This window comes from Phoxinus phoxinus, assembly GCF_949152265.1.
Source record: "Phoxinus phoxinus genome assembly, chromosome: 1".
NCBI classification, from domain to species: domain Eukaryota; kingdom Metazoa; phylum Chordata; class Actinopteri; order Cypriniformes; family Leuciscidae; genus Phoxinus; species Phoxinus phoxinus.
The window spans coordinates 28299376-28585431 of NC_136876.1; the positions used below are offsets into that span (position 1 = coordinate 28299376).

General features: G+C 38.1%; 21 protein-coding genes and 1 long non-coding RNA gene across 54 annotated transcripts in view; 13 read left to right on the forward strand and 9 right to left on the reverse strand.

The window, feature by feature from the left end:
- kcnc3a (potassium voltage-gated channel, Shaw-related subfamily, member 3a) overlaps nt 1-11044 on the forward strand; it is a gene marked incomplete at both ends in the record, with an annotated part of 61025 nt that extends 49981 nt beyond the window's left edge. For 2 of the 4 annotated variants that reach the window (XM_079605040.1, XM_079605039.1), the window contains one exon: nt 566-729. In XM_079605040.1, coding sequence (XP_079461166.1) covers nt 566-729 — 164 coding nt within the window. Of the gene's footprint in view, nt 1-565; nt 730-4256; nt 4582-6579 lie in introns of those variants that run through there. The other 2 variants (XM_079605038.1, XM_079605041.1) reach the window with 2 other exon arrangements.
- A 136-nt stretch (nt 11045-11180) lies between these two features.
- Nucleotides 11181-13908, reverse strand: LOC307008604 (apoptosis regulator BAX). 4 transcript variants are annotated; one of them, XR_013799862.1, is made up of 7 exons: nt 13548-13753; nt 13421-13451; nt 12711-12866; nt 12283-12415; nt 12062-12151; nt 11753-11966; nt 11222-11654 (listed from the first exon to the last, which is right to left on the reverse strand). XR_013799862.1 is itself a non-coding variant. In XM_079631561.1 (6 exons), exons 1-6 carry the CDS (start codon nt 13555-13557, stop codon nt 11817-11819), a joined length of 570 nt encoding a protein of 189 aa, XP_079487687.1. In that variant the 5' UTR covers nt 13558-13908; the 3' UTR covers nt 11181-11816. The 4 variants fall into 4 exon arrangements, 2 of the variants coding, with proteins under 2 accessions (XP_079487687.1, XP_079487688.1); XM_079631561.1 differs by having other exon boundaries at nt 11181-11966; nt 13548-13908; XR_013799863.1 differs by lacking the exon at nt 13421-13451 and having other exon boundaries at nt 13548-13743.
- A 795-nt stretch (nt 13909-14703) lies between these two features.
- Nucleotides 14704-18077, reverse strand: baxb (BCL2 associated X, apoptosis regulator b). 2 transcript variants are annotated; one of them, XM_079631536.1, is made up of 7 exons: nt 17643-18077; nt 17539-17569; nt 15813-15983; nt 15574-15709; nt 15371-15475; nt 15055-15219; nt 14704-14999 (listed from the first exon to the last, which is right to left on the reverse strand). In XM_079631536.1, the coding sequence occupies exons 1-6, from the start codon at nt 17662-17664 to the stop codon at nt 15067-15069; spliced, it is 618 nt and encodes a 205-aa protein (XP_079487662.1). In that variant the 5' UTR covers nt 17665-18077; the 3' UTR covers nt 14704-14999; nt 15055-15066. The 2 variants fall into 2 exon arrangements, with proteins under 2 accessions (XP_079487662.1, XP_079487661.1); XM_079631535.1 differs by having other exon boundaries at nt 14704-15219; nt 17643-18041.
- Nucleotides 18078-18305: 228 nt separating this feature from the next.
- aldh16a1 (aldehyde dehydrogenase 16 family, member A1) lies at nt 18306-27743 on the forward strand. 2 transcript variants are annotated; one of them, XM_079631515.1, is made up of 17 exons: nt 18306-18601; nt 18697-18795; nt 19654-19753; nt 19862-19988; nt 20071-20228; nt 21887-21958; nt 22363-22709; nt 23115-23273; nt 23396-23552; nt 23649-23724; nt 23803-23908; nt 24080-24210; nt 24964-25131; nt 25255-25459; nt 25547-25732; nt 26754-26879; nt 27128-27743. In XM_079631515.1, exons 2-17 carry the CDS (start codon nt 18709-18711, stop codon nt 27296-27298), a joined length of 2376 nt encoding a protein of 791 aa, XP_079487641.1. In that variant the 5' UTR covers nt 18306-18601; nt 18697-18708; the 3' UTR covers nt 27299-27743. The 2 variants fall into 2 exon arrangements, with proteins under 2 accessions (XP_079487641.1, XP_079487642.1); XM_079631516.1 differs by having other exon boundaries at nt 18415-18795; nt 27128-27604.
- Nucleotides 27744-27861: 118 nt separating this feature from the next.
- LOC307009462 (ferritin, middle subunit-like) lies at nt 27862-30046 on the forward strand. The gene is made up of 4 exons (XM_079633244.1): nt 27862-28941; nt 29159-29305; nt 29450-29575; nt 29666-30046. The coding sequence occupies exons 1-4, from the start codon at nt 28840-28842 to the stop codon at nt 29813-29815; spliced, it is 525 nt and encodes a 174-aa protein (XP_079489370.1). The 5' UTR covers nt 27862-28839; the 3' UTR covers nt 29816-30046.
- A 14248-nt stretch (nt 30047-44294) lies between these two features.
- LOC306996716 (ferritin, middle subunit-like) lies at nt 44295-46607 on the forward strand. Its single transcript, XM_079609523.1, has 4 exons — nt 44295-44785; nt 45054-45200; nt 45374-45499; nt 45803-46607. The coding sequence occupies exons 1-4, from the start codon at nt 44681-44683 to the stop codon at nt 45950-45952; spliced, it is 528 nt and encodes a 175-aa protein (XP_079465649.1). The 5' UTR covers nt 44295-44680; the 3' UTR covers nt 45953-46607.
- Nucleotides 46608-53554: 6947 nt separating this feature from the next.
- On the forward strand, nt 53555-56044 carry LOC306996711 (ferritin, middle subunit-like). Its single transcript, XM_079609512.1, has 4 exons — nt 53555-53868; nt 55124-55270; nt 55463-55588; nt 55683-56044. The coding sequence occupies exons 1-4, from the start codon at nt 53764-53766 to the stop codon at nt 55830-55832; spliced, it is 528 nt and encodes a 175-aa protein (XP_079465638.1). The 5' UTR covers nt 53555-53763; the 3' UTR covers nt 55833-56044.
- A 15699-nt stretch (nt 56045-71743) lies between these two features.
- LOC306999060 (ferritin, middle subunit-like) lies at nt 71744-81568 on the forward strand. The gene is made up of 5 exons (XM_079613483.1): nt 71744-71822; nt 80133-80239; nt 80628-80774; nt 80907-81032; nt 81163-81568. The coding sequence occupies exons 1-5, from the start codon at nt 71759-71761 to the stop codon at nt 81310-81312; spliced, it is 594 nt and encodes a 197-aa protein (XP_079469609.1). The 5' UTR covers nt 71744-71758; the 3' UTR covers nt 81313-81568.
- A 10244-nt stretch (nt 81569-91812) lies between these two features.
- Nucleotides 91813-96970, forward strand: LOC306985056 (ferritin, middle subunit-like). The gene is made up of 4 exons (XM_079586930.1): nt 91813-92117; nt 92516-92662; nt 92779-92904; nt 96395-96970. The coding sequence occupies exons 1-4, from the start codon at nt 92013-92015 to the stop codon at nt 96542-96544; spliced, it is 528 nt and encodes a 175-aa protein (XP_079443056.1). The 5' UTR covers nt 91813-92012; the 3' UTR covers nt 96545-96970.
- A 491-nt stretch (nt 96971-97461) lies between these two features.
- Nucleotides 97462-104412, forward strand: syt5a (synaptotagmin Va). 3 transcript variants are annotated; one of them, XM_079587055.1, is made up of 10 exons: nt 97686-97805; nt 100024-100190; nt 101144-101158; nt 101322-101494; nt 101658-101747; nt 101898-102065; nt 102251-102418; nt 102500-102617; nt 103195-103328; nt 103853-104405. In XM_079587055.1, exons 2-10 carry the CDS (start codon nt 100034-100036, stop codon nt 104060-104062), a joined length of 1233 nt encoding a protein of 410 aa, XP_079443181.1. In that variant the 5' UTR covers nt 97686-97805; nt 100024-100033; the 3' UTR covers nt 104063-104405. The 3 variants fall into 3 exon arrangements, with proteins under 3 accessions (XP_079443183.1, XP_079443182.1, XP_079443181.1); XM_079587057.1 differs by lacking the exon at nt 101144-101158 and having other exon boundaries at nt 97462-97805; nt 100024-100194; nt 103853-104412; XM_079587056.1 differs by lacking the exon at nt 101144-101158 and having other exon boundaries at nt 97507-97805; nt 103853-104412.
- Nucleotides 104413-106989: 2577 nt separating this feature from the next.
- tnnt1 (troponin T type 1 (skeletal, slow)) lies at nt 106990-121237 on the reverse strand. Of its 3 annotated transcripts, XM_079628943.1 has the most exons (14): nt 121102-121237; nt 119052-119084; nt 118510-118545; nt 116478-116504; nt 115309-115326; nt 113760-113781; nt 113608-113668; nt 113230-113346; nt 113019-113096; nt 112778-112891; nt 112592-112701; nt 108370-108460; nt 108134-108174; nt 106990-107412 (listed from the first exon to the last, which is right to left on the reverse strand). In XM_079628943.1, the coding sequence occupies exons 2-14, from the start codon at nt 119053-119055 to the stop codon at nt 107367-107369; spliced, it is 765 nt and encodes a 254-aa protein (XP_079485069.1). In that variant the 5' UTR covers nt 119056-119084; nt 121102-121237; the 3' UTR covers nt 106990-107366. The 3 variants fall into 3 exon arrangements, with proteins under 3 accessions (XP_079485069.1, XP_079485067.1, XP_079485068.1); XM_079628942.1 differs by lacking the exons at nt 115309-115326; nt 118510-118545; nt 119052-119084; nt 121102-121237 and adding an exon at nt 107823-107893 and having other exon boundaries at nt 107296-107412; nt 116478-116755; XM_079628941.1 differs by lacking the exons at nt 115309-115326; nt 118510-118545; nt 119052-119084; nt 121102-121237 and having other exon boundaries at nt 107152-107412; nt 116478-116750.
- A 91-nt stretch (nt 121238-121328) lies between these two features.
- On the reverse strand, nt 121329-139603 carry pih1d1 (PIH1 domain containing 1). 6 transcript variants are annotated; one of them, XM_079628885.1, is made up of 12 exons: nt 139237-139348; nt 138928-139010; nt 129985-130042; nt 129711-129899; nt 129404-129465; nt 126322-126403; nt 126125-126221; nt 122196-122228; nt 121909-121987; nt 121675-121818; nt 121509-121558; nt 121338-121355 (listed from the first exon to the last, which is right to left on the reverse strand). In XM_079628885.1, exons 1-11 carry the CDS (start codon nt 139250-139252, stop codon nt 121523-121525), a joined length of 879 nt encoding a protein of 292 aa, XP_079485011.1. In that variant the 5' UTR covers nt 139253-139348; the 3' UTR covers nt 121338-121355; nt 121509-121522. The 6 variants fall into 6 exon arrangements, with proteins under 6 accessions (XP_079485014.1, XP_079485010.1, XP_079485012.1 ...); XM_079628888.1 differs by lacking the exon at nt 139237-139348 and adding an exon at nt 139430-139603 and having other exon boundaries at nt 121329-121558; XM_079628884.1 differs by having other exon boundaries at nt 121329-121558.
- Nucleotides 139604-140043: 440 nt separating this feature from the next.
- Nucleotides 140044-151004, reverse strand: LOC307007208 (uncharacterized protein). 5 transcript variants are annotated; one of them, XM_079628966.1, is made up of 17 exons: nt 150742-151004; nt 148105-148191; nt 147837-147908; nt 147160-147219; nt 146763-146873; nt 146550-146679; nt 146277-146297; nt 145563-145601; nt 144979-145023; nt 144835-144882; nt 144302-144334; nt 143372-143398; nt 143174-143259; nt 143021-143044; nt 142159-142197; nt 140939-140961; nt 140044-140851 (listed from the first exon to the last, which is right to left on the reverse strand). In XM_079628966.1, the coding sequence occupies exons 2-15, from the start codon at nt 148132-148134 to the stop codon at nt 142159-142161; spliced, it is 765 nt and encodes a 254-aa protein (XP_079485092.1). In that variant the 5' UTR covers nt 148135-148191; nt 150742-151004; the 3' UTR covers nt 140044-140851; nt 140939-140961. The 5 variants fall into 5 exon arrangements, with proteins under 5 accessions (XP_079485092.1, XP_079485095.1, XP_079485094.1 ...); XM_079628969.1 differs by lacking the exon at nt 143372-143398 and having other exon boundaries at nt 144287-144334; nt 150742-150987; XM_079628968.1 differs by lacking the exon at nt 143372-143398 and having other exon boundaries at nt 144287-144334; nt 144970-145023; nt 150742-150940.
- Nucleotides 151005-151829: 825 nt separating this feature from the next.
- cpt1a2b (carnitine palmitoyltransferase 1A2b) lies at nt 151830-189566 on the reverse strand. The gene is made up of 20 exons (XM_079630674.1): nt 189496-189566; nt 189269-189365; nt 183766-183908; nt 182898-183037; nt 174926-175097; nt 171605-171706; nt 171313-171450; nt 170881-170958; nt 166088-166195; nt 165251-165338; nt 164972-165167; nt 160007-160195; nt 159817-159922; nt 159349-159465; nt 157423-157587; nt 157061-157189; nt 156176-156331; nt 155679-155792; nt 155500-155592; nt 151830-153060 (listed from the first exon to the last, which is right to left on the reverse strand). The coding sequence occupies exons 3-20, from the start codon at nt 183904-183906 to the stop codon at nt 152950-152952; spliced, it is 2343 nt and encodes a 780-aa protein (XP_079486800.1). The 5' UTR covers nt 183907-183908; nt 189269-189365; nt 189496-189566; the 3' UTR covers nt 151830-152949.
- A 748-nt stretch (nt 189567-190314) lies between these two features.
- On the reverse strand, nt 190315-208744 carry brsk1b (BR serine/threonine kinase 1b). 5 transcript variants are annotated; one of them, XM_079601394.1, is made up of 19 exons: nt 207369-208744; nt 206486-206580; nt 205805-205890; nt 205512-205652; nt 204490-204606; nt 204374-204407; nt 204187-204255; nt 203844-203990; nt 202585-202616; nt 201807-201971; nt 200982-201079; nt 199345-199495; nt 198322-198382; nt 197269-197554; nt 197115-197163; nt 195028-195151; nt 194709-194922; nt 194538-194627; nt 190315-193573 (listed from the first exon to the last, which is right to left on the reverse strand). In XM_079601394.1, exons 1-19 carry the CDS (start codon nt 207454-207456, stop codon nt 193356-193358), a joined length of 2265 nt encoding a protein of 754 aa, XP_079457520.1. In that variant the 5' UTR covers nt 207457-208744; the 3' UTR covers nt 190315-193355. The 5 variants fall into 5 exon arrangements, 4 of the variants coding, with proteins under 4 accessions (XP_079457520.1, XP_079457519.1, XP_079457517.1 ...); XM_079601393.1 differs by having other exon boundaries at nt 197269-197869; XM_079601391.1 differs by having other exon boundaries at nt 197115-197869; nt 207369-207663; nt 208615-208727.
- A 4725-nt stretch (nt 208745-213469) lies between these two features.
- LOC306996908 lies at nt 213470-224197 on the reverse strand. 2 transcript variants are annotated; one of them, XR_013797202.1, is made up of 5 exons: nt 223777-224197; nt 219937-219977; nt 218078-218203; nt 214075-214180; nt 213470-213750 (listed from the first exon to the last, which is right to left on the reverse strand). It is a non-coding gene; the product is annotated as an uncharacterized lncRNA (long non-coding RNA). The 2 variants fall into 2 exon arrangements; XR_013797203.1 differs by lacking the exon at nt 223777-224197 and having other exon boundaries at nt 219937-220025.
- Nucleotides 221165-228642, forward strand: prl (prolactin). Its single transcript, XM_079609838.1, has 5 exons — nt 221165-221349; nt 221538-221659; nt 224771-224878; nt 227621-227803; nt 227972-228642. The coding sequence occupies exons 1-5, from the start codon at nt 221316-221318 to the stop codon at nt 228155-228157; spliced, it is 633 nt and encodes a 210-aa protein (XP_079465964.1). The 5' UTR covers nt 221165-221315; the 3' UTR covers nt 228158-228642.
- A 3025-nt stretch (nt 228643-231667) lies between these two features.
- prmt1 (protein arginine methyltransferase 1) lies at nt 231668-238253 on the reverse strand. 2 transcript variants are annotated; one of them, XM_079600417.1, is made up of 10 exons: nt 238064-238253; nt 236775-236861; nt 236533-236688; nt 234857-234920; nt 234568-234710; nt 234363-234450; nt 234161-234276; nt 233910-234060; nt 233678-233799; nt 231668-232964 (listed from the first exon to the last, which is right to left on the reverse strand). In XM_079600417.1, the coding sequence occupies exons 1-10, from the start codon at nt 238088-238090 to the stop codon at nt 232881-232883; spliced, it is 1038 nt and encodes a 345-aa protein (XP_079456543.1). In that variant the 5' UTR covers nt 238091-238253; the 3' UTR covers nt 231668-232880. The 2 variants fall into 2 exon arrangements, with proteins under 2 accessions (XP_079456543.1, XP_079456542.1); XM_079600416.1 differs by having other exon boundaries at nt 236775-236870.
- Nucleotides 238254-243879: 5626 nt separating this feature from the next.
- ap2a1 (adaptor related protein complex 2 subunit alpha 1) lies at nt 243880-275421 on the forward strand. Of its 3 annotated transcripts, XM_079623266.1 has the most exons (22): nt 243880-244651; nt 253046-253257; nt 259732-259925; nt 261848-261977; nt 262128-262229; nt 263153-263412; nt 264198-264366; nt 264477-264614; nt 264691-264873; nt 264995-265092; nt 265266-265497; nt 265582-265764; nt 268062-268195; nt 268571-268633; nt 269037-269108; nt 270884-270966; nt 271198-271286; nt 271434-271558; nt 271641-271757; nt 271851-271920; nt 272786-272920; nt 273462-275421. In XM_079623266.1, the coding sequence occupies exons 1-22, from the start codon at nt 244585-244587 to the stop codon at nt 273537-273539; spliced, it is 2934 nt and encodes a 977-aa protein (XP_079479392.1). In that variant the 5' UTR covers nt 243880-244584; the 3' UTR covers nt 273540-275421. The 3 variants fall into 3 exon arrangements, with proteins under 3 accessions (XP_079479392.1, XP_079479393.1, XP_079479394.1); XM_079623267.1 differs by lacking the exon at nt 268571-268633; XM_079623268.1 differs by lacking the exons at nt 268571-268633; nt 269037-269108.
- Nucleotides 275422-275545: 124 nt separating this feature from the next.
- Nucleotides 275546-279630, forward strand: LOC307004199 (uncharacterized protein). 3 transcript variants are annotated; one of them, XM_079623297.1, is made up of 6 exons: nt 275546-275821; nt 276714-276952; nt 277156-277286; nt 277454-277705; nt 277851-277974; nt 278151-279630. In XM_079623297.1, the coding sequence occupies exons 4-6, from the start codon at nt 277696-277698 to the stop codon at nt 279193-279195; spliced, it is 1179 nt and encodes a 392-aa protein (XP_079479423.1). In that variant the 5' UTR covers nt 275546-275821; nt 276714-276952; nt 277156-277286; nt 277454-277695; the 3' UTR covers nt 279196-279630. The 3 variants fall into 3 exon arrangements, with proteins under 3 accessions (XP_079479423.1, XP_079479422.1, XP_079479424.1); XM_079623296.1 differs by lacking the exon at nt 275546-275821 and having other exon boundaries at nt 276605-276952; nt 277454-277613; XM_079623298.1 differs by lacking the exon at nt 275546-275821 and having other exon boundaries at nt 276675-276952.
- A 923-nt stretch (nt 279631-280553) lies between these two features.
- rras (RAS related) lies at nt 280554-283420 on the forward strand. The gene is made up of 7 exons (XM_079607086.1): nt 280554-280901; nt 281207-281300; nt 281505-281592; nt 281868-281970; nt 282892-283000; nt 283082-283200; nt 283281-283420. The coding sequence occupies exons 2-7, from the start codon at nt 281217-281219 to the stop codon at nt 283366-283368; spliced, it is 591 nt and encodes a 196-aa protein (XP_079463212.1). The 5' UTR covers nt 280554-280901; nt 281207-281216; the 3' UTR covers nt 283369-283420.
- A 2479-nt stretch (nt 283421-285899) lies between these two features.
- The window catches only part of prrg2 (proline rich Gla (G-carboxyglutamic acid) 2), a gene marked incomplete at its 3' end in the record, with an annotated part of 5403 nt that continues 5246 nt past the window's right edge, over nt 285900-286056 (forward strand). For both annotated transcript variants that reach the window (XM_079607067.1, XM_079607068.1), the window contains exon 1: nt 285900-286036. The remainder of the gene's footprint in view (nt 286037-286056) is intronic.

Below are 286056 nucleotides of genomic sequence, written 5' to 3' on the forward strand. Positions count from 1 at the left end.
GAGCTCCTCTGCTATACTCTGTTGGACTCCAGTGCTAGTGTCAGAACGCAGAGTGTTCCGTCTGAGACTGGGTCAAACACCTGGATGCTACACTCATTACCTCACTATTGGTCTGAGTCAGCCATCAGGTGCTTCATCCACCTGCTCTTTTACACATCTGCTCTTGTCTCTCCCTGAAAATTGTATGTGGCTGCGACTAAAGGGAGTTTTTTTATTACTGCTGTGCCATAACAACAACAACAAAAAAGAATTTGACTTGATGACATTTCATAACTCTCATTTTCCTGTTTTGTCCTTGTCTCTGTCTCTGTCTGTCCCTGTCTGTCTTTCTGTCTGTCTGCTTCTGTCATTTACATCCATCTCATTTTGTCATTCTTTGCCTTCCATTTTTTTTTCTCCTTCTCTTCCTTTCCCCTGATTTTTGAACTTAAAAAAATAAAATTTTGTCATTCACCACGAATCCAACTATTTTTTGCTTCCATAATAATTCCATTCATTCATCTTTCTCTGATGTATGTAATCTATCCATTAACCATTCATCCCCTCTGGATTTTCGCTTTTGTAGCTGCTGGCTACGAGAAGTCCCGCAGCCTGAATAATATTTCGGGGATGACAGGGGCCCCCCTGCGCCTGACTCCCATCACCCCCATCAACAACTCACCCTACGAACCCTACGAGACCCCTGGCCCTCTGCGGCGCTGCCGATCCCCCATACCCTCCATTCTGTAGCACATCTTAGAGAAAGGCAACGAAATAAACAGAAAAAAGACCCTCACGCACCGTCATACCGCAATAGTATTAATAATCATGATAACAACGCTAAGTACTCACACCTCCGCTCCTCCATTGACTGGACAGGGTGGGGGTACACACCACTCTTTTTAATATGTCGTGCCTCAAAGGGAATGGGATACATTTATTTAGGGATTTAGAGCTTTAAGTACTAAAACGACTTCATCACATATACTTCAGGCAATATTTCAGACAGGCAACTAAAAACAATTATATGCTGTAACGTTCAGCGAATTATGCCTTATTATTGAAGATATTAAAAAAGAAGCACTGAATATTATTAGGATAAAACTCCTCACTGGTCCATAGGCACCGACGAGTACCCCGTAGGAAATCTTTCCCTGTAGTTGAATGACAGTAGTTGGCTTTCCCACACGTTCCTGCCTGATTGCTGGTTGTATAAAAAAAAACGAGACTGTGATCCAGCAGGCTTATTCATCGAGTGCTAGTCGCTGAGATCAGCTTTGATACACCATTATAGGCCTTGAAAAATTCACTTCATATCAAAGCTTGGAATGATAAAGGTCATAGGTCACAGACAACATGCAAGTAGTTCAAGTGCATGCAAGAAAAGATGTCCATTAGGCAAGTAGAATATATCTAAACTCCCGATTCCCTTTAACTGCTATGAAGATTTGAAAATGAAGGCACATATGCTGGACTGATTTGATCTTACAAGTAAGCCCTGCAGTAGAGAATTAATGGATTGGATCATTTTGGCTGATTTGATTGTGATGAAGGAGTTTTTGGTGATTCAGGCCATGCGTATTATAATTATAACACAAGAACACTTAGGCCTCAATTATTCACATACAGAGTATTTCCTACAGCAACATTTGTTGTCACTCAATATTCGAAACTATAATTCACACCGTTATTATTATGATGCTCTTTATTTAGGACAAAGAAAAATGCTTCTACCATTCTTGTGCAATATCAACTATTATGATGACCTCTGACCCTGAGGAGCTGACGATGAACCCTTCAAACTTTACTATGTACAACCATTAACTTTAACAGAGAGACCGAGAACTGATCATTACAACAACAACAAAAAGAGCCTATTTTTGTACTAATCATTTGGACATTGCGATTCGGATCGGGGTTTGGAGTTGCGCGGGCGGCTTTGAGTTGACATTTTGGGAGGACAGGATATCGTGCTGTTGCATGGAGATCTACAATTATTGTGTTCGTTTTTGTATTTTGACTCTCTACATATTCAACGCCAAGTACCACGAAACGAAAAGAGCAGTGGTCTGGACACATGGCAAAAAATAAAAAATAAGTAGCCGTCATCCTATTAAGGGCCTGCAACCTTCTGCACTTCTTCGGGACCCTGTCCAATTTGTATACTAGTGCATGAAGGAACTTCCTTTAAAATATATCCTTTCCTATGGTACTTCCTCATAAATATGAAGACATATCAAGCTGAACTGCACTCCTCGCTGCATATTCACAAATCCTGGGACTGTGGGGAACCTCAAAGTTTCCCTACTAAGAGCAAGAATTAGCTGGAACTTTTCATCCTCATCATCACCATCATGAGCATTACCCTCCCTCATTATAAATCATTTATTTTCTGATTACTGTTATTCCTATTATTTGAATGCAGTATTTTAATCAGTTCAGTTTGTTTTCTCTATGGTCCTCTTCTTTTCTTTCTGTTTATATATATTTTTTGCCTGCTCTGTCTCTTGGATGCTGACCTTCGTTCCAATATAAAGGAGGGAACATTGAATGGATGCTGGATTGACAGCGGTCAGTAAGAGAAGAAAAAGAAAAGATGACAAAATGAACTCTGTAATGCAGATATATGAGCCATATGTTTCACTGTGTGGGGGATTTGTGTCGATCTGCTGCATCTTTGAGTGCACAGATGCAAAACACACCTCTGGTGAAGATATCTCTGCAATGGCAGCTCACAAAGCTTCTTCTTGTCTTTCTCTCCATGTGAAACAACAGAAAAACTGGGGTATAGGTGACACATTTTTATCAGAAAGCAAAGTAGCATTATTTATTGATTTTAGATTATTTTATTGTCTTGCAACATATAGGCTACCCATATCTAATTTTTTATTTGGTATTTTTTTTATAGTTCATATGTAATCCTTCTTTTGAATTAATCAATATAGTTTTCTTTTGTTTTCATGTGTTTTTGCTACTGCCACATTACCTGTTACACTCCTCTTTCCCTCCTCTCTTCTTTCTTGGTTAAAGACATTCACTGCTATAGTGAAGAAAATCATGGAGGTTGTTGATTACATGGAGCATCTGCATGGCAGCAGCAAACTAATGTGTGGCTCTGTGCTTGAATGAGTAAAACACCAATCATTAGTCTTCTGCATGTGTGCTGCCCTGCTTTATGTACATGCTTCATATACATTGAAGGTCTCAGGACAGTGAGCGAGGGCCATCTGCTGGATGGATGTGACACCACATGTGTGCTTGTGTAACTGGAGTGTTCAGTTAGACGTTTAGGTCTAGACATTAAGTGTTATTGAACCAACAGGTCATCCAGCCGTACAAAGGCAAAATGCAGTAACTACCACATCATTTTCATTGTGGAGGCAAACCCATCCATCACAAGATTATAATCCAAGAGATCTGATTTTGCTTATAATTTGTGCTTATATTTGCTTATATTTTGAAAATATGCATTAACTGCGTTTGTCTTTGCACAGCAGGATTGTTTGAGGCAGGTTATCTAACATAGATTTTTAATTATTTTAAAAGGTGTCTATTAAAAATGTATGTTACAAGGTGCCTTGTAAAACAAGCAAGTGCAAGTGTGCATTATGTATTACCTTAAATTCAGACAAATGACCTGGTATATTTAGAAGGAGAGAAAGAGGGAGACTAAAATCCCTGTATGATTCAGGTCCAGCCAAAACACTGTTTTATTTCTCATCTCTTATGTCTCTTCCATGTCCCTCTCCTCTTCATCTCTCTCTTTTTTTATGCTCTTTATGAGGTTGTATAGTTCAGGTCTTAATGAAATGTACAGTTTTGAAGTTTGACTTTGTAATTTCCACATGCATGTATTTCTATTGCGAGCAATAAGGAAATTATAAGTCTATATATCTGTTTTGATAAGAAAATGTATTTTAACAACGAGGTTTATGTATATGTTTGTGTGTACATATGGATGTGTATATTCATATTCATATGCACATGCATATTATTGATTTGCATGAAACAAATGTACAAACTATTTTTCTTTTTTCATTGCTGTTTTGTTACCAATCTGTCATTTTTGACTTGATTGCTGTGGGTGGGGGGCGGGGCTTAATTTTGCATGCCAAGATGCTATTGGGTGGCAGAGACCATTACAACTGTTGTATTGAATATGGGGTTTTGAATGTGCTTTAACTATGTACGTTTGATTTAATTTAATTTTCTCTGTTAGACATCAAAAGCATTGCAAATGGTCATTTTATGATTTATTCTTTTTCATCTTTTCACAGAGAACTATTCTGAAAGCCCAGTGCTTATCAGATATATGCAAAAAGAAGCAGTAACTGTGAACTAAGACTAGAACAGAAAATCCACTTCTTCCTTTATAAAAAAACATTCCCATATGAACACCTGACCCCCTGAACCAGTATCAGCTCCTGTGCAACTCTTTTTTAGTTTGTATTCTCATCTCATGGCATCATCAATCTTGTTTAATCATCTTAGTTTTTCATTATTAATGAGGAAATTGGTTGTTCTGTTTCCCCTTGCTGTTGTGTTGACCTCAGCTCTAGCGCCCTCTGCTGGTTTTTCGAGGGATGAACGGACGTACGTAGCATTCGGTGTTGTAGCACTCTTTGGTCACTTTAGAGGCTAAGAATACAGATATTTAGCCCTTAATGTTTACCTGTTATATATAAGATTAAAGAAAATATACATTAGACATTTTGAACCGACTCTGACCTGAAGGATGTCCTGTTCTCTCTTGTTTGTTGACAACTAAAATCACTAGACAATAACACTGATCAGAGCAGAGAAGATGCTAATAAGTCTGCTCACAACAGCAATGCATGTTTCCACATATACAAGATAGCTAGCACTTAGCATCCTAGTGCATTTTGTGGTTTTGCTGTGTGTTGTCTATCTGTAAAGGCACAGGTGGACAGAGTGGATGGAACAGCTCCACTTATATCCCTTTATCTCAATCCTGAAGTTATGATGTGGAAGAGACAGGCCTGCCACAAGTTAGCTTAGTTAGCAAATACCCTGGTAAGCAGAGGCTGCATGCAATCACGGAGTCGGAGGGGAATGTAAATAATGATCTTGTACAGAGACTGCATGTGGAGTTAACAGCACAGAAACTATTGTTTGATTCAAATGTGGCATTTGAAACGGGGAGAGCAGGTCAAGTTCAAATGATTTAGCGACATTACCCAGTATCCTCTCTGTCTCTGTCAGACTTACGCTCCCCTGTCACTACTCAGGTAAATCTCTTTTTGTTTGTCTATACCAGTGCTTCCAAAATGATGTCATTCAAAACAAAGAGAGAGATGGATAAGTTACGAACACTACGTGTACATATGCATCTGTGTAAATATGAAATCCTTTTTGACCCCCAACACTCATTGCAAGTCTTCCTTTTCCACAGTGTCCTTCTCTTCCTTTATTTTGTCACTTCATCGCTCACTTTTATTTATTCCCAACTACAAACTCTTACTGCTTCCAAATAACAACCAAAAAAGCCCAGATGACATTATGAGAAACTGAGGAAAAATAATCAGTGATTTGTTTTTAAAAAAAATTGTAAAAGAACTTTTCAAACACGGTCTGCCATAAGTGGATTACAAAAGAAAAACTATGTGGAATCAGGACGCAACCAAAATCAGGAAATAATGAAAGCATGAGGGTCAGATGGACAGATTGTGTGTTTGGGGAACAGAGTATTGGGAGGATTGTCAACAAATGAAGAAAGGCATCGTGAAATGGAGGACAGTTTGAGGAAGAAAGAAAAAAGGCAAAGAGAGGAGGAAGGGAGCTGAACGCTTCTCAGTGTAAGAATGTGCATATGGTGTTCTGTGTCACACTGTGTTCTCATGTGCCTGACTGTGTGCTTAGTGTTTTGTTTTTATTGTGTGACACTTTGTTTACCCGCTCTTCTAATGTTTGGCACTGTGCTCAAATGGTGCACTCGCTCTCTATTCCCTATGCCAGCTTAATTTTTTGGTAATATCAAAATAAAGGGCACTTCATGGGGAATAGGGAGTCGTTTTGGGACGCACCCTTTGTGTGAAGGAGTTCACTGATCTACAATGAGCTTTTGCTTTGTTCTGGTCCATCCTAGAGGGCTGACAAAATCGATGATTATTAATTGATTCTGTTGATTTGATTCACCTAGATTAAAACCACGCTTTTGTGGCCCTCAACGACTGGAAATTTTATTCAGCTTTGTGTGTGTTTGTTTTTGTGAGTGTGATTCCAAGAGTCTTGCATTTGTGTATTTTGTTTTTGAGCGCATGTTACATGGGCTTTGCTATGAGTACACTTGGGTTTTTTTACATTTATTTAAATTATTTTAAATTGGTATTTAGGAGACTTTATGAAAATATGTTCTATGGACATCACTCCAAAACAAAGAAAAATAAAATTATGTGTTTGGCTTCTTTAGCTTTGGCTCTCACAGTTGCACAGTCTGAAACGACTATCATCTGCGATAGCCTCTAGCGGTGTGTAGCTTTTAGTGCGTTTGTATTGAGCTGATGCAACGTGTGATGTGATACTGATTTTCCTGTCCTCCGTTTTCCTATTCCCCTCTTTTTCTGTCTTTCTTCCCTGCAGTGCTGAGCTTCTGAACTGCCCCTTTTCCGAGCTCCCCAACTGCAAAACCTGTCCAGAGGAAACCCCCAGGGTCACTGCAGGAAATAGAGACGGCGAAAGAGAGAAAACGAGAGATGAAAGGAGTGCTGCGCTAATCCCACTTGAAGAAAACATTGTAACACTCATCTCTCCATTACTAATTTTAACCCCCAACGTAGGTGCAATAAACATAAGATATCACGTCCTGGGAGGATGTTGAACACATTTTCTTCCTAAGGATCTCCAGCCTTGGGAACAGGGTGGGATTCAGCATACAAACTGTAGTATGTCCTGGCAAGACCCTTCCAGGTGAAAATGGATGCAATTTTAAAGTAACGAGAACTATTTTTGTGGGGCGTTCCACCTAGATAAATGCACCTGAAAGTGGACAACAAAACCCTCAATCCAGTCTCAGATACAAATAATGTGTGGAAAAATACCCATCATGCTCTTCAACGCTATGCAATTCAACCACACATTCACAGGCGAGTTCATCGAGCACTTCGATCGAACAGTTTATCAGCCAAACTTTTTCCACTCCTTTAACTTTTGGAGATCTTGCACGTGCTTTAAATGAAAATAGACAGCGGTGTCATCGGCCTGCCATATTCCTATATCGTACGAACAGTTTCCCCATTCATCTAATTGGAACATTTTGTTCAGAGTGTCCTTCTCAGGGCCCACGGAAAGGTGACTTTGTCCACTATGAAGAAAAGAGCGTCAGCCTCTCTCTTTTCTCTCTCTCTTAGTTCAGCTCTCTGCATCTCAGCATTTCTGTTCCACTGTAGATGAACTGCATGGCATGAATGAGAAAAAAAACAAAACAAATCAAAAAACAAAACAGAGAGAAAGATGGTAGAGATCGTGCTGAGAGAAGCAAGAGGAAACCGAAGACAGGGCCGCTCTGTTTGCACAGTACGATATGGGTGACTCTGGACAAGTGGATGGGGTCACGGATGAAAAATGCAGGTCCTTAACCTTCAAGTGGGGAACACAAAATACAACATAAGTGCATGACACCTGACGAAGGACAGAGGGGGTTTAAGTGGACTGGATGAACTATGACAAAAGCTGAAAAAAAGAGAAAATTAAAAATGCATTTTTCTCACTTTGTTTACCAGCATGACTAAACTGCATGACTTCTGCAAGCCCTGAACCCCAAATTAGAGGGCTTGGAATCACTAAACACCGAAATCAAATGGAAACAATAAAGGTTTATGCTAAATGCTACTAAATTTAGAGGAAAAAAAAGAATATATTTAAAAAAAGAGAGGCTCTATATTTTGTTTTTGAATAAAAAAGAATAATGTAAAAATATATAGGATTGCAAGATTCACACAGTTTTGTTGGATAAAAGAAAAACAAACCCCACTGAGTCTAACTGAATGATGAGACAAACTCCTTCAACTACTATTGCTCCCTCCATGGCTTCAAGTGACATTTCTTTCCTTCTCTTTCTCCACCGTTTCACCCTTTACTTGAACTCTCCTGGCTCTCTGCTCTGCCCTTCACGATCTCCCTCAGTCATGGCAGCCTCCAGCAGTGGCACGAAAGCTCCTCTGGAGACCTCCGACACCTACAGGGCTCTTTTCTTTTGACAGTTATGGGTCTAAAGAGCAAGGTGGAAGGGGATTTTAAGGCTGTGGGTGAAGTTTTCCTTTTATTTTGAGTCCTGATGGAAAGTATTGAGTTGTTTTGCCATGTTTGTTCTTTTTATTTCATCCACATGCTGTGGGTAAAATCAAAGCTTTATCCATCAAAAGTGAGCCACTTAATATCAATCTAGTGAACATTAGCATTATGTGCTGTCTTGAGACCCTGAGCACTTACATCGCAAAGAACTATTGTCCAATCATGAAGCCATAATGTGAGAGTAGCGCCACTGTCTGAGCTCAAAGGTGTGAACATGCTGAACATGGTTTTGTTGACATTAGCATTCATTTCATTATATAATTTATTCTCTGAATTATTTTGGGTGGTACAGACCTTTGCAAGGTTTTGACAAGATTTGTTTCCCTCATTTAATAGTTTTTATTACAAAAGTTTCAAAAAATGATTACATATGGTGAGCACCCACTAAAACCAGCCATGCCACACCAAAATGGACTTCCTTGTTAACTTAGCGGCAGATTTCTGATATTAGCATTTTCCGGAGGCCATGATTCCACCAATATCTCTATCATAGGTTACACATGTGAGCAACTGTTTGACTGTTTGTTCAGACCGTTTCACCAACAAGATCTGAACCACCTTTTTTCAAAAGTGGAAGTTCTTGTTGTAGTCTGGTTAGGTGTTAGAGTATGTTTACATTGTTTTATGTCACTTAAAGCGTCCTTTGTTGTCTTAAAACCCCATGACTGTGTTCTTTCAGCATTCATCGTTCAGAATCTGATGTAAGCTTAGTTTAGTAACTACCTATGCAACACCTAAGCAAGACCTTAGCAGCTCACACATACAAACACACACACACATACACACACACACATATGCCATGTGCTCAGGCCAGCTGGCTGGTGTCTGTTTACCGGTGCTGTGTGTCCAGGGAGGGAAAACGACACAGATGCAGCTCCATCACCACAAGAGCCAGCGTTATCTGCTGACCGTGTAGTGTTACTTCAAACGTTAGCAGCTGGCCCAAGTAGCTTGAAGGTGCGACAGACGTGTGCAGCTGTAGTAGCCATGTCGCTTTCTTTAGTGGTGCACTGAATTCCCTTTCCTTCTCGGTTAATATGTAAGGTCTGTTTAACGTCTTCTGCAATGTCTCTCCTGCATGCTTCAGGGTACAGGAAGACACTCGTGCACTTTTCGAGTTTGCATATACATTTATATGTAATCATATACTCATCTCAGAGGGTATGTAGGATATGTATGTAACCAGAACTTATTTTATATATCCTACTCAGTTCTAAATTGCATCTCACAAGCATTTGGTGACTGGTTAAGATAATGTGTACCTCTCTGGTCGTTCATAAAGTCAAATTGGGTGGTGTTTTGGAGCAATAATGATGGAGGTCCACCTTTTTCTCATTGTCGTCATTAGGAATTGGGGGGACATTTTCATCTCATCCCTTATAGGAAACCCAGTGTGCCTGAAACTGTTCCCTGAATGTGTATGTAAACAGCCACATCCATTGAAGACGCTCTCTCTGCAAAATCTTCCCATGAGGGTTTGTCTTAGCGTGAATGAGATCACAACCCCTCCAGATGGCTGACAGCTCACATACCTTTACTTGAAACCCAAATACAAAACATATCAGAGAGGAGCAGAACAAAGCCAGAATCAGTCTCCACGCTTTCTCAACTTCCTGTTTGCATCCCCAACCACTCTCTCATCTGTTCCCTTTCCTTCTCAATTTGTGAGGAAGAAGCTTTTTTGCATCCCTTGTTCTTGTGTTTTTCTATCATATCGTTTGAAGTTGAATTATAATGCATGCATGGAATACAATGAGGACATAACTTGTGAATAATTTGTGAATGGCCAGAATGAGGTAACCATCTCTTTCACCTGGGCTCTCTACTCTCCGACTGCTCTCTCAGAGACACTTAGAGAGGAAGAAAGAACATATTGTTTCTAGTTTTCCTCACCCTTCCCTTTTTCTTAAAAATGTAGCCGTAGCAAATGCTAGCCATTTCGAAAGACTATATTAATATGTTTATATATCGTTTTCAAGGTGATATTTGTAAATGCGATGTCTGTGTATCTGTAGTAAATATTCATCAGAGCTTCCACAGACTCAGAGCGGAACAGATGCAGCAGTTGTGAGGGCAGATATCAACAAAACACCCTGCAGGAACTCAGTTTTCACTGCATGTGTCTGTATATTTGTTATAGTTTGGCCCAATATGCACTACCTGTTTTTGTATTTTGTCATTTTATACTTTAATTACTTTATGTAGCTTGTTTAAAGGGGGGGAATTCATTGCACTATAACAGCTAATGGTGTTGCTGTGTCTACTGCTGAGCGCAACCCTAACCATACCCCCCCCCCCCCCCCCATACCCCCCGGTTAAGAAACAGGGATAGAGAGAGACAGAGAGTTAGAAAGAGAGGCCAGTGAGAAAGAGAAGGTCCCTAAAAGAAATGGATGAGTTCTATGCTATTAAGATTGATGCTGGATACAATTTTATTGTCATACAAAAAAGGGAAAAAAATATCAAGAACTGTATAAAATATATTTCATTGGAATGTTTATTATTTACCTTTTATATTTTTGAAATGTATAAAGAAAAAAAATAATAAACTGTAATAATTTAACAGAGTTTGTGAAAACTGAGACTTAAAAATCGTTATATTACTAAAAGTATGAAAGTTTGAACGTGAATGCTAACCTACCTGATCAAATCTTCTCCATTAGATAGGGAAAAAAAACAGTTAGAAAAAAGAAATCCAATTTAAAAAGAAAAAGTTATCAAAAAGTCAATAAAAATGTTAAAAGCTCATGCCAAAATTTTCAACATGTGTCCTGTGTGATTCTTCAAATGTTGTGATTTCTTCATGTTACACTGGGACCCAAGAACACATTTACAGAATAATTAGTGTGTTTACCTATTTTCATTTCAGTTTTTGTTTATTTTATTTATTTGAATTATTTTTAGAATAAATAAATTTCCTTCACATGCACATAAGCAAATCGATTTTTTAATAACAATTCTCTTACATTACATTTCAAACATAATATAATTTCTGTACACCATATTTATAGTACATAGTTATTTTGTGTATTTACAGGGTGATTCATTTATAAAGCATTGTCTTTACACACTGATCCACAACCAATCCATTTTAATTAGCCCCAGATGAAATCATAATTTGATGTTTTATTAAAAGAGTTTGTTTTAACAAAACTGCATGGAGTTAAAACGGTTGCACTAGTGAAAATGAGGTAGAGGTTCATAACAGCTAAATCAAAATTACAGTGAACAATTCTCTTGGCACAACACACATGATATTTCAAGTATTGCTGGTGATTGCTGTTTGTCCCATTTTGGATGTGCTTAAATGTAAGAAAAAGGCCATCATCCTTCATCTTTCTTTTATCCCTCCTCACAGACACAGACTGAGAGATGCACAAAAAATATCACATCTGTAATTCCTGTCTTTTCATACACTATATTTTATAATATTTTACACACTTTTGTGCATTACAGTACAAACCATGTTTGTGTAATTCAGTTGCATTTGTAAGTCCTTTACTTCATCACTCCTCCACTGACCCTCCTCAGGCACCTCTGTTTAGTCTCCAGACGATGAGGCCACCCAGCAGTACTCCGCTGATGAAGAGGACTCCAGAGGAGAGGGAGGTCAGGCTGGATGAGGAACCAAAATCTCGCTCAAAGGAGTAACAAGCCAAGGAAGAGATACTATTGATCTGAAGGTATTTAAAAGAGTTCATCAATGACCATAACAGATGTGTCTCATCAATGCTGTGTTAATACAAGTGTTGTCATGTTAATCAAATCGTACCCATCCTCCTTTATTGCCGATCCAGTACAGCAAGTTATCCCTGAAGTAATCCAGTGTCCAAGACACAATTCCTGAGACATAAGCAAGAATCTATATGCAAAACAAAAAACAAGCACAAATGAATCAAAGTGCAACCACGCATCTGGTCACAAAGCTTTAACACTTAGGGGACAGAAACACACAAATGATGATATGGTAAAGACAGCACTGCATATGCCTACCTTTGCGATAGTTTTTCCAACAACACAGATCAGAGTAACAATTTTCCCCCAGGTGATGCCATCAACAAACACTTTGTCTAAAAGCCTCTGAAAACTCTGTCTGTCCATCACTCGTGCAAACTCATCAAGCATTCTAAAATTAAACACAGGCTATACTTGAATAACAATTCATTATTCTTAAAACCCATATCCCGCTTCCATAATAAGAACTTTATTGTGTCACATTTTTTTTCTAGTAATTGCTACTTTCTTTTGAACTTTTCGACTCATATTTCAAAATTGACAGTTCTTATAATGACTCATTTCTCACAACTTTATTTCTTAAACTATCTCACATTAATTATAAGCTACTTTTGTTTAAACAGACTTCCATAATAGGCTACATACAGTAATCCACTCGCATATCAAAAAGACCTTTCGATACTAACTTCTTATATTTTGGATCCCGATCGACAGAATCACCGATGGCTCTGATGACTTCAGATATCTGATCCAGGAACGCCTCCTTCTCATCACTCATTGGCTGCGGTTCAGGAAGAGACGGTGCACATATTCCCGCCCTCTGTACCTGGTCCCTTACTGATCTGAAAACATATTATGAAAGCATCGTTGTTTTGATATCCACCTTATTTTTCTACGCGGAAGCTATTTTCAGCCGCTAGGGAAATAACAAGAAGAATAAAGTGTTGTAAACGATTTGCGCTACAAACCAGGGTGTTTCATTACGGCAATCCCAAATTAAAATAATAGTTTAGGCTACACCAGTTTGCCTTTTTTTTTCACAGCTAAAAATAACTGGAGGCGGATGACACCGGAAGCCAGAAACATTTAATTTTCACTCTTAGGCCTACGTGAGAATTAAGGTGGATAAAGAAATGAAACCAATAGCAACCTACTTTATTCAGTGGGCTAATAAATAACAACAAATAACATTGAAAATATGAATCTAGATTACATTATTATGTGTAGGTTTTGAAGTGATTGTGAAAAAAATTATACTTTTTTAAATAGGCTTAATGCATATTAAGTATTAATCAGGTAGGCTATAGGCTAGGCCTATATATTTACAAAGTTATCTGCTCAACATCAGACAAATATTTCGATATAGACTACAAACAAATATGTATGTGGAACTTACCGAAGTAAAAGATTGTTTGTAAACTGGTCATCTAAGAGATACAAAAGTATTGTCACTTTACTGGATTTCATGATAGCGCACAGAAAATGGCAAAGGCCGGTTTAAACTTGGCTGAATAGGCGCCTACCTGATGCCATGAGCGCTTTCTTTTTCCTGTCTTCCTCTTTGGTCCTACGATAGGTTTTGATGGTCACTTCACAAAACAAAATGAAAGTGTATCTACCGGTGTATCTTTTACGTCAACAATTATTGTAGGCTACTAAACATGAGAAGAACTTCTAGTAGCGGCTTGATGTCGTCCGCATCTTCACCAGGCTACAAGTGAAAATAAAAGCGAAACAAGTTCTGTTTGCGGCATTTCCTTCCATCTGTCGAACAAATCGAATCCATACTTAGCAGCAGCCATCCTTCAAAGTAATTCATTCACAAGACACATAGCTCAGAAGAAATGTGTGTGTTATGACCTGGGCACTTTTTATTTGAGCATCAGAGATGACTCGAGTCACATTTGACTCTAGACAGATTCTAAATTAAGAAAATGACTTGACTTTGAGTCTTTGACTTGAGACCCAATGACTCGAGACTTGACTTGAACTGTATGACTCGAGAATAAATTCATATAAAATTGTATATAAATCATCGCAACATCAATTGATGAACATAATGAAAGGAACGGAACCATTGACGCCAGTCATCAGATTCTGCGCGATTGCGTGACGCTGCACGAGCCCAGAAAAACATACATCGCGGCGAGCGCGCTAAATACAAAAACATCTCCCAGCATCGTTTATTTTTGGATATAAACACTAATCTGGCGGTGTATTGCATAAAAATATATAAGCAAAGTTAAACATGACATTTAGCCTACTATAAAACCAATATAATTAATGTATCACACTTGTGAATTTACCTTCAAATGTTTTATCTTCAACATTTTTCGTATAATTGTTATAATAATTCCACATTTTGATAATCATAAATGCATGCTATAATAAATTATATGAATAATATTACGATACATTTATATAAAAAAAAAGGTAATAATTTCTGAGGAAAAAAAATAAGGTTGAGGCCAATATAAACTTTTTTTCTGTTTGGTATTGTAACTTGACTTCAACTTGACCCTTAACAGGACTCGACTTGGTTGTGTGTACTGTGTGTGTGTGTGTGTGTGTGTGTGTGTGTGTGTGTGTGTGTGTGTGTGTGTGTGTGTGTGTGTGTGTGTGTGTGTGTGTGTGTGTGTGTGTGTGTGTGCAGAATCAAAAGTCAATGGGGCATAAAAGCTGCATTTACCTTAATATATTTATCTTAAAAAAAAAAAGAAAATACATATTCCAAAATTGGGAACTTTAGTCACATTCAATGCACAATACTTACATTTTACAAGGGAGTGGACAAAACACATAATAGAAGACCACTACTCTATGTCATATAAAAATTATTAATAAAAAGCTTAGGCTTAGTTCTTATCGCTGTACAATCTCTTCTGATCTTACAAAATAGTATAAATACATAAAATAAAGACATATAAAAAGAGGCAGATTACAAAATCATGCTGCAGATCAGTTTATGTGATTTCCTCATGGTTTCTCTCAGGTTTACATAATACTTCTGTTGCTGTATTATATCTCCACTCTCTCTCTCTCTTAGCTTTTTTGAAGTCTCGAGAAGATGAAGCCACCTAACAGTAGGCCACAGGTGAAGGAAAACGCAGCTCCAAAATGGGGAAAATATTTTCTCAGTGAAGAACCAGAAAATTGTTCAAAGGAGAAACAGGCCAGTGCAGGGATACTGTACATCTGTATTATGGCGTACAAACAAATAAGTTATAGATGTGATATTGTGACCTAAACTGTTCAACACATCTTCGAAAGAAGAAAATTAAAACAAAAGTCAAATGCTTCTTTATATTCCAGTATTTGAAAAAAATAATGTAAAAATATTTCTTACCCATCCTCCCATTTTGCGAATCCATTCCAACAGATTCCTCCTAAAGTAATCCAGACTTAAGGTCAGGATACCTGAAACAACTCTGGGCAAGCGTGCGAGGACCATCTATTGAGAGCAGAGAAGTTACAAATTAACTGTACAAATATAAACATAAAGATGCACATCTGTCTACAAACAACAGATATATTAAACTAATCCAATACCTTTGCAGAGAGCTTTCCAACTGAATAGAACAGCACTATAATTCTCCCCCAGTTGATCTGGCCATCTGTGAAAACCTTTTCCACAAGGTTCCAGAAACTTCTTTTATCAGCTACTTTTACTAAGCCATCGATCATGCTGTGAGTTTAGAAGAACAGAAAGAGAAACCAAGGGTTTTAACAACCTGTGTAGATAACACCAATGATGTTCAGTAAAGACAGAAAAAGTTTCTCAGACTGACTCATTAAATGCTTGATCTTGATTGAGTCTATCCCCGATCACTTTAATGGTCTCCGCCAACTGTTGAACAAGCTTCTGGTCCTGGCTGTTGCTTATTGGTCGAGCTTCGGGAAGGTCTGGTGGGGCCGCATTTCCTTCGGCTGCCACATTCATCACCTCATGTCTTACCACCCTGAAAGACATTTTATACATGAATAGGAAATAAAACCCACATACAATCAGGATGTTAAAATTAATTTGGTATTTGGTTGCTTTGTATTGAGTATTTGCAGCACATGTCCAGTCAAACTGAAAACGATGTTTTCTTAAAGGAGAACTCCGGCGCAAAATAAACCTTTGGTCTAATTACACATTGACTGGTCAACTGGTCAGATAGACTGGTAGAGACTGTTTTTCAAAGATGGCTTCTGCCTGTATACGCGAAGTTGACTGTATGGATAAAATATTTTCTTATTAAACTGTCTGGACACTGACAAAGTTCTCAATGCTTCGGTTTGAAGGTAGGGACCCTCATTATGCTGCCGTGTTAGTGTGGGGCTATTTTGAGCCTTGTTAGTGGTATTAACAAGCGATTTTTATTTGTCATTACTCTATGCCCCATATACTAGCGTTATACTAGTGTTATAGGCTGAACTGTTTTTAGAGATAAAACTATTTACATTCGATAATCATGAAAACAAATCTCAGATAACGGTTGACTAGGTAACAATTTGTAATTAGACCAAAGGTTCATTTTGCGCCGGAGTTCTCCTTTAATTTGCAGTGCATTTAGCTCTCTCAGCTACCGTATAAATTACAGTTTTTATAGTGTCCATTTTTTTTTTAATGATTAGGTCTCATGTTCAAAATAATGAATTCAAAATGTTCCAGTCAAAATTATCTATATTCTATGATCTATAAAATCTAAATACTTTTTACTTTTTTTACTCAAGAAAATATGTAATTTTGTCCACAAGAGTTCTCAACTATGTTATTAACTGAACAACCGCACCATACGATCAGCACCAAGATGTTATTTTCTTCTGTGTTGGACATTTTGAGCACATTATTGTGAGTTCTCTCATTTTGTTTAATGTTTTATCTACAATAACCTGTTGTCAAAAATTAACTTGTTGTCAACTTGATCATCAACTATCAATTACAGTTTGCAATATTTTTATGATTTCAATTCAAATATATTTCCAGATTTGTCATTTACCTGATGAAGAAAAAAACACAAGGTTGGCCGGACAAGGTCAACCATTGAAATTGCGTCAAAATGGTGAAATTGTCATTTATGTGGATATGATGTATACTTATATAAGTTATGTGATTAGTTGTCATGATATAACTGTGACTGTGTCCACTGGTGATAATAAATTATTTTGTCATAGATTGTTTTTTTTTATCATAATTTATATGTAACACAGGACACACTGTGTGTGTGTGTGTGTGTGTGTGTGTGTGTGTGTGTGTGTGTGTGTGTGTGTGTGTGTGTGTGTGTGTGTGTGTGTGTGTGTGTGTGTGTAAGTTTAACAATTTGTGCATCAACTGTTACTTGAGTGTTTTTATGTTTTTTTTACATTTTAAATAATTAAAATGCTGCTTCTATCCTTTCAAATTAATTTATATCCACACAGAGATTTGGCATTTTTAAAATAGGCCTAGGTATAGGAAAGTAATCATTAATGGAAACGTTAAGTTTATGCGACAAACAACAAATCACAAGTTTACGAAGTAACACATACCCGATTAAGAGTGCTTCTCCAATCTGATCATCTGTAGATCGAAGAGAAACATTAGTAACAGATATCTAACATCGCTTGAAGAGCACAAACACACGGTCACTTACCCTGCGAGACTTCGCAAGCCATAGTAATATATTATTGTTGTTGTTTAGTTTCTCAGGTAATGTTTTCAACTGGATAGCCTATCTCTGTGGGAATCCCACTGTATTTCAGGACAGTGGGCTACTCGCAACTTTTTCACGAGGCTGAATCCTGCTTCTTGTTCGCAGCTTAGTTCTGACGAACACTACACGCCCTCTGGAGGTCACATTCGTCGGGACGCTGATACATTGATGGCAACTATGGACGCCTTCCAAGTAAAAAAAAAAAATCTATCTATCTTTCTTGAGTTTTATATGTTGTCTACAATAAGCCATGTAGAGTTCGTATTTTTTTGTGAACGAGTTCCTCTGCTGCAGTCCAATAGTAAGATTAGGAGGGGTGAGTTTGACGTAGACTACACTAGTGTTGCCATGTCCACGGCAAGTCCTATCAGCGTCTCTACCTGGGATTGTTCGTTCATAAAGTTAGGCCTATACTCATAAGGGATGCGTTTTTTCCCCATGAATTAAAATATTCTTTGTATTTTTTAAAATGTGTTGTATTGTTTCAAAATAGGCTATTGTAATAAAACTGTTATTGAACACAATATTTTACAACAACTTTCAATGTAGCTAGTCTTACTAATCTATGAGTTTTATATTTTCTATGTTGCCCATCTGACATTCCCCAAATCGGAAAAAAAAAATTGTTTCACTCATTTTCACTTTTTGTGGCGCTGTTATTGCAGACCATTTCGCAATTCTGTTGTGCGATATCTGGCAACACAATAGCTACAACCCAGGAAGAAATACCAAGCGTGCACGTGACGTGAGATATCACGTTGAACGTTCTTTTGAAATCTGTTTGAAATAGTGAGACTTCTTTACGTGTTTTTTGCGATCGAGATCTCGTCTGTTCCGTCTTTTTTACAGTCTGGTTCCATCGTGTTGTCATTAGTACAACTTTCTACATCTGATTGCGGGTATTAAGTGATATAATCACTGCACACTCAGTATTGTTATTTTATTTTAAAGTGGTATATTTTTCATTAGTCCGTAACAATTGTTATTTTTTTAGTTTTAATTTGTTATGGCAGGCATTTCTACAAAGACTGTGCACGAAATCTTTCGGACTATGGAGTATGGATCATCCAGCACGAACACTGCAACAGCACAGGTAAGCGCGAGCTCCTCGGGGGAAATCTATCTTAAATGTATCTTGGACAAATTGTATTATTTTAAGCATCACAGCATGCTGCCACTTTATCACCCAATGTGAAAATGATTTACATGTGACAGTACAGGATGACCGCTCACGAGAAAAGCATGTGGCAAGATGCAGATTGTCCTCTTGCTGTAAAATTGCATTAAATAAGCCCAACATTGTGCGGATTGTACTTCTTGATGCATGTCTCAAGGAATAGTTCACCTAAAAATAAATTCAGTCATTTATTAATCCGCAACATACAAATGCACATGAGTCTTATGTAAATCACAAAGGGGTGTTATTTAGAAGTTCGCTACAAACAAACAGCTTCAGTCACCATTCACTTCCATTGCATCTATTTGCCATTCAAGGCTGTCGGTGTTTATATGTCTCATCTTATAAAAATCCAAATGAAAGTAATACAGGTTGGATCAACATTAGTATAAGTAAGTAAAAAAAAATTGTGGTGAAACTACCCCTTGAAGTATTGTGAGCAAAGTTCAAAACGGTTGACTTCATGTATTTTGTGAGAGCCATTATAGTTCTGTGAATGATCTACTGAAACCTTCACCCTTTTTCACAAAGCCAATCTATTGGTTCTCTCAAAGGGCTAGAACACACCAACCTACAGTATGTTTACTTCAATCAAACATGGTTGTATTTTGAAGCATACATTACCAAAGAAATTTGAATTTTCAACATAAGTTGAACCTAATTCTCAAGTATAGTGTCATAATTTCTTCTCATCTGTGAGAGATGTGCATTCCACTGAAATGTGCATTCTCTCAGGAAAGTGTCCATTTTCCTGCATGTCTTTCTCTCCCTCAGTCCTGGCTGGAGAAGCACTCTCGCACTCTTGGTTTCTTCGTTGATGGGACATTTTCCAGCCCTGCAGACAGGCAGACCCTGGATGTGACTGATTCCAAATGTGAACAATATTGGATCTTTTATTATTTTCCTGAAGTTCTTATCTGTTATCTAATCTTCCATGCTATGATAAGATAACTTCTCCTGCCCTCTTCCTCTCTCTTTACAGCGGCGGTGGTCTGCAGCACCGTTTGTGCTAAAGATGAGGATGTTGTGTCTGCTGTCTCCTCTGCAGCTCGAGGCTTCACAACCTGGAGGGAACTGAGCTGTTACCAAAGAGCCAAAGTCTTACTCAAGTACTAGATCTTTACTCAAAATGATGTCATAAATAATTAACCTATCACAGTAATTGTCTATTAATATATGTTTGTTCCCCAGGTTGGCGAGTGTTCTGCAAAGACACAGTCAGTGTGTATCTGAGCTGTGTGAGCTCTCTCAGTCTTCTACCTCTCCTACGGTGCTCATTAGACTGGCCCAATACTACGCCAGCTGGGCTCAACTACGAGACACACTCATGCCTGAGTGGACCCCGCATGGTATGTGCATGTCTATTCGTTTATATGAGTCTGAGAGGCAGAACTCATATAAAAAAGGGAGAAAATGTGGCTAAGTCTACATTTTAATTTCAAAAGGCTCCCTGTCCACACTGGTGTTTTCAAGCGTTTTCCTAAGGTTGCTCATCCACATCTGAAAAATGCTTAAACCGCCTTACTGCGCATGCGTAAAACATACTAAAAGTTCACAAGATGATAACGAGAGAGCAAACATAATAAAGTTCTCACTCTACCCTTCTGGCACGATAATTTTATCAGCAAAATATCCCACCACCAGGTTGCACTCAAAATATGTCTAAAACGCAACTGTCATCATGTTTTTCTGCAGGAAAGCAATTGTGAGTATATTTTCAGTCATCTTTGCAGGAATGCAATATGAAGACTGTACAAAGGAACATTTCTCTTTAGCAACACACTTAAAGTTTATAGCAGGCACAACAATGCCGATATAGGCATAGTCATCTATCGGTACAACATGCGTGCGTCAGTGATGCGCGGGTTGATCCAAAATGAGCGACGAGTGCCTGCAATCACCCGCGGTTACGAGTCATCCAAAAATATTTTTAATGATATTCGGGTCGCGGTCGGTCGGGTTGTTTGAAATAAAGATGCCAATTAAACCTTTGTAATTTATATAGTACTAGACACAATTTTCTATGAAATAAATAGGCCTACGCTTTATTGGCTGAATAACTGGCACGAAGATGACGCACGAGCTCAGTCTGCAGGTAGAGATGCAAGTGGGAAATCCTTATTTACCTTTTGAATGTTGAGCGCGTTATTAACTTTTGAATAAAAGCTGACGCGGGATAAAATGCCCAATTTCCCAACACGTTGAACTGAGCAATGCCATTGTGTCATTTTAATAGGCTACTTTTAAACGCATATAGCTCAGTAATGTCAGTTTTATGTATTTTCTGAGAGGGGGCAGGATTTTTGTTGGGAATGTCGGGGGAGAGACGCACACTTCGATTAGACTGGATAAACACATGCAGCATCTTAGTTAAGAAAATTAAACGAAATAAATGAATAAATCAAGCCTTTATTACATAACACTAGGCGATATCATACAGCATTCAGAAAAATGCTGTACCCGCACCTCTAGTTCCTACGTCTATGGCCCAATGACGCTACGATGAGCATTTACTAGCTACTTTTAAAAAACGCGGGCCAGGAAGCGGGTGGGTTAGTTGAAAACGTCGGTCGGGTGCGGGTTGTTTATTGACCCGCGCATCACTGGCGTGCGTCATTGTCTTCGAAAGCATCAGTTTTCACAGTCCACACTACAATGTAAAAACGGCGTTTTCAAATTTACCCATTTGGGCGAGCGTTTTCAAAAAGCTCAGTTTTTGTTGATAAAAATTACGTGTTCAGTCTATAGGCGCGTAGTGTTTCTTTAAGTGACATTGCCAACTACTGGCCTGGCAGCATAGTAAAGTGTTTTTAGTTGTTTTCACAGATCTGTGTGAATGGGACAACATATTGTCGAAAACTGCAAGGGAAAAACTTCTCCATTCTTAGAACATCATTACCATGTAAACATACCCTTAGTGTGGACAAGGCCTGTGTAATTGACTTGTGAGAAAATAAGCAGGAAGCATGATTGTGAGTCTGATGTCATGTTTTACTTACTCCACTAGGTGTCGTGGTAGTTTCAGATGACTGCTCTGTATATTTTCTTATGCTGAAAGTTTTACCAGCCTTATCTATGGGTGAGTCTTTCTTTAAACAGACACTTTCTTGTCTTGAAGTTTCACTCTTCCAGAATGAATAAAGGGACATAAAACAGATAGCCAGTTGGCTCACTCAGCCAGTTGTAAACTACAATTTGGACTTTTTAGTTGCACTAATAGCAGAAATGACATGTCTCACATTTAAAGGTAATAATACTAATTGTAAATATAAATGTTTTTATCCTTAGTTTTGACAGTGTTTTGAACATTGTTACTGTTTTTTTTAGTGTTCTTAGACCTTTGTTATTGGTTTACCTTTTACTGATTAAATAAAATCATAATTCATTAGGATGAGTTTGTTGTTACTAAATGTAAAGAGCTAAACGAGAGGTGAGGGTGCAAACAAAACTGTTATTTATTTGCCTTCTATATTTATTTTCTAGGCAATTCTGTTATTGTAGTTCCTGGCAAGACTTCCGCTCTTCCTGCCCTTCTGTTGGCTCAGCTGTTTATGGAGGCTGGAATCCCTGCTGGAGTGTTAAATGTGGTGACAGGCAGTGAAGTATCACTGGCTGCCAAACTGGCTCAAAATCCACAAGTGAACTACCTGACCTATTGTGGATGCAAACAGACTGGAGAAGCTGTGGCTAAAGCAGTGGCTGGCTGGGGAGTCCCCATGTCTTTCTCTCTCTCACAAAGCTCTGTGTGCCCTTTCATCATCTTTGATTCGGCAGACCTCGACAGCGCTGTGGATGGAGTGATAGAGCTGGCCTTTAAGAAGAAGAGAGATGTAAGAAAAAACAAATAGTTATTTTCATTTGTAATTATATTTCTCAATATTACTGTTTTTACTGTATTTTTGATCAAATAAGCTGCGGAAGGCATAAGAGATTTCTTTCAAAAACATTTAAAAATCATAACTGTTCCAATATAGAAATATATAACCGGTTTCCAAAGAAAATATTATATGGTATTTATATATGTATTTAATATCTACATATTTAATATATACTACTTGTTATTAATTCATATTAGTGTGGTTATTTAAAAAACAAAACAAAAAAACAGTTGACAGTGCTCCAGCTGTAAACCCATTGTCCACTGGGGGTGCTCACAGATCGAAAACCAGTGCAGCAGAGTCATGAAAAGATATAATATTGATCTTTTTGCCTGCTTCTCTCTTTCTCTTCTCCAGTTCCAGTGGGTGCTCTGTGTGCAGGAATCAGTGTTGGACAGTGTTGTGGCCAGGCTGAAGTTGAGAATGGCTGGGATGAAATGTGTTTCTCTTGTCACGGAGACTGACAGGAACCTTATAGATGTTGTTGTTCAGGAGGCACAGCAGCAGGGGGCAACAGTGTGTGGATTTTTTATTAAATATGTCACCAATACAAACATTTGAGCACATATTGTTTCAGCATTTACTGGACAAATGCTTTTATCTTTTTTTTTCTTTTCTTTTTTTTTTACATATTGTAGCTGATCCAGTCATGTCCTCCTCCTTCTACTGGAGGTCTCTACCCCCCTACTGTACTTTGTGGACTGGCTCCCTCCTGTGAATCTGTGATTTCACCTCCTCCAGGCCCTGTGCTGCCTCTCATGTCCTTCAGGAGCTCTGCTGAGGGAGTTACACTTGGTGAGGCTGAAATGAAAAAGAACTGATTTATATGAAGAATATTGTCTATACACGTAGTGAAAAGTTGTACGTTTTGTTATCTGTCGTTGTGTGTAGGAAATCACAGTCCTCATGGTCAGGCTGCCTCCATCTGGACTGAAGATTTGACTCTGGCTTTGGAGTCTGCAAAGAGGTGCATGTCTGGTCACGTATTTGTGCATCTGTCTGTTGTCTTGATCTTATTTCACCCTCTTTTTTTCTTTGTCCATAGTCTGTGCTTGGGATCGGTGTGGGTGAACTGTCATTCTGTAATGGATCCCGCACTGCCTATATGCGGACGGAGGGAGAGCGGGAACTGCACCGATGGAGGCAGAGAGGTATAAGAATTGCAAGAAGTGACATTTCATGTGCTAAGAATGGGCTTATGTGGTGTGTAGGCCTTTGTTTATGTTCTTTTGGTTTTTCATACTATTTTTCTGATTGGTTGTATGGTTTTGTTTGGTGTCTAGTTCAGAATGTCTGACTCTGTGATTTCCGTTCCTCTATAGGGGCTGTATCAGTTCCTTCGGCCATCGCTTTCACCCTCCCTCCCCCGCTCCAGTCCCAGCTCTATCAACTATGCTGCATTTGGCTCTGTGGCATCCAAGTTCATGATACCTGAAGGATTTGATCCTTCCAGGTGGGTGTATTGTGGCTCATAGTTTAACAGTGAACTGACTGAGAAATCAATATAAGTTTTGTAGATAATGTCATAAATCTTTCAACACAAACAGACCTGTTCCAGTTGGTATAAACATCTAAATATGATCAGTATTTCAATTTAATTGAGTTTAGATTTTAGCACTAACACCTCATCTCTATAGGGTAATTCTGTGTCAACTCAACAGCTTAGTACAGCTTCCTGTTCTATAGTTCACTATACTTTCTCACTTACTACCTGTCTGCACCATAGAAATAGGATAAATGGTCTGCTATATATATATTTATATATATATATATATATAAAAAGCTCTTCACCTTCTAGAAGCCAAACATTTTGGCAGAATGAATGATGATAACAGTATACAGGTCAAGGAAATCAATCACAAAATAAAATGCACCCAGCCTCCAAATTTGTATCCACTGATTTTACTTTAAAAATAAAACATACCTATGGGAATTGAATGTGCAGCCTTTATCAATAGCAAAAACCGCGTGATGTGATTATGGGGTGGCATGCTAAATGACCATTACTGATGTATTCTAAACTCAGACATTCTATTGCTTTCTTCTATGACCAATTTCTCTCTCTCTCTCTCTCTCTCTCTCTCTCTCTCTCTCTCTCTCTCTCTCTCTCTCTCTCTCTCTCTCTCTCTCTCTCTCTCTCTCTCTCTCTCTCTCTCTCTCTCTCTCTCTCTCTCTCTCTCTCTCTCTCTCTCTCTCTCGCGTGCAGTGTCCCTCGCTTTTACCCACAGTTAGTGAGTGGTCAGTTGCGTAAAGCTGACTCGGGCTGCAGCAGGTCAGTGTTGGCCCCTGGGGGTGCTGTTCTGGCTCACTGCCCAGATGGAGGCAGGAAGGATGTCCGGAATGCAGTAGAGGCCGCCACTAAAGTCCAGCCTGGGTAAGAGCATATGGAAAAGTTCCTGTTTGTTTTAAAATAAATCATATGGGCCAGTTATGGTAGCCAACCTTTTTTGATTGAAAATAGTGACCTAACTACTGTGATGAACTGCTGCCATTGCAGGTGGATGAAGAAGAGCCCTGCTACACGCTCTCAGTCCATTTATTCACTTGCTGATAGTCTGGATAAGAGGAGGCGGGACTTGGCTGTATCAATACAAACTCAAACCAGCATCTCATTTGAAGAGGCAGAGAAAGAGGTGGAGCTAAGCATCTCCAGGCTCTCTGATTGGGCTGCACGCTGTGATAAAGAACAGGGTGGAACTCCAGTAAGAACACATGGTGTTGGAATGATTATTCGATTAACCCCAGATTTAATGTGCCTGCTTTCTAACTACTTGTCCATCTTATTCAAGTTCCTGCCCCAGTCTGGCTCTGCCCTGTCAACTCCTGAGGCTTTAGGAGTGCTGGGAGTGATTCTCCCCAGCTCTAAACCTCTGCTCTCTTTGGTGTCTCTGCTGGGGGCAGCTGTTGCCATGGGAAATGCTGTTGTCATGGTGCCAAGTGAAAAATACCCTCTTCCAGCTCTTGAATTTATACAGGTTTGCTACAATTGTTTAAATAAAACAAAACAACTCAATTCATTTGTTTAGTACTTTTCACAATGCTTATTGTTTTAAAGCAGCTTTACAGAAAATGCTTATCTACCATTTAAAATGTAGGAAGTATTTTGTTATCAGCCAGATAAGTAATGTCCAATTGGCAGTAATATACAGCTGAAATATAGTACATGTTTTGTTGTTCGTTAACTTAATCTGTTTAGTTAACACAACAAATGTGTTAGGCAGCAATTGCATCTTGTGCTCGTAATAATTACAATATAAGGATTATATTTAAATGATAGGATAATATTTTAAAGTTTTGCATGTCATCTGTTGCTGTCATCTAAAATCTTTGCAGTTGTCAGTGTTGTCTGAAAACATTGCAAACTATGGATCCTATCTGTAGTTTCTCCAGGATAACTACAGGCATCCTGAGGCAAAAACAGGGAAGCAAAGGGAGAAGAATAACTGTAGCCGCTGTTCATAGCATTTTAGGCAAAGGATGTACAGTAGTCAACATTTAAAGTGAATCAAAGTTGTCCTAAGACAAGAACGGGTATTGTTCAAAATTCATGTATAACTTTGATGCAAGGTTATTTGTATTTGGCAGATACACATACAGGACTACTGTATTTGGTGCTGTTTCATCAGATATAATTGTAGAACATGCTTATGAAAAGCATAATGTAAATGCTCAGCTAAAGATATATTTGAATATAGATGAGACTGAGAATGCGTCTGAGCCCTGAACATTATCAGGAAGGATTTCCAGAGTTTAGGAGCCAAATTCAAATAAGCTCCACCTTCTTTAATAGACTTTGATATCCTTGGTACTATCAAAGATCCAGCATTTTGTGACCTTAAAGAATGTGATGGATTTAGTTTGGAATTAGACCGTTCAGGGCTTTCTAGGTAAAAATTAGGGAACCGTATTCACATTTTTGTATGTGTATTTTTTAAGTGGTAGCATTTCAATTCTTTATGTTTGTAAAGTCTTCAACTTCTTTTTGTTTGCTCAAAGGTCCTGCAGGCCTCTGATATCCCTGCCGGTCTGGTCAGTATAATAACAGGGAGCAGGGATCAACTAACCCAGGCACTTGCCAACCACAGTGTGATTCAAAGCATTTGGTATTGGGGAAGTAAAGAGGTACGGGTAAAGATATTTCTTTTTTCTTTTTTTTCCGTCTTAAAATGGGAGTAGGAGGCATTGAGATATAGAGAATGGAAAAACTGTGTATTTGACATTAGCATAGACATGATATTGAATTCCATTATTAGTATTCTGTTATATAGAACTTTATAAGCATACATGCTATTTTGACTGCTGAAAATTTGAACAAGGAAAATGTTCTGTCAGCACTGGTCTTATTGGATATATGGAACTTCTCTTTTTAGGGCTGTCAGTTTCTTCAGTACTCCTGTATCAATCCCCTTAAACGTTTGTGGTTACATTGTGAAGAGGAGGAGGCGGCAGGCCGAAACTGGAGCAGCTCAAATCCCTCTCTTCAAGAAGAGCTTTGGAGGAAGGCTGTGGTCTGGAAGAGTATATGGATCCCTACTGCATAAAAGCACTTATCATTCAGTTATAACTTGTCTAACTTGTTTATTTCAGTGCAGTAATCAGGTTTGATTACAGTGTAAAAATAATAATAAAAATGTGCCATTATTGTACAGAACTAACAATTATTTGTAAAACACATTGTGCTCTTCATATTGCAGTGAATTTCAATTCCCTGTTGTCATATAAGAGGGGATACTGTCTATGGAGGGGACTCGATATGGTTGCTACTATATGGATATAGTTGCTTAAATGAAAACTTATTAAAAAGATTAAATGATCAGAAAACTTGACTAAAATTTGTGTTTTTTGCTGCTACTAAACTGAAAGAAATAGCAATACAAGGCTTAACATGTAGCATAGATAGAGTATTAGGCTGGTTGGCAATTTATTTAGGGCAGCTCATTCACGAAATGACATTGACAGACTTCTCAAACTGCTCAAAAGCCGTTTAAAAAAAAAATGATTAAAACACGAATAGTTTGGCATTCTATACCGACACTGAAAGCTGTTTACGACAAAGCTGAAATGAAGACTCGGCCACACTGACGAGTTCATTAAAGTTTCAGGCGTAGTCACGTGTAATGCATAATAGGAATGTAATGGAGAAAAGGTGCTGAGTCACAATGAGAAAGCAAAATGCCACGTCTTGTTGTGAGTGTATTTTTTTTGTATTGCTGACACAAACTACATCCTCTCCCGTTTATAGTACAAAATGCTTAGTCACTGTGACCTGATGGATTACCTTTGTACCCGAAGTAAACAAACGGCTCCATATGTGGCTGTTATTGGAAGACTCCCATGACATTTCACGCCAGGGCTTCCGTTCCTATGGAGTGCCATACGCAGTAACATGATTAGCATTATTATGATGAAAATTACTTATTTTAAGCCTTATTTAAACTATAATATTTCACTATGTGCTTTCTGTAAAAAAAATAAGATTCAAACTTAAATGTTTGTTGTAGGCTACAATGTGACACAGGTGTCTGCTTGATCAACAACATGCATAAGTATACTAAACATTTCAATTTGTTTCCATAATTTCTATCATTGCTTACTTTAAACGCAAATCTTAGAATCAGGTTTACAGTTCAATATTTTATTCTTTACACCCCTGATGTAAATATGGTAAATGCTTGGTTAAATACAAAATTACATCGAATTTAAAGGTTTGATATTCTCTACGTTTACATAGAATGAAGAATAGTTTTCTGGTAGAATCAGGTTTGCCATTAATTATAAAAAAGAGTGGAAAAACGTTAAATTGTCGTATCTCCAATGTCTGCTGACTCTCAGCTGACTGTTTTACCACTTCCTCATTCAGCTCGTTCTTTGATTGGCTGGTTCCAGTGACGCATCATGTTGTGATCGTATATAAGACAAATGCGCGCACCTTCATTTCACTCACAGCTTCAGAAAGATACTAAGAGGTTCTTGCTTCAACAGTGATTGGACGGAACTTCGATCTCGATTCGAAAAACTCTCCGTTCATATTTATTATTTTTTACCAACGTTTTGATAAAAAAACGACGAAAAATCCGCCGAAATGGATTCCCAGATTCGCCAGAACTACGAGCGCGACTGCGAGGCTTTGATCAACAAGATGATCAATTTGGAGCTTTACGCTTCCTACACGTACACCTCAATGGTAAGTATCAGGCTTTAAAAAAAAATCAATTTTCTAAATCATGTCTTTTGTCGTTATTTCCTCTTGGTTGTGACATGTATGCAAACAGCCTTGCAGCTTGGAATTGTTTACTTTTTGTCATTTAACGTTACGTCACTTTTTACGATGCCACGAAACCGCAATGAGCGACCGCGTCGCTCGTTTATAATCTTTACCCATGGGTTTTTGTTTTCAATAGGCTCACTACTTCAAACGGGATGATGTGGCTCTTGCTGGTTTTGCCAAGTTCTTCAAGGAGAACAGTGAGGAGGAGCGCGAGCATGCCGAGAAATTCATGGAGTTCCAGAACAATAGGGGCGGACGCATTGTCCTTCAGGACGTAAAGGTAACATTTAAAATGTGAAATATCGACGTTGAACAATTTGGTAGACAAAACTGACTTTAGGTTTATGCATATTTGTAGGGCCTGTTGAATTGAAGGGGTAGTGGGCATCACGTGCTCACTGATGTATTTTGTCTTTCTCTTCAGAAACCTGAGCGCGATGAGTGGGACAATGGGCTGACCGCAATGCAGTGCGCTCTTCAGCTGGAGAAGAACGTCAACCAGGCTCTGCTGGATCTTCATAAGGTCGCGTCTGAGAAGACCGACCCTCATGTAAGTCCATGTTCTTTGCTCCTTAATGCTTTTATTCCATCCTAATTGATTTAAATGTCTTAAAATATTTTCTGATGTCTTGTCCAACAGCTGTGTGACTTCCTGGAGACTCACTACCTGAATGAGCAGGTGGAGTCCATCAAGAAGATTGGTGACCACATCACCAACCTTTCCAAGATGGATGCTGGCAACAACAGGATGGCGGAGTACCTGTTTGACAAGCACACCATGAGCAGCTAAATGCAGCCCTCAGATCATCTGCAGAACCTCCAGCTATACTCTAGGCTTAAATCATCAAGCTAATGTTGTCATGCAGCTCTTGGGCAATTTTTTTAACTTTGAAAGATTGACACATTTAGAGGCTACATTTCACTGTATAACATGCATGGCTCTTAAATTAGCCATCAAGCCGATGCTTTTTGAATGTACACTGGTTTAAGTGAATTTGGTGAATAAACATTTTTGGCTGGATTGACTTGTCTTTTACTTTTTTTGGAGTTGTGAAATTCATGGTTTCAACAATTCTTTTGAGGTTGGTGACTACAGAAGTGTTTGACTAATGTAGCTTTTATCAGGTAATTTGTCTGGCCTACAAAAGAATAATTAAACAATAGTAAGATTGTGACAGTTTGCAATAGGAAAATATCTTTGAAGTTTAGATCACATGTGGCTGAGTTTGCATAGACCCACACTATTAGGATTAAGTGACAATTACAAACTGCTTTGCATCCTGGTAAGTCGGTGATCACCCTTCACATATCTGATTTTTAACATACAATACATCCAAATAGTTTACAGTTAAATATGTTTGATTTACTTGGGTTCATGAATAAATTATGTAAACCTAGGGTTGGTATCTAGAGGAATATTCTGTTGACTAAGCATTGCACCTACATTCTAACCCTCGGAGTACTGGTAGGGTTAGAATAAATTAACAAGTAGTTGCAAAATTACTTAGTAGAATATCAGTTGGAAGATCATCACAAAGAGTTAACATAATAAAGGGGTGGTTAGTTGATTTAACTTTTCAAATTTTAGTTAGTGTATTGGTATTGTTGCTGTTTGAGCATAAAGACCATTTGCAAAGTTCAAAGTCAAGTCACCTTTATTTAGCGCTTTTTACAATACAGATTGTATCAAAGCAGCTTCACAGTGAAAACATGAAAATAATACAACAAAGTTGTTTCTTGAAGAAAATTGTGTCATTGTCCACCTTAAGGGAGATCAATAATATTGTTGAATATTAACCCTTAATCACTGTTTGGGGTCAGGCTGACCCCACTGGACTTTTTCTTCATTTTTTAAAAGTGTTACCTTCATCTCAGGGGCATGAAACTCTGTGACTTTTCCTAAATAATCTATCAAAACATGCACAAAAAACTGGGCTTGATTTGGTTGTTCTAAAGGTGTGTAACATTTTTTTAAATCTTTTAAGGTGTTTGGGGTCAAAATTACCCCACATTGAAAATGAATGGGAAAATGAAAAAAATTACTTTTTTATTTTGATTGTCAAAAAAATAACAGTAAATCCATTATAAATCTGAAAATTTCTACAAATAAACCAAGGTCTGGTCCTAGAGCATAAATAAAAAGTAGAACGAACTTTCTATCTTATACACACACACAGACACACACACACACACATGTATGTGACTGCAACAGAGAGCATTTTTACAGAAATTTGCCAATAAAATAAACAAAACTGGCATAAATCTAAGTGGTCCTAGAGCATAACCCCAAAGTGGAACGAACTTTCTATCTCATACACACACACTGCATAATAATAATAACACACTGATAATTCTGCAAAAGCAGATAATTCAAAATATATCAGAAAACAACAACAAATTCGAAGTCTGACAAAACAACAGATTTTTTATTTATTTAAAAATGTTTAAATAAACATTCACAAAATATATATCATAAAGTTATGAGAAGTTGAAGCATCAAGAAAAATGAAGTGAAAATGAATGAGTCTCTATGGCCCTCTCTGGATACATGTGGTCATTGCACTTTAATTCCGTAAATAGGTAAAAAACTTTAAAAAATTCCACAAAAACACAGCATAAATGTATAATTGAGAAGTAAATAAAAAAAATTATATATAGTTTTCCATATAAAAAAATTATATTTCCTTATGCAATCACTCTTTAAAAGTTTGGGGTCAGTCTGATCTTAAAGGATTAGTTCACTTTAAAAAAAACTTTTGCTGATAATTTACTCACCCCCATGTCAGAGCCATAGAGAGAAATATGGCTCTGCCCCATGTCATCCAAGATGTCCATGTCTTTCTTTCTTCAGTCGAAAAGAAATGAAGGTTTTTGATGAAAACATTTCTCCATATAATGGACGTCAATGGGCCCCAAACGGTTCAAGGTCCAAATGACAGTTTCAGTGCAGCTTCAAAGGGCTTCAAACGATACCAGACGATGTTGAAGATTTTATTATTTAGGAAATAAGTAATTCAGCTATATATTTGTACACCATTATTTCCCTGTGTGTGTCTTTGGTTTGACTTTTGGGAAAGAAAGTCTAACATTTCTGGCATCAAAGATCTCTGAGAAGTGATTTCATAAAAAGATTGAAACCACAACAAATGGCACCCCAGATGGGACTTGTTAGGAGCTGAAGGAACCACACAGGGCATCTCTGGTGACCGGCACAGACAACAGTGGCCACTGTACTTTGAGGTGAGCATTTTTGCTTTTCTGTAAGGTATGTGTTGGTCACCAGCTGCCCGGAAGTGGTAAGAAAAGCTTCTTCAAATTTAAAAGAACTAAAACAAAATTGAAAAAGGGGTCTTTGATTCCAGAAATGATTGCATGCAGTTTGATTTCTAATAAGAAGGCCTTGTAGATATCAAGTAGTTTGTAATAGCGCGGGGGAGCTCCCAGTAGTGTTTACCAGTGCTTATATGATCCTGTGTGGATTTTGTGAACACTGGTGTTGCTGATTTGGCGCTAAGGTTTTGTTGTACGAATATGCAAGAATCTGTGTTTTGCTTTATTAAGTGGGCCTCGATGGATAATAGGCAAGAGCATGCATACAGATGATTTGTATTTACTGATAAGGATATCAGTTGATTTATCTGTGTTTTTGCGTATATCAAGAGGGCCTTGATGGATGATTACGCAAAAAGCATGCACACAGGGTGTTTTTCTTGTAAGTGGGCATTGAATGATACAAGAATAGCATGTACACAGAAGAAGATTTTATGTTGTCAAGTGGGCCTGGATGGATGACAACCGTACTGATAAGGATATCAGTTATTATTGATTTGTGTTTTACTTGTAAGTGGGCCTTGAAGGATACAAGTAAAAAGCATGTGCACAGATGAAGTTTTAGTATAGTTAAAGAGGTATTGTTTTTTCACTGTGTTGAGGAAGTGAATCAGTGAATCTTAGAGGTATTGTTTTTTCACTGTGTTGAGGAGGTGAAACAGTGAATATTTAATGTAGTGTTTTGAAAATAAAAAAATTTGAGAAGTAGCGAATAATTCAGATCTGACAGGGAATAGAGTACAGAATAGGGTGTGTGTTTCTGTGGGATCCTGTGTCTTGCTTGACTGTGCCTGTGGGTAAAAATAGTGACCCCCCTGACCCTGGTCACTTGAAAAGGGACAAAGAATGTGTGAATGAGATTTAGAGACATGAAATAAATGGTACAAAAGTAAAGGGAAACAAGTGTTTGAAGATATTAACTCTGCAGATTATTGCAGTATGAAATAAAAAAAAAAAAGAAGTATTTAATCAATAAATGTAGCCTAATAAATATATATATATATATATATATGAATAGATCAATATAAATAAGATTGCACATGCTTAATATGTTATATCTGAAGACGTCTAAATTTGTATCTCATTATCCCTGAAGACAGAGTGGAAAAATTATTCCATTGCAGATTATTAAGTTTGTGTTAAGAAAAAATAAGTTGTGCAGTGTTAGGTGATCAAGATTGGGTGACTAAGTTTCATAAACATTAGGAATCTTAGAATTGTAGTAAATATTGTTGATTCAATAATTAAAAAGAAAAGATAAGAGGAATTCCTTGATGTTGGTTGAGAAAAATGTTATTCACCATGCTAGATTATTTGAACACCGCATGCAAATATAGAAGAAAGATTGAAAGCTGATCTTATGATAGGGACAATTATTTAATTGACACTTAGATAATCAAAGTTAGATTATTGCTGATATTGAAAAACAGAAATAGCTTGCTTTTTCCTGCAATGAAGAACTTGCTTTACTAAAAATAGAATGGAAGAACTGCTGTTGTCAACCAGTGAGATTTTTTATGTAAAAGAACTAGTAAAAAAAAAAAAGATGGTTAAAAAGTGGACTTTAGATAAAGAGCTGATAGCTCAGACACAATTGAAACTAGTTAAAAGTTAAATTTGATTCATGCAGATCTCTGAGTGTTCAAATTTCAGATGGCTTCAATGACAGTTTCGAAGAGGCCAAAGGTCAAAGAGACTGCAGAAAGAAGACAGAAGTGGGTGAGGGGCTTTCAGCTCCCCTCCTGAAATTGACTTTCTGGAAAGCTCAACAAGGAGAAAGACTGATTTAATGCTGGAAAAGGTGAAACGTTCACTTGAGACTTTTCCTAAGGACAAAGAGAAAATCCTGAGATGCAAAACTCAGGCAGGATCAACTTCAAAGCCCAAACTGAGAAGAGGCAGAGAAACATCAGAGCCTAACACCAGGCCTTTGAGTGACAGCATCGGCTGACGACATATGCAGAGTGACAGCCAAGAAGCTTCAACAGACTGATGATCTAAAAACAGAAGAACTGACCCTTACGGACACTACAGGTGTGGCCTCCTCAATGATCACCAGAGACTGCTTCAAAGTTGGTTAATTATTATATTAACTTTATTCATTTTGATTATTCACTGGTCTAAGAGCAATTCTTTATATTCTCTGCTAAACTAACCCTCTCTGCTTTTTCAGTAGGTACAAGTCCAGCCCTATAAGAAAAAGAAAATATGTTGACAGACAGAAGTGGGTGCTCAAACTCACCAAATAATTAGAACGGAGGCTGGATTTGGTATAGTGAGGGCTATTAGATTAAACAACTATAGGGCTAAAAGCATGATAGAAATATTCTCTGGCAAAGAAAAAGATAGACAAAATGTCAAAGCATGATTATTATTGTAAAAGCATGATTATTATTGATTATTAATGATTATTATTGTTGAGAAAGCAATGATACTGGTCACTCCATCTTGTTTTGGTAAATTCTAGAGATAGATTGGAGGGAAAAGTTACCCCAAAAGTCCAAAATTGTGAAATGACAAACGTCAAAACTGGGATAATGAGTTGGAAATGTTACTGGCCAAGAATCCAAGATTATACAGAGATCTCCAAATTTCTTCTTAAAAGCAGCTCATGAGCAAAGACAAAAATAATATGAAAAAATTAGACCAAATAGGCCTATTAATCTAAAATACAGAGAATATTAGAGTTTATTTAAAGGAAAAAAAAGGGTTTGAACCGGTGTTAAACGGAAAACCTTATGATCATGGAAACTTCTCAATAGTGATTGGACATAGTTGTGTTGACCTGATGCATTCCACAGCTAAAATTATAAGTTCTGCATTTAGAGCAGAACCTGCTGCAGCAGCCACTGGAGTGTGTGTTGGCCAATGTGTGTGACTGAGTATGAATGGAGTGAGAGGTTGTGTTTGAAGAGACAGAGAGGCAAATCAATTATTTTGCCAATACAGCTGTATTGAAAATTGAATATGTGGGCCCACAGGGCAAATTCTGCCCAATAAAATAAAGACCATGGATGAATTTGGTTAAATTTCTTGGTTGCAACTGTAGTGGCAATAGAAAAAAAATGGGGAAAAAACAGTGCCACATTTTGCGCAGCGCATAACACATCTTACTTTCCTTTCAGAATATCATGATGAAGCATAACACATCTGATTTTCTTTTCAGCATATCGTGATGGAGCTGATTATTTGTCAAAAGTATGAAATAATGTCTTGTAACTTTTGTCTTGTAAAGTGGGTTGAGTGTTGTCCAAGATGAATAGTGTGCTGATAGTGGGACTCAAAACAATGAGATACGTTTTGAATTGACGAATTGTAAAAAGTACATTTGAAATGTAATGTGAGAATAATGTAAAGAAGGTGCAAATATGAAGATAAAAAGCCAAATTTATAAAAAAAAAAAAGGGAATATATGGGTTCAAGCCCTGCTGCTAATGAAAGGAAACCACTCAGCCCACATGACCATTCTACAGGTAACACCGAGGAGGACAATGGGCCAGATGAGCAGATTATTTAATATATGTTGTTGTCACTAACATAAATAATTAAGATTTCATTCACAGATGACAGTATCTCACTTCCAGGAAGGTTTCTGGGTCTGGGATGATTCTAACAAAGAACCAGTGACTGTGCATTGTAATCTCAGAAGAGGCTTGTGCATTGATCAGAAAAGGACATTTGAGTCCATGCCTCAACTTAAAATACACCAACAAGCCTCAACCCCCTCCACAACAGAAAGTGAGGGATCAATGATCTTCCCTTGCAAATGAGAGGAAACAACCCATTGCAACAACTCACAAAGATCAACATGAATGGAAAAAGGAGACAAACTTAACCAAATTCACAAGAATGAAAAGTTGCAGAAAGTGGGAGATTCACAAGGAGTTGAGCAAAGAAGAGAATCAGAGTGAAAGAGATGAGTACAAGTTCAAACAATACTCAACATCAACCAAACTTTTCTAAAAATGTAATGTTAAAGCCCCTGAATATTTAGTAGCAACCTAATAATAACCCCACCAGAGAAGAAAATGTATGGTATGATGATAAAATGAATGTTAACGACTAATTCAAGAAATTTACATAGAATAATGGGAATTAAGACAATTCATAAAGGAAGAAGGAAAAAAAAAAAAAAAAGAACTAAAAGACATTTTAAAAAGATCCAAAAGGGTACTCAGATGCAACTTGTCAATACAGGGGTATACCTAATTAGTTTAAGGCTACAGTTGAAATTAAAACAAGTATTAAGACTGGCTATTAACAAATATTCGATTTCAACTTTAATTCATAAGATTATGTTATGATTCAATATGCTATTGACTAAATAAAATATTAAGTAGTGCTAATAGAACGACAAATTTAATTGGAAGTTAATCGAATTCCATAACAAGCAGGCCTTATGAACAATCTATGGTACCAGAGGAGGGTCAAAAAGATATTTGACATTCACATGAAGGACAGATTGTTACACCAACATCACTTTTGAATATTTTCAATCCAGATGCGCCTGGTTTTGACCAGTACGCAAGGGGGGAATTATGAGAGATTAAGGAAAAGGAGAGATTAAGAATGTGAAATTTGTAAAAGTTGTGCCAAAAAACAGTTAAGAAAGGAACAGCGACACAAATAGGCAAGAAGGACTATTAAAACGCTTGATAATGGATTATGTGGACATGATATAGACGGGTAAAGGCAATGATATTAGCAGAGGAGGGGCAGATGCAGAAATGGCATTTCTAACAGAGAAGTATTCCTTAGATTTGAAATGCTATCAGAAATAAATTCAGATAATGGGTTAGCAAGTTATTCCAAGAATATTGAAGATTAAAATGAATTGTATACGAACACTTAAATTGCACACAGGGAAGCTTTAATAATAATTAAGTTATAATGCTTTATGTTTTAAATGGTTGATATAAAAATTATGGATTAGATTTACAGAAAAAAAAGAAATGTAGGCCTACATATAATCAATATGTAAGGTAGTGAAAAAGTTATTTTCTAGAGTTATTTGTTCTAATTGTCTAATGAGTTTATTGAATGACTTTTATGAGGTAAATGTAACATTGCTCTAAAGCTTTCGTAGTTTGAGTGATTACATGGGACATAACTAGATTATTCATGAGTTTATTTAGAAATTAGTAGAAAGGAAGAAAAGGTATTCAGTTAAGAACCGCTTGAACTGAGGAGCTCCAATGAGGAGCTATAACGCAAGATTAAAAATGTCTAAATGGTATTTATTGTTACATTTTGGTAATAAAACTGAATTTAAAATATGAAACTTTATAACAAAGCACAAAGTGATTTAAAGGATAAAAGGTGCACTACAATGTTCTGTTCGTTCATCAACTAAAAATGATTGACTAAAAGATTGATTCTTCGAATTTAATAATTGATATTCCTTCATAAAAAGAAGCAATTGAAAATGAGAAAAATAGGTATTTAACCCAGCCCTATTTTAAATCAAAATTCATATGGATCACGAAAAATAAAAACGCAGAATGAATAAATTATTTATTATAAATCAGCAGAGATTTACTGTAATGCTTTGTCTGCATTAGGAGGAAAACAATTACATGAGAAAAGTAGAAGGACTTATGTTTGAAGATCAGTGTTGCACGTTTACCAAATAATACTGTGCAGGGAGGAACATTTAGCGAATACAGGATTAAGTCAAAAAAGTTTAAAAGCAAAAAGTTAAGAAAAACTTGATTTGAAGTTTGGAGAAGTATGAACATGGTTTGCTAAATTAGGAATGTTTTCTGAAGTTGCAATATTGAAAGGTGGTTATTATTCTGTTGTGTACTTCCCATAGTAAGATCATTAGTTGTTAAAATCACTGTTAAACAAATGGAAATGCTGAAATATCAAGATAATGAAAATTAAATTTAAAGGGCAACCAATATTATTAAGATTGGGCTTATAAACCAAATTTAAATGTACAAGCATTGGACAATGATTCAAGTGAGGAAGGAGAAGATGATTGACGAGCCAGACCCTGGGTGTATGTGCTAGCCTAACCTCTCCCCGAAGGGTGACCCTCTACGATGCGTAAAGTGTCTGGGTCGAAGAGAAATTCTGCACTACAAGAAAAACTTTTAATAGTATAATGCATGGTTTAATGTTTTGATGTATTCTACATAACTGTGACAACCACAGGCAAGGCAGAACAAACTACACGCTCACGCTTATAACAATGTGTTACTCTTTTTTGTTTTGATAGGGAGAATTCGAAGTCTTTTACTTTCTCCATTGAAAGAAAGAAAATACAACTGAAAGAAAAGAAAATATGTGGAGAAAGATGTTTGGCACGAATACTCCGTCAGAGTGTGGTAGCACAACCTAGTCATTGGAAAGGTGACTGAGTGACTTAATTGAGTCACTAGGTAGCATAACTGAGAGGGCTGGATTGTGAAACTACACTCTGGGAAAGGGATAGTAAAGTGGGGCTTAGATAAGCCCCAGAGGAGGGAATGTTGAAGATTTTATTATTTAGGAAATAAGTAATTCAGCTATATATTTGTACACCATTATTTCCCTGTGTGTGTCTTTGGTTTGACTTTTGGGAAAGGTCAGGCAGGTCAAAATGCTGATGCAGCAGATGATTCTATTTGTGTGTGTCACATGTGTGAGACTTCAGCCCCAAAAATATCTATAGGAGGTATTACCATTTTTGGAAGTGATGTGGGTATATATGTGAAGCCGACCACATGTCTGGAGCGTCTTTTTCTGCAGAAGGGCGCTCGGCTTTGTTTGTGAATAAAGTCTAACATTTCTGGCATCAAAGATCTCTGAGAAGTGATTTCATAAAAAGATTGAAACCACAACAACGATGAATAAGGGTCTTATATATCGAAACATTCGGTCATTTGAAAAATAAATAAAAAAGTTTAAGTTTTATAAGCACAAATGCTCGCCTTGCTCTGTTCTGTGATGCGCGTATACCACCCTTTTAAGCAGACAGTCTATACTAATACTCAAATGAGAGTTGACATGTAGGTGCAAAGTTACAGAATGTTCAAAAGGGACCATCAAAATAAAGTGTGGCTAGTCAATATGGATCTATTGAACAAAATTGTTTTTTATTTTGTATGAAGTGATGCAATTGTAACAGTATTACAGATCAGTTGTACACATACCTCGAGAGAGACCCTGAAGTTTACCTCTGCTAATATCACAAGGAAGGCCATTTGCTTTTTACACTAGTGTTATCACTCTAGTCAAGCACTGACAACATGATGAGCTCCCCCTGCTGGCTTTACTAACACCTCTTTCAACAGCAACTCCAGTTTCCCTCAGGATTTCATTTATATATACTGACCAGGCTCAACCCTGCTTACCTTCAGACGTGTGCAGTTGATAGTTGCATGTTTGATAGCTGTATTAAAGTATCCTGCACTCCATGGTACATTTTTACATGTTTTACATTCTTAAACGTTTAAAATATTTTTTTAAACTAAAATCAATAAGATGACATAGATTCTGGGCACTCCCATCTGCTATTCACGAGTAAATTCTAATTGTCTATGGGAAGTCAAACACATGAAATGTCAGGGTGCTAAAATAAAATAATTTTAAAGAGCCTTAGTATTCTAAAAAGCACCAAGGTCTTAAATATTTCATTACATTGAGAAAAACTTTTCTGCAATTAAAGGTCATACAAAAATACTATAGGAAATAAATAACATTTCACTGATTTCAACATTTACCCTCCTGATCCAGTTCCGCACAAAGCATGTTGGGAATTTGAAATCCACTGTCCAGTTTCAGTTGTCAACAAAAATTAATCATGTATAGTCCCTCCCAACAGACTTTTTTAGAATAAAATGTAACAAAATGTATAGTGGATATCCTGTTTAAATGAGAATAATACAATGGAATTAGATGGAAATTTGGGGGGAAATGTTATGGCAGGTGTGAAACTGAAGGTTACACCCCTGGACCCCAGAGACCTGATCAAGTAACAAACATACATTTTCCATGAGTCACAGCTATACAGTTATACTGTTTCCATTTCCATTTGCTGCTGACGGACTGAGAATTCATTCATACTAGTACAAACATGCTTTGTCATCCCCACTCCTATGACCAGGTGGAACATGATGAATCTCATCACTGTTGCATGTTATTGCAGAACTGTCCCGTGATACAGCAATTGCTGTAGTATTCAGGGTCATATGCATCCTTGAAAATCTGAAATTTAGTAATTCAATCTTCTCAATGTGGAAAAATGAGAAAATGAACACTGGAAAATAATTTGCTTAATTGTTCTAAAATGCTTGAACGTAACATTGCAATAAAAGTCAAACTATGCTTTACTTCTTTTTTTTTACTTTGAGTTTTTTTTGTTTTTTACAATCGGACCAGGCCCTCTTCGGATCTACCATACCATGAAAGCATATTATGTGACACGGAAAGTGTTTATCATCATGAAAAGATTAAATGCACAGTCGGGTTTTATTGATTTGTTTCCACTAAACTGTTTTGTTAGCTAACATCATAGACATTCTAATGGATGGTAGAAGAAACAAACGAGAAACAAATTATTAGCTATAGAAGATTTAGGGCCCTATCTTGCACCCAGCGCAACTGACTTTGAACACCGACGCATGTATCATTCCTATTTTGCACCCGCGCACAGCGGACTTTTCCCTCCACAGACGCACGTCGGTAAATTAGGGAATGAACTTGCGCTCGCGGGGGCGGTTCAGCCCAAAGAGGAGGCGTGTTCCGGCGCAAAACTTCCATGGTGCTATTTTCCAGTTTTAGAAAGCAATTGCGCCATTGACCATGCAGGAAAAAAACAGTCTAAAGACAGTGGCGCGTTGCGCGTTAGTGATATGGTATTTTAAGGGCGCGTGCTTGGCCATAATGTTAACGCGCATCCACTTTGATTCTCTAATATAAACAGATGCAGCAGTTTTCATTTTTGCAAATCATACATTATTACAAGGAAAAATATTAACACACGAGGGAAATCATTGTTGTGTCCGTGAAGATGTGAAAAAGATCTATCTAGATAAAAAAAAAAAAAAAAATCTAGATTAGGCTACACATTTATACCCAAATTATATGCCTGTTTAACCGAAGCTAATTTGGGTGGGTTTCTCCCATTATCCCCAATGTCCCCAACGCTCTGATTGGTTTATTTCACGTTACGCCCAAACCACACCTATGAATAATGAAGCTACTTCAGACCAACCCCTTTTAGATTTGCGTCGGGCGCAAGAGTCATTTATCCCGCTGGGAAAATAGCAACAGCGCCGGGATCCGCCCACAAAGTTACTTGCGCTTTGCACTTTGACACTTGCGTTTCAGATCGTTAAAATAGGGCCCTTATTGTGTAATATTTTTTTTTATGCCAATATTTTTTTATTTCTCCATAGATGGATGGAGGCCGGGTACAAATATTTTTTTATTACACTCCCATTAATGAAACGATGTAAATACACATTTTATTAGATAATACATTTCTTAATTATTTTTATTTAAATAAAAAAAATTGGGCCATTTACCATAGTATTATTTTAAGTACCCTGGCGTAATAAAAAACAACCAACAAAATATTAATGATTGCATTGCAGTCAATGTCTCCTTTTTGTTCTGAGCTTTTTGTACTTCTATACCTTTTTTGCACAATAAAATAAAACCCATATTTAATTATATGCATCTTTGCCTTTCTTGCCAAATTATTTTGTCATTTTAATACCTTAACCAAGTTTATACTGTATTCTTCTTCCCAATATAACATATTCCTCATTTTGGTTGTTTTATAGAACCCGAAATGTCATTAAAAGCAAATAATGTGCTAATATATCTCCACCAGACATCACTTTTGCCCACTACTGTGTATGGTGCATCACTATTGAATATAAATACACTAGTCACATGGACTATTTTAACAATGTCTTTAGCTTTCTGGTCCTTGAAAGTTGCAATGACGTTGCTGCCTGGGGGTCAGAAAGCTCTCGGATTTCATCAAAAATATCCTAATTTGTGTTCCGAAGATGAACAAAGGTCTTGGAATGGAATTGGTTTTGGAATGACATGAGGGAGAGCAATTAATGACAGAAATGTCATTTTTGGGTGAACTAACCCTTTAAGCATCAACCTTGACCCCTTGAGAAACTGACGGCTGATTCCATCTGCAGCAGATCAGTGTTGACCCCTGGGGGAAAGAAGCACAATTTGCTTTGTTTACTCACATAGTGCTGAGAGCACAGCTATAGTGTCAGGTGTGGTTTACACTTGTTGCTGACACACACTGAGGGTGCATGTGCTGAATAAAGAATGCTTGTCACTGTCACCTGACCAAAGAATCTTTTAGTGAACAATTCTTAAAATAAAAAATAAAAAATTCTCGGTGTGAAGAATATTTAAATAATCTAAAGATCATTTTTCAATCCTGTCAGATATAGCTTGGGAGGAGGTGACAGAAAATGAAAGTACTTAAAGGGGCAGTACAAAAAATATCTGTATTGCTACACACTATAAAGAATATTTTGTGCATTGGAAAGGATTAATGGATGTTAAAGGTTCATCATGGAAAGAAAATATAACTGCACACTCTTTAAGTGTGTGACATTTTAATATTACCAACGCTTTGGTAAAGTTTATTTTGAAATAAAACTGTAACCTTTTTATTTATTAGAAATAAAATCTAATTAAACTTAAATTCTAAATCTAAATTACTTCAAATTTAAGATAATTAAATAATGTAAACAGCCCACCTTGGTAGTCCTGTATGAACCAGGCCTAACCTACCAGTGTGAACCACCATGAGACATGGGTCAATGGCTAAACATTTCACTTTGTTTTTTTTTTGACCCGTCGAGCTCATAGAAAGAGTATAAACAGCCAAACAGTTGGAATGAAGGCAGAAAATAGGCATGTCTGTATACAGATTTGACCTATATTTGTTGTGAAAATACACAGTGGCACAGTTGTGTCATCAGAAGTGAGCAACATATTACATCACATTTTAAATTATTTTATATTTGAATATTACATATTAGGCTAGGCTACTCTAAAAAATCTCAATTTAATTGACACAAAGTTTAGAATCATTTTGAATGTTCTTTAGTGAATTTTTTTCTATAAAACAATAACTGTTTTTCTGTTTCTTGTTTTGTTAACCATGAATTAAAAATGCTATCATATGTATTTTTTGACACTAACGGAAACAAGGCAGTGTAGGAATAGAAGTAAAGTGTGTTCAATGAATTGTACAATGGTTCAGCTGACAAAACATCTTTACCAAAAACTTTCAGTATACAAAAACTCAATTAAACAGTTATGAAAGTTGTAAGTTTTGAAAGTTATTTTGAGCTATGACCTTACATGCCAGTAAGGACTCTGGGTCTTTCCCGCACAGCCTTGTTTTTTAATCCAAGTAACATTCAAAATATCTACCCAGACCAAGCACTGTAAAAAAATATTTTCATGATTTGTTATCACAACTTTTTATCTTTTGTCAAATCAACTTCGATAACTAATGTGTGAAGATAACATACTTAGAGTTTCTGTTTATTAAACCATTCTTCTTCATTGTATTAACTCAAAATTTTAATTACATATTTTTATATAAATATGTAATTTATATATTTATATATTAATGTAATTTATATATTAATTACATATATTTTTTTTACAGTGTATAGCAATTAGCAAACCACCTAGGTTTTAATATTAAGAATGTATTCTTGTCTCTTCAGATGATCCCCAATACGCTGTTCCCATTCACCAAAACCTGGTTACCGGATTAATTTATCTATAATCAATAATCCAGTTTGTTTCACTCAGAAACAATAGAAGTAAAGCCGGCTTCCGTTACAAGTTTTCTTAGGATAGCCTACTGTTAATTGGGAGGATGATGTGAAATCATCATCAACAACAACAACAACAAAACATTGTTAAAACAATCCTAAGATATTTACTATGACATAGGCTAAAGTAGTATTTAGTTGGATTTGGATTAGACTCGGCCCATTTGGTCTCGGACTTGGATGAAAAAGGGGGGGGGGGGGGGTGGGGGGGGGTGGGACACAACTATGAAAGTTGATATGGTCTTTATCTTAGAAACTGAATCAGCGGACAGTCTTGTCGCTTCCTCATTCAGATTCAGCTGGTTTCATTTCCAGGGCAGTGACGCATCATGTTGTGATCGTATATAAGACAAATGCTCACCTTCATTTCACTCACAGCTTCAGGAAGATACGAAGAGGTTCTTGCTTCAACAGTGATTGAACGGAACTTCGATCTCGCCGGAATTTATTAAAATTTCTTATTTCATTTTGCACCAACGTTGTGATAATAAACCGCAGAAATGGAGACTTCTCAGATTCGCCAGAACTACGATCGCGACTGCGAGGCTTTGATCAACAAGATGATCAATCTGGAGCTTTACGCTTCCTACATTTACACTTCAATGGTAGGCTATGTCACTTTTTTGTTATTCTGTTCTCAGAACTTTTGCAAGTCCTTTTTTTTGTGACAAATTGTTTCCTCTAATTATTAAATCCTTTTTGACTTCATAATGCATAAAAGACAATTTCTCCCCGTTCACTAGTTTGCATGCAGCAGCGATTGTAGCATTCAAACCATCAGTGTTTTTCCTGCACTCCTTAGGATTTTTTTCATTATTGTGCACCTGTATAAATTTTACTCTAAATCCTTTCTTTTGATTTCGCTCCAATCAGGCTCACTACTTCAAACGGGATGATGTGGCTCTTGCTGGTTTTGCAAAGTTCTTCAAGGAGAACAGTGAGGAGGAGCGCGAGCATGCCGAGAAATTCATGGAGTTCCAAAACAAGAGGGGAGGAAACATTGTCCTTCAGGACATCAAGGTGCTTGATAGTATTCTAAACTGAACAGTGTAACCCCGTTTTTTTTAACAGCAAAGCTGACTCTAAGCATCGTTATTGAATGACATTATGTCTATTTGTAAGCCTGCTTAATTAAAGTTTTAATTAAAGGGTAGGCCTACCTTGCTCATTCATGTGTTTGTTTTTCTCTTCAGAAACCTGATCGTGATATGTGGGGCAATGGACTGATCGCTATGCAGTGCGCTCTTCAGCTGGAGAAGAACGTCAATCAGGCTCTGCTGGATCTACATAAGGCCGCCTCTGAGAAGAGAGACCCTCATGTGAGTGATCCTCATTTTATGAAGTTGAGACTGAGCCGGGGACACACTGGCTGTAAGGCCGATTATGAATGTAATTTGATACTTAGGACTGATCATGCGTTCAGTCTGTGTTCACAGTCGGTGTTTAAAATCTACTCCAGTCGTTGGAAACATTCTAAGACTGAACTGAACACACTTACAGGCGTTAAATGTGTCCCCGGCATAAATTTGCCTCCATATAGCCTACATGCCTTTTTAAAGCTATTTCACTTCTTTTCGCTGAAGTTTGCATCCTAAATTATTTTCTGATGTCTTGTCCAACAGCTGTGTGACTTCCTGGAGACTCACTACCTGAATGAGCAGGTGGAGTCCATCAAGAAGATTGGTGACCACATCACCAACCTTTCCAAGATGGATGCTGGCAACAAAAGGATGGCGGAGTACCTGTTTGACAAGCAAACCCTGAGCAGCTAAATGCAGCCCTCAGATCATCTGCATGCTGCAAAGTTTCCCTCTATAATATGCTTTTAAATCATTAGGTTTTAAGAGCATATTACATGTTCTTATCACGCAGCTCTTATGCAGAACTCTTTAAACGGTTGAAAGGTTAAAATCAATAAAAAAATTATATTATAGAATAATGCAGATTTGCTCTTTCATTTGTCATGTTGTTAGCAGAGCCAGTGGTTTCCTGTTGAATGTACATTAATTGGTGTTAATCTAGAGAATTTGATGAATAAACATTTGAGACTGGATTGAGTTGTCTTTGTATTCAAAATTGTGGGTCTGTTGTTTTTAACCAGTTATTCAAGGTTGATGTATACTAACATTCATGAATTATAGATTGATGGTCTCTGAGGAAAAATGCTGTGGGTTTCAGAGCACAATTATTTTGAGAAAGACTTTAAGAATGAGAATTTTATTTTAAGGTGATTAATTGGTGGCCCATTTCATCTCACATCCACAAGATAAATTGGGAAGCTAACGTACACATTTCTATGAGGTATTTTGATGATTCTTTCATTAAAACTGCTGAAATAATCAAGGTTCAAGTTTGATCATGTCATTTTTATTGTATGAATGTATAAAAATTCACATGCACACATCCATGTGCACTTTATTACACTTTATTATTGCCCACTTTATTACACCTGTTACAAGGTTAAATACAGTTACACATCAAATTTAAATTAAATTTTAAAGTTACAGCTACTTTAACCTTCAGCACTGCTGATGAGAAATGCTATTATCCATAAACTTACTCACACACACAAATAAATACAAAAGTTTCACGAAACAAGTTATTGAAGTAATTGCCCTAACTTAAAGTCACCATTTTTTAACCTTTATTTAACCTGGAGAGAACCTCACTGAGATAAAAATCTCTTTTGCAGGAGTGTCCTGGCCAAGATAGGCACTGAAATTCAAAACAAAAACCATGAAATCAAAATTGACCATTCACATTTTTTATGGAATATAGATTGCTGCAGTGATTATGTATTTTGGTAGGCCAACCCGGAAGGTAGCATCACTCTAGTCTCGCGTAGCCAGACCTTCAGACGGACGGCAGAAGGTCTGGACTCTATCGCAGCTTTTCTTGGCCAAGGACCGCCCAAGAGGATGTTTGACATGTAACGCAACCAATCAGAGTTTGTTTTGCACTGCGTCATGTTTTGGGGCGTGACAATATGTCGATGTCCATACAATAACAGTCCGGCGTGCATCTAATAAATTATTAATTCAAGGATGTCGTGCTACAACAATGGAGCTGCGAACTTCACATACTTTTGAAAATCCAGCGTTTAGTTGATCCTGGTAAACGCTCATTGTCACAGTAGTGTGCGTCACGTCATTTGTTTCCAGGCGGACCAATGAAGAATGCGACACACACGTCTCCCGGACATCCTGTAGAATTCAACCAATCAGATCTCGACTTCGAAACTCCTGAAGTGTTTCCAGAAAAGTGTTAGCCTAAAAATCTAGACGCACCCTAGCGGCAGCAAATGTAATTTGCAGCCAAGATCGTCTAGCAACTCTCCGTTGGCTTGCGAGCTGGAAAAGAACTCTAGTCAGGCCAATCACATCGTGTATAGAGTCGGTGGGCGGGCGGGTGAATTCCCTGCTACTTGAAAACAAAGAATGGCTGCTGCTGTCTTTAGAATGGGCTAAGGCCTGGAAGACTTGGAGTTAAGCTTTTCTTTGAGAAAAGAACAAAGAATGACACTGAAGTCATTCTTAAAAAAAGGAAAATGTGTTCCGTCGCTCTGACTACGTCACCTTCTTCGTTGCTCTGGTTGGTTGTAGCGCTATCCTATTGCGTGCAGAGGGATTTTGAAAGACAACCATTTATCCCGCCCCTCAGATTGAGCCCTGCCAATAGTGTGTTCCCAGACCCAACATCTTGATGTGGGTCTAGCTTGTCAGGCTAGAAAAGTGTGCCATATGCATTAGACGTTCAGCCAACGGTTCCTGGGCGTGATGTCTGAAGCTAAGACTAGCACCCTGGTTCTCTCGACAAAATCCCAATGGGATTTTTTAATTTGCTTTTGGATTATCGCAGAATATCATATCTGTGACCAACAAAACTTTATGATTCTTAGATGTTTTGTTCATCATGATAATCTTTACAAATGAACACAACTTTTATTAATTTTAAAGCCTAAATTCAATCGCCAGAAATAATAAGCGTTGGCTATAAACAAACTGCACTTCGGTTGCATGATTTCAACATCACCATCACTAAGCTCAACTCTTTCCGTCTTTATTTAAAACACATTTTCCATGAAAAATTGAGATAGAAGAGTTTGCAAGAACATGATTATGAACACAAGGACGCTGTGAAAGTAGACTGGTGAGTAGATGAGTTTTTCATCTCAATAATAATAATAATAAACTCAGCGTGATAAAGCTTTAAGATCCCCTGTGGTGAAAATCAAGTTTTAAATGTTGTTTATGTCTATGTGGTGTTTTTAATATGCTTTGAGACAAACCATGTCCAAATTCGTAAGTCTCAAAAACGGGATTTGAAATCTCCGGTGTTTCTTACGTCACAAACTACCTTAATAGGGCTTTAGCATTTCATCATTACTGTGCTGCAAAGCAGTGGAGTCTCAAGGGAAGCCAGGTTATCCTGGTATATTTTTCTGTTGATATGAAAAATCGTGTACATTTAGCAATATAGTGGGTGAATTATGTATATATGATGTATATTACGATGTTATGATGAACTCCTTTCTTCACTGACGTTCTGAGTTGTTTAAAGCGTTTGTGAGGATGCTGATTTTTGAAGGCAGCTGTCTGACTCTGAGATGGTGAACGGGAACATGGTTTGTGTAACATTAGCAACACATTATTAGCTTTGTTATTTGATCACATAGTCAAGCAAAAGGCTAATCATATTAATTACCATTCCCATTCCCATAAAACGCATTGCCATTCTGATACATCAACTTGTAGACGAGCCTGTAATTCACTCTTCCACTTCTTCTGAACCAGTTTCTGGTTCAAACATATATGGCTAAATGAAACCAGCATTTCCTACAGTAACATTGACCGAGTGGATCAGGTATCCTGAGCTTGTGTGAGTGGGTGGAGGCGGGCTAATTTGCATATTCATGGAGTAAAACCATTAAAAAAACATAAGGGTGTATAGCTAATGTAATTTATGTCATAGAATATGACTCCTGATGAAAGTCGTGTGACCGAAACGTTGTGTGTTAATAAACATTAATTTTAAATTGCAAGTAACGATAGTGTGCGGGAGTTCCTTATCTGCTAAAACGACTAACTTGTTTGGTCCTATTATCCGACGCACCTATCACCTGCAGGTGTGCGATGGAGTTTGTTCACTAAATGTCAGAATAAAACAAGAAAGTATCTTGAGCTTGTGTTATCCACAGAGTATCTTGTTTTGGGGGTTTGGCCTACAAAAATGCCTCACTCCTTCTTCACTCTATTGCAGGCAGTATTCATTATAAATGATTTACATTTTTGCCCCTCTGTGTGACTATGACTAGTTTAGTTTAAGAAGTTTTTAATTAACACCTTGGTAATAATCCTCCTTAAAATATTTTTTGACCAATTGTAAAATAATCATAACTTATGATTATACAAATATACATGTTTGATTTGTGATATTAAGTTTTCTACCAAGTTCAAAGTGTTCCGACCTATAGTAAGTTTGTCACGTGACAAATGTTTGCATCTAATAGTAAAAAAAAAAAGTCATAAGAGATGCATCTCCATATCAGCTCTTGTACTACCTGACTGAGAATGACCAGAATGAGATCTCATGGGCAATTTCTGCTTATAGTCACCTGATTGATTACTCTTTTACTGGCAGTTACCAAATGAAAAATAGAATTGAGAGTTGCTCTTTTAATTAAACGTTTTCTCTCATCAAGCCAATGCTTTCCTGTTGAATGTGCACTAATTTATTTTAAGCCATAGTGAATTTGATTAATAAACATTTTAGGCTGCATTGAGTATAAGGTCCGGACCAAAATATAAATTTTTTATATAAAACCATATTTAACATACCCTCTTAAAGGCAGAAGCTACGCTCAAGCCAAATCAGAAACCTTTTCAAAGCTGTCATCAGCAGAAGAAGCAATGGATCTCAATGAATTACGGACCAATCTGTTGGATTTTTTGTGTTTTTGTCCCGGCACGCACACAAAAGGGTGATAGGCCAAGTGCAGTTTTATTGGGTAATCCATAATCATAAATCCAGGAACAGGCAAAATATCAATAACCATGTAAGCAGTCCAAAAACAAGAAATAAACACTTAACCAAACCAAGACAGACTCTGGGAAGCAGGTAACACAATACAAGGATTCCAGAACAAGTGATAAAACAGACAGGGTATAAATAGACAGACACTAACAAGGTGAGTGGGAACAGCTGAGTGTGATCATGAATAATGAGTACAACAAGGGTGATGGGGATTGTAGTCCAACATTGACTGACACCTGTGGGGGAAGAGGACCTCTATTGGCTACCCGGAGTACATCACCCAGACATTGTGACAGTTTTAGTGTAAATGACTACTATTCTAATTCTCCCTTGTAGAGGAAAAACTGGCCTTGAGAATTTACCTTCAGTATATGCATGTCTTAATGTTCTTTAACTTTGACACCAACTACTACATCTACAACACCTTGTGAGCATTTAGTTCTGGACATGACTCTTCTGAGCCAATCAACTGAACTATATAAATGCCATGTGACTTGGGAGCCACAGAAAAATTGTGTCATCATGACATTGCTGATTGGCTGAAGACATCACACGTATGTGCTCATAGAGAGCCTAAGTCCCGCCCCTCCGCTTCCGGCTCATGGGACCTTATTTCGGAAAAAATATGTATGGTGGTCAATGGTGAGAGACAACTTATCTTTTTATTCCGTCCGAACTGTGCCCTGAATTACACATATGATGTTTGTCAATTTAAAATATAATTATGAAAGTCAAGAAAGTCGCAGTTTGTCATAAAAAAAGAAGAGTAACGTTTAGTTTTATGTGAAAATCGCTCAATGAACTACATCTCGCACTATACGTCACCGTTGCTCGTGTGTGTGCAGTCTGGTACAAAACACTCCGGCATTACGGCGTAACGTTACGATTATAACGTAAGACTATAGAAAACATGACAGACGTTAGCTTCAGTAAAGTTAGCTTCATTCATTGAGAGAAAAGGTATTACGTCACATGTGCGCCTTTTCGGTTTGTAGTCTTTGTAATTACGTATTTTCTAAGTCTTATACCTCAACAGTTTTACATCAAACTGCGACTTTCTTGACTTTAAAATGTATCTTTTAAATTGACAAACATCATATGTGTAATTCAGTTCACAATTCAAACAAGATCAAAATATTTGTTGTCTCTCGCCATTGACTACCATACAATATTTTTCCGAAATAAGGTCCCATGGTGGTCCACCGGAAGGGGAGGGACTTAGGCTCTCTATTGTGCTGCATCACTGTTGATTATCCTGCTGGAGAATGAGTAAATGAGCTGCAGAGAGGGGGAAAAATATAAATCCATTTCATGCTTATAAGAGTTAATCATCAACCTTGATCCCTTGCTATAGGAGAGACTAACGGCTGATTCCACCTTCAGCAGATCAGTGTTGAAGCACAATTTGCTTTTTTTACTCACATAGTGCTGAGGGCACAGCTATAGTGTCAGGTGTAGTTTACACTTGTTGCTGACACACAGTGAGGGTGCATGTGCTGATGCAAGAAGAGTAAAACAGGAAAGACATATTTAGCCAAACCGTTAGAATGAAGGGAGAGAATAGGCATGTCTGAATACAGGTGACCTATATTTGTTCTGAAAATGGCATAGTGAGTCATCAGAAATTAGCAACATATTACATCAAAATGTAAATTATATTATATTTGAATATATTATACTAAAAAATGTCATAATCTACTTGACATGACCCTTTGGATCATTTTTGTTAAAGGAACACTTCACCTCTGGAAAGATGAATGTGTATTTAAAATGGGTCATTTATGTAGAAGAAATGTGAAATTATTTTTGAATTTGGAGCCTTCTAGACTGAGAAAAGCCAGAAAATGTATTTTTGGCTTATGGGGATGAAAGACAACAACTCCCAGAATGCACTTGCTTCGCTGCCCTAGGAGGCCACGCCTACCGGTAAGAGATCGCAGTAAACAACAAGGCTATGCTACTAGTGAGTCTCCGTGAGTCTGCCCAAAATGTCCAGGATTCGGCTTTTGCGTTCTTCAGTCGCCATTCCTCATGTTTACTGTGACGAGCAGGAACGAGACTGACGGCCGCGGAGAACGATGCGAGCCCGGTGGCGTGATTACTGATGAGTGGCGCCGGCGCCTGTGAGACGCACCGGTCTCGTATCTCATGGAGGAGCGGGAATTTTCCTAGCAATGTTAAAACGCACATCAAACGATCACTTGTTTAGCGTTCATGTAAACACTACATTCAGATTCACCGATCGGAATGAGTTCAGTTAGATTGAAACAAAAGGTGTGCATGTAAACTATGAATGCGACTGCAGAAAGCAAAAGCCGAATCCTGGACATTTTGGACGATCTCGACGGCCGGACATGTCCGGGAAAAAGAGGATGGTCACCGCTACTACTCAGCTTTCTCCACAGAACAAGAACATGTTAGCTTAGCTTCCAAATAAAGAATGGCTGACACTATATGTACATTCTGTGAGTGAGATCCCTCTATGGGCGTGTTGAAAACATGCGGAACAGCGCCTTCTACTGGATAAATGATGTGCTAGTGTTTGTAGTCTTACCCTTATTCAAAGAAATTTGACTTCCTGCTTTTTATGACGCAAATTGACGATTTTTGCGTCATAAAAAGCAGGAAGTGGAACACTTAAATCCTTATTTCTCCCATCTCAGGGGAAAATAAGGGAATAAACCATGACCATTCGAAAATGTGACTGGGTTTCTAAAGATACAAAGTCTAATGCAAATGGGTGAAGTGTTCCTTTAAGTGGTCAATTTGACTGAATCTGAATTTAGTTTTTAGCTACATGCTTAAAGGGATAGTTCACTTTAAAATTTAAATTCTGTCATCATTTACTCACCCTCAAGTTGTTTCAAACCTGTATTAATTTATTTCTTCTGCTGAACACAAAGAAATATATTTTGAAGAATGTCAGTAGCCAAACAGTAGTCTCTGTACCCATTGACTTCCATAGTAGGAAAAAAAAATACTATGGAAGTCAATGGGTACAGACTACTGTTTGGTTACCGACATTCTTCAAAATATCTTTCTTTGTGTTCAGCAGAAGAAATAAATTAATAAAGGTTTGAAACAACTTGAGGGTGAGTAAATGATGACAGAATTTTAATTTTAAAGTGAACTATCCCTTTAAGGTTTGATGATAGGCCTACAGTTAGGTAGCCTACTAAATGTGTCAAGTCTTTGTTATTTTCTGTTGGATTCCGTTTTTAATGATATATGAAGATGGAAATAAAATACACAACAATGAAAACTGATATGGTCTTCGTTGTCTTAGAAACTGACACAGCTGAACGGACAGTCTTGTCGCTTCCTCATTCAGACGATTCAGCTCGTTCTTTTTGATTGGCTGGTTTCATTTCCAGTGACGCATCATGTTGTGATCGTATATAAGACAAATGCTCAACTTCATTTCACTCACAGCTTCAGGAAGATACGAAGAGGTTCTTGCTTCAACAGTGATTGAACGGAACTAAGATCTCCTCGGAATTAATTTAAATTTCTTATTTATTTTGCACCAACGTTGTCATAAACCGCAGAAATGGAGACTTCTCAGATTCGCCAGAACTACGATCGCGACTGCGAGGCTTTGATCAACAAGATGATCAATCTGGAGCTTTACGCTTCCTACATTTACACTTCAATGGTAATTATTTCTCTTATTTTATTCTGTTCTCGGAATTTTGCTAGTCCTATCTTGGTTTTGTGACAAGCTGTCTCTCTAATTATGAAATTATTTTTTTACTTAAAGACACTTTCTCCCCTTTCTCAAGTTTGCATGAAGCAATTGTGGCATTTAAACTACAATCGGTTTAAATGCCGATTTAAACCGAAATCGTGCAGGAACGTGTTTTTCCTGCTCCCTTTAAAAATAACAGAAATTAACTTTTAGTGAAAAACAACAAGAGTAGCTACATGATCAATTTTTTTTTTGTTATGTCCTTTTATTTTATATCCTTTTAAATTTTTGTTATGTCCTTTTTAGTTTGTTTTATGTTATGATGTCCACGACTTCACTATCCAGCTAGATTCAACCTTAATCACCCAATCAAGGTCGGTCAGAAACCTTGGAGTAACATTTGATGAGCATCTGACCTTCACAGACCACATCACAAAGACAGCTCGATCATGCAGGTTTGCACTGCACAAGATGAGGAAGATCAGGCTCTTCCTAACGAAGCATGCAACACAACTTCTCGCCCCAGGCCTTGGTTATCTCTAGGCTTGATTACTGCAATGCTCTTCTGGCTGGTCTTCCATCATGTGCAACTAAACCTCTACAAATGATCCAGAATGCTGCAGCCCGTCTTGTCTTCAACGAGCCCAAAAGGGCCCACGTCACTCCTCTGTTCATCTCTCTGCACTGGCTCGCTGCTCGCATCAAGTTCAAGGCATTGACGCTTGCTTACAGATCGACCACAGGCTCAGCTCCCTCCTACTTTCACTCGCTCCTACGAGTCTACATCCCTACCAGAAGCCTGCGATCGGTCAATGAGCGACGGCTCGTGGTACCATCACAGAGACCATCACAAAATCACTCTCCAGAACATTCTCATTCACGATTCCATGCTGGTGGAATGATCTCCCTACCCTCATCCGGAATGCAGAATCCCTAACTACATTCAAAAGACAACTGAAAACTCATCTTTTCCATGAGCACTTGACATAAAATAAAATAAAAAGGATTTTTTTTTTCCTTTAATCCTCCCTTGTTTGGCTTATGCTACTCTGAGCAATGCCTGAACTTTGTATTTTGAGCACTTCTTGCGTTATTTTTGCCTCTTCATGATGACTCGCTTGCTGTAGTCGTCAGTTGTAAGTCGCTTTGGATAAAAGCGTCTGCTAAATGACTAAATGTATTTTGATTTTGAAGATCTTTCTTTTGATTTCGCTCCAATCAGGCTCACTACTTCAAACGGGATGATGTGGCTCTTGCTGGGTTTTCCCAGTTCTTCAAGGAGAACAGTGAGGAGGAGCGCGAGCATGCCGAGAAATTCATGGAGTTCCAGAACAAGAGGGGTGGAAAAATTGTCCTTCAGGACATCAAGGTGCTTGATAGTATTCTGAACTAAACCATGTAACCCTGTTTTATATGAAATGACATTATTATCAGCTTACACAGAACAGATGTTTAGCAAACATTCACCAAATTGTTTGGGTGTTGGTTTAAAATTTTCACTAGTATTTTTCAGCATCTCTCAATTACGGGGGACCTTGCTCACTTTTGTTTTTCTCTTCAGAAACCTGATCGTGATATGTGGGGCAATGGACTGATCGCTATGCAGTCCGCTCTTCAGCTGGAGAAGAACGTCAACCAGGCTCTGCTGGATTTTCATAAGGTCGCGTCTGAGAAGACCGACCCTCATGTAGGTCCATGTTATTTGCTCCTTAATGCTTTTATTCCATCCTAATTTATTGAATTAAATGTCCTAAAAAAAAATCTGATGTCTTGTCCAACAGCTGTGTGACTTCCTGGAGACTCACTACCTGAATGAGCAGGTGGAGTCCATCAAGAAGATTGGTGACCACATCACCAACCTTTCCAAGATGGATGCTGGCAACAACAGGATGGCGGAGTACCTGTTTGACAAGCAAACCCTGAGCAGCTAAATGCAGCCCTCAGATCATCTTGCATGCAGAAGTCATCAAACTTAGTTTTTTTGCACTTATGCAAAATTAAGTCTGTGATTTATGGTTACATTACATCTAGTGAATGTCATTAAATTAAATGTAGTCTTGCTTTATGTAGCCATCATACCTTTACTGTTGAATGTACATTCATTGGTTTTAACCTGCATTTGATGAATAAACATTCATTTGAATTCATTTGACTTTTTATTTAAAACTGAGCACCAAGTGTATATCCAGTGATCACATTCAGGATGTGCAAGACTGGAATAGGATTAGAATTGATAACTTTCTTAATTCATTGAAAAATTGCCATCTGCCCCTCATGTCATTTTAAATTATATTATCAAAGTATTTTTTTATCTAGTGCATTAATGGAGATTAAATTATCTGAGAGGTGACTGAGGGTCAGGAATGTAGTTCGCTCATTTATCCTGGCTCCCAAAGAATTAATATGCTCTTGTAATTGATAATTTCACTAGTTCGCCTGCCCATTCAGCCTTAAAGGTTAATAAGTAAACTAACTTTGCTGTCCTTGAGGAGGCTCGAGCTCCGAGTTACTTAAGTTCTCCAGTCTCAAACCTTAAAAATATAATAATAATAGGTTTTTATATACAATAGGTTCTAACATCCTTTAATTGTCGCTCACCGATGGTGTGCACAAAGGGACATTCTGCATTGGGTTTATCAATTTGTGCAACACTCACCATGTTATTGCTAAAAAAAACATTTCTTAAAACCATCGCTCACTTTCTCAACCTTAAACACAAAACCACATTCAGAGAACCTCTGACTCTTCTGATAAAATCAAACAATTGCCTCAAAACCATTTTTATTTCTGCTCAAAATCAAACAATGCTTTCAGATGAGTCAATATTATAAACACTACAGATAATTTGTTAGACACTACATCAAAAAATGGAGAACACTGATTCCAAAGCAAGAAAAAAATTATGTTGTACCAAAGTAAACCAATTTTGCAATTATGTAAAAAAGTATAGTAATGACAACTTTACGTAAGGTGAATAAATTGTGTACTGTACTGTAAGTTTAGTATTGTAATGGATATTGTATAGTAGGCCCATTAAATGTCTGTATATTCAGCACTTGCACACTGTGAAAATACAGTGACCCAACTGCAAAGCCGAAAAGGTTACAGTAAATAAAAACTCTAAATGAAAAGCATTTTACTGTAAAGTACACTCAGAAGATGTGTGTCAAGGTCAGTGAGAGAGATTTTATTCTGCTTCAGCATCTGCTTAAATCATGAGCTTAAATGTTCAACTCTCTCTATACCTTTATCAACTGTATAAACTAACTTCACAACTTTTACTTGCACTGATATAGCGAGACTTTTTTAGGACATAATTGTTTTTCAAATCTGTAACTGTCAAAGCCACCTCATGACTGGTTTTCTGAAGCTCAGCTGTACAACCACAGTTACACAGACTGTCAACACTCTCAACAGGTAAATAATTTCTTTCTTAAAATGTTTTTAAAATTATAACTTTAAAAATTGTAACAATCATTTCCTAACAATCATGTCTTTTCTCTTTTTAGTTGAACAGAACATGTAGGCTAAGTGTGAGCAACTCTGTTCAGTTAAAGATACTCTTTTTCTTTTCTCCACAAAGTTACCGAGATATGGAATTTATGAATGATCCATGTTGTTGTTTCTTAAAGAAATTTATTTTTTTGACTGTGCCAAAACATACAGTCACAAAAGAACCAAATACAGAAACGCACTGCAAATACAGACCACAAAGAAAACGTTTCCAGGTGACCCCAATAAGTGACGCACTCGGCTGGGACATGCTTATTGCTTGTGAGCATCCCTATGTCCTACTCCCTTTGACGGCAGACGACAGAGCCCTTAAAATGGGGACTTTGGAGTGAGCAGGGCACTTGTGTGCCGTTATGTAGACGTTTGGCACATGATGAAGGGAGCAAAGATAGACAACGTAATTTCCTCATTATTTTCATTTGGGATGTTCCCATGTCATGACAACGCAGCACTGTGTCTATCAGCTGAATAGCTGTTATTACCAGAAATATCTAATTATTGCTGTTAACATAACTGTTGCAAATAAATATACATTTTATACAAAAAAGTTTTGAAAATATGCTATATATATCTGTCTCAACTTTAAAACTTCTCATCTCATCTTTGGGCTATGCATTAACATTTATTATGAAACTTATTTAAACATAACATGACAACATTTGTAGCTACATTAATGTACTGATGTATAGATTAACATCTTTCCCTCATGTTCTTTTTCTCTATCTTTTTTATTTATTTTATTTTATTTTCCAGCTCATTGTTCTTTTCTCATTAGTATTCTGATGACATTGAACATGACATTGTTAATGCATGTTGTATATTGCATACAGTTGTATGTCATAAACATGTCATATCTGTATGTTTTGCAAAAATAAATAAATTATAATAATAAAGTAGACTTTGAGCTGTATATGTCAGGGTTCTGTCACTTCTGGTCTATTTCTTGGTTTTGTGACAGAGCCCTGATTCATTTGCCCCACCTGTCCTCCCTCGTTACTCCTTTGTTTGCTCTCCCTATTTTCTCTCTCCTTTTTCTCCTGTGCTGTTTCGTCGTCGTATGTACACCGTGTGTTTCCCTGCTGTCAAAGTCAAGGCAAGTCTATTGCCTGTCTTGTTTTCCCCCTCGGGGTAGTTTTTGTTTGTGTTTTGTTTATTTTTATTATTAATAAAACCCATTCTCCTGCAATTGAGTCCTCACTTCATCTCCTCAACCCCAAACCCTGACAGTATAAGCACGTCCCAGCCGGTTCGTCATTTCTTGGGGTCACCTGGAAACATTTCCATTGTGGTCTGTGTTTCCAGTGCGTTTCTGTACTTGGTTGTTGTAGACCGTGTTGACAGTTGCCATGGTTATGGCTATGACGTGATCACGTCAGGGGCGCAGGGATGGTACGATTACGTTAGGAGAGTCTGTATTGTGTTCGAGGCTGTCTGTGCCATAGACATGTATAGAAAGGCTAGATGGCTTACCGGCGCTGAGAGCCAATGGGACCCGACGACGTCACACGGCGGCCATCTTAGGACAGGATCGCTCGTCCAGTTATAACATTAAAGTCTATTGTGCATGTAGTGCTGAAATAACTATATTTTGCTACAATTTTCAACCGATTTTCAAACGGCTTGGTGTGTCATAAACGTCAGGGATGCGGCTATTTAACTGCATACTTGTGAAAAATTATAGCCACGGAGTTTATTAAACATCGGCATCAGCACAAATCATAGCCACGTTAATAAGGTTTGTAATAAACCAAACCGTTTGTAAATCCGTCAAGAATTCAGCAAGTTACGAGCATTTTAGTTGGCGTATGTCACTCACCTTCCGTCCACAGCAGCAGGGAGCAGCAGCGCAGTCTCCTGACCTAAGATGGCCGCCAAGTGACGACACAGCTGACTCCGCCTTGAGCCATCTAGCCTTTCTATACATGTCTATGGTCTGTGCTAAGACAATAAAGGCTAGTGTTTCCAACATGGAGATTGTTATTTCACACGCGCACATCTACATGGTGTCAGAATGGCTCAAGGACTCCGCCGTATCGACCCGTTTGTCTTCAATGAGGATATCGCTCACAACTGGGAGAAGTTCAAACGGGAATGGTGCGTTTACAGTAACGCCGGACTATCAACAGCTAGCGAAAAGGTGAAAGCCTATACATTTCTTAACCTTGCCGGCCCGGAGGCGCTGGATAAATTCGACACGTTTGACTTCGAGAGTGACGAAGATCGAGAGGACCCCGACGTCCTCGTGCAGAAGTTTGAACAGCTATGCATGCCAGTAAAAAACTTAATTCACCTTTGGCTAAGCCCCGCCCCCCTTAGTTACTGTTGCTACCTCCGACAACTTCATCTGGGCTCTGGTTTGGTATCAACATGGCTTATGCTGTGACGGCTCTTCCTGCTGAAATTTTAGCAAACTTTTATAAAGCAGCAAATAAAGTGTCCGATAGAAGTAGGCAGAAGGGGCTCAGTGTGCGTTCGAAGGCTATATTCAAGACATACGGTGAAACGCAAGCAACAACAAGGCATCCAAATAGAGACAAAAGCATAATGGTCACAGTCAAAAAATGAGCCACAGCATATCCTAATCGAGACAGAGGCTGGGACTAACAATATCAGGAGAAACACTGTCATGCAGAGCTGGGTAGGTCTCTATTGACTTTTATAATCGTTATTATTTACAAAGCAAACGGACTACGCGAGTATAAAGTTGTATTTATTAGCAGCGTGTGCTAGCGTATCAACCATTAGCTGATAGGGCAGAGAACCGAAATCATTATAACCTAAACCAGCATAAAACTGTCTAACTAGTATAACTTCACAGTAAGGTTAAAAGCTAAATGTATCTTAGAGCATAAGTGAGCTTGTTCTTGAGGGGTTTCGCTGACTAAGGACGTCCACACAGTTAAATCCAAAGACGACACTTGTCAGTATTTAACTTCGGTTTTGGGAAGGGGAAAAAACGGACACCCCCTCCAACCTCTCTGGGAAACGCGTATCTGTGTTACAAATGCCCCAGGCACAACGTTTAACCATATTTTTGATAAAACGACGACGTAATAGCCTGCCGAGACCAAAAATATGAGCCGCCTGCGTTGAAGTCAATGGAGCGCCGTGAAAAAGTGTCGGAGCCTCTGTGGGAGCTCGTTCTTGGCTGCGCTGTGATTGGTCAATCTACATTCTAGGGCGTGGCTTAGCCAAAGGCGAATTATGGACAGACATGCATTTAACACAACCAATCAGAAACAACACGAGTCAGTCCAGTCTTATGTTTCCACACTGAAAATAATGGCCAAGAAATGTGAGTTTGGTGCACTAAATGATGAACTGATCAGAGACCGTCTGGTCTGTGGGATTAACAGTGACCCCGTCCGTGCACAGCTTTTAAAGGAGAAGAAGCTGACATTAAATTCTGCCATTGAAATCTGTATGTTACATGAACAGTCTGAGAAGGGCAACAGAGAGTTAAAGAAGGAAGCAGAGGTGTGCACAGTGCAATTCAACCCATGCTCAAACTGATGTGGGCAACATGCACCTGACCGCAGCAGATGTCCAGCTTTCAACAAGCACTGCAACACCTGTGGGAAGCACAACTGTTAATAAGATTCTGACTTTATCTTGTGTTTGTGTTATTATAAGTTATTATTTAGTTTACTGTGGTGTCACTTTCCACTTTATAAGTGCTCAGCAACAGTTAGACCAATCAGCATTCCCTTTTTTCTCCACCAATCAGACAGTCTCCATTATCGCGCAACCCCGAACTATACTTAGTATGCATGTAACTGTCATCGGAGACACTCGCTCTATTCCCGATCTGGTATATTTGAGGGAAAATATCTTTATCTCTTCATTTCTGCTTCATGCGTCCATGAGAATGTGAGTCTATGTAGATATTGTTGTCTATTTTCTTGCTTAGATTAATACAGTATATGCTCGAATCCTTACACTTTATTTTGCCTATCGATGTGTGCATTTCTGGAACTAAATAATAGACCATATTTAGGTTAAATGATAGTTTTACACCTTCATATATCTTTGAAAGTGTTTAGAGCAATTTCATCGTGTTTTGTAGTGTTCAGAGCGATTTCACTGTGTTTGGCTGTGCGCCTCGTAGGTTTTAACTCTGATCGCGCGACACCAGCACGCGCGCTTTGCATGTCAGACGTGGCGCACGACTTAACCCTTTCTTAGCCAAATGTTATAGAACTAAATATTGGTTTATTTTTTAGCAAAATAGGCAGTTTAATCATTATGTTTGTACAATTCAACGCAGTATTATATGTACCAGTTAGTTAATATTTTGCACTTTTGATATTTTGTTTATTGTTACAATTGTGTATGAATGTTATTCATGAACCCATTTTTGTCTGTTCTGTTTTAGAAACCATGAACAAACTCACATCATTGTCAAACTGTTTCAATAAAAGAGTGGCATAATAGTGTAGATATCCGTCATCATTATTGTTCTAACCGGACAACCTGGGGAGATTGAGGATTTAGTATCAACCCTAATTATAGTCCTTCACAAAGGTCACAAGTTTGGGTCTCCTTCCTGACACCTTTTTTATATGGTCCTTCGAGCCGGATCTTCAGTTTCCTCAGCTCAAAATGGATCACACTCGTCCACGCCGTGATGTCCGTCGGCCTCGCTACCTCGATGACTTCTTGGTGAATCTCCCGCCACATCGCACGTCTCCTTTCACACTCCATGACCACTCCAACGAGGGAGCAGCTTTCCAACATCCTGCCCCAGTCATCACTCCAAATACAGTTAGATCTGCGCAGCAGAATCTCAGCTCTGAAGCAGTCATGTCAGCTTTGCAGGAGATGAAAGAGGAAAACAACCAGCTCAGGCGAGATATGCAAAGCCTCTTCAATTCTCTCTCCTTGAGATCAGTGCCTCAGCCTCAACACCTCGATCCAAGGCATTCTGCTCAGTTTGAGGATAGCGCCACCTCATATATGCCTTATAAACGTCCTGAGAGAACATCCACTCCTAATTGCAATCTTCAAGCAATAGTTGATGATCTTCCGCCCTGGCCTGACGCTGTACCTATTCCTCCCTGGAACGAGCCTCTACCTCCTCCACCTCCCGCTGACGTGCCGCTACTCCCTCCGCCGCCTCCGGTGTCATACTTTCCTTCATATGAGGCAGGGAATCAGTCCACTCCAGCGTATGTAGAGCCATATACTCTCCCTCACAATACATACTCTGTGGAGGCAACATACAGAGGGCCAAAGCCGGACATTCCATGTTTCACATATGATGATCCACGTCAATTTGCCCGTCTCAAAATAGCACTTGACAACCTATTGCCCAGAGATGCAACCGAGCGGTTTCGATACCAAATACTAGTTGATCACCTCAAGTTTGAAGACGCGCTCCTCATTGCAGACTCCTATAGTAATAGTCAAACTCCCTACTCGAAGACAATGGCCTCACTGACCGAAATGTATGGGCAACCTCACAAACTAGCCCTGCAGCGTATCAATGAAGTCCTGGCCGAGCCTCCGATAAGAAGTGGAGACAGTCGAAGTTTTCGCCTCTTCGGTCTCAAAGTCAGAGCTCTGGTCGGTATGTTAGATCAATTGGGCAAGGAAGGCAAGGCTGAGCTGGATTGCGGGTCACACACATCACGACTTTTATCTAAGTTGCCTCATGAACTCAGAGCACAATTCAAACGTTACATAGACCCCATTCGCAATCCGATACCTACCTTGGTGCACTTCTCTAATTGGCTTGAATACGAGGTCCGTGTTCAGGATGAGGACTATCAACCTTATCATTCACGATCTCCACGAGACGAACCACATAAGGGCTTCAAGTCCAAATTGCAGAAGTCCAGTGCACGCCCTACCACAGTTTTGCTCGGCTCTGATCCTTCTTCTAAGTCACCTGAGTTTTCATCACAGGTTCGACCACACGTCAGCTCTAAACTTGAGAAACCTAAGAAGTATTGCCCCTTTTGTGATGACATTCAACATTACTTCAATCAGTGTCCAGAGTTTAAGAAGTTTTCCACTGATCAGAGAGCGTCATGGATCAAAACTGGCAAGCGCTGCTGGAGATGTGGCAGAAATCACCTTGCTGCTCAATGTTATCTCAAAGCTAAGTGTCAGCAGTGTAATCAGACACACCTTGATATATTGCATGAGGTCAACACTCCCGCAACCAAATCATCCCATACAACCACAGAGACTGGACAACCAGCTACCTACTACCTAGATCCAGATCTCAGGAGTAGTTGTGTATTGCTGAAGATGGTCAAAGTTATTCTGCACAATGGCAAACACAGACTAGAGACTTATGCCATTCTCGATGATGGCTCTGAACGCACCATCTTGCTTCACAGTGCCGCTCAAGAGCTACATCTCAAGGGACAGAGTGAGGACTTGGCGCTCAGAACACAGAAAGTCAGTGTCATTCTCCATATCCTCATCTGCCCATCATCAGAAACAATTTCGCATCCATGGAGCCTTCACTGCGGCAGAGCTTGGCCTTTCCAAGCATTCTCATCCAGTCGAGGCCCTACAGAAAACGTATCGTCATCTCAGAGGCCTTCCACTACCTTCATTCAGCCAAGCGCAGCCACTTCTCCTCATTGGCTCAGACTATCCTCATCTTCTCTCTCCAGTTGAGCCTGTGCACTTAGGTCCACCAGGGGGTCCTGCGGCATTGAAAACTCGTCTCGGCTGGACTCTGCAAGGTCCTGCCAAAGTCCTGCTCCACCAGACCTCCACCCCCCAGTGTCTGCTTATTAACACTCCCACTTCATCTACTGACCTTCTCAATCACGTGTCCAGATTATGGGAGATGGACATTCTTCCTTATCGTAACGAAAAGCTCATCATCAGGTCAAAACAGGATAAGGCGGCCATCACACTGCTGGAGAAGAAGACAGTCAGAGTTAACATTGACAACGTGCAGAGATACGCCACCCCACTGCTCTGGAAGGAAGGTCTTCCTCCTCTCAATGCCCCAAAGGAAGCTGTCCTGAGTCACCTACGAGGCACAGAGAGCCGTCTCGCCAAAGATCCAGTCAAGGCTGCATCATACTGCCAAGAAATCAATAAACTGGTGGATTCGGGTTATATCAAGAAGCTCACATCAGCTGAAGACCATAACAGGCAATCATGGTATATCCCACATCACATGGTCCATCATAATGGCAAAGACCGCATCGTCTTCAATTGCTCATTCACCTTCCAAAACACCAGCCTGAACGAACATCTACTTCCAGGGCCAACCCTAGGTTCCAGTATCCTTGGTGTCCTGCTTCGTTTCAGACAATTTCCTACTGCTGTGAGCAGCGACATTAAGGGCATGTTTCATCAGGTCCGCCTCCTGGCTGATGATCAGCCCTTCCTCCGCTTCCTCTGGAGGGACATGAACTGCAGCAACAAGCCTGACATCTACCAGTGGCAGGTGCTCCCTTTCGGCACCACTTGCAGTCCCTGCTGCATGACCTTTGCCCTCCAAAAGCATCTTCCCGAGGATCTGCTCCAACTGTGGCAGGCGTGGGTGAGTGAACTTCCAGTACTTCCTAACATTACTGTTAATCGATGTTATGTTCACTCAGATACTGACCTCCCAGCTGCCTCCCAGAGCATTCACATTTTCTCAGATGCTTCTGAGAGGGCCTATGGATCGGTTGCCTACCTGCGGACTGTGAGCGCTAACGACGATGTCCAGGTAGTTCCTAGCGGCCCGTTCCCGTGTTGCTCCAGTACCAACCACTTCTCAAGATGCTGCAGATCAGGAAGACCATCCACCGCCACCAGGCCAGCACAGCTCCCGCCCCCCACTGCACATAGGGGCAGATACGCACACGTGAGTGAACTGGACATGCAACCAACACAAGAACCAACTGATGTGTTTCACTGCGAGAGCATAGAAATTTTTTACTGTGAAAGCATAGACCAACCACAGGATGTGCGTGAGCGAGATGAAAGGTTTGCTCAACTATCTGCATGCAACACTGGCAGACAACTGATTGTGAAAATTGATACTGGGGCCAAATGCAACGTAATATCCAGGGCGTTGCTACAGCACACTGATCCTACTGCTCACATTAATCTCAGCAAGAAAGCAAACCTCGTTGCTAATGGGGGTCACATCATCCAGACTCTTGGAGCAGCAGACGTGAACTTTACTCGTGGTTTGCTGCAATTCCAGGTCGTGGACAGGAACGTTAAACCGCTGCTGGGTCTCAGAGACATTGTCAGACTTGGTTATGTAACTTTCGCTCCAGAAGTGCATGCTGTCATCCAGCATGAAATGCCAGAGCTGTTAGAATATAAGGACCTGTTCGACAACAGCACCATTGGCAAGCTGCCTGTGGTCTACCACATGCGCCTGGATGATACTGTGCCCCCCACCATTTGCGCTCCAAGACGAGTGCCGCTGGCCATGAGGGATAAGATTGTGGCAGAGCTCCACAGAATGACCAAGTTGGGAGTTATCACACCGATTCAGGAGCCTACTGAGTGGGTACCAGCCATGGTGGCCGCGAAAAAAAGAGACGGCAGCATCAGACTATGCATCAACCCTGTCAACCTCAACAAAGCACTCCTCAGGCCCCGTCACCCCCTGAAGACCGTGGAGGAGGTGATCGCCGACATGCCAGATGCCAAAATGTTCAGCTTTCTGGATGCTAAGTGTGGCTTCTGGCAAGTGCCGCTCAGCAAAGACTCCTCCAAACTCACCACCTTCATGACTCCCGTGGGCCGCTATGCCTTCCTCCGAATGCCATATGGCATCACCACAGGGAGTGAGGTTTTTCAGAGGTGCATGGAGCAGCTTTTCGAGGGGCAGCCATGTGCAATTGTAATCGACGACATTTTGGTGTGGGGCCGCTCAAGAGAGGAGCATGATCTGCGCCTTCGCCAAGTCATGGACAGAATACGGGCTGTCAGCCTCAAATTGAACCCTGACAAGTGCCGGTTCAGGGTCACCGAAGTCCCCTATTTTGGTCACCTACTCACCGACCAGGGTGTTAAACCGGATCCTGCCAAGACAGCTGCTGTCCGCCGGATCCCCCCCCCCCCAAAAGGAAAAGCACAGCCTCCAGAGGTTCCTAGGTATGACCAACTGCTGGTATGATCCACAGCAAAAGGAAAAGCACAGCCTCCAGACGTTCCTAGGTATGACCAACTACCTGGCCAAGTTCATACCGGGTTACAGTGAGCTCACTGCACCCCTGCGTGAGCTCTTGTGTCAGGATGCGGACTGGTGCTGGCTGGAGCCCCACACGGCGGCATTCACCAAACTAAAAGAGGTCATCGCCAGCCCCCCGGTGCTGAAATACTTTGATGTTCACCAACCTGTGGTACTGTCAGCTGACGCCTCGCAGCATGGACTGGGTGCGGTCTGCCTCCAAAACAACAGGCCAGTGGCTTTTGCCTCAAGGGCCCTCACAGAGACTGAATCGCACTACGCCCAAATTGAAAAGGAGCTCCTGGCCCTTGTCTATGCCTGCACCAAGTTCCATCATTACATATACGGACAGCTGTGACCGTTGAAACTGACCATCAGCCCCTCATCACCACACTGAAAAAGCCACTACACACCGCCTCCGCACTCTTCCAAAGGATGATGCTGCGCCTACAGCGCTATAACCTCAACGTCACCTACAAGAGGGGCAGGGAGCTCTACGTCGCTGACGCTCTTTCCCGTGCATATCTGCCCTCCACTGACCAGGCTGAGGAAATGGAGGACTACGAGGTCATGGTGGTGGACGTCCTCTCCTCGCTCAGGGTCGAGGAACTGAAGCGCGAGACGCTGGCTGATCCTATTTGCCGGCGTCTCTCAGAAGTAGTCACCACTGGTTGGCCCACTACATTTAAGGAGGTGACACGTGACCTGATGCCATTCTACGCTATGAGAGAGGAGCTCACAATTGTCGATGGCTTGCTCCTCCGTAGGGCTGGGCACCGAGTCTCGATACTTTTTAGGTACCGACCGAATTGCCTCGATACTATCGAGTATCGAAAAATGACATGTTGTTCGGTTCCAGATTTCGATACCTAAGGAGTTAACTCGTCAACGTCAGTGCTCAAACAAATACATATGAAATGCACAACGACACACATAAAGTCGCTCACGCACACATACACACAAACTCTATTCACACGAAACACGCGGAACTCTCCGCGCACACTCATATGAGACGCGCGCGCACGCACAAACTCTCGACACGCATACTTATGAGCCGCGAGCACACACACACACACACACACAAACTCTCCGCGCACATATTCATATGAGACGCGAGCACACACACATAATACCTTAAAGATGTGGAAAAATCGATCAAAAGTGTGGGTACATTTCTCCAGGCTCGATGCCAACCGCGCGCGATGCTGTATTTGCGGTAAAATAATTGCTGCAAAGACCGGTACCACGACAAACACGATGAAGACCTTGACAGTGCACAGAGTAAACATAAGAGCAGAAAGTTGCTCCGTCTTCGACTGGTAAATGAAGATATATCTTGTTGATCACTCGGACAGTGTTTATATTGCAATAAATAATAACCTACTGAATGCAGTGCACATGCCGTTCAAAAACGTGTTGGTTAGTCAGAATTTTTTTTCAGTAAGGATGCATTAAAGTTATCAAAGGTGACATTAAAACATGTGTAATGTTACAAAATATTTCGTTTTTAAATAAATGCTTTTCTTTTGATTTTTTTATTCATAAAAGAATCATGAAAAAAATTATCATAGTTTCCAAAATATTGAGCAGCAAACTGTTTTCATATTCTGAAGGGTCATGTGACACTGAAGTAATGATTTTGAACGTTCAGCTTTGACATCACAGGAATAAATTACATTTTGAAATATATTAGATGGGTCATTCTACAGAAACGTCCACTTTTGGTATGGCAAGATGTCTTAAAATTGATTTCTTTTTCTAACATTTAAACTTACACCACATTATTAGATTACCCTTTGACTTTATGAATATGCATAAATTACAGCTTAATGATTTTTTATATTTTTTGTACATTTATTTAAAGACCGCATGTACCATTTTTTTTGTCACTGGTGTTACCTTACTTTTTTGGCAATATTAAAGGTTTTTATGACATATTATTTCAATTTTTTTTCAGCACATGTAGACAGAGCTAGCGAAAAATAATAATAATGCAACAAATAAGGAGATTATGTTTTATTTATTTTAATCAGGTTTGTTAAAAGTGTGCTTGAATGAGGTTAGTTCATCTGCGCTACCATCTATTTGCTATAACAAAAAAAAATATTAGAAAACCAGTTAAAATCAAGTTAAAATCAAGTAATGATGCAATCCTTTAAATCTTAACTTTTGAGTGTAGCAGAATAAAATGGATGTAACATTATTACTATGTCACATGTGACATTGCATTTAATGTGACAGAAAAAAAGACAGTAACACCAGTGACACAATAAAGTTTATCTATAAATGGAAGTCACTGGTGTTACCGGTGTTACCCATAAGAAAGGTGACACCAGTGACAGTAACACCAGTGACAATTTTCATGAAAAATTAATTTTACAAAATGGCTGCTGCAAGGAAACAAACCACATGTTGTCAATCATGGTATACTAACTAAATTAAGTAGTTTAATCAATTTGTATTCTAGTTTTTTTACAATTACCTAACAGTAAAGAAGGTCATACCAGTGACTTCAACTAAAAGCTTCATATGAAATCATGAGATAAATGAGAAGATTTCTGATAACTGAAAAGAGACAGTGGATCTACCATAGGCTTTTCTTCATAGATATTCAGGAAATTGGAAGAAGGAAGTCAAGTGATGTCATCAGTGTGATTTTTATTTCAAAATAAGAGATTTTTGTTTAACGGTAACACCAGTGACACAGCTCCAGGGGACCATACTTTCATTATAAATTTTATAATATTTATTCAGCATTTTTTTATATATATATATCATTCACATAATATATTTGATAGTTATGTATACATTATTGTATTTTAAATGGTGTAAAAATCTGTTATTGACCTCAAAATACAGCATTTTCCCTCTGTACATGACTGTGGGGACGGGCACTTCTGTGGTGCTTGAAATTCTATATAATTAATAAAAATCAAATATTGCCACATTGATGGCTCAAGACGGTGTAATTGTTCAAATAACATATTGTTTTATTTTAAAATGTAAAAAAAAATTGAACCCTAAAGTGTTTTTTAAGTGTAATTTTTCTGTAAAGGCTAGGGACAGAAAAATGGACATTTTCATAGAATGACCCAGATGCGATTTTAAATTGTAATACTATTTCACAATATTACTAAAGTTTTACTGTATTTTTTTATTCAAAAATTCAGCTTTGGTGAGCATGAGCGCTTTATAAAACATTTTTTATTCCTTTGTGCACTGGCTAAGGAGCATGAGTCAAACTGAAAAAATAAAACTAAATAAATAAAAAATAAAAGTTTTTCTGAGGTAATATCTTATGTAATCTTGTTAAAATAGATTTCATAAAATTGGTATCGAAAAAAGTATCGTTAGGAACCGGTATCGAAACTGAGGTATCGAAATTGGCACCGGATCGAAAGATTTTGAACGATGCCCAGCCCTACTCCTCCGTGGTCAGCGATTCATCATTCCACACTCGCTGCAGCGCTACTATGTGCAGCAGCTGCACCAAGGCCACCCTGGTCTCGAGGCCACCAGGCGCAGGGCCAGGGAGACCATGTTTTGGCCCACCATCTACAATGACATTGAAAATGAGGTTTCCAAGTGTGGCCCCTGCAATGCTCTCAAACCACACCAACCCAAAGAGCCCCTCCAATCCAACGTCGTCCCTGACCTACCGTGGTCCCTCACAGCAGCGGACGTTTTTGAGTGGGAGGGAAAAGAGCATCTGGTGCTTGTTGACTCCTACTCGGGGTGGTTCGAGATAGACCGGCTCCCTGGAACTACAAGTGCCACACTGATAACCAAGTTTAAACGCCACTTTGCCACTCACGGAGTGCCACAGCAGCTCATGACAGACAATGCCGCCTACTTCACAAGTAGAGAGTTCCAGGAGTTTGTTTGCAAGTGGGATTTCTGCCATGTCACCAGCAGTCCCCAGTACCCTCAGTCAAATGGACTTGCTGAGAGGGCTGTGCGCTCTGCAAAGCACCTGCTGGAGAAAAACGGAACAGACATAGATGCAGCCCTCCTCAGCCTGCGTAACACACCCAGAGATGGACTGCCGTCACCAGCTCAGCGCCTGCTTTCCCGGCGCACCAGGGCCTTCATTCCCATGACCAAGGCCATGTATTCACCTAAAGTGGAGGTACATGTTCAGACGGCCCTGACACAGGCGAGACAGAAAAGAAAAGCCTACTATGACAAATCTGCCAGGCCGCTGGCTCCACTGCGACCTGGGTAGACAGTGAGAATGCAGACACAGAGAGGCTATGACAGACTGGCGACAGTGATAGGAACGGCACCGCAACCCAACAGTTACCAGGTCAAGGCTGGAGATGCCACATATGTTAGGAACAGACGCCACCTACTTCAAACGCCTGGAACCTACGCCTCTGCCCCCTCAGCAGAGGACCCGCCTGCTGCCACTGAATTCGCACCTCCGCCAAGTCCACGACATGTTGCTGTGAAACCAGACACGGCACAGGGTAAACGACCTCTGACTGTTACTCGCTCAGGGAGGGTATCAAAACCCAGCTCTCTCTACGATGACTTTATCACAGACCAGCTCTGTGACATGCAGGCGCATTAACGTTTCACCCGTATTACAGCCTCTTCAGGTGGCTATGTGGACTGTGGACACTGTTTGTCTTGTTGGTTCTGTGAAAAAAAAAAAAAAAAAAAAAAAATGTATATAGGAAAGGAAATGTGAAGTGAATAGTGTGCTGCATGTTCTGCGCATACGTTTCATATGCGTTACCCATATGTTCTTCCACAGTTCATTGAAGTTTCTCTCTTTGCAAGTTTGTGCCTTTGTTCACTATGTGTCATCACGTACATTCCTTGAGGGAGACATTTAACTTACGAAGGGGGATGTAGACCGTGTTGACAGTTGCCATGGTTATGGCTATGACGTGATCACGTCAGGGGCGCAGGGATGGTACGATTACGTTAGGAGAGTCTGTATTGTGTTCGAGGCTGTCTGTGCTAAGACAATAAAGGCTAGTGTTTCCAACACAGAGATTGTTATTTCACACGCGTACATCTACAGTTGTGTTGTTAGTATTTGAAGCACATACGTGTTGTGAAACTGATGATGTTTTTCTATTTGCATTTGTTTTCTTCAGTTGCAGCGCATTGAGCTCTCTCGGCCATGTAATATGCACAAACGGGTTACAATGAGAAAATGCTGAGTCACACAGATGCAGCTCCATGTCATCTCTTGGGTGTTTGCACTTGTCACTGACACAGAATGAGCTTTCATGGACAATTTCTGGTACAAAATTGCTTCGTAATTGTCACCTGTCTTCATTGTACTGTTTTAATCAGTCAGTGTCAGGTATCTAAAGGCAGTTAGGTGAAAAATTGCATTAACTCCCAAGTGGAGTAATAGGCTATTTCAGGATTGTCCCATGATATTTGTCATATTACACACATGCTGCTATAATATAGTGTCATCAGGCTTCACACAAAGCATATATATAACATGGAACTTTGTAATGCAGTTTTCTATTTCTATTGAAAAATTACCTCTAGAAAACAAATTGGTCTAGTTGTTCTAGAAAAATGGTTTAATGTAACATTGAAATAAAACAATTATATATTATAACAAAACAATGTTTATCACTACAATATTGTAATATTGCATACATACAATTTTGTATGTATGCAAATTGTATAATATCCAAGGTACACATTTCTGGTAATTGTGCAGTTAATGATCATATTGTATTTTCAGAAAGTTTTGGAGTATTTTTACTCTCCCCAAATTTGTCACTACCGAAACACAATAATAAATAATTTACTAAAAAGGCTTATATTGACCTGTTAATATTTTGTTTACATCTACCTTGTAAATATATTTTTTGCTATTTAGAAGAAAAAAAAATCACAGGTAAATCAATAACAATTACAATTTGAACAATATTTCAAGTGTAATTTATAAGATTTGTTTTGAACCCAATCTTTCTTTGTTATTAAGTTAATCATACTGATTTCACAGTTAAGGATTCATTAGTTTGAATATACTTTGAACCAAACTTTAATAACATCTTAGTAGATAATTCAGTATACTTTATTTTAGACCAAACATCCATGTGACGGTATTGACGGCAGATTTTTGCTTCCGGTAGTGAGTGTTTCGGTAGTGACAATTTAAGATACTTTTGAGCCTAGTTATGATGATAGCCAGCACATGGTTACCTAGCACAGCTCTGACCAGTTGTACACACTACAATTTATGGAATAACACCCCAAAATTTTGCTAAATTGCAGAAAAAAGGTGTTTGGTAGTGACGTCCCTTAAAGGGATACTCCACTTTTTTTGGAAATAGGCTCATTTTACAACTCCCCCAGAGTTAAACAGTTGAGTTTTACCGTTTTCGAATCCATTCAGCCGAACTCCGGTTCTGACGGTACCACTTTTAGCATAGCTTAGCATAGATCATTGATTCTGATGGGACCATTAGCATTTCTTTCCAAATGACCAACGAGTTTCAATATTTTTCCTATTTAAAACTTGACTCTTCTGTAGTTAAACCGTGTACTAAGATCGACGGAAAATTAAAAGTTGCGATTTTCCAAGCCTATATGGCTAGGAACTACTCTCATTCCGGCGTAAGAATCAAGGAACTGTGCGGCCGTACCATGGGTGCAGCGGCGTAATGATATGACGAAGCACTTGCCGTCAACAAACCAACGTGACAAGCGGCTTGCACAGGGAGCGTGCCTTGTAGCATGGAGACATTTGTGAGAGATGATTTAGATAACATCTAAACAGACCCGAACACCATACAAGGGTTATACGCTACCTCACCAGAACTCTACAACAAAACTACTAACGTTATACTGTACAAGACGAATGATCGAGGATACCTATAGCACTCACTGATTGCATTTCACAGGAAGATAACAACGGCAGTGCTTTTACAAAAAGTAAAATTGTTATACAGTACTTCCAGTGATACGCGGGTTGATCCAAAATTAGCGGGTGCCTGCGGTTACCCGCGGTTACGAGTCATCCAAAAATATTTTTAATGATATTCGGGTCGCGGTCGGTCGGGTCGTTTGAAATAAAGATGCCAATTAAACCTTTGTAATTTATATAGTACTAGACTCAATGTTCTATGAAATAGGCAGTGGGCCAAGTCTGTTTTTCTCCTTTAGTTTTCGATTTGATAGATCTCCTCCAGGGAACTGGTTAATTTTTTATAACTGGCTTTATAAATTGTTGTTGAGCACATTACTGCTTGTTTCCAACGTCAATTGTTGCACATTAAAAATATAACGTAGATATAATCTCGCTAGCTAACCACAAAATGTTAGCCGGAGTAAGAACCAATCAAAGCTCGTGTTGTTACCTTGTCAACTTGAGTTGACCAATCACGTCATTATTTGAACCGGTGCCCGAAGACCCGGATGTGAACTGAACTCGCGGGCGCGGCGGCCGGTCAGTGGCGAGTCCTCCGTTTTTTGGCTACAGTGTATGGCTGCACCACACATCGTGGAAACGGTAGGTAACTGATTAGACCTAGCATTATCCGAAACATTGTAAAAAGTCTGAATGCATTGGTATTGGCATATGTTCGCCGAATGCTACACACGTGGGTAATGCTAAGCTATTTGTCGTTTTAAATGTAGTATACGGCAAGTTGGCTAGTGTTGGCACCTGAAGTAACTTTGTATGGTAGGATCAGCTTTTTTTTCTGTGGATACCACAAGCTAATTATTTATTTAACTGTGTGTTGTAAAGAGTTTATCAAGGGCTTATTGGCATTTGTCTTAAAATGTTGACTATGACGCTGAAGTTTTTTTTTTTTTCGTCCAGAAGAAGAAAGTTTTAAAGTTTTTTTTCCATCGTTCAGCCCCTTCCGTGTAACTAGCTAACAGTTATATGAATTAATTTATCTTATTTGAAGTGAAGCTTATGTACTGCGAGAGTATTTCCCAAACATCTAAGTTACACGATACACGTTGTCCTGCCTGTTTTAGACATCTCCCTGCTCCAACACAGATGATTTAAACAGCTTCCATAGTTCATAATGAGTTGACAGTTTGAATCAGCTATGTTGGGGCAGGGAGATGTCTAAAACACACACGGTTATATAGTTAGCTTACGTTATCTCCTGATTCCTGTCTAATCGCACATTGTATTTTGTATATTTTGCATGGGTTTCCTCTCCTGATGGTGAAGCCGACATCTGTAGGGCAGAAGGCAGACGCTCTTGGAACACCTCACTTGGGTGAAGTAGGCAACATATTAACGGTATCTCCATGAGGCAACGTCCACGTTGGATTTATTTTGTATAGTTGGCTAATGTTATAGTAAGGCAAACATTAGATAAGGGGTTTTCAAAGTCTGAGACTGCGTGCCTTCAAACAAAGCATGGGAAACGATGTGCCCCCCACCACATTTTTAGTTTACTTGGTAAGTTTCGCTCAATTCCTGGATGCCTTTGGGATCATAATTATATATTTTTTATCCCATAGGCACTTAACATTTGAGCCAAAATAGCCTAATATTGCTGAACATAACTTCTTACTGCACCAAACAGTTATAAACAAAGGTCTGTCCTAAGGCATTTATTAGTTTCAGCCTGATGAGGGGAAAACAGTTCCCAAAAACTACTGTATCTGAACTCTCACACATGTGGGCTATTCTGTGTGATCTCCTTTTGATAACTAATGCAAGTAATGTAATAGTTTCACTTCCATTGATCCTCCCCTGAAACTGTTTGGAGCCCCCCTAGGGAGGCCCGCCACACACTTTGAAAACCCCTGAGTTAGATTATCAACGGCTAACTAGGGCTATTTAGTGAATTTACAACACCAGACAAAAACGAACTTGAACCAGATTAACTTTTATTAGTGTCATGTTATTTAAAGATGTACTCAGGCCATGGCTGCACGCTCACAATGTTGTGTGTTTCATCCTTAGACAGCGTTGGTGCAGTTCCTACATATGGCGCTTTTCCACTGCATGGTACGGCACGGCACGCTTTGGTGCTTTTCCACTGCATGGTACGGCTCGGTACGGCACAGCACGCTTTGGCGCTTTTCCACTGCATGGTACGGTACGGCTCGGTACGGCACAGCACGCTTTGGCGCTTTTCCACTGCATGGTACGGCTCGGTTCGGTACGGCTCACTTATGGCGCATTTCCACTGCATGGTACGATACGGCTCGCTTCGGGTCGCTTTAAATGGTACCACCTCTGTTGAGGTTCCAAGCGTACCGTACCGATACTAAATGTGACGTGAAAACACTGCAGATCACTGATTGGTCAGACAGAATCGTCACTTCAGCGTCATTGTATTTGCGACACGAGACACTAAACCCGCTAGATGTAAATAGCCAGACAACAGCCAACACGGTAGCACCTGTTTTTAGAGTATTTACTTGACAAAAGAGGTAAAAAAAAAATCAAACAAGAAATGGCTGAATCGTGGTCAGTGGACGAGGTGCAGACGTTCCTCTCGTTGGTTGCCGAGGAGTGGATCCAGCGAGAGCTGGAGGGGGCAACACGGAATGAAAAAGTGTTCCAAGAAGTAGCACAGCTCTTAGCCGCACACGGCTACCACCGGACCTACAAACTTAAAAAAAAAAAAAAAAAAAAAAGTTACTACCGAGCCAGTAGAGGCGGCAACTATTAACGATCAGTCCCACCCACTTTGAAGCGGTACTAACTGCAGTGGAAAAGCAACCGAGCTAAAGCGAACCGAACCGTACCGAGTTGAGTCGTACCACGCAGTGGAAAAGTGAAGCGAGCCGAACCGTTCCGAGCTGAACCGAGCCGTACCATGCAGTGGAAAAGCACCAATAGACACATGTCTGTGCATGGTAGCTGGTGCTTTCTACATGTGCAGTTCCCCCCCCACACATTGTAATGCTTTGCACTGGCAATGCACAAGCTCCAAGACACTTTTTGGTGCTGGTGGAAATGTCATCCAATGAACTGCATAGAATTCCCCCTCGATCCTCCATCCATGCTGCATTGGGGGAGGTATGTCTGGCAGGCTTTGCAAACTTCTCCTGTAGAACAGAGGAATAGAAAATATTTTGGTATATATTCCAGTATGAATAGGATGAATTGTCAGGTAGACAAATATGACAAAGAATGTGTTTATCAAAGGTGGTTACTTTTAATCTAGTAATCTCACTGTTTAGATTTGTAAGAATACCATGTAATGTCTTTGTTTCAAATAAAACATTCCTTTAAAAAAATGACTTTAGTGTTCAATTCATTGTCAACCTTACACTATTCACTGTAATCTTATATTGAATATGCTTTTTGCCCTTGTTAAATCTCCAGCTTTTCAATAAAATGTTTAAGATAAAGTGTTCAAAAATATACATGAATAAAAAATCACTTTGTGTAGTTAATATTCACTGGTAGTGTGAGGTTTATTTAACATACTTTCTTAAACTAACTACAATACACACATACATAGCCAAAGTTACATGATCAATACACAATTATTTTAATAGACAATTTGCAGAATTTATGGATTTGATACATACCTTCAGTATCTTTGGCTGCCATTTCTCTCCTCCTACTTGCAATGTGATCTTTATTGGTGAAGAGCATGTAGCATTCCCTATGGAAGCCCACATTAACTGGCACATCTTGGGCTCTCCAGGTTTCTGTTAAATTGAATGTTGCTATGGCTTTTTCAGCTATTAAACTCTCAGCAGTGTTGAGGTTAACCCATTTCTGGGCACACTGAACAAATGATGCCCAACTTGTTTGAGAAAATAAGGTTATTGGGCTTTTTGCCCTAGAAGCAACATGTATACAGCACTTCATATTGTCGCACACCGGCTGTCAATCGCGTCCCGCTTTGTTGTTGTGCGGTCTATGTAAATTTCTATGTATGTCACGGGTGATCAATAACCTTAGAGGTCTTCTGACGGTAAGTGCACAATGTATAGTATAGCTCGTGTAGACAAAAAGTATATAAAGACTATTTAAATTGCAGGATTTCGTTATAAAGAGAGCAAAGTTACTGTATCAAATATGTTGGTTGTCAGGGAGACGTGACAGGTTGTCAAGGAGACGGGTGATTTGTTTACGTTTTCTGGCGCTACGATTTAGTAGTTCTACAAATTTGCCCGTTTAAAAATGTAAGAGTTTAAATCGATATCTTCATAAAATGTGCACACATCAACGTTGGAAACAATGATTACACTACTTATAAGAATTTTTACATGCCATCTGTAAACAAATCACTTAGTTCCTTGGCAGGGATCTGTGAAATTCACAATTTCGGGGTCCGGCCCACGGCCTAAAATACACAGGTGTACACTTTATTGGCTGAATAACTGCGCGAGGATGACGCACGAGCTCAGTCAGAGATGACAGTGGGAAATCGATTTATTTACCTTTTTAATGTTGAGCGCGTTATTAACTTTTGAATAAAAGCTGACGCTGGACAAAATGCCCGATTTCCCAACGCGTTGAACTGAGCAATGCCATTGTGCCATTTTAATAGGCTACTTTTAAACGCATAGCTCAGTAATGTCAGTTTTATGTATTTGCTGAGAGGGGGCGGGGGGGTTTTTGTTGGGAAAGTCGGGGGAGAGACGCACACTTCGCTTAGACTGGATAAACACATGCAGCATCTTAATTGTTAAGAAAATGAAACGAAATAAATGAATAAATCAAGCCTTTATTAAAAAAACACTAGGCGATATCATACAGCATTCAGAAAAATGCGCACCCCTCCGTCTATGGCCCATGACGCTACGATGAGCATTTACTAGCTAAGTTACTTTTAAAAAACGCGGGTCGGGTACAATATTTTCTTTCTTTTTTTTGCGGTCCCGGTCCGAGTTGCGGGCGGGTTAGTTGAAAACGTCGGTCGGGTGCGGGTTGTTTATACATTGACCCGCGCATCACTGGTTAGGCTACTTACATGGGTGATGATGATGATGCACTTGGACCTGTCTGTACATTGAAGATTGTTGGGATGGCTGTATCCTTTAGACGCTGTACCGTACTGTCCGTGTTTTCTTTATAGTCATCTGGTCCAAAATGCTTTCAGCAAACACGCCATTTTTTGATAGATTCTATCGGCGTTTTTAGATCAATGTTCAGAGCTGTCAACCATTAATTTTTTAGTTTCTTTTTGTTCGTTGGTATTCAGTGTAACATTACGGTAGAATATACCTTCGCCTTACTGTCACAGGCCTTTACTACGCACGGAACCATGGCTAATCGCACAGGAAACCTAATTTGCCACCTAAAAACTACACAAACTTAGTCCCGGTCATGTTGGAAGTTACCGAGCTGGGGACTATTTTCAGGTGCTTCGTCATATCATTACGCCGCTGCACCCATGCTACGGCCGCACAGTTCCTTGATTCTTACGCCGGAATGAGAGTAGTTCCTAGCCATATAGGCTTGGAAAATCGCAACTTTTCATTTTCCGTCGATCTTAGTACACGGTTTAACTACAGAAGAGTCAAGTTTTAAATAGGAAAAATATTGAAACTCGTTGGTCATTTGGAAAGAAATGCTAATGGTCCCATCAGAATCAATGATCTATGCTAAGCTATGCTAAAAGTGGTACCGTCAGAACCGGAGTTCGGCTGAATGGATTCGAAAACGGTAAAACTCAACTGTTTAACTCTGGGGGAGTTGTAAAATGAGCCTATTTCCAAAAAAAAGTGGAGTATCCCTTTAATGTTACACACAGATTTTCAGACTTTTGAACATTTCCCTCAAAATGATGGTATCTATCTATGATGAAAGAGAGGCTATGAGAGAGAGGGACATAGGAATATTTCCTGATTAAAAATGTAGGGGTGTGGTTAAAATCAGTCTCAGCTAATGGACTAAAATACACACTATGTTGGTAGAGACATGAAAATGCGGGACATATTTTTACATCAAATTTCATGATTTAAAAATAAAATCATTTTTTTATTTATTTTTTACTTTACTCTTTAAAAGAAATCAAAAATATGTTTCTAAAAACAACAATGAAAAAAAAAAAGAAAGAAAAACATTTCAATATCATTTTCACAAGTTGAAGTTTAGGGGTTAGGGTTCGGGACAGCCACCTCCAAATGGAAAGTAGGCCTACCCAATAAATTATGATTTTATATATATTAAACTTATATTTTAAATATTATTGTGGGATTCAAAATATAATATAGGTATCTTAGCAAACTTCTAAAATTTTAATACTTGAATGCTTTTTAAATGTGTTTTTTGTTTGTCGAACAGCAGTTTGCACCAATTCTGTAGAATGCCCCTTATGCTATTATTAGTTATGAAAAAATAGAGACAAAAAAAACCTCTTTCCATTAAATTTGATCTTGTCTTTGTTATCCTATACCTACAAGTAAGACAGCGGATTGCCAAGTCACTATGTTACTCAGTTCCAGTTACTGGTTTCATTTCCAGTGACGCGTCATGTTGTGATCGTATATAAGACAAATGCTGACCTTCATTTCACTCACAGCTTCAGGAAGATACGAAGAGGTTCTTGCTTCAACAGTGATTGAAATAAGAAATAAGATCTCGCCGGAATTTATAAAAATTTCTTATTTAATTTTGCACCAACGTTGTCATAAACCGCAGAAATGGAGACTTCTCAGATTCGCCAGAACTACGATCGCGACTGCGAGGCTTTGATCAACAAGATGATCAATTTGGAGCTTTACGCTTCCTACACCTACACCTCAATGGCAAGTAGCCTATCTCTAGTTGGTTTAGTCACTTTACTAAAAAGTCTCACGTTAAAAAAAACAACAACAAAAAAAACAACAGCGTTCTAGAAATCTAAAATTACAATAACACTGTATACTTAGGCTATATTTATAAATATAATAACCATGGCATAAGCAGACATTGGGATGGGAACATGACTGTTTACATTTTTTAATAAGACTGCTGATCATCAGTATCACTCTTATTCTGTGATCAGTTAGTTTGACTTTGATTGGATGCCGTTCGTTGGAGAGATTAAAAAAATTAATTGTTCATGACTTTAGTTCTTGATAAAAATGTGTTCTTTGTTCCCTTGTTCCTTAACATATAGCCTAGTTTGTTACTTTTATTCCTATTATTGTTCAGGCTTTCTACTTCAAACGGGATGATGTGGCTCTTGCTGGGTTTTCCAAGTTCTTCAAGGAGAACAGTGAGGAGGAGCGCGAGCATGCCAAGAAATTCATGGAGTTCCAGAACAAGAGGGGAGGAAACATTGTCCTTCAGGACATAAAGGTGCTTTGACAGTATTTTGAATGAAGCCTTTTGACTTTGAACTTTGTAACATAAGCAAAGCTGACTCTAGATGTCTTGTATGGAATGACCTTATGCCATGTAACTTGCTCACTGATCTGTGTACCTTTCCAGAAACCAGAGCGTGATATGTGGGGCAATGGACTGATCGCTATGCAGTGCGCTCTTCAGCTGGAGAAGAACGTCAATCAGGCTCTGCTGGATCTACATAAGGCCGCTTCTGAGAAGAGAGACCCTCATGTGAGTGACCCTCATTTGTTGAACTTGAGACTCTAAATTTGCCTCCATATACATGTCTTTTTAAAAACAATTTCACTTATTCTCTGGGAAGTTTGCATCCTAAATTATTTTCTGATGTCTTGTCCAACAGCTGTGTGACTTCCTGGAGACTCACTACCTGAATGAGCAGGTGGAGTCCATCAAGAAGATTGGTGACCACATCACCAACCTTTCCAAGATGGATGCTGGCAACAACAGGATGGCGGAGTACCTGTTTGACAAGCACACCCTGAGCAGCTAAATGCAGCCCTCAGATCATCTGCAGAACCTCCAGCTATACTCTAGGCTTAAATCATCAACCAATATGTTCTCATCACACAGATCTAGTTGAAAATGTTCGATTAAGTTTTAAAGTTTTATGATATCACTGTCAAATTATGCCGTTTTGCTATTTTTATCAGTCATTTATCTAGCCAATGCTATGCTTTTCTGTTGAATGTGAACTATCTGGTTTTAACATGGTCAATTTGATAAATAAACTTTTTTTGGCTGGATTCAATTGTCTTTATTTTTTTAAATGGTGGGGTTGCTTAATTATCAAATAATTAGCTGATTTTCTATCAGAATTAGTACTGGCTGCAGTCCAAGTCTTAATTGTTGGTGGTTTAATATATATGTAGATAATGAAAAAGATGCATTGGGTTTGGCATTTACAGACATTCTAAACTCTACTTGTTTCATTTTCAAGAAACTGCTAAAGACGCATCTTTTTCATCAACACTTTGCCCATTACAGTTTTTCTGAATTGCTAAAACACGTTTCTTGAAACCATCACTCACTTTCTCAAAACCTTAAACACAAAACCAAATTTTCAAACCACATTCAGAGAACCTCTGACTCTTCTGGCAAAATCAAACAATTGCCTCAAAACCATTTTATCTGCTCAAAATCAAACAATGCTTTCAGACCATACACACAGTGAGCCAAAATTATAAACACTACAAATCATCACACTACATCAAAAAATGGAGACCACTGAATCCTAGGCATGCAGTTACAGGGAAAAAAGTATATATTGTTACAAAGTAAACAAATTTTTCAATTGCGTAAAAAAGTATAGTAATGACAACTTACAGTAGTAGCCTAAGGTGAATAAATTGTGTACTGCAAGTGTAGTGGATTGTATTGTAATGGATATTGTATAGTAGGACCATCAAATGTCTGTATATTCAGCACTTGCATACTGTGAAAATACAGTGTTGTGGCAAAAACAATTACTTAAACAAAAATTGCATCACGGTAAAAGAGACGTCAAGATCCAAATTGTATTTAAAAAGAAAAGTAATTTATTCATGCAAGAAAATGGTTGCCTGACCCCAGCCTTGCAGCCAGGCTGCAGGCCAGAGTCAGAGACAGACAGATACTGCACTTCTCCTCAAGAGAGCTTGGCCTGCTACTTTATAATGCAAGGGGAAACCATCACCCCCACCGTTTATACAAGCAGGAACAGCTTCCCCCAGCATGGGAACTTAAGATACAGATCATTCTCGGCCTCACACCTCCATCTCCAGCTGAACCAACGTTACATCAGCAAAAACTCAGAATACAGACAGAGAACATACAGCATTAATCTTTTAAATCATTAGGAAAGATTAAAAATGCCACTACAACAGTGATCCAACTGCAAAAGCCAAAAAGGTTACAGTAAAAAAACTCTAAATGAAAAGTCACTCAGAAGATGTGTGCAACTGCAGAATCAAGGTCAATGAGAGATTGATTCTGCTTCAGTATCATGTCTTCATGTTGTGTCGGCCTGAGGATTTTGTCCACATCACATCACACCACAATGTCATCTTTGCAAGCAAAGGGGAAAATCCTAAAGCAGATCCAGCCTTGACCACATTCTCCACACCTGCTCTTCCTCATCTTCATCTTCTTCCTCCTTGTTCACCACCTCTTACACACACACTCTTCCTTCTCTCCCTCTTATATTGTTTACATCCATTATTTGTATCAACGTACATTGCAACATTTTGAGTCAATTTTGGCACTCTGAACTAGGGATGTCCAGATCCGATCACGTGATCGGAAATCGGGCCCGATCACATGGTTTCAGACTTGATCGGAATCGGACGTTACCTCCTGATCAGGACTCAGATATATATGTATATATATTCTCATTATTTTTTAACACATCTATAGTTATGCGGTGGCACAGAGTTAGACCCTTTTGACTCCACACAGAAACAGCAACGCGTGCGGCATGACATCACTTTGTTGACATCACCAAAAGTGAAGAATTTATGTTATTTATTACTTGATTGTTCAAGCTACCTCACAGAAGTGCTCAACAGAGTTGTTGAATGTTAAAATAAGGTGAATTACAGTTTTTTTCCAACTGCTTACACACGTTTTCAAAACAATGTCACTTTTTTTCAAAACTCTACACACAATTCCCAAAACTGCACATACAAAATGCAAAATGCCTCACATCTCCTTCAAAATGTAACACTGCATTCAAAATGCCATAAACACATGTCAGAATGAAGCATTCGCATCAAATGTCAAACACTTCTTTCATAATAGTACATTTTTGAATATACCATGTAAACATTGTTGTTCTAAATCTAAAGCTCTCTGGTCTTTCATAGGCTTATATCTACATTTCATTACAATGTTTTACAGTGAAAGTAATGTGCTGAGAGCGGTAACAAGTACACTGTGAACAGCAATGCAATGTAGAAACAGAAAATATGTATCAGGCCAAACATTACTGTATACAGTAGCATACAACAAAACCATAAACATATGTGAACCAAAAGTATATTTTTTAGAATACAGTAAAGAACACAATTGTGTGTGTGGGGTCTCTGTGCATTGTTGGCATCCATTGTTCAAAACAGGCAATCGACCTTTGACCTATTTATAGGCCTATACTACAGTAAAGCAGTGATTGGTTAGTGATCAGCAATTACTGTAGTGTTTGCACATGTGAGGAGTGTGTGTGTGACCTGGTGAATAAGTGTAGCATTTTGATTGGTTGTGTTTAGAAAAGGAAAGCAAGTCACTTCCTGTTAGATGTTTGTGTTTTAGGTCGAGAATTGTGTGTAGTGTTTTGAAAAAAGTGTTTTATGCGATTGAAAACTGAGTCAAAGGCTGAGAAATGGCTTATGGTTTTGGAGATTTGCTGTGTAGTTTTGCATTTTGAGTGAGAGGTTTCAAAAATCGTGTGACATGAAAAGATTTTGTGTGTAAGCAGTTGGTAAAAACTGTAAATATAAAATAAGGAACATCCTGGATCTGTTTTTTCGCTCTTCTTTTTTTAAAATGTATTATAGAAGTATCGGATCGGGACTCGGTATCGGTAGATACTCAAAATCAAATGACTCGGACTCGGATTCGAGGGCAAAAAAACCTGATCGGGACATCCCTACTCTGAACTGACTTGTTGTATTACAGTTAGTTTACTCGCATCATTAGAGATAAGTGTGAACTATTTTGAGTCGTTGTGTGTAAACGATGACAACTGTGTTGTAGCGTTTAACTTTTGCCTGCCTGTGTTTAGCGTTTTGAAACATAAGTGCATCACAGTGTGAAATGTGTTTTAGTGCGTGAGAATGTGTTTAGAGTTTTGAAAAAAGAGTGCATGAGCTTTGCAAACGGTGTTTTAACAACCTAAACTTGTTTAATGTTTTACAGAAAGAGTGATTTATTCGACAAATTGGTTTAGGCTATTGAGAATTTGGTTCAGAGAGTGGGGTTTCACAAGTTCACACTACATACAATTAGAGGGGGTAGAGTTTAATGCGTATTTGGCGTGCTGTCCGAGGGGAGGGCTCTGAGCTCGGAGTTCAGCCCGAACCCAGAGTACTCCCCCCATATGTAAGTGGTTAGGACTAGAAGTCTTAAAAGTTCTAAAAATCTTATCATTATATATACCTCTTATCATTGATTGCTGAGTGCTCTCCACTTGTGTTACAGTTTTTCTCGATTGCTTAAACACTATAACCAGGCTTTTGAACTAAAATTTCAAAACCATAATGCCATTTATCAAAAAGCACACCCATTTCACTAAACTATCAACACAAATCCCTTCATTTCTCATTGCCTACACCATGTGGTCATTTAGAAAGCACTAGTATTCAGTATTGTTCACTCAAATCTGCACAGCTTTAGCTCAGTTAGCACACAATTGCCCAGGTGAAAACACTAAGAGTCAAAATTTAACACACATCAATCAGATCCTTCAATAGATAGATAAAAGGGCCCGAATCAGTTTATTGAATTTTGGAACAATGGATCCAGAAAGACATGAAGAAAGAAGTCGAGGAGGGATAGGAAGAGGAGGAAAGGTAAGGGGAAGGGCAAGAAGACAAGTTGTCTCAGATGAAATTCAAGCCACTTTAGTTAACCATGTCCTTGTCCGTGGTATGACTATGAGGGAGGCTGGGCTACGAGTAAGGCCGAATTTGAGACACTTCACCGTCGCCTCCATCATCAGAAGCTTCAGGGAGGTGTGCTGGCAAACAAAATTCTGTCACTGAATAAGACACAAACATTTCCCACTGTCTTTGATGAGGTTTATTTTCTTGCAAGAAAATGCCAGCAGTCGTACAGTCACACAGAGTGGCTGCAGAGTGTGACAGTGAAGGGAGAACATCCTTCCTCCTTTATAGTCTTGACTCCCAGAATGTTATCTTTCTAGGCCAATGATGGTTTTTCAATCATACATGGAACATTCTTAGACTTGTTCATCATATTATCATTTAGTGGAGGCCCTCCTGTCACGACCAACACTCTTTACCAGTCCAATACAATTCCATATTTGAATAAGGTTTGTGTGTGCTCTATTGCTGTCATATGATGGTCACACACATATCTTACGTAAGTAAATATTAAAAAAAAAAAATTAGAGGAGTAAAAAAAAAGTACTTTTACAAGAGTACATGAATGAATAAAAATATGCCAATGTATCCATTGGTTGTGTCTTTTGTGTTCATCATGTGAAAAGTTTGTGAGGGGGGAAACCACAAGCAACATAACTTACCAGTTTTGGAAATGTTGTTTTGAATTTATTACACCAGTGTGTAAGACTATGTTGTAGTGTGTTTGATTTTGATGGCTTGTGTGTCCAGTCTGAGGACAAAGTTTGTTTTTTCAGCAAGAGTGAATGGTTTTGAGTGTAGAGCTTCATTTTGACCTGAAAATAGGATGTTTGGGGAATTGGGTGAGACGTTATGGATTTGTGTTTACTGTTTTGAGAATATGAGGCATAGTTTCAAGAAATGTGTTTAAGCAATCGAGAAAAACTGTAATTATCTGAACGTGCTCCTCCCGAACTTTGTTAATAAAACATAATTTAGTGTTTTAGCAATTCAGAAAAACTGTACTCTTAATACTTACTATTCTATATATTACTCTAGTTTGATTGCTTCTATTGCTTTCCTCATTTGTAATCGGATCGGATAAAAGCGTCTTCTAAATTATTAAATGTAAATGTTAGACAACACATCTCAGGACGCACTTATTCTTACGCACTTAAATTCTGATGTAGGCTACTTGGATGGCGTCTACTCTACGCTAATATTAATCTCTCTGTTTATCCCGAGGTTTACCACAGTCCGCCGGATCTAGGCCGTATCCAGATCTGATGAAGGACCAGCACCTGGACACGACGACAACGTAGTCCTGAAGTGTCAACTAGTCTCACCCCTATGGTGGACCTGCGTCTGGACCCATCCACAACGCATCCCTGAAGTGCCAGCCTCATCGACACGACAGCCATCGGCACTGATCCTCGACAACTTGTCTCCATACCGGCGTGATGACTCCGACTTCCAACCAGATGGAAATGGATAAATACTAAATATGAATGTTTTGATCAAATCTGACTTCTGACCTGTAATTCTGTCCGAATCATAATCATACACGGTTCGTTTGTTTGCCAGAGGAGAACTGGCCCTCCGACTGAGTCTGGTCCGGTTGGTTCCTTGACACTGTTGCCTTGGCTTTTGGCTTGCTTAGTTGGAGACATTTAATATTTAACAATATTAAAGCTACAGTCGGCAACAATTTTTTTTCCACAACATAAATCAACCAGTTTTAGAAAAAAAAACACACGCCTCTACCTCCGCCTGGAGCCTGTTATTTGTTTTGCGAAAATCCACCACTTCCGGTTCTTCTGGTCCAGTCAGCGCAGGGCTGTGTGAGATCTGACTGTCAATCACAGTTTGTGCACACGCCACAGATCCCCTTCCCCCCTCACGCACGTTACAATATCACATGCTTTCAAAACTCTAACAAATCAAATTAGTATAAACAATGTTAGCAATTGCTATCAATGGGTAGATTAGCCAGGGCAGCATACCTCCGAGTACTCCATGGTGTTGATCAATGCTGATGAGACGGGCGCATAGGGCTGCACGATTCTTGCTAAAAATGTGAATCACGATTTTTCTCCATGGGAATTGAGATCACGATTCTCTTACACGATTCTCATTTTTTTCAACCAAAATTTATTGCACTCAAGTACAAAAAAACACAGGACATTCAGTATAATAAAGTGCAGGTCTGCAGGAGTAACAAAAAATCGTCTCTACTATCTTTTATTTATTTTAGACCCCTTAAAGAAAATTATTCGTTCATATTATGGGCTCATCTGATTTTTTGTACATAGCCTATTTGTTAGGATTTTGGTATCATAATGATTAGGCTAATAAATGCATGCACAATTATCCGTGAACTTTTTTTTTGAACAAATGCCTTCCAACTTGTGTGTGCAAAATTCAGAATTAAATTAAAGTGCAGAAATTTGTACAAATAGAGAGTAGGATATGTAGGCCTACTATACTGTTGTAGCCATTAAAAAAAGCGCGTTTCATATTTGTTAAAATATTATAAAGTTTTTTTTTTCCATTTAAATGTTGATTTATGAAAAGTGAACAGCACGAGTAAGATAGGATGCGCAATATGAGACATTGAGCGGGTCAGACATGATTTTGACCGTTGAAGTTGTTATAGAAAGCCTTTCTTTAAAGTGAATTTCGTTTTGTATAAATTGTATCTTAAAGGGTAACTAAACACTAAACCAACTTTTTTTAGTTATTGATCTGTAAGAATGGAGCTTCATAAATGCTGTTCATTGATTCGAGTACTTTTTTAACATTTGAGTATAAAGTGTTTTAATTTTCAAATATATGGTGTAAAAACATCTGAGTGCTGCCCTCTTCAGGTTAAACGGAATCTCCTGAAGTAGGGGTACTCTCTGACGCTACTCTGTCACGACCCTGGCAGCCCCTGGTATAAAAGCATCTGGTTCCGTCAAAACCACTGTACCGAGTCAGGAGTTGGAAATTGGAATTACGAGTATTGAAAACGATCAGGATAGCGTATTTTAGCATCTATTTAACATAGCATTTATATAGTTATTTAGATTTCGTGTAGCCTAGGTAGTTATTTAGCATAGTTGTTAGTGTTGTTAGAAGCATAGTTAGTTAGTAGCATAGTATTGCATCAGTCAGAATAGTGTAGTTTTTTAGCATTAGCTTTATCTGTGTTTAATACAGTGGTCAGGATGGTACGTAGGTGTAGTGTTGCCGGTTGCAACAGCACTGCTGGACTGCACAACTTTCCACCAGACTTGGAAATTAGGCGCCAGTGTTTACATGCACTTGTGTGCCAAACGCTGCTCTTCCTGCATGGACTCCACAACTGCCGGCACGTTTTGCTGGATATTTTTTTTCACATAGCGGCAAAATATGCTTAACGTAGGTCAATAGTAATAATAATCCACTCAGATACTGGACGCATTCACAAAAAATCTGGTGCACACGCACTGACGAGCACGAACTCGATGGGAGGGTGCTCGGTGATAGTGGGGGAGGGGCATGAGAGTTGTAAACATTCGAAATTTGGCCTAGTCCACTCAATGTGCCAGACCTGCCGACTGCAGCTTTAATGATCTGCCTTACTTAAGGTGGACGATGGCTTAATTTTCTTCTAGAAACAACTTTGTTGTATTATTTTCATGTTTTCACTGTGAAGCTGCTTTGATACAATCTGTATTGTAAAAAGCGCTATGTAAATAAAGGTGACTTGACTTGACTTATTGTCGTAATCATAGCTCTAATATTGTCACATGGAACCGATGTTGATGGTGTTGAAATTCTGCAGCAGAGCGATGACATCTCAGATCATACTCCATTTAGCCATTGATGTACAACAAACTCCCTGTTACAAATATGGTAGATCTATCACTTCAACCACTAAAGATTGCTTTATAAATAAACTTCCTGATCAGTTTCTACTCCTCAGTATAACAGATAGCTTAGAAGAACTCGATGTTAAAACAGAAAGTATTGACTCTCTCTTTTCCAGCACTTTAGACACGGTTGCACCTTTGCGCTTAAAGAAGATTAAGGAAAATAGCCCGAAGCTGTGGTATAATAACGAGCACACTCGGGGCCTCAAGAGAGGTATTTCTCATTTTGTGGAAGGACAGTGTTAGTGCATATTGAAAGGCCTTAAAAACAGCTAGATCTCTTTACTTTTCGACTCCCTTAGAAGAAAACAAACACAACCCTAGATATTTATTTGATACAGTGGAGAGGCAGTATTAACATTAAAGGAACACTCCACTTTTTTTTGGAAATAGGCTCATTTTCCAACTCCCCTAGAGTTGAACAGTTGAGTTTTACCGTTTTCGAATCCATTAAGCCGATCTCCGCGTCTGGTGGCAGCACTTTTAGCATAGCTTAGCATAGATCATTAAATCTGATTAGACCGTTAGCATCTCTCTCAAAAAAAGGACCAAAGAGTTTTGATATTTTTCCTATTTAAAACTTGACTCTTCTGTAGTTACATCGTGTACTAAGACCGACAGAAAATGAAAAGATTTTCTAGGCCAATATGACTAGGAACTATACACTCATTCCTGTGTAATAATCAAGGAACTGTGCTGCCGCACCAGCAGGCGCAATATTACAAACTTAGTGCCGGTCACGTTGGAAGTTAACCTAGGGACTATTTTCAGGTGCTGCGTAATATCATTGCGACTGCTGCACCCATGGTAGGCACAATTCCCTTTGAAAATGAGCCTATTTCCAAAAAAAGTAGAGTGTTCCTTTAAGTGACATGGCATCTAACGCACAGAAGCCAATGGCACATGACACTATGCTTAGTGACACATCCGGTGACACATTCGGTCTTCATTGGCATGTCTAAGTGGATAGTGGCATGTGCCACTGACATAGTCGCGAAACACTGACACTTACAGTACACCGCGTCGCGAAACATGTTGTTGTATGTTGTGACACCTCCAGTAGTGACTGACAGATGAGATGAGCAGCTATACTGACATAATTGTGACACAGAATAATAGCCTAAATAAATAGCCTAATTTAGTGATCTTTTAAATGTCAATTAAATGCATTACAGTCTGTAATATTTTTTACAAACATGTTGCCAATTGTGAAAAAGTATTTGAGTGGCATACTGATATTTGTGACAATAGACAAACAGTATAGGCTATATATTTATACAGAGTATAAATAATTGACAGCATTGATACTGTCACGCTGTTGGGATCACACCCTCACTTTTCAAACGAATCAAAATCGAAGGAAGTTTTTACATTTACAAACAGAAGACTAGAAAATTGCAGGAGAAATAACACAACTCAACAACAGCTTAAACTAGACCAATACCAGAACAAAGGGAGAACCAAGACGGTGAGTATAAATATGGTGAGCAAACAGGGATAACTTAACGAGGAGCGTACCTGAAATAAATGAATGAGACCAGTTCATGATGGAACGGAAGATGGATAGAACTTTCATGAGAGAGAAAATGCTGAGTCACACAGACGCAGCTCCATGTCATCTCTTGGGTGTTCGCACTTGTCGCTGACACAGAATGAGCTTTCATGGACAATTTCTGGTACAAAATTGCTTCGTAATTGTCACCTGTCTTCATTGTACTCTTTTAATCAGTCAGTGTCAGGTAGCCTATGCAGTTAGGTGAAAAATGGCATTAACTCCAAAGTGGAGTAATAGGCTATTTCAGGATTGTCCCATGATATTTGCCATATTACACACAGGCTCCTATAATATAGTGTTATCAGGCTTCACACAAAGCATATATATAACCTGGAACTTTGTAATGCAGTTTTCGATTGATGGAAAATTAGACAAATTAACAAATTGGTCTAGTTGTTCTAAAAAAAAAATGGTTTAATGTAACATTGAAATAAAACAATTATATATTATAATAAAACAATGTTTATCACTACAATATTGTAATCAAACAACTAGCATGGTGAATGAGAATAGTGATAAAAAATCACCACTATAGCTTACCAATGCTGTGAATGTTGTGTAGCTACCTCACATTTTCAACAAATTATTTTAGTAGCTAAAACTAGTGATAGAAGAGTGTTAATCAGTTTAATCAGAACATTACTGCATAAACAATAATTTAATAATAAGTACGTTTATAGTCTATATAAGCAAAATGCAATAGCCTATGTGACTACAGAAATGGATGATAAATGTACCAACGTAAGTGGGAGGCATTTAATATGAAATAAAGAAGTTGGGGAACTAAAAGTTGTATTTTATGTAGATAAATAATTTATATATAGATGCATTTCAGAATGTAGGCCTAAATCGTAATTGTAAAAATAATCTGTTGGATTTATATGCTATTATTTATGAAAAGGGAAAGACTAAAAGAAAGCCTATCCATTAAATTTGATCTTGTCTTTGTTATCTAACCTACAAGTCAGACAGCGGATTGCAAAGTCATGTTACTCAGTTGCAGTGACGCATCATGTTGTGATCGTATATAAGACAAATGCTCACCTTCATTTCACTCACAGCTTCAGGAAGATACGAAGAGGTTCTTGCTTCAACAGTGATTGAACGGAACTTCGATCTCGCCGGAATTAATTTAAATTTCTTATTTATTTTTACACCAACGTTATTGTGATAAGAAACCGCAGAAATGGAGACTTCTCAGATTCGCCAGAACTACGAGCGCGACTGCGAGGCTTTGATCAACAAGATGATCAATCTGGAGCTTTACGCTTCCTACACCTACACTTCAATGGCAAGTAGCCTATCTCATATTGGTTTAGTCACTTTACTAAATCGTTATAAGGAACGTTGTCTCTTTATTTTTGTTTTCCATTATTGACTAAACGTGTAGCCTATAGCCTATCTCACGTAAAAAAAAAAAGGAGGTTCTAGAAATCTAAAATTACAATAACACTGTATACTTAGGCTATATTTATAAATATAATAACCATGGCATAAGCAGACATTGGGATGGGAACATGACTGTTTACATTAGTAACAAGACTGCTGATCGTCAGTATTAGGCTACTCTTATTCTGTGATCAGTTAGTTTGACTTTGATTGGATGCCGTTTGTTGGAGAAATGTGTTCTTTGTTCCCTTGTTCCTTAACATATAGCAGTTTGTTACATCTATTCATATTATTGTTCAGGCTTTCTACTTCAAACGGGATGATGTGGCTCTTGCTGGGTTTTCCAAGTTCTTCAAGGAGAACAGTGAGGAGGAGCGCGAGCATGCCGAGAAATTCATGGAGTTCCAGAACAAGAGGGGTGGGGAAATTCTCCTTCAGGACATAAAGGTGCTTTGAATGAAGCCTTTTAACTTTGAACATTGTATCAAAGCTGACTCTAGAGGTCTTGTTATGGAATGACCTTATGCCATGTAACTTGCTCACTGATCTGTGTACCTTTCCAGAAACCAGAGCGTGATATGTGGGGCAATGGACTGATCGCTATGCAGTGCGCTCTTCAGCTGGAGAAGAACGTCAATCAGGCTCTGCTGGATCTACATAAGGCCGCTTCTGAGAAGAGAGACCCTCATGTGAGTGACCCTCATTTGTTGAAGTTTAGCCTTGGGACTCTAAATTTGCCTCCATATCAGCCACGGCAGTGCCCCACCAAAATATTCACCCAAAACATAGACCTCTATATAAAATGAATCAATAATATACTGTAAATTTGTTCAGCATTCTGCAACAAATCTTTTTTTAATTTTCTAGACTATTTTAAGTCGTAAAGTGAGCAGGATATATCAAATTTGAGCGCATATAGTTTTGGCAGGCATATAATGGAACTACAGCGCACTTTAATTGAGAGCCATTTCAGACTGCCCCGCTTATTTTCACTTTAGCTTGCGTAAATCCAGACCTAGATGATATCAATCCGCTTCAGCTATGTGTTAGTCTGCGGCTAGCTGACATGTTTGTTCTTCATTTGCGGAGTAGCTTATCAAATTAATAAAAGTATTAACAGTGTTGGGGAAAGTTACTTTTAACAGTAATGCGTTACTCCCCCAAAAAGTGACTAATTGCACTACTTTGTTATTTTATATGAAAAGTATAATGTGCTACGTTACTTTTGCGCTACTTTTTCTCGCTTGGGCTGGGCTTACTTGTTTGTTTGGTTCTTTCTTTATTAATAAAAAAACACACTGAAGGCTGAAGGAAATATAAGTTCACGCCTGTACATTAGAGGGCGCAGCTCAAACAAACTTTCAGCTGTGCTACCATTCTGGATAACAGAAAATTCAGATGTGGGAGAAGAAAGTTTAATGCTTAGTTTAGCGATACAAAAATGAAACACAAATATGATGTTTATCTAAAGTCATTTTTGCTCATTGGTATGGTTGAATTAAATTATTTAAGGTCAGCAATAAAGACATTGGTTAATAAAGTGAGATTACAGTTTTTTACGATTGCTATGACAGTTTTTTCAATACATTTAACATTTTTGCTAAACTCTTAACGCACCAACACACCTAAAACACACAATTGGCAAAACGGTTTATTTCATGCTCAAAATCACACATTGTAAACTAAACTCCAAAACTAATTTTCTAAATACAATAATACACTAACACAATACACTACATCTAACAAAACACTGCAAACATGTTTCAAAATCAAATAATTATTCAAAACACTAACACATGTTCTCTTCCAACAGGAACATTTAGTCAATCATAACACAATGACGGAAAAAACTCTAACATCAGCTGAATTTACAGAAACTGCATTATGTTATGTGTCAGGTCTGCCCTTATACAATAGACAGTATATTGTATTGATCATAGATTGTGTTTTGCACTGTAGTTTCTTTTGAAGCCTCTCTACATTTTAGTTTTGTTGGGTTTAGTAAATGCATGCATTTTGTTTCTTTTGCTGCAGAAATTCAATACAATAAATGAATGACCATCTCAGAGTAGCTTTATGTACAGTTTATGAAAAAAAAGAAAAAAATAATACCTCTGTAATACCTCTCCCTTGTCCTGGTACTTGTCTTCGTCTCCCTCGTGCAGGCATTTTTCTTTCTTTCTTTCTTTCTTTCTTTCTTTCTTTCTTTCTTTCTTTCTTTCTTTCTTTCTTTCTTTCTTTCTTTCTTTCTTTCTTTCTTTCTTTCTTTCTCTTTGTGTTGCTCTATATTGTTCCTTTTCCACACAAGATCAGCCCAAAGAGTCCTCTTTTACAGTACATATGGTCATGCGATTGAAAGAACCTCAACACCTGAGTGTGCTTTGGAATCAGCTGTAATTTATATATTTGCATAACTTCAATAAGCTGTTTCTCAGTAGCAATGGAATAAAATACAGGGAATATATTTGTTTCAATTCACAATATGAACAGCTTTTCACTTTGACTTTATCCTATATAAGTTATGTTTAGAACATGATGTTATCTGTTCTGACATACAGTGTGAAAGCATTTGTAAATTTGGCAGTAAAATTACATTGTTTTGGTATTGGTTGAGCTTGTGTGTAAAAGAAGTTCAAGCATTTTAAATTTGTGTTAACTGTATGCATTTTGTATCAAAGCAACAAGAAATGTGTTAATTGTATATCCTACAAAGACGGATGTTGTGCTAACTGTGTTAAGAGTTTAGGAAACTTGTTAAATGTATTGAAAAAAACTGTCATAGCGATTGTAAAAAACTGTAAATACATAACATATTTTGGTGTTATTTAACATATTTAATAATTGCAGGGTTGCATAATTTACTGAGACTGAACTGAGCACACGTTTCAGCTAGTCGTTAAGTGTGTCCCCGGTATAAATTTGCATCCATATACATGCCTTTTTAAAGCAATTTCACTTATTTTCGCTTAAAGCTAGAGTAGGTAATGTTGGAGAGCTAGCCAGATTTGAAAGTGGCACATCTTCTAAGCTCCGCCCCCTCCTGTCAGTGCTCCGTCCAAAGCTACGCCCCCCCACAAACATGAACGCGCATCCACATTTGGAGTCAGCTGCATGTACACATAGACATCATAATATCTATGCATGTACATACCAGTGATGCGCGGGTTGATCCAAAATGAGCGGGTGCCTGCGGTTACGAGTCATCCAAAAATATTTTTAATGATATTCGGGTCGCGGTCGGTCGGGTCGTTTACCTTTGTAATTTATATAGTAGCCTACTAGACACAATGTTCTATGAAATACATAGGTCTACACGTTATTGTCTGAATGCGCGAGGATGACGCACGAGCAGTCTGCAGATGAAAGTGGGAAATCCTTATTTACCTTTTGAATGTTGAGCGCGTTATTAACTTTTGAATAAAAGCTGACGCGGGACAAAATGCCCGATTTCCCAACGCGTTGAACTGAGCAATGCCATTGTGCCATTTTAATAGGCTACTTTTAAACGCATATAGCTCAGTAATGTCAGTTTTATGTAGCTATTTGCTGAGAGGGGGCGGGATTTTTGTTGGGAAAGTCAGGTAAGAGACGCACACTTCGATTAGACTGGATAAACACATGCAGCATCTTAATTGTTAAGAAAATGAAACGAAATAAATGAATAAATCAAGCCTTTATTACAAAACACTAGGCGATATCATACAGCATTCTGAAAAATGCGCACCCCTAGTTCCTCCGTCTATGGCCCATGACGCGATGAGCATTTACTATTGCTACTTTAAAAAACGCGGGTCGGGCACAATATTTTCTTTCTTTTTTTTTGCGGTCCGAGTTGCGGGCGGGTTAGTTGAAAACGTCGGTCGGGTGCGGGTTGTTTATACATTGACCCGCGCATCACTGCTGTGCACGCAGTGGTGCTCGGGCACGAGACATGAAGGCATCTGATTGGTTCTTTACATTCGCACCGAATGGCAGTGATTGGTCGGAGTTTTTATTGTCCTACAGCTGCTACAGAGGTCAGATTTGTTTCATTCCTTTTTCTGAACACATAATGTATTGACTACTATCAGAATGGAAGGACCATTTCACCCAGTATATAAAAAAATGTTTCTGAACAGGATTACCAACCCTACCTTTAAGTTTGCATCCTAAATTATTTTCTGATGTCTTGTCCAACAGCTGTGTGACTTCCTGGAGACTCACTACCTGAATGAGCAGGTGGAGTCCATCAAGAAGATTGGTGACCACATCACCAACCTTTCCAAGATGGATGCTGGCAACAACAGGATGGCGGAGTACCTGTTTGACAAGCAAACCCTGAGCAGCTAAATGCAGCCCTCAGATCATCTGCAGAAATTAATAAAATTGCTATTCTCTTAAATAATGTTCTTATCAGCTCGTGTGAGAGGTTGAAAGGTTAACATCAAGTAAAGGTTCCAGTTGCTATTATAAAATGATGCAGTGTAAAATGATTACATAGTCATTTTGTGATTAACATCAAGCAAGGCTTATGTTGAATATGCACTGACTGACGGAGTGAATTTAAATAAACATTTTGAGCTGAATAATCTTGTCTTTTTTATTTAAAATTGTGGGATGCATTTAGTAGGGTGTAGGCCTATATTGGACAGTCCGTAGGCCTATTATTCAGCCTGCAAAAAGAGCTGTGAATAAAGATCTATAAAATTGGTAACTATTTGATAGTGTATTTGATTAATGTACAAAAATTGTTGTAACAGGGACACCAAACCTCACAAAACAAGAAAAAAGTGGAAAAAAGCAGACACCACTAGAGCATGAGTTTTCATGCCATTATGCCATACTGTATTTAATCAAATTAAATGTACACTAAAATCATAGCCTACACAATATAAATGCTAAATATTAACATGAATTAAATTTCCACCGTAAAGATTTGTCGCATTTCATTTTACCACATGAGGGTGGTGTTTCCTCCATAAAGGCCATAATCGCACATTGACAATAAAACCCGAAGGACCGAGGCCCTTGTGGTAGCCTACAACATTTTTTATTTATTTAATATATCTCAATAATCACCATCTGTTCTAATTTCAAAAGCAATTCAGTTCACAGCTTCCTTTCCCATATCAATCTATCTAGTCTATTAGCAGTGGTATGCCAACGAGCATAATCCGATTCAGAGGGGTCACTGAACGAAAATTGTATTGGAAATTAGAATACAGGAGATTATATGGGATAGCCTACTAGCAAATTTATAAATGGCATACGAGATGGGTGAAATAAGAGTGTCACATGAGAAAGCCCAGGGCACATAAATGCGAACAGAAGGGAGAGCACGATTAATCCAAGTGAAAGAGGGTTTGGCGCTTCAAATGCGCTTTGAGGAGAGAGAGAGAGAGAGAGAGAGAGAGAGAGAGAGAGAGAGAGAGAGAGAGAGGAGAGGAGAGAGAGAGAGAGAGAGAGAGAGAGAGAGAGAGAGAGAGAGAGAGAGAGAGAGAGAGAGGGATGATAAGTGTAAGTTAGAGCAGTGTGTGAGTGGGCTAGTGCGTCTCTCTAACAACGCGCAAGTTCTATATAGGCTAGAGTTGTATCAGTAGCAGATCATCAGGTAAGTTTGATTATTATATTCCAACTCTTCACGCGCTTGATATTCGGGTAAATATTAGGCTACTATCCAATTGACATGTCAAGCAGTGACATTCAAAATGTTTTTAAGTATTTTGTACCCTAGTTATCTTATGGTTAGGCCTATAGCATATTATAGCCTAGTCTACGAAGTTTTATAACATTAATTAAAATAGTAGCCTACGTAGTTGTAAATATGCCACCAGTTGAAATTAACAGCACAAGTGCTGAGAAAATATTGTCACCAGTTAAATTCGTGAAGACTATTATGGGCTGCATTGTCCACTCAAATTTAATAAAACAGCAGTTACGTTAACAAACAACACGCTTTTTGCTTTTCGTTTTGTCTTTTTTCTTCATATTTTGTATTACAGTATTGGCATAGCTATTGTTCCCTCTAAGATCTGGTAAGAGTGTCTCAAGATGATTTTGTTTCTCGACTAAATAAATTCTTAGCCTATCTGTGTGCGTATTCTTTTCAGTTTTATAACTCTGTGTAGTCCGCATAATTTTTTTCCCAGCGAAAAAGGGTGTCTCTGGATGAGATTTAGGTAATCCTAAAATACAGTAGTTCTGCCCGCTGCTGGACAAAGTACAGATGAAGAAGAAGAAAAAAGGGGTGGGGGGCAAGGCCATATGACGCCGTCTGATGGCCTGTGACGCACAGAGCGACAGGCCTTCTTTAGCCAGATTAGGACAGTGCTGTCTGTAAATGACACAAATTATGGCTTCTGAGCTCTCAGATTAAGCCCTTTCAATGTAGGCCTATCTTCTCTCTTCAGAAAAGAGAAGAAATCACTGCGTTGTTTAAACGCTTTATGTTATGCTATAAATATTAAATGAATTCAAAAACAAATGTTGAAAAACAATGTTGTAGAAGTTTCTTTTAAAAATACTTTCTTACTTTTTGCAGATGTCACTACTAAATATGAAAACACTGCGACTGCTTTATGAATTAAACAGACGTGTGTCCTGCCTAACATTTCACTACTAAGTAGGCTAAATAAAAAAGAATGTTAATACCAATTTTAATAAAAGTTAGATAAAAAAATAAGGCTGAGGCACTGACATATATATATATATAGCCTATATATATATATGTATATAGATAGATAGATAGATAGATAGATAGATAGATAGATTATCTAATATTAATATTCTCTTTATAAAAATATTCTATTGAGTGGCAAAGGCACTGGTAAATATATAGATATATAATATTTTTTTAATGGACTAGCACGTATAAAAACTATTGAAATATATTTTTTCAAAGTCATTTGTTCTTCTTTTTTTCTTCTTTTTTTTTACATTTTATTGGTTTGTTATACACCGTATGTATGCAAAAAAGGGTCCCCGTTAATCATCATGCACCGGCGAGGCTGTAGGCTAAGGCATGTATCTCTAAAGTGAAGCAGGCTTTGGGGCTCTCTAGAGAAATGAAAAAAATTCTTCCTTTTAACTATGACAAGGCTTTATGTCCATCGTCTTTCATCACTGTGGTCAGTCCGTGTGCCTGACGGGTAAACAAGCTTCAGGAAGAGAATCGTCACAAAGTCCTGCCCTCATTAGGAATCCAAACGTGACCTTACTGCTCGACACATTCTTATGCGTCTTTTATATGGCGGTCTGGTGACAAGATGTTGTTGGTTGTGTAGGTTAAGTGTGAAAGTGAGGAGGCCCTGTTCCTAATTTACTTAAACCCAAGGATTTTTGGATTAGCTTTGGCAATTAATCTCGTTATGCATCTGCTGAGAGTGACTAGGTCAGATCAGCTGAGCAGGGCAGGTGGAGACATATCCATAGTGTGTTAATGTGTGTGAACAATGTTTTTGAGCACATTATAGTGTTTGAACACATATGGCCATTATGCGTGCATGGTTGTGATTTGGCATGTCACAGTTCCAGAAGGATTAATAACGGACCTGCGGATCCCTATAGCATTAGAATTTACTCCATCAAAAGTCACGCCAGGCACAAAGAGGACAGAGGAGGGGAGGGAAAGAGAGAGATAGTGTGGGCTTGACAGAAGGAGGGGTGGTGGAGGGGATGAAAAGGACCACATAATAAAAAAGAGGGACATTAAATGAATACTTTAGACTAGAGGACACAAGACAGATCTAGGGGATATATCATATATGTGATTTGGGGCATTTAGTTCATAGGTTATTTCAGGATAGTAACAATCTGTTTTATGCCTCTAGCTGATCAGCCATGCGATTGGTCAGTATGCAGCATCGTGGGCGGAGGGCAGCAGAATCAGAGGAGGAGCCTAATCCTGCTCCACCCCCTCCACCCCCTCCGTCGCACCACTCCCACAACTTCATAAATATGAAGAACAAGTTCTTCAATGAGCTTGGCCATCTACCTAGTAAGTAATCATTTTATATCAAGATATATGCCACACTTAATTTAATCTCAGCTGCACCAACGTCATAAGACGTAGATATTTGGTTGAATATCTACATTGTGTGACCAAAAATCAATGTCAGAACAACGTCTAATGCCAACTTCAATGTGACGTAGAATACTGACGATTGCTGACGTTTGTATTTTGTTGCTTTTAAGTAGTGGAATCGCCTCATGCCAACATGGTATTGACGTCAAACACAAACATTTAATAGTGAGCTATGGTAACCCAAACCCAACGTCTGCTAAACACCAAAATGTTAACTTTAACACAATGTTGAATTATAACATTATCAGATGGTGATATTTCATTGTATTGAAGGGGTCATCGGATGCAAAATTCACTTTTATATGGGGATGCATATAAATGTGTCTTTGCAGTGTGTGGACACAACCACCTTACAATGAAAAATATATATTTACTCCTTTTTTTTTAATCCTCAAAAAGTCGAAACACTCAATAATCAAGCTGTTTGGATTTTCTGAGCAATATGATGTCATATTGCTCATTCTCCGCCCACGACCACTGACGGACTGTCCCATATTAGCATATTTTCGCCCTCAGCCATTTGTAAACTGTCCACTAAGGCAGGATGCCAAGGCAGCACTTTACCTGTCTTGTGTCGACAACACCCCCCATGGAGAGGAGTGGGGTGAGCAGTTGTGGGGTGAGCAGTGAATCAATGACCCCTTTAATTAAGCAAAATATAACATCTGTCCAATGTTGGCTTTTGACATCAACCTGATTATCATATTCAACCAAAATCTCTCCAATGCCTTTCTGATGTTCTATTGATGTCTGGTCCTGTTTCATCATAACATACATTCCCATTAAACTGTGTGTGATAAATTAATTCCTACATTTTGTTTTTCATTTCCATGTAAATTACATGTTTTCATCTATTCCATAAACAGACCACAAGATCAGAAGTAAGTTCCATTTATTCTGTCAGCCCTCCATCCATCCATCCATTCATTTTGCAGAAATGTTTTTGTTGCATTGATCCGTTTATTGATGTAACAGAAAATAAATTATGATCTTTTCATCATTCTGTTTAACATAACTTTCTTTGTTTATTTCTCTACTGCACAGTGCCCATGTGGGCTATTGGTGCCATAGTTGTGGTCGTGCTAGCCTTGGTTGGCTGCTTTGCTTTCTGTATCTATAAGAAGTGCTTGGGAGGGAAGAAGAAAACAAAGAAAGTCAGAGAGAGGAAGGGAGGACGAAGAAGGGTGAAAAAGGAGGGAGATGAAGACGCAGGCGAGGTGAGATAGCTTGGAAGCTCAAAGCAGAAAATTGAACTCTGTCAGATCTTGTTTCTGTTAAATTATTCATTTTAATTTAATGTTAAAAAGAAAAGTTTGGCTTAAAGGTTTGCTTAAGTATTTTACATTTATACTACCCATACCTAATACTCAACCCCCTTAGGAACAACCTAAAGAAGGAGAGGGCGAGGGAGAGAAAGAAAATTATGGCAAGTTGGAATACACTCTGGATTATAGCTTCACTGAAAACCAGGTTGGTTGAGAGTGGATGTTCATAATATGCATGCTAGTTATGAGATGATATTTTTTATACAAATCAGCAAAAATGTTGTTTGAAAGAATGTGCGACTAGCTTCTTGATTTTGAACACCTGACCCACAACCTTTTCTTCAACAATCTTCAGCTCATTGTCGGTATCTTGCAAGCACAAGACCTTGCTGCCATGGATCTGGGTGGAACGTCTGACCCCTATGTCAAAGTTTATATGCTACCAGACAAGAAGAAAAAGTTTGAAACAAAGGTCCAGCGCAAGAACCTGTGTCCTGTTTTCAATGAGACATTCATATTTAAGGTATTGCAGTTATGTCCTTACAATCATGCATTTTTGGGGGCTTTGCCAAAAGGCAATTTGTCATACACTTTATCTGTTATATGCTTGATTTTGTTGTAGAATAAGCAACTGACTTTTTTTCTCTCTAAACAAAGCAAATGCAATTTCTTATCATTAATGGTAGTGTTCAATATTTCTGTTTCCAGATCCCCTTCAATGATCTAGCGGGACAGACCCTGGTCTTGCAGGTGTTTGACTTTGACCGCTTTGGTAAACATGACGTAATTGGAGAGATCAAAATCCCCATGAACAGTATTGACCTGGGCCAGCCCATACACGAATGGAAAGACCTCGTTGGAGGAGAGAAAGAGGAAGTAAGGCTTTCCTTCAGACTTTTTACACAGTCTGTTCTTTGATGATTTTTAGCTAAACACACTCCTCTTCGTTCTCAACAGCAAGAAAAGCTTGGAGACATCTGTATCTCCCTGCGCTATGTGCCCACCTCCGGTAAACTGACCGTCTGTATCATGGAAGCCAAGAACCTGAAGAAGATGGATGTGGGTGGTTTATCAGGTGACTGTGGTGGTAGCATTATTATGTTCAAATTAGGTTACATTCTGTGTTGTTCTTGATATTAAAATGAAATGATTCTCTGCACATCAAATGTGACTTCATTTTAATAAAATTCGATTTCTATACCTTTAAAGGTGCTCTAAGCGATGTCACGCATTTTTTAGGCCAACATTTTTTTTGTCACATACAGCAAATATCTCCTCACTATCCGCTAGCTGTCTGTCTCCTGAACACACTCTAAAAAAACGCGGTCTCTGTAGACACCCCAGGCTCCACAAACAGCAACAAAAACAAACTGGGCTAACCCGCACCACAACATAACAAACAGTGTTCCAGCCAATAACCGACAAGAAGGATTTGGGGGTGGGGTTTGGGGGGTTAGTGCGCGGATGAGGAGGAGGGAGGGTCTAGCTAGCCTCCATTTTGTTTGACAATAGTTCGAACGTCAACAAGAAGTGACGTCACCCAGGATCGCTTAGAGAACCTTTAAATATTTCTGTGGAAATGCATTTCTGTCTTTATCCATGTACAGTGGCATTATCTCTTTCTCACTTTTTTCTTTCCCTTTCTCTCTTAGATCCTTTTGTGAAAGTGGTTTTGCAACACAACGGAAAGCGCCTCAAGAAGAAGAAGACGACAGTTAAGCAGAACACACTGAACCCTTACTTCAATGAAAGTTTCAGCTTTGAAATCCCCTTCGCTCAGATTCAGGTAAATATATCTGTTTGAAACACGACAATACTTGCGTCTAAAACATTTACAGATTTACAATACAATGCGACCTTTTACACTACGATTATAGCGCTAATGTTACTATTAAATTCATCTGTGTCTACAATATAATGGGTCACACTTTATATTAGTTGTCTTTAACTACTATGTACTAACATCAAAACATAATACTTGTTAGGTACAATGTACTTATTGTGTTCATGTTGTATTGTGAAACACTTTTGCTGCTATTGAGGTGGGAAATGGGTAAGGTTAGAGAAAGGTTTGGTGGTATGGGTAGATTTAAGGGTGGGTTAAGGTGTAAGGGAAGGGTCAACAGTGTAATTATAGATGTCATTACAGAAATTAATGACAGCTGTAATTACATGCATGTATTTGTTTAAAATTTTATTTAAATGTTAGTAAAAAGTAGTTAAAGATACTTCATATAAAGTGGGGCCAAAGAACAAAGTGGATTAAATGCGTATTGACCTACATTTCTCTGCTCCTCTGTGTCCCTGCAGAAGATCCAGGTGCTGATCACTGTCTATGACTATGATAAACTGGGAAGCAATGATGCGATTGGGAAGTGCTGGATTGGGTTTGGCGCTAGTGGGGTGGGTCTGCGACACTGGTCAGACATGTTGGCCAACCCCAGACGACCTGTGGCCCAGTGGCACACCCTTCAGCCTGAAGAAGAAGTAGACGCTGCCCTTAAAGCACCTATACGCTAAATATCTTGCTTATCCACCCCTCAAATAAAAGTTTTGGCAAAACATTATTTAATTCTCATACGTCCTGTCACTGAGAAGCTTCTGTCTGTTGCGTCATTCATTTCATTATTTCCTGTACCCTTCTTTACTGTGAAACAAAAGAGAATTAACTTTTATAAATGTCATTATGTATTTTCTGTTCATCTGGATTGTTTCTTGTGTAAATGTGTGTGTATGTGGATGATAACTGTGTGTTTTGTTTGAAAGTGTTGTATGTGTCTATAACTGTATGAGAACTGGCCTGATTTGCCTCGTCTTTTCTGTGAACCAAGTTGACTATAAAAACAGCAACTGGATAAATAACAGATTTCAAGATGCGTTTTCATTTTATAAACGAACAGACACAAAAGTTGTGCAATTCTCAGGAGTAAAACCTAGTAATTAATCAATGATAAATATTTCACCATAATCTATTAGAAAAAAAAATGTAATAACATGGAAGCCATTATTGTCTGTTAACTGTCTACCAATAGCAATTGTCTGGTTGTTCAGCAGTATTTATAGTGTTGTCCGGTTGTAGGTGGAAGCCTGGATTAATCTTGTGCGGTTTTCGGCTGTGTTCCAAGTGCAGTGCTGGACTAAGCCATACATGTGAGCAGGGAATTAGAGCCAGAGAAGGGCGGGTGAGTGGAGAGGATGAAGGAGACCAGAAAGGACGCACAGGCAAAGTCATAGAGAGATAAAGAGAGAGATTGGAGAAGGTTGAACAGATAAAGAGGCTGCATTTCAAATACAAAGTTAGTTAACTGGTTAAATATGAATTGGTAAAAGACTGCAAAACAGACAGATTAACATGAACACACAAGATGTACTATAAGGAAAAGGCAGTACATTGCAAACTTAGCCAAAATGATAAGTGGACTTGACTGAGAGAGCTTATCTAACCAAATCAGAATATATTCACGAAATAGTCTATATCTTTACAATATTGTCATGTTCTGGCTATAGATCAGTAATTTGCCAGATACCTGAAAAATCTCCTAATCAACAGTGCTAATCTACATTAGCATGATATCTGTGTGAGGAAGTGAATCTGCGATTGTCACGCTACAACACTGCTGTTTTTAGACTAGCTTAGACTGAATGATTTTTAAATCGGCTCCCAAAAAGGCTCTTGTACGCTATGTTCACACAGCAACAATGTTTACAGCCATAATGGCCAAAAGTTTTGGCAGTTGTTGTTGTCCCTTAGCAAAAAATAATTATACTTAAAGTTAGTATAAGTAAAGTTCAAGTATATTTTTAAGTATACCTTATGCATTAAGTCACTTGTAAGTGTACTGTTTCAATACTTGGGACTAAATTGGCCCACCTTTTTGTGTATAAAATATTCTATTAATTATACTTGTAGCAGTATAAACTTTGAGTACGCAACTAGTTTACAACTAAGTTTTTCGTTTGTACTGCAACTACTACAAGTGAACTTATAGGGCTATACTGATAGTTTACTAGTCAAATATGTAGCACATTTTTTAGTGTATGAAAGCACACTTTCAGTAAACTACTAGTTAAATAGTTTTATACTGCAAGTACTTGTAAGTGAACAACATATAGTTTACTATTTATATATTATTTTTGCACTTTAAGTAGCTAATACTATTTTCCTACTATATTATTTTTATACTTGAAATATACCTTTAACTGTACTTTAACTCTTTACATTTTCAAACCATTTTATTCTAGCTTCATGCATCCTTTTTATCAAGAATTTAAATGTGTTCAAAAGTTTCATTAAAAAAGCTGAGAAAAACACATTTGTCAAAAACTTGAACGATGATCAAAATATAGATGGAAATTCAATTAATGGCGGGAAAAGAGTGAAGTAGATTAGAAGTAAATTCCTGTGTACGCTATCAGTGGACTATAGCCTACACAAAAATTCAGATACTCAGAGAACATCTGTTTTCTTAATAAATCAATATTTTCCAAAAATGTACTGTAAGGTTATAAGACTATGTGAAAAAATGTAATAGGCTACTCAATCAAGAGTAAACACAACTACAAGCCAAGTATACTTAGAATATTTAATTATACTTTTAAGTAACTCAGTCAAAAGATTGAAGTATAAGCCAAATATACTTAGACCTTTCTGTCACTGTCAGTATAAATTAAGTAAGTGCAATTATACTTTCTTATTTTTAGTTTAAAAGAAGTATACTAAGAACACACTTGAATAAACTTTTTTTTTTTTTTTTTTCAGGGTTTCTAGATTATTTGTCACATGAGGCGTAGGACATAAAATGTACTAATTTATTGTGAACGAACATTCGCCGGCCACCAGATGGCGACAGCAGATAAACACGTTCAAGTAAAAATGTCAGTAATTTCCTTTATTTTTGTATATGCATTTTTTAATTATATATCTATAAGTGCTGCCCACTGGAATGAGTTGATCTACAAAATGTATGTTAAATCATTGCTTAGGCTTCCATTATGTCGTTAAGTGTTGATGTGGGCCTGCCGGTTGCCTTCATGTAGCCTTAGCTATACACCGTTTCTTTTCTTTTACAATTACACTTGTAATTTAAACAAATATTTGCTGGGAGCTATATGGCATAATGATGGTTTATGAAAGAGGTGAACACTCCCTCACACATTTTTTTCCTACCACTGTCAATCCAGCACAAGAAGAGACTTCCTGGTCATAACAGTGTCAACTTTAGGGCTACTAGGCAAATGTTAACAACCCATTTTATTTCTGCAATCCAAATGAAAACTGACCTAATGACATTTAAGAAAGTACACGGAAATTACTTTTGCTATTAATAGCCAAACATGTGAGCTGGAAACCACAATTTTTGTGCATCCTCATGAAAACAGGATTCTCTGGTCGTTTTAAACAGTATGGATGAAGGCAAACGTTCTTTAATCACACCAAAGACGCTTCTCTCTGACAGTTTATTTTAATTTCCAGTATATTTTCATTCCTTTTCCCTTTCAGAGTTAAATGGTTTCAGTTGTACAACCAGTCTAGTTGTAGACTTACAGTCTAGACTTACAGTCTAAAAGACTGTAAGTGAGTGACACTGTGAATGAGTGATGAATCAGATACATTTTACATTGACATTTATTCATTTAGAAGACACATTTATCCAAAGTACCTTACAAATGAGAATAAAACAAGCAGAAGTGATTAATCTAATCCAAGCACATCAGATCTGAGAGAGGTTTTAATCATATTCAGAAATGTTATTCTATTGGAGATGCTGCGAAATTGTCAGAAGTGAAAGCTTCCGTGTTGGCTTTTCAGAATTTTTCCAATGTCTTATTTCCAGCGACCTCCGACCTTTCCTTTACCATGAACTTTTTTGCTGTGATAAAGAAAGAGGTAAAGCATCAGCACAATTGAGAGACAGTTTTTGACAGACTATTATGGTCTCTTTCACGAAAAAATTGCTTAAGAAATAAGTAAAGCCTAATTTTCTCTTAAAGGGATAGTCTACAAAAAAAGTGTCATCGTTTACTCATCTTTACTCACCTTCGTCTGTGGAACATAAAATAAGATATTTTAAAGAATGTTGGAAACTAAGCAAGTCTCGGTTCCCATTGACTTTCATTGTATTGACAAAAAAAATGGGAAGCAAAACTGCTTGGCTATCAATATATCTTCTTTTTTGCAGTAGAAGAAATACATGTGTGGAACGACATGAGAGTGAGTAAATGATGACAGAATTTTCATCTTTGGATGAATACACTATATGACTTTTGTTCAGATTTTTACCCAGATTTGCAGCCTGGACAAGTCGATGCTAGTTGCCGAAAGTCAAAGTCAGTCTGCAGATTTTGGGCAGTCTGAGTTGACAGATTTCACAGAAAATTGCATAGTGATGGGCAAAGATATATTTTTAGCTTCAGACAATGAATCCATTGAGGTGGATGATATCAAACATGTTTGATATTTTGAGCTGATTTTTAAACACATATTGTTTTAATTTGTCATGCGTCTATTAGCAAAGAGACTCATGTTTTTGCATGAATTTATTATGTTCAGAATGACTGAAACAATCAACTTATTAACTTAATGTGACTTACAATTTTTGAGCGTGAGAAATCCTGTTCAGTAGAACAACAATCTGTTGAGAAGGAAGCATATTTCAGATAAATACAGTGTTTTCTTTGCGCTTTCATTTTCTACACTCTCTACCTGACTTTCTCTAGCTAAACTAAGCGCGGATTAATATTTGCAATAAAAAACACAGTCAGGTTTGATACAGTGAATTCTTTCCCCAGTTTCTCAAACCTCAGTTCAGCAAACAAAGTCACCACACCTCATACTTCTGTCTCTTCATTTGATCCAAGAGGTCAAACTTCTCTGACTCCAGCTGGTGAATCCAGTTCCACATCTCCTGAGCTCGCTTCCTGTTTTTTGGGAGTAAGGAACAGATGATGATGCAAAAAAACATGGAGCATGGAAAAAAAACATTCCAGTCAAAAAAAACGTCTCAGGTTACGTATGTAACCCTGGCTCCCTGAAGAGGGAACGAGACGCTGCATCGAGACGCAGTGGGAACGCCTCTGCGTGATTGCAACATGAAGCACGTATGAAATCAGTCCAATGGCGTGACGGAAGGTCATGTGACCTAATCGATCAGGAAACTATAAAGCATACCTAGAACAAACAGTCACTAGCTTCTGATAGGCTGAAGCAAGTCGCTCACAGGCATGCAGGAAGTATGGCAGGGTGACGCAGCGGCTCGTTCCCTCTTCAGGGAACCAGGGTTACATACGTAACCTAAGACGTTCCCTTTCAAGGGAACTTGAGCTGCGTCGAGACACGGTGGGAACACTATACCCACGACACCATAGTAACAAGTGCCTGTCCGTGTGAAATCTCTGCGCACACTAAGACGAAAGCACCTGCACCCCTGGAGTGGAGCCAAGGTCAAATTCATAAAACCTCACTAATGTGTGTGGCTAGGCAACATCCCGCCACATCACAAACATATTGGAGGGAAACTCCTGAGGATAATGTTTTAGAAGCAGCCATACTCCTAGTCTCTTGGTCTGACGCCTCACAGCGCCACAAAGGAAACATTACTAGAGGGCGTCTCCCCAAGGATACACCACTTAAAGCATGTGGCAAGTAGCTAAGGATGCCATGTACACCTTTAGTGTGGAGGGGGATAGACCTGAGGAGAAACGCTCCTGCAGGAACTCCAGCACTGCAATCACTGGGCAGATAACTGGGCCTGGCTGGTGCTATCAGGAAGTGTTTGCAACAGGAAGTGAAAAATATCCACTTCAAGGCATTGAGTTTCCTCGTGGAGGGAGCTCTGGAGTGGAGGGTGGTCTCAACAACCTCGGTTGAGAGACCTGAGCTTATGAGCGTGACCCCCTCAGAGGCCAAGCCCAAAGTTTCAACAATTCTGGGCAGGGGTGAAGGATCAACTTTCCTGAAGGAGAAAATGTCACCCCTGAGCAGAATCTCCAGAGGAAAGCCGTCAAGGAGAGACTCTAGGTCCGTGAACCATACTCCGGACTGCCAAAACGGGGCTATTAACAGAAAACGGGCCCCCAACACTGGGCCTTGGGCGAGGAACCAAGTTTTCTTACACATGACTAAGGCACGTAGGCATTGCCGCGTGACCTTGATCATGCGAAATGGATTTCTCCTCAGAGAAAACCCCGTGGTTCTGAGCCACCACTGCAGGGGTCTCATGTACAGGAGGGCCAAAGTTAGTACGTTTTGATGCAGCTGGCATGAGACCCAACAGTCTCTGAAACTGTTTCACAGTGAGTGACTAGCAGTTTTACCCCATTTACGGCTAAGAATCCCACACCACGCCTAGAAAGTTGGTGCTCTAGGCTGGAAAGAGCTCACTCTTTTTGGCGCTGAGCCTCAGCCCCAACTTTCTCATGTGAGACAGAACGACATCTCGATGCCGAACCGCTATCTGCTCGGATTGAGCTAAAATCAACCAGCCGTCGATTTAATTCAACACGCGAATGCCCTGGAGATCAATTTTGTGAAAAGTGCGGGGTGATAAACCAAGGCCGAAGGGAAGAAATGTGCTAAGGGGACCAGTCTCTCGAGACTAGCCTCTGGTATTGGTCGAACAGCCACCTTGGCGCCCTGAACGGCGAACCAGCAGGGAACAACCGAACTGACTGTTCTACGACCCCCGTCGGAGGATCTTTGGGAAATGCAGGCACCTCATCGCCTTGAAGCGGAGAACCGACAGGGAATAAACGAACTGGCAGCGCTGCGACCCTCCTCAGAGAGTTGCCCCCAGAGGGCGCCGAGGAGAAACTTTGAGAAAATTAAATGCAGCCAAATATCAATCAGACAAGTAAAAACGGTGTAGGTGAAAAGCTGAATATAGTGTATTAACATCAAATCAAAAAAATATTTAACATTTAATTTAATCAAAATGAAATGCAGCCATAAACAAACAGACAATAATACATGGTCTGAATAACAGGCTGAATATTCATATTATAATCTCAAACAAAAAGAACCATAGCCTAAATAATAGTATGCAAACACTAGTTTTTGCACACAATCATAAGAGAAAGAGAGAAAGGGAAATTCCCATCTGCTCTGTTCCCTGCACATATACATTGCAGACACATCTACACGTTGCCTCGGCAAAAGCGAGATGAGCCACTAGATTCTTATGGCAGAGATGCAGACCCAAAATCTACGCGCTGCCTCGGCACACATGAGATTTTTCTAGAGCTAACCGTGCATGCTCCACTCCCAAACAAACGACACATAAATCGTGTGTGTCCCCACTCGTCGTGAAGCGAGGGCAGGGAGGAACACACAATCCAAAAAGCTGTTTGCTCGCCATTATACTCCGGTCTAGATAATATATTATGCTTGTGGACAAACAACAATAATTAGACAGAGACAGTTTCACACAGAGCGCTTGATGCTGAAGACACAGAAGCTAGTGACTGTTTGTTCTAGGTATGCTTTATAGTTTTCTGGTTGATGACGTCACATGACGTTCCGTCACGCCATTGGACTGATTTCATATGTGCTTCATGTTGCAATCACGCAGAGGCGTTCCCACCGCGTCTCGACGCAGCTCGAGTTCCCTCGAAAGGGAACAAGAATTTTATATGAAACATTATAGATCCTTTGCACATCTTGCATAACAGAAAACATATGGTAACACTTTATAATAACTTTCATCAACATTAAACAATGCTTAACAGATTATTTGTTAATATAGCTATATTGACATAGCTAGAAATATGAGTTAATGTGCTTGTTAATGTTTAATGAACCTATTAAAACTTTAGATGTTGATTGATTAGCAGATCATTATTTAATATAAATAAAAAAAAATGCTTACAAATGTCCTTAAACTTTAAATTGATATGATCATGCACTTCTACAAATGTCATTAAACTGCAGTTCATATATAACCTAATGCACTTTTTTACATTTACAAATGTACAAATGCAAAAAGGCGTTTGGTAGCTATGAGTGATCCGTATGTTCAATAGAAAATTGAACAATATAATAATGACTGGTCTTACTTTATATTAGGTGTCTTTAACTATATATTTACATCTAAATAATAATAATAATAATAGTTAGGTACAATGTACTATATTGTCTATTGTCGTCTACTGCAAAACACTTTTGCTGCTATTGAGGTGTGATCCGGGTAAGGTTAGGGACAGGTTTGGAGGTTTAAGGGTGGGTTTAGGGGTCAACCTGATTAGTATTTTCTTGAAAAATATATTGTTTTCTGTTGTTTATTTATGATTCAAGGAATATCCTGTTTAAGGATATATAGTATACTAAGTGTTGAGGCAATAAAAAAACATGTTTTGCAACCGAATTACAATTATGTGTTGTGGTTGTTGTTTTTAGCAAAAATTTAGCTAAACTTAACTAACTTTTTTCCACCTTGAGATGACGGTCCATGAAGGTACTAAATGATTAGCAAACGTTTATAAACCTTTACAAATAATGAATAGTTTCAACCTTAGATTGGGTTCTGCAAAGACTAAATGTGTGACCTTTACAGACTGTGAGTTAATGAGTAACATTAATAGTGTGTGAAGTGCTTAAAATTACTAATAAAAAAAAGTGCATTAGGTAATATATAAATCAAAGTTTAAGGATTTTTGTTAGCATTTTATTTACATTAACTAATGGTCCGTTAAGCATTATATTGCCACGATTATGTTCAGATTGAGTTTTCTTCTTTGCTTTCCCCATGCCAGTTTCATTATTAGTTACTATGGTTACTTAGTTGATTCTTCATTCTGTTCAGCTCTGTGTGATTTATTAACTTAGTTTGTCTCTTGTATTTAAGTTCCCGTGTTTCTGTTCTTAGTTGTCCAGTCTTTTCTATGTTTAACAGTTGTTGCTTTACAATACTCATTTTCGTTACTCTATATGGATTATTAATTTAAGACCTTTGACTTTCATCATCTTCATCGTGTATATACAACCATTCTTAATGATTTATTAATGAAAATTTAAATTATATTATATATAACATGGATGTGTATGTGTGTGGTCACCTCAACCCATCCTCTCGCATATTTTCAATGGCAAGTGGAGAGCGCCTCTCAGAAAGCGTCTTTCTCTTGATCTCTCGTCCAGTCAAACGCTTCCCCCTTTTCTGCTCTGCCTAAAACACAAACACATATGTATAAACATGCATTAATGGTACATTGCTGTATTTATGGTAAGGCTCAGTAACCTACCTTGGCTAAGAAGCCACCAAAGTTTGCCCCCATATTGGACAAAACCTTCTTCTTCTTGGCATCGTCTTCTGCTCTCTTCTTAGCCTCCTCATCCTCTTTCCTCTGCCGTTCTTCCTGATGAGAGAGCGCAGACATTATATTTCACATCGATTTTGATATTCTGTATTAAATTCCACATACAACTTTGAGAGCAATTGAGCATTTTATTTACTATATGTTTTAAGTTTGACTTCTAATTTACCGCAATCCTCGTCTGTCTGTCTCTTTCTTTCTCTGCTCTAACACGCTGCTGCTCTGCTCGTTCTGCCCGTCGCCGCTCCTGAGGTGGAGGAGTGAATGGCCAACATGGAGAAAATTAGTACAAAGCTAAGAGAAAGGTGAGTATAGAAGGTTTTTGTGGTAAATAAAAGTAATAAAAGAGAAAAAATATGAAAAGATCAAGACTGAATTACAATTCTCTCCTTGAGACCGATCAGTTCTTCTTCCTCTTTCTTCCTCTGCTCAAAGTGGACATCAATTAAAGTCTGTAACTCCAGAAAGTCTTTCTCCATCCTTTTTCGGTGAATATCCTGAGATAGGAAAATTATATAGATTAGAAATAGGATGAATGTGAATGTCTAAACTGAATGTTATTTTTAATCACATTTGGTAATTAACTGGATATTAATTGAATCCGACCTCAATAAAAACAAACAGTTTGCTTTGTCTTCATTGGACCCACCATATAAACATTCACACAGTTCAGGATGTAAAAAGTGAACCCTTCATATTATCTAAGTAATTCTCACTTAACAATTAATCCTAAACTGATGAACTGAACTTATACTTACATCGAAATCTACCCGGTCACCCTCTGGAATCTTTGGAGGGGCAAGTTGTGGAACCATGGGCCTGTGTGGGAGATGATAAAAGCAAGATATTTTGGGGAAAACATCTGGAAAATACAGAGCGTGCCTGTGGTTTGATAATTAACAACACTTACTTGGGCCGTGGTCTTTCCTCCTCTAATAAAAGAGACAACAAATAGGGAAAAAAGAAACAAGGCAGTTCTTGTCAAATGTAATTATACAGCGTTTCCTGTTCGCCCACATAACCGTACAATATACTGCCCTGTACTGGTTTTCTGTCTTTTGACCACTTCACATTTTAAAATGATCTGGATTTTTTTTTAATAAAGCTGGTTCCTCTGAAGAAATATGAAACTCAAGGACACAACTCTAACTATTCTTTCGTGAACTCTTCAGACCAGTTTGAGTATTAATTCAGCACTTGCGGGTAGTTCGGTAGAATTAAATGTCCTCATTCCTTTATATCCGCGGGACTCGCGTGTGGCGCTGATATCTGTCTCTCATTAGCAATCGCGCCCTGCTTTCATACCACAGTCATGTTAAAAACATCAATGTATTCACTCATCCATAAACATTATTTCCCATAAACATTATTAGATCCATCGGCATGACGACAAGTTCCATAATTCTACTTATTCACTGCGTCATCAATCTACGCATTTGTTATTGTAAGAGGTTAGCGACCCCTAGCGGCGAACAAAAATTACATATTGTAGCTTCAAGTTCATTATTTATATAACATTCTGTGTGTAAAAAGCATGTCACTGGTGAGTAGTACAAAGCTAGCATTAAAAGTTGGATTCAAAAACACATTTAGAGTGTGATGTGGTGGATAAATATACAATACACACACACACACACACACACACACACAGTATGTGTGTATATTTATATATATATATATATATATATACATGTACAGTATATACGTTCTGTGTGTGTGTGTGTGTGTGTGTGTGTGTGTGTGTGTGTGTGTGTGTGTGTGTGTGTGTGTGTGTCCTGGTAAACACTACATCCCCACAAAGATGGCAATATCTTAAATCCTTGTCAGAAAATTTTTTGGTCCCCATGAGAATAACAGCTTATAATTTAGTATAAGTATTATACTAAATATATACTAATAATAAATTATATATATATATTTTTGAAAATGTAAAAATGCACAACATTTTCTGTGATGGGGTTTAGGAGTAGGGTTACAGTTTGTATATATAGTTTTTACAGCATAACAATTATTATGTCTATAGAAAGTCCCCATAACATATTAAAACACAACGCGCGAGTGTGTGTGTTTGTGTAGACTATTTTATTGTTTTTATACAAAAAGAGAGTGAACTAACTGGAAAGACAAACGTTATAAGATAAAAATATATATATATATAAAAAAACCGTCAACTAATAATATAGACATATCATCAGTCCATGATATATTCAAAACTGCTTCTCAAATGTTTAAATTGCATGCCTATTAAAATATGAAGAATTTATTATAATTTGAGTTTCACGCTTGACACAAATTTGAATAATTAATACTAGTCAACAACAGTTCTATGTCACGCAGGTCAATGAAAAAGAAAAGCCACAAATGTTTCACAGTGATAGTCAGAGGACGTGATTAACAACACAGAACTCAGGGATCAAGATGAGGAGTTAAAGGAAGTACTTTCATCTAAAAGCCCTTACCTTCTTCCTGAGCCTCCTCTGATGAATACAACATTGAAAGAATACAGAAACGCATAAGAGAACAATGGGAAATGTGGAAATAAGATGGATATAAAATTTGTAGATCAGCACACATTAGACAAATGATGATGTGTGTGGATACTTAAAAAATATATATATATATTTTACCATGTTGCACGTGCATGTTTGTGATTTTGTAAATCTTAACTTTAAGAGCTCACTGGAGGCAGTGGGTCATATACTATGGCCAAAGTGACACAGTGGGAAATTGGAAATGGAAAAAGAGGATTTGTGCTGTCTGAAGATTATTTAAAGGGGTGGTTTATTATGATTTACATTTTTAAAGTTTAGTTAGTGTGTAACATCTGCAAAATCACGACACAATATTTTATTTTAAAGAAATAGCTTTTTAAGGACTAGCCTACAACAAAACGAGCTTCCTCCCGGCTTAGTGACATCACTAACCCTAAAATGTATATAAACCCCGCCCCCGGGAACGAGAATATGCTTATCTATTACTAGAAGATAACTACACATAAGCTACATAAATTCATCAACTAACCATTCAGAAATGTCCTGTTGGATTCTACATGTTGTCACTTCTTCTTGAGTCTCTCCATCATTGTCGGACTGGTTTGAACATAAAAGGCTAAAAGTTTTAGAAATGTTCAGTGCATGTCTGTGTGAGGTAACAGGACACACGCTGTTGAATCTCCGCCCTCAGTGTCGGAGCAGCAGCTCTTTCAGACACAGAAAACTTGCGTTTTTGCTCACTCTAAAAAAGTGACAATTTTAACCAGCTATATAAAAATATCTGTGGGGTATTTTGAGCTAAAACGTCACACACACATTCTGGGGACATCAGAGACTTATTTTACATCTTGTGAAAAGGGCATCTAACACCCCTTTAAACTGTGAGCTCGTACTTACAGTATTTAAAGCAGTGAGCTCTTAAAGCTATACAATAGAACCAACAATGTACAAAAACACTATATTCACAAACATGCACGTGCAACATGGTAAAAAAAAGTTTAGACTGACCGACTAAATATTACATCACCCTTCAAAACATAAACAAACGCATGCTATCAACCTTACAAATACGTTTTGTTTTGTTACATGCTATTCTGATTGTGCATGTCTCTTTTTGATAAAGATAAACAAAGTACCTTGATAATCTGTATACTCCTGCTCTTCTGTAATACAGATCAAGCAAAGAAACATGAAATCAAAATAAATCAAACAAATCAATCTCGTTAACAGAGAGAGAAAAATTAGGCATTTAGTTCTCCTCAATAATCGTGTTTTCTCTTTATGCATAAGTTCTTTCAGAGATGCAAATATTATTAGGTTGCTCATGACCATTATGTTCTGTCCTTTTGATTAACAATAAAGAATTATGGGTTTTGACTTGGGGAAATGAGGCCCTCCTCTCTTTGGTCTTTGAATGTATTTTTTTATATTGGCTGATTAAATTATTTCTAGGTTACAGACACATGTAACATTTACCAGCATTTACCACTTTCATTAAGACACCAATATACAATTTTTCTATGTTTATATACTAATATTAAAACAAATCAAAGATTCATTAATTTTATTAATATCTTTATGTTTTTTATGTTCTGTCAATCTCTATCAAATTCTGTCAATCTTTACTGTACATGCATTTAAGCAGCCGGTTAGCTCAGCATCCCACTTCTTCTCTATGTCTATTCATTTCTGTCATGTATTCAAATTAGTCTTTAATTGCATAAATAGTCCAACACAGACATTTTTACTTTTATCTCACTTGAGGATTATATGAAAATGTGAATTTAAGAACTGTTGTTTAGCATTTTTGGAGCATAAATTGCAGGTCCAAATTGCAGGTAATGTTTGCAGCTATAGAGGTGTCTAATATATATATATATATATATTTTATCCTTCAGTTAAACATGATTAAAAATATTTTGAAATAATGCTGGCTGATGGCTTCAACAAAGACACATACCATTGACAACCTCTTAGCTTATGCCTTGGTATTTTATAGTTTAAAATCAGTTCTCCTATGAAAACAATGTATCGGATTTTACTTCCGGAAACCAATTGTTGCAGTCTATTAGTTTGTCCATTTGCGTCCAACTGAAGGTGGTGGATTTACAATCACTCTTCTTGAATTAAATCATAATCATAAAAAAAATCATAATGAAATTCATATTGAAAATCTAAGTTTTCTTAAAACCAGTGTATCTATTCTGGTATTTATGTTACAGGCAATGTCTGTATTTGGTATCTGCAGGAGACCGAGGGTCTGACCCTGTCAGGAATGCAGTAACATTTAGCCCAGCTTCCAGAGAATAAAAATTTTATTGTTATTAATTAATTCATTTGCTCATACATACAAATTAATCAAGAGTTATATTTTGATGTATATAAAGAGAGTAGTCTGTTTTAACTTTATTCCTATTCATTTTTTTTTTTTTTTCATGATGGCTGTATGAGACATCCAAGGCAACTGTGTCTAAGGTCATGAAGGTCAACAAAGCATCCACTAACATGCATACTTAGCTTGTGTAATTCTTTTTAGGATGTATAGCACTATTGGTCACTAATATCATATGTTAAGCTATGAATCATGTGTAGAAGTTTGTATCACTGCTTTGTGTGGACTTGGTTTTCATGTTCTGTTCCAGTGAGTCGTTAGAACAAAGTGTGTCAAAGATAATGTCTCATTTGCGTAAAGAACAGAATACCATGTCCGGATGCTGCTAGAGTTATCTGTACTGTTAACCAAACAGAACCTGTAGAAATGATGTCAACTGATTATCCATATGACTATAAGTAGTGTTTCTATATCCCAAGTTAGCTTGAGGCTGGCTCCTCTTACTAATTTTCTATGGCCTTTGGAAGAGTGGAGAACTTTGTCTTTAGTAACCTCTCTGTCAAATGATTGAACTTTGACTCCTGTATTCATTGAGCATACTGGTCTCTTTATGTGGCTTAACTGTATTCTCCTAAAGAACCCATTTGTAGATTTGCGAACCCATTGACAGTGTGACCAGCCAATCAGGGGGTGATTGAGGGGGGTGATCTTGTCACATGCCCCCACCCCACCCTACCCTACCCTACCCTGTTTTTTTTTTTGTTGGATTTCACAGCTACTCCCTCACATTCACACTTTTTCTGCTAGTGACGGTCAGCGTTGCTGGTCAAATTTACCTGCTCCTGCATCCTCCTCCTCCTCCTCCTCTGCTCCTCAATGACAGGGTGATAAATCAAAGGAAAACATAAGTGAATATCAATTCTGTGCCAGAGAGAGCACATGAGAAAATTCAGGAAACAATATAAGTGTGTATATAAATAAGAGTGTGCAAAGTATTATGTAACACACCATTTGTTAGGGATGTATTCTAGCAGAAACATGAGATCACTGTGTAATAATAATAACCCTTCCAGGAAAAGGCAGGGTAACAAGCCTAAGCACCCAATCAGACTTGTACGTAGCTCTATAAAACCAAGTGAAGCTCAGCTGGGCCTCTGGAGGCATCTATAATTGACCTCTGGGTACACATTATACCAAGGCTTTACTGATAATCACTAAAGCTGCAGTTTAATATGGGGGGGGGGGAAAAAAAGAAAAAGAAAAAACTTACCCGCTGCTTGTTCTCTAACGGGCCATTTAGGGAAGAGAAAGGAATGATTAAACATTACAGTACCCTTTAAATGTAATGCTTTAATGGTCAAATAGAAAGATTACTCACTCATATTCTTCCTCTACATCAGACATGATGCAACTGGATGACAGAAGGAGAAAGAGAAAGTGTGAGTGAGACAGAAGGAATGTCTGAAACAATAAGCAGAACCACATAACTTAACATTTCACAATCACTTTAGAAAGAGGATGAGAGCGCAGGAGAGAGTGACAAAACAAAAGTAGCACCAGATCTAAATTGTTCCATTGTTCCCAAGTGCTGACAACCCCTTGAATGCTTCATATGAAGATCGATGGAGTGAGAACAGGTGGGAATGTGGAGACAAAGACAGGGTGAAATACAATATCACCAATATGTACCAGCCTTTGCTTGTTTTTCCTAATAGGAACCTCAGGATGTGATTTCAGGAAATGCAGTCAATGTCTACCACACACTGTTTGACTGCAGTCTAACCTTCCACTGAGAGATTTATCTCCCTGTGCCTCATCTTTCATATCAGTGCCATATCATATCTGCTTTTTGAAATAATTGTATAGCTGCATTGTCATCAGCAGAGAGAATTTATGAGGCATGTAGCTGTCACCACTCAACTTGTACTTTACTGTCTCCAGACAAAGGCTTGTTGTAAGCAGTAGCCATCTAAAACCAGATCGCCCTTATACTTTATTAATGAGATTCTCAGCATCTTAAGGGCACGAGTCTGGCTAAATTCTGCACGAAACGATCAAATTACAAACGAAAGATGCTCCTCGTTCTGGATCGACCCAAGTAGGAATAGAAGCAAGATTCGTTTTGGGGAAAGTGGCAGACAAAGAGGGTGTTTTGTGGACATGTAAGGTTACGGGGAGTCGTTGCAGCATTAACCACAAAATTCTGATAGGATCATTTTAGTCAAGGATGCAGGGGGAGATTACACGAGTTAAGACAAATCTTTATTGTTCTTGGAGTGAATTTTATTAATAGTTCCACAAGTCAATTTGGTCGGGGACGCACTCAAACTCTACAGAAATCAGTACAGACTACTACAGACACTTGTGCCAGGAATAATATGCAATGACCATTGTTGGCCAGCTACACACTGTTTTGCCCATAGTTATTAAAGTAAAGTACTAAAGTAGCACAATAGTCTGGTACAGGAAATAAAAACACATTATCAGATACAACTAACATTATTATAACTGCACACAAGAACTAAAAATAACACAGACCTACAGATTTCATAAAATGTAGATAATCTACTGTCTAAATTATACTGATAAATTCAGTTACTTTTCTCAAGATGGAAATAACACTGAAGAAAAATGCAGTTGTTTAAGAAGTAACAAAACTACTTTTACCTTTTAGTGATGGTAGGATGGATTCACAGTGGAAAAGGATAAAACACAGGCTCACAAAGGATGAAAGCAGAGTCCCTGTGAATTATGAGAGTTTTGTAATGCAGGGCAATGGGTTGTTTTTATATGAGGACAGGGACAGATGGAGGGTGTTAGCAGCTACAGCATAGGACCATGGATGGATTAGAAATGAACCCAGGGACAGAAAGATGACCACCACAAGGGATCCAAGGGATTAGGGGAAACAGGGGGAATGACCTCACACAACAAACACAGGGATATAAAAAGAGATAGAAAAAACAAAGGGACAGTTGGTGACAAAAATAGCACAGGGGTTTAGACCCAATTCTTCCCAGAAGACATATTTTCTTTTTGACACAAAGTAAAATAAGGTAATAGCTAAGACAACTTTAAGGTGAAAGGATGGGTAGATGGGAAATTTGCTGTTATAAGAAAGTGAGGTTCAAGGCAACATGTTCAGCTCACACAGTTGTCGTTTTTTGCTAATTTACTAGGCTGACAATACAACAGACTTCAATAGATTACAGTTGAATTGTTTTTTTGGAAACTTTAACGTTAAAACAAAGCATCTTTGCCTGCAAATTAGAACAGCTTGCAGTCTTGTAATACTTATATTCATTTCTTCTTTTTTTTAAAGTATTCATCCCTTAGCAAAGATTTTGTTTGTAGTCCTTCTAGTGCCTTTTAGGTCACTCACAGCTGTGTTCGCCCACTTCAAATTTGAGCAAATCCAGAATACCTACCGTTTTTGTTTTCAGGACAACTCTTTTTCTGTCTGTCTGTTCCTACAGATGAAGAGAAACACCATTCACGGTGGAGATGTTCTGTGGGTTTGCACCAAACATAGAGCCTTTGTACTCATCAGACCACAGATTGTTCTTTCATAGGTTTCAGGTTGTTCCATATGATTTTAACTCTCAACATGACAGCCTTTCTCAAAAGTGTCTCTCTTTGCTGTTTAAAGCACTCAATTCTATAAAAATCACTGGTGGAAGTTCTAGGGCAACAAAGAAGACATCTTCATGAATGTATTTTACACCTCTAAAGTAAATAACTTTTAAAGCTTTGTTAACGATTAAATCTTGAGTAAATTGGAAACACACATAACACTCTTTGTACAAAATAAAGTCTGTTTATTATGAAATAATACTCTTGCAATAGATTTTATGAAGACACTACTGGCATGGTCACCGTGAGCGTCTGAAAGGAAGACAGGAAAAGACTGTGTGAGACATACTGAAAATCTGCACCAGCACATATATAATGAGCAGTAACTGTGTAGCGCTCAAAAAGCACACTATTCTGACAGAACTTACCTGCGTATTTGTGTTGTACTGGGCAACACTGTTTTCTTGGTCAATAAGCAGAGGAAAGAAAATATCCAAGTGGAAAAGAGCAGGTCGAGCAATCAGCACAAGTCTGTCTTCTCCCAAATCCAGAACAAGAGAGCGAGCAGATATCTAGCGATGAAGACACAGTAAAGCCTAGAGTCTCTTACTTTTTGTTAACAATGATTAAATGTAATCCAAAACCAGGCAACCATTACTCACCACTCCAGGAAGCAAGATCTCGGCGATCAGATACTCCGCATTTCTAATTGAGGGCTCCACTAATAAACTGAATTCTGGACTGGAATTCATGAAGCACAATAAAAGCATAAATTATTCAGTTTCAGGTGAAGCTCTGCTGCACAATAAAGATATATCACACTGAGCATAACAAATGGGGCATAAAAAAATGGTCTCTGGTTTCAAAACACATTTGAAAGGGTCAAACCAAACTATTTACAAATCGATAAGATGCACAAAGGCATTCAAAGAACTCCAAATATACTTACCGTTTGGTGGATGAAGACAAAGAGTGAGGTTCCCTGTTTACAAAGAACAAAGTGATTAGAGCAATTCTAGTGCTAGTTCTAGTTGTCAACAACTGATGGGATCAGATGGGACAGACAGGTAGGGTTGCCACCTTCAGTGTGGCAAAATAAGGGACATTTTAGCAAAATAAGGATAATTTGCTTTTGAATCTAATAAATTAATACATGTAAATAAATAAATGAGAAATGGCACACTTTTCTGATTGTTTCTGTGTGAGTATTTTTAAATCACAGGGTTGCTGTAAATAATAATAAAAAATATTAACTTTCTATTTTTTGTGATAAGTGATGCAGGTTTTGTATTTCTTGTATTATTTCTATTTTTTTCACAGCAGTGAACCAACATAAATGTTTTCAATGGCTGATGTTGATAACATTATCTACAAAACAGTGTAAACAAATTGTACATGTACCTCTGTATGTACAATTACATGTACAATTTGTACTTAAAACATGTACTATAAATGCACTATGAAACTGACACATGAACTGTTTACTGTCCTTTGACAAAGCTGTAAGCAGAGTCACTAGAATTCAAAATGGCCAAATTTAGGCTATTATCAATGTAAGTACTTTTATGCACAAATTATAAAGCCAGATACAGTTCAAAGATACATCTTACCAGCTACCAACAGATAAATACAATGATACTTATAATGCACCTTATGAGATGTTGCTGCTTAGTGTTGTCAAAAATATTGATACTACATATAAATAATTGAAATCGAATTAGTAAAATATGCTGACATATTAGTACCGCAAGTCGTGGTGAAGGATCTAAGGATTCTCAATAGCAACCTGTGTACTCAAAAGTAACGTGTGTGTATGTTACTTGAAGAGAGGAACCATACATCTGTGTTGTGTTTTATTTTCCTAGTTTTTTATGATTTCATTTTATTATCATTAGTCATTTATGTAGTTGCAACTTGATTTACATCATTTACCATTTAATAATTTATTCATCTTTTATTATTATTATTAATATATCTCATTTGGTAACACTTAATAATAACTTTCATTATTAAATCCTTAACAAACATTATTTAATTCTTAAAAGACCATAAGTTATATTCACATAGCTAAATATATGACAATGCGTTTGTTGATGTTATTAACTTATTAAACACTCCATACTGATTAAAATATATTATTTAATGTAAAGTAAAATGCTTACAAATGTCAAACTCTCAAATGATATGATCATGCACTTCTTGAAAATCTCCAAATGTCATTAAACGTCGGTTCATATATAACCTAATGCACTTTTTTACATTTACAAATACTTGTAATGTAAAATGTACTTTTGTAGTTTGGTAGCTAAGTGATGTGGAAACACTAAGCAGCAACATCTCATAAGGTGACATTGGTGCATTAGAAGTATCATGGTATTTATCTGTTGGTGTTCATAAAATTGAACAATATCAGAATGACTGGTCTTACTTTATATTAGGTGTCTTTACTTATGTACTTACATTGAAATAATAATAATAATAATAGTTAGGTACAGTGTACTTATTGTCTATTGTCGTCTACTGCAAAACACTTTTGCTGCTATTGAGGTGTGATCCGGGTAAGGTTAGGGACAGGTTTGGAGGTTTAAGGGTGGGTTTAGGGGTCAACAGTGTAACAGAGATAATTTGGATTACAATAAGGTAACACTGTTCAGATGTATATTACAAATTTTTGATAAATAAACAAGTATTTTCTTGAAAAATTTATTGTTTTCTCTTATGTATGATTTCAGGAATATCCTGTTTAAGTATATATAGTATACTAAGTGTTGAGGCAATAAAAAACATATTTTGCACCTGAAGTACAATTATGTGCTGTTGTTGTTTTTAGCAAGATTTTAGAACTTAGATAATTAATAAATGATTTGTAAACAAACAAACAAAAATACACACCACAATGAAGACCAAATGTGTGACCTTCATAGACTGTGGTTATTAGTTAACGGTTATGTTAACATACATAGTCTGCTTAAAATGATGATAAAAAAATAAAATTCTCAACATTTGTATATGTAAAAGTAATAGGTAATAAATGAATTGAAGTTTAATGACATTTGTTAGCATTCTATTTACATTACATAATGATTAACAGATCATTTAAAGGGGTGGTAAAATGCCATTTTCACAAGATGTAAAATAAATCTCTGATGTCCCCAGAGTGTGTGTGTGAAGTTTTAGCACAAAATACCCCACAGATATTTTTATATAGCATGTTAAAACGCACCGTTTTGTGCCTGGCCCTTTAAATGCAAAAGAGCTGCTGCAGAGGGCGGGGTTTCAAGAGCTCGCATTACAGCTGCGATTACCTCACGCAGACACACTAAAATGACAGAAACTGTTCTGCCTTTAATGTTAAAACGGAGTCAGAGGTCAGACAAAGATGGAGAGACTCAAGAAGAAGTGATAACATGTAGAATGCAACAGGACATCTCTGAAAAGTTAGTTGATGAATGTATGTTGCTGATGTAGAGTTAACTATCTTCAATTAGCATATTCTGTCATGGTAATCTATAAATCTCTCGTATAGGAACTGTTGTGAGATGCACACAGAGTGACTTTCTATTGCATGTGAAAAGATGGATGCTAAAGTTTGAGCTGACTCACAAATGTACTCTTAATCATACAACAACTTTTCCTCTTCTGAACATGGACAGGGGGCGGGGTTTATGTACATTTTAGGCTTGCTGATGTCACTAACCCGGGAGGAATGTTGTGTAGTCCCTATCAGCCGTTTGTTGTAGTCCTTTAATTTAAAAGGAAATATCTTCCTTTGCTTTGAACTTTGAGCGCTGTAACTTTGCAGATGTTTTTTATGCTCAAACAGCAACATTTCACACTAACTAAAGTTAGAAAAGTGAAATCATACTTAACCACCCCTTTAAACATTAACAAGCATCTCTAGACTATCTCTAGCTAATGATCTATTAGCATTATATAACGTTTTTAATGATTTATTAATGAAGCTTCTAAATCATTGTAAACCATTTGATTTGATTTTTAAAAAGTGCTTGATCATATGAATTAAAAGTTTGATAACATTTGTATGCATTTCAATTTACATTAAATAATTATCTGCTAATCATTATGCAACATTTAATAGGTTCATTAGTAAACATTAAGAAGCACATTATCTCATATTTCCACAATGTGAATATATATTAACTAATGAGCTGTTAAGCAATATGTGATGTTTGTTAATTACCTATTAATGAAAGTTATTATAAAGTGTTACCTTGTGTGGTTTGAAGAGATGTTTGTTTTCATGAGTAGGAGATAAGAGAATGTTTCAATGAATTTAATTGAATTCAATTTCAATGTTTTTAACATTACAGGACAATGTTGTGAAGCAGTATTTCCATTGCTTTTGCCATGGCATAACAACACTTGTTGGATTTGAACTGGTCAGATGAAGTCAGAGCATTGAGCACTGAAACATCCAGACAAAGTCTGAGCATTGAGAAACATTTACAACTAAGATAATTCAATAAACTATTATTACTATTATACAATTATTATCACTTTGTCTCCTGCTTCTGCTCTTCCCTGGCATACTCAGTCAAACTCTTAGGCTGATAGAAGACTCATATCTTCAGGCAGGGATTTATATCTAATATATTTGATATTTCTGATGTGGAGATCCATCCGATCTAACAGTGGGAATTAATTGTTAATTCTTGGTCACAATAAACATATTTGTTTCCCACATGTCATGTGCGGAGCTCAGTAGTTTCCAATAAATGTTTTTGAAGAATTTAAAGAGAATTAATAAAGAGCTAGTAATGAATATTAATTGTATTATTAGAGTTGATCTCCCAGTCCTTCTCACAACCTGCTTCATTCAGCACCACTCTCAATCCACCAAAGAGATAAAGAACTCACTTTGAGTCAACTTCCTGGATAATTGGCTTGCTCTTGGTACGAATGCTTTGTTCGGCTACAGAGCCCATGAACTTCCTGTTCTTCAAAATCTTAATATCTTAAAAAAACACACAGATAGGATCAGTTGACATGGCATGGAAAAGGCAAGTAGAAACATGCAGAGAACTGAATATCAGATGCTCTTTATTTAAGCTGACCTCTGCTCAACTCAAGGTTGTATTTGTTTTCCAGTCCCTCCAAAGAAACTGCAATAAGAAACTGCTGGAATAGGGCATCTTTCTGTTGGGTACAAGCATACACAGTGATGACAATTGTGAAGAGGGAGACCAGATCTGGCGGCAGGATAGCGCTGGCTCTGAGTCTGACACACACACACACACACACACACATTTTGATTTTCCTCTCCTCTGTTAACGCTATGGTCTGGGTGTGCACGAGACCCATAGCTCTTGTTCATTCAATGTCAAAGCACTTATCGCCCCACTACAATAAACTCATATCGCATAAACATGCATACATACAGTTGTAATTTAAATTATTCAACCGCTATTGCAAATCAGGTTTATTGGCAAAATCTAAAGACTTTAAGTCTCAAAATGATTCAACCTCCTGAATAGAAATCTGCACAAATCTGCAAAACAGGTGTTGTCTCAAGCTCACCTAATGCAACTAATCAAGGGCTTCATTAGTTGCCCCAGATGTACTTGAGCTAGAACACATGTAATATCTGAACTGACTAGGTTTGTTGAGTGTCACTATTGACTGCTTGTTAGAAGTCAAAAGAATGGTCCAAAAAGTTAAGAGAAGATATCATCGCCCTTCACAAACAAGGAACATGACACCAAAAATATAGCGAAGGCATTTCACTACACATTTAATAAACATCCAAACCATACAACTGTTGTATTACAAATTTGATGATGATGATCAGCTGAGATTCCTGCCAGTCCTGTTCTCTCTATTGTAAGTTAAATGAGTCAGATTACTTAAATCTCACCCTTTGTCTTTAATGGCTATTTATAGCTATTTCAATTACTTTTGTTTGATTTGTTCATTGCAAACAGCTGAAAGTCTGTCAATTTTGCCAATAAACCTGATTTGCAATGGCGGGTTGAATAATTTAGATTACAACTGTACAACATTCAAGTACAGTTGGTTGATACATGTTGTATAAATCCAGGTGCGGAGGAGACAGAGATTAAACGTGATTGTTGGTATTTATAGCGCTCTGTCCCGCCTCTGTATAAATAAAACACCATCTTTTGCACCACAGTTGTGAGTTTGGCCATCATTTTTATTTTTCCATCTTGGAACATAAAGGCCCATTCACACCAAGAACAATAATTATAACGATAACTAAATTAAATTAAGTCAAGTCAAGTCCCCTTCATTTATATAGCGCTTTTAACAGTATGGATTGTGTCAAAGCAGCTTTACAGTGATAATAGAAATGTAACAGTGAAGTTGCAAAGGTCATTAACTTAGGGGCCGCTAACACGACACCGTTCTAACAGAAAACCCTTAACGTGCTCCGGCCGCCCATCCGCACAAAAGGTGGCTGGTGTTTTAAAGAACGCACTCCCTGAAATAGGTTCGAAGGTGCAAACAATTATCCGTTTTCTCTGAGCAAACCTCAGAAACGCAAACCCGCGAAAACGCAGACGACGTTTGCATCATGTGTTCGGTCGATAGGTATGCGCGTTTGAATAAAAATGTGCGCAGGCGTGTAGTTTCGATATTAGCATCCACACCAGCGGACAATATCATTCTGTTTTTTCTAAGCGAGTGCTTGTCTGTCACTTTAAATGCTCGAGCTCGTTACAGCAGGATGGATTCTGATTGGCTGTCTATGTTTTTATCGTTCATCAGCTGGATAAAATAATTTTGAAAGGGATTCCAATTATATTGTCTGTCAGTGCCGTTATCGTTATAACTGTGGTGTGAACTCTGCTATTCTTTAATATTAAGAACGATTTTTAGAACTTTAGCTTTAGCTTTATCGTTATCTTTATAGTTATCGTCTTTGGTGTGAATGGGCCTTAGCACGTCCAGTGAGTGCGCTGGAAAAACCCACTTCCCTACACAATGAATGCAGTTGCATATTCCTGAGGTACTTTCAATGTATACATTCTAGGGGTGTCACGATTCTCCAAATTCTCGATTCGATTACATTTTCGATTCTAAGGTCACAGTTCGATTCGATTCTCGGTTTTTACTTTTTTTTTTTTTTAAGCACAGGTTGCTATGCCATTTTTAGACCAGACTTTTATGCATAATATCTGACATTCCACACTACATTGTCAAATATAAAAAATGTATTAAGAACATAATGTAACTAACTTATATCTTCAGTCAATTGGAAACTTAAGCAAAATAACCTGCAATCTAATTTCTCTTTTGTAACTGCAGTCTTCTTCACAGAAAATGACCTTCAAGTTCACAACAAAACAAACAAACTGTTTAACAGATAAATCTATGCGTCGCGCAGAGCCACGTCTTTAAAATTCTAACACTTTATTCTCTGAGTGTACACACACACACACTGTCCGCGGCGCCCAGCAACGGCTCAGGACCTTGTTCAAAATTAATCCTGCTGCGCCATTTACATAGTGTTATATTACATTTATTTTAAATTAATAAATTTTATATACATTTATTTGTCTCAAATCGTCGTTATGTGGCGCTTCTCGTCCGGTGTGTGCGATACCTCGAGTTGTCAAAGACGCGGCGCTTCTCGTCCGGTGTGTGCGATACCTCGAGTTGTCAAAGACGCGGCGCTTCTCGTCCGGTGTGTGCGATACCTAGAGTTGTCAAAGACGCGGCGCTTCTCGTCCGGTGTGTGCGATACCTCGAGTTGTCAAAGACGCGGCGCTTCTCGTCCGGTGTGTGCGATACCTAGAGTTGTCAAAGACGCGGCGCTTCTCGTCCGGTGTGTGCGATACCTCGAGTTGTCAAAGACGCGGCGCTTCTCGTCCGGTGTGTGCGATACCTCGAGTTATCATAGACGCAGCGCTTCTCGTCCGGTGTGTGCGATACCTCGAGTTATCATAGACGCAGCGATTCTAGTCCGGTTCGCGGCCCCCAGAGGTTGAATCGCAACTTTTCAACACGCGTGTTTTTTTCCGCTTGACAAGCCGACCGAACGTGACATGGGGGCGTGGCAGCATCGACGATTCCATTTTTGAATTCGATGTTCGAGATTGTGACTTAATTTCGATTGATTTCGAATTAAAATCGAAATCGTGACACCCTTAATACATTTACATACAAGACACATACCTGACATTTCTGGAAGAACTCATCATTGATCACGACATCATACACAGTACAGCCTTGTGAGCCTGGCAAACATAAAAATATTCTCAATTAAAATCAATTGCTTTATTATAAAAGGAAAGAAGGGAAGGGTTATCACAAATAAGGGTGGTTGTTTTGGCATTCACAGTAAATGACGCTTTATTTCCTTCCTTTTTGGTGATTTATGTCAATCAGATCAGTCAACAAATGCCCTAGCATTGAAACAACAGATTTTTCGATTAGATAAAGGAAAACAATAATTAAAGGAAAATGTGAATGTGTCTCTTACTGTTGTCCACTTCCGTGTGTGGCTCGCCGAGACTCATGGGCACTCTGTAACTCGTCGGATCCTCTGACTCCAATAGTTTCACGAGTGCTTCCTGGGACAGAGGAGGAGGGGGCGGTACCGCCTGTGACTGACAGATATTCAGAAAGACCTTCTGGTTTTCTGACACTGAGGAGGTCTTCACACACATGCCTGGCATAGAGAGAAAATTCTGATGACTTTGGATGGGTTAATGATATAATAGTCCTGAGAAGATGTTTTGAAATATCAGACTAACCTGGCTGTGGACGGATTACTTTGGAAGGGGGACTGTCGTTTTGCATTTTTCCCATGCTCTGTTGGAAAATAACATATTTTTGTCTTAGATTAGTTCCCTAATTTAGTAATGGGGGAAGTTGTGATTATCTGATTGGTCAGTTTGAATATCTCACACCTGAGTGTTAGTCACATGGTCGGGGCAGGGAACTACACTGCGACCAAAATGGTCGCATATGCGACCTTTTGAAATGCCATTGCGACCCTAATTTTTAATGGGTCGCAAATGTATCACTGATTATTTTTGTTCCTACCTTATGTTTTAGGCAATATGCTATGATTTACTATGAGCATTTATTAAAACAGAAATGTGTATTTTAAGAATACGTTTTATAACGTGCTCTGAGCATTCAACACAAAGTTGGCTTCAGCCCCGCGACTTAAAGTAATCGGGTTGATGTGCGCGTTTATATGTCACACGTTTCCCGCTGTTCGCGCATAACTATTCTCTATTGGTTCTTTATTTGTTTTAAACGGCAGACGAAATATTAATCCGTCTCTGGTCATGATTTGGAGACATTGAGCATTGAACCGTTTTGCCGTGCAGCTTATATTTATCACGCGGTAAAAATGCCCCTCCCCGAGGGCAAAACCAGTCGTCTGTGGATGAGAATCCATAACAATTAGTGGGACGTTGTCCTGCTTCACACAGGCGCTGAGTGAAATGAGAATTTTAGAATGACGGGACACTCATTTATTTGACACTTTATTCAACAGGAAGAACAGCTCGTTCCGCGCGTCATACGTCATTGTACATGTGCAGTCCTTTCAATTTCGGTTTTCAATCCGATCAAGTGTTGACATGTTCTCTCGATCGCATTACAAAAGGAATAAACCACCCCTTTCAATCCGATCGAAAATGCATTCGGATCGAGCTCAATCCGATCGATTAAGGTGTTTACATGAAGATCTTTTTAGTCCGATTATAAGTGTCCATGTAAATTGAAGCTTCACAATGACAGTATGAAGCACGCGAAATGTATAGACATGTACATATCCCGTGACGGAGCAGTACTCCGCACTGCATTTCGGCGTCAAGCAAACCGAGCAAGTGAGGAATCTGAATTGATAATTAGGCTAAGTTCAATGTAGCTTATAATATAGCCTTATTTGTGGCTTATTATATTTCACTTAATTGTGAAGTACATGCATTTTTGTATTATCTTTAATACTGAATAGTCAATAGCTGCTGAAAATCTATTAGTATTTTATGGATTATATTTATTTTATTTTAAGAGTTCAGGAGTCTGCCCATCTGTGCCAACCATAGCATGTTGAAATCCAAAAGAAATTAATTTAGCACATTATTGTGTACTGTATTTTCTATTGCAGTAAATCTATCCCAACCAATGTTAAAGAAAACAAGGCGGCATGTGGTTTAAAAGATGGAAAGTAAAATAAAAAGCACATCTGTATGCAATACAGTTTCATTATTGTTCATTATTATCCAGAGCGGCTTACTATAAATAATTTGTGCGACCAAATCATGTTTTGCGCCAGTAACTGAAAAAGTTAGTAGCGCAAGTGCCACCAGTGGAAAAGGTTAGTGTAGTTCCCTGCGGGGGAAATGACAAAAGAAGATTGTAACTGTTGTTGTCTCTTTTCGGCCTGTCTCTGTCTCTCTCTCTCTCTCTCTCTCTAAGTTATTATCATATGCACCAATTTTGTAACCATTTTAAGAGTATAACCTTAACCATATTTTGGTTTGCATCTAATTTGTAACTATTTGAATTGTAAACATAACCTTATTTTGTCTCATTGAACCTTTTTAATTCATGGAGTCAGATTAAAACGAGATAATTGCATAAGAGAACGTGTCTTATTTAACCAAATTACTTTGAGACGCTAAAAAGACGATAACGCGCGCCCTTCACCGGCTGGCCGGAAACCCGGAAGTTGGGCCGATCAGCCGGGTCTTATATTATTCCTGGGAACCAAACCCATTATCTGATTTTGTTAGCATCAGTGCATGAGCTGTAGCTTAATATATAAGTAACCTTTCTATTTTATTTATGATGCATTTATAAGGGGGTAATGATAAAAATAAAATAAATAGTCAATAATACCTGAAGGTCAAGCAATGGATTTTACAAACATAGATTAAAAAAAAGAATCAGGTGTGCCTGTAGTACAAACAAAAATTCCACACATATATTGTCTGGATGATAATGCAAAAGTAAAATATTAAAATAAATTCTGACAAAAATGGTTAATCAGAAAAATGGATTACTTTCTTTTTGACTTAAAGGGATAGTTCACCCAAAAATTAAACATTTACTTTTTTACAATCTGGAACTCACACAGATGCTGTATTTTATAAAAAAGAGCAAATTAATATTATATATATATATATATATAGTGTATAAGTCATATGGACTAGAGTTATGGAGCCTTTTCACAGACTGTGTGATGGCACGTTTCCACTGTTATCAACATTGCAAATCTATTAATGTTTTTCCTATTTTCATATTTTTTTTAATACACATTTATAACGCTATTGTGTTATATTACCTTTTCAGTAAATCACAAAAAGCACATTAATGCTGCTGCGAGGGTGTTTCTACTTATTATGTCCAAGGACGTATTCCAATTTTGTTTCTGTTTCTCTTTTCCTTGCTTGCCTGATTAATGGTTAATGGCTACCACCAGTGTATATTCATCAATCTGAGTGCTGTCCATGCACTGAGCGTCCTGAGGACTCCAATATAAAGCTGCAGAGAGAGCGCTATGAAAGCAGAGAGACAAATGCGCCGTTTGAGGTCAGGCGTCCTCCAGTCCCAGACGAGTTGGAGCTCTTGGCTGTTGGGTTACAATGTATTTGTGACTGTGTCAAAACGTTCCGTTGAGTTGATGACATTAATAAGTTAGTTGTGGGTTACGTAGGCTGGAGGATACCTATAACTTTTCTCATGTTTAATGGAGTTAGGGAGTGAGGGAATTAATATGTGGTTTTGTTTTCTTTCTTTTATGTATAGGTAAGTTAATGTTAATTTTAGTCTTTTGTTTGGGTCCTCCTCATGAGGTAACGCTTTTATTTGTGTTTTTGGTTTATTCGTAATGTTTTATTTAATATTCCTGGTTACTTTTGAACCTCTGCTCAATTTTAATATAAAAGGCAGACACGCCATTTTTTAAAAAACCCTAACGTTTGGGGCTGGAGAATTAAAGATCTTGAAGGTCTCTCCACACATTTATTGTTCGTCGTTCCCTATTTATCCCTAGACTGAAGGGGAAAACGTAACACTAATACAACGGCAGATGGAGTGATGGCAAATCATGACATCTATCTCTCTTCTGACTGTTGTAATCAATCTTTCAATATTTTTCCCTCTTTTGGAAAGACATGGAAACTCAGTCACGGATATTTTTTTATTTTATTTTTTGCTTTTGTAGCATATGGAAATACAAAAGTTAAATTTGCTGTTGTCCCCCATTTACCACTAGAGAAGTTTACCCAACTATGACGACTTCGGTGTCTGAGAAACCCGGAAATGAGAACAGGCTTCTTTTTTAAGCAAGTTGGGGACTAACACAGACAGAATAGTGACTTCTGTCAGTCATAACATCTCCTTTTGTGTTTTGCAGAAGAAAGTCAGTAATACATGTAGGCTAAATGGAAGGCTAAGGAAGTGATCCACTTCCTGCTCAGCTACTGTTCGGACGCTCTTGCTTACTGCTCCGCGCTTTGCTCTATCGCTTTTATATTTTTTATATTTTATCTTCTTTTATCAACTAATTTTAACCTCAGCAAATCAGCACAGTGCTCAAACGCTTGGATTACTACAAAAAAAGCTGAATTATTTTATTCGACCAGCCTCCCACTGAAAGCTTACATTCCGGGGAAGAGAAAACACAACTGCATAAGGATAAGAGAAAATGCCTCCTCTGGAATCTACTTGCTGCACAAACTGCCACAGACTTTTACAAAGGATTGCAGTTCTTGAAACAAAGTTATTTGCGGGACTACCAAACCAGACGGAACACACAACAGAGCTCCGTCATGGACGCCCTCAGCATACCGGTGAGTGCCATGAATCTACTGCTCCTCAACAGGCCATACTGAGTGTAGAGAAACAAGCCGATCGACTTACAAATCGATGGCACACACAGGGAGCGAGACCCAAAGGCACCCGAGACATCAGATTGTCACGAATATCACATATTGCCGCAGTAGCATCCTCTACCCCAGATATGGCTCTGACAAGGATTGCAAACACTGGTCTCCTACCACCGCCTATACATCTTGAGAACAGATTTGAAGTATTAATGAATGTAAATGAGGAATCCCCAAACGTGATGAATGTGATCGAACACAGACTGGATAAGCCAGTAGCTAACACTGATGCTAACTGGCGCTCAAGGTCGAGCAGACAGCGGCACACAGCTCAGAGCCTAGCCGGGCACACGACTCTGATAGTGGGCGACTCCATTATCCGACACACTAGTAGCAGGGATACAACTACGTGCTGCCTTCCACAAGCAACAATTTCTGATGTAAACAGGGACCTTGAGAACATTCTGATGAAACATAAGACTGCAAATCGACTCATCATTCATGTGGGGAAAAATTATATTCATAAAGAGCAGTCAGAACTCCTCAAGAAGGATTTCAATGAACTTTTTGAAACACTTAAAAGACTGAAAGTACAAACATTCATCAGTGGACCACTCCCAGCAAGAGGAACAAACAGGTTTTCACGGTTGCTTGGGCTTAATACATGGCTCCAAAAAACCTGCAATATAAAAGGAGTGAACTTCATTGACAACTTCAATCTTTTCTGGAGTCAGAGGCAACTGTTCCAACAGGACGGCCTCCACCCAAACAAACTTGGTTCAAGAGTGCTAAAGGACAATATCTACTTCTCCCTCAATCATCCTTCTGCAGTGTGTGCCAATCCACTCAACCTGAATGGCACACACACACCTGGACACAGTATGGATGACCACAGGACTTCACTCCAGCACCTGAATGGACATGCGGTTGACACGTCACCCAAGGACAATGATAACACCACTCAGCCACAACAACTTCTGCTCACGGACACAATCTCAGCTGAGCCCTGCCCACAGAGCTCAACACCACAAACAGACTGTGACATACTAGAACTGCTCCAAGATTCAGCACCCAAGGACGACTTCCTGGAAAACAGCCAGGGAAACCAGGACAGCATATTACAGCCTCCGATAACACCAGAGCAACAGCCCCTCTCACCAGACACGCTATCTCTATCTCCAGCATCTCCACTTCTGTGCTTCTCAGAGAGAATGGAAAAACTGGTCTATGCTGGAACCAAACTATCCCACTCTTTTGCAAGCCCGCAGATATCAACCAAAAAACGGCAGGCCCCAAAACCACCAAAGCCAGCTGGCCCCGCTCGCCCTCCCCCTCCTCCTGCAAGAGTTCTTCGGGCTCTGCCACAACGACAGGGCTCACACCCTCCTCCTTCTGCTCGAGGTGAACTAAAAACAACTGATACCAGCTCTCATTGATATGTGCCGGGTCCCCGCTATGATAACAGTAACTTTCTCAAATGTTTACATAACAAGCGGGAACCCTGTGTGCCTGTATCTTTCTCTATTGCTGTTCGATTACATGATAGAAAGTCTAAGGCCTTCAAAAGCCGTACAGCAAACCCATCTAATCTGGTGCCTATTACACGCCAAACTAAGACTGCTGTGCGGACAAAAAGTAAGACTGTTAAGTTAGCACTCTTAAACATCTGCTCACTTAAAAATAAATCACTTCTAGTCAATGACTTAATAACCACATACAACCTGGATTTTATGTTTCTAAATGAAACTTGGCTAGAAGACAACTGCAGTGCAACTGTCCTCAATGAAACATCCCCTCCTAACTTTACTTTCATGAGTGTCTGCAGAGCGGGTAGGAGAGGTGGGGGAGTAGCTGCTCTTTTCAAAGATGTCTATCCATGTAAGCAAATATCATTTGGTAATTACCCGTCTTTCGAATATCTGGGTATTGTGTTAAAAGGTGCTCCACGCATTTTAATTATCAATGTTTACAGGCCTCCAAAATACTCTTCAGCTTTTGCTGAGGACTTTACAGAACTGTTATCAACCATTTCCTCAGAGTTTGACTGTTTTGCTATTGCTGGAGATTTCAACATCCACATAGACAATGCAGAAAACAATATGGCAAAAGAAATCAAAACTGTTTTAAAAACTTTTGATCTGACTCAGCATGTACATGGACCGACACACAATCGTGGACACACTCTAGATTTACTTATCAGTAAGGGTCTAAACATTTCATCGATTGTTATTAAGGATGTAGCACTGTCTGATCATTTCTGTATTTTCTTTGATATATTGATCTCTCCTGCCATTGAAGCTAGATCTGTGTATGTCAAGAAGAGATGCTTAAATGAGAACACTAGTGTACTATTTATGAAGGCTATATCTTTAACACCAAGCATATCTGCTGACTCTGTTGATTTTCTCCTTGATTCTTTTAACTCAAAAGTTAAAAGTGTAATTGATGATATTGCTCCTGTGAAGGTCAGAAAGAGTGGTAGACAAAAGGCACCTTGGAGAAACTCAACAGCAGTGCAACATATGAAAAGACAATGCAGAAAAGCAGAGCGCATGTGGCGGAAGACAAAACTTGTAGTCCATTATAACATCTACAAAGACACCATCCATGCTTTCAATTTGGAGCTAGGCAAAGCTAGACAGACTTTCTTCTCAAATATTATAAACAGCAACTTAAACAACACACGCACTCTTTTTGCTACTGTAGAGAGACTGACAAACCCCCCGAGCCAGATTCCCAGTGAAATGCTCTCAGACAGCAAGTGCAGTGAGTTCGCTTCTTTCTTCTCTGAGAAAATCAATAATATCAGAAAGGTGATCAGCACATCCTTGAGTTGCACTGGGGTCAGACAGATCAGACCACAACCTGAGAAAGTAGTTACTATGTCTGATTTCAAAGAAATTGATGGCAAAATTTTGGAAGAAACCGTACAGCACCTTAAAACATCGACCTGCGCCCTTGACGCTCTTCCCACATCTTTCTTCAAAAGTGTGTTAAACAGCTTAGAAGCAGATCTCCTAGAAGTGGTAAATGCCTCACTTCTCTCTGGAAGTTTTCCAAACTCCTTGAAAACTGCAGTTGTCAAACCCCTCCTAAAAAAAGAGTAATCTTGATAAGACTATATTAAGCAATTACAGACCGATCTCAAATCTTCCTTTCATAGGCAAGATAATTGAAAAAGTTGTTTTCAATCAGCTGAACAAATTCTTAAGCTCGAATGGATACTTTGACAATTTTCAATCTGGTTTCCGATCGCATCACAGCACAGAGACAGCGCTCATAAAGATAATAAACGATATTCGCTTAAATACTGATACAGGCAAATTATCAGTGTTGGTACTACTCGACCTCAGTGCTGCATTTGACACTGTCGATCACAACATACTTCTTGACAGGCTGGAAAACTGGGTGGGGCTTTCTGGGATAGTCCTAAAATGGTTCAGGTCATACTTAGAAGCGAGAGGTTATTATGTGAGTATAGGAGACCATAAGTCTGAGTGGACATCCATGACATGCGGAGTTCCTCAAGGCTCAATTCTTGCGCCACTCCTATTCAACCTGTACATGCTTCCAATGAGCCAAATAATGAGAAAGAACCAAATCTCTTACCACAGCTATGCAGACGACACACAGATCTACTTAGCCCTATCTCCTAACGATTACAGCCCCATTGACTCCCTGTTCCAATGCATTGATGAAGTCAACAGTTGGATGTGCCAAAACTTTCTTCAGTTAAACAAAGACAAAACTGAAGTTATTGCGTTTGGAAACAAAGATGAAGTTCTCAAGGTGAATGCATACCTTCACTCCAGAGGTCAAACAACTAAAAATCAAGTCAGGAATCTTGGTGTGTCTCTAGAGTCAGACCTTAGCTTCAGTAGTCATGTCAAAGCAATAACTAAATCAGCATACTATCATCTAAAAAATATTGCAAGAATTAGATGCTTTGTTTCCAGTCAAGACTTAGAGAAAATTGTGCATGCTTTCATCACCAGCAGGGTGGATTACTGTAATGGACTCCTTACTGGCCTTCCCAAAAAGACCATAAGACAGTTGCAGCTCGTACAGAACGCTGCCGCCAGGATCCTGAGCAGAACCAGAAAATATGAACATATCACACCAGTCCTCAGGTCTTTACACTGGCTTCCAGTCACATTTAGGATTGATTTTAAAGTATTATTACTGGTATATAAATCATTTAATGGCCTAGGACCTCAATACATTGCAGATATGCTCACTGAATATAAACCCAACAGATCACTCAGATCATTAGGATCACATCAACTAGAAATACCAAGGGTTCACTCAAAGCAAGGAGAGTCCGCTTTTAGCTATTATGCCAGCCGCAGCTGGAACCAGCTTCCAGAAGAGATCAGGTGTGCTCCTACAGTAGCCACATTCAAATCCAGACTCAAAACACTTCTGTTTAGCTTTGCATTTACTGAATGAGCACTGTGCCACTGTGCGTCCGACTGTTTGCACTGTATTTTATTTTTATTTTTTACTCTAAACTGTTTTAATTATTCTTATTTCTTTTGATTATTTTAATTTCTTCTATGTAAAGCACTTTGAATTACCATTGTGTATGAAATGTGCTATATAAATAAACTTGCCTTGCCTTGCCTTGCCTTGCCGAAATGATTACACCATTTTCATTTTCGGGTGAACTATGTGCATTTTTGTTGTATACTAATGAAACGCATTGGTAATCGTGCTGGTTTACTGTGACTTTCCATATGCCACTAAGTTTGGTCATGTTTATAGTTGGGACCTGCTTCGAAACACCGCAGAGTACTTAGGCTATGTATTTTTTTTTAGCTTAGTTGTGTCAAAGCGGTTAACTTAACGTACCTGAAGCAAAAGTTGTTGATACAGCTCTTCTTGCTGTTTCTGCTCTAGTTCAACACCCAGGAGAGACGGGTCCGTTTCCATGACTACACATGGACGTACAGGACATAAAACACAAATGTTAAGAGTGTAACTTAACGTTAATCTGAACAGTTATCAAACCTATGTGTTACGGAGAGTGAGATATTACAGCATTGCTAAACTGCTAGCTGCTAACTTATGAAGAAAAAATAAAAAGCTCGCGTTACCCACGCGCTTACGGTTGGAGAACACGCAGATAAATAAAAAACATCAAGATATAACGTTACTCACTGAGCGACTCAGACATGCAATAAGAAGGAACGTTAACGTTAGATTCATATCAGTGAGTTTAGCACATAGGGGTTAGCATGAAGATACAAGGTGTGTCAAAATAAAAGTACCTACGGCTTTAACGTTACTCCTTAAAGGGATAACGTTAGTTCACCCCCAAAAAAAAAAGAAAATTCGGTCATAATTTACTCACACTCGTGTTGTTCCAAATCTGTATGCGTTTCTTTTTTCTGTTGAACACAAAATAAGATATTTTAAAAAGAAAGTTTGTAACCAGACAGGTGATGGCACCCATTGACTTCCATAGTAGGAAAAAATATATATGGAAGTCAATGGCTACCATCAACTGTGGTTACAAACATTCTACAAAATATCTTATTATCTTAAGCTAAAGTAATGCCTATAACACCCTCCTTTAATTTTTTTTAATGACTCATTGAATTCAATCACTAGAAATAAGAAGTAGAATTTAATGTTTTTATAAAAGTTGAATTTAAAAAAAAGAAAAAAGTTCACTATCCCTTTAAAAGAGAAAGAAAGGCTGTGTTTAATTAAATCAGGCATTATTTTATTTAATAAAACAAGTAATACAAAACAAACAAAAACTGTTCAACACTTTTTTTCTGAATTTTGGTTTGTTTTTGTTTTGTATTTTATTGGACAAAGAATGATTTCAATATGGTTAGTTCTTTCTTTGTGAACCCACTAGTGATTTTAAATGAGAATATGGAGTTAAAAACATTTATAATATGGTAGCAAACAAACACATAACTACATCTTGGTAATGAAGACAAAGAAAATGAAAATGTCATTAAAAATTTTTATGAGAACTTTTTAGTGCCATTAAATGAGGTTCAAGATACACATCATATTTCTTGTTTTATTGTGTGCATTTTGCAGCAAACAATTGCCATAGCCACTTTTACATACACAGAAGCATCAGTAAAAGATCATTAAAATACAATAAACATTCTGAGATACCCAGAACTCTCTTACACACAAACATACCAAAATATAAACATATATTGCATAAAATAAACAATAAAAAAAATAACTGCTGAAAAAGACAGGATATATTAGATTTATTGTAGCAGTATAGCTGTAAATACTTTTCCTGGCTCTCGTTCCTTCCTAAAGAAACTCTGGCACAACCATTCCAGGCCTGAGCACTGAAGAGTATATATATATATATATATTTTATTTTTTTATCCATATCATAACTGACAGGATCATCACAGTGCACACTGAGTCATTTACATTTAATCATTTAACAGACACCGTTATTTCCAAAGCGACTTACAAATGACGACTTCAAAAACCATGAGTAGAGGTGCTTAAACATATATTGCATAAAATAAACTTGACAGATGAAGGATAACCGTTATGGAGGTAAATTCAAGACAATCACATTTAGAAATGGAAATAAACAGGTTGTGTGGACATGTTTGAGAATATAATGCTGTACTTGTTGGGAGGATTATGTCAGTCAAAGATTCAAAGACAGCACTGTGCCATGCACATGTGGAAGCAAGAAACTGGCTGGAAAAAAAAAAACGTTCCAGGCAGTCAACTGGAACAAGGCAGGTGAATAGCATGGATTAACTGTTTTCAAACACTGTTGACAGAAAAACAGATTAGATATATGCATAACCTCTATTGCTAAAAAACTAGAAGAGGGCAGCTTAAAAAAAGTCCATCTTACTGAAGTGGTAAAATGTCAATTTACTGCAGGGTAGAAGAGAGAGAGAGAGAGAGAGAAAGAAGAATGTGATTAATCAAACATTCTTCTCTATAATGTGATGTGTACATGGCAGAACAATGTCCAGGTTGTAAAAACTTGATATGTATCCTGCACATTGTAACCCTTTTCCAAAAGCTACAACATGTCTGGGTTCTGCCCAGGCAGCCTTGTCTGTGTTGTCATGGTTTCATGTTTGTCTTGTGTTTGAGCACATGGCTCTGTCTTGGTCTGTGTTTGCCATATGCCCGCCTCCTTGTTTCCTGTTACCACGCCACCTTGTTTAGTACACATCTTATTACTAATTGTGCTCAGGTCCCTTTATATCGTGCCTCTTTCCCTTATGTCTTTGCTGGTTCGTTTTGTGTATGTACTTTGTGGTGTTTTCCAGTTTGTGTTCTGGAAATTATCTTAGCACTTAATCTAGTTTTTTCTTTAATCTTTCCCATTATACTTGTTGCTATTTTGTTTGTCTCCGCTTCTGTTTTGCTTTGCTTTTGCTCTCAATCTATATAATCTAGTTTGAGTTCTCTTTTGTTTTAGAATTTTAATTTTAGTTATTTTCTTCAGTTCTTATTTCCTTGTCTAGTGGAAGACTTGCTTTTCTTTTGCAATTACAGACTTTACTTTTGATCTTAGATCTTTTTTTACTTTTCTCGTTAGTTTTCTTTTGTTATATTTATTTCTCTACTTTAGTTTCTCTACTCTCTAGTCATTATCTTATCGGGTTTATTTTGGTTCTCTTAACTATTACTATATCTTGTATGTTCTTCTGTGTGTTCCTGCCCTGTATCCTGAGTCCCCTGACTCTTATCTGCCTGGCATCCTGACTGGTGCAGCTATCTAGCTTCTGTTTCAAGCCTCTGGTTCGCCTCTACCTAGCGGCAAGACTGGTGCAACATCTGAAATCTACATTGAGCTACGAGTTCCTTGTGTTCCTGTCTGGTCTTTGCTTTGGAGCTGCCTCTATTGCACTCACGTCATCACCATCTTCCTGCCGTCTCAGTGGTCACCCATCCTGCCTGTCGTCGTGTCGTCTGCCCTGCCCTACTGTCTGAACTGTGGTTCACGCTTCACTCTCTCTGCTGTCTCTAGTCTTCTGTCTTGTAAATAAAAAAACCTTGTCTGCTCATTTGCATTTGGGTCCTATCTCTTGCAGAACTGTGACACAAAGTTGGTGTTACCTAAATCGCCGAATTAAGGGCCTCATTCTCAACAGGTGTCTGTAAAAAAAAATAAAAAAAATCTTTATTACCTTACAAATTGTGTTGGTCACAACTAAAGGTATTACTCATCACTGCAAAATCTGCTCTCATAAGAGACACATTTACTGGCTTCATTAATGGAAGTTCCTGGTAAGGTGGTGGACAAATCTACAACATATTACATTCCTTCTAAAGAAATAAAAGTTAAAATAATACTAAAAAAGATTGTCATGTAAGCAAAATAGCAAATAAATTATTTCCATTTATTGTTTTTTTTCCCCTAATTTCCAATTTGATCAAATGTTTACTATAGTTTTCCCTGAACAGGTAGCAAGAAATGCTCAGTGTGCAATGTATAAATACTCTGTATGTACTTAATTTGAAATGTTGGTAACCAGACAGTTGATGGCACACATTGACTTGTATAGTAGGAAAAAAATACAATAGAAGGTACCATCAACTGTCTGGTTACTAACATTCTTCAAAATATCTTATTTAAAAGTCAAGTTAAGTCAAGTCATCTTCATTTATATAGTGCTTTTAACAATGTTGTTTCAAAGCGGCTTTACAGTGATAAACGGATCATTTCAGGTAACAGAGATTGTTTTGGCTTTATAGCGGTTCTTGAATAAAGATATTTTCCAGCTAAAGTTAGTTTTGATTGATTCACTTCCGTCGCAATGAAAAGTGAACTGTCCCTTTAAAGCAAAAGAAAATGACACAGTACTCAAGTTAATGAGTACTGTGTGCTGAGCTTAAGTTTAAGCTATAAACTGCTTAACCCCCTAAACCTGGGTGGTTACAGCATCTTGGTTTAGAGATGGCCAGCAGAGAGCCTCACCTGCTCAGCTGGAGTCTTTTTTTTCTGTAAAAAAATAAATAAATAATATTAGACAAAAAAGTAGGATATCTGATGTTAAAAAGCCTTACCTAAAATAACCTACTTTAATTTCATACAAACTCACAAGCCACATTAATACTTAGAACATTTTACCAGGGAATGTTTTAACACCAACAGGAATAGGCCAATATTCAGTAGTAGAGAGGAAAAAAGGACTCCAGAAAATGTTTTAATGGTACCTTGAAAAAAGAAGATGAAATATTTTGGTTTACAAAGAGATTTGCAGGGAGAGCGAGAAGAATGGCAAGCAAAAAATAATTGGTCAGAAAAACCCACAGCTCTCACACTTACTCTGATGAGATTCTTTTAATGCTTTATCTGTAATAAAAGGGAACACCATACAAAAGCATGAGATATAGAAGCCATCGTCAACTTAAAAGATGATACAGTGATATGAGAATTCATGATCAATTATAAAATGTGTGATTTGTTGGCTTGTGATTTTAAAGATGATCTAATGGTTAATAGGGGGGAAAAAATCGATAGTAGTTTTTATTGAACCAAAATTTTTGTAATTATTGCAATGTTAGTGATTAGTGGTGATGGCTATATTAGTGAGATTAGCAATAAGTGACAATGCACAAACTGTGGAAATTGTGTTAGTGCACCTGCTATATCTAATCAGCCAATCATCAGCAAGTCAATGAGTACGAGTTTGTATACTGTTGACTTTGACCATGGCATGACTGTTTGTACTAGTGTTTCAAAACCCGATGATTTACACACTCTCGCTCATATATGCACAATATGACGGATAGCCTGCTCCAGACCACACTGGATTACACTCCTTCTACACTTTTAGAAAAAGGTTTTATGGGGTTCTATATAGAATCCTAAGGTTCTTGACTCAATGTTAAAGAACCTTAATGCCAAAAAGTTTCTATATAAGAAATATCTTAAATGATTGCATAATACTTAATGTTTCAAAAACATGTTTAACGTTTTATTTAATTTTTTTCTAGTGATAACGTTTGTTTACGAGATGTTTAATTCATAAAATGTAATAGAAGTAATGAATTACTAACTACTAAATCCTTAAAATGATCCTATGATTGGAACCCCCTTAAATAGTTCTGCGCCTGACAGAATTCTATATAGAACGTTTTCTTCTAAGACTAACGCCACTGTAGCCCCAGTCCTATAAAGTGTCTGATGAGTGAATACTGAAGGCATTATGCTACTCATTACAGATGAAGCTGCTCTCACAAGAGACAAACTTACTTTCTGCAGATGCTGATGAAACGGTTGACGAATCTACAAAATATTGCATTATTCACATTAAAAACAGAATTAAATAAGGCCATAAAAGACTGATCTCCACATATGAGCAAAGCAAGCATATTTGCAGGTACATTTCTGTTTTATTCAAATCTGATCAAATTTGTACTGTTATTTTTCTAAACAAAGGTAGGATTTAATGCTTACTATTAAATGCAAATAGTCTCTATGTACTTAATTTCAGACAATGATAATCGTCTTTATGCAACTCTACAGATTCGGGCCTGGTTTCACAGACAGAGCTTAGACTAAGCCAGGACTAGGCCTTAGTTAAATTAGGACGTTTAAGTAGCTTTTATAAACGTGCCTTAGAAAAAAATAAACATTACAGGTGTACATCTTGAGACCAAACAATGGCACTGAAATATTTTAAGATATGCCAGTTCAAGTAGCTTTCAGTTAAAACAGCTCAAACGTGCGCTTAAGCCTTGTCTGTGAAACCGGGCATTGATGTCTTTACTACTGAATTTGCTTACTTTCAGGAGCATTGATGTTTGGGCTGACCGTTGTTAAAGATGGTGAGCCTATATTAGAAGAAGTGGTATGATGTCAGTTCAGATGACAGTCAAAGCATCTTCGCTGTAATTTGAGTATGTGAATACAATACTGACTTTGCTTACTTTTAGGAGCTGTGGTGATTGAATCGACCGTTGTAAAAAATGTGTCTTGTGTGATTTAGTAGAAAACAGAGTATATTACAGTTAGATTCAACAGAACAATATAATACCAGACATGTGCTCAGAAAGTGGATATATGTACACATTTTTTTGACAAAATCTGTACTGTAAGAATACAGTATGTATTTTTTTAAAAGCCAAACGCATGTAAATTACAACAGTTTGTGTTATTGCAACAGCAACATAAACAGTTATCCTTTGAATATGAAGTTTTACCCAAGCATTATCTTCAGGTTCATATGTGGTTCAACAAGTAAAAAACCCAGAGATGCGTATCAAAAAGAGCAGACAGAAAAAGAGATACTTTGTGGCTAGTTGTCACCATATTATTAATTGGGTTTGTTTAGTAGTGGTTGTTTAGTTCATGTAGTTTCAAATAGTTAGATCTAACATAAAACTTTGATTTAAATATTTATATTCATATACATAAATATTCATATTATTATGCACCTTAATGAGCTGTTAAAATTGTAAAACTTGTGAATGAGTTAAAATATCTGTGTTTGCATAAAAAAATAAAAGCTTACTTTCAACAGCAGTGATGATTGGGCTGATCGTTGTTTTGCCTATGTGATTAAAAAAACATAGTATATTACACATAGTTTCAACAAATAGCAATGATTTCTGTGCTACAGCACACAGAGATGAATGTATAATAATGTGTGTGCTCAGAGAGCTATAGAAATCAGTTTCATGGAAATAATTCAAATTGAACAGTTCACTGTTCACAGCTCACAGTTCTAGTGAGTTACTAGAAACATCCAGACCAAATTCCATGACCCAACATCAGTCACAGTTTGTGTACTGGTATACTGTATAAAAAATAATCAGTTATCGTTTAAATACAACTTTTTTTAGCACCGTTTTCAGCTTCATATCTGGTTCAGCAAGAATGGTAACAATTAAGTTTAGGGGCCAATTCTCACTATTAAATAGTTGCTTATCAGCAAGCAAATTTCTAGGATATTGGCTATTTATTAATACTTATAAATTACATATTAATGCCTTATTCTGTATGACCATATTCTACATCCCTTAATCCTCCCAATACCTAAACTTAACAACTACCTTACTGACTATTAATACGCAGTAATTAGGAGTTTATTGCGGCAAAAGTCTTAGGTAATAGATGGTTAATAGTGAGAAACTAAAGGGTGATCAAAACAACAACTCCTCTTTAGAAAGAGTTAAAAAAAAGATACATTGTGGATACAAGGGAGACAAAGTCTCAAATAACTTACTTTTTGATGGACATTTCAGATCTAAGTAGAAAAGTGAGAGAATGTGAGCAAAATTGCATTTTTCATTCATAACTACATATTTACCACTCCATGCAATGTTGTTTGTATATTAAATATTTTGGCTTATTAAATGTTTTCAGCTACTAATAGATGGACATCTATTATTAATAGAATTGCCAATGAGATTTATGGTGGCCATTGACTATGAATGAATAAAGGTTGTGCAAAAAGGGAAAGAAACAGGGTAAATGATGAAAGGTTAAATGTCCATACCTGATACTGATCCATTGCAAGATCTTCTATACATATCACCAAATACGGTTGCATTAACCCAGCTTAATGTGTAAGCATCTGTGCAATTGAGATCCGCACAAATCATTTCAAAATTGTTTTGAAAAAATTTCTAGAAGAACAGGAAAATCATGCCGTCAGAAATGATTCTATTTAATATTCAAAACAGAATGACAGAATAAGAAGTATACTCACCGATAGCATTATTTTAAAAGTTTTTAGTATCTCGAATTTATTATTATCCTTATTCTTATTTTTAGTCCAGGATGAACATAGAGTGTTTATTACTGAAAGAAGCTCGTTCTCCTGATAAAACAGTCACACAGGACACACTGATTAAACAGGAAAATATCATAACCATTATTATTTACCAAACTCAATTATTTAAACTAAAATTCATACCAGTAGACTGACTGATAATTGCAGTTTTGTGGCTGAAGTTAATAAATGGTTATATATAATATTTCTGTCTTTTTCTGTGCAAATACATGTGGGATAACAACATCGCAAGTGGCTAATACTGTTTATTATACTCTACTACTAATAAAAGTAAATAAGTAAATAAAAGTCATCTTATGTTGTTTGCTCTTACCTTCGTTTCAGATGGGAATATCTTAATCTCAAATATGTGGTCTTCCAACAACTCATCATACTATGAGGATTCAAAGAAGATACAATACATGTATACATAATGTACATATTTAAGGAATCATACAGTCAGTATATATAGTGAATCATACAATAAACATCTAAAAGGGTGATTAGGATATCATCTTGTATCTTTCTTAAAGTGGTTCATTTTATTTTTTACAATGATTGTAGATTATCCTGATTATTGCATGGCTTCACTAAGCTTATTTCTGTACAGTATATACAGTGACCTCAACAAGTACTTGGATAACACTTGTTGTAGAAATGTCAGTACATTACACTCAAAATATCAAACCAAGTGGCATCTGCAAACAAATGATGCTAGAGCCTTTCTAAGCCCTAATTTCACTTGTCTGAACCACTGTTTCAGTCATTTTTAACCTACAGTGGCCTAATATATATTTTAGGTAAACAATGAGTCCGCACACCAGAAAGTGCTCCTAGGCAAATTTAATGATTGCTCACCGCATGTAACGTTTCGGGCCCAAGCCCTTCATCAGACAGTTTTGGATGTGCGTGCTGCACCTTTGAACTCTAATATATATTTTAACCTTAGACTGAATTGAATACTGAATGTGTGGAGCAGAAAATATCAAAAGCTTAGAAGGATAGACTCACCAGATGTATCTTCAAATCATTAAGCATGCATTCAGATTGGGCATGATGAATATATGTGATGGATGAAAATGCCTGTGAGGGAAAGAGAAGCAATCAAGTTCCTTCTCTGGACAGCTATCATTTGAAATAATTTGCCTTATAAGTCTGTAAAACACATGACTAGGCACTGTTTAAAAAAAATTAAACACTACGTCTCACTGAAAGGCTTAAACATTTCATTCGGACCTCCACTATTAGCAAAGACTTATGTGTTATGATTATAACTCACAGTGATGCATATCCAGACTTTCCCAATCATTACGGTGGTTTGTTAACCATCAGAGTTCAGCTCCATACAACACAAAGCTTTGCCTTGCTGGATGCATAACATGGGGAACATAGAAGAGAGTCAGAGCGAGAGAGAAAGTATTTAAGAAATGACAACACCAAAGATGGGCAAAAAAAAGATTATATAAATTTAAAACGATTAGCTCATTCTATAATGGACTTGGTTTATTGATTCGTCAAGACAAATGCACTGTCTCTTTTATCTTTGTGACTAATGGTTCCACAGAGAAAAACAAAACATCTAGTGGCCTCTATAGTAACTTTAATGGATTTTCACTTAAAGGACACAGAGCATGTATAACAGCAGCAATGATACCTTTGAAATGAGCAACTTCAAGGGTATTAACCAACACTAATATTACTGAACTGGAAAGAGTTATAAATCCTCTGAAGTTGTCAACCAAGTATACATAATTTCAGCATTAACATCAAGGACAAATGCATGCATGATGTGATTACACAAAATCTGATTTCTCAACTCCAGTCCTCGGGACCCATCACCTCCAAGAATGTTACAGACGTCTCCCTATTCAACACACAAAAAAGCTGATGAGTTAATTTAGGTGTTTTAATTATTGAGACAATAATCCAGACAATCTGGAAGGTGTGTCGCGATGGACTGGATTTGAGAAACACAGAATTACGCCACATTAATACCTGTAAAGTAACCAGAGGGACTCAAATATCAATGAAAGTGCAATGAAGCACTGGATCCTTTCACTACAGCACAGATTAGTGTCATATTGATCCATCACAAGGGTTTTAACATTTAGGCCTGGTTTCACAGACAGTATTAGCCAGGATTAGGCCTTAATTCATTTAGGACATTTAAGTAGCTTTTATAAACATGCCTTAGAAAAAAAAAATCATCTTGATTTTCAACATCTTGAGTCAAAACAATGGCCTTGTCTGTGAAACTGCAGGGTTAGTGTTAGGCACTTTACATTTTGATGACACTGGCACATGCTGTTGAACTTGGAAGTTGTGGCACATCCAATGACATATTGCAAATGGCATGTGCCGCTGGTCAATTGCCCGCTGGTCTGTGAAGCATTTTCAGTGGCACATGCCTCTTAAAGTTATGGTACAATAGGGACGAAAAGTTTGATATTGAAAAGAAAAACATTTTCATAATTGCTTACTCATTTGTTTATTCATTCACTAAGCCTTATATAATGCATGGCAATTAGTGCATATTAACAAAAAGAGAATTGGAGCTGTCACAAAAAAAAAAATGTGTGGATAAACACATTAAGAACTGTACAGTAATCACACCTACAAATGCAACTATGTATTACCATACACTTAAATAGACATGTAGCTGTTTGCTAAAGTTGTTTTAAGGCGGCATGAAATGGAAGTTGCGAATGTCTTTTCTTCCCTGTGACATATATCCATTGAAATGCTTCCTTGAAAAAGAAAAAGTAGGATGGGACTTATTTTTGTCTATGGGTAATTAATTGGATGTTTGTGGTTTGCAACAGGTTGTCCCTCCTTCACTTCACGCCAGTCAACAAGTCATCAGAGATGAGAACAGATGTCACTGAGCACTCATGAAATTTAAAATTATAATAATGATGTGCACTGATAAATAATTTTTAATAGCCTAAATACTGCAATTTCATGGTGACTTTAAGATCGTATAATGACAGTTTACAGACGAAGTTTGCATGCTTTTTCTAATATTATTGCATTATTAAATAAAGCCAAGGTCTAGTCATTATTTAGAATTTTTAATATTTTATTATTAGCCCTACAACAGATGATGTGATCATCTCACTGACAGTCTCGCGTATCCAGACCTTCAAGACTGACGGCATGAAGGCCTGTGGGCTTGAGTGACCTCTGGCCCAAGACCCTGCTTGCTTGTTGTCACCACAAACACAAATAGCCAGCCTTTAATATGGTCAGTGGTAGAAGTTTTTAGACTGTAACATGTTCTACAGATATTGAATAGGAATGGCAGTAGCCTACCCGAGCCCTCACTCAAAACTCTCTCAAGTCCCGTTAGTAAACCGGCGGCGACATGAATCGATAGATCTCATTCACACAAAGGACAATGAACAGACAACTGTTTAGACAGCGATAACACTATATTATACATGCAGACAAACAGCTCGATGACCTCGGCCACTGCAATGGATAGGCTACATGTCCTGGAGGTAGACTTTATGCAATATTATAAGCATGCAACATCAGACATACATTGTTTAATAATGCATCTGAACCGTCAGTAGGCTACTGTGTGATTACAAACAAACAAAAACTCCACACGTTTACCGGCCGTCACCAGCTGTGCAGCAGCCGGGCAACAGCGCGTGTCAGTGGCACGAAAACCTCAGTTGCAATTCCATTCAATGTTAATAGCCTACCAATACGGTAACTTTCGGCTTTACAAATCAAACAGCCGCCAAAACAGGACAGACAAATCCGGAATAGTAGCATAATATATGACTACCCAAACAATAGCTTTATCATTTATATTAATATTTAATAAGTAAATGTTATAATAATAAATTCACAATGGAGATGTTAGTTCGAAAATCATACATAGCACTCTCTCAAATAAACGCCTTACCTTTCAGCCGCCTTGTCTTCATCTGCAACATACTTTCGCTTTCCTGCCTCAAGCTATACGAGCCCCCTTGTGTTGCTGAGTTTAAAATCCCCCTAAAATACCATACAGGAAGCGGGAGAAAGTGACGGAGTGGAATATGACATTGTTAATTTAGAGTAAACGATGTTCGTACGTTGAGTGGGTTTACTGTGTTAAGAGTAGTGGTGTTTAAAAACCAACCGCAACTTTAGGCGCAATATGCTCATTGACAAATGGAGAAAGTCCCCTCCCCCTTTCGCGGTACCGTTTGCTGTAGTTCAGTCAATAAAACTTTTTGTGTTTAGCAACGTGTAATTTAAAAGCAATACGTTGGAAATAGATCACAGGAATCTATTCATAGCAATATAATTTTATTTGACCATTGACCTTATTTACCTACAGTGTCGCTTCAACAGTTAAGTTTGTCACCTACAGAGGTAAAAGAAAGTCAAACTCTGCTTGAACACATAGTCATGTTTCCCTGAGATGCTCATATACAAGCAATTTGAAAGGCAAATATAATGACAATTACAAATTACAGTAGCTATAATTGAATAGTACAATGCAAGAACAATTCAATGTTGTTCCTAAAATCTGTACAAATCGGTAACAACACGTTGCTATATTTTAAGTAGGCTAGTGGCCAAAAGTGATGGAAAAAATCAACATTTATTCGAATGACCCTTTATTTGAATATTATTAAAAACATTCGTCTTGTTTGTTTTATTTGTGATAACGCAATGAAACATGCAACATTTTGCTGACATAATTTTTTGCCTGGCTGTCATACAAACAAAATGAACGCATGCAAAAATGAGAGAACCAACAAAATATTAATAACTGATTGTGTTGTAATCAACGTATGCATTATTTTATTTTTTTTTGCATATAGTAAAATAAAAACCTGTAGCTATTGTTTGCCTTTTTTTGCCAATTAATTTTGACAGATAAATACTTTAACCAAGTTTAGAGTTTTGTTTTTCCTCATATTTAAAATATTTGGAAAATAATAAAAAGTTCCTCATTTTGATGGTTTAATTAAACTTGTAGCGTCATTAAAAACAAATATCCCATCCGGATATCACTTTAATAGTAATCACAAAAAGTATGCTGCAATTCAGTTCCCAATAATTCTCTAATAGCTTTACTGAGCTGCATCAGCTGTCAGCAAGCAGATTCATTTAATATTAAATTATGAATACTGCTTTGACATCATCCTTTTGGCAAGTTGATCCATTAAACATCTGCCAAGAGACTGACGTCATGTCATTTCTGAACCAGTGCCTGTCCAGATAACGTTACGCAGATTTTGTTCTTCTTCAAGGTTTGTCTGGTTAGCACGGCACCACAATTTCAGCAGAGCACCGGACATCGACGCAAATGAGAATGCTATAATTGATTGTTTTTTTGGTTACAGAGACAGAAGTAATTTCCTCAACTGATCAATTCAGTGTTATCTGACAGGTGCTATAGACATTTTGTGTCTAATATTCCAAAAGAAAGAAAAAAGCACAGCAGCATTTCTTAAATGGAGGGGGGATCTTCCTTGCCAGCAAAATAATCTTCTCTTCAAATTAATTTACAAAACAATGAAATTTGACACACATTAAAAGCTACACTACACTACAAGAAACACTTTGCATCTTATTTACCCCTAAAAGGTTGGTAGTAGTACCTTTAGGGTGCATATAACTACTCTACGGTATGAATTTGCACCTTTTGGGGGAATATAAGTTACAAAAATTGTCCCTTTAAGGTACCAAAAGGTAACATTTTTGCACATAATGTTTTCTCACAGTAATACAAATAACAGAACATATTAGAATGAAAGCTGTTGTGAGAGATTTAAAGCTCTATCTGAAACTACACAGCATATCTTCATAACCACACCCTAGAAAGACAAATATGTCAACAAACTTGAACCCACACAGAAAGAGCCGGCAATCAGACAGACAAACGTAATTCCTCAGGACACCTATTTTAGTGATATATTGTATACAGAAAACGCCACAGCAAATTAGCAACAATTAGCAAAACCAGAAACTCTACTAGTTATTTTCAGCATTGACACTAAGATAGCTCCAATATATAGCAGGCTCAAACCTAAATAATTAAATATAAAATCCACAAATTACATAAATAGAAACCAATCTTCAAGCAAATGCGCATCCAAGTCTTCCGGTAAGAATTTTATGACTGTTTGGCAGGGTTGGCTTTTGTTGCTTCCTTGAAGTCTGGGTTCAGCAGACACATAAGATCCATCATGGCTTGACTGATTTGAGAGCCAAATTTATGAGAATCCTATGAACAAGAAAAAATAAAACACTGCATTTTAGTTCAAGAGACTCTGGATTATGTGTAAATATAACATAATTTTAGAAAGACATCATTTGCTAAGTGCAACCGCACCCTAACCCTATCCATAACCCATCATTTGGTTCTGCACTTTAGGGAACACAAAAACACCATTCATCGCATTATGAAATAAAATCACTTATCTTGCAGAGCAGGACACCAAGTGCCTGTTATATCTGAGAATACTAAATTCTTTAAAGTCTAACTGTACTTACATGGTAGATTTTTTGTTTTTTATTGTATAGTCTCAATTTTAATTAAAAATAACACTGAAGAGAAAAACTGTCCAACTGCTAGCTGGTAAAGTTAAATTATATGTTGTTGTCATCATGCAGATCTGAGTCAACAAATTCTGGGTATATTATAAAGAAAAAACGATACTGGAGGATCCAAAACACAAAATGCACAGAAAATATATACAAGATGCATAAATCAAAGCTACGGACACTAATCCTTACTAAACTCAAGTGCATCATGATTTTCCAAAATTAGATTATTTGATATTTTATTTAATATTCTAAATAATAAATGATTATAACACATATTTTTAATTCTTAGTTCTTTAAGAACTATAAATTCTTTAATTTAGTCTAGACACATTTTATACAATAAAAATTTTCATTTGAAATTTGCAACCTGAACTACAGTATATTCTATATCAGATGTATTACTCTTTTTTTCCCTTTAATAACTTGCTTTTTGTACTTTGTACTCATTGTTGCCAAGGTTTTCCAGCGGAATTGACCTACTTTTAAACTGTTGCCGCATATTATTGAAATATTTTGGATACTGTGCTAGATGATGAGTTTGAGGAAAGAGCCTTTATGAAAACTGTCTGTTTATAATCACTAGGCTACTATATGCGATTTTCACGTTGAAATAGTGCAGAACACATACAAATGTAAAATATGTATTTTAGGTATGGGAATGGCATGTGTTGAGTTTTGATATTTGGATAGGGTCATTAGGCTAGTTTTGGGCCAGGGATGTAACAACACATTGATATGGATCGATGCATTGATATGGATCGATGCATCGATCAAACCTCTAACGATACGATGCATCGATGCCACACGTAAAATATCGATATGAGGTCTACGATATGAGACGCCTGTGATCGGTCAATGAGCGACGGCTCGTGGTACCATCACAGAGAGCCACAAAATCACTCTCCAGAACATTCTCATTCACTGTTCCATGCTGGTGGAATGATCTCCCCACCCTCATCCGGAATGCAGAATCCCTGACTACATTCAAAAGACAACTGAAAACTCATCTCTTCCGTGAGCACTTACCATAAATAAATTCTTTCCTTTTCCTTTAATCCTCCCTTGTCTGGCTTATGCTACTCTGAGCAATGCCTGAAATTTGCATTTTGAGCACTTCTTGCAAAGTGTTTGCCTCTTCACTCGCTTGATTTAGACCTCATTTGTAAGTCGCTTTGGATAAAAGTGTCTGCTAAATGACTAAATGTAAATATGTAAATGTAAAAGGTACCTTTATTTTGACACTCTCCACATCCTCAGTCTACGCTGTTCTGCCAAAGCGGACATTTTCGTTTACTCACCATACTTGTCTTTATAACGTTAATCTCCTCATCTGAAATAGGCGCTTGACAAGATTGACTGAACCCTAAACACGTTTTGTCACAAAAGCCAGTATTGTCCACTGTCAAAGCATCGCCAGTTCATGTTTTACAGCAGAAACTGACAAGCACCCTTGGTGTTTGTGGACACAACACGATATGATGGATAATTTCAAAGAACTTTATGAACCCATGATATCTAAAAGCTGAAACGTTTTAATGCAACCCGTCTAAAGCAGCACGTTACAGTGGTGAGAGGAAAAGCTCCCTGTATTGTGTGTAATCACAATAAAGTTAGTCAGATATCTTATGTCAGCTGAGGAGATTAATTTTACAAAGATGAACAGTTCTCGCGCATGCGTCGTGTCGTGGCTCTCTCAGAGACGGAGCCCCACACAGAAGAAAATTAACAGATGAAAAGTCGTTATTTTTGTGTTTTTTTGCACACAAAAAGTATTCTCGTCGCTTGAGCCACTATTGTCACTTGGACTATTTTAACGATGTTTTTACTAACTTTTCTGAACTGGCAGAATTAAATTGCCAAGCAGCCTATGAAGGAGTGAGCCAGCTCTCAGATTTCATCAAAAATATCTTAATTTGTGTTCCAAAGATGAATGAAGGTCTTACAGGGTTGGAATGAGGGTAATTACTGACAGAATTTTCATTTTTGGGTGAACTAACCCTTTAAGCCAATTTGCAGTGCAGAAAAAGAAGTCAAAATAATGCCATGATCTGGACATTAAAATATCTTTGTAAAAAGTCAAGCAATTCATTGTTCTGAAGTTATGCTTCACACTTACAGTCTCTGTGCAGAAATGCTTGCTAGACACATGGAAGTTGATCATTTCCTCTCCCATGATGATGTAAGAGACACCGTAGCCATCATCAGCCACCTTACACAGAAACAAAACACGAACACAGTGAACAAAGGAGTGCTTTTCTACCCGTATGTGTATGTATGTGCTGATCAGCTGCTTACCGGACCAAAGCCTCCTCCTAGCGAGATGAACTCAGGATGGTTGACCAGATCAAACAGCTCCATCTGTTGCACAGGAGTCTGAGAAGTGGAGAGGCGCCAGGGCTCTGACAAAACCTGCATGTCACGTACAGCCACATGAACAAAATAAACAAACAACTTCATGCACACACATGCATGCACTCTTTTCACCCCCATGAATCCCCTTTATATCACACATGAACATTTTAACAAACAATCAGCTGCCAATTAATTTTTGCTGCCAATCAATTAAGTTTTGCATGTTTATGCACTAGTTTAGTTGAGTTATTTTTTCAATTCTATTTATTTATTTATTAGACTTGTTTGAAGACTCATTGGTGGATTTTGAGTGGTCAAATTAGATATCTAAGAAAAAAGCATATATAACCTCAGGAAACCATTTTGGGTAGCTTATTAAGATGATCTTATCCTTAACTCTGCAAAATGAACACACAACTCTCCCCATTACAAACACTAACCTCTTTAAGGAAAGGAGACTCTACTCCCAGGTATTTTGAGACCACATATAGGCAGAAGAGATGCCTATCAATGCCAGATCCAGTCATGGCCAAGCGGTAGAGATTCTGATGCTTCTCGGAAGCCTTCCGGAACAGCTTGATGCAATGTTCTCTGTCCTATAAATAAAAGCAGGCAAAATTAAATAATTAGCATGTGAGATGTTACATGAGAGCACAAATCACAGTCACCCAGAAAAGGAAGATGCCAGTTATGGAGGACAGTGGCACTTAAAAATAAAATGAAGAAATTAACTATCAATTAATGAATTAAATGATTAATTAAAAAATAAAAAGACTGCTTTTTTCATTGAATTATTTAATAAAATGTAGTTCAATTTTAAATAGCCTTTTTATAAAAAAAAAATTACAAATGGCTTTTCTTTTTTCTTTTGGCAAATTATTTTATTTATACATTAATAAAAATCAAGTATTGGGCAGTTTGAATATGGGAACAGCCAATAAACGTTCCTCTAGCATTTTAAATCTGTATAAATATGTTGTTGTTTTTTGACCATTTGAAAAGTGATTTATTAATTTATTTTACTGTTATATTTAAATGTTTACATTTTTTTTTTTTAACTGACAAATTGATAACCGATTCCTTCATGTTATTTTTAACTGGCATTCATAGCTAATTGGTACAGTGCTGTTAATAACCAAGACAGAAACTGTAAGAACAACTGTAAGAAATTCCAACAAGCTTTTTTAAGTCAGCTGAGGCATACTGATGGCATACAAAAGTGCATTATGAACTGCTGATAGGGTTTTCAACAGTTTCTTCTTCAAAAATATTTTTGAACGATAGAAGGAAGTATTTAAAAAAAAAAATCAAAGGATTGACATCACCTCTCCTGCTTCCAGCGCAAGGACAAAGGCACAGCTTTCATTGGAGCAGGAGCGTACGGTCTCAGTGCGACCCTCACGAAACAGACGGGTCATGGAGGCTTCATATGTCAGACAGAAAGTCCCTTTATCCTAGAAGACAACTTCATGTGTAAAACACATTGTATTCATCTGAGCATTCATTATTCAATTAGAGTATGGACACATTTCATGGGACAAAAAAAGTGGAGCAGCTGCAGTTCTATCCTCAAAAACAACCTCTTAGGAATGTATATTATATGAAACCATTATGTTGAGACATAATATATCTTTATCATAATCAATGCTTTCACTTTTGTGTCAAAATGTGTAGCGTGTACAAGTACCCTGTAGTAAGCCAACTGCAGTGCCAGCTGCACAAATGAATCTGGGCTCATTTTCATTTTCTTAATGCGGCCTTTCCCAAATTTTCGGAATGGAAACACATGGCAGTCCACATCATCAGCCAGTGCTTGCGCAACAGTAAGGGACTCAGAAACTTGTGTCTGAACCTAGAGAATGACAGAGGAGAGGAGACATCAGTGTGCCTGTGATGGTTTTCTTTTATTTCTCAAAGAACACAGAGGAATGTTGTATTACTGATGAAAACACTCAAATATACTCAAAGTTGCCAATGTATCATCTACTGGGGTCATGGTTTAGCACGAAGGAAAATAGAAATTCTAGTTTCTATAGCCATTTTCTTATTTGGTTCTATGGGGAAATTAAGAGAAATACATTTCATATTTGGAAAAGAAAAATATTCCTTAAACTCAATTGAGTTAAAGAAGCTATAAGAAGATTCAGGAACATGATGTTGTAAGGCCAACTTGGAATCTCAGCACTTGTATGATTGCAGAAGACTTTATTTTGCAGATTTTATTACAGGTAATAATATTGTACATTAGTTATTTTGTTCCCCACGTTCTTCAGAATGACTCTTTTTGGAACCACGAGTAAATGATGACAGTTTTTCATTTTTGGGTGCAGTATCCCTTTAAGAATACTTTTATAATAACAGACTTCAAGCTAATTGTTACTGATATTTCTCACTGTGTAGCAAAACCGTGCTGGCCATTATAACATATACAATTATTCATTCCACTGTCGTAGATGTACGCAATGGTTCTAAAAAAAATCCCCACTGCTAATTTGAAAGTGAACTACTGATACTGAGAAGAAGCTGAGGGGAAATCCCTGATCAAACAAACACGCTTTCAGAGCTGCCCAGTGCCACAGTATACAGAAAGTCATGTCCTGAGTTTGGCTGAACAGTGCTACAGCAAACATAATTATGATTATAGTATAGTATTGACTAAAGATTATAGTAATTATAATTACTGTATAAATATAACATATTTAAATTCCTTAAAATAAGGCAAATGGCCTGCATACAAATATTAGTATGAGCCAGTACAACAACAGTGAACCTTAGAGATATGAAACATGAATAAAGGTTTCCCATCAATACATGATTTTCAGATTACACTTTGATAAGTCTGAATAAATAAAAGTTTTGTTTAATATGATATTTTTGGGCCATGATCCCTTTCTTTTGTTGCTTCATTGAGCTGGAATGTAACATAATCAGAATTTTGTTAGCATTGTTGTTTGTATTGTTTTAAATGTAGCATATTGCATTGTTTTATTAATGATCAAATGAATCATGCTAAATTGTGTGGACATGATTTTGGACCAGGATGACATACAAAGAAATTATGAGCAAAAGCAAAAACGAAAACCAACAAAATATTTATGACTGATTGTGTTGTAGTCAATGTATACTTTTTCCGCATATTGTATACATATTCATATTCCGCATATTTCTCCACAAAACCTGTAGCTGTAGTTTGTTTTTTGCCCAAAATATTGTCAGATAATACCTGAACCAAGTTTGGTGATTTTGCCTTCCTTCATAAAAATCATAAAAATATTTGAAACCTATACTATTTTTCTCATATTTTGATGGTTTAGTTAAATTTGTAGGGTTATTAAAACCAAATATCCCCTCCAGACTTTTGGCCACTACTGTGTACACATTACTGTGGATAAACAGAATCTGTAAGTGAATCTCTTTAAAACATCATGGAGGAAGAAGGAAGGCATTAGTTTTGTGTGTGTGTGTGTGTGTGTGTGTGTCTTGTGTTTTGTGAGCATCCTCATATTTGTTTACAGATTCCATGAAGAACCTGCTGTGTGGCATCCATGGCATACCAAGATACGATAGGAACACGGAAAGTATAACTGTAGAAAAGAGAAACTTTTTATCTTGCCTCCAATGGTATGTCCCAGCTCAAACGTTGAGGAGGCAGTATGGAGCGCTCAATCTCTCCCTTGCAATTCCCATCTGGTGTGTAACCCAAGTGAAATGCGTCTGTTGCCAGAGTGAACTACGAGAGTGAAAGAGTGACAGATCTGAAAAACATTTCTCCCAAACAATGATGCTTACCCTTTTAAGTAACAAAACGTTCATTATCGAACACAAAATGTTTCGATGTAAATGTTTAGTATGTGTGGAGGCGTGCATGGAAGACACATGTCTTCTGCCGAAAGCTGCTGTGGGGGAGATAAAAAGTGGTCTTTGTCCATACAAAACACCCACAGACACTTTTATAGCGTATTCAAATGTTTTAAAGGACATGGCAGTGGGTTGATGACTAATACAGAAACTTGAACCATGACATTTGATCTTTGATGACCGCCAAATTTTTTACTGCTGCATGTAAGACTCCCACACTCACCTCCCACAGATGGGACACTATAGGGGCATCTGCCCATGAATGTTCTGCGTTCAGCCCATTCTTTCCGTTCTTGTACACCACAACAGAAAATGACTTGTCAAACCACCTGAAAGAAAGAGGACAGAGATGAAACTATCTCCTCCTTGACATGCTAAGTTTCTCAATAAAAACTAGTTATGCTGCTCTCCACCTGTCGTAGCACTTTCCGTGAAGGAGGGATTTGGCATAGCGGTCCAAGTTCACAGAGGGGTCTTCCCCCATCATGCCTTCTTCCTGATCATCTAGTGTGACAAAGAATGCTGCTTTCTCAATGCAGTCCAATGATCGCTTGTTAACTCCAGAGCTGAAGAACTGCTTCCTCACCTGAGCCCAGGGCGTTCTGACAGAACAGATAGTTCAAGACACAAAACAACTTCCTGGTCTCATTAAAGCAATATTATCGAGTCATCTGGGATAAAATAGTAACTTCTGACAACTGATAAGGCACACACTTCCTTGTTTTAATAAGAGGGAACATCTTAAGAATGTTGGTTAGCTCATATCTGGCTTTAAAGCAGGAAGAACATTTATTTTATCATTCTTGTCTTCTATTTTTATATAGTGTAAAGGCCCCAACATATGAATGAAAAAAACAAAAACTTTGACAAACAGCCATTTTGCTGACTCTCTGATCATTTGGAAAACATCTGCTGTATATTGTTCTTAAGTAAACTTGGAATATACCATCACATTATCAATATTTTGATTTAATATTTTAGAGCAGAAAATATGCATGTCACTCCTCAAAAAAAAGGACTAGAGTAAAAAAAAAGTTTAAAGCCTTGGCATTGCTAGTGCACTGTTAGCTAGTGCCAGTTGAGGTCCAGGAACATAAAAATAAAATAAAACAATTTGACATAAATAGTGCACACATTCTTATTTATTTGTTTGTTTGTTTGTCAGTCTGTCTGTTAATTCAATATTTGGTGATTGTCATTTTTAAAATAGATATTTTATCTGTATTTTCATGGCAACATGAATGCCACCACAATTGACTCATGTTTTTTTCTAGGTCAGAATTCAACAAGGAATTAGTAATGTATTACATGAATCATTACAAGTTTAAACAGTTCCCAGCTTGCTCTTGAACAACAGATCGTGTCTTTTCAAATAAATAATGAAAGATGTAAGGGATACATACTAACAGTTAACACACGGCTTAATTTATCTAGGCTGACATTCAGCCTATAGATGTGATATGCTGTCTATTAAACCCTCCCAGTATATTAAGTATAGCAGACTGACTCGGCATCAGAGCATGAGGGGGGATAGTATAAAATGAGGGGGGATAGTATAAAATGACTTTTATTGCATTGTGACGGCTCAGTGAGTGGTTGTGTGTTTGTCCCCGAGTTACAGGCTGATTGCTGGAGGGCGTGGCTTTACACCTGAACGAGATCATGGTACTTTAAAAGAGACTGGGTCAAACAGAGAAGAGAGACGTTTGCTCGCTGGTGTTGTTGCTGCTCTGGAGGTTTCCGGAGAGCTGACGGGATGTGTTCGTTACGGGAGACCACAGCCGCATCGGAGCTCTGATGTGATCCAGTGTCCCCTATGACGTTTTGATTTGGACTTTTTGTTGTTTATATTTGGTTGAACTGATGTCACTCGAACTTGCTACATACACTTACATGCTGACACGCTGACTAACACTTACACTGATCACTTGACATTTCATGTTTCTTACTTTAATTAAATAAATCCTATTGTTTATGCAGCGGTTGTGTGGCGTCTCCCTTACTTTGTTGCGATCTAAGAATAGGATCGTAAGGGTATGAATAGGATAGGATAGATTTTTGCATTCTAGTAAAGGTCATTTTAGGTCATTTATAATGTAGTGCACAACATCCTCATTTCCTGTCTGAGGATAATGCACAGTTGCATGCTCAGGCTTTTATCATCTAAAAAATTCCAACATGCACAGTCCTTTAAATATTACATAAAAAGTAGTAGCATCAAATGGACATAAGTGGGTGCTTATCTTATAATTTTTGTCACACTGCCAAATGCAGCTTCAACAGGTTCGAGGCATTGATGTTCCAAATGGCTTGGTATTCCTTCATATACTCTTTCTTTCATACGCCGTCGGTGTATGAATGTATGAGTGACTGGGTGAATGAGAGGCAAATTGTAAAGCGCTTTGGTGGCCATGGGTCTATGAAAGCGCTATATAAATGCAGTCCATTTACCATTTACCATTTTTCTTTGATGCTTATCCATATGGCAAACCTCAGGGGTCTATGAGGCAGTGCTTTGTGTCACCATCACAATGAGGTTAGCCAATTCAAAATCACTTTTTGAACTGATCTTTACCAGAGACCAGATGAATTCCATACAATTCTTCTGCAAGCATTTGATACCCAACCTTTAAAGTCAAAATGAAATGGCACTTGCAACCCACTTTACTTACAATAATATTCAACGATAAAAAAAAATAGGACATGACTTTTACCCACTTCATCTGATGATCAAAAGTGGATGTGCCATATGAGAATGGAGACAGACCCAAATACAAGTTTGCTTTGCGATGCCTATTTAGCTGTTGGTTCGATTAAGCAGAAGCCTATGCAGCATCTGTGATGTCAGCAGAAAATAAAAAATACTTTCTGAAGTGGAAGAGGAAGGATTACAAAGCTCCGTAAAGAGATGGCAATTATGTCTCAGGGGTACATGATGTAATTGCAGCATTGCAACTTTCTTTGGAATAAATTGGTGTCCAAAAAATTACAGTATTTCTCTAGGAAAACATTCAGCCTGAAATTATCTATTGTTTATAGACAGAGTCCAGGGTTGTATCATGGTAATTTAATGCATGACACCAGACAACCCATAACGCTAGACATTCTTTCAAAATGCATTTATACTCTTCGCACAGGTTACCAGTCCCACAATACTGCCCGCACACTCAACACTGTGTGAATACTCCCTTTGTGGGAAAAATACATCTTTGATCATATTTACCAAGAGTGCCAATATTAGTGGAGGGCACTGTAAGTGCAATATTCCGGATGACTGAATGCTTTGCATTATTGATTAGTTATTATGACTCATTTCCACAGAATAAAAGTAAAAATCTTTGTGAAAAAACATAAACTGAAGTATTGTAATTATGCAATGGGCAAAAATGTTAAAATTATTAGAGCTTTTTTAAATCAGCTTTTTGATGATGGAGTTCCCATGTATATTGAATGCTTGATTATGCTTTTTATTCACTGTTTGCCCTATAAAATAATAATTTGTATTTTGTTAAAAAATATATATATAGTCACAATTTATATTTGTTCAGCCTGCACAGATTACTTATGCAGTTCCATTAAGAGTCTGTACAGGTTCCTTGCTTGGATGTTTAATTTTATTAGAAACCCCTATATAAACAAATAAATAATAAAACATATTTATAGTATATTATATAAAAACCTTTACATTACTCTTTAATCATTACTTTGGAAAATACTCTTCTAACGTTACTGTCTCCAGGGGATGCATCACTTTTGTTTGTAGCATTCCTCATTTATTGTTCTTTAGGGAGTCTTCAGCTCAAACATCCTCAGAATGTCAATATAATGTAATACTCACCATGAAGCTTGACTCATTTTACCCTGCTATTATTACTCTGTTAATTATTAAACATCCTGCCACAATCCATGCAAAAATGTGAAAACAGTATGCACATTTTGTGTCTTAGGAAGTTACAGTTGATACCAACATGAACATATGTAAATATAATATCACGTTACATCATATAAACCATGTGTTAAAGGGCACCTATTATGGAATTTTGAAATTTACCTTTCATGTAGTGTGTAACATAGATCTAAGTGAACAAAAACATCCTGCAAAGTTTGAAATATGAAAGTGCACCGTATATAAAGTTATTGTCTTTCAAAAGTAAGAGTCGACTCGGAGTCATTTTTATGAATCGTTAGAAGACCGAAGCTTTTTCTCTGACTAGATGACGTCAACTTGTCAAGTTATTTGAATACGATACGCCCACTTATTGCGCTCCAAGGCCAGGGAAACATCAGGGCGACGAGACGCTGTGTTCTGAAGTGCGACTCAAAAGCCAACTTTTTTCATCTGCCCAAGGAGGAGCATTTGAAGACTAAGTGGCTACAATTCACTATACCACAGAAGTATAGTCCGAGCCTTGTGCTTTGTTCGCGCCATTTTGAAGACGATTGCTTTACCAACTTAAATGCAATCAAACTTGGATTCGCGAGCCGGCTGATATTGAAGGAAGGTTCAGTTCCAAGTGTATTTGCATCAGCTTCCTCCTCCGTATCACAACCTGTAAGTGTTATTAATAATTTTTGCTTTTATATTTTATGTAGCATGCTTAATAATTATTTTGTTTGTTGTGTAAGCACCGTTTAGCTTCTAGGTCTTCAATGGCAATTGTATTGAGATATGTGAAGTGTTTGTCGTTGTTTTCGGAGTTGTCTAAAGAATAGAGTAATACCTAGTAACGTAACTGCATTTTTTTTTTTGTAAAAACGTTATGTTTATGCATCGGGCTAATGCAAACAAAGACTGATTGTGCTTTTACAATATGAACTCTGGGCTATGCTCGCTAACATAACATTAAATTATTTATCTTATTTTCCGTTTTTTACTACAAACTATAAAGCAGTGGACTATAATCATTATTATAACACAATTTAATTGATAAAAGCATCATTGTACTCCGTGTTAAAAATAAGTATTATCTCTGTAAACACTGCTGGGTCATCTGACCAATCGCAGATTAGCGTCGCGCAGAGGAGGGGTTTGGGAAAACGAGTCGTTGAACGAATCATTTGGGAGTCGGTGAGCAAATCAGGTAAAAATAAATGCATATTATACGAAAACAAAAGTGTTTTTTGTCATTGCATGCATGTAAAACTGTTGTTGGGGACTCCCAAAACAACATTAGGAACATTTTAAATGTCATAATAGGTGCCCTTTAAAGATCCACAGAGGTCCACAAACTCTCTCAGTTTTAATGTCTAGAAGACAATATGGAATAAATGGATGTGATATAGTAAATCAATTCTGTAGGAAGCGGTGCTTGACATAAAACCCTATAACGCACCCTGCTGGACAGCAAACACAGACACTGACTTTCTAAATAACTGACCTGTTTCCTGCAGTCAGTGCTCCTAGTTTTTCCTCTCCTGGAGAAGGAAGTGAAGGGTCATCCAAGATCCTTTGAATCTGATACTGGATCTCTCTGGGTGACAGCAGGCGTCCTGCTCGATAGACCCATAACCTGAAGAAGCGGCCCCTGTGGTACACAGCGACAAACTCGCTGTCCTGCCAGTGCTGCAGCACATCTGAGAGACCAAGAAACTGTCAAGGACACAAGATCACTTTCTTCGTGTGTATTTGTGTGTGTGGTGTGTGTGTGTTTGTGTACCTGTCTCCTCTCCAGGTGTGCGTGTGGTGTTGAACATACGTTCACACTGAGCTGCACACAGTGGTATGACCGTACCAGGAATACGACTCTAGATAAACCAGAACAAATGATTTCAATGACATACTGCAAAACTGTCAAAAATGTCTCTATATTCTGAATTGAACAATACAGGAGCATGACAGTGCTGGTGTTTTAATTTAACTAATTTATAATTCCTATTTTATATACATATGGGTCGTAGATGCATGCCGTAAGTGTCTGATTGGCTATAGGTGTCACATACAAGAACATTTTTCCATAAAATCCTGACAAAAAAGGCCATTCAAATTTTTTTTTATATTCAAATGTATATCAATGTAACTCCACTCAATGTACAAAGTTTATTATTTTTTCATCACTTTTAATCAACTTATTGTTACTAGTTGGTTTCAAATGGTCTGGTGACAAATCTTTTTATATTTGTGCCAGCAATGCAGATATTCAGGGTAGTCTATCATTTAATACTAGGTTATAAAAACCTGACTGTATGTATTGTAATCTTGTTTTGTTTTTTAATTGAGAAATTATGTTTAAAATGTTTTAAGTTTAGCACAACACCTTGAAAAAGAATTTACCAGCATATATGCATATATAAAGCAAAATCTAGTCTTCATTGTTCTTGTACGCCTGGCCAGTGTCGATTTCAAAAGGAATAAAGGAAATCCAGGGAAATAACTAAGTGAGTTATTAACAGGTAGAGACATGATTACTAAAGCAGTTTCTCGTTCAGAAAGTGAGAGTGGTGTTGGGTGGGGTTTGGTTCAAATTCTGCTGAGAACTTTGAGGTGTGTAACATACAGGATTGAGCTCCTCTCGGTTGACCTTGCGGCGATAAAGGAACAGCGCAGTGATGGTATTGCCAGCTCGAGCTGCCTGACTGTCAGTTGGAGTCACAAACAGGAAATCCTGTGCATGAATTATACAGACAGTTAGAAAAGAGAAGCTTCCACACAAAATCTGAAGTTTTCCTTTCTTTTTTTATAGGATAAGATCACAGAAACACTGCTGATATCCAAGGAAACATCTTGTGTCAAGGCATCTATCGTTACAATTAATTCTAGACAATAGATTTTTTTCCTTTGCAAACATGAATGCCTGAATGTCATTTCATTAGATACAATATAAGAGATATAACACATTTTAAGCACAAGAGATACCATATTTTTAAGCAAACCGTTTAGATGACATTTACATGATCATTTTAGGTTTGAAATATTAAAACAACACTGTTCAAAATGAAGACAAACAGTCATGTGGAAAAGAAAGGACACCCTATTGAATTCTGTGGTTTTATGGTTTCTGGTCCATGGCAGGTCTTAAAATTAGGTAAATACAACCTCAGATGAACAACAACAGATGACATATTACACTGTGTCATTATTTATTTAACAAAAACTAGGCCAAAATGGAGAAGCCTTGGGTGAAAAACTAAGTACACCCTTACTTCTTCCATAGGAATGAAGAGGGTGAGTAGGAGTCAGGCGCTGGTAATCAAATGTCTGATTAACTGATCATCAGCAAGTGTGATCACCTCTATAAAAGAGTTTGCTGCTCCGGAGCATTCAGGTGTGTGTTAACACAATGCCGAGGAGGAAAAACATCAGCAATGATCTTATGGCGCTTTTCCATTACCTGTACCAGCTCAACTCGCCTCGTCTCGGCACGCTTTTCGCTCCGTTTTCCATTGCAGATAGTACCTCCACAATAGTACCTGGTCGTCATAGTGACGCCGCAGGAAACTGCCGTGACGTAATCTTCTACGCGACATACACCCGCTACCCACACACACAGGACAATGGAGGAAATCGAGTGTATGCTGTTTTACATAATATTAGTAATGGGTATACCACGCAATCTCTGGCCAAACTATTTAAATATGGCGGGGTTATTCAGGATACTCCGTCTGGCGCGTGCAATGATGACGCAGTGAATAGTGACGATTCTCTGACCAATCAGCAGTCTGCCGCGTTTTCACGTCACATTAGGCTTGTTTGAGATGCGCCTTGCATCGCCTGAAATGTATGCGAGAGTAGGCGGCTGCAGAGGGGAGGAGTGAAAAAAGTGCAGGCAAGCCGGACAGATCTCTCTTCTCGTAGTGGATCAGACACCAACGAGATCAAAGGCGGATATCGCGGGATTCACGCACGGTGTTGCTAATAAAGTGGATGTAATTTAAGTTCTGTTGCTTTTATAAGAAAATAAATATAATGAACAAGGCACTCAAAGTTCTTGTTATTTAATTTCATACCAAAGACGTGTTTATCAATAAGGTTTACTTTAATTACATATGTTTTATAAATATGACAACAATCAAATAACCCATATAGAGATCACATTGTCAGAGAGTTTGGGAATACTCAAACATAATTTATACACAGACACGAAATCATAGTTTTAAATTCAAACATTTTAAAAGAGAACAATACATCACGGTTGTTTAAACCAATGAGCATTAAGCTATGTCATCAGTAAGTCGTTTCCCATCATGCTTTTGATCAGAGCAGTCGGCTCGACTGCAGAATCCGACACATGCGGCTTGTGCTCGCGAGAGTTTTTTTACATACGTCAGCATGACATCAGAGCAAGGCGGACCGCACTCTGACACATTTCTAACCGGCATGCATCTCGCACTGATCACCAGTGATCGGTTCTGCGCAGATTTTGCTCATCTCAAACAAGCCTATTTTAGTATCGCCTCAGCTCGCTCAGAACCTCGCCGGAGGTGATATGAAAAAAAGTATCTGGAAGCAGGTACAGGTACAACTTTTACACAGTGGACAACCAAACAAAAGGCGAGTCGAGTCGAGGCAAGCTGGTACTGTGTAGTGGAAAAGCAAGAGAACCAATCGTTGCTGCCCATCAATCTGGGAGGGGTAACAAGGCCATTTCCAAACAATTTTAAGATTATTCACAAGTGGAAAATATTCAAGACAGATCTTCCCTGGAGTGGACGTCCCAGCAAAGGTCAGACCGTGCAATCGCTCAGAGAAATCAAACAAAACCACAGGAACTACACCTCAGACTCTACAGTCACAAGTATGGTATGTTGGAAGGGTTGCCAGGAGAACGCATCTTCTCTCTAAAAAGAACATGGCAGCACAGCTTAGGTTTGCAAAGTTCAATGTTCAAAAATTATTCATTATTATTATGTTTTAAACTATGTTGTATAGATGTGTTTTCCAGTGTGTTCGTTGTCAAACTCAAAAAATTTGTTTTATTTTTTAAAAATTTCATTATTTTATATGAATTGGCAAATCACAATCGCACACCTGCAGGTGATAGGTGCGTGGGAAAAAAGACCAATAGGGTAGGTCAAAAATAATAAACATTAAGGAACTCCCACACACAATCAATACTTGCAAATGAGAATAAAATTTTTATTAGCAACGTTTCGGTCTCACGACCGTAATCAGGCATATGTTGTACGATATGCCTGATGAAGGTCGTGAAACCGACACGTTGCTAATAACATTTTTATACACATTTGCAAGTATTTATAGTGTGCGGGAGATCCTTGTTTTTTAGATTCTTTTATATGAAAAAGTTAATAATTGTATTTTATTGAGAAAATAATTTAGTTGGTGTCATGTAGTAGAGAATTGTCGAGAGGCCTGGGAGAAGTTAGGAACGCTCAGTAACAGGGAGTAGTTTTCAAAATGCCAGTTGTGGTTTATTTTAGAAGATGCATTTTGCCAGGTGCAGACCACAAAAAAAACAAAAAAATAAATAAAAAAACCACTTAATGCAACAGATACTAGTGCTAAAACAAAAGAAAAAGGCTGTGAGCAGCAAAACTGTCACTAAACAATGCCTAGTGGCACATCCACAAAAACATCAGCAGGTCTCACCTCAGACCTGTTCAAGCATTTGCACAGTATACACTGGATGCAACATCCCTCCCAAACATGCTCAGACAATGGTTTAAATATACAAGTTTCCCGCCAAACTCTAGTCGGACGAACCATTATCACAGTGTGGAACGTTTCCCCGTAACACTCATCACTGACTTCCACAGCAAAACATTAGTACATAAATAATATAAATCTAACTACCGTTCAAGAACTCATTTCTGACATGCAATAATCATAATACAAACATGCATAACATACAACCAAACATTCAAACATTAACACCCCATACCACTCATGTCTACCTCCATTTGGTAAAATGGTACGTTCTGGATATGCGCACTACCAGAACCCACCTCCAAACCCTGGCTCAGACAGGCAAGATCTAACATGTGCTATAAAATGTAAACCTACACAATAAAGAAACAATTTAAAACAAACAATGACTCTCTATTATCCGTCAAAACATTAACACATTGAACACTTGATGTTGGTATAATGTCCATTCACATATACATTGTTAACGTACAATACACAAACTATTCCTGCAATCAACACACCACATAAATTCTAAATAACACTAGGCTGACACACTAGTGATGATGTCCTTGACCTGGTTCATCATCACAGTTGGTCTTGTATATTTTTTGATTACATCAGATAACATTTTAATCTGTCCTAAGGCCATGTTACAATGTGCCCTGGGCATGTCACATTTCACTTCCATTCTTTTGGGGTAAATCAAGAAAAAAGTATACACTGTATTAATGGAACAACACCACGCAATTGTACTAGACATGTGTAAAATTAATGCGGGGGAAATATATACTATTTTTAATAATAAATACTATTATTAAATACTACTTTGTGTAAAGTAGGTTTACACAAACTGAGAAAGTCAAAACACATTAGGTTGTGCCCCGCTGTCATTTGTTGTTCATCTGAGGTTGTATTTATCTAATTTTAAGACCAGAAAAATGACCAGATGATTTTTATTATGATCTGATACGTAAACCATAAAATTCTAAAGAGTGTACTTTCTTTTTCACATGACATATATACACACACACATATATATGAGACATTTACATTTTCATTAAGCATGCTTTGTTTAGTGTCCAAAAACTTCCTAATAAACATCAGTGTGCACAAACATTTCTGTCAGGACCACTATCGTCAAATATGATTGACAATGGATAAGAGCAGGGAGAGCAGCAATAACCCCCCTTGGGGTAAACAGAACAGAACTAACACATGCAAATATATTTAAGTCAAGATTTTAAAGTACAACAAAACTCGAGAATTTATTCTGATTCAAGGAGAATCAGAATGCCAAATGACGAGAGAATGAGCTGGGGATGGAGGAGGGTAATTCGCTCCTGAGAAACGCGATAGCTGCTGATAATACTGAAGGAGCTTATATGTATACAGTGATAGGCATCGTATTCCTATAGGTAGATGTGGATCAGCTGATGCAAGCTTGACTAACGTGACCTGCCAGAACTAACACTACGCTTGATATCTGAGACTACGTTTCTATATTCTTAAGTTCACGTTTTCTTCAACACCGTTAAACGTAAACGCTAAAACCGAGGTTGACAAGTTGTCCTAAACAGCAATGGTATAAAGCATAAGCATAATAAGCATAATGCATAATAAGCTCTTAATAAGCATAATGCGCTTAAATGTTTAATGAAAATAGGGGTGATAAGTGACAATGAGTAATGCTGTAAACTCATTTACCATGCCATAATAGTTACTGTTGACCATGATAGGACTCCGGCTCCGCAGGTAAACATACTCTTCCCACCAGTCACTAACCTGGAAGAAACAAAGAAACTCTAAATATGACATCCTAAATTATCCCAATCAAATGTCTATAAATAAAATAACTATATTAATTATAGTTCTCCAAAGGCTCTAAATACATTATGATATTGCGGTGTTGATCTGACACTAACATACACCAGTTACATGGTCATATGAGAGTTTAAGAATGTTGCTTGAAAAAAAATGCTTCTAACATTCAATACCAATATATTTGTATTAATGATTAATGATTTTGAACAGCTGTAGTACTGTATGAACTATAGTAATGCAACTACATGCTCATGATAAGACTAATGATAGTTGAGACATTGACCAGAAAATAACTGTACATATGTCAACACGTACATAGTTTGCGGCCCACAGCGCTTTGAGTTTGAGATATCTTTGTAGGCGGTTACCCAGACTTTTCTCAAATTCAGCAGCCAGTCTCTTCATTCGCTGAAAACCAGCCGCATCGTGCAGTGGCTTCACTGACTCAAGATACTAAAACAGAGAAAATGGTTGAGATAGCATTCAGTGGTATCTTTTAAAGCCTAAAACTGCATGACCCCTGACAATTTCTAGAGGAGACTTCCCAGCAAACCAGCACTTATGCACATTACACGCAAACAATTTAATACATAATATATTGACTCACTTTTTCCAAAGTGTCTTTAATGGGAGGTACAGGCAGGTGCGGTAAAGACGTCTGATAACTGTACAGTAATGGCTTGCTTCCGGACAGCAACCTAACTAGAGTCTGACAGGGAGAACAAGATAAAGAAACAGTCAAGAAGAAAAATATAAAGGGTTTCAACAAGTAAGAATGACCTGAGTTGTTCCAGGGTGAGAGTTTTGGGCCAGTTGACTGTAATGTCACTTCCACATTGGGCCAGTGCCGTGTTTTCAGCACATTCCACATCCAGTGATCATGTGCGTGTTTTTATGCCTTGAACCCACCAACATTTAGACTTCTATGATGTACTGAACAGTGCTGTAGGCCATTTTTTAATTTCAATTTCACCCAGGTTTTATTATCTAGCAGGCTAATACAAATGAGCATTAGTTGAAATTGCATGTATGATTCGTGATAGTCTTTGGAGCATTAGTTTGTATATGTTATAATGAGAAAAAATTAAGTGCCATCATTTTCCAGTAAAAGTGTTTATGAACTTAGAGATGTTTAAAACTAGATTAAAGACGCATCTCTTTAGCCAAGCATTCACATGATGCATCTCATACCTTTTATACTACAGTTTAATCAGATCAAATGCATTCATATTATGAACAGCAGCTACGCTAATTATTTCCCATCTGCATTTTTTTGTTGTTATCTCGGGACGCCTGTCCCGAGATAACTCAAATAGAGTTTGTCAGCTCCAGTTATGTATCCAGCCCCTCATGGAGATTTCAGATGCCCCAACGCCTGTGATGAGACGACTCGACGCCTGTGAAGAGACGACCCAACGTCGGCGATATGTTATGCCCTAAATTTTATGATTAACTAACTGTATTTTTGTATGTATATTTTTGAAATGCATTTTCTGTAAAGCTGCTTTGAAACAATATGTATTGTGAAAAGCGCTATACAAATAAACTTGAATTGAATTGAATTGAATGTTGTGAAGTAGCATTTTTGATATTTAATTTTATACAGAATCCTCTTATGATTTCCAAAGCTGCATATATGTGATCAAAAACAGTAAAAACAGTAATATTGTGAAATATTATTACAATTTAAATTGACTGTTGTTTATTTGAAATGAATTTTAAAATGTAATTTATTGCTGTGATGGTACATCTGAATTTTCTGATTTGTTTTCACATGATCCTTATTAATCATTTAAATATGCTGTGTTTCAGGATTCGTTGATGAATAGAAAGTTCAAAAAACAGCATTTATTTGAAATAGAAATATTTTGTAACTCTCTTTACTGTCATTATTAATAAATTTAATACATCCTGTATTAAAGCTACAATATGTCATTTTTTTTCTTGGGACTTGTTGTCATGTCGAAGGATCTAATAATGTTTACGGATGAGTGAATACATTGATGTTTTTAACATTACTGTGGTATGAAAGCAGGGCGCGATTGCTAATGAGAGACACATATCAGCGCCACACGCGAGTCCCGCGGATTTAAAGGAATGAGGACATTTTATTCTACCGAACTACCCGCAAGTGCTGAATTAATACTCACAGAGGTCAGTTTATTAGACGAATTAAACTTGTGAGGAAACACAATGCTGTTTCACTTGGTCTACACTATCACACTAAACATTTGAGTGTGTTGAAAGTTATAATGTTATTCTATGTGTTAGTTTGTTGGCTGTATAAGACTAGCTGTTAGCTAGATCAACATTAGAATAACATACTGATCCTATTCTAACATTTCATCATATTGAACAATATAACATTGCTTTATGTACAACAAATGTTTTATGTACATTTGCTCTCCTGTCTAATAAAGTACATACAAGAGTGGCGTCTCTGTCAAGTCGAAGTTTGTCACGGACGTGGAGCTCTCGGCATCTCGAAAACGCCACGCTGGTATTGATCCTTGTTTTAGTTCTCCTTTTGTCACAAAGTCTGCTTGCCATGGTCCATATTTGAACGGAAAAACAGCGTGAGCGTGCCGCTAGACGTAACGCAGTTGTCCACGTCTGTCGCCATAGTTACTATGGCAGTACGAGCGGAAACCAGGGATAACGCGCATATTAGGTCATTGACAGGCAACAAGTGAACAGGGAGTCAGGGACGAGCCATTATTTAAAATTGGAATTTCTCTGAAATTACAAATCTTTGGGAACTTTTGGGATAGGGGAAAGTGGGGTGAGTTGTGCCAGTTTTTACTCAAAGTGACTTTAAAGTGAGGCCATGACAGTAATGCCTTCAACTTAAAGATGTACATATATTTCAGGATGTGATGCATTCCTGAGAACAATAACTTTGGATCTGAAATAAATTGTTTCAGAAATATAGCTTTTGGGAAAAAAGTGGTCTCGTGGCACAACTTGCCCCTGGTGCGGGGTAAGTTGTGCCTTTGGGGGAATACGTTGGGGTAAATTGTGCCAGTGATTTCTGAAGTAAAAAAGAACATTTTAATGTTATGAACTGTAATGTTATTTAAAAGCAAGACAAATTCAATACAAAACTACTCATTTAAGGTTTATTTAGATATTGTCACCCTATTAAACTGTTAGAATACCATAGCATGCGTTTTTCCTATATAGTAAATTGCATAGGGATTTTGCATTGAACATAACTCTGGATCACAGTGTCACAGAGACAAGAGGGCGGGCTCATTTTACTCAGATGACCAATCAGTCTCTCAGGATAATTGTAACGCCCTAGCAACCATTTAGAGCACCAAAGCAACACAATATATGATATTTGTGAATCATTTCAGGCAAAAGGGCTTTGGCAATAGATGCCTATTGACATAGAACGCTGTCTGTCAATTATGTAACATATGGAAGGAAAAAACTGTTTTTTGAGCTAAAATGTGTTTACCTCTCATGCCATGTGTATCTCTTCTTTGGAGAATGAGTACAATTGATTGCTTTTCAGAATTATGTGGTCACATGATCAATTTCTTCTATGGTTTTCCAAAAACAAGGGATGGATCTACTTCCCCCCTGGCACAAATCACCCCACTGCAGGAAATATCACACTGTGAAAGTAATTTTTGTGATATTTTTTTTACAAAATTCTTACATATTGTAGCTTTACTTAAAGAAAGAAGAAAAAAAAAAACTTATTGACCCTAAATATACTAATATGTAACTGAAATAACTAATTTGCAGCTTGTAGCAGGACAAGTGAAAAAGTTGTCGGGGAAAGTAAAACCACTGACCAGATGACAAATCCTCATTGTTATTGTTTTAAAAGCATATTTTTGCAGAAATTATATAAAAAAAATAAAAACAAACTGGCTTTTTTCCCCCAATGCTAGGCTAAATGTAATGAAACACTAACCGCCCAGACTTTGGTCTTGGTAGAAATGCATCCATGTTGCTCGAACATCCATCGGTGGTACGACAGGAGAAGCTTCAGGCAGAACCTCAGAGCCAGAATGAGAGACAACCACAGAAGAGTACTGAACAGCAGCGCCGACAGCATCGTCTGACCTTGAGTGCTCAATGACAGACTGACAGAGAGAAACATAGTAGAGCAAATCAGCATTCTCTCTTCCAGGTTAATATTAGATGTATGGTAATGTAAATTAAAAATGTGCTCAAATGTCATTTCACATAGGCTTCAAAGATAATACAAGCTTGCATCATGTCAATTGTTGATGGATATATGAAACATTGACTACTAGAACAACAAAAGACTCTTGAAGACTTGAAGAGTTTCAGAAAAGATAAAGTGTCAAACTGTGCACAGATTTCTCCAAGATGCCAAACTCTCATAACGAATAAGAGATTTCAATATTAATTCATTGAAAAAATTTCTCAACAAATTCTCTAGCCACCAAATTTCCCAAAATTAAATTTTAATTTCACAGCTCTCTTGCTGTATGTAGCTCTCTTATTTGTGTACTTAAAAAAAAAAAAAAAAAAAAATTAGGAGACACATCTGAAACAGTTCATAATTACTGGGGGAAAAACTCCCATAATTAGGAATAAATACCAATAAAAAGATTCTGTTAGAAAATTGGACGTTTGGATGTTTAATTAAGAATAGTAATCACTGTTTACTAGGGGGTGTAACGGTTCACAAAATTCATGGTTCGGTTCAATACGCCACAGTAGTGTCACAGTTCGGTACATTTTCGATAGGCTACAGCAAAAAGAGAGAAATGTTGTCCTTGATTGTTTTATTATTATTTATTAAAAGAAAAAAAATATTTAATAAGTGTGAGTTTTCCTACATCTTGAAACTTTTAGTTTTATAAATGCAGGTAATCTTTGAAGGATGAACAAATAATGTTTTGGTCATCACAATAAAAATAACATTTAAATATGACAATAAGTGCTGGAAAAAGATGACGTACTTCCTGCCAAACTTCCATGGTTACAGTTAGTGTGTTACTACATTAAATCCATGGTGAATGTTGCTGATTTGTGGACTTAAAGCCTTTAACTAGATAATTTATGGCACAATGTTTCTCCTGGTTTCCACGTCAGCGCTGTTGGATCTAATAGAGATCTTCCGTTAATAACAGGGAAGTTCTAATGTTTCTCACTAGATGTGTCCCCACCACTTCTCACGACACGGGTGTTTCTAATCATACAAATTAATAAAACATCTTAACTAGCAGCAGAGCATTAATTTCGTTTGTTTGTAAAATAAGAGGCGATCTAGCACTGAAACTAGTTGTTGTTGTTTTTTTGTATTGTTTTTTAGAACTTTTTATTGTTATTTGTATATTTTATTGTTATTTGTACTACAAAACAAAAGGAACATTATCTGATACAAGTGATAAAATATCAAGAATAATACAGAGAAAAATAATAATAAATAACTTCACCTAATATAAATGTTCACATCTCAACAAACATGATACAATAATATACAGCCATATAACGATATAAAATAAATAATGTATATGGAAAAATTTTTTAACTTTAATTTATAGATTTAAATATTCTTTAACCATGTGCCATCTCTGATTAAAAAGATAATTTTCAATTGTAATGATGGAGTAATTTTTTCCATCATATAAATCTGTTATAGTCTCTGTTTCCATTCAGTTACAATTGGTGATTTCACAGATTTCCAATTAGCAGTAATGTTTTTTTTTTGGCAATTAGTAGTAATACACGTAAAATATATCTTTGGTCAGCATTGAAAACATCAACTGATATAACACCCAATAAGAAAAACCGTACATTTGAGGGAACTTCTCTTTTTACAATTTTCTCCATCTCTTCTTTAATATTGTTCCAATACGCAAGGATTACTGGACAGTCCCAAAATATATGTGTATGGTCACCTGTTTTACCACATTGTCTCCAGCATAAAGCTGCAGAGGGGTCTTTTACAAAAAATGTAATAACCAGAGGAGTATGAAAATAACGTATTTTAATTTTCCAGTCAAATTCCTTCCACTGTTGACTAATAATTCCCTTATGGCACCTATAACAGAGTTTATCCCATAACTCATCCTCTATTACTGTATTAGCTTCTATTTCCTACTTTTCCTTAATATTGTAAGTGTTTCCAACCATGTCTGTTAACAATCTTTTATAAAGATGAGAAACATGTTTACCAACAGGGGGACGTTTTTCTGAAATTGTGATAAAATATTGTTCTATGCCATTTGGGATTTTGTGAATTCTTTCTTTTTCCTTATGGTTTGTAATGTAATGCCTAATTTGCAAATATCTATAAAAATCCCTTGAGGGAAGATAAAATTGTTCCTGAATTTGTGTAAAAGACTTTAAGTGTGTTTCTTCAAAGAGCTGATTAAAAATAAAGAGGCCTTTAACTGCCCATCTCCTAAAACCATGGTCACACATTGAAGGTGGAAAATCTACATTAACCACTATGGGCATAGCTCGAGAAATTGTTCCAACATCCTTAAGCATTTTCTTTACTTCTGCCCATACGTTTATTGTATGTTTTATCCATTCATTTTCAATCTTCATTTTATTGACATGTTTTAGATCCATAAAGGGTAGGGCAGACACTTGTGCACCCTTAACTTCCCCTTGCTCTATTTGAGTCCACTTTGCTTCCTCATCTCCGCTGATCCAAGTCACAATTGCTGCTAGTTGAGCTGCCCAGTAATACAATTTTATATTTGGCAAAGCCAAACCTCCTTTATTTTTAGACAGATTAAGTGTTTTAAGCTTAATTCTGGGTCTTTTGTGTTGCCATATAAATTGAGAAATTAATTTGTTTAACATATTAAAAGTGGAAATTGGAACTCTTATGGGCAACAACTGGAATAAAAATAGGAAACGTGGGAGCAGGTTCATCCTTGCGGTCTCAACTCTGCCAAACAGAGATAAAGGAAGAACTTCCCACCAAACTAGATCACTCCTTATTTGATTAATCAGCTTATTATAGTTAGTATATTTTGGTATAGTTTGCTCAAAAAGTCTTGTAGTTTCAGGTGTGATAATAATCCCCAAGTACCTAAATCCTTGTTTAGACCAGTGAAATGACACTATCTCGTTTAGTTGTTTAGGCCATATTCCTGATATCATAATTGCCTCTGATTTATTTGGATTAATTTTGTATCCAGAAATGTCTCCATAATCTTTTAGGCATTGCATTAAGTTATTGAAGTAAGGGGATGTTTTATAAAGAGCAGGATATCGTCAGCGAAAAGGGAAATTTTATGAGCTCTCCCCCCACCATCCTCAACCCTCAATCTGGACATCCTGTCTTATTGCCTCCGCTAGAGGCTCGATACTGAGAGCAAAGAGAATGGGTGAGAGAGAATCACCGTCTTACGCCTCTCTCTATATCAAAAAAGTCTGAGCAATGTCCGCTAACTATAATTTTTGATTTGGGATTCTTGTGCAACAGCCGAAACCAAAAGGGAAATTTTTCACTGAAGCTCATCTCCGTTAATGTTTGTTCCAAAAATTGCCAATCTACCCGATCAAATGCTTTCTTAGCATCTAAGCTGAGAAGCATTGATGTTTGACAGTGACTGCAGGTTTAATGCTCTCCTTATATTATTTGTCCCATGGCGACCTGAAATGAACCCCGTCTGATCTGGTTTTACTAATTTCCTAATGTATTTTTGTACTCTAGTTGCTGAAACAGATGTTAATATTTTATAATCCACACACAGGAGGTTAAAAGGACGATAACTAGAACAATGCCATGGATCTTTTCCTTCTTTATGCAGGACTGTGATGATAGCCTCAGACCATGACTCTGGGGGGTTCCCTGAATTTAACACATAATTATATAACTTACATAATACCATAATACCACATAGTGAGGTCATCAACAAACACTTTATAATATTCTCCTGCAAACCCGTCTATTCCTGGCGTTTTGTTATTTTTTTATTTAATAATTGTTTCTTTCACCTTCTTTTCTCTACTAACGCCGAGGCTTCATCTGCCGTCAGCTTGTCTAATTTAAGATTTTTAAAGAAATCATGTATTTTTTCTTCTTTCAATTCCAGATGTTGACCCTTATATAATTGTTCATAATATTTGTCAAATGTATTTGCTACTGCTTTTGGACAAGTTTCAACCTCGTTGGAAAGAGGTTGTTTATTTTAGGAATTTTTCGACTAGCTTGTGCTTTCTGTAGCTGAAATGATAATAACCTGCTAGCCTTGTTTCCCAATTCATATTTTCTATCGATAAACCTAAGGGCGCCCTCTGCCTTATAGGTCAGAGTTTCATCTAACTTGGCTCAATATTTTCTTTAAGTTTATTAAATACTTCTTGTTTTCCACTTCGTTTATGTTCATTTTCTAATCTCTTGATTTCAGTTTCTAATTCTACTTGTTTTTTAAGTCTGTCTTTCTTTAACTTTGATCCTATAGATATTATTTTCCCCCTTATTGTGGCTTTTCCTGCGTCCCATAAAACAGTAGGTCAGACCATTCCATTGTCGTTCAAAGCAAAATATTCCATTATTGCTGACCTTATTTATTCTCTTTATTAACATCTGTCAATAATGAAACATTAATTCTCCAATACTTCCTACACGGCTCCAATCCCAAATCAAGTGCTATTTGTACTGGGCTATGATCTGAAGTGGTTATTGGCTCAATAACACAGTTTTTAACTCGGTATGTGTCCTTTTTGGACACAAAAATAGACTACTTAAAATAGTAGGCTTCTCAGTAAACAATCCAGATTACTTGCAGATATAAACTGTGTGTGGTTCTATAAAAAATAAGCTACTTAGTATTTTATGTTTATATGTTTACTCAAATGTAATAAAGTGCTTTAACAAATTGCCTCATCATTTTTACAGATAAATTGCTTTAATACAAATTATGAGGGTGGCCAAGGACTTTAGTACAGTAAAGCCAAATCAAATTATTATACCTGAGCACAAGCTCTCATTCTAATCCTGTAAGTCTTAAATACTTATATAAAGTCCATATTTAAATACTTTAAGTCTTTACAAAATCATTTAAATTGATAATATCACCTGTGTACCTAATTACTGTTTGTCTGATGAGTAGCCAATCTCTGAACAAAAAGGTTTTGAATAAGCGCCACCTGCTTGCAATAGCTGTAAATGTAAGAACAACAAAAGCTCACGTTTTTTTCCAAAGACAGATATTGATTACAATGGTCTGTATCTTAAACCTGCATTGATTGCTTACGTCCACCGTAACTGATTTCCCCACACAAATGTTAAAGGTTGGGTAGGTAAGAATTGTCTAAAGAACTTTTTTTCAAATTGGCTTAAACTGTCTTTATATACCAATACATAATTAAAATGTAAGTACTTTGAAAAAGAGAATATAGAAATTGAGTGACTATAGTGCATTTAATCTTCAAAAAACACAGCTCATTAATTCCTACCGGGACGAAACAAGTGATTGGCTTGCGCGACTGTCACTCTCCGTCGCCATGACTACCGCCGCTATTATTGGCTCTGCCCACGTGCGCGCAGTCGCGCACCCGTTTTTTGGTGGGAGTGAATGGAATTAATGAGCTGTGTTTATTGAAGATTAAATACACTAGAGTTTTTTAAACTCTATTTCAGAGTACTTGCATTTTAATTATGTATTGGTATATAAAGACAGTTTAAACAAATTTGAATAAAAGTTTTTTTAGACAATTCTGACCTACCCTACCTTTAATGCTTTGATGTTAAAGCTAGAATGTCCACTAATGTGTTTATTTACAAAAAGATGAGTGGAGAAAAACAAGGCAATTATATTTTTATCTACATTTTCATAAAAGTGCAATTTAAATATATTATTTGTATGACGCATGGATTTGTCACGCGTATTTAACACGTGTAAAATACATGTGAAATACATGTGAAATACGTGTTAAATACGCATAAAATACGTGTTAAAAACTAGTTAAAATTCACAAGTTTTTGGCCCTCGTGGCCTTCCATAATCAGGTCGCCAACGGCCGCGATCGCGCGTCGTGTCGCCGCAAACCGCCCGCTCCCCATTGAAATGAATGGTAATGTGTCGCTTTGTCGCTTGTAGTGTGAAGTGAACACAGCTTACAGCTAAATATCTGAGTTACTTTTCAAATAAGTAAAGCAAGTTACTTTTTCACATTTATTGACTGACAGCTCTCCTGTCTTCATGTTGAGAAAATTTTTGAGTAGTGCAGAGACGCTGTGTGTAAACATGATGGTTATTGTCGTTCTAGACTAAATGTGAGCATGCATTTAGTAATCTCACTTGCACAAAAAAGATTTAATATTCCTCAAAATGAATCAAATCAGTGAAATACAAAATCAGAATAATATGCAAACCCCCAATTATTAAATAAAAAAATATTTATATGCATTTAATCTCACTTTATTGACCAATATACTTGCTGCTGATCTTCGATGATTCAGTTAAACCATAAGCAAAAATGACTATAGATTTTTTCGTTTTTATTGGTGAAGTAAGTGTTAAACTTTCTTCTCCTGCATCCTATTCTTCTGTGAACCAGAATGGCAGCACAGCTGAAAGGTTTGTTTGAACTGCGCAGTCTACAGTACACACGTGAATTTGCATTTCCTTCAGCCTTATTATTTAAATTTTGGTCTGAAAGGGCCTTTACATTTTCCACAATATATCACTTTTTTGTTATAAAAAAAAAAAACTAGCCCAGCCCAGGTCAGAAAAAGTAACGCAAAAGTAACGTAACGCATTACTTTTCCTAAAAAGTAACTAAATAACGCAATTGGTTACTTTTTAAGGGAGTAACACAATATTGTAATGCATTACTTTTCAAAGAAACTTTCCCTAACACTGATCGTTACACCCCTACTGTTTACATAACATTTTTGAGAGGATAAAAAAAAGCCAGACCGAAAATACTAGTACCGGTACTTAAAGACCCACTCCGATGAAAATCTTGTTTTTCTAGGTGTTAACATGTTCTTGTGGCATTTTTCTGATGTTAGAGGACATATCTTGAGAAAAATAAGCTCAAAGTTGTATTTCTGAGTATTTCTACATTCAAATGGCTGTGAATCAGTAGCAGACGCTAAAATGCCAGCTAAAATAGACTGGAGTGGTGACGTAGTAACTCCACTGGGCGGGGCCACAAGCTCATACTCAAATTGGAACACATAGGCTACTGTAACAAATAAGTCACTTTTCACCGTCTATCAATCGTCAAAACTTAAGTTTGGAGAACACAGACTGATCCCGTCAGTAATTACATCATTACATAATGAGAGAGGGCAGCCAGCCTCCTCCAGCCAAGCAACAGGCGACATTCGGGCATGTGAAATTCCGCGCTCGTTCAAGTAGACTTGCACACGCCGGGTGGCGACGAGTTTCGCCTGTCGCAGTCATTTGTCCCCTCGTGTGTCAAGCCCGTCACTCGTGAGAGAGTCAGTCAGTTTTTCAGATAGAGCGGTGACATTAGCATCATAATAATCCCGAAATTCCGAGCAATCCACTGATACTAAATATGGAGCTGTTTTAATATAAGTCGAGCTGTTTTTTACCGCGACGTCTCGGAGTGAAATAATGATCGGTGATCGGTGATAACTTTGATTAACTTTGGATAATAATAATTAACGTGTATATAATACTGTAATGCTTCTCCGTGCCAACGGCTCCACCCACAACGCAGAGGCGAATTGCTAATTAGCTACTGCCGCTCTGCTGAAGCGAAGTCCCAGAAAACGGCACAGGTTTTGAGATTTTGGCTAAAAATGGCATAATCATAATTTAAAGACCACTGGGAATGTTTAAAAATAGCTCAAAATATGATCGGAGTGGGACTTTAAATATAAAAATAGCACTTAAATAATTGTATCATTAAACTGTTTACCATATAGAAGATAAAGCCCACTGAAGGGTAAAAGGAAGTGTTACCTGAGGGGCAGGTGCTCCCGAATCTTAGCAATGAGGCCCATAGATGGATCGGACTGCATGTACATAGTGGCCAAGATTGCTACGGCAACAAAAAGCCAAGAGGAGGGGCTCGCTGGGTACACACCTTTAATGATTCTGTTCTGTCCATGAAAAAGTAAAAAGTTCATAAGTATTAATACACCCTGTATATAAACACATATATTGCACATTTGGGCAAGAGACACATGTGGCAAGCAGGGCGGGGCCAAGAGCCTTGGGAATGGAGTGAGGCCAGTGGTGCGATGGCTAATGAGCGTGTCACACGATGGCTCATGTCTCACAGACTAGCTCCGGGAGTATAAAAGGAGGAGTGACGACAGTAAAGGACGAGAGAGGACCAGACCTGGGACATTTATGTTGTGTTTTTTATTATGTTTATATGCAGCAGTAGCCCGTGAGGTGCTGCCACTTTCCTTTGGTTTTATGTTATTTTGATATTAAAGTTATGTTGAACGTTCGCTGGTTCCCGCCTCCTCCTTCCCTTAATTTTAAACCTGGTTACAACAATTCACAAAAAAATTGGTGGGGGATTTTAACACTGAAAAATAATGCCAAACCTGCAGTTAGTGAAGTCGCCATGAAATCAAAATTGACCTTTTTTTTAATGAAATATAGCAGTATTTATTATAAATGATAATTTATGATAAATACTGCAATAATTCATTAAAAAACAAGAATTGTCGATTTCATGGTGACTTCAATGAGCTTAATTTCTTGGCAGAAAAAAAGTTTTTTACCTATTTATATTTTTTACCTATTTATATTAAAAACTTTTTTTTTTAAGTTAAAAATGTATGCAATTTTTTTCACACTCATTCGAGTCACTGACCTTAATCCTGCTGATGCGTTTCTTCCAGGACCGCAGTCCGGAGAGGTAGATTTGATTGAGGGCTTGGTAGGACAGATGCAGGTTGATCCCCTCAGGAGAGATGGTGAACTGAAACGCTACTGCTTGGTGAGCCTCTGCCATGACTATAGAAAGAAACAACACAGTCTCAGCAGTTTAAAAAAAACGAAGCTTGATCATTGAAATACAAAAAGCAGTGTACTTTATATAATTCACTCATGGTATCTGCTTTCGTCATGGTACCTAATTTTGTTCTTTATTGTAACAGGTTCCATTCTTTATTAAAGATAAAGTTGCAAACCCATGAGTGACTGAATGTAAAATCTGGACAGTATCTTCAGAAAGGTCACGTTCAAAATAAATAGTTACCACTATTACACTATTACAAATAGTTACACCTCTGTTACACCAAATTTTATTCTGTTTTACTGTAACAGGTTCCATCCTTATCTTCAGAAAGGTAACTGAGGGAAACTGCTGTCAATATGCAAGTCACATCTAGTAAGCAAATGTAAAAAAGGTACTTGTGACATACAAGGCCAAATATCATGAACTAAGGCTACAACCAAGACATCAATGACCCCTAGTGGTGTATTTATATAAAATGACCCTTGACATTTTTTTTTGCAGGTATGCACAGAATACATATGATCCTGAAAGTCTTTTGGTCATGTGTGTGTGTCCATGTAAATAATTCTGAGAAATTATGGCACAATATTAAAGGAAACAAAAGAGAACCTGGTGCACTTGAGTAACAGGACCGAGTTAAAAACATGCAACTCAGTTTAACATGAAAATGATGTGGGCAAGCTTGGTGTGAACAAGGTTATGCAAATCTAGCAGGAATGCTGTGAGAATAAAAGCTTGCTGCATTCTCATCTGCCACTCATTTTCAATTGCCGCACTAGGCTTTGGTTTTAATTAACAAATGCAGTGAATAAAAGAGGTCAAACACAACCTCTTCATTCAAAAGGGAGCATTTTTCAGTTTCCAATGAGGTGTTTATTAAGAATCCATCTTATAATATTAGCATTTACTCTGTTATTTAACTATAACAAAAGAGAAAGCGCCTCGGTTACAAATGGTACCGTACGTCAGAAGTGATTCTGACGAATGGGGATCTCGATCGAGAGCCTAACTAAACGAGCCAATGCACATTGGCATGCGATAATTGCACCAGCTGCTGTGCATCGTGGCGCGAGCATATAACGAGTGAAAGTGCATCGCATCCTGTTTTTTCCGCTGAGGAGCTGGACTTGTGACTCGGGCGTACAGTGGAAGCTCAGCAACTGTGGTGAGGGGCGTCCGTCTCTGTTCCCTCCTTGGGGAATGAGGGTTATCATATGTAACCGAGACGTTCCCTTTTGTCAGCTCACTATGACGCATGTCAGAAGTGATTTTGACGAATGGGGATATCTCCCAAAACGCCACTGCTGCTGGCCCTTTCAGCGCCCCGCTTAAGCCTTCTTCCCTGACCGTAGTGTTGGGCAGAAAGTAGAAGCTCTAAGCAGAGAAGGTCAGTCACTGCTGTTCCGCAAGACCCACTCAGTGTGACTTATTGGATAACGCTGGGAAAGCATGCCCTTGGGGAAGGGAACGCTGCGGAAGTCACATCCTACCCCAGAGGGAGGCACTGTGATGGTTGCACATATGGAGTAGCCAAGCAGGGTAGTACAACATATGGTAGTCTCTGACGTGGTTCCAGTCAAGTTTTACAAAGGGAGGGCCTTGAGCCAGTGCCCAGGAAGAAGCTACAGTTCTAGTTTAGTGTGCTCGCAATCCGAACGGGCAAGGCACATCTTAGGCTTCGTGACAGCCTTTCCCTTCTGCTGGCCTCCGTAAAAGACAAAGAGCTGATCTGAGGTCCTGAAGCTTTGCGTTCTGTCCACGTATAACCGCAAGGAGCAGACGGGACAGAGAAAAAGCAAGGGCTGGGTCTGCCTTCACCAAAAGAGGTGCTTCGTTGAGGGGGCTCTAGCAGAAGTGATGGTGTCTACCACCGCCTGGGGTAGGTCACCTAGAACCTCCGCGTCCCGTCCATGGACCAGATATGGAGTTTCCAGAGGTCTGGACGCGGGTGCCATAGAGTCAACACCTGCCCGCAGAAACGAAGGGTCCGACCACAGCCTTAAGGTTTGGAGGCAGTTGTCTCGGAACTACCCTTGTGCATTGCGTGTTTTGGCATTCCACAGACTTGAGAGTGGCCATCACATGCAGGGCTAAAGCGGTTAGGCAATTAGCAAAGCCGCCCCACCACCAAGGGTACTGAGAGAGGAAAAAAAATCTGCAGATTTGGGCATGTTTGGCTTGCCATATTGGTGCCAAAATGCTTCCATACTGCCAAAGGTTTTCACACACATCCGGACAGGCACGGGGGCGGGGCAAGGTGGTTACGGCTCATTCTGCGCCCTTCGATAGCCCAGGAAAGTGTGGCTGTCAAGTCTGAATCTGATTCAGCATGAGCACACAACACCATTACAGTCATCATTTCCACCATCTTAATTTCCAGAGCCCTCTCTCCGATCGACATCTAATCCTCCCCTGGAGCTCCGAATGAAATACTTGGTCCGTCATGAGAAGAACCAATATTCCCATCCGAAAGCTGCCAGGCATGCGAGACAGTGAACGTGGCCGTCAAACTCGATGGCACTGAACGCTCAAGCCCTCATGAGAAAGGCAAGACGAACAACGTGCCGACGTGGTCATGCGCTCGTGAGAGAGCATAAACCACCCACGAACGCAGTCTCAGCATGTTCGAGATGCGCTAGAGGAGTGAGGGGCCCGAGGAGGTGGTCTCATCGGGGAACGCTCACTGTAATCCTCAGATCACCAATGCTATTAGCCAAAGTAGCCCTTTTCTGGTGGCCACCAGAAGAGGAACTAGATCGGGGAATATTCAAGAGTACTCCACCTTGTTTGAGGCACTTTAGTCTCGCCTGCACATCTAGAGCGCCCAACGACACGCGCTGGGTTGCCGTGACAACCTGCGCTGTCAGCCGGCAGCCCGACGGCACGCTGTGCGGCTCAAGCCTTTACGAGAAAGGGGAGACAAACAACATGCCGACCTAGTCATGATCTCATGAGAAAACATGAACCACCCACGAACGCAGTCTCAACATGCTTAAGCCCAGGCATGTGAAACAGTGATTGGGGCCATCATAGGAGGATAGGAAATGACCACATCCAGAAACACACGGTTTGAATGACGTCTTGAAAAAGACGCAGTGTCAAACCGTGTATGCTCTTTCAGGAAACTGTCCTCTCTGGTGCTGAAGCACCCAGGGATGACCGCGGCTACATAAACAGGACGATAGTGCAAGCCTGATGTGAGCACTCACATTCTCATTGAAGGCGCAACATTCTGAGCTGCATGTGAAAACAGCTGTTTTGCTCTCTGTGAGATTGCGGCCAGCGCTATCTGCGCTGTCACACCAACACCAGCTTGAAGAGGCATTCTCCTGAAGAAGCAGACTCGTCTCTTGAAGTTAAAACACTCTCAGATAATATTGCAGAGCAGGAACAGCATTCACTGTCTGGCTCCGAAGCGAAAGACAAGGATGTGATGCACCCTTGCATTATCAAATTATCGCTCATTATCGCATTATCGCATGTCAATGTGCATTGGCTCATTTAGTCACTCGAAGTAGATAGGCTCTCGAGCGAGATCCCCATTCACATAGTGAGCTGACAAAGGGGAACACACATCCACACAACACAAATATGCCCACTTCTATGAAACACTGAACTTACTACCTGAAGGAGTTGCATTTTGCATTTCAATGAATTAACCCTATAACTCAAATTTGTCAAACCACAAGTCTTAGTTAGTCTTAGTAGCCTAAAAAGTCTGCAAGAAAGTCTGGGTTTTTCCCCCAGAAAAAGTTTACGCTATTTCTGAAAGCAATTTGAAACAATAGCCCATCTAATTTCAGATTTGATGGAAATGACAGCTCAGGAGAAGAAAAAATTGACTTTCCACCTTTGTACATTGTTAGGTCCAAACGAAACAATGACAACAACAAAAAAGAGAGTAAGAGTGTGAAAAGTCAACAGGGCCAAAAGTTCACATAGTTTAAAGGTAGGGTAGGTCAGAATTGTCTAAAAAAAACTTTTATTCAAATTTGTTTAAACTGTCTTTATATACCAATGCATAATTAAAATGTAAGTACTCTGATAAAAAGAGTATACAAATCGAGTGACTCTAGACCGTTTAATCTTCATTAAACACAGCTCATTAATTCCATTCACTCCCACCTAAAAACGGGTGCGCGACTGCGCGCACGTGGGCAGAGCCAGTAATAACGGCGGTAGTCATGGCGACGGAGAGTGACAGTCGCGCAAGCCAATCCTGTGATTCGTCCCCGAATGGAAATAATGAGCTGTGTTTAATGAAGATTAAACGGTCTAGAGTCACTCGATTTTTATACTCTTTTTATCAGAGTACTTACATTTTAATTATGCATTGATATATATAGAAAGTTTAATCAAATTTGGTAAAAAGTTTTTATATAAATCCTACCTACCCTACCTTTAAACATCCATTTTGAGCTGACAGGCAGGAGGGGGGAAATGAGAGGTAGTTTTATCCATTATTACTGAGACGATGAAGAGAGATTGGTGTTTTGTAATCGTTAAACATGGATTTCATAGGAAATATGGCAAAAGATTAGGCTGAAGGTTAGAATGTTGTTAAACTGGTAAAACATGCTAACGATCTCGCGAAACTATACCAGCGCGCGAAATTATTTACAGGGTGTTTATTTCAGTTATTGAGGAAATGCAAACAAACAAGAAAACACACACACACACACACAAAAGAGAATGAAAATAATCAAAACATAGCTGCTACAGATTTTTGTGTCAATAAAATCGTCCTTCAAAATGCCAGTAGCTCTGATCAGTTTTTTATATTAATTCAGAAAAATAAAAACAGCATGCATATTATATGCATTCACTGTTTGATCAAAGAGATTTTAAGTTTACAGTACGAAACAAACAGCTGAATTACTGAGCTCTTGAAAATACACGGGGATTACGTGACGTGGTTTTGGGTGTGGCGTCATTTTTAAGTTGTAGCCTACCAGTCGATAAGTTTCAAATCGTTTTGCATATAGCTAGAGTAGCACAAGAAAAAGTATTAATAAGAAAAAAAGTTTCCTAGTGTGTGCTATTTAGGCTATTATACGAACATAATGAAGTGGGTGCGTGATGTAGGCTATTATCAAAAAAGTGGCTCGGTTTTCATTTCTGTGGGGAACTTGTATCATTGACTAAGCAAACAAAACAAAACTCAGCAAAGTTTCTCTAGGGCTTCATTACATCTTTCCACACCCTTCGATAATCGAGAATATTCCTGAACGCTGTAGTCATGACACGACAAACAACACGCTGCAAATTATTACCGGAGCTATTCAAACCAAAAACAAATCTGTATTTTCGTTTTCATACAAAAAATACAGACTATGACATGTCTGAAAAATCATACCTGTAAGTTTGAATGAGAGTTCGGCAACAGTTTTCTGACACAGATGTAAACTTTACGTTCTCCACCCTTTCACTTCCAGCAAAGCGGCAACACATACCTGAGGAAATGTGTACATACACACACACACACACATTTACATACGCGATGACATCACACGGTACAGAGGCAAAGACGTAGTCGCATAAATGGCACAAGAACAACAAAAAGTCGCATAAATGGCAGTATGCTTGAGCATGAGGAATTTATGACTTCGTATGATTTTCCTCAGCCAGCAAGGACTTTTAACTCTGTCATCATCAAAGCTTATCTCCAAGTTATGTGCACTTATTTAAAGCACTTTTGCTAAAACTTTAATTGGATGGTTTTGCTTTCTTGATTTTTTTTTAAACATAATGCCTAACATAATATAGTTAGCCTACATGATATAGTTCACACAATCCCTAGATGTAAATTTTACTAGAACAATTTTTGACAGTAGGCTATTCACTGGAATCGAGTTAAGTTAGCCTAACGTTACTCCCGGAAAAATACTGCATTTCGAACAGAATATCTATATAAATCTTCAGATACTCATATCAATCCAATTTGCTCCCAAAATACTATTCTTACCGATGCTTCCAAACTTCTGTAAACCTGAGGTAGAATCTTTTCTTCATTTTTTTTTTTTATCAATACAAATAGATGCATTCTATTTGGGATAATTTTTCATATCTCTTTTTATCAAATGAGATTTAAACCTTTTGCAAATTGTTGCTTTATACTAATATCTTTGTTTTGCATTGCAAATTTTTATTTACAAGAACATATATTAACACTTTGCCTAGATTAGCCTGTAGCCTACAGTAAAATCTCTTAAACTCATAAGTATAATAGATTTCTTAAGGACTATGATATTATCTTGTGTCCTTCATTTACTTGTTTGTATTTGTACCTTTTCTTTTCATTTTATGTTCTTGCGGTGCTGTTTCTTCTTTGCAATATAAAGCAAGTTGCACAACTAACAAAAAAAAAACAATGGCACAAACTAGTTTTTGTATTGTTTATTGTTCTTTATCACAGGCAATAATAGTGCACTTTCATTTTTTAAATTATAACACAGACATTTATTTTCTTGTCATTATTTTTTTCACTCCAATTTAATGACTTGCATTTCTTATGATTTTTTTTTTTCCTACTGTGCGCAATGGGGAAGAAAGAGTACAGCTTTACAATCTTAAGAGGAGTAATCAGTTATGACGATAAAGATAATCAATAATCCTCAGGTGAATATAGAATGGATAAAGAATGATACGAGTAATATTTTCTGTTTACAATGAACAGAGATGGGGGGGGGGGGGGGGGTGAGCATACATTGGGGGCAGGCAGGACATATGTATATAATGAGAGAAGATGAAAGGGGTGGTCTAAAGTATAATTCTATGATTGGGGGACAGGAGCATGATGAGGTATATAATGTATGGTAAATAAGTGAAGACTAACAATACATATGAAATGTGATATGTGTGCTGTATGAGTAAGGCGAGTAACAAAAACAGAATATCATTCTGTGCATAATGTGGGGAAGAGGAAGGGACAGACATAGAGCAGGAGGGTGTCATGAACACAGAGAAAGTGTTTGGAGTGTATTTCACATTCACTCAGAGCTGGTGTCCAGACAGCCTGTATTTGCACACTCCCAGACTTACCCTGCCTGAGAACTAACAGAATTGAACATAGAACATCTTCAGGATTTTGCTCTGGCATTTCCTCTGCCTCTGCAGGTGATTGGTCATGTTTGAGAGCGCACATGCTGACAGTTTTGTATATGTGGATTTAAGGCATTTGGAATGTAAAATAAGAACATACCCCTTATTATATCTAATGAACAATGCTCCTGAACATTCAACAGTAGTGATATATATTTAATGTGCTATTCAAACTCAATTCATGGTGTTGCACGAGCTGCTTGATGACTACACAGTCCGAAGCTCAGTGTATTTGTATTTCCACTATGCTATTTTTGGGCAAGAGTGGACGTGAAGGCTGCGGGACGGTGGCAGAGGGAGGACCAGAGCAAAAACCTTGCTTTACATTTAGTGCTCCTTGCGTCAGGAAAAGAGTGGATGAGAGAGAGAAAGAGAGAAAGAAAGAGAGAGAGAGGAGCATTACGGTCAAATTCTGGGCTTCAGGGCAGAGGCTCATTGGCGAAAGAGCTTTTAAGTGGGTATTCAGGATCAGGTTCCCCTCATTCACAAACGTAATGAGCTAAAAAGCCCCTCTGATCCTGAGTCTGCACTTAAGAGAGCACTTCACTGATTCCCGTGGGTGGGCGAGGAAAGGGACAACTATTTGTTTGAATACAATTCTCTTTTTAGGACAGTGCATTCCAGTTTCAAAGTCCAGTTATCATTCATTTTGTTTCATATAGTCAGTTTTGAGAAGGAGAGTCTTCTTGTGTCTGTGTGTGTGCATGTGTGAAAAAAGACAAAATACTGCTCGCATTTCGTACAAAGGGCTGGCCCAGTACGCACGAGTCCGAAACTTTGGGCTCTTGTCTGGGTAACATTCGAAAAGAGAGAAAACAGAGAGGGCCTCCTTCTTGTTCCCTCTATTTTGTTCCTCTGCTTCCATAAGGTTCACTTCAGTCTTTACGTCATACAACCTTAAGGGTTCTGAAATCTTTTCCCCGTGGGAGACATCCAAGGCATGGAGTCATTGCTTGGTTGTTGTTCTCCAGTTTACTCCTTTGTGAGTTTGCTTCTTTTTTTTATCAAAATGAAATGAAAATGAGATGGAGAAAATTAGGCAGTTGAAATGGTTTTTGAAAGGACATTTGCACCATACAACAAATACAAATAGGAAGTTTTACAGCCATATTCGAAATTGCTAATTATTCCTCTCGTCATTTTATCTTGACCAGCCTGAACAGTAATAAATAAATAAATAAATAAATAAATAATGTAAATATTAATATTTTTGTTTTTTGACATTCACTTTAAAAAAAAAATGGAAACATTTCAGCTCAAAAATATAATATAAATATAAAAGAGGAAACAAAAAAAAGACTTTGTTGGACTTCCACTTATGGAAGTTCTACTAGGCATCACATGAGAAGATGGTGAAGGCTTTATATGACACAAGAGAGTGACTGTGGCTATTTTGTTCCTCTTGTTCGGTCTCTGTGTGAACATGTCATAGGAAATCAAGATGCCTGCTCATCCCTCTGTGCCCTGCTTAGTGAGTCGGGTGAATCTGAGATACTCTGAGAACAATGACGTACAACAGCCCAATCTTTACAGTTTCCAAAAGCAGCTTCCAGTGGGCCGCTCTCCACTGCATATCTGACACTGACTGATTTTGGATCTACAACATATCAGAGACTTAAGGATCTACACGGATCAGTGTTTAACAGCCCATCTCTTTCACTCTTAACATCTCATCTCATGAAGCTATAGTCACATAGGACTATAGTAGCATTTTGGGTTACAAAATTTAGATTCTCATCCTAAAAAAAGAAAAAAATCCTACTCTTTTCTTTACACAGTGTTTTAGAAATCCTTTTTTGTGCTCCATGTGGTAATAAGAATGAAGAACTTCCCACTTTTTTCCTGTTCTGTTTGCTTTTATCTACCTCAAGCAGCTCGATTTTGCTTATGATAATGATGATGATTATGATAATGATGATGATGATGATAAGTTTGGGAGACATTCTTTCCTGTCCCACTTGGTGTTTGTTCCTCGGTTTGTAGTTTGTTGCCATAAGATCACTTGATATGACCATTGATGTCAAACTCCTTTTTTGTTGTGTACGAAATAATTTGTAGCTAGGGTTTATATTCAGCGATACATCTCGTTTTCACTTTTCAAATCCTTGAAATTTTTTTGTTCTTCAGATGAATGTTTGCATTTAAGAACACTTCCATGTGGATAGACTCCTGACTGTTCTGTCGCAGTTGGATCCCAGGGTTTCTGCAAGTGATGTGAAAATCAGGGCTGAGTATACCTATTGTTGTGTACTGAGCAGATGGACTTTGAGGGAGTCGTGTCTGGGGGGAATCAAAGGAGGGGTTTGTCCCCACCCACTCAATAGTACGTCTGATTAGTTCACTTAGGGCTGAGACTGGGTCCCATTTGAGGAAAGGAGGCGAGTTTTATCCTTGCCAGACCCCTTCCTTTGTAGAACACTCGCACTACCGCCAATACTGCTCCCTTCTCCTCGATCGCTGCGTTCTGCCCGCTCACCGCGATCACCTCCGTCCTCGGAGCGATGAGAGTTCTGACGGGTCGGTGTGCTGGGTGGGCGAGACGAAAGCCCATTTTTCTCATCTGGGAGAAGAAAATAAAACATCAGGGTGGGAGTGTGCTAGTGGTTGAAAACATTTTTGTTCATTCAAATATAAAACTAATTTAATTCATTTTAGGTTTAGATTTTGATAAATGGTGTATTATCAAAAGTTTCACATTTCACTGATAGAAATTCAAATAACAGAAAAAAAAATCTAGAATTAACTATAGTTTCTTATACTTAGTATAGCATAAAATGTGAGACCTTCACATTTCACCTCCATTATGCATGTAAATGTCACAATATATATTTATTATTATTGTTTCATTGATTAGTTCACATCTGTTTCATATTGAGTTTAATTATCTTGTGTATATAATGCCTTCACTTCTCTCAGTTCATTGTCTTGTTTTGGCTGTTTAGAGAACACCGTTTCCTTTTGGTTTTGTGTTGGATGTCACTCTTTTGTTTTATTTTAATAAAGTAAACATGTTAATATGATCTGCTACACTCTCTGTATCATCATCTTTATTATAATGTAACATCAGCACATTAACTTTGACTCCCATAAAATATGAAAAATAAAATAAAAAATAAACCGAAACTAGCCCTGATTAAGTAAAAACTGATGCACTTTAAAATACAAAAATGTAAATAAAATAAAATGGGGAAAAAACCTGAAGTAAAAACTAATCAAAATAAATTAATGTATTATATTGCCCTGGTTTCACAGACGAGGCTTACGCTAGTCCTAGACTAAAATGCATGTTTGAGTTGTTTTAACTGAAAGTAACTTGCAATGTCAGTGCCATTGTTTGGTCTCAAGATGCAAACCAGTAATGGTTTTTTTTTTTTCTAAGACACGTTTATAAAAGCTACTTAAATGTCCTAATTGAACAAAGGCCTAATCCTGGCTTAATCTAAGCTCTGTCTGTGAAACTGCCCCTTAATGTTTTGTGAATGAGTGCATGTTGTTAGATGGAGGTGTAGTTGTGGTACATTCACCTGAAAGCGCCTGCACAGAGGGCTGGTCATGTGTACTGAGAAGCTGAGCTTGAATAGTCTCTACCACTCTTTTAAACCTGCGACTAGGACCTGCAAAACAATATTATCACATTTGTAGAAATTACAGCACATGCAGACACATGACACAGGCTCTCTCGTCTTTTTAAATACCTGATAATAGGGTGAAGGTGACGCTGTAGATGCCAGACTCCCTCCTTCCCTCCTTTTCTCTCTCTTTCTCCCTCTCTCGTTCTCTCTCTCCTTCAGAGAAAGCGATGTCAACCTGAAATTTGACAGGCTTCTGGAAGACAGACGGACCTCCAGAGGACTTGTACTCCGCCCGGAAACTTGTCTGAGAGATGACACTGTGACTCAGGGAGGGAATCTAGAAGAGAACAGAGACATACATCAAAGTTTGAATCTTCAAAAAAGAATGAACAAAGCAGATCTGAAGAGAAAGAGGGGGGGGGGATCCTAAAAAGATACTAACTGATAGAAAGGCATGGACAATGTCGGCCTTGATAGAGCTTAGTGGTTTGTCTCTGATCACCACAAAAATTTGCTCTTCCCTCTCCAGACTGATGAAATTTCCAAACCACGACTTCTTTGCTAGCCTATAGCAAAAGATACAGATATATGCAGGTAAATACACATAACACAGATAGTACACATTATTGCTACTGTTTCATGGCTCTCATCGCACACAGAATACACATTAGAGACATTATAGCATCATTAATGGATTTCGTTATTTGGTAGTGTTTGAAAAGATAAGACAGAAGCTTATTCTGCAAGTGCACAAATAATACTGTCACCATAAGTCTTGTCTGTCTTCATTCCTAGAATTATACATGCTCAGGGAAAAGCAGCAAAATATGCTGAAAAGTCTTCAAAACAAACATACTGAATCATAGGAGCAGGTTGTTGCTGTATCATCATTGAAGTTATAGCACATGTAGAATTAAAGCATAGGCGGAGTTGGCACTGCCAACCCCAGACCAAAGCCAATGATTTTGTATGAATAAAACATTTTTTTAAATGATAGAATTCATATCTTATCATTTTAGTGAAGAATGAGTGAAGCTTGTTGTGGGTAGGATGACAAAAAGTTTTAACAGTTAAATTTTTAGGCTGCCCTGCCTCCGCTGTCTAACAGCGTTAGTCAATGTCAAAATAATCGAGATGGCCAATCATCTAAAAGAAAGCGGGTCTCACTGCCACTGTCACAATGCAACGAGACTTTGTGGAAAGATTTAAGTAGATGTAAGCATTAGACAACTGTTTTACGATAGAAATGTTCAGCAACCGACAGACAGACTATCTAGTAATGCAAACTACTCAACTTTTCATGAAATTTAACCGTTTTGAATTGAAAATAAGCGATTAGGATTCATGTAATTCATAACTGGATGTGACGAGACAAGAAGTGTTTTCAATTAGACCTAGATAGAACTTCTTTTACAATCCTTATTTGTTTATTCCCTTAAAGGGGATCTATTATGCAAAATTCACTTTTATAAGGTGTTTGAACACAGACGTGTGTCCACAGTGTGTGTAAACAACCAGCCTATCATGGTAAAAATCCACCCAATTTTTATCATCCCCATAAATCATAGACAGTCTCTCCAAAAGAGCAGGTTCCAGATTTACGTAAGAGTAGGGGGAAGCCCCGCCCATGGCTGGTGACAACTGGTGACTGGCTGTTAGCATAGATACTGCCCTGAGTGAGCCGCAGCAGTCCGCCATTTCTGTTTCCTCACTGTAGCAGCTGAAGATATACAATGTCTGCGCCAAAACAACATTACAAATGTTCTGTTATTGAATGTACTAACGAACATAAGAGTCTCCATAGACTACTGGCATCTGCCACTGAGGACACCGTAGTTGAATTTAATTTATGAAGAAAATGTCCCGGATAAATTAGTTAAAATGTTATATATTTGTGTAAATCATTTTTCACTGCTTCACAAATGAGGGTCAGTTCAACACTTTTAATCATTGAATTATTTAATTCCTTTATTATTATTATTATGTATTATTATACCCCGTCTGCCACAAAATTAAAACCCCATCTTTGAATTAAAGATATTATTTAAAAATTCATTGCCAAAATTAATTTCAAAATTAAACTGATTTAAAATGGCAGATATTAAAATTCTATTTTGTGTAATAATTGTAAAATTAAACAAAAAGCTAAAATAAGTCATTTTAAATTTTGCAAGTGAATTAAGGAATCACAACATTGCGATGTACAGTGTTATTTATGTATTATTATAGTATTTATTAATATTCTGAAGTTATTTAACTTCAGCTGTTTATTTTTATTTCAGTTTTAGTAATTTTAGTACTTCAACAAACATATTTTATTTCAGTTAGTTGCTAAGGCAACAGTTTTTCAGCTAATATTTTTTTTTCTGCTTAATTTAAATGAGTGAAAACCATTTTTAATAGTTTTAGTTAACAATTTACTGTTACGTAATGGCAAAGGGAAAAATACAGGAAATAAACATGAACAATATCCAGTAATGGCTATACAACTAAATGTAAATGTATTTATTTATTCCTCTAAATACTCACTCTGGGCTGGACTCTGGAGTTAAACTGGACATGTCTTCTGATGTAGGAACTATTGAAACAAACATGAAAATCCAAAAAATGTACAGTGATGTTTGACTTTCAATGATGTTTGATTGATTAACAATAATAAGATGTCGGTTGACGCTTCTCTCACCCTGTAGCCTTCGGCGGTGGAACCGTGGCGATCCTAGAAGGTTGTTCTTGAAGGAATTGAGGCGTGTCCTCCAGTGGGCTGAACTACTGGCAGCCATTCCACCACTTCCCCCAGGACTGGAGGGTGGGGTTAGGGACAGGGAACCACCACCCACACCACCACCACCCCCTTCAGCTCGTGAGGAGGAAGAAGAGGAGGAGGAGGAGGGCGGGGTGGGTGGGGGGTGCTGGGGATGGTGCACAGGGGTCCCCAGAGGGGTGGGGAGTGGGGAGCCCTGCGGGGTGACCTGCGACACATGGGCAGAGTTAGGATAGATGGTCTTAGTGACAGACTTCAGGACAGAAGGAGCAGGGAAGAAGAAGCGAGGGGACAGGAGCGGAGAGGGGGAAGGCGAAGGAGACGGAGGAGTCTGCAGGGGGAGGGACTTCATAGACTGCAGGTGGGGACGGTCAGACGCTGCTTTTGAGGGTAGGGTCTGCGTTTTTTGTTCAGGCACGCGTTGGGACGCCCGGGGTGTGGTGGAACTTCCTGCTTTGGGGTCTTTAGACTGGGCGGTGGAAGCATTGGTGACTTCAGTTTGGCTGAAAGTGAAAACTGGGCTCTGACAGGTAGGAAGAGAAAGGATAGAAGGATGGAGAGGGAAAGAGGAAATGGAGAGATGGACACAGCAATGGTCATGAGCGTTAATGAAAGCTATGGTATATGATTATTATTAACATTATAATTCAACTGAGAAGAGTTAGGAAAATGATGCATAGCGCTTTGAAAGGCATGTGAAATCTAGTATAAATTAGTAAACAATTGTTAGGACATTTATTAATGTGCAAAATGCAGGTTAATACAAGCTAAATATATTTGTGTGAGTGTGTGCATGTTTTTGGTGTGAATAATGACTCCAGTATGAGGACAGTATGAGGTAGATGAACATAAAAAGAGCAATTCAGCTTTGCTACCACAATAACAACAACAAGCACAATACTTTTTACCATTGTAAATTGAGGACTGCATAGATGAATTTTACTTCTAATCCAATATAAGAGTGGAGTAACTTACTCGAGGACTGCTGAGGGGACTGGATGAGAGGCCGGTTGAAGCTCCGCTAACTGACCGAGACCTGTCAGAACACCAGGACATATCAATCACACATCCCTTTATGTTCATGGATATGTTTATTTACTTAGACTTTTATCGACACTAGAAATGCGTATATCTGTGAAAGGAATAGTTAACTTTACACCATTCACAACAGGCTTGCATCCACTCAATGATCTCTATTTATATATTGTGGTTTATATTATCTTCTATATTAATGTTTTGTATTCAGTTCACCATGTTGAAATCAACACACCCCTTCTAACGTCACAATTCGGCAACTCAGGTGTCATCTAGATTTGTAAGTTTCCTACTTCCCATGACTTCGCTTGGTCATTCATGTGCTGGGAACTCCTTATTACACATTATAATGAGGGCACATGAGAGACGTGGCTAGCAACAGGAAGGGGATGCCGCAAACATCATAAAATATTTTTTCCCACAGGCCATGTCTCATAGTCCAATCAGAGATTAATTGATTCACAACCAGAATTTAGCTTTTGTGGTCAAAAAAACACCATGGAAGAAAATATAAGATTGTATAAAAAAAATAGTTGCCTACAGCGTACCGTGAAAAATGCCCTTTACTGTTGTCATTATCACTGATCAATACAACATGTACACAAGTATCTTTTAAATTAAATTACGAAATAAGGTGCCATCTATAATTAGCCTAATTTACATAGAAATGATGCATGTTAGTTTTGAAAAAATAACAGTAGAGGAACTTCATTTAAATACTTAATTTAGCTATTTCAGCATATTTATTCTGGATTGTGCTTGATTACTGAATAAGACACAAATCTTCATTAAAATATCATACTCAAAAGTGGTGCAACTCATTTGTGAGTTCGCCCCTTAAGGTTTTACCTGCACATTTTTTGGAAGGCACTTGAAATTGTACAGAGGATGCTTGTGGGGCACATCAAGCTTGACTTTCAGATGAATGTTTATACAAAGTTCTCTTAAACAGTTTGCATGTACCTCTGGCTATGTGCAGAGGTATCCAGTGCTCTGCGGGGAGGTGTTGGAGAGCCCTGCTCTGTCACACTCAGTACCTCCAGACTCTTTCTCTCCGGTCGACAGCGCCCATGACGGGTCAGCATGGGCGAGTCCACCCGCTTACGGGGAGGATCTGATCACACAACCACAACACACACAACACCCACTGTAACACAAACATCTACTGTGTACACTTCATGAACAAGTCACATTACAAACCTTACTATATCCAAGAAGGAATCTAAGGTTTGTTTGTTTTTTATATATAACTATATATAAAATATACAACTGCAATGCAGCAGAGATTATCTGTATTACAGTTAGGAGGGAAATAAGCATAGAAGCTGAAAAAGAAGTCCTTTTCAGTGTGTTGGTGAGAGACAGAGCTTCTAAGCAACAGGGCAAATAGTATATGCAAACAACATGGCCTCTATGAGAGACGAGTCATGGCATGAGATGATGGACAGTAAGGTATTATTAGTCAGGCAGTAGAGCTGCACGATTTATCTTCTCCTGCACATCTGTTATTTTGTTTATATAGTAAAAATAAAGGGACTGCTGAATTAGATCCTGCCTCTCAACTCTCCTTGCTGCAAACAATGTGACAACTGCTATATAAAAACAATGAGCATCTTACAATTTGCTGCAGCTTAGATATTAAGGCAAAAAGAACAAAAAGATTTTAAATCACAATGAAATAGGGTGTGCAAAAACTACAAAATCACAAGTTAATTACTTTTTTAATTTGTGTTTGGACTCTGCTGCCAAAATAAATAGTTACACTTTAAGGGTGTGCAGTTGAGTATACTCATCAAAAGAATCACCTCACATTGTACCAAAAACTTACCAAACATTGAAATAACCGCTTTACATTCACAAGTTTTTATTTTTTCCAAAATGTATGTAAATAATAATAATACATTATTATTATTAATAGCTTTTAATTTTAGATTACAATGGTAATATTTGAATAGTAATATATATATATATATATTAGTTACTTGTCATGTTTACATTACATGAAAAAAAAAGTTATTCTGCCGCTGTTCTCAGTGCACCTTATAAACGACTTAAGATTTATTTTGATTATTTCAAACTTATTTCAAATTTTATTTCAAATGTTTTTGTGCAGCCCTATCAGGGAGAGACACTCCTTTAAAATAATAATCATCTAAAACAAACGTTATTCCAGTATTTGGTAAATGTGAAAAATCATGTCAGCATAGATTCCAGATTGACAACTTTTTCTCAGCAAACATTAGGAAAGTCCCGCTCTGATCCAACCGGCAGCACCTGTTCTCCCACCTACTACAACGCCCTAAAACAACCATGTGTTCCGACTCCCCTGTCAAGCTCTTAATGATGATGATTCTCCACCTTGAAATCTCTTTTTAGGCCTGGTCTGGTCTTGATCTGCTGGTTATTTCGGGGAACAAGCCCTCAATATGTTACATTTACAAATCACGTTTTGCCTTAGAGCCCTTAAATGAAACTGGCTTACTTTCAGGCATAAAGCACCAGCATGCTTTCTAGGTTACCAACTATTCTCATGGTGTTCAATGACTACCTTTGGACGTGACAGCAACACATACAAACCTGAACTCCAAATATGCACTCACCAATATCATTTCTGGGGGGAAGATGTTCATCTTCATAACTAGGGTAGCGCTCTTTTCTGTCCAACAGAAGGTAATAGATCAACTTCTCCTGGTTTTCTCTGGGAAGAGAGAGATGCAAGTCAGAAGTCAAATGATGTTCATTGTATCGACAAAATGATTCTTTAAAATATCTTCTTTCACAGAAGAAAGTAAGTCATCCAGGATTAGAATGAGTGAATGATTTTTGGGTGAGCTATTCCTTTAAAGTCAGCATGAAACAGAAGTTGCGATAAACTTTTCATCCCTATTGTGACGTATATCCAAGTGAAATGGCTTATCGTACAAGAACAAAATGTAGGGCGGTTGTGTAGAACTAAAAATAAAATAATGATGTGCGGGGATAAATCATTTATAATAAACAATGCAATAATCCATAAGAAATAAGGATTGTGACTTTAAGGTCAGTTTGATCTTGTTTAAAATGTTATGGTTGTGCACTATCCACTTGTTTAGTCTGACGCGTCACCATCATCAGATGCCAATACCATAGAGAAAATCATGATCCTAACCTTTATCTACATACCAAAATACTAGATGGCCAGACAGTGATTCATCTTTTATATATCGTTAAAATACGGAGACTGCAGTGTACATACACCGTATGTTTTTAAATACATAGCTGAAATGTAATGCTAATAAATGGATCTTGAGATAGTATTCAAGTGAAATCAGTAGAGGCTTGGACTCAGAAACAGCATTCCTTACATTGCGACATAACAAGCAGATTCTTTTCTGAAAAACAGGCTGAAATGTCTTGAGCGCACAGACACAGAAGTTCAGACTCACTCTTCACACTGCAGGTCTCTGGTGAGCTTGACACGGTCTCTGAAGCAGCCCAGGGAATGCATGCTCTCCAGAACATCAGGGTCCAGATCTGTAAGAGACAGAATCCTCTTCACACACACACGCCTCGGGGGTGGCTGCTCTGGACACGGCTCATTCCTGCCCCCTCTGAGACAGAAAGACACACAACAACACAAAAAAAGAAAATCTAATTTTATTGGAATAGTTCTGTGGGACGCATAAGAGCTTTTGCAGACAAAGAAAAGACCTGAACAGTGGTTCTTATGACTTGTGCTATTCCATATCTTCAAAAATATGAGAGCATATGAGCAGACCCAAATTTAAGATGTTATTTCTGCTCCTAAATATGGCAATGATGTTTTATCACGAGACATTTGAGAACCTATGATGTTTAATGATTTTAGGTTCTTGACACAAAATTTAGGTCAATACCAAAAATTCTATGTTACAAAGAACATTGTGGAGCTTGACAAACATACTATTGTTTGTCACACAACTGTTTATGTGTGAACAAAAGCTGCTCAAAGATTTTGGTTTAAATGCTATAGCCATAAATAAATAAAGGCTTTTTATATTTTTTTATAAATTCCCGCATCCAAAGAGAACCGAGATATGGACTCTATACCCCAGTAGCACTTTTTGCATCTTGTGTTCTATGATTTCTCCTTTTGTATTCGATGGAAAAATACAGCAAATGGTGAGTAAATGACGACAGAATTTTCTTTTGTAAACTATTCAAGATAGCTCACGTGATACTTACTGATACCAAGGGTGCTTTTGTATTTCTTCCAACTGAGAAAAGAAAAAAAACAAGAAATATCATAAATATGCCTTGGCAGTACACTAAGAAATTAATACATTTATTCTGCAAGGATGCATTAAATTGATAATTTTATAAATTATTTCTATTTTAAATAAATACTGTTGACTTTCAATTCATCCTGACAAATATGCATTGATATATATTTCAACATTGGTATATATTTTCCTAGTATAAGTCCCGCTCATTTGGATGGTCCTCTAGTTTGCTTCATCGGCACAGGTGTTATGCCGGATGCCCTACCAAACGCACACTCACACTCACACACACTATGGCCAATTTGGCATATTCAATTCACTTAAAGGGATAGTTCACCCCAAAATGAAATTAGCCATACTTAGTCATCCTAGGTGCATATGACATTCTTCTTTCAGACAAAGAGTTATATAAAAAAAAATCCTGGCTCGTCCAAGCATTATGTGAGTCAATGGGTATATTTTTTTGTAAGTCCATTAAAGTGCATCCATTCATGATAAAAGTGCTCAACATGCCTCTGGCGGGTTAATAAAGGCCTTTTGAAGTGAAGCGATGCATTAGTGTATGAAAAATATCCATATTCAAAACTTTATCGACTAAAATAACGAGCTTCTGGCAGGCAGCAGTACGCACCGATTTACGCCGAAAGAGTAACACTTGAACTTGACGCACAACATAATGACGAACGTGGAAGCACAGAGGATAGAGCAAAACAAAACACCAGTCACGAATTATAAGTCTAAAACGACAATTTTTAAAGAGAAATGTTGGAAGTTTGTTTGTTGAGTTTGTTGACCAGCCCTATTTGTTTGAACCGCGGGAGGCGTCAAAGCTTCCGCTACTCCTACATCCTACATCGTCAAGTGTTACTCTTTTAGCGTAGGTCGACTTGCTTAGGCCGTCTGCCTTATGCTAGTTATTTTAGTCCATAAAGTTTTAAATATGGATATTTCAAACGCATCGCTTCACTTCAGAAGGCCTTTATTAACCCGTGTTTTTTTAAACTCCAAAATAGCAGCAGGGAAAGTTTGCGCGCGGAACACGCCACCTCTTTTCGCTGAACCGCTAATTTACCGACGTGCGTCTGTGGAGGGAAAAGTCCGCTGTGCGCGGGTGCAAAATAGGAATGATACATGCGTCGGTGTACAAAGTCAATTGCACTGGGTGCAAGATAGGGCCCTATAAGTGTATATAAAAAAAGGTGCACTGTGCATGTTCTATACCGTGAGGCGTTTCTCAGGGTTGACCTCAATCATGCCACGGAGGAGAGCCTGGCAGTCTGGAGGAATGAAGTGAGGCATGTGAAATACTCCACTCTTCACCTTCTCCAACAGCTGTCGCAGGTTATCATGGTCAAAGGGCAACGCTCCCTGTGAGGTGAGATGTTACATTTCACACACAATTCTGAGAGCAACCGAGAGCTAGCAATTTTGAGACACTTATTTTACTATGCTTATTTCCTTGACCACTAATATTTTGGATAAGTTGCTAAGGACCAGTAAAGAAGATATTAAAAGCCGGAGAAATATCAAAAATGACAAATATAAGATGGAGCAAGCTTCTCACCACCAACAGAGCAAAGAGAATAACCCCACAGCTCCATACATCTGCCCGACGTCCATCGTATTTCTCTCCCTGTAAATAAAAAGGAACACAAAGTACAAATAAGCACTGGTTGTTTTATTAGATTTGAATCTATGAGACTTATACATTAAAACATATGGTGCTTATGCTCTAAGAGCATCATCCTTACCCTGATGACCTCAGGACATGCATAATGGGGTGATCTGCAGATATATAACACAGAGCATTAATACTTCATTTTTAACAGCACAGAATTAAAAGCACATAAACACAAACTGTACTGACCCACAGCTGGTCTCCAGCAGGCTGTCCCCAACCTGTAGGGAGGCCATGCCGAAGTCAGCAATCCTGATATTATTCTTCTCATCCAGCAGGAGGTTTTCAGGTTTAAGATCTCTGTGGCTGGTAAATAAAGGTAATGACAGCATTGTAGTATATTTTTGTCAACTGTAATGTTCTTCCTGAAGTATCTGAAACCAGAATTTCTTTACAGTATGAGAACAATTAATTGATTGAGTTGTACACACTGCAGTATGTTAAAAGAATAAATTATATTTTGTAATACGTTATCAGTTTGTTTGTTTGTTTGTTTGTTTGTTTGTTTGTTTGATACAAAGAGGACGCTCAACATGCAAACAAAAACCTTGGAAACTATGAACACTAGTGTTCAAAAGTTTTGTTTTTGAAAGAAGTCTCTTATACTTGCTCACATTTATTTTGTCAAAACAGTAATATTGAAGAAAATTATTCCATTTTAAAATAACTGTTTTTTATTTTAATAAAATTTTAAAATATTATTTATTCTTGTGATGACAAAGTTGAATTTTCAGAAGCATTACTCCAGTCTTCAGTGTCACATGATCCTTCAGAAATCATTCTATGATGATTTGTCAAGAAACACTTCTTATTATTATCAATGTTAAAAACTGTTGTGCTACTTAATGTTTTTGTCGAAACTGTAATGCATTTTTTCAGGATTATTTGAAATATAAATATTTTGTAACTTTAAATGTCATTGCTGTCACTTTTGATCAATTTAATGCATCCTTGCTGATTAGAAAAAGAAAAAAACTTATATGTATATAATATATGTGTATACAAACTGGCACACACATATATGAAACTAAATCTAGTCAATTTAGTCTACTTCACTTGGCCACAAGTTCTCATCTCAACACACAACCACATTGTCTTAAAGTTGCAACATTTGCTACAGAATGCTGATTATGCAAAAATATTATGAAAACATATGCCTATAAAGGAACTTGTGTATGCAGCACATAAAAAAGAAATAAAGAGACATTTACCATATTGAGTGACTGTGACAGAAGTCTAGAGCAGATATGATTTGTCTGAAGAACTTTCGAGCTTCTTTAGGGGTCAATCTGCCTTTCTTTACCAGGTAGTCAAATAGCTCCCCACCAGATACATGTTCCAGCACTAGATACCTGAGAGAAAGACATTTATGAAACATATGCACAGAGATAGATGCACATGAAGTTGTCCACACAGGCACACCATCACAGAATGCAGGATGTAAGTCTAGACAAGACAAGACCAGGCATGCTTCAGATGTGTGGAGAAACAGAGCAGTACTTACAGATATTTGTTATTCTCGTACACATCATACAGTTTTAGGACATGAGGGTGCTCTATTAGTTTAAGAATAGCTATCTCTCTCTCCACCTGCAGAAACAGGGAGAGTGAGGGACATTGAATGAGGGTTGAATAGAGAAAGGAGCAACTTTAATGTAGGAAAAGACCAAGCAAGATGATCACTCTAAATTAGGTGTGAAATAAGTAGCCTAAGGGATAATGTATAGCGAGGCGGTTGTTATAGTGAATACAACACCGACAGGCTGATCGGGACTTGAATCAGCCTGTCGGTGTTGTATTCACTATAACAATCGCCTTGCTATACATTATCCCGCTTATTACATGGCTACCTACCAAATAAATCAATAATTTGACACAAAATATTTATTTAAAAAGTAGTTTATTGATTTAAAAACGATTGTATTGCTTCCGTAAAAGAACACCGTGTCTGACAAGAGTAGACATGGACAAAAATGACTGAACGGGGAGAGTCTTGCATTTCTTTAGCACAGAACATTAGGACAGATGCAGCACAAACTGTGGTCAATAAAGCAGTTGGAGTTATGCAGCTGCTGTGTTATTGAAGAGCAATCGTAAACAGGAAAAGGCTGCATAAGCATGACTTGGAAAAACTGGAACTTTTAGATTTTTCCATTTTTGTAAAATCTTTGTACGCAAAACTTACTTTCATAAGAACAGACTCTGATAGCTTTTCTCTGTTAACAATTTTTATGGCCACCTTCTGTCCTGTGATACAGTGAACTCCTAACTTCACCAGACCTGCAAGAAGAACACAGACGGACATTCTTCATTAGATGCATTCCAAAAGTGGACAACATTAAAATCCAGATGAGATTTCAGAAACTGAAAAGTCGGTCGCGTATAACAGCAACAACATTCAGACTGCACACTGCACAATTTTAATCAACACTCACTTACAAATTCTTATTAAACCTGAAAAAAATGCAGTACTACTAAAAACACTATTGATATCCTAAAAACAGCAGTACATAGGCTACTGTTCATATTTGCAATTTGTTCCAAGTAACAAAGGAATATATTTGTCTCTAATAGGATAGTAGAACTAAAAGCAACTTAACAGTAACTAGTAGCCTAACAGTGAATAATTGAACATAGGCCTATATGCCTGGGAGGCTGGGATAAGTAGCCTACTAATAACTGGCATCATTCATAGGAAAATTAATATAGCCTAGTTAGCTACTATTGGACTTAAATAAATAACTTTGAGTTTTAATAAATAAATGAGAAAACAAGCTTACAATCACATTCAGGTTTTTAAACTGTTCGGATGAATTACTGCCACGTGACTAAAAAAACTCCTAAATTATCAAATAATCTTCCTCCCTCAATCGCTGCCCTTACTTGCTTCCGTGCCTCATTTCATTTCATCAGCTGAAATAAGTTAACCCTGAACTGTTTTGATTATTGCAGAATCAAACTTTCAATGGATTAATTCTTGAACAGACGCGCGTAGTATGAGCAGAATGTATTCCAATGCATTAACTGAGTAGCTACTGATATCCCAAAGAGGAAATTAACGCTCTTACCTGTCTGGCCCTTCCCCAGCGTCTTTTCCAGTCGGTAGGGCCCGACATACTGAGCTGCCTGACTGCCCGACAACTCCTTACTGGACATTTCGTTCGACAGCGATTTCGTGTCACTATATAAAGGGGTAAATCAGTGTATTTTCACAATGTATCCACTGGTGCCTGTCCTGCTCACGTAATAACTCCGCCGTACAGACATCACAGACGGTGAGCGATGATGACACAGGGATGCTGAGGCGTGATGTCAGTGCCGTGGCCTACTCCCAAACATCTGCCTGCCGTCTCCTCAAAGTTCCTGGAAATCGATCGATAACATGTTCCGTTGGAAAATATCAAAAATAAACAGGGGGTGCGCGACCAGCCGAGCCTATTTGCCAAATTGCAACGGTTATTGCGATTTGGAAGGCCTGTGGTGTCTGATGGAAGAATGGTGAGGGGACACGATTAAATATCTCAGTATATGGGCTAACACTATATGACTACATCAGATAGGCTTATCGCTGTGAGTACCAGTGAAATTATTATGAATATTTTAGTCAGATAAAGATAACGGGATTATTAGATATTGGTTCAGTCATCTGTTTATTTTCGCCGGTATTTTATCTTTAAACAGGCCTATATATATTTATGTAGCTTCTCGTTAATGTCAAACTGGAAGTGACCTATTTATTAAAAACTTGGCCACATCTACTGCGAAGAGCCGCACATCCGGTTTGTGACACCTTACACATAATATTCTGTCTAATATTTAACGTTAGTGCCTCCTTCTTTTGTCAGCGACTTCTCAAAGTGTTTCGTCTAATTTGAATCAAAGTGTAGATGTGAAGGATGAGCGTCCCGTGCCTGATAAACTACGGTCTCTTCCAGGCCTCACATCCGGAAATATGGGAGAAAACAGCCACCCTTTCGCGAAAGAAAGCCTCAGTGTCTTCCGTCACATGAATCCGCCTATTAATCCACAGTGTGCGTGTCAAGTGTACATTGCGCTATTGTAAACTATAGGGTTTGCGCGGAAATCCCTTGCTTTATGCGTACGGAACACATTCCTGGTCAAAAAACAAGCATCTTTAACTAGCGTAGGAGCCTCCTCTCCCCCTCCCTCCCGCTCGCGCTGGCTATGTGCATCTCACAGCATCTTCTTCTCTCGCTCTCCTCCCGTCGCCTCGGCTACCGCGCGCGGACTCATTCTCTCGAGTTTGCGTAGTCACTTGAAACCGCCTGGCTTTAATCCGTTAGCGTCGCTTGCCTGGTGACCGCAAGGATATCAGTCCCTCTGTCAGTGGGGCCTTTCTCTGTTTTCTAGCTCTCACTCTCCCAATATTCCTTTTCCCCATCCGACACGAGCAGCATCAGCATCCGGGTTCTGCGCTGCTTGCGTCTCCTCCCTTTCGCGATTCCCATCGAATATGCTCGTCATACTAAAACCCCCACCCCATTTCCGCCCGAGAGCACGTCTCTCGCATTATTGAACCCATTTTTGATAGGCTAGGTAAATGTTTTCAATCCATTTGTTGTCATAATTTATGCACTAAATACACTAATCTTTTTATTTTATTTTTACCTTTTTTACTTTTTCTTTTTTTGTATAAAAAAATATAACCACAACCTTACAGGGTTAAGCATCATTACAGGGTATTATTAACCTTGATACATTTACAGCAGACCCTCATATCCAAACTGACTTGCAAAAAGAGGAACATAATTCGTCACAAAGCCAACAATATTTATAGTAGGCTACAAAATGCCAGGTTTAAGCAAGCAAGATTAAGAAACTGTATGTTCTCCAATAAAACTACTTTTTTAATTGCTGAAATTAAAACTCCATCCCTGCCATTCAATGTGTGAACACTAGGTGGCAGTAGAGACAGAGTCATAGGGCGTGTTCAGGCAAGAGGTTGACAAACTATATATAATTTGAAAGCTTACAATCTCTAGTTTTCATATTTGGTGACTGATTTTCAAAATATATTACAGAGGAGCTGTAATTTATCAATTTGCAACAATAATATTTTCATACTCCTAAGGTGTTCAGTCCTTTATTTTGAAATAGTGATGAACATGAAAAATCATGAAAAAAATGGTAGAAACCTCAGTTTGTTTTCATGCCAAGAGTTCAAAAGATAGCATTTGTTCAATTATTTTAGAAAAAAAGGTCTGAAAATGTTTTAGAAATAAAGAAAAAACATATATGGAAATACAGGCGCCCTTATATGGGCAGTAATGTCAACTAGTGAAAAAGTGTGGTACTGCGCCCAAACAAAATCTTACTGAAAGCTCATTTTTTGAGATATCAACCTAAAATTTAAAACACAACTTGTTCAGATTTTTGGCTTTGATTTTTGTGCAGTTTTAGAGTCACCAGGGTTTTGAAAAAATATATTTTATATAAAATATGAATAATTAAATTTTTATTGTTTTTTATTTTCATAAACTCAAACTTCTATAACTTTTTTTCTGTTACACTTTCTTAATTTATTTCACTTCTACAAAAATCTGCCAATTTTCTTCTTTAAAACAAGACCAATCTTACATCCATATTCCAAAGCATTCTTGAGTTACAAACATTTAAGTTTAGAAAGTGCATTTTCATGTATATTCAAAAAAAGGGGGGTGACACTTAAAGGGTTAATCTTACCCAGAAACATTTGTCATAGCGAAACGGATCGTAGTCCTATATAGGCTACTGCCTGTTGTCTTGGTCCAGACAGCAGGGGGCATTAGCTCTTTTGATCTCTTATATTTAAGATATTTTTAAATAGGCTATATTATATGAAACTAATATATTGCAAATATATATAAATAACTAAATATATATTGCATCTTGTGTCAGTTCAAGGGTCCACATTTGAAAGTTGTCACATCTTCTGACTATAATAATAAATAATAATAATAATTCATTACATTTATATAGCTCTTTTGTCGGCACTCAAAGCGCTTTACAAGGGGGAAATCTCCTCAACCACCACCAATGTGCAGCATCCACCTGGATGATGCGACGGCAGCCATATTGCGCCAGAACGCCCACCACACACCAGCTTACTGGTGGAGAGGAGACAGAGTGATGAAGCCAATTATATATGAGGATGATTAGGAAGCCATGATGGACAGAGGCCACTGGGCAAATTTGGCTATATGACTTCAGTGTTTCTTAGACTGTGTTATGTGATTGAGATCAGCAAGTGATTCCTGTTGAATTCACCTGGACATTCAACTCACTTAGCTCTAGTTTCCCTCACATAAGTCTTCTCAAGTTCAAACATATTAACCTTCCTACATGCTTCACAAAGTTTTCTAAAGTTATTTCTTCTACCTGTCTGGCAGACCTCCAAGCAACAGCACACCTTCTTATCTAGTCTAGCAGCTTCACAACCGAAAATACCTCTGTTCTCACTCCTCTGTGTATTGTGTTCAGGTGTTCATGTCGACTTTAAAATGGAAATGGATGTAGGACATTCGTAGAAAGCAGGGTGTGAATTGCCTTAAAAAATGGAATAGTATGTTGTAGGCTGACAATTTACAAAAGCATTCAAGTAACTAAAAAAGAACTGTAATAATTTACTTTAGATTTACTCTTGACTTCGTGTAGCTACTCAATTAATGACTCCCAGAGTGCATTGTGGCGTGAATAAATAAAGCAATTGCTTTGTTTTAATATGTTTTAACGTGATTTGCTATCTTGTATCAGTAGCAGCACAACAAAAACAGGAAATAAAATTGTTATTGTGAAAAAATAATAACTTGGCCAACTAGCCTCCTTTGAAATCACAAATAACTGATTTCTTGTTGAATCGCTGCATCAATAGGAAGATAATTACAAGCCTATAAACAATTTAAGTGCCCAACTAAAGGGAACAGTAATCACCATAATGCTAGCAAAACATTTTAGGAAAATCATACACACATTATGAAGTCAGCTTATGTCGTGTTCTCTCTGGTTTTTTTTTCTTTTTCTTTTTTTTTCTTTTTTTCTCAGTTGTAGCACAATTCAACATTCAAGATGACTTTGGGAAATGAGTGAATGCAACTAGACCAGAAAAAAAAAATACTGTAGAAGTGGAGGACATGAGATTAAGATATAAGGTTTAAGGGGGGAGTTTGGCACTCAAACCAATCATAGGCTAATCTTAACATGGGTTTTCTGAGTAGCCTATAACAAGGCTTAGGCTGTGAATAGTAGGCCTAGCTACCCCATAGCTTACGAGAGTTTTACAATTAAGTTAAGACATTAAGTAGGCCTAAAGTTAATATAGGGTTACCTTGCCACCAGTCCAGTAAAATACAAGATCATCCCATTTCATGGTTAAATGAAATCGCGATTTGTCCCATATTTTACATAGGCCAACACATAGCTCATAAGGATTCTGCAGTGTGGAGTAGTAGAATACTATAGCAAATATTAAGAAATCAATTGCACAAAATAAAATTAGTAGAGAAGCTAATTTGCGCGTGATTGTATTTTAGCGTCTTTGTTTCCATAGCGACGGTCACGGAGTCTTGACTCTTGAGATCAAGTGTCGTAAACCTTTGCCTTTTTTAAACATGCAGAGCTCAAGTCCGTCTCGCAAGATGCTCTCCAAATATAAGGCTGAATGTGGGAAAAAAAGTTATCAATGGGTCTATAATATATAGCCCATATTGGTCTTATTCAATTTAAGATTGTATATCATTTTATTTTTTCTCTCTCATGTAATGCTGTCACAAACATTCATTAGTTTCATTATCATGGACTTTTAGTTGTTTTCACTGGTTTCCTGTGTTCCGTTTTCCCGCGATTTTTTAGTTGTTGTCATGGTAATTCCTTTAATCAGCACAGGTGTTTATCATTATTTCATTAATTTGGCTTAAGTTGCTGTCTGTTCACTCCTCCTCAGTTGTCCTGTCTCGTTAATGCAGCAGAGTTTGTAAAACAGTTTGTCTGCCTGTTGTTATTGGAGTTTTTTGAGTGTGGAATCGTGGATTATTAAAGCTGTTTTACCTGATCATCATTTTATTGTTCCTTCCTGCAACTGAGCGTGACACCTGCATTGACTATGCATGGAAACAAATAAAAATATGTATCATATTTTGCATAAAGCAAACCATGACAGGTAGTGATTAACTTTGCATTCACCTTTAAGCTCTTTTGTTATAGTGCCTTAAAATGACTGAAATAAGATTATAGAAGTAAAACCGTACATTACCATCAACAAACTTGTTTCACATCGACCTCTGATATCACAATTCATGTATCATCTAGAACAGGATTTCCATATCTGTTTTGTCAACGGAAGCCTTTTGTCCTAAAATCTTTTGAATTTGAATAATCTAAAAACACATTCATGTTCACGCATGGCTCTGTTGAAAGTTAATTGTGACATGTAGGTAAACAAAGTATTTTCTTTATTTCTTAAATTCTTTTATTTTCTATTAAAAAATGGAATTGTACTTTTTAAAACTTTTTTATTGTTTAATTACTTATCTTTTCTTTAACTCACAAACTCTTTAACTCTCATGTTACAATCTCAACATTTGATCAGTCCTTCATGAACATCATCATCCAACTATAATCAGCATTTTCTCTGCTTATACAAGCGGTGAAATTGACGTGACAAGGCTATTATCTTAATTATCTCACATTTCTTGTTTTGAACTACCGGTAAATGGGACGAAAGCAGCCTTTACTACATGTGTGAACATAGTCCAAACCCTTAGGATTTAGTTTTTCTTGGTTATAGACCAAGTCTTCACACCTCTGGCTTGCTTGCAAATACATCAGCTCAGGAAAGTGCCTTAGATCTGATTGATTGAATGATGAGATCAGTGCAGTTGGGGATTTGAATGGGTGTATTTGTGTGCGTCTTAATGAGTCAAAGTGAGGAGTTTAAGCTTTCCAATGTCACTAACACTCTAATCTCCTTCCTTAGTTCACCTAAACCCATTACAAAGATCTACATAATCCTTGCCTACAATCCACTACACTGCAGCCACCTTAAAGTTTTGAACCGGTATATAAATAAAACCAAAGGGACTCATTAGAAGTCACCTTTGGCTAGGTAGGATCTGCTAAGTGAGTTAATGAGAGACGTTTTTGTTTGAGAAACAAATTCAGTTACAATGTTGAATCATTTTAAAATCTTTATTCAATTTTGTAAGCATCTGAGACACATAATTTACATCAAATCATGAGGTCTTCCAAACTGTCAACAAACAGATCTATACAAACAGCCATAAAAGGGGAGGGGCGGTTGGTGGTTGTTGGAATCCTTGTAAGCTTCACATGAGTAGTAGAGAAGGGAAGAGACAAGTATGGTCTCTGCTGCCAAACCCCAAACCCCATCATTTAGTCCAGTGCCATGAGCTACAGGGAATGCTGGGAAGGTGGAGGACTCAGTGCAGGAAACCCCTGAGAACAAACACAAATATGATGACAGTTACAAAATTCAACAATGCGATTGAGCTCTTGACTATTTTTATATTAGTAGAAATTAATTTTAAATACATTGAAAAAAGTTGTCTCAATCATGAAGTTAAACTATTTTTTTTTAAATCAATACATTTATTTTTAAATAAATGTTATATCTGTGTATCCCTAATTATTAAACCATTCCAATCTAAATGTTCCACACTGTGACACAGTACATGATAACGCCTGAACTGACATAAATAAAATATATTTCTTATACATCTGACAAAGTTAAGGGGAATAAAGCAAGTTAATATGCATTACTTTTCCTACATGTTGAGCTCCTCATGAAGCCTCAGCATTGCTCTTCAGACAGGCAGCAAATGCCTCCATCAGCTCCTTACACGCTTCCTCGCCATTCTCCTTTACACTGAAGCACACAGAACACACGGTCATTACTCAGCACACATAGGCCTATATACACACACTAATTCACATCAACATATCACATATACAACAGAAAAATTGCTGACAAAAAAAGATTTGTCACTCTGAAGCACACACGACTCCATAAAAAGTATGAAGGTTCTGTACCAAATACTGTAAAGACATACATAACTTTGGTTGTGTCTTTAGTCATAAAATGTGGATTCATGACAGGCCGGAGTCTACTGGGACTGAATGAGATAGAATGAATCCATTTGTGCGAGTGAGATTATTTGAGCCTCTCCACACCAAACAACGGCAGACACTGACACACTGCATTAGAGTGATGGAGCGAAAACGAGGGCTGGAATAACAGCGCAAAGGGAGGGGAAAAATTGCAAAGAGAGGGAGGCAGATAATCCATCTGAACGAGAATCACGTGACGAAGCAAGCAGGTAATGAAAAAGAGACATGCCTACTGCTAAAAGAGGGAGATGTCGTGACAGAGAGAGCCCCTCCACTGGTTAGAAAATTATTTCAGTGTCTCCTCCCCCACAGATCATCTGCTGCATCTCACACGCTGACATAAGCGAGCTCTCCCTCTCCTCAGTGAGCAGTGATGTAACACACAGCTGGTCAATTGAAATATAAAGAGCCTTATGCAGACCGGTTCTAATGAGCCATGTGACGTAGGTATATGGATGCATGGGGGATTGCACTCGCCAAGGGCATTTCCTTTTTATATGGCAGCCATTTTAATACTTCAGGGATTCAGAGAGGAGAATGCAAGGGGAGAACGGACCATTGTGAAACAAGACTAATCAACAGTGCGAGACAAGCTGCCTTCTATTGTACAAAACTTTTATTTAGGGTCAGATTATGTCCTTATCCTCAACGACCAATAACTGGAGATCACAAAACCATTTTAGGTCAACTGGAAAACCACTCATGTTTTGGTCTGCATATAATGTTCACGAGTTTACATGTTAATGAAATCTGATGTAATATTATAATGCGTATTTGGCTTGCTGTCCGGGGGGAGGGCTCTGAGCTCAGAATTCGGCCCGACCCCAGAGTACTCTCCCCATAACTTTAGAGATCATAGGTATCTATGAACGGACCCAGCCGAATGTGGGGTGAAGGGGTGGAGGTGGGATGCTGAGAAATTAGTCATGAGACAGGAGGTAAGGAAAGGCTTTATTTATACTGGCTCCTTCTCGTGCTGATTGGATGATTACCTGAACATGCTCCTCCCGAACTTTGTTACATAAAACTTCATAACCAGAACATGGTTCTTTTTGATTTGGAAGTCAAATATTGAAACACTTTAACCTGTGGTATAAAAAGAAATGGTTTAAGCACAATCTATTTAAACGCTAGTATTAAATGGGTAGTTCACCCAAAAATTAACATTCTGTAATAATTTACTATCTCTCTCTCTCATGTTGTTCCCAAACTGTACGTCTTACTTTCTTCTGTGAAACATAAAAGATGTTCTGAGAAACCTTTCTTTTTTTTGTCCATACAATGGAAGTCAATGGAAATCTAAACTGTTTGGTTACCAACATTTGGAATCGTTCGTTTTCACATGAGGGAGTAATGATGACAGAATGTTCATTTTTGGGTGAACAATTACTTCAAGACAGATACATTGTTTAAAATGTGTTAAATCACTGCAAAAGTTCATTCAATTAACCAAAGTATTTGGGAGTCAAATATTGGAACACTTTATTCTGGGGTGTAAAACTACAAGGATAGCAAAAATGAACAGTCAAATGGAAAGATGATGATCACCTTCCCCAAATTAAGACTGAATAATTCACATGATGGCCAGTCCTCCACATATATAATGCAAAAGGAAAAAGGGCACGGCTCAGGAGTGCTTTTAAACACAACAAATAGGAAATAGTACTCTAAAAATTGGATAGTTTTACTTGAGCTATAGGAAAATTCAATTAGAATCTAATAACTATTGAGTCCATGTGCAATTGATTAGTAGATGAGCTCCATGTGGAGCTACTACAACTAAGCTCATCCTGTGCTGATAAACCACAGGTCTTGGTTTATTGATAGATTGAGTAACACTGTTTACCCTGAGGGGGGCTTCTGCAAAACTAGAATAATGCATTCCAACTGCTACAGGAACGGGCATGCTAACATAAATGAGAGGGGGGGAATTGCTTTGAGTGTGATAGATTAACTTTTGCTTTGCATTATAATTCTCGTAAAGGACACACCTAGAACAAAATGGCTGTATCCTAACTCTATGGCTGAGTTAGTAAAAATATAGAGAACACCTCAAGGTCATAAGGTCATATGAATTGCACAATTTTACACTGCCAGAGAGCAGCAACAAGAGATCTGAAGGTCAAATGTTCCACAACACACAACCAGATACATTCTCCCATAGCTTCTGGGGTTAAACCTGTAACGGTAATCCTCTTCTGGTTTTAAAGCCCATGATGAATCCCCTTTGTGGAGTAGCGTGACAAAAAAACAGACAAGATGGCCACTGCGACATGCTTAGACCAGGTGTAAAATGATCCAGTAAATAGAACATGTCAGTGTAAAATAAATAACAGAAACACACATCTACACATAACCAGGTACAAGTGCACTATAAATACCAGTGTGGTGTACGTTACTTAAAGGTCGGCCTTCAGTGAGTTTAAACATTCAGCAACACATGCAAGATGCTGGTCAAAATGATCACAGAAAGGTCAATGACAAACTGAGTTTCAACTGTTCACAGTTCTGCCATTCCATATTTTTCCCAATAGTCTCAGTCATGTTTGTCCATGCAGCCTCCCATTCTCATGTTTGAGTGGTGACTGCTCACATGAGAGGAAATTACTGATGTTTGCAAATTCAAATAAACTTTTTTTTTTTTTTTCAGCCGATGGAACAGTGACACATTATTCAACCAAATTCTTAATCCCACACCCTCCCCCTATCAGGTCCTAGCACACCAAAGGTCAGGGTATGTGCAACCTTATCTGCGTTCTCATGCTGCCGTGGCCTGTCGACACTACAAACACCAAAAGCAGCCAATCTGCATTTTTGGGTGGGTAAGTGGGTGTGGGGATTCGGGTCAAAATACAGCTTGAGCAATGGCTGGTGTCAATGATCAGGAGAAAGGGTACACAATGAAACCATAAAAAGTAGAGAAGACATAACATTTCAAATTAACGTTCATCACTTGCCATCACAATCCCCTTCATTTTCAGGATATAAAACCAACAATAACCATAAGTGGGAGGGCAAGGAAAAACAGAGAAAAGGTTTATTCGCAAACATCAGTAATTCCCTCTCATTTAAGTGGTCAACTCTCAAACATGACAAAGCGAACATGACCCCTATGGAGACTGCAGGGACAGAAATGGCGAAGACTGAGAGGGTAAAACAGGGATGGGAGGATGAGCGAGAGGAAAAGTATGACGTAGACACATTCCCAACAGCCAATCAGCCGTGAGGAAGAACTGAAGAACAGAATTATCTTAATGAGCAACCCCGTCAACCCCCCCACTGCTGCTGCCAACTTGGATAAAACTGACACCAATCAAACCATTTAAAAAACTCACAAAACTTAATTGAGTTACATCTTATTAAAAATACTGGATCCCCCTGCGCAAACCTTTCACTTCGCATTCGTCGAAAGGTCCTTCCTTCCCTCCATTTTGGATCGCCATCACAATGTAGAATTTACACAGCAAATCATAATTCTACTGAATATCGTAAATCCCACCACGATCCGAACTATTTGAAACCTACAATAAAGCTATGTTGGAATAAACCTACATATTGAAGAATCAGAATTTAACAAATATTCATGCGGTCCATACAGGGTTGCAGAACGGACCAGTATTATGGACTATACATGACTGCTATCCTAGTCACTTACCATTTGTCTAAATCTGCCTTGATGGCCACACAGGGTGCTGGGACAGGGGTCTCGGCAGGAGCTGCAGTCTCTGAGTCCGACATGGTCTATGGTGTTGGTGTTTATGCGTGCCTGCTCTGTGCGCTCCTGTGGTTGCATGTGCAGAAGAAAAGAAGAGAATGGGGAGTTAGAGTTGGCAAGAGGGAGGGGGAGTGTGTACGGGGGGGGGGGGGGGGGGTGACATGAGAGAGCACATATGTGTGCATGCGCAAGAGATCAAACAAGTGACCGGCTTCAACCATACTCAGCAAAGACACTGTTTTAAAAGTTTTGTCCTTCAAACACAAAAAAAGCAAATAATTGTGCTTCTTTCTTCACCTAAAAGCATAGTGAGTAACCAAGTACGATGAGAAGTATGCAGCAGAGAAACTTGCATTTGGACACAGAAAAGCGGCACTATTTGCTGTGTTATGTCATGGACTGTGCATGGACACCCCCTAATGGCAACATGTTTTCATGACATGTGCACTGCTTCAAGGATTCTCAAGCACCAGCTGTTTTCATTTAAAAGCAACAGAATTTAAATTACATCCAATTTATTATATTTCCATTATTGGTTTAAAAGGTTTACAGATACATCAGGGGTGTACATGAGTATACACAAATTTTGAAATCAAACAAAAAGATTAAATAAAAACTTTTTTTTAATAAAAAATATTGTTTTACAGTTTTTTTTATTTAACCATTTTTAGGTATTAAACTTAAAAACAAACAAAATTCTCCATATTTACATTTATGTAGGCTATACTAATGTAATCAGTAGTAATCATGTAAACTGTTTAATTAAATAATATTTCTAATAATAGGCTACGACGTCATAGGAGGTAAAAAAAGAAGAAGAAATAAGTCAAAACGAGCCACTTTAGAGCGCATCACATAGTATTTATAACTTCCCCTTTAAACTATTGTTAGTTGTGCACCACAGTAGCCGCTTTTCCTCTGTCGGGCCATCAGAGCCAGTGATACGTGCAGGGCGGGGCCAAAGCCTCGGACCTCGAGCCCCGAGGCCAAAATGTGTTTGGCTTACTGAAGCTCGGACATAGTCTTTGACAAAAACGCAATTTTCTCAGCTTTTGGTTCAAAATGTTGCCTTGCTACGGATGCAAAACCCGTCTAATCAATTAAAATAGGCCTAAACTTAAACTAATGTCACTTTGACGCAGTTTGGGTTGGATGCACAACAAGAAATGTATATCATATCAACAATACAGGACTTAAAAGTAGGCCTACAGGCTATTAGCCTACATTATTTTACAATATATTTGAATTATTGAATTATTAAGTGAATTATTTGCATTGTAATTTTTTCACCTTAGTTTATTTCTCTTTTTTTGTTTGCATTGTGTTCTCTGAATAAACAATTATTTTAAGGCTAAAATGCCTGTTTCATTAATGTCAAATTCGTAACGCTGATAAGTTACCTATCTTGGCATTCTTTTAAAAACGCAATCGGCATGTGAAGTGGATACTTTTAACTGCAACAAAAGAACGTTTCAGGCATACCTGTTACTTCTCGAATATTTGAAACTTTTGCGGATCTCTGCAACAACAACTCACCTCCTCAACGGTCAGTTGAAAAGTTAAGCTTGATTAAGCCTAACTGTGGGTCTAAATCAAGAGTAGCCCTATGCGATAAAACCTGTAGGAACAAATGACTGAAAGCAACAGGCACTTCTGAAAATGACGGAGGTACTAAACTGCGACCAGAACGCCGTGTTCTCTGAACAATCAACTCTAATGCATATGTGTATTTACACTGCTGTCAACGAGCTGAAGTGTTTTTAATTACATTTGCATGAAATGCCAACCAATTACTTTACCTGGATCTGCAGTCCGGAAGGATCTGGCAAGAGTTAACTGCCTGGAAAACAAAATGAATATTGTTGAACTGAATAGCCACTGGATCCACGCCTCCTTCTCTAGGAGTCTTTGAGGAGGAGAAACGCCCCATAATGCAGCGGACACACTAGATACAAAAACGTATCTCGCTTTAATATTACAAAGCTGTTTACTGGAATTGTTGTCCTTCAATACATAATGTTATTGCAGTGGGGTGGGGGTCTACACTGATGAGGTCTTTAGGGGTTTGTCAAATTATAAGTTCCCTAAAATGTGAAATGTAAGTTCCCTGAAATATATGAAAGGTAGGCTATATATAAATATAGTTTAAGCCAATTTGAGCTAACAGAATAAATTAATGATTTTAACAACATTTCTTAAATAAAATGTGAAATAAAGTTTTACATTTCAGTAGCTTATAAACCATACAGAATGTCTTTTGAAAATGAAAAGGGTAGGTTTTCTGTGAGGGTTGTGTTTAGGGGTTGTGTTTAGGGGTTAGGTTTAGGGGAGAGAATAGTTTGTACATGACAAAAATCATTATCTCTATGGACAGTGTGTGTTTTCTGAATGAATTGTACATTCCTACAATTCGAATGGGGGAGTCTAACAGAAGAATTTCCCCACACAGACAGGGAAAAATGTTCAGATAAACAACAACAACAAAAACAAGGCAACATAGAACAGGACACTTTCATAAGATTTGGGTTTAACCAGCACATTCAGACATAGCCTACATAAACCAGGAAAGGAAATAAAAGAAACAAAAAGGGCATAAAAGCCCTCAGTCCACAGCAGGACATGACAAATTTGAGTTTCCACATGGGGGAAGGGTCTGTAATGTGTAGACTTTCTTTAAACGGCACATGGCTGCAAGAGTGCAGAATGGGTACCTCCAGAGTGGTGCAGTCTAGAGAACTGTATCATTTTTCATTTGGTCTTCCATTCAGATATCCTAAAGATTCTAAAGTAATCGAATCACACTGAACATTTTTTGAAGTACAAAAACACACATCACCAAAATCCACGTTTCACTAGAACTAAGCTCATTCAGAAGTTTCTCCATAATTAAAAGAAATAATGTTTTACATTTATTTATTTGGCACTTCATGTGACTGCTGGAGAATTTTACCATCCGGTGTCCTGTATCTACTCAAGCAGCTTATCAATATTGATTAACCAAACTCTCAAAACAATGTTTTTCATTAGTTTCAGGACTGAACTAGTTCAGGAACAATACACCTGGAGTGTAAAACTTACTGCATACCCAAATGAAAGGAGTAGGTCTATATAATGAAACACTCAGGAGAGGAACACAGACTGCAAAGATTCAAGTAAGAGAATAAAGAATCCAGTTAAAATGATGGCTGAAGGATCTAGACTATACTTTGCAGGTAAGCAACCCTTATCTTCCTCAATCTAACCTTTCCCCACCACATTTTACACTATCTCTACTCCCTTGTTACGTTCCCTTTTTAGTTCATGCTTACTTGATTTCAGCTCCCTCTATCTACCTTTCTTCTTTGTCCATACTCCTGATGACAATACTGTTTAACTGTTCCTTTTTCTCTTTCCTTTTCAGTAACTGTCCTGATGTGTGCATTTGTCTCAATCAATGGTGTCGGTCTAAATGATTTACTGGAAAGAGCCTCTCAACTTTCAGACAAACTTCACTCCCTCAGCACCTCTCTCACCAATGACCTGGTCAGTACTAAACACCCTCGTAAAAAAGAAAAATTATTGTTATATTGTTACAGTAACGTTGACCCAGACAATGGGTGATGGAAAGAACCCAAAGCAGGTTTATTGATGACACAGGGGACTTTACAGGGAAGATAATGGATCCAGACCAAACAGGATCCAGACCAAACAGGATCCAGATCAAACAGTAGTAATGGTAAAGGCAGAGCAGTATACAATAGAGTACTTGGATGATAGTAACACTCACTATACAGGAACACACGAGGAGATGAGAATGCTGGAGTGGAATGGAAGATGGAGAACAGGCAAGTATTTATTCAGGTTGATATTATTCACAGAATGTAGAGTCTGTAGTCATAATTGACCGTTCGCAAAGACCCTCCCCCTTTAGTTATTGCTGCTATGTCCGACAAGCTACACAGCTCCCACTCTACACCATATTCTCACGCAGTGAAAAATACACTGACAACGTGCTGACATACAGGACAGACTAGGTTACTTTTAATATGAAACAAAGTCTCAACCTTCATATTTGGTCATTTTTTAAAGAAATTTAAACAATAAATTCCGTTTTGTGGCTCTTTATTGTGTCGTGACAGATTGCTGTAGAGCATCAGTTAATGCTGCTCGTGAACCGATCATCTCTTCCTTCTAGTTAATTTATAGCATCAAATAAACATGAATGAACATAAGGAGTTTTAACCGCGGAAAGACGTCAGTACACTCCGTTTTTCAAGTTCAAATCCGTTACGTTAATCTACTAACTCTCCTGACTGCTTTGTCGGACAAAAATGGCGGATTCGGCAAATGGTGAGTTATGATTGGTCAGATCGCCTGTCAAACTCCCTGCGAAGGGACAATTGTAATCAGACAAGGAGTTAACGGAGTGAGTGTCTTTTATAGGGTATTGACGAGACTGTGATAGGATATCAATTGGCAGACCTGGGCAGAATCTGTGCGATTGAGGATGATGGCAGAACCGGAAAGAGCCCAGCGGAGCCAGAGGAGTGATGGGTCGAGGCACAGCAGGAGATCCAAAGAAGTCCAAATCTGTGCCAGCCAGGTGGGGCCAGAGGGATGAGGGAGCATAGGCGGAGCCTGGGGGATGATAGACCATGGTGGAGCAGAGGGAGCGTGGAGCCAAGACGGAGATACTTGTACTGGGAAGATGGGCTGGTGGGTCTGCTCCTCCACTTTCCCCACTGTGTGAAGATCCACAAACCCACAGGGTGTAATCACTGAAGTCCACCCGGGAACTATGACCCTCACTCAACAGTAACATCTGGCCGAGTATGTCACCCATCCCACTCCAAAAGATGTAAGGAACTTATCCCAGCATGGCCATCTTGGGTGAGGGTGAACAGGGACTCGTCAAGGACACCGAGTAGCTAAATCAGGGAGTGCAGAATGTTGGCGGTGCCTGCTGGGTTCATAGTGCAAAACCCAGCAATGAATGATGGAAAGAACCCAAAGCAGGTTTTTTAAAGACACAGATGAGCATACAGGTAAGACAATGGATCCAGATCAAACAGGTAAGTAGTAATGATAATGGCTTGTATTTTTCACATTGACTGTGTGGACTGCTTCATCCATCACTTGTTTCATAACAGGTGGCATTTTCTTAGCCGCATGGGCTTGCCTGTGTATCATGCAATGCGTTTATACTAAAAATAGAGGGACAGTCTGTACTTTTCTCATCAATACACTGTTTGCGCCAGTCATTGCCCGTCCTCTGTTGGAGCAAATACCCACACAGTTCTTCAATTAAATGTCACGTTCACGTAAAAATTAATCCAATCTGGCAAAAAGTTCTTCACCTGTTGCATGTTCGGGAAGAGGGCGACAAAACAGAAAATACACCGTAATTTGTCCTTCACCGACAAATCTAACGCAAACCATTAATTGTGCTTCTCCTGCAATATTGGTGCTCTTGTTAAGTTGGAGAGAAAATAAGCTGGATTTTCGTGATTATCTGCCCTTTCACATCTGTTGCCATTCGCCCAATACAACTAGTCACCGTATCATTTGAGACTGGAATCAATGCTAATTGATCAGCAGCACTTTGTCCATACATAACAGAAACAGTCTCTTCAGCTCAGGGTAGAAAAAAAAAGTCTCACCTAAATTGCGTGGCTTCTCAGTTTTGGCAATCCAATGAGAAATAAACAACAAGATGCGTAGAGCCCTATCATTCACCCTGGTGGCTTTCTGTAGCAGTGCTTTTTGACCACATAGCTCCTGTAGTTTTCATTGGAAAAATCCAAGTGGCTTTGTCAGCAGTGATTCGGGTTTAGTTGTCAAGTGTCTTAGCATTTTGCTATCACCTTGCCACAAATCACATACTGTGGTTGAAAAAAAAAACCTGATCGCTAGGCCTAAGTGAAGCCATATTCCGAGTACTTGTCTTTTCTTTAGGCGTTCTTTCCTTGTTCTCAACTGGACGCTTTTTGTCAGCACCAATTAAAAATTCCTCCATGTCTAATCAGCAGTCCAGCTATGACTATAAACCAATCACCTGTTAATTTGTTATATCATGTCTCTGGTAGGTGGTGCTACTAGGCGGGTACTTTATACATACGTTCAAAATAAAAGTTATCCTGCGACCCACCAGCTATCTCTTCGCGACCCTCCTCCGATTAAGAACCGCTGCCCTTTGAATCTTTTCCTGAAACAGTCAGGGGAAAGCTTCATTTCTGAGGCTTCATTTCCCCATCCCTACTAAACAGGAACACAAAAGAAGAGGACAAACAGGCAGATAACAATGCTGGAATGGAATACGATGGTGAACAGGGAAGTAATCTTTTTCAGGTTGGTATCTGTAGTCATAATAATGGTGACCAGACAATGAGTTTACTGAGTGAGTGTCTTTTTTAATGCATTGACGAGACTGTGATCAAATTCAGGGGTGCTTGAAGGCCAAGTGAGAAGATGAGAATCTTGAGGTATGCTGGTGTAATGTGGTGAGAGTGTAGCAAGGAATGACGAAGAGTCCATTGTGTGTGTGTGACAGTTACATGCACACTGGGTTGTTTTTTACTTAAATTTTATCCAAATAGGTATTTTGTTCATTGATTTGATGTTGGTTGTTTTTTTATATAAACCTTTCGACCACAGGATTCTCACTTTCCTCCTCTTGGGAGGGTAATGATGCCCCGTCCGTCAATGTGCCACACATCCTCCCTTCAAATTCCCAACGACAAAGACCAAGCCCTGAAAGTGCCGGTAAGAGCACACATGCAATCCATCTTACACTTTTTAAAATGTAAAAATACTTTCTCCTATTCCAACTTATTTTTTGTATCAAATAAATACCGGTATTGATTTTTGTTAAATTACAAATATGAAAAATATTATGCAGGATAATATAAATAAAATATTTTAATTTTAACTAAATGATTATATATAGTCATTATAATAACATTTATATAAAATGTAAAACCAACTATACAAAAACACAATTAAAACACTTTATATATGATGTTAATATAATATATTTATATATAATAAATACTTCACAAAGCTTGCAAATATTATGTCACCCCCTTTTTTTTTTGAATAGACATGAAAATGCACATTCCGAACTTAAATGTTTGTAATTCAAGAATGTTTTGGAATATAGACACAAGATTGGTCTTGTTTTAAAGAAAACATTTGTCAGATGTTTGTAGAAGTGAAATAAATTAAGAAAGTGAAACAGAAAAAAGTTATAGAAGTTTGAGTTTATGAAAATGTACAATGTAAAAAAAAATTATTAATCATATTTTATATAAAATATATTTTTTCAAAACCTGGGTGACTCTAAAACTGCAAAAAAAAATCAAAGCCACAAATCTGAACAAGTTTTGTTTCAAATTTTAGGTTGATATCTCAAAAAATGAGCTTTCAGTAAGATTTTGTTTGGGCGCAGTACCAAACTTTTTCACTAGACTCCATTACTGCCCATATAAGGGCGCCTCTATTTCCATATGTTTTTTCTTTACATTGAAAAAAAATTCAGACCTTTTTTTTTTCTAAAATAATTGAATGGATGCTATCTTTTGAACTCTTGGCATGAAAACAAACTGAGGTTTCTACCATTCTTTCATGATTTTTCATGTTCATCACTATTGCAAAATAAAGGACTGAACATGCCTTAGGAGTATGAAGATATTCTTGTTGCAAATTGTAATTTATTTTGAGAATCAGTCACCAAATATGCAAACTAGAGATTGTAAGCTTTGAAATGATATATAGTTTGTCAAGATTAGTTTAGGTTTAGTATAGGATATTACTATTTTACATATGTAGTGACTTTGGGCCCACCGGTGGGCCAGTGACACTTAAAGGAGAACTCCGGTGCAAAATGAACCTTTGGTCTAATTACACATTGTTACCTAGTCAACCGTTATCTGAGATTTGTTTTCATGATTATCGAATTTAAATAGTTTTATCTCTAAAAACAGTTCAGCCTATAACGCTAGTATAACGCTAGTATATGGGGCGTAGAGTAATGACAAATAAAAATCGCTTGTTAATACCACTAACAAGGCTCAAAATAGCCCCACACTAACACGGTAGCATAATGAAGGTCCCTACCTTCAAACCGAAGCATTGAGAACTTTGACAGTGTCCAGACAGTTTAATAAGAAGATATTTTATACATACAGTCAACTTCACGTATATAAGCAGAATCCATCTTGGAAAAACAGACTCTATCAATCGATCTACGAACCACCGATCCAAATGCGCTGAACTGTGTAGAATCTCATATGGTCCAGCGCATTTGGATCGGTGGTTCGTAGATCGATTGATAGAGTCTGTTTTTCCAAGATGGATTCTGCTTGTATACGTGAAGTTGACTGTATGTATAAAATATCTTATTAAACTGTCTGGACACTGTCAAAGTTCTCAATGCTTCGGTTTACATGTAGGGACCCTCATTATGCTACCGTGTTAGTGTGGGGCTATTTTGAGCCTTGTTAGTGGTATTAACAAGCGATTTTTATTTGTCATTACTCCATGCCCCATATACTAGCGTTATAGGCTAAACTGGTTTTAGAGATAAAACTATTTACATTCGATAATCATGAAAACAAATCTCAGATAACGGTTGACTAGGTAACAATGTGTAATTAGACCAAAGGTTCATTTTGCACCGGAGTTCTCCTTTAAGGATCCTATTCCAACTTTTTTTTCAGCCTGTTATTTTAGCTTAAAGTGATAGTTCACCAAATTAAATTAAATTGAATTAAAATTAATTAAAATTTGGTCATGTACTTAACCCTCCTGTCGTTCCAAATCCATGAGATTTTTGTTTATCTTCATAACACAAATTAAGAAATGTCTAAGAGATTTCTGTCCCTCCTTTGAAAGTCCCATTTAACCAGCACTTTGACTCTTCAAAAAGTTCTTAAAGATCCTAATAGAAATCCATGGCCTGATTACACAGACAGGGTTTAGATTAATCCAGGTTTAGGCTTTAGTTTAATAAAGACATTTAAGTAGCTTTTATAAACATGCCGTAAAATAAAACATTACTTTTGTGGATCTTGACATAAAACAATGTCAACAATAAAACATATCAACAATGAAACATATTTTATAGACTAATATGTCAGTGCAAGTTGCTTTCAGTTAAAACAGCTGAAACGTGCATTTTAGTATAGATTTAAGCCTTGTCTGTGAAACCGGGGGTATATGAATCAAGCTGTTAAGTCTTTTTCAAGAGACTTTGTCCAAGTCACCAATGGACAAAATCATGTTGCACCTCACATTTTTTCTTGCTCGAGAGGCCGTTTCACTCGGATATAAATCAAATCACAATATTGCAACTTCCGTCTTTAATACCAACTTCAATGTGCAGGGATATACTGTCTATGTGTGCAGGCAGGGACGACCATAAGTAAACATCTACCTCTTGTGGTCTTGTGTGTGGAAGCGGAACAGATGAGCAATGAATGAAGTTTTATGTGATTGTTTCTGCAGGAGGATGAGTTGCTTTCTTTGGCTCGGTCTCTGCTGCTGGCGTGGTCCGATCCCCTCACCTTCCTCTCCTCTGAAGCGTCCAGCCTGGCACATCCAGAACGCAACAGCATTAACAGCAAGACCAAAGAGCTGCAAGACAACATTAACAGCCTGGGTGCAGGTCTGGAGCATGTCGTTCATAAGGTGAGTGCGCTTTTTTAGAACAGCTCACATAGCATATATTGTGCATGTTGATTGTAAGAGGGTAATATGAGGTAAATCTGAATGATTTTTGTATATAAAGAAAGAAATCTAAAATGCACCTTTAAGCAGGGTTGATTAATTTGTTGTCCCTTTCTCTCTTCTCTACAGATGGGCTCATCCTCAGACAACCTGTCCTCTCTCCCTTTTCCCATTAGCACCCTTGGCCAGGATAAAACCTCTCGACTTGTCAATTTCCATTTCCTGTTATCCTGCTTCCGCAGGGATTCCCACAAAATTGACAGTTTCCTCAAAGTTCTCCGCTGCCGGGCAGCCAAGAGACCTGAGATGTGCTAGAGTGAAAATGCTATGCTTCTCTCATTGTGGATGTTAAGTTAAAATGGTAGAGCAATGAGTGATTTGAAATGTTTCTTTATAATATTACACGGCAAAACATGCCCTTTATTGTTTGTTTCGAAGATGTAGATATTTGATTCACTTTCTTACTTGAATAAATAACTGGACAAACAGGCCAGATTACTCTGTCCCCAGAGATAAAAGACAAACAAAAAGTAAACAAAGGTATTTCAATAATTCTTTTTAAATTGAAGGTCATATAAAAGTTCTGCATGCAGTCATACTGTTTGATGAATAAATGCACAGATTATATTGAAATGTTTGACCATGCACAGTTTGATAAGACATTTGTATATTTAAGTAACTAAAATGTACTTATTTAGAATTTATGTTGGATCTTTAACACTTCTATTTTAACATTATCTTCTGAAATGCAATATTTAGAGCTTTGCACCAATGGCAATAAATTCCTATCATGCAAACTTATATTGCCTTATGAAATCTCATTACACACACACTCATGGAAAGATAATAGAATTTCCAAATAACCAATATTTTACATAATTTTTGTGACATTTATTCTACTTGACGAGTGGGATTACAAATTTAAGAATGTTTAAGATCTGCTGACCCTACGTCCTGACATAAGATCACATGAAAAACTAAGGTGAAGTATTTAGCATTTAAAGTAAAGATGACATCAAATTAATGATTCTGTTAAGCAAAGTTGCTACGAAGAGGTTTCTTCCAATTCCTGTTTTCTTTATTGCAAGTAAAATGTGGCCGATCACTGAGACTCTCACCTTTTGTCTTTAATGGCTCTTGGAGGCCCATTCTTTGAATAATTAATGCTTATAGGATTAGGACTGGTGAAATGTGTCTGGGGCGGGTTCCTATACTTTATTTGCATGCTTTTTTAAAGATCTTTAAGATTTTTCTAAGCACTGCCCCCTAAATGTACATAAAACTACAATGTACTGCGATGTACAGTATCTCACAAAAGTGAGTGCACCCCTCACATTTCAGCAAACGTTTTAGTATATCTTCTCAAGGGACAATACTTTAAAATATAAACTTGGATATATATTAGAGTTGTCATATGTGCTGTTTGTATAGCAGTATACTGTATATGTTCTGTCCTGAAAATGTACTGTACTGAAAATAACTCAACATACAGCTATTGTCAAAATAGCTGGTAACAGAAGTGAGTACACCCTGAGTGAACATGTCAAAACTGTGTCCAAAGTGTCAATATTTTGTGTGAGCACATTGTTATCTAGCTGGCTGTTAGACACATGATGCTTCTCCACCTTCCGCTTGAGGTTGCCCCACAGGTGCTCAATAGGGTTCAGGTCTGGAGACATATTTGGCCACTCCATCACCTTCAGCTTCCTCAGCAAGGCAGTTGTCATCTTGGTGGTGTGTTTGGGTTGTTATCATGCCGTTCGGGCCAGTTTCTGAAGGGAGGGCATCATGTTCTGCTTCAGAATGTCACAACATGTTGGAATCCATGTTTCCCTCAATGAAGCGCAGCTCCAGGACATGATACTACCACCACCATGCTTGACTGTAGGCAAGACACAATGTTCTTGGTACTCCTCACCAGGGCGTCACCACACATTCTGGACACCATCTGAGCCAAACAAGTTTATCTTAGTCTCATCAGACCACAGGACATGGTTCCAGTAATTCAGGGTCTTGGACAGGTTGCTTTCTGCAAACTGTTTGCGGGCTTTCTGAGCTAGCTTCAGAAGAGGCTTCCTTCTGGGATGACGGCCATGCAAACCGACTTGTTTCAGTGTGTGGCGTATGGTCTGAGCACTGACAAGCTGACCTTCCGCTTCTGCAACCTTTAAACCAATGCTGGCAGCCCTCATGCGTCTTTTTTGAAGCCAGCTTGATCGACCCTTGCGAGGCCGGTTACGATTGAAACCCGTCTTGGAATACCTCTGTATGTATTAACTCAGTTTCAGGGTGTTACCAATATTCTTATAGCCTTGGCCATCTTTGTGGAGAGCAACAATTCTGATTCTCAAATTCTTAGAGAGTTCTTTGCCATGAGGAGCCATGTTGAACATCCAGTATGAGAGAATTGAACTCAAAGCACAAATTGTAACTGATCTAATACAAGATACACAAATTTGTATGGTCATGTCAAGCAGACAAAAACATGAACATGATGAATAGGACATGTGGCTTTGCTACAGTTTTCAGCGGCATCTAGCGGTGAGGTTTCAGATTGCAACCAATACGTTTACAAGTGAGTGCTCGGACATACACGTGCTTTTTGTTTGTTTTTTATTATTATGTGGATGTTGTGTTGTGCTGGTCGTTTCTTAGTATTAGCAGACTCCATGTAATAAAGTTGCAGTGTCGCTGTTGAGTGCAAAGTCAGTAGACGAGGCGAGAGACTCTGGAGTGCGCATGCAGGTCAGTCACATCACTGGATTTCACGGGAAATCCAACCCGGAGACTACACAGAAATAGGAATACTAGCTTTCAGAGGTAATAGTAAAACCCGCCAAGTAGATCATTGTATTTTGAGATTACAACCCTTTCAAACACAGGCAATAAAAAAATTATTAATTTTATTAAAAATACCTCCACATAGCACCTTAAAAAAAAAAATGCTTAGGAGAAAAAGGTAATGCTGTAGACAAAGCATATTTTACAGATGAAAAGGAGACGGACACAGAGGAGAGATTACAGGAGAAAACGCAGGCTACATCAGAAAAAAGCTTAAGGAATGCAGAAGCCTTAGCTTTACAACTGATGACAGCAGAAGATAACCTAACTGCTCGACTCAAAGACTGATGACAGTCCAATTAGATACTGATTGAGCAGTATCTCAACAACCAGCTGATTACACCTTTGATTGAAACTTTGCTATTAGCTTTTATTTGCCTTTATTGCATCTAATAAATTACTGCAATATTATTTGTAAGCAATTGTCAGCCAATATTGTCAAAACCTTCAGCAAGAACTGACCACATTGAAGTCTTCCGTTCAAATTGTAAGCAAGTACCATTTGAATGCTTGATTTAGGTCAGATTTTACCTACTTTACCCAACCTGAGAATAATAAATAAGGTTAAAATGAACAACATAAAAAAACGCAAAGGATGAAGCCCTAACAAACAAGAACAAAAAGCGCAGAGGCATTAATTTAGGTCTGTGAGCAGCAGTACACTATAAAAGCAGGTGTGCAGCTATGTTTGTAAAAACTGAAAGCAGAACAATTAAAGATTCAACCTCAAATGACTATAGCTCCAGCGTAAATAGCAGGTGGTACTCAAATTAAAAAACTGTACATTATCCTAAATGTCTCAACTTAATCTGGAAGCAATTCAAAACAACTTAAAGTCATGCTTTCAAATAAGCATGAAATAGATAACCAAACATTTAAAATAACCAATCATTCATTGGATAAATGTGCCTATATAAAATGCTTTCATAATTTTAAATGAAAAGCTAGTTCAGCAAGTTTGCATTTAATCATTGAAAACAAAAACAGGTTTAATTTGTTTATTTGTTTTGTTTATTTCAAAAAAAGAAAAAAGAAACAATTCCTAGTGGACAAATGCCTGCCTGGTAATAATCCACACCAGTGCTAGACACAACGTGAACTTGCACCCCTCGACAAAAACACTGTTGTACACAGCAACACCATGAGAGAAGATCACAATATGGAACAAATGTGAAGTTACTCAAACACAGGAAAAGCATCACCCTTCAATAAAAGCACTTCTACGGAAAATTTAGTCTGAAGGTTTTACTCCGTGGAATTAAATTGTAGCTCTGGGTCTGAGAAACTTAGTTTTAAGTGCTTAAAGTGCAAAAGAGCAGCAGATAAGCTTAAACTAAACAGTCAGCCATTGGATGAAGATTCTTCCTATATGACATTAAAAAGATCAAAAGATCTAAAATAGTGCTCGTTAACACCATCTATGAGTTGTACAAGAGAATACTACACCATCTCCATAGCACGATATTATCCTCCATTTGGGTCATTGCCACAAGTATTATTTAAAAAAGGGGGGTGGGGGTTTAACAAAGGAGGACATAGGAGCACTACATGAATTGAAACAGTTACTCCACAGACAAAGAAAGCCACAGAAGCCCTCTACTGATGGTCCAAAACAACTGCAGAAATACAAAATGATATGGGCTCATTCAGGAATCACTGGGCAGAGCTCCTGACCACAGTGAAACATGACAACAGGTGTTTACCTACATGGAATATGTTTGTTATGATGGAATATCAAAATACAAATAGCTGATTTGCATTTTTTTTTTTACAGTGACCAACACATCATGGCAGGAGGGGAAATAAAAATAGAAGACATACATATGGATGACATGTTGTCAGACAGGCAAAATAGAGCAGTTGTATGTGTGTGCATGCATGCATAATTTCAATGGATCCCATCTAAGATGGTCCACCTAAAATTTGAAAAAAGCAGGGCCAAAATAGGAAATTTGTACATGGAAAAAAGCACAAATCTGCCATGTTTAGTCCCATTTGGTGCATTACACAAATCAAAAAAAAAAAAAAGAAGTTAATTTAAAAATGTTCAATAACTCTCAATCTTCCATGTCAGACAACATTCTGTAAAACAGAATCTCTAAAAATGTCTGTCACATCAGTCATGTAACAAAGTACATGTTTTCACACACGCATACACTGCTCTGAGTTGCCTCGCACACACTGATGCTAAAGGAATCTAGCGCATTCTGTACTCTGACGTCTTGGACACCTCACAGAGCTGGCCCTTGAAGTCGATGTCGACGTTAAAGTCCAGGTCTCTCTGGAAGAGGAGGGGGGGGGGGGGTATAAAAGTTAGACCAACCTTTAGTTTGTATGTGTATATATATAGGTTTTTTTAAAAGACATGTATAGATTAGAACTGTAGCAACGTTTTTTTTAGGTTCAAAAGGCTTCATTTTAAATGAAGACTAAAATTGATTATCTTCATATTGCTGCTAAAACGGTAGCAAATATTAAGCAGTGGGGGGGAACCCTTTGATCATTTAGTTTCAAGCCTACAATACACTAGTTCAAAAAGTTTAGTTTTTTTATAGGTATTAATACTTTAGCAAGAAGACCAAGTTTAGTCAAGTGAACAAAAATAAAAAAATGCTGTTTTGAATGTTGTATTTAAATATTACTTGAACAGCATAACTATTTTCAGCATTGATATAAAAAAAATTGCTGCCCACCAAATCATCATATTACAGTGATTTTTGAAGAATCATGTGACTGACAGTAGCCTGGAGTAATGATGCTAGAAATTCAGATTTGACATAACAGAAACTACATAATTAAAATAGATAACCATTATTTTATATAGTGAAATAACTATTACTCTTTACTGTATTTATTTGATCATAAATGGTTGAAAAATATTTTCTTTTAAAAATAAGGCAAACCCCAATTAAACTATGTAAATGCAATACAATCTAGATTTAAAAGATACATTTTTCTACGCTTTTAGAATAGTAGAGTAGAGATGGGGCTTACGTTATTCTTGACGTTAGGTTTCATGCTGATGGTGCCAAAGATCTCCTCTCCAGTCTTTACCGTCAGATAGTCATCAAGGTAGAACACAGTCTGCTTCCAGTGAGTGTAAGGAGACTCGGGGCCTAAAAGACAAATTCACTTTGTTTTTCAACAGGGTTTATTTAATCTTCAAAAAACTCATGGTGAAAATGGTATCTTAGAGAGGGCAAAGATAAACAAAAACAGTACTCACTAGTAGAGAAGCCTGTCCTCTTGTGGCAGCGAGTAAACTCTATGTTGAAGTAGGTTACCAGTGCATGAATGTAGTCATTCCTTTTCACCTGCAGGCAGAAAGGCGACGTGAAGGACAAGTCATCAATCTTCACCGTGTAGATGTCCACCTCCTAATGAACCGAGAGAAAGATAGGTTGAATAAAGCAAGGTTTATATAAAATAAAATGCTTTATGTATTGTTAGAGCACATTTTTGGTGGAGTAAACTAACCTTAATGAGGCAGGCAGTGCTCACGAGCTGCTTGGGGTCAACAACATCCACTAAAGGTTCCTTAATAGCCACTTCCTTGATACAGGACATGTCAAATCCATAAACATTCTCCCACCCTAACGGGGAAAAAAAAATCCAAAGATGAAAATCATCTGTCAGAGACAGCTGAAACCCTCAAGAGTGCATTCAGAGATTGACATACAGTGAATTTTGTAGTCCTTGTACTGTCGGTCCTCGATAGCAGTGACGTAGAGCGTGGCTCTGTCAGGGAAAATCAGACCATCGGGTTTCTGAAAAAGGAAAACAAAGGGCAACGTGAACATTTATCATGTTAAGGTCTGCATGCACAATTTCTACATTGAATAGCACTAACACCTCAATGCTTAAGAACATTAGCATACACCCACCAGCCATTTGTCTCTTGCATAAATGACAGTGTTGAGCATGGATTCATAAAAGAGACAGTAGCCCATCCACTCCGAGATGATTATGTCTACTTTTTCCACGGGAAGCTCGACCTCCTCCACTTTCCCCTTAATAATGGTAACGACTAGACAGGGAAAATAAGGGTAAGTATTTGAGGAACATAACTCACAATACAATAAATTCAGTTAAAAATATTACAAAAGCTATGGCTTGGCTGTGCAAATAAGGTCTGTAAGAATGTGGAAGTCAAAAGTTCTGAGAAGTCCTTACTATGATCCAACTTGTTGGCCTTCACAATCTTCACAGCATAGTCTGATATACTGCTGCACTCAATCTGGGGAACGAATGACAAAAGAATAATGACAAAAGAACAGCATGGTAACCCACCTATCACCTCAAAAGAACATAACAAAAGCGGTTGAAAACAAAGAGGCGACATTTACAGAAACAGGTACAGGGTATCTGCACATTTTTTAAAGTCAAATTTAAGGCTTTTTAAGACCTTTTTAAGACCTGAAGAAATCAAAATTAATACCGTACATTAGGGGTTTGCAATATTAACAAAAATATATCTAGATATTTTCAAAGTTTTGTTGATAATAATTCAATGATATTTTACTGATTTTGTACTGGTACCATGGCTGGTTTAGGCCTGTTGTTGACAGCAGACTCTAAAAGATATTCATATTTAACATATTCTATCTATGCAGTGGTCAGTTCACAGTAGTGACTGAAATAAAAAAAATTATTAAGGGATTTCCAGGGCCATTTTCACCTAAATATGGAAATTATTTCTAAACATATTTAGAGGTATGCATCACCTTTTATGTCAAATTCTAACATTCAAATTCAATTCTGTTAGAATAAGACCGTACCAAAATCCATCCTTGCAGTGTAGAGGTGACACAGAAAAGCGGCATCCGAACTGGCATTACTATATTTACACTTAATTTGCAATTGCATAAATAAAGCTATTCAATATTTAAATATGAAATTATTTATAATTTTAACATTTTAATTAAAGGGTACTTTAAATATGCAACTAAACCCGCCAGTAGGTGGCAGTAAGTCACTGTCTTAATAAGCGAGTTGTTGGAGATTTATTCAACCGATTTGTTCAAACGGCCGATTCATTCATTGAATCAAATGATTCGTTCAAAACGCGGATTTCAGTTTTTAAAATAGAATCGCTGTCTGTTGGAGTTGGACTACAGTTTCATTATGAAATTCTCGTCGGCGAAATAAAGGGGGAAACAAACAATATTGACAATATAAAAAGTAACACACATTGTTAATTTAACTGTTGTATAAAATAAATAGCACATTTGCAATTGTGCACAGGAAAACGGCACTCTTGCTCGTGATATTCTAATATAACAACATAACATGATATAAATATAATAAGACAAAAACTAATTTGGGGACATACCTACAACTGCACTGACACATCACACAGTGAAAGCAAGCATGAGAGACAAACGCGATGTCAGCTCGAACTCGCGGTGCCTCGTACGTAGTTAAAACAATGATTACAATATCATCATAGTTCATAGACAATCCTAAGCACAAAGAATGAACTTATTATTGAACTGACATTTACTCGTTCTCTTATCCTCTCCTCTCTCGCGTGCAGGAGACAGACGCAGGCTAATACGCTGCCGTAAATGACGCGAATTGTCACGTGAACAAGCAAATCCACAAAGATAGAATAATAAAAATAATACGTAGCCTACGCTAATTAGATAGTTTTCATTTGGAAAGCATTTAGATACGTCGTCAAAGTGTCATCTAAAATTTAAGACCTTTCATAGGTAAAAATAAGACTTTTCATAAGTAAAAATAAGAATTTAAGACTTTTTAAGGCCTTAAATTTTAAATATCGAATTTAAGACTTTTTAATACTTTTTAAGGATCCGCGGGGACCCTGAGGTAGGATTTACACTGACCCCAATAACTTTCTTGGCCCCAGCTTTGGCTGCAAACATACAGAGGATGCCGGTTCCACTTCCCACATCCAGCACCACTTTATCCTTGAAGAGATGCTTGTTGTGGAACATGGAGTTTCTGTACGTCAGAGTACGAACTTCATCCTTCAGCATCTCCTGTGGACAGAATGGGATTACATTAGTCACAGATTTGAAGACCTTTAATTGTACTACTCATGAGACAAAAACCAATAGGACTGTACCTCGTGAATGCCAAAATGTGCATAGGAATCAAAGTAGTAGTCTTTGGAGGTCATATCTTCCGCTGCAGGTTTCACTGAGCTCTCTCCCTGGGACACCTCAAATAAAAAAAGACATTTAAAAAAGGGAAAAATCGCAAATTATGCACAATGAAAGCATGAGCTAGGCTTCACTAAGATTTGGCAGTCTTTTGAATTTTAAGTCAATTTTTATGGGGAAACCCCCAAGACTTAAGGTAATCATAAATATGCTTTGATGTAATTGTGTGCAATACTTCAAAAATTCCGTTGTCCAAGTCGATTTGCATATATGTTAATCTAAAAAAGTGTTTCGTTTTAACGAATCAATTCACTTAAATGCTTCAATTCTCGCTAGCAATAAAATCATTTGTCGCCACCAACCGGCATAAAAATAACGTTTAGTCAAAACAAATACCGGTACTTTTTATAGACAAATTCAAACCCCATCAATATATAACGTTACAGCTTGAGCCAGTTCTAGACCAGTATTAACAGTTAACGTTACCTCTTTAAAACCAGAATTTAAGCTATTTGAAACCGTTATCTGGACTCTATTTTCCATCAAAACTTTAAATGAGAACCACAAAAGAAAAATATATACTAAATGTTAAACTAATTCGCCTTTTAAAATCACTATCATTATTTTTAACAGCGTCGGAAGACCTCTTGAACAGATTATACGCATGAGGGGGAAACGTGGTCGATGAAAAAAAGAAGAAAGAAACTACCACACCGCCAATTACATAACCCCAACCAATCGTTAATTTAAATCGGATTAATCGTGGTTGATGCAAAAAGCAACAATAAGTAGCATAAGTAGCTCATAGCCACCAAGATACGGTTTTCAGTCCCATGCGGTCTGTGCTTCAAACAATAAGTCATTCAAGCACCCCGCCAGCGTGCTCTAAATGACCCTCATGGGCACGAAACGGGCAGCCAGCTATCAGGAATCGCACTAATAGATTGAATTCCATAAATTAAGGGCTGCACATAACAACGTTATAGGATCTAACTCGTTTTAGCCACTTAGCAATAGCCGACACGTGATGCGAAATGAATGAATTATCCGAGGCTGGCTAAAATGGATGCTCAAGATGCGTGTGCGCACATTTCTAGCCATCTGAAATAACTACATATGCAGCACACAAATGTGTTCAAAGACTAAATAATCATAACCAGAACAAATAAAGTTGCCAGATTCGGCTACAGTAAATAGCTAATTCATATCGGAGGTGCTCTACGCAAAATGGCCTTGAGTAGCTCCAGCTTACCTCCATTCCGTCTGCCGTCTCCGCCATTTCGATCAACTGGATTCCACTACGACTGCAGCAGAGCTCATGTAAAACACACTTGTATTGATCCCGCCTCTTTGCTGTGACTATTAAATGATTTGATTGGACGAGAATCACGTGATTTACTAAATGCCCCACCCTCTTCCTTGCAGCTCTCCGTCATAGGCTCAACTTCTCTGCGTTTTTTCCGCTCTTTTAAGGCGTTACTTTAATTGGATGAAACTGTAGCGCGATTATTACAGTTTTTCTGAATTGCTCAAACACACATTATCTGAACCAAATTCACAATAGCCTAATCCAATTTGTCGATTAAATCACTCTTTCTGTAAAGCATTTGCTAAACATGTTTAGGTAGGCTATAGACACCATTTGCAAATCTCGCAGACTCTTTTTGCAAAACTAAACACATTCTCACTGACTAAAACACATTTCACACTGATGCATTTATGTTTCAAAACGCTAAACACAGGCAGGCAAAAGTTAAACACAACTACAACACTGTTGTTACACACAACGACTCAAAATTGTTTACACTTATTTCTAATGATGTGATTAAAAAACTGTAACACAAGTCAGTTCAGAGTCCCAAAATTGACTCAAAATGTTGCACTGAACGTTGATACCAATAATGGATGGAAACAATATAAGAGGGAGAGGAGGACGAGTGTGTGTGTAAGAGGTGGTTGAAGAGGAGGAGGAGGAGGAAGAGCAGGTGTTTTCAAGGCTTCATCTGGCTTTTCAAGGTTTTTCCCTTTGCCTGCAGAAATGACATTGTCTGAGATTTGGACAAAGTCCTCAGGCTGGACCAACATGAAGACGTGATGCTTAGGCAGAATGAATCTCTCATTGACCTTGATTTTGCAGTTGCACAACTCTTTTGATTGTTCTGTAACATGCTTTTCATTTATACTTTTTTAACCTTTTTGGCTTTTGCAGTTGGGTTACTGTATTTTCACAGTATGCAAGCAAGTGCTGAATACATTTAATAGGCCTACAATATTCATTACAATACTACACTTGCAGTGCATACAGAATACAATTTATTCACTAAGTTGTGATTAGGCTACTATTTATTTACGTAATTGCAAAATTAGTTTACTTTGTTGCAATATATTTTTTTCTGCAAGTGCATGCTTTGGATTATGTTCTCCATTTTTTTAATGTAGTGTCAAATTATCTGCAGTGCTTATAATATTGACTCATGTGTGTATTAACTGAAAGCATTGTGATTTTGAGCAAAAATAAAATAAGGTTTAAGGTTTTGAGAAAGTGGGTGAGGGTTTCGAGAAATGTGTTTATTCTTTAATAATTTTATATTTCATGTTATTTGACAGTTATGATTTCATTGTTTTCAGAGAGATATGAGAGTTGGCTGATGTAATTTATGATCTTACAAAAACACTTTTTAGCAAACTAGACGCTCTCAAGAAACGGATTGAATGCATTTTTTCTAAAGCAAAAGAGAGAATGAATATTGACCAAACTAAAACAAGAGAAAAGGGGAAAATACATGAGCACATTAAACCCCCCAAAATGGTCACCCTTAAACCTGTATGCATTTAATTTTCTTTCTGTGGAACACAAGAAGATATTTTTTTTTTTAAGTGTTTTTTTTTTTGCCTATACAATCATAATCAATGTAGTTTGAACCACATTCTTCAGATCTCCTTCTGTATTTTACAGAAGAAAGTCATACAGGTTGGGAAAAATGTATTTTGATGGACTGGCCATCTATCCTGGGTGTTTACAGTGCAGTAAGCTTCCCTGTGTTTGAAAAAAAAGTGCCATTAATGTAAACTACTAAATCAAATATTCTACATTAATGTAGATCAGCATGTGTAGAATTTTTGACAAAAAGTGATCAGTTGACTTAACTTACAGTTTTTCTGAATTGCTAAAACACTAAACCCCATTCTCTGTACCAAATTCTCAATAGCCTAAACCAATTTGTCAAATACATCACTCTTTCTGTAAAACATTAAACAAGTTCAGGTATATTTAAACACTCTTTTTGCAAAACTCTAAACACATTTCACACTGTGATGCTGTTTCAAAACGTTAAACACAGGCAGGCAAAAGTTAAACAAAACTCAAAATTGTTCACATTTATTTCTAATGATGTGACCAAACCAATTGTACTACATAATACAAGTCAGAGTGGCAAAATTGACTCAATTTGCTTTACTGCTTTACTGTAGTATAGGCCTATAAATAGGTCAAAGGTCGATTACCATGTTTTGAACAATGGATGCCAACAATGGACAGAGACCCCACAGCCACAATTGTGTTCTTTACTGTATTCTAAAGAATATATTTTTGGTTTACATATGTTTATAGTTTTGTTGTATGCTACTGTATACAACAGTAATGTTTGGTCTAATACAGTTTTTTCCAACTGCTTACTGCACATTTTCAAAACTATGTCTCCTTTTTTCAAAACTTTACACACAATTCCCAAAACTGCACACACAAAATGCAAATTGCCTCACATCTCCTTCAAAATGTAACACTGCATTCAAAATGCCATAAACACAAGTCAGAATGAAGCATTTGCATCAAATGGTAAACACTTCTTTCATAATAGTACATTTTTGGATATATCATGCAAACACTGTTGTTCTAAATCTAAAGCTCTTTGGTCTTTCATAGGCTTATATCTACATTTCAATGTAACATTCTACAGTGACAGTAATCTGCTGAGAGGGGTAACAAGTACACTGTAAACCTTATGAATTATCTACACTGGAAACACCAATGCAATGTTGAAACAGAAAATATTTAACATTACTGTTGTTTACAGTAGCATACAACAAAACCATAAACATATGTAAACCAAAAAAATATTCTAGAATACAGTAAAGAACACAATTGTTGTGTGTGTGGGGTTTGGGGGGGGGGGGGGGGGTCAATCTTCAAAACAGGTAATCTGACCTGCTGTGACCTACTGTATTCATAGGCCTACTGTAGGCTATACTACAGTAAAGCAGTGATTGTGTGATCAGCAATTACTGTAGTGTTTGCACATGTGAGGTGTGTGTGTGTGTGTGTGTGTGTGTGGCCTGGTGAATAAGTGTAGCATTTTGATTGGTTGTGTTAAGAAAAGGAAAGCAAGTCACTTCCCATTAGATTTTTGTGTTTTAGGTGGAGAATTGTGTGTAGTGTTTTGAAAAAAGTGTTTTATGCAATTGAAAACTGAGTCAAAGGCTGAGAAATAGCTTATGGTTTTGGAGATTTGGTGTGTAGTTTTGCATTTTGAGTGAGAGGTTTCAAAAATCGTGTGACATGAAAAGATTTTGTGTGTAAGCAGTTGGTAAAACTGTAAATGTTTTCTGTTTCTACATTGCATTGATTGCAGTGTACTTGTTACCCCTCTCAGCAGATTACTTTCACTGTAGAACATTGTATTGAAATGTAGATATAAGCCTATAAAAGACCAAAGAGCTTTAGATTTAGAACAACAGTGTTTACATATATCCAAAAATGTACTATTATGAAAGAAGTGTTTGCCATTTGATGCAAATGCTTTATTCTGACTTGTGTTTATGGCATTTTGAATGCAGTGTTACATTTTGAAGGAGATGTGAGGCATTTTGCATTTTTTGTGTGCAGTTTTGGGAATGTGTGCAGAGTTTTGAAAAAAAAGTGACAGTTTTTAAAACGTGTGTAATCAGTTGGAAAAAAATGTAATTTGACCATGTAGCTTGTAGTTTTTGTCTATACTGATCCAACCCAGCCCCTATTGTGTGAAAATATAGACATTGTAGTGTTTTCAGTATAGCACTATTCAATATTTTCTGTTACAGACTGGATTTTGATGCCGCCGAACTGCCACACGAGTTCAGGGTGATATCAGGTAAAATGGGCCATCAGGTAAAATGGGCCATCAGGTAAAATGGGCCATCAGGTAAAATGGGCCATTTAAGGTTTGGGGGTCCCAGCCCCTCTGGAATTTAAAGCCAATGACTGCAAAGGATTTCAAACTGTTGTCATAACTGTGCTTGACAAGTAACAGGTGATTTGATTGGTTTATGGTTGCTATGGTGGGTGGGGCAATAATTCAAATCAAGACCGCACCAGAAAGTTGCATGGTAAGTAGTCTGGCATACCAAATCTAACTAAACTATTATAATACATCGATAAAAAAAACTAACATGCACATAAAAAAAACTATGCATAATATCTGTCTTGATGGCATCAATCAGAAATAATATTGTTAGTTTGGTATATGAATTTTTTTTTTTGAAAAAGTGATGTTTTTCTTGGCGGCCCAATTTACCTTAACCCACTGAGGTAAAATGGGCTACATGGTTTCAGCTAAAATGGGCCATCATCTGTGTCAATGACACACATGTGTTTTGAGTGTGAGTGAGTGAGTGAGTGTGTGTGAGGAGAGGAGAGAGGAAGTGAGAGGAGGAGGAAGGATGAGAGAGGAGACAAGCAGAGGAGAAAGGAAGTGAGATAACAGGTGAGGAGAAAGGAATGCAGAGGAAATGAGAGGAGACGGAAAGAGAGAAAAGAGAGGAGGAGCAAGGACTAGAGAGGAAAGGATACAAATATAAAACAGGGAGGGAAAGGAATTTTGAATGTGAATTTTTGTAATTTGCACATTTCGATCTAAATGTGTTTTACACACACACACACACACACACACACACACACACACACACACACACAGTTCCAAAAACTATTTTAATTGCACATTTTAATATGTGGGTTTGAACCCAAAATGTTTTTTTTTTTTAATGGCACATATGAATATGTTTGTTTAATGCACTTTAAATGTTATGTGGCTGTATAAGCAATTGTGTTTTTTTTCCCTTTGCAGTTTGACTGGCCCATTTTACCTTAAACTGCTCATGCAAAAAAAGTTGGCACAGCTGATGTTTCAAGAACTGTAGGGCCTATAAATAATTATATTTTATTAAATAATTTCAACACAAAATGATTTTTTTTTTTAAACAGTCATTATTAATCATAAAAACACATGGAAAAGGCATATATTGTGTTGTATTATTGTCCCAAACGATTTAACGAAAAATGGCCCAAATTAGCTGATATCACCCCTACGTATATGAGGCAGGCGTCAATCTGGCCAAAACCAGGCGTCGGGGCTGTAACGGAGTTGGACAAAGGGTTGTAAATGTCCCATTGGGCAGCGTGGGGGAAATATCACCTTGATCCAAGGGTGGATTCGGCACACAAGGCGATATTTTTCCCATGCCTAGCCCGCGAGGACATCGCCTGTGATGTTGATGTCTTGTGGCCAGATCCGAACAGGAGGCGGGACTTTTTTTTTTTGGTTTGATTTAGCCAAGAAGAGTCAGAGGTTCTCTGGTTTGAAAATGTGGTTTTGTGTTTGAGGTTTTGAGAAAGTGAGTGATGGTTTCAATAAATGTGTTTTAGTAAATCAGAAAAACTGTATAAAAATAAAATAAAAGGTGATGTATAGATATTGCGTGCAATATTGTTTTGCACACGATTAAACAGATACTTGTTTATCTCCTCCACGCATTAAATTGGAAATAGCAGCCTTAAACAGGTGAACACCAATCGTCAAATTTAATTGGTATAATTTAAAACCTCTCTTTAGGTAACTTATCACCATTCCCACACACACTTGCACTTTGATACTTTCAACAGTGTCGATCTTGTTTTCAAGCCAATTAAAATGGTTAAACAACTAAATTGACGTTTAAACGGACAAATTATGCACTGAATGGCAGGTACAGAAGTGCAACTAGCCAATCAGATTAGGAGTAACGGGCTGGAGGCGGGACATCTGGGGAGGAAGCGCCAGAGCGAGCTCAGTGCCCGTTCTGTCACGAGCTCCGTCCGGGTACACCGACCGAACGAAAAGTCTCGTACATTATTGACGGATAAATATAGCCTATAGCTATTTCTTTCTCGAGAAACAGGTCTGTCAGATTAGTTCGTCAAAAAGTAGAATTCCCCGTTGTCCTATCGCGGTCATTTGGGTGATGTATTCTAACATTTGATAGAGCTAGCCAGCTCGCTAGCTATTTGGCTAGCTTGCCGTGCGTGACTTAAAGCCAGAGAGGTATCAATTGTAATTTTAACGACATCGACATTTAGGTGCGTAACCATAAATTAAAAACAACACGTTGGCTAGTTTTTTAAATTAGTCATTGACGCAACATCAGCTTTTGCCTTGCTTCGCTTTCCCATTGAAGAGAGTTCACAGGATTGAATGAATTAACGTTAGCCAACGGAAACCCCAGTCGCGCTGCTGACTCCCCAGCTTCTCTCTCTCTCAGCCACTGCATTTACCTCTTTTATTCCGAAACACTCTCGCGGCCACATTATTTGTGTGCTTTACGAGCGCTTAAAACTCAAGACTAAATTCGCAGCTAGTGTTAGTGAGTTCGTGTTAGTTAGCCCGCTAGCTCGGTGTATTTTCCTGTTAAACCTGCGCCTCTGAACATCTGAAAGTCATTTGTTTCGTGTTGAAGTCGGCCTGAAGAAAAACACTCTCTGCAAACATGCCGGCTGTGTCGAAGGGAGATGGAATGCGAGGATTAGCGGTGTTCATCTCGGACATCAGAAACTGTAAGTGTCCCTTCACACTCCAACACCATTAACGTTAGTCATTTTCTAATGCGAGCAGCTGCACCCAACTCTTCCTATAAACGCCCTAAACTGAATCAAATGGTACTGCTATATGATATGCTCTTCTTGGCTCCGTGATGCTTTTTAGCCAGAATTGAAGGTTAAAAGGTGCAAGTCGGATCAGTGGCTCTTGGTGAGGGAGGTCATGAGAGTAGTCGCGATCACTCGGGCCCGTTAGCTTTAGCTCCTCCGGTGATGGAGTGATGCTTGATCGCCAGAGAGCCCGCTAACGCTAGGCCGCCGCTCGTGCACTGCAGAGGATCTGTCCAGCATGCCTTGTCTATGTTGCTCTCGTCACCTTGACTAGCTGGAGAGCGGTTGATATCGCTGCTCGCCAAGAGGACTTGTTTCAGATGTGTTTTTCACGATAATCCATTTATCAAGCTGTCGCCTTGAGCTAAGCGTTATAGGAGGGTCATCTTGTTAAGTAACTTCGTCTGTGTCTGCCCGGCGTTGTTCCTCAAATTTTACCTCTAAAATCTTAATCTTTCTTTAGGCTCATGTTAGGAGTTTGTGATTCGTTTTTTCGTAATAATTTTGTGGGGTTTTAAAGAGTGGCTGCATGTAAGATTGATAGTGGTGAGCTTTTTGATCCACATTTTCTGTTGAGCATCTAAATAAAGCTGTTAAAATAGCCAATTTCGAGGGTAACAACTTATGATACATTTGTCATATAAGTGAGTGAATTGTTTTGCGCTTATTGGCTTGCGGATTGTAATTTGTATTGTATATCATATTTTGGCACCACAAACACACCTAGTTCCAGGTGTCCTGTGAAATTGCTGTTTTTCTGGCATGCTGACTTGCTTTTCTTTTTCAGCATTGTTGTGTATTTCTACTTTCTAATACCCAGATTTTATTTTAGTGCTTTATGCACAAAACGTTGTGTAGCTTCTTCCATACTGAAACAGATATGCACACTATGGCATAGTTGGTAATGCATGCGTTTGTGGAGATGATGTGCTCACTAGGAATGTAAATTGGACATTTCGTCATCATGATACGATCAGACGTTGATTATCTTAGTGATATGATATTTGCAGATTTCAAAACATGCCACAATATGATTTGATTAGATCTTGGGGCCTGTGATCGATATGAAAAATTTAAATAATAACTATTATTAACTTTATAACTGCAGCTTTTCATTGGTTTGGTTTGTGCAATAAGATAAGCTATGTAAAGCAGTCAAAAGTATTCGGCAGCATCCGAAATAGCAAACTATCTTGAGTAGGTAGGTACTTATTTTGAAGAAGTAATTACTTCACGTTTGATAAAGTATGTGTTGCATATAATATGAATATAATCCAGTCGGTTGCTCTCCCCTGGCCTGATGGGAGGGACAGTAAAGTGTCCATCATATCCACATTTCAGAATCTCACCGGAAGTAGTAGATCAGGCCATCCTTACAAATATTTTGGTTTGCAGTAACCGGTAGGTCTATATTTTTTTTCCAAGATTCAATGTAAAAACAAAAAAAATATATATATATACAATTTTGGTCATGGTGATTTACGTAGGTATGAATTTGAACAAATTTGCTTATCGTGATGTCACTGACTGACTTTCCTTCGGGCGCACCATTTCAAACCTCATTCTGATGCAGGTTATATAGACCACAATCAATTTGATTTCTTTGTCAAAAAACATGTTTATTGCATTAATTCCAGCTGCATTCATTCATCATTAAAAAGCAGATCTGTAACAAAACACAACATTCTTGTCTTAAAATGTATAGCTTTAAATATGCTGTACTTTCAGAAAAGTAAACAAAAAAATATATCATATTAAAATATATATTTAATTCCAATGGTGTTACTGGTTACTAGGCTATACTATTTTACTTGCATCCACCGCTAGGTGTCAATGCAACCTACAAATCAGAGACCGGTTACGTTGCTTTATAGTGCTGTCACTTTTGTGAAAAAATCCTGTTCGATTTGAGACATGTTCATTGAATCGATTGTAAAATGATTTTCCATGTCTAAAGACGTTTCCATTTTCAACGCCAAATATAGGCAAATCCACAGACAACTAACAGGCGTTAGGACGATCTTAAAGAGGGAGCTTGAGGGAGCATCCCTTCGAGATGTTTTAATACATTTTTTAGATGTATTATGGTGCCTGAACCCGTATGACTTTGAACGGTGACCGCAAACATTTTATTTACTGCAGCCTCAGCCATCATTACCAAGCGCGAACCATTGACAGTGAATGAAACGAAGTGAACGTGCAGGCCATAGTGTGACATGCATAAACCAATGGTGTACACACATTCATAGATGACACCACAGGTTTTTATTTAAAGGGTAACTGTCGCCAAAATTGAACCTAGGCTCTTTTTGTTAATCTAGCCGAGTCAAACTTTCGTGTAAAAGCATAATTAGAATGTAATCACCACTTAAGATTGACCATGTTTTCGCTCAAAATGCCTTTTGAATGGGAGTGCTAGGGGCACTACTATGGTAGCATCAAAATCGCTTTTTTTAAAACACTAAGAAGACTTGACACAACATGAAACTGTGCTTGAAGTATAACCAGGGGCTACACATGAACTTGAGCATTGACTACATTGTGTACACAAAGTTTACTAAAAATAAAGGTTTTGTACGATTCACTTGATCAGTTAGTGTTTCCGGTGGCCAGAATTTTGTCAGTCAAAAGTAGTCGATCTCCGAATGTAACGTAATAAACTGACTCCATATGAGGAAATGTCATGAACGTGTAATTCCAATGAAAAGCATGATAACTTAGACACTTAGAATTTATATGGAAACAAGCTTTAGGAGCTTTCCATCTTTACTCTCCTTACGTTGCATTCGGAGATTGACTACTTTTGACTGACAAAATTCCAACGTTGTTTTCAGTTCAGATTCCGAGGCTTTTTCACACCTGGTGAAGTTGTGAATCGCGAGCTCATTAGCAAGGCAATTATTGGTCATCTGGGCTCCTGTAGGTGACGTTAGCGCCTATTTTGTATGTATATCAAAACAATGGGCGCGCCAACGCCTACAACACCCACGCCTGACGAGGAGTTTGACATTTACACTCCTGACAATTTGAAAAGCAACGTGTGGCGATACTTTGGGTTCCCAAAGAAACAGGGAAAAGTATTTTTTCTTCTGAAAACATCATTGCCTGCCTATTGACATCGACTGATACACTGGTGGACAGAATATACAACTTAAGTTTGAATATTGGGTGGTTCTAAGGTCAGTGGATATTCAGGGCTTTAGCCCAAGATAAAATTAGGTATATTTTTAATTAAAGGAAAAAGGAAATTATAAAAGCGATTTAAGGGAATAAATAAAAAGAAAGGCTTATTGTATTAGTGAAATAATTTAAAGTATTTGCAAATAATATATGTATATTTTTTAAGTAGGAAGTAAAGGAGTGCATCAGAGCAGCATCAAGAATATCAAATGCATTGCCGTGAATCTCTTATTTGCACCTTAAGTTTATTGCCAATAATAATGACAGGTTTGCGTAAAGTGTAGAACTCGGTGAGCTCGTGCAAAACACATCTTCAGCACAGCGACTCATTTAATTGGGCAAAAGTCAAAGCCCTAGTCAATGCTCGAGTTCATGTGTAGAGCCCCTGGTGATACTTCAAGCACAGTTTTATGTTGTGATTTTGATGCTATCATAGAAGTGCGCCTAGCACTCCCGAGTCCAGTTCAAAAGGCATTTTGAGCTAAAACGAAAATACAGTCAATCTTAAAAGTGACGTTTCCATTCTAATTATGCTTTTACACGAAAGTTTGACTCGGATAGATTAACAAAAAGACCCTTGGTTCATTTTTGGCGACAGTTATCCTTTAAAAGAAAGAACGTAGCCTACGTTTGTATGTAGGCCTAGGCAATTTATATTCACAATACTTACTACTAAAATATAATTAATATTATTTTATTGCATTTGTATTAGTCGTTTGAAGAGTTTAAACGCAATTTTACAACCGGCAAATCGGTCGGACTAAATGGAAAAATAAATAAATAATTGGGTCGGTCCTAAATTGACAGGGTCGGTCGAGTTACGGCAAACAAGAACATTTTTAAGGATGCCCTCATCTGGGTACTCTTTTATGAGTACTGTGGATTCTGTCTTTTGTCGTTTTTCGCCTAGTCTACTATATAGTAGGGAAGTATGCGATTCCAAATGCAGCCCTTAAGTCTTCTGTGCTCTCTAAAATAAGATCAGTGTGCATTGTGGCTGTTTCACTTCAAACAGTTCCACTCAATTTATAATTCCATTAATTGGTATTCTCATTTGAACATGACATGATTTGAATTAGCAATTTTCAGATACTTTTCATTTCAGCATAAATGTGAGCGGGAGAACGACACATGCTAAATCAGAAAAGGATATGCGAATGCAATGTACATGCTGACATTACATTTTGAGGTCGTAGTCAGTTAATCATAACAAACACACGATATATTTGGGTCAATAGATGTGAGTCCATTTTTTGGTTAAGTTTGCATTCAACTTTTGTGAGTGCGTTTAGTTAGGCTAAGTCTGATACACTTAATGTTTTTCTCTGTTTATTCAGTTGTTTTGTATAAGAGTTTGATTGGTGTTGGCTGCAGTTGAAATCAGATTGCATGTTTCTGCAAGCTTTTGGACTGAGAAGCCAGCCGTTAAACAGCTTGAACTTTAAGTTGGTTACCATCTACACTTACATAAATTGTAGGAATAAATGTTTTGACCCATGCCGCTTGCAGCTATGTCAGGTTACTTTGATGGAATGAGTGTATTCTGTGGATAAAAGCTAATTCAGTCCTTTATTGCTACCATACTAGCAAGATTAGTGAGTCATTTGTAATTCTTATAAAACCAATGATCACTGCAAAAACTATTTCTAATGATTCATCAAAAAGTGAATTTTGAAACAGTTTGATTTATTAGTTTCTAACTGGAATCATTAAAACTACAACACCAGTAAAAGCATGTGTGCTTGTTCAAAAGTTATTGGACCAGGAAGATCATAATACTGGATGATACTGCTTTTAGAAAAGCATTGCAGACATGATATTGCACCAAAATATAAAATCAGCAATAGGGGTGTAACGGTTCTCTGTAAAAAAAAAAAAGAGTAACTACTGTTCTCCACCCAGGCAGAATCAAGAAAGAAGCCACAATGTAATACCTATGAGAAAACATGTTACATTAAGAATGGATCTATATTTAGTTTTTCACCGATGTCTAGGGCTGTTCACACCTGGCCACTTCATCGTTTTCGTTTTCTCAGATTGGATAGCTATCTTATTTATCAAAACGATTCTATTTACACCTGGTCACAATTTATTTTGCGGATAGAAATCCGATCTTCAATTCCCACGCTATATGCAGATTTAATGGAGTGCACGTCACCGAAAGCAACAGATATGAGATGCATTTATTGATCATCAGCTAAAATTTCAAAATCAAAGACTGCAATAAGAGAGAGTGGCAACAGCCCTGGTAAGATCATTTCGTTTCTTTACTTTTAATGAAAATGATTGTGTTTTAAGCATCTGCGACTTACTTTCACTTTGATTTGTGATAGTTTGCACGTTGGCTTGATGATGCTCATCAGCTGCGGCGATGCGTGTTGCATACGTCGTCATATCTGACTATAACATGACGTATTGCCTATAACACGCTCTCACACGTTTATTTTTGAATAAACCATATTCGACAACATAAGAATGAAATAATCTTTAAAGTAATAATCTTAAAAGTAATAAAGCCGCAGCCATTATTACCAAGCGCGCACCATTGACAGTGAATGAAACGAAGCGAACGTGCAGGCATATGTGTGAACCAATGGTGTAAACATAATCATAGATGACGCGCCATGGGTTTCTATTTAGAAGAAAGAACGTAGCCTACGTTTGTATGTAGGCCTAGGCAATTTATATTCACAATACTTACTAAAATATAATTAACATTATTTTATTGCATTTGTATTAGTTGTTTGAAGAGTTTAAAAAAAATCGGTCGGTCTTAACCCAAGTTTACAACCGGCAAGTCTGTCGGACTAAAAGGGAAAAAATAATAATAATTGGGTCGGTCCTAAATTGACAGGGTCGGTCGGGTTACGGCAAACAAGAATATTTTTAAGGATGGCCCCAGTGTGCACAAGTGACATTGGAGCAAATAATAAATCTGATGCTTTGCCCAAGGGTGAATGATGGAGAGAGCGCAATAAATGGTTTAACCTGCATGCTAATGGTGTAGTGGCTGTACATTTTTATTTTTTTGTGGATGCATGGTTGCAAGAACATGTATTGTTTGGTTCCATTTTGTTAGGCTTTTCCAGATATTTGAATTTTTGTACACACTGGCACTTAATCTTTCGGAGGACTTTATCCTGTTTAACCCCAACCACCCAAAAATGTGTTGCTATTTCCTGTCGTCTTTCCTGGTTTCCTGTCCTCTTCATTTACCATCATCTGCTCTTCTGGACCTCCTTTTATTTCACTTTCAATGCACCAATTTTCATAATATCTGTAATGACAACACAGCCATATGCTCATGTGTAAATCATGCCAGGGTTTTTGGTAATAACAGTGTGGCCTGTGTGTGTTGTTGTTGTTTGTACTTGTAAGTCCTTATCTTTGTTTTTCTTTTGAATATACTGGATTTTAATGATATTTTTAACATCCTTAACTGATTTATTGATTTTTGAAGATGCATTAAGCTTTTTGATGCATACGAATAATTCAATGTTCAAATGAAGGCAGGGATGAATGCATATTTTTGATGACAAAACAGCCGTCTAAGCTGTACTGTGGTAAATGCAAGTAATTAGGGCTGGGTAAAAATATCGATTCATCAATGCATTGCAATTATTTGTTTCTTAATTCAATATCGATTCATCAAATCCTATGAATCGATTCAGTCCACCGGCGGCGCTGTGGGCAACACTCTGGTGAGAGCGTTCAGCGTAGTACAAGACGCGCTTTACCAAAACAGCAACATGCACTCCGTTCAAGCCTGCACCATCCGCCATAGTCTTATCTGATCGGTGAGTAGCCGAATGTAGACGAACTGCTGCGCGTGTGACAGTCACAGGGCGCATGTTTAACTGAAGAACGAGCAGAGAGAGAGAGAGCGAGCCCCTGTCGCGCGCGCGCGCTCTCTCTCAGTGGAGCCAGGCGAAAGTTTAAAGGCTTTACCGTCTCCTAAGCGCTGTCTTGCTCTCTCTCCCTGGCACATATTAATCAAAATAAATCGACACGATGGTAAAAGGTCGGAAGACCATAGTTTCTTGTGGAGCATTCGGATATTTTTTTTCCCTGAATTACCGCTCGGTGTGAATTGTGCTAAAACACCTTCTTCTATGAAAAGCGTTCCGCACATTCAGCTGACATAAACCACACTTTAAATAAACGAAAAAAACTATCCAGTGATTAAATGTTTTCTGTGTTGACACAAATCTTGTGGGATGTCTCCCGGGATAATCAGATTGTTCAGAGCTAAGTTACAAAAATAACATGACGCAAAAATCGCACCGTGTAACAGTTACGCCCGCCTTAATGTTTTTCCTCCTGTAGCTAGACTAGTGTTTTTGTATGTAGTTTTTAAAGACTATTTAGCAGACGTGGGCCAGTATTGGTTATTTCTCAGATTTTGTTAAGCTTTTGGTTTACCTCAAAATAATTGTGTAAATACAGTAAAATAATAGGGCTGCTGATGCTGACATTGAGAGCTCCATGCTTTCCTATGGCTCTGTAACATTAGGTTAATGTTTGTCTTCAGATACGGTTTAAATTAATATATAGATTTTTTTTTTTTATACATTTAAATTTTTGCTCTGGACAATTTTTTATGTTTGTATTGTGCTTCTGTTTACATTTCTTTTATAACTTGAATGTATAGGAAGAAAGAAATATACTTTCTGCTACTTACAGTTACATGCACTTTAAAAGTGTTAATAAAGCACCTGTTTGTTACAGTTGTGTTTTGTATTCAACACATGTACAATATTGTACAGTTTGTTCTTCTAAATAAACCATGACAGGAAACATGCTGGGGTCAATTTGTTCTTAAACATTGGTAATACTGCACACATTATTTAAAAATATATTCAGGTACTTAATTACTTGTCTATTTACTTATTATTGAATCGATATCGAAGCTAATAAATCAATATCGAATCGAATCGAAATCGAATCGAAGCCTCAAGAATCTGAAAGTTCAAGAGAAAATTGTGAGATTCCTAACAATACCCAGCCCTACAAGTAATTATCTAAATTTGTGGCAAAATATCAGCATCAGCTGTACGTGTCTCCTGATATGTTCAGATCACCCAGTTATTATATCACCCTGTTTTCTTTTTCTCTCTTCAGGTAAGAGTAAGGAAGCTGAGATCAAACGCATAAATAAAGAGTTGGCCAACATCCGCTCAAAGTTTAAAGGAGACAAGGCTTTGGATGGATACAGCAAGAAGAAGTATGTGTGCAAGCTGCTCTTCATCTTCCTCCTGGGCCACGACATTGACTTCGGCCACATGGAGGCGGTCAACCTGCTCAGCTCCAACAAGTACACTGAGAAACAGATTGTAAGTGGAGCTGTCTTAACATATTCTACTGTGTGTGGGGATGTATATAGTAAACTCTTGAATGGGTGATGTGTTAAGTAGGGCTTTGACTCTGAACTTTGTTATTCGAATATAATTTGAGTATTTAAAAAAATAATGATATTCAAACAAATATTAGGCAGCCGTTTAATATTCAAACCTGTTATGGGCATTCTTTTTTGTAAATGTGTTTGCTTGTAAACGTTGTTTTCAGTTCAGATTCCGAGGCTTTTTCACACCTGGTGAAGTTGTGAATCGCGAGCTCATTAGCAAGGCAATTATTGGTCATCTGGGCTCCTGTAGGTGACGTTAGCGCCTATTTTGTATGTATATCAAAACAATGGGCGCGCCAACGCCTACAACACCCACGCCTGACGAGGAGTTTGACATTTACACTCCTGGCAATTTGAAAAGCAACGCGTGGCGATACTTTGGGTTCCCAAAGAAACAGGGAAAAGTATTTTTTCTTCTGAAAACATCATTGCCTGCCTATTGACATCGACTGATACACTGGTGGACCGAATATACAACTTAAGTTTGAATATGGGGCGGTTCTAAGGTCAGTGGATATTCAGGGCTTTAGCCCAAGATAAAATTGGGTATATTTTTAATTAAAGGAAATGATATAAGCGATTTAAGGGAATAAAGAAAAAGAAAGGCTTATTGTATTAGTGAAATAATAAAGTTAATAAAGTATCTGCAAATAATTTTATTTTTAAGTATGCATACATTCTCTCTACATGAATAAAGGAAATTATAGCATATTTTCAATTCAAAAAGGCAAAATTTAATAATAAAAAAAAGTTGCGTAATTTGCGTCACCGGATACTGTCGGTATCATTTCTATTGCAAAACAGTTGTCAAATATTAAATATTTATCTACTTACATTTGACCAAGCATTCGTTCACTGTTAACATCCTTCTGTGAACGGTAAGCCCCGGTTTCTTTAATCATTCGGACATGGATGATCTATCGTTAGACCGCTGAACTTTTTAGTCATCATAACAAACAGAGCGGTGCGTGAAGGAGTGCATCAGAGCAGCATCAAGAATATCAAATGCATTGCCGTGAATCTCTTTTTTGCACCTTAAAGGGATAGTTCACTTTGAAATTAAATTTTGATATGTTTTAGCTTACCTGAAGTGCATCCAAGATGTAGGTGTCTTTGTCTCCACAGTAGTTTCAATTTTGATATTTTTAGGTCAAACCGTTGTTGTCTGTCAGTCATATAATGGAGGTCTATGGGTACAGACTCCAAGAGCATGCACAGAGACGTCCAAATTAAACAATTCCCCATCGTTAGTGCACATTGATGGCCTAAGACACGAAACGAGCGGTTTGTGTGAGAAAACGAACAGTATTTATATAGTTTTAATCTATTTCAAGCAACCACGTCCTTGTGATCTGTTTACTTAGTCTGCGCAAGCGCCGTAGGGCGCTGGAATGCTCCGGAAGTGCTCTCAGTTCTTGATCTGTATATTCTGGTTCAAATAAATTAGGGATGTTAACCGATGACCGTTTGACCGATGGTTGACCGTATCAACGTTAACCGATCAAAGTTTTCGGCAGTCGGTTAAAAAAAAAAAAAAAAGTGATCTCTAAATTAGTCTATTATAGACAGTGGACTAAACGCTACTACAGTTAGCATCTCATTCCAATATCTTTTTGTGTGAAGTGAACAAATCCCTCTCACTCAATCTTTCATAACTCGCCCGTTTGTACTTAATAAACCAATAAAAACATTCAGCGCGAGGTCACAGCGTTTGGGATCGCGCGCTCACAAGGTTTGCAGAAAGTAAAGGCTACAACACACTCGAGGTTAGAGCCAGGGCAGACGACAGGAGGATGCGTGCAGAAAATAGTAGTGTGTGGGACCATTTCACCAAACAGAATGACACAGATGTAAGTTGCAACTTGTGTGATACAGCGCTTAAATATGAAAATACATTACATCTACATTTCAGTGGTAACAGATAAGGTGATGATGATCATCATCATCTTTCTTTATTATTGTTAGCACTACCTCAAACTAAAGCGGCGTCTCTTCGGTTCGGAGCTGTCATTTTCTGAAATGAGCAATGTTTTAAATGAGCTTCTAATGCTAGACAAACGCCTTTATTTTCAACGCGATCACCTTGTACCCAAACCATTTCGAAACTAAGGAGCCATTTGTCCGCCGATTACATACAAGCTCCTCGGCGCCGCGTTTGCGGGACTCATGTTTCACGCTGTTGGGGAAGGGCGGCGCCGGCGCCGTGTGTGTGTGTGTGTGTGTGTGAGAGAGCGGGAGGCAGAGCGGTGGAGAGATGCGACAGAGTTGTGAAATTGCAGGCGCGGCTCGAAATGGCTGTTATTTCAAATAGCGTAGCATATTTTAAACTAATCGGTTAACCAGTTTCAACCGGCTAATGAGGCTCGGTGGTCGGTCAAGAATTTTATTAGTTTTCGCCATCCCTAAAATAAATACGGTTGTGAAAAAAATTCAATGTTGTCTGTTGATGTCTCAAAATCGTCTTCCATTGCGATTTCTTTTCCGTCTAAATAACTTTAGATGTTCTCAGTGAAAGGTAATACTGCAGAAATCTCTGTGTACACAATGAGTGACGTACATGCGCGAGAGAGCACTTCCGGAGCATTCCGGCGCCCTACGGCGCTTGCGCAGACTAAGTAAACAGATCACTAGGACGTGGTTGCTTGAAATAGATTAAAACTATATAAATACTGTTCGTTTTCTCACACAAACCGCTCGTTTCGTGTCTTAGGCCATCAATGTGCACTAACGATGGGGAATTGTTTAATTTGGACGTCTCTGTGCATGCTCTTGGAGTCTGTACCCATAGACCTCCATTATATGACTGACAGACAACAACGGTTTGACCTAAAAATATCAAAATTGAAACTACTGTGGAGACAAAGACACCTACATCTTGGATGCACTTCAGGTAAGCTAAAACATATCAAAATTTAATTTCAAAGTGAACTATCCCTTTAAGTTTATTGTCAATAATAATGGCAGGTTTGCGTAAAGAACACATCTTCAGCACAGCGACTCATTTAAACGCCTCTGATTGGCCGATGCGTTCAACAGACATGTCTGTGATTGGCTACAATGCTCAATGCTGCAAAAGCACGTTGCAAGTACCTTTTAATGCAAAGGGGAAAATATAAATAAAACTGTAATATGCACTTTTCATGATTAGGTAATCGCGGCAGCTGTAATCTTATTCACATTCTGATTAATTGTTTTGCTCTATGAGAACAAAATAACAGGTATCAAAATATTCTGTGCTTTACTAAAAACATTCGGGGCTTAAGCCCCCTTAGCCCAGCCCTAGCGCCGTGGCATTTAATGGTCAAAATATGAATGAATATTCTAATATTAATAAACAAATGAACTTCGAATATTATTTTTGGGCAAAAGTCAAAGCCCTAGTATTAAGGTGTTGTGAAATGTTTTTGTTTGCTTTTTTTATTTGTTGGAATTGCGCCATTGTTGACTGAGTGTGTGCAAGCATGTATGTTTGTGGTAAGTTATTGCACACTTTACTGCTGCTCACAGGCAGATTAATTGCAGTGTTTGGGCAGAGAAGTGGCCAAAGGTATAAGTAAATAATGCAAAATATGACAACAGGACATAGTAGCTTATCTTAGGTGACATTGGTGTAGTTTTGACCCTTCACACAGAGAAACCCAGAACATGCAGACTTCTTCATTGCAGATATTTTAATAGCCGTCTTTTTGCTGTTGAATATTCAGTCACTTGTCAATATCACGCAACTTTTGATTTATTCATCTGAATTTTGCTAAATTCTGTGACATTCCACATTAAACAGTAAATTCCATGACTGAATTACACAATTCCGTTCGGGTTTTACATAAATTATAGGGACATAGATATAAAGTTGTGTGTATGCCTGCTTAACATTTTGTAAATGTGTTTTTGTAAGGGGAACTGATTTTTTTTTCTTGTCATTCAGGATATTATTGTAGGGTACACAAAGTGCAGTAGTGTCTGAATTGATTAATTAATCCTGGTTTTCATATGCCATTCACAATGCATCATCTGGTTAATTAGCCAACATATGCGGTTTCAAACACTGCATACATGAACGTATAGGCTAATCATTTTGTTATGTTATCTTACACTCAGAAAGAATTGAGTTCAGCACCATGGCAAGATGTCATTAATGGACCTTAGCAGAGGCAAACTGTTTTCAGTGTTTTCTTTTAATGAGACATACTCTCATATGTCTGCATAGAGACTGAGACGTGCAAGTCAACTGATATGCAGAATATTGACTACACTGTCAGAACAAACAGATCCAGTGTGCAGTGTGAACAGCCTGTGCCGTATTACTACCAATATACACTTTTCAACAAGGGTTTGTTAAATTGATCAAAGGTTACAGTAAAGACAATAATATTGCAAAAGATTTCTGTTTCAAAGAAATGCTGTCCTTTTGAAGTTTCAAGTTATCAAAGTATCCTAAATCACTGTCTACAGAAATATTAAGCAGCTCAACTGTTTTCAACGTTTATAATATTAAGAAATGTTTCTTGAGCAGCAAATCAGCATATTAGACTGATTTCTGATGTCATGTGACACAGAAACACTGGAGTAATGATGCTTAATTTCTGTGATATCAAAGCTAAAATTTAATTACATTTTAAAATATATTAATATAGAAAACAGTTATATTAAATTGTAATCATATTTTACATTATTGCTGTTTTTGCTGAATTTTCGATCAAACAAATGCGGCCTTGGTGAGCATAACTTATCAAAAAAAATCTTACTGCCCCCAAACTTTTGAATGATAGTGTAGAAAATGTATCTGAAATTTGAAAGTGATGACTCAAGAATACAGTTTTACTCTTGTGGAAGGGGCCTTCTCTTAATTTGAACATTTGGATCGGTCTGATGCATGTGGCCATATCTAGTGAGAGTGGGCAACAGATGTGGTTTTTTATCTTGTCAGAGAAGCTTAGTGGCACTCCATGCCATGTAAACCTACCATGATGTCTAATTATCTCCTGCTGATCAAACACCCACTCAGCCACTCAGCTCTCTGTAGGGTAACTGACAGAAGTAGGGCACAATCTGAGCATGTTTCGGTACAAAAAAGGACTACATAACTGAGGGCCATTCGGAGTCAGCTTATCTTTTTCCTTGAAAAGGAAATGCATTGAATAACATTTACAATGCAAACTAGACAACAACATGTGTTGTCACTAAACACCACATGGCCATAGCATTTGTTCTTGGATAATACTGTACATGGCAAAATGAATTATATTTACACAGGGCTAATGAATTCTAAAGGGGTTGCAGAAGACGCTGTATCTTTTTCTTCCTGTTGCACTTTTATACGCTTCCGTGAACTAGAAACAAGATATATACAACAAAAGGCATATCTTGTTAGCCTTTTGTAAAGGTCCCTTTCACTGCAAGATATTATATGTGGTGATGTAATCTCGTTTTGACTTACTCCTACCATATGGGTCAAATATTTTCAAGACACATTTCCCATGAGATAAACCCCAAAAAAATCTTCACTCAAAGTATTAGTGGAGGATACTAATATCTTTGTATAGAAGTCAAACAGGTTCACTACAACGTCTTAGTTACCTATGATTCTTGAAATGAGAATTATAAGCATAAGCACATTAAAATGTTTTCCAAACCTGATTTAGGTCATCAAATTGCCTGCTGTATTTAGTGTCTCAAACTAAACAAGGAGTCACAGCCTCCAGCCAACAGTTTCAACGCGTCCATTAGCTGGAACATTCCACTGCTCTTCTGATGTTAAATTCAGCTAATGTGTTTTAGATGATGAAGATTTATTTATTTTTTAAACAATTACAATAACATCAATAAACAAAAAAACTAACAAAAAAGTGCTTAGTTATATAACAATGAAATTAAAGTAATATAATATGAATAGTGTGTGTGAGTACACACACACACACACAATCAGGCTATATATATCTTCATCTTCCACACATAAGGAAAAACACCCAAAGTATTCCTGAAAGAGACAGTTTTGTAAGTAAAGATAAACTGAATGGAGCAAATGATTGAACTTTGCAAGCTGATTGTTGTAGAATTTAAATCAGTTGATACTGATCATCTTGCAAGAAACTCCTTCAAACCTTCAGATTTTAAAAGCACGTTCGACATCACGATGCAGCTAGAATGGAGAAGAGCTTCAGCCCTTGCAGCAGTGAGGGAGACACATTAGTTCAGCGGGGGGGAAAATCTCTCTCTCGTGGTTCAGTGCTTATCCACCAAGCTCACAGGGCTGCTGCTCTGAGTCTGTTTGAAGATGACCGTTCTTCACTGACGCGGTTTTCATTTCAGCTTTACCGTACACTCATTTGCCCTCAGTCAGAGTGTGTGCGCAGTATAATTGTCAGCTTCTTTTTGTAATTTCGTCTTTTTTTTTGTTCTCCAGGGATATCTGTTCATCTCTGTGCTGGTAAACAGTAACAGTGAACTGATCAGACTGATTAACAATGCCATCAAGAACGACCTGTCAAGCCGAAACCCCACCTTCATGTGTCTGGCTCTGCACTGCATCGCCAACGTGGGCAGCCGAGAGATGGCCGAGGCCTTCGCTGGAGAGATTCCGCGCATCCTTGTGGCTGGGTGAGCAACTTGGTTTTGGTGCAGGTAGAGCTGCACGATTCATCATTAAAAGATTTTGATCTTAATTCAAACACCTCTGCAGTCTTATTCTTAAATGTCAGCGATTCATCTGTCTATTAAACATTTGAAAAGTACGATCATAGACGAACATTCAAATCTGCGTTGGCACTGCCGCTGACCCAGACAGAACAGTTGTCATGTATAGGGATGAAACGGCTTCACAAACAGTCTTGTCAACCACACAGTATTGCTATTTCTGTGTTACAAATGTTCTTATTATCACAGAAGTACTGGGATAAAAGTTTATAGTTTGGATAAACACTGATGTCTACGGTAGCGATCAAAATAGTTAACCTTTTGAAATTGGGCACTTCAAATAAAGATTGTATCAATTACATTGTTAGGCCAGTAGGTGGCGACAAGTGACTGTTAAATGTATTTGTCAAGGTTTCGTTCATTCAAGAGATTCGTTCAAAAACACTAACCCCCAATTTCCACCAGATGCGTTACGGCTGCGTTACGGCTCGCGCACGGCGGCGGAGTCAATCGGTTTCCGTTAAAGTCAATGTGTGTATTTCCACTGAATGCAGAACAGCTGCGTTCCGACTCCGGCGATCCACAGCCCTCCGGAGCTGATACGCAGAGCTTCTATTTTTGCCGGATGCTGGAGAGCTCCGCAGCACTACAGGGCAGAGTGCGCAGGACAGGAAGTCGAGCAAAAAACAGAACAAACCAAACCAAAATAAAATATCCGTTTAATTTTCAAAATAAAATACACCGTTATCATGGCGGATCATATTTGGCGGAAAATATGATGATCATTGCGGAAAACTGTTCCTGGTTTGGTGGTTCTGTTTATTGAAACTACATATCGCGCGATCACACGTGAATTAGCGAGATCTCGTTGGTCCTCGGTCGCAGCCGTTCTGCAACAAATCCGGACCTGGTGGGTATTGACGGACGACGGAACACGGAGCTGTCACGCAGCTGAGCCGTTCCGCAGCCGTTACGCATCTGGTGGAAATTGGGGGTGATTCATCCAGTAATGAGACAAGTGAAGTGTTTATGAGCAAGTCATTGGATCACTCTTTCAAAATGATTTTTATTAATAATAAAAAACATAATTCAAATGATAATTATTATTTTTGGTTGTCTATTCAGAATTGTAGGATAATCATTATCTCCATTTTAAACACAAAAATTGTGATTCTCAATTTATCTAGAATCGTGCAGCTTTGACATGAGTGCAAAAATTAGGGATTCAGGTTGAGAGTTTCAAAGTAAAGGAACTAAAGAAGGAACTAAATTGTGTAAGGGGAGAATGGGATTAATAAAACAGGAAGTGTGTGTTTGGTGTCACTTTCTTGTTTTCTTGAGTTCAGTATTAGATATTTTGATTATGATTTATCCATTTCTGTCTGTAGAGTACAATTACGGTACTGCTGGCCATTTTGTTTAAAGGCCATTTCAGAAATCTTCACAGCAGTAGAACTTACCTACACCAAAATTCCCATTTTATTCCCATCTATATACTGAAGGTTTTTACAGTGGGGATTGCTCTTATAACCTCTTATTCATTTGTTTATACAAAACTTTATGAATAAATTTATGGTAAAAAATGATTATTTTTCTGGCTGTTGACAGTATTTTATGATTTAACAAGAGATCCTGCAAAAACATTCAAGTTTAATATTAATAAAATGAAACTAATTTTAAACCTGGCTTAATCTGATGTTCACATATCTGTTCTGGAAATGTATGTAAATTATGCATATTTCATTAGATAATCAGCTGGGGAAAGTATGGTGATATCGGTGTTAATTTTTACCCTATTCACATATAGTGTCTTGCTCCTAAGCGTTTTAATTTCAGTAGGTGAATGCTGCTGTAGATGGCTAATGTAGTTCCTATCCTAATGACAGAGATACGATGGACAGTGTGAAGCAGTCAGCCGCTCTGTGTTTGCTCCGCCTGTATAAGACCTCGCCAGACCTGGTGCTCATGGGAGAATGGACCTCTAGAGTGGTGCACCTGCTCAATGACCAGCACATGGTAAGCCTGACACACAGGGAGCACAACCTCATGATGTTCATACACATGCCCGTTTATATTGAAAATGTACACATTTATAGATCAGCATGTTTCTTTGTGGTTAATGTGCTTTTAAGGACTTTTCAGTTTTCTGATGTTCTTCTCTTTTAGGGTGTGGTCACTGCTGCGATCTCCCTGATCACATGTCTCAGCCAGAAGAACCCTGACGAGTTCAAGACCTGTGTGTCACTTGCTGTGTCACGTCTCAGCAGGGTGAGGGTTTGTGTGTGCATGCATTAAACTTTTCAAAAACATTACAAAAATCTTTCCAACCCCAAACTTTTGTAGTGTGTATATATAACTTAAATGTAAAAAGGGTTTAAAATTGTTAGGTTAGCATTACTTTATTATGGATTACTTCAAGTAAATTAGGCCATCGTAGACAAAATCTCCATTAAGCAAACCTTTTTGTCAGCTGAAGATCTGAGTCTTTTAGAAAAGATGTTTAGTCTGCTGAACAATCAGTATGTTGTTAAACAACAGTACAATCAATTGAACACACTGTACTTCTATCCCTCACAGCCTTGTTTTCATCCCTGTCAAAAATGAAATATGGTGTGATCCTCCTGACTCTATTGCAGTGATAGGCAACTTCGGTCCTGGAGGGTCACTGTCCTGCAGAGTTTAGCTTCAGCTCTGATAACAACTCATCTGCCTGTGTCTATCTAGTAATCCTGAAAACATTGATTGCCTTGTTCAGGTGTGCTTAATTAGGGTTGGAGCTAAACTCTGCAGGACAGTGGCCCTCCAGGACCGAAGTTGCCTATCCCTGGTCTATTGTATCCACAATTAAACAGCCATTTTTGTTAAACCATCAGAATATTTTTTTTTAAATAAACAGAACTTACCAAAAATTGAAGGTTAAAATGTTACATTCAAATATTGATTAAAAAAAATAATTATATATGTAAAATTTTCTGTCAGCTTGCAACATAAAAAAAAAAAAGTCTGCTCAGCAAAAGTCTGTTTTTGGTTGATTCTGCCAGCTTTTCATGGTTGTGTTGTGCAGCAAATTGCCAGTTCCACTGACTAGTTTTATTTGCGATGTTTTACCACTGAAAAATATGGAAAAACTTAATTCTTTGCAACATCAGATTTATGTTATCTTGTGTTTGATTGTCTTTTTCCATTCTTAGATTGTGTCCTCAGCGTCCACTGACCTGCAGGACTACACCTACTACTTTGTTCCTGCTCCGTGGCTGTCCTGCAAGCTGCTGCGACTGCTGCAGTGCTACCCACCGCCTGAAGATGGTGCTGTGAAGGGACGACTGGTGGAGTGTCTGGAGACCATCCTCAACAAAGCCCAAGAGCCACCCAAATCCAAGAAGGTTCAGCACTCCAATGCCAAGAATGCCATCCTATTCGAAGCCATCTCTCTCATCATCCACTATGACAGGTGCACATTGTCTCCATTGTATCTGTACAATTTTTATTGTATCTCCATTGATACACCAAACCCACGATTCGGTTCGTATCACGATTTTTGACCCACGATTCGATACAAACCTCGATTCTATATAACATTTGAAAAACCTACAGGTAAATATTTGTAAGTCTTCATTTTCTTCATTTTCTTTTGTTTGCCTACTCCAGTTCTTGTTAAAACTCACTAGATTATGTTTATTCTGTGCATTTTGGGAACTTATTGTGTGAAATCATAATTTCGTCCATCATAAGCGTGCTTTCACTTTAATTGAGCGTGAGCAGCGCAGCAAAAATAGACTCGGCGCCGAAACCCGCGCTTCACTTCTGCTAACGCGATGCTCCTGCTTGACGCTCACGCGCTGCTCCTCCCGGTGTGAATGCACTCATTGATTAACATGCACGCTGAAAAAAAAAAACGCGCTGCTCACACGCCGCTAATGCTTGCGATGTGAAACGGCCGTTACAGGTAAAATTAAAGAATTTATCCATCTAGTTCTGTGGTGTAGGTCTATGTATTTTATAATGTTAACTTCAAATAATAGTAATTTAAAGATGTGGTAGCATTGGATCTGGACGGGAAGTATAACTCTGGGAGTTGGAAGGGGTGTGTCGCGATCTGTCTTCTCACACTGCGACACAGGTTCGTGGATCTGAGTGTCGCGATTACGGTTTCATATCGCATATCGTTACAGCAGTTAGTATTTAGCATTTCATCGTTGTACTTAAACTCTATTCATGGCCCTTGTTTCTCCACAGCGAGCCGAATCTTCTTGTTCGGGCCTGTAACCAGCTGGGGCAGTTCTTGCAGCACAGAGAGACCAATCTGCGCTACTTGGCCCTGGAGAGCATGTGCACCCTTGCCAGCTCTGAGTTTTCCCATGAGGCAGTTAAAACGCATATAGAGACAGTCATCAACGCCCTGAAGGTAAGTGGATAGATTCTGCAGTCTTAAGAAACTAAAAATGCTCATTTAAATGACAGATTTTTATTATTATTCATGAACACACCATTTAATTCTATTTATCTTGCTGGCAGACTGAGAGGGATGTCAGTGTGCGTCAGAGAGCTGCTGACCTCCTCTATGCCATGTGCGATCGCAGTAATGCCAAGCAGATTGTCGCCGAGATGCTGAGTTACCTGGAGACAGCAGACTACTCCATCAGAGAGGAAATGGTGTGTGACTCTTCATCTCTACCGTATCTCTTCAGTCGTAGGTCATTGTTAAAATGAGTGACTGTTGTGTCTGTAGGTACTGAAGGTTGCCATCCTGGCAGAGAAATATGCAGTAGACTACTCCTGGTATGTGGACACCATTCTGAACCTAATCCGCATTGCTGGGGATTACGTCAGTGAGGAAGTGTGGTACCGCGTCATCCAGATCGTCATCAACCGTGACGATGTGCAGGGATATGCAGCCAAGACAGTCTTTGAGGTAAATGACACCAGATGTTTACTTGTCCAAAGATCCAGAAAATTGGTTCCCACCATCATTGCGATACTTCATGCAACACTTTTTTTTCTGCTCTCTTTTTGTTGTCTTTTAATTTCCACAGGCTTTGCAGGCTCCAGCTTGTCATGAGAACATGGTGAAGGTTGGAGGCTACATCCTGGGGGAGTTTGGTAACCTTATTGCTGGTGATCCTCGTTCCAGGTGAGTTCTTTTACCACTCATAGCAATGTTTTCTAACTTTGCACTTTGGTGTTTTAGATGTGTTTTATTGTTGTATTGATGATGTTCTCTTGTTCTTTTTCGTCTCTCTTTTTCTTTCCATCAAATTGCACTATGCTTCCACTCATCTCACCTCTATCCTTCCATTTCACTAGTCCTCTGGTTCAGTTTAACCTGCTCCACTCTAAGTTTCACCTGTGTTCAGTCCCCACGCGTGCCCTGCTGCTTTCTGCCTATATTAAGTTCATTAATCTGTTCCCGGAGACAAAGAGCACCATTCAGGAAGTGCTGCGCTCTGACAGCCAGATCAGGAACAGTGATGTCGAGCTGCAGCAGAGAGCTGTGGAGTATCTCAAACTGTCCTCCATTGCCAGCACTGATGTCCTGGTGAGATCACATCCTTTTGTGCACATTTTGTTGATATGTTTGACACCGTTTATTTGTTTGCATAATTTGTTTGTAACTGCGTAGGCCACAGTGCTTGAGGAGATGCCTCCATTCCCAGAGAGAGAGTCGTCCATCCTGGCCAAGCTGAAAAAGAAGAAAGGACCAGGAGCCGTGTCTGTGAATGAACTAGAGGAGGGAAAGAGAGAGGGAGAACTCAATGGAGGAGGGGAGAGAGGAGACAACTCCGGCATATCTGCATCTAATGCTGTGAGGGACACAAACACACATGGATGATGTTGCTTGAGATGTGTATATATATATTAGGTCTGTCCAAAATTAACGCGTTAACGTATGCAAGTAATTATATATATATAGAATTATAGCTAAAATGCCAGTTTTGTCGAGTATCCTCGTAAGCACAGTCTTAAATGGGTTGAATGAAGTCTTAAATAAACAGAGTTGTGAGAAAATGGGATGCATGTCAGATCTGCGTCATGTGCGTTCAGGTCTTACAGTGACAGAACTTACTGCTGTGTCATTAATGTTAATCAAAGAACAAAAGAAAGAGTAAATCCCTCACTTTTCTTCACTGAATAACTTTTAGCCTTAATTTAATTAATAATTTATGCAGACTGAAGTGTTTGATCACTTTATTCAATTTCTGTTTAAATCCTACCAAAAAATCTTATAGTACTGATTTCATGGGCCAAAAATAATAAATTTTTGTGAATTTAAAAAATCTGAACCGGTCTGACTGTGCCAATAGAATTAATTGATGTATATATATTAGGGGTGGAGCCGAACCCGAATACGGTATTCGGAAAGTCACAAATAACGTGTTTTTTAACTGCGTGAGTGATGGATGCGCTTTTTTGGGCTTTAAAATCTCAGGTACTATTCACTCCCATTATACAGCTTGGAAGAGCCAGGGTATTTTTTTAATATAACTCCCAATTCACCTTTGGCTAAGCCCCGCCCCCCTTAGTTACTGTTGCTACCTCCGACAACTTCATCTGGGCTCTGGTTTGGTATCAACATGGCTTATGCTGTGACGGCTCTTCCTGCTGAAATTTTATCAAACTTTTATAAAGCAGCAAATAAAGTGTCCGATAGAAGTAGGCAAAAGTGTCTGCAGTATGCGTTTGAAGGCTTTATTCAAGACATACGGTGAAACGCAAGCAGCAACAAGGCATCCAAATAGAGGCAAACGCATAACGGTCACAGTCAAAAAATGAACCACCGAATATCCTAATCGAGACGGAGGCTGTGACTAACAATATCAGGAGAAACACTGTTCATACAAAGCTAGGTAGGTCTCTATTCACTTCTGTAATCGTTATTATTTACAAAGCAAACGGACTACGCGAGTATAAAGTTGTATTTATTAGCAGCGTGTGCTAGCGTATCAACAATTAGGGCAGAGAACCGAAATCATAACCTAAACAGCATAAAACTGTCTAACTAGTATAACTTAACTTCACACACAGTAAGGTTTAAAGGTAAATGTATCTTAGAGCAAAGGTGAGCTTGTTGATCCTTGAGGGGTTTCGCTGACTGAGGACGTCCACACAGTTTAATCCAAAGACGACACTTGTCAGTATTTAACTTCGGTTTTGGGAAGGGGAAAAAACGGACACCCCCTCCAACCTCTCTGGGAAACGCGTATCTGTGTTACAAATGCCCCAGGGACAACGCTTAACCATATTTTTTATAAAACGACGACGTAATAGCCTGCCGAGACCAAAAATATGAGCCTCCTGCGTTAAAGTCAATGGAGCGCTGTGAAAAAGTGTCGGAGCCTCTGTGGGAGCTCGTTCTTGGCTGCGCTGTGATTGGTCAATCTACATTCTAGGGCGTGGCTTAGCCAAAGGCGAATTGTGTTTGGCTGAACGAAACAATACACCTAGGATGGCTTGAGGATGAGTACATCATGGGAGAATTAAACATTTCGGGTGAACTAACCCTTTAAGACAGGAAAAGTATATTAAGTATAAGTAAGACTGATATTAAAAGTGATGTCACATTTAGTTTTGTTTTTACATGCTTTATAGGGTCAGATCTTTCTGTAATAGCTAATATAATAGACCGGTAATATAAATTACTGCCCACCAAAATGTAGTCCAGACATTACTCAAAAGCAAAGCACAATGTACAGGTCTGTTTTTGATTATCTTGCTACTTAGCATCTCAAAACGAAATGTTTTTGCCAGTTTCATTAAGTGCTCATTTATCAACCAAGTTCCTTATGAACATGATTTTGTTTATAGTCACACTGGTGCATCAGATAAGAGCTGTCAATTTTTAGACCGCTCTTACCACTTTTGTGGGCAATATACATCAGATGGTCAGTGCACGTACTGTAAGGCAGTCTGTGGGCTGAGGCTGAAACTAATATGCGGCAGACTTCAGCCGCTGCACATGTTTACGTTGTTACAGGGAAGTGAGTCAGCTAATAGAGCAATTCCTGAGAAAACACCCACCCACTGCACACACCCTGATTCAAACACTTAAGCATCTCCTTATAAAACCGATATCCAATGTAATGAACGCTCTTTTTCTTTCAGTCTACTCCGTCCCCATCTGCCGATCTGCTGGGGCTCCGCACGGTACCCCCGGTTTCCGCCGCCGCTCCCAGCGCAGGCAGCTTATTGGTTGATGTTTTCTCAGAGGCTGGTGTCAATGATGATGGCTTCCTGAGGTAAATAAGAATCCGGTTCATTAGCATCCTGTTTTCAGTCCACTGTGCATTTATTTCTTTAATTGACTGAAGTGAAGTACACTAATATTTTAACATGTTCAGAGCTTGCATATACGTCTGTCAGGCTTTCTGCTCTTCTGTCGTTTCACTTTCTATCGCTTGTTCTTCTGGTCTTCCTCTTTGTGTGTTGTGTAATCTTGTGTCCTTTATCTTGCTGTGTATGTGACTGTCTTTCTCTTCTCTTTGCACTTTTTTTCTCTTTCTCTTTCCCTCCCTTTTCCATCTCCCTCATTTTGGTGTGTGTGCGCCCATGTTTGTGTGTATGCGTGAACGTGTGTGCGTCTCACGTCCTTGCTTTTCATTGGACGATGGCAGAGATATGGAACCCCCTACTGAAAGCTCTGACTCCCTATTGGCCGAGGGTTCTGGTGACTCGGAGTAAGGGCCCAGTGGTTGACCATAGTGTCAATATGTTACAGCAAAACTTACTGACAGTCACATATAAACACCTTAATTGTTTGGTTATTTATAGATGTTGTTGTGTAAATGTGTTCTTTTCTGTTTGTGTCTGTGGAGTATTTTTGTAATATGAATTGCTAACATTTTATTTGCCACAGATGTAATGCCTGTACTAACCTCTGCCTTTTCTCTTTCTCTCCCCTTTCTTGCTTCCTACTTTGGCTTCTCTCTACACTTCTCGTTTTACCGGCTCACCACTTTCTAACATCCTTGATCTGTTTTAACCATCTGTGCCTTTTCACACTTAACACTTCTCACCCCTCTCTTCATCTCCTGGGGCCGCTCTCTGTTCTCTCTCCATTCTTGGCTTTCGGTCTCTCAGCTCTGCTCCCCCTTCTGCGGTCTCTGAAGATCCTGCTCCTCCTCTGCCTGAGTCAAACGAACTGCTCAACAAGTAAGAGCTCACTCGCCTACTTCACTGCCTCCATTCAGTCACCCGACCATCTCAGACACAACCATCACCAGAAGCCACTTTCATATTATACCTCCTCTTTTTCTCCTTGGTTGTTGTTTGGTTTTGTATGTTACTGTTAATCTTAGGCATGTAGTGTAGAAGCTGTTTGGCAGTATTTTTTTATTTATTGCGAATATAAACATTTTTATTAGTATTAAATATACATTGCTGTTCATATGTTTGAGTTCATTTAGTGTGTTTTGAAAGAAGTGAATACTTGTTCATCAAGGATGCATTAAATTGATCAAAAGTGACAGTAAAGACAGCAAATCAGTGTATTAAGATTTCTGAATGATCATGTGACAGTGAAGACGTGTAATGATGCTGAAAATTCAGCTTTGATATCTCAGGAATAAATTATTTTTTAAGATGTATTCGAATCATTTCACACTATCGCTTCTTGATCAAATAAATGCAGCCTTGGTAGCCATAAAATATTTCTTTCAGACCCCAAACTTTAAAAAGGTAGTGTCTATGGAAAAAAAACCAACAGCAGTAATTTTTTAATGTTGCGAAAAGCCTTCTTGTATTCCGTGCTGCAGAATTAGACCTATAATCTATGTATCATGACAGTTAATTATAGTGACAATTATAAATGTAAACTTGATTAAATCAAGTAGTTATTATTCAGTAAGTCTGCACTCAATCAAAATCTCTAACCCATGAAACCAATAACATGTGTCTGCTTGCTCATTGTAGACATTTCTGCTTAAAGGGTTAGTTAACCCAAAAATGAAAACTGTCATCATTTACTCACCCTCAAGTAGTTTCAGACCTGTATTAATTTCTTTAAGTCAAATTTCCCAACAGTTGATGGGTCCCATTGACTTCCGTAGTAGGAAAAGTACTGTGGAAGCCAATGGGGCCCATCAACTGTTTGGCTCAAAATATCTTCTTTTGTGTTCGGCAGATGAAATAAATTCATACAGGTTTGGAAGAACATGAGGGTGAGTAAAATGATGACAGAATTTTCAGTTTTGGGTGAACTATCCCTTTAAGGCATGTGTATAGATGTACACCAATATAAGAATCCGTTTGTGCTACTTTTATTTATAGGCATAGTAGAGTGTTGGCAGGAAATCTTGTTAGATGGGCTTGTCTGGCCCCTATAAGCTTCATGGCTATGTGTCACAGCATGTGCTCGAACTACTAGTTCACAGCTCCCATTCTTATGCTTATTATTTTATCAGATGAAAGAGACCATGGCACTACATAGTCAACCACATTTGGTAGCTCTGATAATTGCCCAGCCACTCTTTTTGGCTTAGCTTTGATTGACTGTCTCTTGATTCTTGGGTCTCCCTTTCAACATCCACTCCTCTCAGTGTCTTATGCTGCATTCACGTGCTCTTCGGATGGTCCTATTCCTATTCAGGAAGTCATTCTTCCGGTGTTGATGTGCTTGGCTTGACTTCCCTGTTAGTGAACACTTGCTAAATTTCTAACTTATCCAAGTCACTTAGCATGAACAGAAGCTAATTGCATCTTACTAACACTTTGTGATGACCTGTTTTACTGATCATAACAAAATAACATTAAAGATCAAATAAAAAAATTGGGAGTGAGTTTAAGGTGAATTTTCCCAGCTCATGCTTTTGATCATTCTTCCAACACGTGAACCCACCATTTAAAAAAAACAGCACCATTGCTAGCTGTCCCTGTGAGCTTTTCTGCCTCACAAACACTCTTATCTCACACTTATCTCTTGCCCTCAGGTTTGTGTGCAAGAACAATGGAGTTCTGTTTGAGAATCAGCTGCTACAGATCGGCATAAAGTCTGAATATCGGCAGAACCTGGGTGAGTCACAACATCTGCAAAATTTGAATTGCATCATCTGGAGTATATGTCAGCTGACTTCTGAACTGTCATCAAGTTTATTGTATTTTAACCTCTGTTTGTGGTTTCAATGTACACATTTTTGCTGTTCTGGCTCATTTTTATTCTATTGTGTTAGCAGTATAAAAACCTGTTACCATGTTAATATTTGACTTGGTATTCAAATTGCGTGTATGTTGCCTCACCTCACAGGGCGGATGTATCTGTTCTATGGCAATAAGACGTCAGTGCAGTTTGTAACCTTCACGACCACAGTCACCTGCCCAGGAGAGCTACAATCTCATATCCTTCACATACATACATGCAAACACATATTCATTTCTCCTTATTCACCATGTGATAAAGTGAGCTTTTTTTTTGTCATGGCGATTATCTGAGGATGCTAGTTTGTCGTTTGTTGATTCGTTGCAATACCTTGACTGATCCCACAGCTCAATGTTCAGACTAAAATAGTGGAGCCTCTCATAGAAGGAGGTGCTCAGGTGCAGCAGGTCATTAACATCGAGTGTCTGACTGACTTCCTTGATGCACCGCTCCTCAACATCAAGTTCAGGTGACAAATGCAAGCATTTCAATGGTTTCGATGGAAAATCAACATGCACTCTGAGGTTTACAAAGCTTTCATGCTGTCTCAGGTATGGCGGAGCTCTCCAGAACCTCACACTCAAGCTGCCCGTTACCATAAACAAGTTCTTCCAGCCCACAGAGATGGCATCACATGACTTCTTTCAGCGCTGGAAACAGCTCAGCCAGTAAGTGTTTGTGTGTACACAGGACAGATTACTGTTTACATGAATCACAAACTGTTCTCTAAATAAGAAACTTGCTAAATTCTCCCCTCACAGACCTCAGCAAGAAGCACAGAAGATCTTCAAGGCTAACCATGCCATGGACACCGAAGTGCTCAAAGCTAAGGTGAGTTGACACCGCCTTACATGTCAACTTACATGACTGTGTTTGTAATGCCATACTAGCCTACTGCGTACTCTACGGTATATACTGTACACCACACAAAAGTGGGCGTTTTCAAATAGTAGTCTGCAGAATTGCCACATTACCCTATTTTTTTGCATGGTTAATTCAGTGTCCATTTATCAGTTGTCTCAGATTAAAAATGCAAAACAATAATTTATTTCTGAGTTTGTGTGAAAATGTTAACTTCAATTCAATGAAATAATGATTCAAGAAAAAGATTACAAATATATTAATTTAGGTATGTATTTTATTTAGGTAATTTATTTATGTATTGTGGGATACAGTTCCGTGTTATCTGCTCTGTATGCTACATATTTTGGGATATGTGGTCAAGTATCTGGTTATTCTATGCATACAACATATTTGCACATTTTGCATACTATATACACAGCAATATTAGTTTTTCATGACATGATTATCATGGCCAAAAGAAACTGTATTAACTGTACAAAAATAACTTACTGTTGATCGGCACTTCACGCTGACATCACAAAAACTCACATCGGAAAACTAACTTTTTCCGGGTGCGGGTAGAGTGCATTGCTTTCGTCCGTGATCTCCAACATGAGTTTGTGCTGCAGTAGTATATACACATCATGTTTTATAACATGGCAAGTTGCATCCAGTGTTAGGGTGCAATACCACCACTTACTATGTTGCAAAGTAAGATTATTTACTGTATTAATGTATGTGTGGTATTAACATTGATATTTATTTTTTTATTATCGTCAATACTGGTATATTGCGATAGTCCTGCAGACAAGAGTTCACTTACTTTTATTCCCTTCTCCCTTACATTTCGTAGTTACTGGGATTGGGCATGGCTCTCTTGGAGAACGTGGATCCAAACCCAGAAAACTTTGTGTGTGCCGGAGTGATCCAAACCAAGGCCCAGCAAGTGGGTTCTCTGCTAAGACTCGAGCCCAACGCACAAGCCCAGGTATGAAAAGACATTTGTTTTATGCAAATATATTTATCCATATTACACAAACAAAAGGAAAAGGGGGGGGAAAAAAACAAAATGCCACAAGCATCAAGTGTCTTGACAGTCCCTCCCTGCTGCTATGGAGCACAGGTTTCTTTCCAAGTCAGTTTTATTGCATCTTACTGTTGTCTGTGTGTCTCTGTGCCTGCTGATGCAACTCAAGTCTGGGGAGCAGGTAACACATTCATCCTGCCACTCCTCTCAACCCAAAAACCTCCCATCCTCCCTCCCTCCCTCTCTTGTGATTTCACTCCATGTCTGGTAGTAAAACCCAGTTCATTTGGCGTGACAGCAGCGTCCTTCTCTTTGTATATGTGGAGTTTCCTTTGTCCATAGTGCAAGTTTACATTTAGTCTATGTATCAACAATATGGATCAGACACGCATTCGGAAAGCGGAATGAGCGTCTTATCTGCACTATTGATGTTTCTTTCTCAATTGTTTGTGTGTTTGCATTTACATTTGGTGTAATGCTCTTTATTCTCTCTCTGTCTCAGATGTACCGGTTGACTCTGCGCAGCAGTAAGGACACTGTCTCCCAGCGTCTTTGTGAGCTGCTGGCGGAACAGTTCTAGAAAGCCAGCCGAGACTATCACCATCTAGAACCGACACGCAGACCAGACCAGACCAGCGTTCCACCTGAAAGGCCCCAGAATAAAGATTCTACAAAAAGCATTCATGCATAAGGGAAAAAGTAGCTGTCAGCCTCTGGCAGCCATATTACTGTCCTTCTGATAATGATTATTATTACTGTTATTATCATCAGCGCTGCCCTTCTTGTTTTTATCGGTGTTTACCTGTGCGTGAGCAATGGAACGAAAGAAGTGTGTGTGTTTTTTTCGTACATGTGTGAAAGAGTCATGATGATAGTTCCGTTCTCCGTCCTGCCTGTTCAACGATCAACTCCTGTGCTTGTGTTGACAGCTTGTGTGTGTGTGTGTGTATGTTGTGGGTTAAGGGGGAGGGAGAAAAGTAAAGCAAAAAGATGGAAGTGGAGCAAGTCTTCCCTCTCTCCTGTTTTATCCACAAAGTTTCAACCGCAAAAACTGCACATTAGCTGTTTCTTTGGAACATTCCCTGTAAGACTATTAGCAGGAAAACAAAAAACAAAAAAAAACAATCTCAATACACTAACGTAATGGCACTTCTCTAAAAGAGGCCAGAATCACTAACCCTCATCGCTTTATCTCTCGCTTTCTTCCTGAAATCAGATTCAGAGCTATTGGTGTACATGGAGAAATAAAATAAAAAAGATTCCACATGCATTTACAGTTTATTGCATCGTACACGCGTTCCTTCCGACATAGAAATGGCCAGTGCACTTTAAGAGGCTTTGAGAGGAAAGGCTTTTATAGTCCCGACCCTTTTTTCCTGTCCTATGTATTCAGTACTCTTCCTGACCCCCATTATCTGACAATGTTTATTGAAAAAAAAAATCTCTATATATAAATATATATATATATATAAACCATGTAAATGATTACCCTTCATGGTTGCATTTGTATGTCTCTTTCTTGTTTTTGATAGTGGTGTATTGTCGGTGTGTTTGTATGCTTTCTTGAATGGTCTAATGTTTTTTTGCTTTTGTTTTGGACATTCCATTCTGTACTACGAGTGAATGGGCATACCGTTTCAGGTTAGTTGTACAGTGTTAAACGAGCTGGGGAGGAACTAGATTCAGAAAGAGGAAGTGAAGCAGAGAAAAGGTCAGGTCCGCCAGTGTGTGTTTCTGCACGTGAAGAGTGCTACTGCTGTGGACCTTTATGTACATGTTGTCTTTTTTTTTTGTAATATCGTTAAAAAAACACATCTGGGAGACATTGACATCTTCATTCTTCCAGCACAGTTGTTGACTGAAATGAATAGTAGATAGTGGTTACCTCGTTACTAAATCTTTACACACACACGCACTATTAACTTTGAGTAGTAACTGACCACAGCTGGAGACCCATATTTTCTTTTGCAGAGCTAAAACCTGGGAAAGCACTTAGTTTGTGAAAAGTCATCGCATACACACAGTTGTACACACATTCTTAGGCCTAGAGGATGGGGGCTTAAGGGGAGCACTGGACCAAAGCAGCTGCCAACTGTCAAATCACGTACAGGGATCATAACGATTTTGGTCAGCATCATTTGGTGAGTGTGGTGTTAATCTGTGTGATTCTTGTGTAAAAATATAATGGAATTTATGCGACATTGTCACGTTAGTTCAGCTGGGGAGGGAGGGGGGTCACGGTCACGCTTCTCTCGATGCAGTACTGGGGACATCGTCATTGTAGTTGATTAGAGTCACAGTCATGGTGTGTGTGTGTGTTTCTGTGTGTGCGCGTGTCTATGCAGTATCCGCTAGCTAATGCAGCCCCGGTGTATCGCTGTTCAACCTGTCAGATACCTGTGTTAGATTAAATTTACTCTGTACTGAATAATGTGAAAGTAAAATTATGCCATATACTCGAACCAGGTGTTTTCTTTGTGTGTGTGTGTGTATGTGTTAGGGATGGGCTCAGAGATTAGGAGGGCTGACTGCTGAATCTCTCACATGCACAAAGCAAAAAATAGTATCTCTCAGCACATCATGGAATAGGCCTGACTCCAGCTCTAAGATGTTTGGTGGCCCATAACAGAGGTTTAAAAATGTAACGTAATAGTATTATAATATAATGGCTAGTCTATAGAATAAAATCATTATAATTATTTTCAACCTGAAAGCATAATGGTAAAAATTTAAACTTTGGTTAACTTGTTTTTATTTTCTAACTTCATATTTATACTTTTCCATTCTTTGAGGTCGGAAATTAGATTAATAACAACTATTTTCTTCTATCTTCAGGTTTATGCATCTAACAACCCTTTAATGGTGGGTAGAAAAACAAGATGCTGTCAAATTTATAGAAAATATTTTATACAAAAGTGTTGTTTCACTGTATAATTCATATGTTTGGACCTGAAATAAGACCCAAAGCCATAAGACTCAGGGTGGGCCTGCACATTTAGTTTAAAAGATGATGCATCTGTCCAGTATATTATGCAAGATTTTAAAGACAATGTAATACCATCCCATTATTGTAAATTAATTTGCCTGGTTAAATGGAAAATGCTCTAAACGGCTGTTTAGTAGTCCAGTGTGGTATAGCATGAATACAGTTGAATAAATTCACATTCATTTAATTTTAAGTGTGTTACAGTTTAATGTTTTTTTTTTTTTTTGTAGTTGTAGCTCAAGAAATAAAATTAATTGTGGTATAATATGATAAAAACACATGACGTAATTCATTTATGTTTGATGTAGGTTGCAGTGCACTACGTGAGGTTGTTTAAAATAGTATAAATATTATATCAATAGATAAATGTGGACTAGTGAACTAAGCGTTCTGAATTATACATTTTGTTTACCAGAGAAATACTGCTCGCATGGGACGTTGCACACGAGTCCGCTTACAAAATCATCTAAAACGCCTAGAAGGATATAAAAGAGTCTCATTTGACTGATTACATGCACTCGATTTCCAAATGAAAGCGACGTGTTTCTGTCTGAAAGGCTACAGGGAGTAAAACACGATTCATCACAATAAAAATGCCGAGGTCTTCAGGGCAAATTGATGATGGCGATCAAATAGAGCTAGAGCGTGCACGCGCGCGCGTCAAAGAGCAAGCCTGGGCGCCGATTGGCTGAAAATGACATCATATAGAATTGTACTATTCTTAGCTTCGGGAACGGGATGACCTCATCTTTTTCCTCCCTCGCGCAGGTATAGACATACAACAACAAATAATGTGAGAAGCGCAGACCGAACGGAGAGGAGCACGGGAGCACAACTACCGAGAAGAGAAATCAAGGAACTGTTTATAATCGCGCAAGTATATGATCTGCTGATCATATACTTCACGCGTTTGTGCTATTTACAACGTTCATCCACCAGCTTCGTTGGACTTTTCCAACCTTTTTGGACTTCCTGCGCATTCTGCTGATCTATAACTGACTGGACTGGTGAGTATCAGCGTTTAGTTTATTCTAAACATGTGTAACTTGTCAATTAGCATTGTTATCATTGCATTTAATCATTGTTAAATGCAATTTATCAAAACTTTAAATCTTTTTTTAGGCATACTTGGCCTGCTTTTAGGATTCTGACTGTCTGTTTAGTGCGTCATACAACAAATAGTTATTTTTTGTGTATTTTTTCTCCATAGGTTTTCAGGTTAAACATTTTTTTTTTTTAAATTAAGAGATGGTGTACTACAGGGACAGTCAGTCCGAGCGGCCGCCGTTGTCCCGTATTCTGCCGCATCTCTACCTTGGTGCAGAGACTGACGTAACCCAGGTATATTTACAGTCCTCTAATGATTTATCAGTATTACTAGCTGTTAAAGAGTATCCTCCTAAAAACCATCTTTAACTTATATTTGCTTCATTTAACAATATTTGTCCTCGTCCTAACATTTAAGTTAGCCTACTTTCTCATCTTTCACCCGCTGTTCGTCTCCACAGGATGGTTTGTCCGACCGAGGCATCTCGTACGTACTAAGTGTGAGCCGATGTTGCCCACAGCCTTCATTTCTACCCCAGTCCCAGTACCTCCGTATCCCAATAGACGACTCTCTGCGGGATGACCTGCTTCCTTGGATCCCTCAGGCGTTGCGCTTCATTGGTGAGGGAATCGGAATCCCACTCCTTACATCAGCCTGATTTTGCATCCCAACTGCATTACATCATTAGCTACTAGCATCGATATGGAAATAGGTTTGTTTGTCTGTGTAAAAAAAGAAAAGAATATGAGGCTAATTTGAAACAGATCATTAGGCTATTTTATGCATCAGTCCCCTGCTGGAAAACGCTGGGTGCATGCAATATACGTTTTAATATATCGTATCATGTTATGTTGCAGATGGGGCCATGTCACTTGGCTGCTCTGTCTTGGTTCACTGTGCTGCAGGAATCTCTCGATCTCCAGCACTTGCTGTGGCATACGTCATGTATAGCCTGAAAATGGATCTGGATCATGCATACAGGTAATGCACATTGTTTTACTGCTACTTCTGTCATTGTCTATATATAAGAAGTGACATTTTGCACATAAAAAGAGTCAGAGGTATGAATCTGGTGATGAAATTGAGAACGATATATAATTTTTTAATGAATGCAGATTATTCAAACGAGTAAAGTATCTATCTCATTATTCCTTTAGGTTTGTGAAAGAACGCAGACCTACAATTTCACCAAATTTTAACTTCCTGGGGCAGCTGCAGCTCTTCCAGGGAACGCTTTCTTTGAAGAATAATAACACAAACCTTCACGCTCAGCAGTCAGTCAAACCTTTGGATAACTGCCTGCAGCCCACCAATGAAAAAAACAACAGCAGTTCTACAGTGGCACTGTTAACTAACTTAAACCGTCAGAACAGCATTGACAACAACTGCATTATTGATGGATGTACTGAGGATTCCAAAGCAAACGTGCACTGTGAGAACAAGAACAACCAAATGGAAAATATTCAGAGCAGAGGCCAACGCAATGAGGTGATGAATCCAGAGTTTACCTTATCTCTTTCAGACAAGCTCGGAGCGCTCACTCTCCGCACAAATCCCGTAGAGATACAAATCCCAGTAAACATTACATCTCAGACACAGCAGGATTCACCAAAGTCCTACCTACCTAAGCCTACTTACCTTCCATCTCTAGCGGAGAAACGCAAAAGCCTTACTCTTTCCCTTACGCCAGTGGGTGCAGTTCCTCAGACTCACCAGAAGGGGTCATCAGCCAACAGCTGTGATCTGAGGAAGAGCCGTGCAGTTGACCAGACGGGGGCGTTAGAGGACTTGGGAAGAGCCGATATGGAGCCGTCAGCATCAGAAACCAGAACAGATCCAAAAGAGGCAAACCGGTTGATCAACAAGGATGCGTCAGCTAGACACAGCTGCTCAAGATCACAAAGAAGAAAGAATAAATTAAACCGCAGAGTAAACGAGGAGCAACAAAAAACAAACCAAGTGAACCAGTCAAGCACACAAGCACACAGGCAGATCCAGGGACCATGTGAGATCAAAACCTCCTCACAGGAGGTTACCAGTGGTGTAGAAGCAGTGGAGGGTATGGATGGAGACAACAGCCCCTTGTCTCCAGTCAGTCTAACGGTTAACAAAATACTAGACTGGGGAGAACGCATGCTGCTTGGGGTCCTACTCGGCCCACGTATTAAAGTGGGACAGGCTGCTTTGCCGTACAGATGTTGAGGAGGGACTGGTTGTATGAACTGCGCTACTACTTAAAGATGAAGTGTAAACGAGGACTTTTCAGAGAGGCATAGCTAAGGAACTGTGTTTATTATGCACCTCCCCATTGAGCAGAAGGAACTTGAATGAAGACAGCGACATGGGTGAAAAGCATATGTATGAGTGTGTGTGAATTCACTTATTTATTTGATGAAATTGCATGTTCCTCTAAGAGTGTTTGACAGACTCAAGTCATCTGATGGACAGGTGAGATGTATAAATGACCGAATGTCTGGAAAAACACTTGTGATTTGGTCTGTTATAATGCGCAGCCTGTCTGTGACTTTATTTATTAAAAAACACTGATAATTGACATTTATAAATGGGTATTTTGCAGGTGGAATTTTAACACTATAGCTTGTATTGAAAAAGTGTTCATTAAAGACAATTATTTTATCTCTCTGTCTCTTTCATTTTAGCAACTATTTTAGTGAATTTTATGATAAAATGTTATTAAAAGACAAAATCTAGCAATAAAAGAGGTAAGATCCACTACATCATGTCTGTGAAGAGCCAGTTGATCATTTGGGCTATAGACCTGTGCCAAGTTAAGAAAAAAAATAGTAGGCCTAATTATAATATCCTTACAGTTATACCGAAGGGTTTTCTAAAGTTGAGGGATTTGTTGCATCAGGCTACTAAAATTTAGTCTCCTTACTTGGGTTTAGTCACAATGAAGAGAAGCACCATTTCCCCATACATGTTGGGAAGGCAGACAGTAGGCCTAACTGGTGGGTGTCTCCAAAAAGATTTTCACTATTCCCTGTTTGTCACATTCTTGGAGGTTTTTGTTTAATATATACAAGCCAAAAAATGATTCAGCATCCACACTGATATTGCCAAGAAATTACACAGTCATAGGCCTACTATAAGAACAAAGGCAAACAGAATCAACGTGTTACATTAAATAAATAAATATAAGATACAAAATATTCCATCTCGACAAACATAAAGTTTAAATCAGACTAATTTTAAATCAGCCTCATGACCACAAGATATTTCTATAGATTATTAGGCTACTCCTGTTTTTAACTCTTGCGCTTATTTATAATCATTCGAGCTGAATAAAAAACGGACAATGGATGCAGAATTAATGCTCTGTGTAAAACATCTACCGTAACTCACACAAGCCAGGCCCTTGGCCAAATATGGGAAAGACGACGCTCGAATTACACATTTATCATATAGCCTGCCTTCTATTGCGGAAATACAAGCGTAGTAACAGCAGAATAGTTCATCGAGTCTTTCGTATCAGCCAATTAGAACTCGCCAAGGCTCACCGATTACGAAATAATTCGTGCGATGAGAAAAACAACAATGGAAGCCACGCCCATTTCAGGCATGCGTATGAGATACACTGAAGACGAAAAAAAAGTTGCCCCTGGTCATGAAAAAAAGCTATCGGAAGCAAGAGAGAGTCCAGAAATCACCAAGAAAAATCCAGAGGGCGGACATTCCTTCGAGCCTGGAATTCGCTCTTTATCTCCATAAGCAAGATGCTTTTATCGCTTGTACAAAGGGGAGAATTTGTCGGCTAAATCTTGCGGATACAGTGTATTAAAGTTGTCAGAGTATTCGCGGGTTGGCAGTGGACTAAGTTGTCTGACTTTCGAGTCGCTAACTTGGCACCAGAAGGCTAATTTACTCAAGGCGGCTGCGGAAGAAAGGTAATCGGCGGTCATTGCTCAGACCAGCGCGTTATTTGTTTTATTTCCACTTTAGAGTTATCAATCTGATTCTGCAAATGCTATTGTTTTGTAGATATGGAAACATGGAGCTTTGATTTTGATACATACTGCCCAAATCTGTAACATTGTAGCCTATTGTAGAGGTTTATCAACGATGCCAGGCCTTTTACGGTCTCAAATCTTTATGCTCCGTAGGACAGTATTATTCCTCTTAAAACCATTGTAGTTGAGTATAAGAAGACATGATTAGTATCGTTTAATAACCTAATGTTACATATTTGCAGGAGTAGGGCCATGTCAACGGAAGAAAGATATAAGTTGGTGGTCGTGGGCGGTGGAGGTGTGGGGAAAAGCGCCCTCAGTATTCAGTTCATTCAGGTAAGTGTGTATTTTTAAGTACTTTGTATGAAATAAATATGTATTTATGTCGCAACATGGGGCAAATACGCGGTGGTAATTATTTCTGTGGGTGTGTTGTAAGACGTGTGTGACGTTCAGAGTGCAGTGGGCTTTTCTCTGCATGTTCCTTCATGTTAAAGCCCTTGTTTAGGAGTTGGTGAACCAAAATGTTTTCTTTTACAGTCGTACTTTGTGTCTGACTATGACCCGACCATTGAAGACTCGTACACTAAAACCTGCACCGTGGATGGAAAGGAGACACGATTAGACAGTATGTTGGCATTAATGTTCTTTATAGGAAGGAATGAGTGTTAAAAGCTCCACATGTTTCCTCAGTAGGGAGATTTTTCTCAGAGTTGCATCATTGATGATTCATTGCTGACTACGGGTTCCTGCCCAGGTTTTGTTTTGACTTGCTGTCAGTACAACATCATGCCAGCTGTGTTTAAATGACTAAAATGTGATTTGTTTGTGTGGATCAGCTCCTTTTGTATATTCCCCTCTATTTACCTGGGGTATGTTTTGTTTTGTGTCGTTCGCCATTAGTCCTGGACACAGCAGGACAAGAAGAGTTTGGAGCGATGAGAGAGCAGTACATGCGCTCTGGAGAGGGTTTCTTACTGGTGTTTGCTCTTAATGACCGTGGCAGGTAGGTGTTTTCCCGAGTGTGTTTGTGTGAGCATGAGAGGAAGGCAAATAGATGGTTCCTAACTTCTCTGTGTGACGAGAACAGAGCGTGTGTGTGTGTGTGTGTGTGTGTGTTAAAAATAAAACCACAGAATGTGTTTGTGATGAGAATGAAAGTGCAGGTTATGAGTGTTCATGTCATCAGGTGCAGAGTTGAGCCTCAACAGCTGAACTGAGCCTTTCTGTGGCCAGTGTAAATGTTGAGGTTTCACAGTGTACGAATCCTTAGGGGCCGTTTACACGACACCGTTTTCAACTGAAAACAGAAAACTGTTTATGCATTTCGGCTGATCATTTACACGGCAACAGTGTTTTAGGGGCCTGAAACCGCGAACATTTGAAAACAAGTTTCAAAGTGCAAGTTTTTTAAAACGATAATATTATTGTATGTGTAAACTACAAAAACATGAATTTGTGAAAATAGTGACATTGTGTATGCGTATTACATGTTCAGCCTATAAATTGTTAGGTTTAGTGAAGTTTTATAGTTTCAGTTTATTTTTATTGTATAACGTGTTAACTGCTAATATTTAAAAACACTTACATTTTTAAAAACAGTTAAATTACTCAGCACAGTGTAGTGTTATTTCTATTTAGTGACCTTTTTGGTTAGAGCTTTTTTTACCATATCCTTTTTTTCTTTTCTTTTTTTTTTAGTTATGTCAGTTTATATTTCAGTTCAGGAAAATATTTAATGTAACTTGTTTTATTTGTTTGTTAATAATAATAACTTTAGGAATTTTAATATAAATTTATTGGAAGTTAAATTTACAGGCTACAATCCAAGAACAGTTCAATTGTAATGACCTTCTATGAACTCTGTAGGTTTTTTTATGGTAAAACTTGTTATTCTAATGAACTTTTTTGGTTCTCTCTGTTTCAGTTTTAAAGAAATTCAGAAATTTCACATTCAGATATTGCGGGTGAAGGATAGAGATGACTTTCCCATAGTTCTTGTTGGCAACAAATCAGATCTTGACCAGCAGAGAGAGGTAATGTTTCCGTGTTCCACAGCTGTGTGAATTTATAATAAAAAATAGGCTGCCAATTCATATGTGTGCGTGCCCCCACAGATCTCGAGAGAGGAGGCCATGTCATTTGCCCGAGAAAACAGGATCCCCTACATGGAATCATCAGCTAAGAACCGGCACAATGTGGAAGAAGCCTTCATGGAGGTTGTGCGAGCAATAAGGTATTTGTAATAGAGAATAGCTCTTATGAGATTGACAATGCTGTGGATTATGATGAACTTACATTACCATCTCTCCTCAGGAAGTTTCAAGAGACGGAGACTCCGCCACTCCCCGCTAATCACGCGAGAAAGCAGAAGAGTGGTGGCTGTCCCTGCACCCTGCTCTGACTGCCCCTCTGCACTGTTGCCTAGGAGACTGAAGCCCTCACTCTCACGCCTGGTGCCTTATATGTCTACACAGTGTGTGTGTGTGTGTGTGTTGTGCATATGAGTGTGTGGCACTGTACGCATCAGTGTTTTAGCGGCTTTTACAGTATGTGTGTATGAATGGTTCCCAAGGAGAAACTAGGCTGTATCAAATGAGAAAGAACCTGTTGGAAAGGGGGGCCTTTAGTCTTATTTTGCCCAAGTGTTTTATGTAGTGCCTTGTAGAATCATGCTCTTGATTTTAGATTCAAGAGCAGTATTTTTTTCATTCCATCATGGTAAAAGGTCGCAGACTGATTTTTGTGTGCCACGACACGAGAGAGATTTTTAAAAAATATTCATCATGGAGGGGGTGAAAAATAGTGACAGCACATATTTAAACAACCACGTAAGAAATGTGCTGACAAAACCTTGTGATGGTTCTGGTGTCGCCTGTATGTCATTTATTGTGTTATTGACTCACAAAGACAAGTCAGAAAGTGTTTTATTGGCCCAGACCCCTGTTCGGCATGTCCTCTCTCGGGGGATTTATTTAGTCAGTGAGACTGCACTGAAATTACGGCTCTAGTCTACATCTTGCTACCTATCAGTGGCCAGAAATATATTCAGCCAGCTTGTTTTCATTAATCTCTTCCTGATAAAGCAATGTCTAATGACTAAGACATGATGTGGTTTTAATAATTGAGCATTTTTAGTGGAGAAGCAGTGGTGTTCAAATAATGAGTCCAGTATCTGCAGTGCTAGTATTCATACAAACCAAAGGCTATACTGTATATGTTTGCACACCAGCTTTGTCATCGTGATTAGTTATATAATGTAGTTTAACACTAAAATGGACAAATCGTGTGGTTTTATTGTGGGATTGTTTTGGTATTTTTCTTTTTTTGTTTTAGTCTAAATGTTATGTTTTTTTGAAGGTACGTCTATTTGTGCTTATGTGCAGAATAAGACATTTTGTCTCCAGGTTCACGTTATTGTATATGACGTGCTTCGCTTGTGATTTTTGCACCTTCATTAGTAGACAGTGATGCAAAAGTGATACAGAGGAATTGCCAAATGAATTTACTAACAAAGTATGCTATTAGTCAGTGTTGTGAGGGAGTGAGTCACTCTGTCTGTAAGTAGAACGGCATAAAAACAAGACTAGGTGCTTTTTCCTTAGTCCCACTATAGCAGCTTCTTATGGTATACTCGACCTTAAGGGAGTTGCTACACACAATTTACGGCCTTTAATCAAGGGACATGGATTTATTTTTATTTTTTTACTGGGACAATTTCTATTGTAGATCAGGTTTGTCGGCTGCAAATAAGAACAAAGCACTATTTAATTTTGCAATGGTAACAAAATTACACAACATTGTTACATGATGATTCTCATTCATATAATTTCATGTCTTAAGTCTGATTATTTCTGCTTTTTTAATTTAAGCTATTTTTCTTGGCTCTGGAGAGAGAGCAGACACCATTTATCTTCCAATTTTGTATCTAAATCTAACAATATTCTTTTGTACACAATTAAAATGTTTTTAAACGTTTCATGTAAGAATTTGTGGATTACTGATTTGTTGGATAGTGAATCATTATAAAAAGTATTTGTAGCCTAACAGTTGTCCCATAATGTTTTTGAACACTATTCAGATACTCCGAGCTGATGAATTAGGAAATTTAAAGATTAAAGGAATGTATGATAAGCTGTATTGGTATACTATTGCATTTAGACGCCAAATAAGGTGTTTTATTGTTGATATTTTTTACTTCCTTTTAACTAGCCTATATAATCTACTACATGTTATTCATCTCGGTTCTCATGTCTCTCCATTCTTATTGGACCATAACGATCAAATAAGAGAACTACCCTGCGCATTACAATCAATTGTTGCAAATGAATCCCACATGTGAGGTGAGGGGAAATTATAATCGCTGGGAGGGAATTAACCGCAAAGCGAGAAACGTGGTGACGTTGTAAATGCACATATAGATATTCCTTCGTTTTAAAGCGGTAATAAGACGAATCACGTGGATAGGACTGACTTTCGTAATGTATAAAAAGATGCTCTCGGGTCGGGTCCTGCAAAGAATAGGCCCATTCATAACTCTCATTAAAAAGAACGGTTGATCCAATCAAGACGCAATGGACTGTTGAAACCGGAAGCCGTCAAGGTGGACTAAGGCACTTTTTTGTTGTTGTTGTTTTAAAGACAGGTGAAAATTATATTTTCAACATTGAACTACGATATGTAGGCTACATCAGTTAGCCACAGCACTAAAACTTACTAATACTAATTATTTGTTCCGTAATTGTGTGATCAAACCACCTTTGTTTATTGAGATGTGCAGGTAGGTCACCGAAACTTTGTCACATCCCACTGCCACTCCTATAAGCGCTCGCGGCCGTGAGATATGTTGTCAAACTGGAATGTCTCTCTTACGTGAAGACTTTGTTTGATGTGTTTTCACTGTGAATGAACACAGGTGAATATGGAAGTAGTTTAATCCAAACCAGCGAATATGAGAATTCTTTGTATTCATATTGTTGATCTAGCTATGATAATTTACAGCACCAAGACACGAAATCTGAAAGTGTTTTTCTTTTAAAGTTTCCTTGTACGGAGCACAACCGAGTGTAAAGGTAAGCGGACGGTTTCCCAT

Bases quoted from the DNA above. Each gene is read 5' to 3' on its own strand.
- syt5a (XM_079587055.1), top strand. From the start codon at position 100,034: ATGCGATTGGTCAGTATGCAGCATCGTGGGCGGAGGGCAGCAGAATCA. The intron at 101,495-101,657 runs GTGAGATAGCTT...CAACCCCCTTAG, and splicing joins GAGATGAAGACGCAGGCGAG to GAACAACCTAAAGAAGGAGA. The intron at 102,419-102,499 runs GTAAGGCTTTCC...CGTTCTCAACAG, and splicing joins TTGGAGGAGAGAAAGAGGAA to CAAGAAAAGCTTGGAGACAT.
- brsk1b (XM_079601391.1), bottom strand. From the start codon at position 207,456: ATGTCCAGTAAGGAGTTGTCGGGCAGTCAGGCAGCTCAGTATGTCGGG. The intron at 198,383-199,344 runs GTACATGCAAAC...GTGTTCTGACAG, and splicing joins ACCTCTGCACATAGCCAGAG to GTCTCGGTCAGTTAGCGGAG. The intron at 194,628-194,708 runs GTATTTAAAAAG...ATTGTTTTGCAG, and splicing joins CACCTTCACCCTATTATCAG to GTCCTAGTCGCAGGTTTAAA.
- LOC306996711 (XM_079609512.1), top strand. From the start codon at position 53,764: ATGGAGACTTCTCAGATTCGCCAGAACTACGATCGCGACTGCGAGGCT. The intron at 55,271-55,462 runs GTGCTTGATAGT...TTTTCTCTTCAG, and splicing joins TTGTCCTTCAGGACATCAAG to AAACCTGATCGTGATATGTG. The intron at 55,589-55,682 runs GTAGGTCCATGT...CTTGTCCAACAG, and splicing joins CTGAGAAGACCGACCCTCAT to CTGTGTGACTTCCTGGAGAC.
- prl (XM_079609838.1), top strand. From the start codon at position 221,316: ATGATGGCTGAAGGATCTAGACTATACTTTGCAG. The intron at 224,879-227,620 runs GTAAGAGCACAC...TTGTTTCTGCAG, and splicing joins ACCAAGCCCTGAAAGTGCCG to GAGGATGAGTTGCTTTCTTT. The intron at 227,804-227,971 runs GTGAGTGCGCTT...TCTTCTCTACAG, and splicing joins TGGAGCATGTCGTTCATAAG to ATGGGCTCATCCTCAGACAA.
- baxb (XM_079631536.1), bottom strand. From the start codon at position 17,664: ATGGCTTGCGAAGTCTCGCAGG. The intron at 17,570-17,642 runs GTAAGTGACCGT...TTCGATCTACAG, and splicing joins GGCTTGCGAAGTCTCGCAGG to ATGATCAGATTGGAGAAGCA. The intron at 15,476-15,573 runs GTATTGGATTAG...TGCTCTCAATAG, and splicing joins TTGGAAAGCTCTCTGCAAAG to ATGGTCCTCGCACGCTTGCC.
- LOC307009462 (XM_079633244.1), top strand. From the start codon at position 28,840: ATGGATTCCCAGATTCGCCAGAACTACGAGCGCGACTGCGAGGCTTTG. The intron at 28,942-29,158 runs GTAAGTATCAGG...TGTTTTCAATAG, and splicing joins CCTACACGTACACCTCAATG to GCTCACTACTTCAAACGGGA. The intron at 29,306-29,449 runs GTAACATTTAAA...CTTTCTCTTCAG, and splicing joins TTGTCCTTCAGGACGTAAAG to AAACCTGAGCGCGATGAGTG.
- pih1d1 (XM_079628884.1), bottom strand. The intron at 129,466-129,710 runs GTAAGAGACACA...TATGTTTGCCAG, and splicing joins ACACACGGAAGTGGACAACA to GCTCACAAGGCTGTACTGTG. The intron at 121,819-121,908 runs GTGAGTAATGGT...CTTCATCGCTAG, and splicing joins AGATCTTGCTTCCTGGAGTG to ATATCTGCTCGCTCTCTTGT.
- cpt1a2b (XM_079630674.1), bottom strand. From the start codon at position 183,906: ATGGCAGAGGCTCACCAAGCAGTAGCGTTTCAGTTCACCATCTCTCCT. The intron at 183,038-183,765 runs GTCAGTGACTCG...TTTCATGGACAG, and splicing joins AACGCATCAGCAGGATTAAG to AACAGAATCATTAAAGGTGT. The intron at 153,061-155,499 runs GTAAGTGTGAAG...TCTTGTTCATAG, and splicing joins AGCATTTCTGCACAGAGACT to GATTCTCATAAATTTGGCTC.
- prmt1 (XM_079600416.1), bottom strand. From the start codon at position 238,090: ATGGCGGAGACGGCAGACGGAATGGAG. The intron at 234,921-236,532 runs GTCAGTGTAAAT...TTCGTTCCCCAG, and splicing joins GGGCCAAGAAAGTTATTGGG to ATTGAGTGCAGCAGTATATC. The intron at 232,965-233,677 runs GTAAGCCCCATC...CTCCTCTTCCAG, and splicing joins AACCTAACGTCAAGAATAAC to AGAGACCTGGACTTTAACGT.
- LOC306996716 (XM_079609523.1), top strand. From the start codon at position 44,681: ATGGAGACTTCTCAGATTCGCCAGAACTACGATCGCGACTGCGAGGCT. The intron at 45,201-45,373 runs GTGCTTGATAGT...TTTTCTCTTCAG, and splicing joins TTGTCCTTCAGGACATCAAG to AAACCTGATCGTGATATGTG. The intron at 45,500-45,802 runs GTGAGTGATCCT...CTTGTCCAACAG, and splicing joins CTGAGAAGAGAGACCCTCAT to CTGTGTGACTTCCTGGAGAC.
- LOC306985056 (XM_079586930.1), top strand. From the start codon at position 92,013: ATGGAGACTTCTCAGATTCGCCAGAACTACGAGCGCGACTGCGAGGCT. The intron at 92,118-92,515 runs GCAAGTAGCCTA...ATTATTGTTCAG, and splicing joins CCTACACCTACACTTCAATG to GCTTTCTACTTCAAACGGGA. The intron at 92,905-96,394 runs GTGAGTGACCCT...CTTGTCCAACAG, and splicing joins CTGAGAAGAGAGACCCTCAT to CTGTGTGACTTCCTGGAGAC.
- aldh16a1 (XM_079631515.1), top strand. From the start codon at position 18,709: ATGGCAGGCATTTCTACAAAGACTGTGCACGAAATCTTTCGGACTATG. The intron at 19,754-19,861 runs GTGAACAATATT...CTCTCTTTACAG, and splicing joins GGATGTGACTGATTCCAAAT to CGGCGGTGGTCTGCAGCACC. The intron at 25,132-25,254 runs GTAAGAGCATAT...CTGCCATTGCAG, and splicing joins GCCACTAAAGTCCAGCCTGG to GTGGATGAAGAAGAGCCCTG.
- rras (XM_079607086.1), top strand. From the start codon at position 281,217: ATGTCAACGGAAGAAAGATATAAGTTGGTGGTCGTGGGCGGTGGAGGT. The intron at 281,593-281,867 runs GTATGTTGGCAT...GTTCGCCATTAG, and splicing joins AAAGGAGACACGATTAGACA to TCCTGGACACAGCAGGACAA. The intron at 281,971-282,891 runs GTAGGTGTTTTC...TCTCTGTTTCAG, and splicing joins GCTCTTAATGACCGTGGCAG to TTTTAAAGAAATTCAGAAAT.
- LOC307004199 (XM_079623296.1), top strand. From the start codon at position 277,194: ATGGTGTACTACAGGGACAGTCAGTCCGAGCGGCCGCCGTTGTCCCGT. The intron at 277,287-277,453 runs GTATATTTACAG...TCGTCTCCACAG, and splicing joins CAGAGACTGACGTAACCCAG to GATGGTTTGTCCGACCGAGG. The intron at 277,614-277,850 runs GTGAGGGAATCG...GTTATGTTGCAG, and splicing joins TCAGGCGTTGCGCTTCATTG to ATGGGGCCATGTCACTTGGC.
- LOC306999060 (XM_079613483.1), top strand. From the start codon at position 71,759: ATGTCATCTCTTGGGTGTTTGCACTTGTCACTGACACAGAATGAGCTT. The intron at 71,823-80,132 runs GTACAAAATTGC...CATAAACCGCAG, and splicing joins GCTTTCATGGACAATTTCTG to AAATGGAGACTTCTCAGATT. The intron at 81,033-81,162 runs GTGAGTGACCCT...CTTGTCCAACAG, and splicing joins CTGAGAAGAGAGACCCTCAT to CTGTGTGACTTCCTGGAGAC.
- LOC307007208 (XM_079628966.1), bottom strand. From the start codon at position 148,134: ATGATTGGGAAAGTCTGGATATGCATCACT. The intron at 146,680-146,762 runs GTGAGTATACTT...CTGTTCTTCTAG, and splicing joins CTTTTAAAATAATGCTATCG to AAATTTTTTCAAAACAATTT. The intron at 145,024-145,562 runs GTAAGCTTTTAT...AAATCACACAAG, and splicing joins AATCATCACTGCTGTTGAAA to ACACATTTTTTACAACGGTC.
- LOC307008604 (XM_079631561.1), bottom strand. The intron at 12,416-12,710 runs GTTAGTATCGAA...GTTTAATTTTAG, and splicing joins CGGGATCCAAAATATAAGAA to AATGCTTGATGAGTTTGCAC. The intron at 12,152-12,282 runs GTAGGCATATGC...TTTTGCATATAG, and splicing joins TTGGAAAAACTATCGCAAAG to ATTCTTGCTTATGTCTCAGG.
- ap2a1 (XM_079623266.1), top strand. From the start codon at position 244,585: ATGCCGGCTGTGTCGAAGGGAGATGGAATGCGAGGATTAGCGGTGTTC. The intron at 263,413-264,197 runs GTGCACATTGTC...GTTTCTCCACAG, and splicing joins CTCATCATCCACTATGACAG to CGAGCCGAATCTTCTTGTTC. The intron at 264,367-264,476 runs GTAAGTGGATAG...TCTTGCTGGCAG, and splicing joins CAGTCATCAACGCCCTGAAG to ACTGAGAGGGATGTCAGTGT.
- tnnt1 (XM_079628941.1), bottom strand. From the start codon at position 116,673: ATGGTCATGAGCAACCTAATAATATTTGCATCTCTGAAAGAACTTATG. The intron at 113,782-116,477 runs GTACTTTGTTTA...CTCTTTTATTAG, and splicing joins GGAGTATACAGATTATCAAG to AGGAGGAAAGACCACGGCCC. The intron at 113,097-113,229 runs GTAATTCAGTCT...CCTCCACCTCAG, and splicing joins TCGGTCTCAAGGAGAGAATT to GAGCGGCGACGGGCAGAACG.